This window comes from Vanessa atalanta, chromosome 9 (genome assembly GCF_905147765.1).
Source record: "Vanessa atalanta chromosome 9, ilVanAtal1.2, whole genome shotgun sequence".
Taxonomy (NCBI): Eukaryota; Metazoa; Arthropoda; class Insecta; order Lepidoptera; family Nymphalidae; genus Vanessa; species Vanessa atalanta.
This window is the reverse complement of record NC_061879.1, coordinates 10,002,501-10,218,802: the sequence shown is the minus strand read 5'-3', so window position 1 is coordinate 10,218,802 and position 216,302 is coordinate 10,002,501. Positions and strand designations below refer to the sequence as shown.

The window sequence follows — 216,302 nt, the reverse complement described above, 5'->3', positions numbered from 1 at the left end:
CAAGGACGAACAAATTATGTATGTAGAACACTTAGAAGAATTATTTTTTCGAAGTTCACCATCTACGACGCGTACTGAACATTCGACAACACAAAACCTAATATAGTTTTAATAGAATACATTCTATCACAGTAGAACTGCGTTCGATTTTACTATTAAAAAACATTAATATACTATTAAATTATTGAAATTATTAATATGAGTTTTACGTTTGACAGACGATGTGATTTTGAGTGAATAGAGTTTCGTTAACAATTCAAATGACTTATGTGAGTTAAGATTTGAAGTGAGATGATGAGTTCAGACGATTCCAGTTGATGATAAAAGAACTTGGAAGGGCAAGATGATGGGCAGGTATGATAGACAAGTTCTCTCCATCGTGTTCAGCACTCTGCTGCTGGGGCGCGCTATTGCTGGTAAGTATCTTAATCAATATATATATATTTTTTAAATATAGATTTTCTAATATGACTACGGGATGATATATACTCACCATTGTCCTTAGCCATTGACGCTAAGAATTTTAACTATTCTTTACATCGCCAATGCGCCACCACAAGAATTTATACTCCTTGTGCCTGTATGTGTACATACTGCAAATAGGAATACAATATACTAAGAAGTGCTGTGTGGTGGTAGAATATGTGAGCAATGTGTGGTACCAATCCTGACGAGCTAGCACACAGCCCTACCACCGAGTAGGATATTTATAGTGACACCGATGAATACTCTAATTAAAATTTAAATACCTCGTTTATAATGTTGCTCATTATAAGGCTGTATATCTCGAGGTCACAATCTCGAATTAAAGAAACCCAAATTAAAAAAATGGATTTTTCTGTTAGGAAATTGTCAGTATTAACATACTCCGAGTCAGAATATACAGTTGTTTTTGCAAGATCTTCCTTTAGTTGTGACTATAAACATTTTTACTTTCATGGACAGTATTATATTTTTTGTGGAATTGAGAATTCTCCAATGACTGCCGTAGCTAAAGTCGCTAAGAAGCTAAAGCCTGGAGCACATCGATATTAATTAGTTTACATATGTTAATTACTATGAGTACAATTCAAATATATAAATAATATGTATCTCTATGCCTTAAATAAATTAATAAATGATTTGTTTATCCTATTATGTATATATATAAATAATGTACTAATTACTTAATCAAAAAATATACGATATATACAATTACTTACAGATATAACTTAAGGCCGACGTATAAAAATGTGTTATAAATGAAACAAGGAGTAAGATCTGAAAAGTTATTGCAAGCGGTTAGATATTTCAACATTGCTAATGCTCCGCAGTAGATTTAGTAGACCTCTCAGGATGAATCATTAAGCAATTCCGCGGTACAGGAAGCCGTGGTCACGCAGACATAGAAACAAACTGAAACAGCCACGGCAGAGAGATGTATTAAATATAAATTAGTCGTTTTTATTTTTAGAACTAGCTAGCCGTCTACATAAGACGTTTAATACTTACTTACTTTCATTTTTGCAGCCTGTAATCCCACTGCTGGACTAAGGCCTCCTCACTCTTTGAGGAGAAGATTTGGAGCATATTCCACCACGCTGCTCCAATGCGGGTTGGTGGAAAGAATACATCTTGGACGTTTAATATATTCTTTCGTATATCTTCAACAATCTTACAACAAAACTTATTTATGAATCACTCCGTCTATTGGCGAAAACCGTATAAAAATAGATTTGAGTTAAGCGCTTTCATAGATACATACAGATAAACACGGCGGAGGCACTTTGCTTTATAATATGTAGCGATATAAATTAACAAAGGTCATCAATGTAAATCGATCGATTACCTCTCTAATTTACAGTATGATTATTTGTGACATCTTGGCTCATTAGTAGACGAGCTTAGTGTTCAATTGTTTATTCAAATTAAAAAAAAAAACTTTTAAATTTCGAATAACATCAAGGCCAAGCGGTATATTGCGTGCGAAAACATACCATGACGTAACGATAATGTCGTGGAAAATCTTAAAAAACAAAACGTTAATAATACATTTGTAACGATTTATTGCGAAATGAATAAAAATATACTTGGTGTAGGGCTCTGTGCAAGACCGTCCGGGTAGGTACCACCCACGCATCAGACATTCTGCCGCAAAGCAGCAATTGGTATTGTTGACTTAGTATTGTTGTTCCGGTTTGAAGGGTGAATGAACCAGTGTAACTACAGGAACCATCCAAAGGACATAACATCTTAGTTACCAAGGTTGCTGGCCCATTGGCGATGTAAGGGATGGTTAAAACTTCTAACAGCGCCAATATCTATGGACGGTGGTCACAACTTAACAGCGGGTTTCCCATTTACCGGTTCGACTAATGTAACAGACATTAAAAAACAATCGAAATTTTAATTAGCTAGGTATATCATATTGCGAAACGTGTTTAATACATTCATTTATATGTTATCATTGATCTACCGCGTTTATCTAGCATGCACGGTCGAGACAATTTAACTATTAATTATTATTATTCGTTGCATTTCCTAGTCTAATCTCTTTCCGATCATCTTGAATTGCCATCAAATAGGTCTGAGATTGAGGGAATACAAAACGTATACTTACTATAACGTTTCGTCTGTAAACTGTTTTCGATTCAATTTATTAAATTATATACATATTGGCTTTTTTACCATAGAACATTACATAAAAGGTAAAATTAAATTTTCATTCTCTGTTCTCTTTCTTTCATAACTTAATATTAACTTTACAAAACAACATTTAAAACACATTTTAATTAAGTAAACTATGACCTCACTCTATTTTAATCTATTTATAAACAAGAAACAGCATCAGAACTAAAAGTGTGATGAAAAAGATATCGTTGAAGTTCGTAAATAATTAATGGCGTATAATTAGATTCTCTAGATCCATGTCAGGAGGTAAGTCATTAAAGTTTGTTTGGATCCAACTATCGCACGTAAACTACGACCTCGATTAGTTCGAGTCCTCATTAACACTACATTAAGGGTTAAATTGCAGCAATAATCGTAGTTCCGCTTTGAATATTACTTGGATTATTTAACTGTATTAATATCACGTGGTTTAAATTCGCACGCTTTTTTTAACGAGATTCAAGCATTTGTATTCATGTCAGAGTTCCTTATAAATTGTATAATTGATTCTTTTGCAACTTTTATAATTCATATATATATATAATTTATTGACGTATTAATATGTGGACTTTATCCAGTCAGTATGATCTGTGGTGTACATCGCCCATTTATTTTTTTCTGTATTTTTATATCTCAGCATTAGCATTAGCATTAGCAGCCCGTAAATGTCCCACTGCTGGGATAAAGGCCTCCTCTCCCTTTGAAGAGAAGGTTTGGAGCATATTCCACCACGCTGCTCCAATGCGGGTTGGCGGAATACACATGTGGCTGAATTTCGTTGAAATTAGACACATGCAGGTTTCCTCACTATGTTTTCCTTCACCGCCGAGCACGAGATGAATTATAAACACAAATTAAGCACATGAAATTTCAGTGGTGCCTGCCTGGGTTCGAACCCGAAATCATCGGTTAATATGCACGCGTTCTAGCCACTGGGCCATCTCGACTTATATCTCAGACCTTATGGAAAAAGGTTTATTATTTTATAAAAAAGACTAAAATTATATGTATCTTTAATAATATTATAAAGATATACAATTTGTTTGTTTGTATGTAGGGGGTAACCTCCGAAAGAATTACATTATTCCTGAATAGTATAATTAATTATATTTATATTATATTTTTCTTTTTTATTATTAAATTACACCCTTGCGAAGCTGGGGCGAGTCGCTAGTGTAATAGGTCCTATATATGCATATTCTAATGTGCTTTAAGTAGATACAAGCTTGACATAAATCTGACTGAAAAACTTTTCGATTTATGTACATAGTATTGTTAATAAATTCGTTTATAATATAAAAATAAGTTCAGGACAGGTGCTTAGTTCCTTAAGTAAAAATACATTTGTCTATTTTTAGCATATTCATTTTAGTAATATTCATGATTATTAAAAATATATAAAATTCTTTAAAGAATATATCATTACGATAATTTATACAGAAATACAAGATTATCTAAATATATCTTCTAAAAGAATTAGAACACAAAAGCATGAAAGAAAAAAGGTATGTAATTTGAAACAACACGCAACTAAACCAAACGCCAGTTCAGTTCACGTACAATCAAAACCTACTTTCATTTGTAAAAAAATATTAACTTTAATTTTCATGTTTTTTTTTTGTAATCTCAAATTTTTATTACCCTGTTTCATGTACTACAGGACAATTCATTTAAAACGTCATGTATTTTATTTCGTGACACAGAATAATTATTAAATAATGTAAAGTTATTTTAGAAAATACTAATACGGAATCTCTGTAAACTATTTGATTTATTCCATTACTTGTGTATTTTATTTTTAATTTCTATTTGTATTAAACATTATTCTAAAAAAACTTATTCACATTCAACAATATTTCACGTTATATGTATTATATGTTTATCAAGTGTTTATCGGCTATTACAAATAAACGCCTTTTTTAGTATAATGTATAGGATTCGATAAAACAAACTAAAAGAGATTTAACTCGAAAAGTTAACTGGTAGCCAATAAAAACCTTGTATGAAATTATTTCGATTCGTATTATATGAAATTAATGTATTCTCACTTGAATCACACTAATATATTCCAGAGTTTCTGATTACGACGATGGTTAGATGTTAATTGTAATCGACTTTATTCCTTTGTATTGACATACGTATATCCATAGAAAAATTGTTTATATTATTTATGATAATTTTATTAATAATCATACAATGTAACGCTAAAACTATGTCGGATTTAATAACATCGTTTAAAGTTCGGCGGACTAAAGTATTAGCACTTACAATACAAAATATTTCGGACGGTGTGTAAACGTCCTTTTCGCGTCTCTCTAGAGTTTGTGTACAAGAAATAAAGATTTGTAAATATGGTACATGTATTTCATGCCTTATATTATATAAAAAGTATAATAAATTAGTCATCCTTAAATATGTTCTATAAAAAACACATAACAGTAAACAATATATCACTCTATAGACAAATAAGTTTGCTATTTACTATTCGTAAAATATTTATCAACGTAAATTTATAACGTCGTAAGCTACATAAATATATACAATAAAATAATTAATTTAACTTTTGCAATTCCCTGTACAAGCCTTGGTAAGTACAAACCAACGGCCGCGGTTCCTTTGAATGATTCCTTTGGGAGGTTGGCGGAAAATTTCGCAGTCTTCACATTTACGTCTGAGCACAAGAAGACGGCTATCTCTGTAACCGACCAATCGTTAAAGTTTAAGATACACTTTACGATAATACGCTCGTCTACACGAATGGCCCTGACCTCGTTACAATCAAAAGATATTTTTCTAAAATGAACTCGGCGCTGTAGAGAATTGTGTGGTGTATCATGCTCCAAGCTGTATCTTTTATAGAAGAATAGGCCTTATCCCAACAGTAGGACGTTTATGCATTATTTTGTTACGTAATAATAAGCCTTATGCAACAATATTTTTATATATTTTTTTTACTCAAAAGTTATTGTCCGTCCGTTCGTACATATATGAATAATAGAAATTATCTGGCAGAGTTTAAGAGAAACAATTGATTGTATACGTATATTTATTATTCAAGAAAATGTCATACATATTAATAGTGTGTTAAAACGTTAAAACTATAGAAAATGCTTTTTTCACTTCACATAATAATAATTTCCTTCCTTGTCATTTTAGGTAGATGTGCTTCATAAAACATATAGAGTCTTATTGCCTCCACTGGTGAGGGGAGAGCTAGCTGCTAGTAGAGGGTTGGATTGCGATTCAACTAAAAATCGCCGCTAGCATTCTCACACTATTCAAAGTTCAAGATTTGTATGATAGTTTTTTTATTTTTTACATAGATTTGTTTAACGTTATTCCACTTTTCAATATGTACATTAATAATTTTTAAGTTCGCCTATTTTTATCGTTGTATGCTTTCTATATTCCCTTTCATTTAGAAAATAATAATAAGTGGAATATTACAAATATGAGCCTACATTTTTTATACTTAAAAATAAATACGAATTAATATATTATCATCATAGTTAACGACAAAAGTATACACTAAATATTATATAAGTTAACCGTTGTATAAATAGTACATCTATTTTTCTAATGAAAGCTCAGCAAAACATTTGGTTAAACAAAACAAACGCAGGGGAAACTGTGAAGTCATTATATACTAGTACTTATGTAATTATAAACTTACAATATGAGCGCTGTTTATAAATAATTAATGCAAAATAAAATAACAAAATATTAGTTACGTTTCAGGTTTCACAAAACATAATAAATATCTTTCTTTACAAATTAATTTCAATTGACCTAATTCAATCCGTAGGCATAATAAACTACGCCCTAACCTTTAAATTTTAAAAATGTAAATGCAAATTTGATGTCCGGCTTGCACTCTTGCACATTAGCCCTATTCTTTGCAGATATACGATCTCGTTTCTTATCTATGTGCTTACATATTTATGAGTACTAAATTTATCCAAAATGAAAGAAAGAATAAGAAAAAATGAGTAATTTGAAAGTAACAAAGGTCGTATATAGCAATAAAAAAAAAAAGACAAATGTTAAAAATTACCATCACATAATAAGTTACTTATATTCAAGAAATATTAAAAAGGATTTTTTGTTATATAACGCATCAATTGCGCATGTAACCACCATTTACACCAGTACACATACAATAATGGGAACCAAGCAATAAAAGTTTTATCAGAGGTGATAAAAGTCTGTCAATTGTTTTCACGCAAATAACACATTTAGCCGTCCGCTACTGGCCTGTATGCCGCGAGGACTCTGTGCTTAGAACACGTCCATATTAACCTAATATTGCGTGTTTAAGCCCAGACAAGTATCACTGAATTTTTATGTCGTACATCTCGTGTTCAGGATGGTAGAAAAACCCTCTGAGTAAAACCTGCACGTATCAGATGAATATCTGTCAGAGTCACTAAATCGTGTGCTGGAATAATCTCCAAACTATCTCCTCTATAGTAGAGGCTTTGTACGTCAGTAAGACTTTTAAAGGCTGTTACTTTAAATGCCTAAAATAAAGGCAAGCAAATTATTATAATGATGTTGATAACAATCGCAAAACAAACATTCAGCTTTAATTTTTCATATCACAGAAATATTCTGAGAGCGGTCCCTCAATGGAAGCATTCGCTTTTATTGTAACACCCTAAGATTACATTTAGAGCGTAGCATTATCTCGCTGACTAATAAGCATTCGCCTGTAACGTAACAATCTAATATCTAAATTTGATCGTCAAGTTACAGTACTGATTGTCTAGCATTGGCATGTAATGTAATAAGTTCAAATGCCATTTTGAGTCATATTAGTTTATAGAGCAAGGAAATTTTCATTGAAAAAAAAACATAAGAAACGAAAAATATTGGTATCTCTATCACTGATGTAATGTTACATATTATATGATTACAGGTTACGCAATGTAACGCTCAATCATTCTCCTTCGTTTATATAATGCTCAAACCTGAACTGTTACAATACAGGCGAATGACCCCGATGGAGCATCCTAAAACTGAAATTATATTTTATAATATTCAGAACAAATAAACTTTCCAAATGTAAACTACACATTGTATAGATTGTCAAACAAGTAAGCCCCAACTTCGCCGTCCGACTCTCGGACTTCTTGTGCAGTTGTAAGGTCTTTAAATAAAGTATAAGAATGCCGAGGAAGGTATTGTTAAAAAACTAAACATAAATAAAGCTTACCGGAATAAACTATCCTGAATGTCTAAAATACTTGTATGGTTTTTCATTGAATCGATAAATGTATAATTAATCATCATTACATTCCAAATATGTATGAACGTCATCAATCATATAAAACCAGTGACATATATAAAATTCATATCCTCGAAACAATACAAAATTATAATAAGGTTAATTTATGCACAGTTAACATGCATAGTGTTTAGTTTAGTATTCTGAGTTAAAATTTAATCATAATATATCATTATGACAAGATACCTTCGTCTTGAGTGACAGAGCTACGCTAATTACTAATTTAATATTAATATATTCAACAACTTACCTTTGAATAATAGCAGGTGACTTTTATTTAACACTTCAATAGTTCGTTGGTATCATTTTGTGCCAAACACCGCAATTAAATACCTTATTCATTTTTGAGGCTACGCACGTACTAGGCGTAAATTGTTGTTAATATATTTATACTTATAACGGTTTCGTGAGAATATTCCTCTTCAAATACCTTTTATAAACATTGCAAAATAACCAAAAGCTATCTTTCTTCGTAGAAGATAAAAATACTTATTTTATTCATTATTTATTTTATTTTATAAAATGGGTATTTTAATATTAAATGAATTGTTTTTGTCATTATTAATGCATTGCGTGCATAAAACTGGAAAATAAATTGAATTTCAACGTTAAAAATATTTTAATATTTTAAACATGATTCAATTAGTTTCGCCTGCATTGTAAGAATAAATATTCATCTACTTACATATTTATAATGTCTAGACTTCTATTACGTGTAAGTGACCCGAGCTTAAAATTTAATTGTTAATTAAAAGAAAAACAGCTGTCTTAAATAAAAAATAAATGTTGTTGCGGAGAACTTGTTTCAAATTAAAAATCAATATCAAAATATACTTTATTCATGTTAAGAAAATAAGCAGTTTTAAATCGACATTATACAGAATTGTATTAAACGGTAATGGACTACTGGAATGTAGATTCTACCGAGAAAAGCCGGCAAGAAGCTCAGTAGTTACTCTTTTCTAAAATATTAAATATTGTTATCTTTTCTTCGAATATAAAATTATTGATAACGGAAAGATAGGAATCAGTGTTTAATTAAACGTCTATAAGTAAGACGACATTTATTAACGGCTGTACAAGTTAACAATATGGATTATCTGACTTGTACAGCGATAAATAGTAAATATTCATTTTTACTTTTACTTTACATTTTGACGTTTTAAATTTAAATTTATTGACATTTAAAAGTATATACGTAGAGAATGATTTATGGAAATTATTAAATTGCTACAAGTACATCGTCGCCATGTTTCGTGACAAACACAACCTGGGCGGGGTAACAACTCAGCAGATTAACGGTTAAATACTTAGTGCTACCTTATAATTTAATAATTCAAAAATAATTATTTTCCACTTTTAATTCAACAATATTGGTATGAGGATTGGCATCGATTATAATTAAGCTATATTAAAACTGTTCCTAATCACCATTCACTAAATATAATAATAAAATATAAATTATTTAACTATGTCTGCGACGAAATATAACCCAGTTAATTCTTGGTAGGGTTTTCTGGCTAAGTAGGTACCACCAACTCATTAAATACTATCTATCTACCGCCAAAAGTACTTAGTATTGTTGTGTTCCGGGTGAAGGGTGAGTACGCCAGTGTAACTACAGGCACAAGGGACATAACATTTTAGTTCCCAAATTTGGTGGCGCTTTGTTGATATGAGGTATGATTAAAATTTCTTACTGTATCAATGTCTTTGGGCGGTGGTGACCACTTACCATCAGGTGGCCCATTTGCTTGTCCATTGGTAAATATGTAATAAATATTTTAATATACTTACATCAATTATATTTACTTTTTGGTAGGGCTTTGTGCAAGTCTTATCTGGGTACTACCAAATAACCATATATTCTACCGCAAAGCAGCAATACTTAGTAGTTTTGTGTTCTGATTAGAAGGGTGTAACACTGGTTGTTACAGTGCCAGTACAGAAACAAGGGACATATAACATAGTATCCAAGGTTGGTACACATTATTGAAAAATTAAAATCTCTTACTCATCCTCCTCCTGCCCTTATCCCAATATTACTTGGGGTCGGCGCAGCATGTCTTCTTCTTCCTTACTTCTCTGTCGGACGTCATCTCACAAGTAACATTCTTTCTAACCATATCGTCTTTCACACAATCCATCCATCAAACTCAAATTTCTTTATTCAATATAGAAGCATTACACTTACTTATTGATGGTCAAATTAAACACTACCACCGGTTCGGAAAAAGGAACACCTGATCTGAGAAGAACCGGCGAAAGAAACTCAGCGGGTCTTTTTTTTGTCATAATTGTATATGAATAGAAACAGCCAGGAGGCGATCGTTTCATTGTCAAGGTGTGCTATCAAACATAAACTCACTAATTGTATAGTAACCTTTCGCACACAAGCGTTCCTTAACATTTTTTTTTAAATTTGGTATCAGAAGCATTTTGTACGCTTTCTGTAATCCATTCATCGTTTCTTTGCACGTCCCCTACGTCTATATCCATCCACATCCATTCCCAAAACCTTTCTCACAATTGGTCATCATTCCTCCGCCTATTAAAATCTCTTACTGTATCAATGATGCGATGGTGATCAATTACGATCACGTGATCCATTTGCCAGTCTACCTACATACTACATAAAAAAAACACATCAAAGATTAATGCATGAATATTAAGCTGTAGGTATAAAAGTTTATCGATTAACTATTTAATAATTTATACAACCTTGCATGACCTAAATGTATATATATTTTTTTATTTTGTTTTCTATTTCACTTTCACCACATACGATACACTCGTATGTTTTATTTTAAATACATTTTTAGTTTCGTTTAATTGTAAAGTAGCCGAGTCTTATCGTCAGCAGTATATCACCCGCACCTAACTTTTATTTTTGCGCTCTAATTGAAGTGTTTTCTAGGTCGTACTGCCTTTACTTAGAACGTTCGAGAAACCTAATGCAAAGGAAAATGCATTTAATATAGTTTATAAGAAGTTAAAAGAAACACGCCATTATTATAAATTACTTATCGCTGAAAGTTTTACATAACAATGTTTATAGAGTTTTATTTTTAAATGTATTACTTGCTTATTACTACACATTAATCATTATAGTATTTTATTTTTAATTTAATTTGATTGTACCAATAAAATATTTAATAAGGTACTGATAAAAAAAATTCATTTAATTCATTCAATAAAATCCATTTTATAAATCAAAGTCTTCTTTATTCGAGTGGGCACTTTTGAATCGTCGTGTTACAGATATTAAACCTTAACATCAGGAACTCCCGACCTATTTTTTATCAAACATCCCCGGGCTTTAAAATATATTTCCTTTTTAACATTGTTATAATAAAAAAAGTGATTTACAGCACAGCAACTTGTTTTTTTTTTGTAAATACATACATATATATATATCTTATGCACAACTTGTAAAGAACAGATGATATAAGAGTAACAGAAATAAAAAAAAAGGTTCAAAGTACTTTTTCCTGCAATCTCAATCGCCTTTAGTAATATATTAATGGTATGGAGAAAAGTTTAAAGCAATCAAGCAATTAAGATTAAAATAAAACAATTGCATAAACTCAGTTATATATATAGGAAAATATAACCAATAAACTACACATATCTGTACATTCCACATATTAGAGAGCATTGTGTTTTTAAATTCAAATAGAAATTTCCTTTAAAAAAGATAAAATAATCTTGACTCAGTCCGCACGATATGCCCCCCTTAACATCCAGTATTTGCGCTCCCCTCGGGAAACGCGTCCCACTGGCAGGCAAGTTCTGCACTACATCTTGTTGCTGTAACGATCTTCATAACTAACTATTCAATTAAATTCGACCTAATTTAACTTTACTTTTATTTCATATTGAAAACAATAAAATCTGAGTTGTAAAACATAAACGCATACCTTTATAGACTTGCGGATGACGAAATACGGAAAAATATTAATAACACAATATTCCGAGTAAAACATTTAAATGCATAAAAAAAGCATTAATAATTCACATTGAATAGTGAAAGTAGTTATTGAAACCGAAATGAAGATATCGGATTCTCTTTGATACGTACCGAAATTACTCAGGGGGACACTTCTGTTTCAATTTCACGAGTGTGTCGAGCAAAAATTGTATTAGGTAATGTTGCCTGCCACAGTTACCTGTACATAGACATCCGTGTACAAAGGTACTTCGTCTACATGTAGAAAACTGAGTTTGTTTCAAGGAAATGTTCGGAAGACTGGATTGAATTACTTTTGCAACGTTCGAGGTAGAATAATGTATATCCCGTGTAAACGGTGCACAACCTGTTATGCGCGCACTGCAGAGACGGATGGAGTGCCTACTTTTACTTACTTACGGAGTAGCGCCTGTACGTTATATCTATAAAGGCTTCTACATCGTTTATTCTGTCATTTATTTTATGTTGCTTATTCGTATTCTTTACTTATATTGTATTATATTATGTGAACATTCCTCGACGGCCTTAAATGCATTCGATTTAAGTCCATATCGTTCTATCTTTAAATAATCTATAATGATGTGACATTTTTATATATTTCTTCACAATAATTGACGATTACATTTTGTGGATAAGGATGTTCTGTCGTGATAAAGAATTATATTCAGATTAAAATGTCATTAATTTAACGATTTATTTACTAAAAACGCGATAAACTTTTAAATATATTATACTGGTTGGTTGGTTTGAATGATGGACGTTATAACAATATAAATATCATAAGAACGTTAATCATTCAAACCAACCAACCTGTATTACAAATACTCTGAATTTGTACGACCACTGAATGTGTAAATTGCAACTGATATATGCAGCGTATTCCGGATTCATTTGTTAATAACGACATAAGAAATGATATTAACTTTCTTCTTATTATTAAGAGCCGCTAATCATTTAATTATTTGTCGTGCAGAAAAGGGCTATTCGTGGTTTTTATACACAGCAGCTTTAAGTTTTCATAATAGTAACGATTGATTTTTAATGCATATGTTGTTTATAAATAAATATACGTTTGGTTTGTAATTTTTTTTTAATGCGTCTTGGAGGATCTTCCCTATAAACGTAGGGTGGTTTTAATATAACTCTCAACCAGTAAGTGATATGCATAAATAAACTTGGAATTCAGTTTCTATTAATACCACAACTATAATTAATTCTCGTCTCAGAAGAAAGGTTCTTAAAGAAAGAAATGTTACATTTGCATACATAATTGATAACAACATATTCCTTTCGTCGAGAGTAAGTACATAAAGTTCTAGCGCTTTGACTTCAACTGTACTATGTAACTTGAAATTGGATTCATAAATTTTCATACATTTTATTCAGCCTGACTTGTTTTAATAATTCAAAAAGGTAAAACAACGGGAATTGTATCATGACGTAAAGAAAATGTTATTTCAATAAAAATAGTTCAAGTGATTTATTGTGTTCTTTTAAATTTTTCATTATAGTACATTTTTTAATTCAAATTGAGATACAGGGTAGTAATAAATAATGCTAAGTGTATTTGTTGGTGGAACTTAGCGCAAGCCTCGAGCAAGCAAGTGCTGCAAGTGTCTAAGTAAGTACCGTCACATATTCTATTGCCAAACAGCAATACTTAGCGTTGTTGTAATCCAATTTTCAAAGGTAAGTGAGCCAAGACATAACATATCTTCGTTCTCAAAGTTTGCATTTGCGATGTATGAAATGGTTAATTGTTAGGCGCCAATGTCTGTGATGTACACGTACTATTCATTTTTATTTTCATTTATTAGATGGCCCATTTCCCTATCCATTTAACTATTCTTTAAAAAAAAACACTATGAGTAGTTTGCGTGTTTTTCTCGAAAACACGTTATAAAATTAAATATAAAAGCGAAACGCTTTACCGTGTTAATTGTTTTACGCCAAAGGCTAAAATGTTTCATTCGTTATATCTCCGCAGATTTTAAATTTACAAATACATGTATACGATTCAAAACTAAAACGAGAGAATATAAGCGACACATTTTATTTTTCCCTGCGGAAACCTAGTCTTGCTCACGACTCGGTGAAATTGTTGCGGCAACGTGCGGATTTATGTCAATTTACCGGCAAAACCACACCATTCCCTATTTTCAACTAGCTGTGCTCGCGACTTCGTGCGCGTTTGAATTTAACAAAAAAGTTATTGTTGTAGCCTAAGTTACTCCTTATTACATCAGCTATCTGCTAGCCCCGTCAAAATCGATTCAACCGTTCCAGAGATTAGCCGGAACAAACAGACAAACAGACAACCGTGTACCGGATATGTACCGTGTATACCATACATATGCATCAAATAAATTAATTATTTTAATATTACAAACATACACTCCAATTTTATTATATGTATAGAAGATGTGATATCTCGAGAAAAACGGCTAGGACAGTAATGTCACCGATTTTATGTTCGCAGCAGTCCACAGACCAATCGATACGGTATCCTATACCAGTATCGCAGCATCGGTATACTGCTATTGTAGGTACACCTATTGTGTGAGCAGGAACTACTACGTAAATAAATCAAGAACATACTCCTGTAGATACTTTACTTATATAAATATATCTGTCCCGACTTTACGTATGTTTGTAATTTTATGGGATTATTATTATTATTATCTTTTTATATGTGTAAACAGCACCGGGTATCAATTTTAGTTTTAAATATAGAATAGTTTTTTTATAGAAGTCACTAAAAACCTAACACCATCATTTGAACTGCAGTTTATGCTTCAATATTGCTTTGTTAATCATAATTTAATTTGTGTAATTTGATCTAAAATAGACAGTGTAAAATCAAATATCAAACCATTATTTATTCAAGTAAACTTTTATAAGTAATTGAATCGTCATGATAATTAACAGCCGATCAATATCCTACTGACAGGATAAAACTCGGCCTCTCCGTTTGAGAAAAAGATGTTTATTCCACTACGTATTGGGGCAATACGGATCGGTGGATATCGTATATGTTACCGATTAAAGCTGCGTTTTTGGAGCATGCAATGCATCCGATTTGCATGAAATTTGAGCAATTGTCGCAAAGATCGATAGCGATTTGTATTTATTTTCAATGAAACTTTTACTTAAATAACAACAATTAATTTAAATTTAATTTTATTAATTAAATAACTGTCCGTATAAATCCCATTGCTGGGGTAATGCTTTCCGTCCAGTTAAGGATTTTGTTACCAATTCGACCGCACTGATTCATTGTGGCTTTGTGGAATAAGTGTCCAAACGTTACCATTAGTTGGATAAACACAAATTAAGCACATTGAAAATTTGTGCCTACAATCTATGGTTAAAATTCCAACGTCCGAACCACTGGGCCGTCTCGGTACAAGAAGTAGCATTTAATGACTACTAGTGATCGTACATGTTCAATTTTCTATATTTATATTTAAAGAGATTTGTTTGTGTGTAAGGAGACAATCTCCGGAACTAATAACCCAATACTAAAAAAAAAATCATTGATACAAAGCTACATTATTCCGTGCGAGTCCGGAGCGGGTCGCTTACTCATTAAAATATAAGATAAATTGATTCGAATGTCAGGAAAAATGAGGCTGAAATAGGCTAGACGGAATATCAGGCCAAAGTTTAAAAAAAAAACTGCGATACTGGTTTTTTAAATTTAACATGACGTGTGTTGCCATTAGCAATATGGACATAAACAATGTATGTTTCATTCTTCTTCTTCTGCATATAAACTTCATGCTTCTCCATACAATGTAGTTGAAAAGGGGTACTAAGTTTTCTCGTATTATATAAGTATTAATAATTATTTTATATATCTGCTCACACTGCGAAACTCACTCGCAACACAGAATGTATGAAACGAGCACATAGACTGTGTAAAATATAGTGTGGTTCTAAACCAACATCCTTAGAATCTTCTACGAGCCAATCTACTCTGAGTTTATAATAATGTTTGCAGTTGGTTGCATACTTTGTAAGTTTTGGAGTCTTTTAAAGCTACTTAGTAATATTTAATTTCAGCGTATTGCAGTAAAAGAATCAAATATCATTAATAATACAGTACACACACAACTAGTATTAGCCGAGTTCTAACCTAGTAGAGCAACACTTTTATATATTTAAAATATATAATTAATTATTTCTTAATATTCCATGAAATTCAAACAACTTCAATTAATATTTAATATGAGTGAATTTTATAAGGAAATATTATTTTATTTAATACTAGCGACCCGCCCCGGCTTCGCGCGTGTGCAATGCCGATACTAAAAATACTACAGAATGTCTTACAACGTTCACAGTTTTTCAGTCTTTAGACAATACAAAGCGCTATATCCATGCGTTTTAAATGTGTAATATCCTCGAAAATATTAATTTAAATTACACGCTGTAAACGCCCATATTGATCAATATTAAATGCACAATGTATTTAAGGTACTTAATTGGACATGGATTCGTGCTGTATTGCTTAAAATCACTTTGAAAATAAGCCATTATTTCTCATAAAAATAAAGAATAAAAAATGGTTATTGTGGTTTATCCCTAAGAGATATAGATATACCATCGCGGACTTTTTTTAAGACTTTTTTAAGGTGTACAATACTGTAGTACATTATTTTGATATATCTCGCAGGGTTCAGCCAGCGTATACAATGTAAGCGCAAAAAGTGTTTATTTACGTCGTCACTTTAGAAACCTCTAAATTATCAGTGTTTCTTTACTATATTTTGTACCACATTGTGCACGTATTATAAATATAAACCTTCCTCTTGAATCAATCTATCAATTAAAAATACTGCATCAAAATCCCTTGTATAATTTTAAAGATCTAAGCATACATAGCGACAGACAGCAGTAAGCGACTTTGTTTTATACAATGTAATGATTGTCATTTACAAGAATATGACATTCGCCTTTGTCACGTCAATAGTCTAAATTTAAAGCGGGTAAACAGCTACTTAGATAATAATCTTATAGGTATACTGAAACTATCCTAAAGCCGCTGCATATTCTGGTATAAGTTTTATCTATATTGATTTAGTAGTTTCTTCAGTGAGGCTTTACTGCACTATACTGACTGTCGCAGGAAACTTGCTTAATTAGTCATTAAATTAACAGCATAGCCTTTTTACTAAGCTGTGTCGTTCAGCGGCCTGACTGACAATCAAAAACAAAATATACTTTATTCGAGTTGGCTATTGCAAGCACTTTAGAATCGTCATTTTACAAAACTATATTAAGTAAAGCTACCACCGGTTCGGAATACCGAGAAGAAACGGCAAGAAACTCTATTCCAACATTTCAAATACAAAATTATGTTAGTATACATATGTATGTTCATACATACTAGTAGAAATCCGACGGTTCACAAGTATGACACACCTATACGAGGTGCGGGTGCGTTAAATTTATACATCTGTACATATTTAAAGCCCGTCGGTATTATTGTTAAAAACTTTTATCTTTATGACACTCAAAAATGTCAATTCCTGTCAAACTCGATAATGCTATATCGCACAAACGCTCAGCGATGCTGTTTTATATTAACTACCTAGTTTGTAAATATTTTATTATAAATATTATACGGAAAATCGACGCAATACATTCGTTTAGGACCTAATAAAAAAAAAAAAACCTAATAATTATTAACCTTATACTTAATATTTATTATTATTTTAATATTTATTATATATATATTACCATATATTATTTATATATTATTTTAAACTGAAAAAAAAAATGTCAGTGTGGGCCACGTCTTCCAAGAAGACGACAAGCTCGCGAAGCCCAGCGAAGATCTGATGATGCTTAGTAAAAATATAAAATAACGCCACAATTTATAAAAATAAAATGTAAAAAGAGGCACGGGCAACTGAATGAGCCTGAGCTTGTGAATGTTGTATATTAAATAAATAAAAAATAAAAAAAAATATTATTATTATTATAACTTGATGCAGTTCCGATTGAAGCTCCTATGATGTTGATTTTCAATTTCTACCAAAGTGGGCATATCACTTCCTAGATCCCAGACTAGTACTGGAATCTTTTTGGCTGAAAACCTCTATGATATGTTACTTTTATTAGAAATATGTTAATGATTGTCAAGCAGGCGTATTAATCACTTTTAACTATAATTATATACATACATACATTGTTATATAATGTTTATAGTTGAGTCGTATAACATTATACAATTAAAATATTACCGGGACCTTCATTATGCCGTGCTAAAACTTGACCCGCTTCAGGGTAATGTGTAAAGAGGTAGGCTAAGACGGCTCTTGCTTAATAATTTCATTTTAAAGTATAAAAAAATATGTTTTAATTTTTCCAATCAACATTTCCAACACTTTTCCCAGCAATTATATTTCTCAGTGAAACCATTAGATTGATATTTGATAAGTTCTTAGATAAAAGTTTTTTATGTATTTGTTAAAAATCACGCAATAAATAAAATGAATCATCTAAATCAAATGAATCAAACTAGTATTGAAGAACTTTACCCGTAGACTTCGCTGGGCATTAAATTTAAAAAGGATAAACAGCGACGGAATTAAAAAAATATACATATATGTAGCCTACAGACACCTACGGACAAATCCTCTTGGTTAGGTCGTAGTCTCATATACCGATACCTTTAGTAGAGATTGACGCACACAAGTTCAATTTTTCGTTATATATATATATATATCAACTCAAAACTAACGTTACAATATTAGACTATATTCTAAGTAGTAAATATAATGATGATAATATAAGTGGCTTAATTTATGTAGTCACCACGTTATTATGGATAGAAGATTTCCGTCTACATCATTATACATACATAATGTGATTCGCGTGACCGCTTGTCGATCGGAGAAGCTTATCGCTCCCGGAACCCCTCCTTGCGTTACATGTTAGCAACACGTAACATTCTTGTTTATCGTTCAACTTAAACGTATCTCTTATCAACTTCAATACATTCTTGTATAACTTACATATTGCTTGCTAAATAACCCCCAATTATAAATGGATATTCGTGTTTTTTTTTATGATACGATAACAATAAACATGGAATACAGCGTGGTGGAATATGCTCCAAACCTTCTCCTCAAAGGAAGAGGAGGCCTTAGCCCAGCAGTGGGAAATTTACAGGCTGCTAATGTAACGATATACATGTCTTTCGCAAAATAAGGTAAAAAAGACTTTCACTAATATGTATTTCAATTAAAAATGACACAACAACACAACAACAACAACACAACATTAACAAATTTTATCGTGTAAACTAATTTTAAATTATTATTATAAACTTACGGACCAGAAGTGAAAATGTTTTTTAAAGATAAACATTAAAAAAAATTTTTCCGTGCATTAAACTTTACAGTCGATTTTGTCATCCCAAAATTGGATATAGAAAGTAATTTTATATTTATAGTAGATGTTATAAAAATATAAATAAGCAGTTTCTATATACTCACGAGAAAAGCCTAACCTTATTAACTTATAATCTGCTTTCTAAAATCGAAAGGAAAACAAATGGAAAAGTATCTTTTTTGATGTCGATAGTCATAAGTAATACAAATCTTAACATAAACAAAAACATAAACCCTAGACATTTATACATTTGCGCGGAAAATTCGAGAAAGTTTTAGTGTCACATTAAGAAATCAAAGTCTTTATATAAGATGCCATTTGAAAACTAGACATAAGCGTCGTCTTCATCTATGTCTTTTCAGAGTACTTGAAACTGCAACTAACGTTTGGAAACAGCTATTAAATGCTCGCATTTACGTGAAACAGCTTGGCGCGCACTTCGTGTAAGAGCCGTCTTCTCAAATGTCATATTCTACATTATTAATGATATTATCGTCCCCCTGAGTATCGGAAAAGATACTTACGAACGAGATAATATTAATGCATTCCCAAATACTTGTAAGAACCGTTGAATGTATTTCAGAATCATGCGTTATAAATACTTAAAGCATATGTATACTCGTCGTATTGTCTCGTGACCAATATCCCGTTTTAAATACTGTTAGTAATAAAAATAACCATGTTAATTTAAAATCTTATATCTTTATATATTCTTGTATAAAGATACTACATAAATCGTAAAGATATTAAAACTTATAACCTTATTGGTTTAAAAATTGGGTGTACACCAATAGGGCTCTCATTCGGTATCATTTTTCAAACATATTTAAAGATTTCATACAAAAATTAAATCAATACACGTTAACCAAAACTCCGTCCATTGTGGAAATTCCTACCAAAATCTATTTGGTAGTGTTTGAATTTATAACCTTCAGATAGACGACGACGACGACGACTTCGAAGGACTTTGTCTCATAATATGTAGTCGTTAATTGTGTTTATTGATTGATAAAGTTATTTAAAATCAAGATTATAATACTAATTTAGAATTCAACACTCAGCTCCGCAAAATATTATTCGGTAATATCCACGACTGCTTCAACTTCACTAATTTGAGAGCGGTTCGAATAAGAAATTTCGCTTCCTACTCATGTAGGTCACTCCAATGAAATATTACAGAATAACAGAGCGAAAGCGCTCTAGCGCTACTCGGGGTTAAGATTATAACAAGAATGTATAACGTGCTGTATGAATTATTTTACTAGTAGCTATAGGCGTTGTTAAAACTAAATCAAATAGTAGTTCATAATTTTTTGTAAGTAAAGCATTTAAGCGCGATATTAGATTAAAATTTCAAGGTCAATGAGAGAAATCCTAAGTTAGGATAAAATGGACTTAGGATACATATAATCTGCTCTCCTCTTCACACACGGGTGAGGTCCCGAGTTGACTCTATTCAATTATATTTATGTAAATCTATTCCGACGCAAATAGTTTTCACTACAGTATAACGCACGTTTTATATTTGCATGAAAACACTATGATACTCTGTGATGCAATATAAAAAGATCGAATAAAACTTAGTAGCATAATATCAAACTTCGTTGCTAAGTAGAACAATAAACAACACAATGTCTTAAGCAATCACATACAGACGAAGCTAGTCGCTAATTGGGCACAGACTAAATAATAGTATCTGACAATTTAAAATAGAACTTCTTAATAGTTTCATTAATTGCTTGTATTCATATATTCTGCTTTGAGTCACTCATCGCAAAGCGTCGCACACTGGAATTATTAAGTGAATGATGTCATTACTTCTAATCCGATCATTATTTTGTATTTCCAATGGATTCCATTACATATTTACTATTAAATAGAAAGTTTTGGGAAAATGAGCACTATACAATTGTAGAAGCAGTAAGCACTATAATATATGAAGCAAAGCTATTGAGTTGTTATTTTGTTGTTTATTAACTTGAACCTTTAATTTTAATTTATTTTCACATATTAAATAGTTAACGTTCACATAATAAATAAAGAAAGCATAGTGATTATTATCATTTTGTCATGATTCCATCCACGAGGAAGTCATGTGTTCATGTGTCATTTACCCAATACCACGACCATCTCTAAAACATTCTCCTCCAAGTAAGAGAAGGCCTTAGCCCAGCAGCATTATTTATACATAATCGTGCTCTACAATTACTTAACGCGTGAAAAATATTCTACGCAAGGATATTTTATAACAAATTACACTGGTGATTACACGACATCATTGCATGTCAATAGCAAAATTTGACCTAAGCTTTTAGCTTAAGCCCTGCCTCCATGAAAGCAATATTTATTAAATTAATAATAATATATACGTCGATGTTTTATTTCCATCCACTGATTGTAACTCTTTTAAATGGTGTAGTTTGAAGACAATTAATCTGAACTAAATAATTTTCTAAATACCTCGAAAACTAGCTCACAAAATCAACTAAACTTTTAACAGTTGGTTAATTTTTTTTTATTTATTTTGCACTACAATTAAGTAATTATGCTAAAAATGTTATCTAAATGATAATGTGTATTGTAAATAAGTTCAGAAGTACCATGTAAGCTAACCAGTGGCGCAGACGCAAAAAGGTTAACCTAAAAGAATTCTGCACCTTAAAAAAATTTTTACAATTGTAAAATCAAAAATAAAAGCCAATATCGCTTGCTAGCATTTTCATTTAAGTCTCGATTTCAATACGAAAGAATTTAAATATATTTACGCAGAGCACCACCAAAATATAAATAAGTTTTAAATTTTTTTTATAAAAAAACTGATTTTTCTGTAAAACTCTTTTTAATTATTTTTTGTATACGAATTATAATAAGTGACTTTGGATGTACGGTTCAGACTCTTAAAGAAGCTAAAATAGTATTACTAAGATATTTAAAAAGAGGTTTTAATAAACAAAAAAAAAATTGAATGAACAACTTAATATTTATTTTAGCATTATTAATTACATACTAATTACCTATTAAGATGCATTGTAATCAAAAACAATGCAAAATTCGACTTATGTCAATTATAAACAACGATTGACTTGCCATCATTTTTCTTGTATAATTATTTTTCGTAAAACAGGAACACGTTTCATACTTTCACACAAAAGCGTGTTTGATTGCTAGATGCGTGGACTGGACGGTATTTTACACCAATAATTAATTCATTACATCAACTAAGGATAATCAACTGTTTAAAAATGTAGACTTCATTACACAACTGTACATCTTCATCTCCATAAATCATAACAGCTATACCAGAAACGTTACGACTGCAATCATTTTCATAGAGCAACTTTAATGCCAGCTCTATTTGGAAATTTAATTTATATTAGTTTTTTTCTTGATAAATGTCATCGTCACCAACATCTTAAACATCCTATCAATAATTCCAGCTTCACATATCACTTTTCTTGTAATCTCTTTTGTAAATACAACTATGATGGACAAATACAGCTTTGCTCAATTAGTTTTTTTTTTTACACACGAGATAAATATTGACGATACGCCGCCTCTATAATCAGTCGATTGCAACACGAACATAGCCTTAATTCAAAACCAGATTTCTATCAAATGTCAATTTATCGATGCGTTTTGTAAATAGATTTCATTTCGTTTTATAATTCAGACAAAAAAAAAAGAATCGGGTTGGAATGGTATGTGGAATAAGCCGTCTAACCCCCGAAACATTTTTTAGCAAGAAGAATTTGGCCTGTTTTGACGAAGCAACGTAGTTTAATTTAATAAATTCAAATATTCTTTATTTATTTCAAGGGTTCCGTATTTTAATTGTAAATCAAAATCAAAATATACTTTATTCTAGTTGGCTTTTACAATCACTTATGAGTCGTCATTTAACAAACTATATTAAGTGAAGCTACCACCGGTTCGGAATGCAGATTGTTCTGAGAAAAACCGGCAAGAAGCTCAGTAGTTACTCAACATTTATAAATAAAAAGTCATATTAGTTAAATACTATTTCATATATACATATTACATACTGCCTGGAAGTCCACAAGTATTAGCTCCGCGCTTTTATATCATCTATATATTCTTGTATTGAATAATACTGCCTTCTTTACCAATGTATTTTTACAAATGATTAGAATTTATGTAGTAACAAATCTTTTAATTATATTATTTCATCGTACAATACGTTAGCACATTTTTATCGAATGCGACTTGAGTATGTCTACGAGTAATGTATTCGAGTAGTATTTTCCTCACGACTGAATGGAAGGAAGTATAGGAAATGCTGTCAGAATAACGCGCTCGTAATACGTAAGTAACGAAAAGAGAATACATACAACGATATCAATATCTAGAGTACTGAATGGATTTAACCATTATGCAAATATTTTCGTTATGTTCGTAACCATAACTTGCTAGGGGAAAAGGTTACCCTTCCAACTAAGATTCGAATAACCCTCTGAGTTCATATCTGAAATGTAACGGCATCGTAAAATAGATGTATAAAATTCGCAAAAGTGTCTGAAAATACGACCACGTTTTATTCCTAATCGTATTAATGAGTGATCATATTTATAATTGCCGTCTCACGCTAATTGTGAGTGCTATTAAAGTGTATAAACAGAAACGACGTTGAAATTATTTTTGAAGTAATAATAAAAAGAAATCAGTAAGAATTGTTTTTCTCGTTTATTGCTAAGGAAAGATGTATTAGGTAGATCTTTAATTTAATTTCTATTATAAAATAACTAATAATTGTAATCAAATTGTACTGAGTAAAGTCAGCAAGAACTTATTCCACCACGCTGCTCCAGTGTGCTGTGACAGACTTTCATCCGACATAAACCTAAATATGTCTCCTTTAAGAATATGAAAAATTGGTCGAGCTTACCCGGCTTTGAATCCGCAATGTTCAGTTACGATTCGATTCTAAAGCCCAAGCCATATCGGTTTTATTTAAATTAAAATTAAATTAAAGTTCTCTGAACTGGGTTAGAATTAAGATATATCTTAAAAGTTAACATATTGATTAAGATAGCTCGCGTGAACCAAACCGCCAGCAAAATCAATTGCAAAAAAGGTTGACATCAGGCAGATTACCGACCGTAAAAATCTCGGCAGACTTTCCTTTCTCAAAAGCCTATTTGTATAAGACCAATAGCATTAAATATGTGGATTAAAAGCAATCGAATGATGTTGATTTCATATACAAGACAGAAAAATTTTGAGAAGTTAAATTATTTTTCTTAAAATTAATAACAAATAAACTTTCTAAAAGTATAGAACTGGCGGGTTTTGTTAGGCAATACTTCAAAAAAGGAGGTTTTCTATTACCCGTGTATATGTATGTACGTTTCTATGTTAGCGATATTCTCAAAAACTATACGATGTGAATGGTACGATTTTAATGAAGCTTACGTTATTAAATGTATTTTTATCGGGAAGGTTTTAGTATATGCACTACTAATTAAATATAATAACATTGCAAGATGAAGATCTTCGGAGATAAACAATGAAACTCTTCAATAATATCAAACAGCAAATATTCCTCGCGCACTGTCATCGTTTGCCTGTACCGTTAAGCGTTAGGGTAACACATGTACACATATGCACACCTTCATTTTTCTTTTAAAAACCTTTTGTATTTGCTCTTTTTTTATTTAAATAGACATTTGTTTTTTTTTTTTATATAGTATACGTGGGTGAACCCGATAACAAGTAGTCACCGTCCGTCCAGAGATTGAGTGTTGAAAGAAATATTATACATTCCTTACATTGCCAACGCACCAGCAACCTTTACAGGTGACAGTGGCTCAATCACTATACCGAAACACATCAATTCTAAGTATTACTGTTTGACGGTAGAACCCTACCACAAATAAAAACTAAAACTGTTCCTATTGACATCATAAACTCTGATCATAATTTTTAAACACGGCACTGTGTTATATGAGAAACATAAAAATAAATTAAAGAATTTGTAGTTTTGTTTATATTCCAACTGAACATTTCGTAAGACGAGAATTCAACGGAATCCTTATCGTTTTGTGAATTATTTGAAAGCCCAATTTTGAAGTTTGCAACTTGATCCAATCTCGGTTTAAGTCTGGTCTGACAAAACTTCCAAAGGGCCATATCTTAGTGTAAATCTGGTCTTATAAACTTTGAAGGGCCCGCTTTTTCCTTCTGGCAACTATTTTGGGTGAGTTATAATCTAACTTTTCTAAGTCTCTAGTGAGAGGAATCCTTTTTAACCGAGTCCAAAAAACGAAGGAGTTTATCACTTCGGTCACTTTTTATTTTTTTGCTACCTCAGAACTCTGATATGTAATGAACCGATTTGGTAAATTCTTTGTTGCTTGGGATTTTTTTTCATCCCGCATTCAAATATAATTTACTATTCATGAATTCGTTTTTTTTTTATATATAGAATTGTATAAGGGCTTTGTGTATCAGATAAAAATTTTAAGTCAACTACAGTGAAATTTAAATGTAGGCAAATTACAAGTGTACGAATACCCGTGCACCGTACATTCAGTAATAATTACTAACTGACCCACTATAGAACCTTGTTCGCTTTGCGTAAACTACGAAGGCGTTATAGTTGCGTGATAAGCCTTAATACATTACAGTCACTACTCTTATTCCATATACGAGTACATAGACTGAAAGAAACAAAACTATTTATCTTCTTGTTACAATTATATATTTACGTTTCTGGTGATATTGTAATGTACGTCTTTTATGCTATAAACTTGAAATTACCTTACTTAAGACTGATTATATTTATAGATATAATAATTGCAATTGAAAAATAATTACGAAAAAAGTACTTAATTTTTTTAAATATTTTTTTTAATAAAATAAATTAAAATTTGCTAAAGATAGTATTTCATACGAAAGCATTTTCTTTTTTAAATATAAGTACTATACATTTAACGAACATTTAAAAAAGTAAAAAAATATATTACCGACTAGCAACTAATATTAGGTTGAATATATGTTATATAGTAACAGATATGTAATAGAAATTCCACCCATTCGTTTATCACAAGTTCCTTGAAAAGATAAAAGATACAAAGTTGAAAATCGGCAGGTATACCTAAGACTACTTTTATCCGGATTTTACGAAAATCAACTCCCAATGGAATGAACGTGAAGCACGAAGGTTGGACGGATGACACCTACTATGGAAGTGTAAGTTAATAATACGATTAAATATGCAGAACTAAATCTAAAAAGAGAAACGTCATAAGTGTTATCATAGTTAAAGGACACGAAGCCTAGGTTTATGTAACGTATAATAAAAATATTCCTAAGAATAATTATTAGAAGAAAAAAATTAAGCCGATTTTAAAATTCGAACGTATCTTCGAAATCGATGGATTTAACAAACAACATTATAAAAATGTATATTACATATAATTTTTTTAGCTAATTTAATTATGATATATTATTAAAATGCAACGAACTTAATATCGTTATGATAAAGAGGTTTTATGATTCATATGATTATCAATAATATGATTAAAATTTTTAACAGAATTATAGAATATTTTGTTTGTGTGTAATTATAGAATAATTTACAGCACTTTACCACAGAACCGTGTATTCATTTTAAGGATTTAAAGTATTCTGTGTGCTCTTATATCCTTTTAAGCGTTTCAACGTGAAGCAATAATTACTAAATACATGCGGGTTATACTTTTACTAAAATTAAAATAATTGTAAATGACTCCGTAGACTATTTCCATTTTCACATCAAAAATGACACTACGGATTTGCTCTGCTGAGTGAAAAAAGACAAATGTAAGTGTCAAACACATTCATATATTATAAGGAAGAAAAGATTTTTGGTACATGTCATTAGTATGACATTCTTATATCATACTAATGATATCTACCAAATTAAGTCCATTTTTAAGATGATATGTGCAGAGAAAAATATTATTGATCTGAATGAAATTTAGCACAGAGAAAGAGAATTCTTCAAATTCACAAAACAAGCGAAAGCGCGGACGTATACTAGATTCTTTTAAACTTATATTATGTAATGTGTATTGTTATATAATTAAACAAAATACATAATAAAATTTAAAATTTGCAAACTTTGTTCCAATCAACAGTTCCCGGGCGCATATTACATTACAATGTTTAAATAATAATCTTTTTGTCCGTCGTCTGGGGCCTAATTCTATGGTTAAAACAGGATGTAATTGGCAATATTTTGTGAATTATGGGCTATGGGCTAATTAGCGCGCTTCCATGGTGTCGCACGCTCAAATCATTGGTGCATTTTTACTAACGTTACATTTTTTAAATAAATTAATTATTTTTAAGTAATTACACATAATTAAGAAGAAAGGTTGCTTTTTTTATTAAATGTGTGTCGTTTTTTGTTCGCAATAATCTTCGAATTGCTTGCGGATTAAAAATCAGAATACTAGATTTCGAGTTTTAATAAGCTCCAACACTTTCCTTAATCTATAATTAATTCAGTTCTGCTAATAGCCCAAAAGTTCGGAAAAGAATGAATATAATTTCTGTCTAAGTTTACCCCAATAATATACTATAAGACAAAACGGTAATGTACTACATGCATGCAACATGTGAAATATTTATAAATCAACCTATTTACGTTGGTAAAATATATATTCTTAGCATTTTAACGTAATGTTCGTATTTCCAAAAAGAACTTTGAAATGTGAATGTATAACAATGGATTACGCTTCGCTACTTTGCACAAGCAAATTTAGATGCACATGTATTAATAAATATATAATTAAATTTAAATAATGAGATATAAATAGGCAATATAATTGCAGGATGCACTGTTTATAAATAATTGGTATGCACAGTTGGGTTGTAAATCGGAAGCTGGCAGCGTTCGTAGTTTCGTCTCGAAAAGCTCGTAAAACCGATGGTTCTGCGCCTGAACTCTCTCCGGTTGTATCGGATTGGCCCATTGTGTTCGAGCACACACTTGAAAACTATACCTCCCGCGCAGTTAGCTGACTTCCGTTTTAAATGTCAGGCCCGATATCGCTCAGGAGGTAATAAATGTATCTCTAAAACTACGAGTGCAAGTCGCAAAACTGTAAACGATAATTTTTCACAGGCAACGTTTAAAATTAAATTGTTTTTAATTGGATGAGGATTAATACTATGTGTCGAATAAATTTAACGAAAATTGTCGTTTATATTTTTTAGATTTTTTTAACATATTTTGTTATTGTTATTTATCAATTGAAATTTCTGGGTCGGACTTGGAGATCAACAAATTCGAAATACAAAAGTTTCTTGATTCTGTATAGTTTTTTCAGCATTTACTTAGTATGCGCCAAGATCGTCAAATATCTCTCCACATACACATCTAACATAAAAAGCAACATTAAATCTACAAAATAATTAATAAGCAAAGATTTTTTAACTAGACATTTATAGTAAAATATTTCAATTGCGTCCTTTTACATGTCCTTGAGTACGATACACACATGAATCACACACACAAAGGAATCGAATGTACAAATGAATTGGAAATTAAAGTCTCAAATATATCATAATATACTATTTTACGAAAGAACTAATACACGCATACATTTAGAAACAATGATTTTATGGGTGCGGCATGCAGAATGAAAATGTCAAAACGTCATCAGCAACGTCGCTAGAACAATGATAATTTGGAATTTTCCGCTCTACATTAACAATTTTGTCAGATTAAATAACTAAAAAATATTCTAAGCCATATAAAATTATATTATTATTGTATTTTAAAATAAAAAAACATTATTGTTTACTTGAATATCAGTATTCAACAGTTTATGTCAGTCTGACTTTCGCAATCAAAATATACCATTGTAAATACAAATAAAACAGTCAATGAACAGGTACATGTACATTAAATTAGATATGTCTTCCGTATTAAAAAATAAAACGAGTAAAACTAAAAAAACCCTCATTTTGACAACATTTTGAAAAGAAAAGACCATTTACATCTCATCGCAAATTCAATAAAGATAGTTTAAAATTATCAACTCAGTAAAATCTTTTGTACATACCAAGATGAAAGAGTATTTTTTCTGTAGAAAGATTTCGCAAAAGTGAATAATTTAAACTTTTCATGCGATGTCTAGCAAAAGTTAGACATCGCATCGCTAGGATATTTATCTTCGTAATGAGGAAGCAGATCTCAGAGAGAAGAGACAAAAAAAAATCACGATTACAAATTTAATTTAATTTTAAATTTTATATCTCTTTACATTTTATTTTGTATCTGTCTAATGATCAGCACATTATGCACATTAATTTTTCAATCTATATTGTATGCTTTTGATGATTTTTATTCTTATTTCTTAATACTTGTATTTTGATGAATACACCCATGGCTTTTTCTTGTAGTCAACATGGTAATTAGTTAAGTACCAGTTAGTCTAGTCAATATTTAATAAGCTTGATGTGGTCTCCTATAATTTATGGAGCAAATACATTTTAAAATATGACTGCACGATGTAATGTACAAGTGTATATCTTTCGTTGGAGATCCTTAATAAATAAATAAAATAAAAATTACACACAGGAAAAGTTATACACTTCTTAACATTTTCCAAATACTTCAATTTATTTTCCAAATATTTGTATTTTATTTCGTCATTCCCATTATTTGGCCTATTTCATACAACTGAATACTGTATGAAATATCGTTGTACTGCACGTATGAGTGCTGCGCCTTCGATTATTTGCAAATTGGATAATGCGTGATATACGATCAATTTCTATACATATTGTGCTGTCCATATATAGCAAATATAGAATATTTTCACACCTAAAGTATAGATTTTTATTTAATAGGTAGGCTGACGGGCAAATGGACCAGCAGATGGTAAGTGGTCACTACCGCCCATAGACATTGACGCTGTATGATATAATAGAAATTCCTTACATCACACCAATGCGCCACCAGTCTTGCGTTTATGTTCCATTCGCCTGTAGTTACACTGACTCACTCGCCCTTCAAACCAGAACAAAACAATACTACCACCAAGTAAATAAATACATAATATTAATGTGGTTTATAAAATTATCCATCTTAAGATACAAAGAACACATACCCTATTAAATACTCTATCAGTCCTGTCATATCGTATTAAATATCAAAGTGAAACAGTTGTCGTAACTTAATGTTGTCTTTGTAAATGTGTCAGAGGTCCTTGTATTGATGATTTAACTTCGTACGTATTTGTCGAGTTGCAGGAGTGGTTATCTACGTCGTATATGGGCTCAAATGTACTGCAGATAATTGCTGTATCGACGAAGCAAATCGACATCAATTCTCAACAGTTATCTCTCATACATAAAAATATTAATGTGTGTAAATAGATTTCATTGTATGTTTAGTCTTTTTAAATGTTTTAATTATGAATTTATTGTTGGTGAAATATATAATAGCTTAACACATTCTGTATAATGAAATAATGCGATAACAATAATTTTTCATTTAACAAAATCCTGTAATTCTCTCTTACACTAAAACGACTGAAAGAAATGAGATGAAATTTGGCATGGGAATGGCAATTTATACATTATTGTGATGGGGTTCAAACTAAGCTCAATTCAAAGTTCTTGTTTCAATGTGTGTATATATATACAAACATATTGAAGCGCCACACTCGTGGCAAGAGGGTATCACCTCCAAATTCGCTAACCAGTGTAGGTGCCTACCGAAACAAATATGTCCAGTTAGCACCTGCTTTAGCATGAATGTGAGTGTGCCGTGACTCCGTTCCACCCAACGACTTAAGTGGAAGCTGTTGGGTATACCAGTTCATTCACCCATCTATGATATATAATTATAACACCCACATCCCGACTCCTGCGTGCACCGTATACGCAGGAACCAATCAAAACGTACTGAGAACCTACATCTTTTAAACGCCGTTACTAACCCGACGGTCTACAAGTCGCCCCCTCGCAGACACCCGATCCCAATAGTCCTGAGATGAGAAGGTTTCCTATGGTATACCTTATTAGTCTCTAAGTGTCCAAGCAACAGTTGAAGGCGTTCGCCACATTCAGCAATATTTTATAAAATATGCACTTATTATTTTCTTGTAACTTTTCCATGAAATATGTTATTCATATAAATAAATATTGGACAACATCACATACATTACTCTGATCCCAATGTAAGTAGCTGAAGCACTTGTGTTATGGAAATCAGAAGTAACGACGGTACCACAAACACCCAGACCCAAGACAACATAGAAAACTTATGAACTTTTTCTACATCGACTCGGCCGGGAATCGAACCCGGGACCTCGGAGTGGCGTTCCCATGAAAACCGGTGTACACACTACTCGACCACGGAGGTCGTCAAAAGTTTTTCTTTGCATTGTATATTCATAGAATATACAATGCAAAGAAAAACTGTATAGAGGATGATTTATCTTGCGAGAGATCTCTTCCGGTTTATAAATGACATATGCACATAGTAGCATCATATGTTACTGTGTAGTAAAACAGCAAATTCAAGGAATAGGATATTAATATGCTCAGTAAAGCGTTTGTACAATTTAGTCTTATCAGATAACGATATCATCCAGGTACTGTAACTTTAAATTTGGAGAGATTGTATAATGAAAACTATTTATTTTTAGACTTTAGTAAACATATTTAGTAAAGGTACCATATGTCAAATATAATGTTAATGTCAATTTGTTTAGAATACCTGATGGAATAACCCATCGGCCTTTAAATGAAAAACTCAAATTGGCAAGTGCGATTGGGACTCGCGCACTTAGGGTTCCGTACTACCAGCCAGATAGACAAACAAATTTACGGTCTTCGGATTTTTTCCTATACTTGGTTTTGATCCCCTTTGTCAATGTATGGGAAATGCGACATAAACGGCATATCTTTTGATTGCAGAGACTTCGAGGTATGTTATTTTACAGCTGCAGGGACCACGGGCTTTAATATTTGGCATCAATTTCAACTTTATACCTCTACGCGTTCCTGGGAAAAGAGTCTTGATAGACAGACACACAAACAGACGGACACCGGAGTGAAATTTTTTCAGGGTTTGTTCTTTAGAGGTATAACGGAACCCTAAAAACTTAACTTTAGTAGAAATAATTACTTTTTTTCCAAATTTACTCCAAATTTACTCCCCCATTTAACCACCTTAGAAGATGAATGCTTAAAATTTTTTTCTTAGTAAAATTTGTCTCAAGTTCCATAAAGAATTCCTTTGGAAAATTTGATTCCTCTGTTATCTCAGCTTATACAGCTGTGCGTTGTATGTCACACTTGAAAATTATATATATTTATATAGTAAGATACGTTTACGAAAATTATTTCGAATTATCCGTCTGTTTCGGATAGTTTCAGCTATGAATAAAAAATGACTTAGAAATTGTAAAAGAAAAAATCCAAGATATTCGTATGCTATTATTTAATATTAGGTATAATTACAGGAAAAAAAAAATAGCTTTAAAATATAAGTTGCTACTCTCCTTATGTAATGATAATAATAAATAATAATAAAAAACGATTTCGCTTATGGGTACTGTTCGATTTTTAATTCGGATATCCGATAGTTTTGATTACGGTTACCGACCTCCATAACATCCCTGGTATGTGATAGTGACTTTACTTGTTTACCCTGACTTAACACATAAAATACCTGAGCCAACAACAACCCCGCTATCATAGACACACGGGTGGAGATGCGTGCGGAAGCTAGTGATAAAAATTATTATTTAAAGGCTTAAATAGCTGACTTTTAACATTTCACATTTGACACACGAAATTAGTTTGTTCTTAAGAAAATAGGACGGTTAAAATATTAAAATGGTAATGCCCAAGAAAGCATATTAAATTATTATAAATATATTAATTTTTGGGTATAATTACCGTTAAACATGAGCTTTGTTATGACTGCAAAGGGATCGGAATAGCTGACAGGTGGATTACATCGGTAGGGAGGTACAATTTTATAACACAAAAGAGGATTTGTTAATGTTTAACATAAATCCATATACAACGTGTGTATCAATTATTTATAAAATAATCGCGTTAAGGAGTATTTATGTAAAGTATATTACAAAACAAATGATATTCTAACTGATTGCATCATGGTTATAAAATGATACCATCCATGAAGCTATTTCAAATAAAAAAAAAATGTATTTTACGAAAGCTATAATTGTAAAATATGATGTAATAAAAAATTAAATATGGCTGAGTTTCTTTGAACGGTTCTTCATAAATCCGAGGTATTTATTTCCGAACCGGTGGTAGATTTTAGAAATCAATAAGCAAGTGAAACGGTTTTACTCGGTATTGTTGGTGTTTTTGTAATACCTAACGGGAAACCTATATGTTCCTTCTAAAGTACACCAATGTACTTGACTTTACAGAAGATGCAGCACATTTCAGAGGTTTTAGTATATAAAATTATTTATTTATATTTATTATTATATTTCATCGCATAGGAAACTGCGATTCACGGGTTTACCCGCGTTAAATTTAAACAATTGACGTGACTAGCGTAAATTTTATGTTATGAATTTGTATTAAATATAAACATACATTTAAGCTTATAACTCGAAAACCGCAAATCAAGATCGTTTATTAAGAAATCTTAAATCATATGTGACATTGACAAGAATAAATATTTATTTATAATGTCAATCATGTAAGTACATCAGTTTTCTACATTCAAAGTTTTAATTTAGAAAAAATAGGCATCAATAGATAATAACAATAAAATAAATTATCTGAACGAAATAAGTCATAAGGGTCAATAGGTTAATCAATATATATATAAATCTACAATTGATTGAATTTGAGTGTCTAAATTTTATTTTAGCACGAGTTTTTCAACAACCCATAATACTGATTTGGAATTTACTAATGTATTGTCTGAATACATATATAGTGCGGAAACTTGCATTTGGAGTAAAAATTTTGCCAAGTGTGAGTCAATCCACTCGCATTATCACAAAAATAATATTTATATTTTATTACATTTTTTTTCGTTACGGTGGTAGTTTTTGGCAATCAATAAAGTCTCTTTATATTTTTTAATCAATTTAAAATCAATATCATAAATCTTTATTTAATATAGAAGCGAGTGCTTCTATATTAAATAAAGATTCTGACTTTGATATGTCCTGCACAGTCGTCTTATCTTTGTCTCCCTTGAGAGAGGCCGTGGCCTAAATCGGTCAGAAGGACATCATCATCATAAGTGTATGTGTGTAAGCGTAACAATAACCGAGTGCACTTCAAAGTCTAATGTCTGAAGTTAATAGGAAAATCTGAAAATGTACAATTAAGTAAATTCCAACAGTCAAAATAAATTACCGACTTTATATTTAGTTTTCATGGATATTTAATTTCTAATATCAATAAGTATTTGTTCATTAAAATATAACCTGCACTATCGAGTTATATTTACGTCTAAAGAGATAATAAGTTTGAAATGTGTCTGTCTTGATATGTTTAAAATATTTAAATTATTAAATATTTATTATTTTATTTTATGGTATAGATTAGCAGACGAGAAAATGGGCCACCAGATGTTAAGTGGCCATCCAGCCCATAGACATTGGCGGTGTCAGAAATATTAACCATTGCTTAAATCGCCAATATGCCACCAATCTTAGGAACTAGGATGATTTTTTCCTTGTGCCTGTAATTATACTGGCTCATTCACCTTCAAACCGGAACACAACAATACTAAGAATTGTTGTTTGGTGGCAGAATATCCGATGAGAGGGCGGTACCTGGAGCGGTAGCTACCCATTCAAAACAAAGCCACCAAGTTAATTTTTTATTGATATACGATAAAGAGTCAATCTTAATAATTGATATATTATTAGAACAAATTGTCCGATCAAGCAGAAATTGCAGAATTATCGCAGTAGCTTAGTTGGAGGGCCAGCCATTGTTTGTTGACACCTATATTTAATTTGGTATATTAAATGAAACACATACATATATAAAATATTACTGCACCGACAGATACCCTAGATGACATTGTTATTACGGACGACGAGGTCTAAATATAATTGTTAAATGTAATTGACACATCTAAATACAAAATAAATTGGCAAAATATAAACCTTATATGTTCGAAAAATAGAAGACATTCATTGACCTTCAATATTTCACCAGTTTTATTTATTTCACAGCTAGCAAAATATCATCTAGACTTCGATAGTCACCTCGAAAGCCTAGGCTATAGACGGTTCTTAATAGCTCTGTTTGCGAAAGACGTAGTTTTCCCAAATAGTAAACATTTAGACTAAATGGTTAAGGTATTCAAAGTCGATCTTTATACAATGTTTTACAGTAGAGGCAAAAAATATGTCCACAACAATAATAACGACGACTAAAATACTAAGCATTATTGGTATTTATTTGTGTACATTATTTCGTTTACAAAAGTAATTATTAATTTAAAAATTACTCAAAACAGAGAACTATATTATTACGAAAGTATTTTTCTGATGTAATACACATAATTGAGGTATGAAAGAGTTTAAACTGATTTTTTTTTATATTAAAGGTATGTAATACCTCACAGTCGTTCATCGTCGAGGAAACGCCGTGTCATGTGGATACGGATATAGGCATCCGAATCCGACCGACTCCCATTATTTATTGTTATATATTGCTACGCAAGTATTCGCAGGTATATAGAAGGTCATCGTCTTTACCCTCGCATATATATTTCATGTTAGCACGAGGAATTTATGCTCTGTCCCCGCCGTATTTATGTACGCAGATTATTCTTAGAAATATGGGCATATAGTTACACAACATTTATTTATTATAGCTGCGATAAAACTAACAGTTTCTTTACGTAGAGTTAATGTATTGACATTTAAGTCTCTTAAATTATTTGATACGTGAGACTGTAATGAAAGAGCTAATTCCTATCAAATAAATATTTATCACAATGTATTACGATGTAACACTTGAGCTATAAAATTCATGTAAGCCGTCTAAAATAGTGACTGATTATTTTGCTTGATATATCGATGTAATATACATTCTGGACCAGTATCTGATAAACTTTACGTTTAAATAATCTTGTTAAATATGGATTTCTTTTTTTTTAATTTGGTCGCTTACATAAGTAAATTTTAAATATATTTTAATAATTATTTCATCCTTGTAAAAATAAATGATCGAAATATGTTTATGTAGAGCGCTTGTTTCACATTTGTTTTATACATTCGTATAAGAAAACTGAAGTATCTGACTTCGCTAACTCTAAACTTCTCGAAGCGTAAAATTTTCAAAGCATATTTCAAGAACTACCGTTTACTGCACTAGTTTCCAGGTTTGGCACAAATATATAGAGTAAAATATAACATGAATTCCACCTAATTATTATATGTATATAGTATATGAAATTTTTATTTTGAAAACACTTCTTCTTAAACTCGTTTTCGCGTTCGGTACAAATTTTGGAATCGATTTTAACCGAACTCACCGATGAACTAAATAGAGTATATACTCTTACTTGAAACTTTAAAGATACTCTGAGGGTATGTGTAATAATATAAAATGAGTATTATTCTATGTCACACACAACTTACTGAAAAAATACAAAATAATTAATTCTCTTGAAAGTCCATAAAACTGACTAAGAAGTATACTTTATACTCGAATCCTATACAAGCTTTAATACACTAGTTTTCGCTCGCGATGTAGGAGTTAGTCGTCAGGTTTTAGATATGAACCTATGTCCTGCCTTGGGGTTCTAGCTTACTTCATAGTAAATATATCAAATCGCATTTATAATATTAGTATAGACACAGTTTATACAATGCCAATTTCGTTCACTAATAATAACCGGAAGTTTTTGTCTATGAAATTCAATAGGCAGGACTTCGTCGCGTCGCACAGAACATAAACTATATTATGTAACTTCCTTATCTAAAATATCTCAGACTGCTGCAATTTCCCTTATAATATTCGCTTCCACTACATAGGGTTGCCATAATTTAATAGGATATTTGAGGATTACACGTCCTGTTTCAGAAATCTAAGTGATATTATTCAAATACTTTTCCAACTTCACAAAACAATTATACATACATTTTATGCAAATTAATTTATGAAGTTTAAAGTCATATTTCGGATAACATAATTGATATATATTTTGAGGACTAAGGGCATTGGGGTTAAGTCAATAATAAAAATTAAAAATAATCTTCGGGTAATATACAATACCTTTCAAAGTATTTTGAGATTAATATTTTTTGGATAATTTTAATTCAATATTAAATTAGTTATACAATATTATAGTATTAGTTATCTGGTGGCAGGAGGGCTGGTTCGTTTTTAGCCCAGAGGATCGGATCTGCGATTCAACGGGGAAATGCTGCTAGCATTCTTGCCACCATTCCACGCGGTCAAGATTTATACAGTTACTATTTTTAATTCATATTCGTATATATTTCTTACTGTTATCAATTCTTATGTTAATAAAAACAATGTTTAAATTAGTTATAGTTTATCTGTAAATAGTGGAGACATGTTATAAAGTACCATGGAAACGCAAACGTATGGTGAACGTATCCTCGCACAATACAGCTTAATGTAAAATGGAACGGACCGGCTACGGACTGTCTATTTGACTTTCGACTCAGTCGTGTTTGCTTAGTCCGCGCAATCAGCGCTCCGACCAATATATTATACCGTATAGCAGTTGTTAATAATACTATATCTATAATACTACATCAGCTCTGACTTTGATTTGTAACATTTAACATAATGAAAGCAAAATATACTTTATACGAGGTGGTCTAGCTTTTGAATCAATAAACAATATTATATAAAATGTTGGGAGGAGAAAAGATAAACTAATAACACCTAGTTTCCGACTTCGCAAAGTTAATACAACCTTTTAGGGGCACAGTTTTCGTTTTTTTTTAACATGGACATTAAAATTTAAAACTTATGACTAAAAAACATCGATAAAGAATACATACTCAATACAAAATTATATTGTTGATAAAAAGCGTGATCTTTGTATTTGTTGATTTCTAGGCAAGATATACCTACATACATTTAATAATACTTTATTACATACTCTGTAATTGGAATGGTGGCTTAATCGGCTTAATAGTTGATATTCTTTAGAGCTCAGAGTAAATATTAGCACTAGTTTTATAGAAATATTATCAAAACAACTTGAACCATATACCTTACCCAATGAAAAATATTTTTGTCTATTTTTGTCTTAGTTACGTTACTAAGGGCTATTGCATTTATTGCGAAAGGCTATAGACTCTTTTACAACATAAAGCTGCTAATGAAGGGAACGGAAAAGTTACTTTTAACGCAGGTGAAATTACGCGAAACAGTTTGTTATTTTATTAGTATTTATTATATTTTTACTTTATAATTAATTGCTTTACTACTTTTTTTTAAGAGCGGCTGATTCAATATCACTTAAATGTGAATGCACATGTAATAATGTTGTGTGCAGTTATTATATATTTCGTGATTATTATGTGTTAATAAAATAATTAATTACATTTTAATTTATCGCAGGATACTTTCCGCTTGCGATAAAAATAAAATATACTACACAAAGGATTTTATCTTGCATATTTTTATACTTTACTTTTATTATATATTACTTTATGTACATACATATATTTAAAATTTTATTAGTACCAGTGACTTGTCTTAACTTCGAGATCAACAATAAAAAAAAAGAATTTATTCGAAATAGTATTTAATAATATATCTGTTATTATCACACAATATATCTGTTTAAATATTTATATGTCTGTTTGTATATCTCCATCCTTTCGACCTTATTGTGCCTGATTGTTATTTTGAGTACTGGGTTCACGACGCCTGGTTAATTTTTAATGTTGTTTTCATAAATGGAATAAAGTCTTTTGTTTTATATATAATATAATCTAATATAAGAATGGACGTTCCTCAGGGATTAATTATAGGTCTTTATCTATTTTTGATACATATTAATGACCTACGTTTCTATGTAAGGATATTTTTAACATTGTGTAAACAATGTATTGTCACGGGAAGTTGGTTTATCACAAATCATTTGAACGCTAGTAAAACAAAATGTGTAGTAATTACTTTACCAAATATAAAGTAACAGCGTTTTAAATTTATTTTGGACCATAAAAATCTTAGTTTAACTGATTACAGTTGTTTTAGACTTTACTATAGATTTAAAGCTATTTACAATGTCAGACCATGAGATGTTTTATAATATCACATTGTAATATCTATGTAACTGGTTATCGGAAAATAGTAATAGTTTCTTAACGGTTCCTTTCGGTAGAATTTATATTCCGAGCCGATCGAAAGTTTAAATTTAATTTAATAACGTAAAATAACGATTCAAAAGAACCCGACTGATCCCAAGAATATTGGTCCCAAGAGCCTACTTGAATAAAGTATGATTTGATTTGATCATTTTTAATTCACATGTATATTGTATAGTTAATATATATTTTAAGTAGTATGGCATATTAATTTTCGAAAGATATAAGTTGTTCTTCACATTTCATAGTAAATTAGAACTAAAAATATTTCGATGAATGTTATTTAATAATTTTGTATTTACAAATAAATAAAGCTAAATTATCTATAACATTTGATAAACTATAATTGTCACTGTTTGTATTCTTTATGTTTCTTAAGCATAAAAAATATTTATGCTGGTACGTGTTTCGCATTTTTCAGTAGACCTTGTTATACGAAAATCCCCAGTCCGGATTGCTACTATGTCTGTAAATATTTCGCCAGAAACAACAGTGGCTGGAACCAGTGATGCCAACTTAGCAATGTTAGAGTGTTTTCATTTCCTACTTCGTTATCATTTTTAACTATTTCTCTGACATATCTTAAAAATGACACTTAAAATCATATGTGTCTTTAAGTGTTTTTTTTCCATCAAGATATCGTAACGTAAATTACTTGAGATACTAACAGAATCTTAGTTAACATACGGCAAAATTAAAATGGTACCATGTACATAAAATACAGACAAGCAATACTTACAATACAGAGTACTGTTCCTATACTACATCCAATAATATTCTTGTTATAACTATCTTACAAAAACATAACTTACATAAGTATACCTTATAATCTCAGCAATCTTACATAAAATGTCACGATCGAATACTTTCTCTTGTCTTAGCAGTTGTGTTTTTTTGATTGATCGCGTCCTAATGTCGGATTATTTGGATTCCAACTACGTTAAACTTCAGGTCGTTTAGTGAAGGTTTGCTGTTTAATGTTAAATGCTTCTTACTTATTTCATGAAAGAAGTAATAAGAAATATTTTAGTCACGCAATAAAATGATATATACATAATTGCGTTTGGTTATAATATGTGTCAGTTATGCGCAAAGATAATACAAACTTACTAAAATAAGAACTTTATTTATTAATTTTGACGTAAGTATTTTTTTAACATAAAATGATTACATGAACACATATGTACATATTAGCATTGTTAAATGGTCACGTCTCGCGAAATTTTTCTCGAAAATTAAATTCGTAACGGACATATGGAGATATACCTATACCTTATCACATTATCAACATCCAGAATATTTATATATTTAGAATATTGTATTAAAAATGTTGCCACATTACAATTATTAAATTTACTATCGTCCGATCCATATTAATCTTAAATTTATATCTTGCTTAAAATAAGTTTGACAATAATGTAACTGTGCCATTTTATTTCTTATAATACTATTTATAATTTGTATACCATTTTATGATTAAACTATTTGTAAAATTCTCAGACTGAGATAAATCAGATAATTTGATAACATATTATTATTATTAATAATAATATTAATCGAATTAATATGGCCAATATTTTTGTTTGCAAAGTTAACAAACAGGTATTTATAATCGTTAACAAAATTAATATTTTGAAAATAATATAAAGACCTTTAATTACTTAAGTTAAAAATTATGCATATCTATTAATATTCGTAGTCAATTTATACTTTTTAATATTTAATGTCACTTGAGATATTTTTTGTTTTTCTTTTTTTTTAAATCGGCGACAAATCTTAACGTGTGTTATTCAGTGACTACAGAATAAATAAAAAGTAATTCGATAAGTTGAAACAATCAAACGCTGTCGTAACTGACAACAGTTTTGCAATTTTCATTCTTTTTTCGTTAATAGTCGCAATTTAGCCCAAATTATCCGAAACATAAAAAGTATACGCATTATTATTTATATTTATCACAATGATAAAAGGCACGAAAACCTTCAAGGTACCTCTGATAGATAGCCTGAAGTAACATTTGAAATATCGAAGGAGAAAGCTAACCCGTGAAATAGTTAGCCATTACTCTTTTAGCACCTGTCTAGAATGAGATATTGCAATTTATTCGACCGTAGGTCACATGTATCTAAAGTAATAACTCTATATCGATTACCAGCCGTACATCTGATTTATCAGGATAATAGATATATATATATTTATAAAATATTTTGTGATATTCATAAAATATATATAATAACTTTATTGCTTAATAATATGTTGTTGATAAGATATATTTTGTTCATAATGGTTTTACATCATGTTTATTCATATGTGGTGCTTGCCAGTATTGAACTCGATATCATTGTTAAGGATTTGTGTGATCTAACCACTAGGCCGCCTTGGCACTTTAAATTTTATTATTTAATACTTGTTAGCTATTTCAAAATATACAAATGGCAACATTAAAAATAATATAAATATTTTTGTTACTTACACTACGATATTTTATACACTATTATGTAAACACATACAAACGTACAATATATCTATTGGAACAACATACTACACAAAGACTATACTAGAATAATATGTCATAAGTACAAATTTATAATATGTAACTTTTATTTACAAAACTTTATGTTTAATTTTAAGGAAAAGACAAATAACACGACTTAGGTACTTATATGTAATAATAAATATTTAAATTTAGTGTTAGTACCAAGTTTATGTCTCTAAGTTTTAAAACTGAAATGTTGTCGATAATTCAATTGCCTCGGGACTCGTGGATTAATACGACCTTGCTTAAAATAGTCCGGGGTGACATATTTTGGTAGTCTTGGCAACAAATTATAGCTATAATAACGATATCAATTAAAATAGATTAACAAGAATTATAAATACAGTTTAAATGAGGCTACATTATAATTTTGTAGAATTATTATAGTTTATCTTAATGTAAAACGACGGGGTAAAATGTAATGTCTTCCGACCCCACTCTATATACGCCTCTTCAGTCACGCACTCGAGATAAAAGAGACTTTATATACAGCCTTTATGTAAAAATATTTCACCCAAAAATTCTCCGTAACGCGTTTACATTGCAGATAGAAATCTTAAACGCTATTATATTAGTAAAATTGCTTAATCTTTGCTTGTACATAGTGTTTATATATGACCAGTTATTTTAATTCGCACGCATTTAAACCGACTCTCTAACGCTTTTTATTCTGGGTTACTTGAAATAAAATAGCCTATATTATTTCTGTAGTAGGATAGGCTGTTATAACAATCATTCATACATGCTTAGATTTTTACTTAATAAACTAAAACAAACGAGCCAACATTACAATCTTGGTGTGTGTGACAGCTACTAGGTACTACTTTACTAATGTGTGTGTACTTAGTAGCCCACCGTTGGCTACTATCGAAGTGATAACTTATTATGGGAAAGTAAACCGCTTCGTTACGTAACGCGTTACGGCGCCAGTATGTAAAATTTGATTTTAAATAAGTTATCACTTCTGCGGCGTCCCAAGACGAACGAACGAACGTATATTTTTATGCATTCTCAACTTTGAGAGTATATCTGTCTAGATAAGCCTATATGAGCAAACATGTCATGTACCATTCACTCATTCGTCCATTGCATTAATTCACCTTTCAATCAACTACCAAACATTCGACAGTTCGAAAGTCATTCGTTGGTTTGTAAGGACGTGTAGAAATTGGAATCTAAAATATAAATTCTAATGGTGCATTATAAATTAGATTTAATTGCTGAAATATTTCTAAGCATATTACTATACTAAACACTATACTGTGCCCCACGGGTATGTAACAGAGACTTGTAAACCTTGCAGAACATTTGTAACAGCTTGTTACAAAATACTCAATGACATACAATTTTTCTCAGAAGTCTTAGAATCGTTTATTGAGTTACGGTAACTCGTTACTCTCTTGCTAATAATAGAATAACTAAATTTTCTTCGTAGATTTACTACTACATGAAACGAAATGTTCATATAGTTAAAACACCTGGTTTCTAAGCGAAGTTTGCCCAGTGCACCACTGAATTCTCATGTCAGTCGAAATTCCGTCACATGTCCTCCATCACCTCGCATTAGATCATTGAAGTGGAATAACAGACCTTCTGTTCAGCAGAAAAAGGAATTTACACAGCAGCGGAACAGTCTAGTAGTATTCAATCACCTACTTGTATCATGCAATGTTAAAAGGATGTAAGTCAAATTCGGTAATAAAAATTAAATGGCACATAATTTATTATTTGCGTGCCTTCGAAACGTAATAATAACAGGTAATATTGTTATTTAATTAGAAATACAGGAACAAAGGGCAAGGCCGTGTTCCATAGGGATTACCTATTATAGGCGACACGTTGGCTGTAAACCTATTTAAAACAATGTATAGCAAAACACGTAATGCAAAAACTAAAACATTTTATTATAACCGACTCACTACCTCACCGTTTTAAAATAAAATGTATGCAGAGCTTTGTCCCTCGGGTAAAGATTAAAATCATTAAAACTAGAAACTATATATTTTTCTCGCTGCTGAACATTTTTTCCGAAAATTAACTATGAATATAAAATTATATTCCTCTCTGTTTTCACCATATATTTACTAGACTAGCTAACCAACCCGGCTTTGCACGATAAGATATATTATATCGTTTATATTGATTGATTAAATATACAAAGAAAAATTCTTTGTTATTTTGACCTACGAACTCTTTCGATTGTAATACCTTACCAAAGTTTCCGCACAGTCGATTCATAGACAAAAAAATTTACTGACTTTTTCCTAATTTGAACCAAGGAACCATGTTCTGAAGTTTTATTATATTAACTATTAGCTTTACCCGCGCCTTCGTCCGCGTTTAAATTTAAATCATTTGGATATTGCAGTGTGACTTTGTTTTAATTTTATATATAATATATAAATCTAAAATAAAATAAAAGTAGCCTAAGTTACACATTATTACATCAGCTATCTGACAATGAATGTCCCGTCAAAATCGGTTCAGCCATTAGAGAGATTAACCGGAACAAGCAGACGGACAGACAGACAGGATTTTATTTATTTTTATTTTTAAATAAGTGTTTTGTTGTATGGACCGTATATATATTTAGAAAAAGCGGTTATTTTACAAATTGACCCTCCAATCTTATTATATGTATAGACTAGCGAATCATCCCGGCTTCGCAGGGGTACCATGCTGATACAAAATATACTAAAGAATGGTCTCTCTATATGTCGGAACGATGTCTGGAAGAGGAAGAGAGCTAGCAGATGTTTTAAACGATGAATGGATTGTGTGAAAGACGATATGGTTAGAAAGAATGTTACTTGTGAGATGACGTCCGACAGAGAAGTATGGAAGAAGAAGACATGCTGCGCCGACCCCAAGTAAAATTGGGATAAGGGCAGGAGGATGGTGATATCTTTCTATACAACGGTCATAGCTTTTATGTCATAAAAGAATATAAAACGCTATTTTCGAAGATATAACAAATGTCCCTGTATTTGTAATATCTTCGAAAATATTCATTTAAATTACATGCTGTTATAAAATATTAAATGCACAATGAATTTAAAGTACTTAATTGGATAATGATTAATGCTGTATTGCTTAAAATCGCTTCATAAATAAGCTATTATTTCTCGTAAAGAAAACGATAAAAAATGGTTATTTTTAGGCTATCTCCGAGAGATAGACATATACCATCATGAACTTTTTTAAGGTGTATAATACTACAGTACATTATCTTAATCTATCTCGTAGGGTTCAGCCAGCGTTTGCAAAGCGCAAAAAAGGTGTTTAATTTCACATTACAAATCTTAAAAAATTATTTTATCTATTAAAAAAAACGGATCAAAATCCGTCGCGTGGTTTTAAATATCTAAGCATACATAGGGACAGACAGAAAGCGGGAGGCGACTTATTTTACAGTAAGTTATAATAAAACATCCTTCTTTATATTATACTTAAATACCATTTAAAATCCTTATGCCATAATTACTTTAACTTCAATAACATTGGACATCCATACAAACTACCATTCCCTGTTTTAACCCCTAAAGGGGGTTCGTTTCTAAAGATAAATTTTCGGTACACCTTCACACCCATATATAGAGCATACATTTTAAATTTCAATTATCTTATTTAACATAGGACTTTCATACAAACTTCCCCGTTTTACCCCCTTAGGGATGGAGTTTCGAAAAATCCTTTCTGCCAAATTTCAAAATTATAGATGTTATAGTTTCTGAGATTTCGTGATTAATCTCTGAGTGGTATTTCGCTTTTATATATACTTATTAAACTACGAGGAAGTTAAACTGATAATAGATGTGTAATAACAATGTTACTACAAGATGTCGCCTAAATATATAGTAAGGGGAAATTCGTCTCGTTTGCCTTCTAGGCACAGCCGTTGAGTGAATCCCCATCACCGTGATGTGTGTGTGTCTTGGGAATAAGCTATTTAATAATAATTTAATTAGTATCACCTGTTACCCAAACTCGATAAATCTTTTAGAACATCAACCATCTATTCTTCACGTCTAAAGCATATTGAGTACTGAGTGATAAGTTTAATTCCGGTATATTTATAACAATACTAAAAAAAAACACGACATAATTATGTACTTCGATATTCATACATTAATACATGAATACTGGCCAACACAATCATTTTTTATTATAAACGAAAATCTATAACGTAGTATTCAAAATCTTTCCACTTTATTTATATTGAAAATTCAAACTCGGATACAACTTAGTCAAAAATTGAATTGTGAAAATATTTCCATTAGAATTTATTACATAACCAAATTACTATATATAATGATATAAATAATTCAACTTTCTGCTACAATTTCAAATATAAATTTATACCTAATTTAAATTTTATGACAGACAGCATTTCCGCGTAGACTACAAGCACTAATTAACCTTAAGCTGAATCATATATTAACCTTTTATCGTTCCATCATTATCAAAGCATTATGTTAAAACTTTTTTGTATAAAAATAATAATAAATCGGAATGGGATCAACCTCAGGGATGGCATATCATTACATAGTATAGATTGATTTAAGAGGAAGGTTTATATATATGATACATGCACAATATAGTAGAGAAACAGGGATAATTTTAGAGGTTTCTAAAGTGATGTCGTATATAAACAATTGTAATTATAATAATAAATTAAAAAACCAAATGTAACTGCGGTCCGGATTGTCCGATAAGAACCGGCGAGAAACTCAATAGTTACTTTCCAACATATACAAACATTATGACAATCAAATACAATTAAATTAAAATATACTAATAATATCCTTCTTAAAAATCAACAAGTACTATTCAACGTGGTGTAGAAACAAATTTATAAATTCGGAACGTGTAGCTGTGAAAAAATCGCGTGAGAAGTAAAGTTTTAAAACTTCAGTTCAATTTATACGTTTTTATTTTTATTCTCATTCTTTTACATTTTAGTAAGAAGGTTGACAGTTTGCAAGTAACAGAAATGGAAAATAAGATAGTGGCGACCAGTTTTGACAGGAAAGAAAAAATAATTCATACGCTATTGCACATAATTAAATATTATTCAATTTTAAAATAAGAACAGATGGAATAAAGCTGGATTTACTTATCGCAGACTTATGATAAAAAAGACAATGACATTTTGAATAATAATTCAAACATTAATATGTAATTGTTTAATATATAACTACTATGACAATATACGAACTTGCTCGTATCAAATTTGAAGTTTGCAACAAATATTTGTCAGATTAACTTAGAGCTTTATATCCATTGTTATGTAATTAAAAGGTATCATTGAATCAGAAATTATTGGCGACAGAATTTAAAATTGCTCAATGGGTGCAAAGTTAAATTGTTACAATGCAACGTTCCCGGTGTATTATTGTTCTTCTCTTACAAAAGACGTTTGATAGCGCCTATTAAATTTAACAATAGTATTTCAAAAGGCAGACTGAGAATTGCTGATATAGAAGACGGTGAAAAAATAAGTCAATTTACTTACATTATATTTTTATTATTCCAACACTAGTTGAGATGTTCGTATTTGAGTTTTTATATTAAATGTGACAGTTCCGATTTTAAAATAGTGAATAATATATAAAGCCTTACAAAAGGTTGAAGTAGTCTCTCGTGTAAACACGAATCACAATAGTAATCCATTCAAACCACTTCAATAAAACGCGAAAGTGCTAACAAACATCAATCAACATTAATAAAAACCATTCAAATAAAGAACGAATTTAAAAAAAAAAAACATTGCTAACGTAACAGTTGTCTAACGTCATTCAATTTGCAAAATTAAACCGCTCGTTATATTACATATTGGTATCACTTCAAAATTTTGTTAGACATAGCGGTATAATATGTCAAAAACACGTTGTACCAACTTAACAATATTCTTGCAGTTGGCATTTATTTTCTTAAGGAATCTAAACTTTTTTTTTCTGTTGTATTAAAAATAGTGTTCTTTATTTAAAAATCTTCATGTTTGAATAGTATCATAACATGTACATATTATAAAGACAACTGACGTTAAAAGTACTTAAATTTTGCTTTGCGCGAAGATTGAACTTTAAAATTACTTTAATAGCCTGTCGAAACAATATATGGATGCTGTTGGTGATTTTAATCTGAGCTAAATTTATTGGAATGTAGCTCCATGCTTATAAGAAAATCATATATTATATCTTGCAACATTTTATATTATAAAATTGCTATTGTGGGTTATATTAAAATAATACTTGATATTATAATACCGTATTAAGATGTAATAAGTATTCGAGTAATATTATCTGTATTTTTATTTAAGTATTTAATAAATCCAGTCGCAAATAAATCTATAACTTTCTCAACATTACAAGTAACAAAAATTTGTGGTAACTGATAAAACTATATTTTATTCTATTCGAGAGCTTGATACGCTCACATTTGTATGTCTAACTCTCAGATATAATACAGTTGCAGATGGAGCACGCGGAACATTGTAATGAAGCAACAAAAGTGAATACAAATTTACGGTAGTGCGAAAATATTACACTCTTATTCGCTTTATTTGTGATCGTATTAAATTAGATTAGTCCTAAAACCCTGATCGAACGTAGCTCTTCCATAATCCTCATCACATTTATCGAGGAATAAATATAGGTACACATTAATGTACACATAAATAAGGTCTACATAATAGTATAGAACAGGTAAAATATATTTAAGTTTATAGTACACCATAATTAAATATATAAATATTTATATACACACAATATATATAATATTTCAGACAAACAACAAAGAATAAAATATTTATTATCTTCCAAATTTAAATTTGCTTTCGCCTGCTTTAAATGATAATCGTACTGTGTAATTCAAATTTCGAATATCTTTTCATCCATATAAGTCTCACAAAACCTTTAAGTTGCATGATTTTGCTTCACATAAATCTTTTTATGAATGAAACCGGTATCTTTTAAATCCAATTCAATACGAATTGTAATGGAACAAGTCTGCCCTAGACTTTTCTTATGAGAAATGCTCTACGTATGGCATTCAGTTTTCTTTTATTATTTTATAAGCTTTACTTGAATAATAATAGTCACGTGAGGAATTATATGTTTTATTTAATGCTTTTCTTAATGAATGTGACGTTTTTTTAAGTTTTTTTTTTTTATTTTATTTCATGGCAAAGGTCACTACATATCTATAAATATATGCACTTTTAAAAGATAGTTATGCAGACGATAAGTCAAAAAAAAATTCAAAGCCATTAGTTATGACAGAAATGCATTTTTTTTAACGGTATATGTTAATAAAACTAATTTCAGAAACATTTCTAACAGATATGAAATTGCTTAGTGACACGAAAAGCACTTCGGAATGAGAATAATAAAAAAATATAGAAATTACGTAATTATGATGAAAATTACGGCACGATAACGGTTACGGTATTTTTTTTCTAAAATTTGTTATGCGGACTAGAAAATGGGAAACATTAACCATTTCTTACACCACCAATACGCTACCAATATTGGGAACTAAAATGTCTGCTCTTGTGCAAGTTACACTGGCTCACTCAACCTGCAAACTGGAACACAGCAATACTGAGTAGAATATGTGATGCTAGGGTGGTTTCTACCCACCAAGTAATTACTAGAAATATTTATAAATAATCAATAAGTGTCTATTTTATAGCTTATCCAACAATATACTCGTAACGAGTTCTATAGCACTGAATGTAATTTAATTTGAATCCATCCCATTTGATTGTATTTAAATAACAGACCCACAAACTTAACATTTATAATGTTACAGATATTTTGTTTATTCATCGATTGGAATATATCTTATAAAATTATTCTAATTAATTCAGATCCTTCAATCTTTTTCGTATTTTATTTTTTTAAACGACTTCAAAAATGAGGTTAAAATTCAAATTAAATTGTTTTTATTATTTTTTATCCTTAACAATTTCACATTTGTATGGATTCTTAGCCCTTAAACCTTCGTCGACTAGTCAAGTCTGGTTGCTGAATATATATCTCAATAAATTTCGCTTGCCTTGCTCTGGCTGACACCGACCAAAAATAACTGATTAGGTAAGATATTCCTTAAACCTTAGTTTTAGTGATAAAAAGCAAACACATTCGACCCTATTTATCTTTAACCCCAAGTAACCCAAGAATTTCTGAACGCTGATATTTTTTAAATATATTGATATAAAAACATTATTTAATTATAAATATTAGTTTCTGTTGTAGGCAGTGTTTAGAGAATCTTGATCGAAAAAAAAAATGATATATTCAAATATAAGATTATAACAAACGGAAACATCCAATCGATTTTGAATATGGAACTTTAAAAATCAAACTCAATCAAACTCTTCGACGGGAACCTCGCTTTTACAAGAATGATATTTTTGTGTTCAAAGACAATGACAATGACGACCCCCAGACACTTGACCTACATCTAAACGATAGACATATAGGTTACATGTATCTAATACCAAATGTAATTCAATTCAATTCTATAATCGTTTTTACATATTTAAATAATAAAACAACCTAAACCTTGTTAGGGTACCTTTTTTTTCAAGCCGGTGGTAAATTGTGATTAGTTAAACCAAAAGAATCAATACGTATGTGTAAAGCTTCAATATTGAGTGAATAATATCGATTTTTAGATTTCTTTAGGACAGGACACAGTTCCTAAAACATTATTTGACTTGATTTTATGAAATCTAAAACACAAAAGGCACTAATAATTAAATCTAAAACACATTTTGTTTATTGAGCCGAAATGTATCCAATAAAATAAATATAACATCTTGCCTAATCCCATAGAAGTTGGTTAATGCTAATTTAGGAACCGAGAGTTATTATTGGTTGAATTTATATTTATAGATTCATTAAAAGAATGATAGTGAGAAAATATAAATGTAGCCAACACGAAATATATCAGAATAATGGAAAAAACTTTACTCACTAACGTTACATTTTCATATTATATTCCAATATTCCACTGAAACTTATTATATAAAATATAATATGATAAGTTTCAGGGGAGTATTGGAAAAAATAAATAACATTTATACAATGATTATTATTTTTCATAAAAAACATATATGTTAAATTTAAACCCAACGTGTACTTACCTAACAAACAAAAATCATTAATATGTACATGAGATAAATATAAATATATTATATCGCACTATAATTGTATATGGATAGAGGACAGTTATCATTTAAAATAATTCACTGGGGCAGAACTCTTATAAAAATGCTTCTTACAAATTTTTGATATTTTCTACAGTAAATCGTTAATTTAAATAAAAATTGAAAGTACTCGACACCAGTACTCTTTTAAACATCGATATTATTCTTATTTTTTTGAAAATTTTGGAAACTTAAATAACTTTCTATTTTAAAGCTTCTTTGACAAATTTCTGCGAAGCGTGTAACAATTCATGTACTCAAAACTCCAGAGTCACATGCTCTGCAAAGAGACAGACTAATTGGTGTCACCTTTAGGGAACATCCTGAATAATTACTATGTGAATAAAACGGTATAATAAATTCAACGCTTAATATGTCTATTAAATTGAAACTTTCAATAGAATTTAATAGATTTACAAATATATTCATAGTTGGGCTTACGTTTATAATCAATAGCTTAGATCTACGGTTTTGATCAGTAGCTGATATATACTCTATTCCAACCATAGCGGGAAAAAATAAACACCATTTGACAGCAAATTGACGCGTTATCATTGGTCGAGAGCTTGATTAATCTATGATATTCACTATGGATTTGCGAAAAACTGCCGTCGACGAAACTCTTATTAGAATTTTGAAAGAAAAATAAAGTGGAAATAAGTAGTTAAATGTAATAGTGTTCTATTATAAATAAAGATATATTAATCATAAACCCTTGGTAGTGTACAATATAGCTAAGTTATTAGCAAATTGCATGAAATACGTAAATCTAACTTTTGTTTATCTTTTTTCCTACTTCCATTTAAATATGCTCTACGTATGTAATAGCTACGAAATTCAATAAAACACATCTTAACATATCATACTATAAAATAATCTTTAGGTGTAGTTTTACTTACTTCAAAAAAACGGTTATAATGTCTCGTCTTAATTTTTTATATTTGCAGTCGTGAAATTTAAATAAGAAAATATTCCACGCTTTTTAAAGTTCATTAATTTTTTTTTTTATCAAGATTATTTTTTCTTTTTAGTTTTGTAACACTTCTTACGCTTTTATATCTTCATACTTGTATAATATATAGTTGTAAATTTTCATTCTGTCGATTAAAAAACAACCGATCTCAGAAGGATTATTATTGCGTCTACATGTCTATCTAATCAGTAGGTATTCATTGTTTGACAGTTGTAAACAATGTCATTTAAATTAATCGTAGTTTGGCTGTCCATTGTAGACAAATTTGTTAAATTTTCCTATAACTGTCTTATTTTATACGTGAACTTTAGTTTCAGACGACCCTCTATTATTTTAGACGCTAATTAATAATTTTGGACGGCATTGTAATACGTAGTTCTCTCTGGACTGTTCATGTATTTGAAGAAATAGTTTATACCTATATAGGTCGCATCATGAAATAGTAGTACCTAATTATTATAGTCTGTGTGGTTCTTTTGATCAATAAAAGTTAGTACTTTAAGCTTTCATGTACATACTATTTGTAATGCTATACACGTACAGGTGTACTATTAACACCAGGAACATGCATAAGCTAGTTACGACTTTTACCCGAAAATACAGGGTTAATAATTCTTTTGTGGAAAAATGTACACGCTTTTACAATAGTATCCCAGAAAGTGTTCAGAAATGTTCAATGGTAAAATTCTAAAAAAATGACCAGGAATGTTTTTGTGGTAAAAGATACTGAAAGATTATTACTATACTTTTTACATGAAAACACATTAGAAATAATACGATCGCTCCAGGCACATCAATCACATCAAATTATATCAATTATAAACACCAAATTAAAAAATTATAACCACGGTAAGTTACTCTCGCTGGCTCGTTTCAGCATGGAGAAATGGAACTATATAGAATAGACATTTTACTTTTGACTTTGTCAATCGTGTAGTTTTTAGTCCAGCAATAGTAACTAAGCCTACTGTTACCGAGATAGAAAATATCTACAAGTGAATATTCTGCAACGGTTTTTGTTCCCTTTGTAAGTAATCATGAATTTTATTTAAAAAAAAACTACAACACACGATAAATTATTAAATTTTTTTATTATTTAATTTGAATGAAGCATTTAACTTTCTAATTCATTAAAAACGTCGGCATAAAAACTTGTATTTTAATTAATTAAATTGTGTAGTAAAACGCCATATAAAATGCAACGGTTTTTACTTTACAATACGCGTATTTTTATTGACATTAATTTTCAACCAATTAGTGTAAACAAGTTGGTTTTAAAACATTTAATATATCATTAGGTCAAGGACGAAGTTTATTAAATGCAAAGAGCAGAACACTCGGATTCATTGTAAATTGTTAATGGAGATATGACCCAGTGAATAGAAACGGAAATCCTAACCGATGATAGCGAATTGAAATCCGGGCAAGCAAGACTAATTTTCTTTATTAGAATATGTTCTAAGGATCCCCTTAACGGGAGAGTACTCATCCGTATACTGCGACAATTTCAAAGAACAAAAAACAATAAACAAATTTAAGGTATTTATACCCTAAATTTGTTTTTACTAATATTTTGCATAAAAAGCCTTGAAGGAAAATATCAACTTGCTGATGTAATCTCCAACCGTCTCCTCTTAACAAGAGATAAACTCGTTATCCAATAGTAGGAAATTAAAGTTTTTGTGATTTTTTTAATATATATTATTTAAGATATTGTATTGTGGCAGAAATGTATTAACGTCTTCGGACGATATAATGTGACGTGCAAAATTAAAGAGAATATTCGTAATATATTTTAAAATAGACACAAATAACAATAGGTCAAACTGAGCAGTACTTAGGTAGGTAGTGCCTCAGCCAACGCACACTGAATAACTGTATTGAAAGCACGCCGACCACTCGCCCCCAGAGTCTGCACAGCGCCATACCCAGAATGGCCCTTAAAACATTCTGAATGACCCCACTCTCTATGTCTGTATTAATGAAAACTGTTACGATTTATATTTGTTTACAAGTTACAGTAAAGTTATAAACTCGTAAAGCGTTTTAGAACACAGGTTTATCTGGGTTAAAATAATAACAAGGTGATGCAAATAACTCGAACAAAAAATTCGCAATTTCTAACAAGAGCACTGAAGTCTACCATTGTGATAAAGACTGCGCGAAATATTTTCATCAGCAGCAGATACAATGCGTGGTTGTTTTTACTTCAAAACTAGGTCGAGTGAACCACACTGGCTTACACGACCGTACAAAGTTTGTAAACATTAAAAATAATCAAATGTTACAATACATTACACCATGTTTTTCTTTACTAATCCTAAAAAAATATATTTATTTGCCCTTAAGATAGAACCAAAACTGACCCATTCATTAGAACACATGAATCTTAAGCGTATATTGTGGGTTCAAACCGCAAAATAACAGTACTCTGTATTGTTGTGTTCCGATTAGAAGGGTGAGTGAGCCAGTGTAATCACATGCACAAGGGACATAACATCTTAGTTCCCAAGGTTGGTGGCGCATAGGTGTTGTAAGGAATAGTTAATATTTCTTACAGATTTCTTTGTCTATGGGCGGTGGTGACCACTTACCATCAGGTGGCCCATGTGCTCGTCCGCCAACCAATGCCATAAAAAAAAGGTCAAACCCACTGAATTTTCATGTGCTTAACTCGTGTTTATAATTCATATCATGTTCGGCGAGGAACGGATATATCGGAAAACCTGCATAAAAGTCGTATGAAGGTATCCCACATATTTATCCACCCAAGCGCAACGAGTGGTGTTGTAGAATAAGCTCCAATTTTTCACTTCAAAGAAAAACATCCCCAGGAGTGAACATTTACAGGCTACTTGAGTTTAACAAATGTACTGATATTTCTGGCATGTAACGGTTACAGTTAAGATTAATTATTAATAAGATCTACGGCCTTACAACATTTATCAGTAGGAGCTTACTAATAAATTTTGTATAGCGGTTGAATAGTTGCGAACCTATTTGTCTTTTTCTATCGTCAGTAATAAGACATTTGATAAAAGATAAGTAATTGTTACAGTATCGCTTAAAATGTTTACTAGTAAGCGGAACACAATATAAAGTTAATTCAACCCAAACAATGTCATAACCCTAACGATATAAAATAAATAAAAGAAGAAAACTATTTATTGCACTCGAGTTAAAAACAAAAAGTTAAATACAAATAAACTTATGAAAGAGAGTCTACAAAGGCGGCCTTATTGCTTCAAGCAATATCTTACCGACAACTTTTATTATGAGGTTATAAAGTAAGGAAACGGGATAGTGCTAATATAATACAGTAAATAACAGTAATAATAGAAAATAACAGCCCATAAATGTCCTACTAATCAGCAAAATCCCTATGCCTTTAAGGAAAATATTTAAGGGCTTATTCTACCAGGTTACACTACTACGGGTACATACCTATTATAAAATTCATACTGACTGCATCGTTGGTCTAGCGGCTTATATCTATAAGGCCTTAGATCCTGAGGTTCCAAGTTCAAATGTTAGGTCGGGTATTTCTGCCGAAAAAACTTCATTAACAGCCTCTGAGTCTGGAAGTTCGAAGTCTGTGAACTCCCGTGCCTCGGAAAGCACTTAAAGAGGTTGGGTTTGCGCCTGAACCCTTACGGGTCCTGTTAGATTTGTCAACCGGTCTGAGAGTGAGAGAATAGGGGGTAAATCAGTGTTTGCGCACATACTTGTACACTTTACTATATCCTGTGTCAGTGTGTTGGCCAACGTGATCGGACGCGTTCAGGTCGACTCAATCATAATATACATGCTTATAAATAGAAATAAATACTATATAAATGAAATTTATTATCAAATATAACACGCAAAAGACGGATAGTGTAAAATCCATCGCGCGGTGCTTCATCTTACAGTAAAACGTAAAATTTTACTAGTTCATTATATTTAGCTTAGGTTAAAGTTTTTATAATTTAACTTAAATTCACTTCCGTAATCTACCGAATTTTAATTGTATTCACAATCTCTTAACGGCTTACAATCTCGCGAGATAGTTTAGGGAGCCGAGATAGCCCAGTGGTTAGGTTAGGACACGCGCATCTTAACCGATGATTTCGGGGTCAAAGCCAGGCAAGCACCACTGATTTTTCATGTGCTTAATTTGAGTTACTTTCGCATTTATAATATTAGTATGGATTTAATTATAAAATATCGCATTAAATGTAACGATGTCAATTATATTTTCAAACTTAATTTTAATCAAATTAATAGTTGTACGAATTACATGAATAATTAGCCGCCGTTGGTAACGTGGACTCCAGTTTATGACGTCCTGTCAACAGACGTAACTAGGAACGCACGTGCTCCAAATACAAGTACTTTCGTCTACGTTAGCAGTATCCTGAGCCAAGATTCATTCTTACCTTCAACACAATACTTTAAACTTTTGCGTAACCTTTGTAGTCAATTTCTGAATGAGATCCACAGAAAATAATAGTTCTAAAAAAATAATAGTTAAATCAACAGCCTCCACTTAATCGCAAAAGAGAAACAAGGCATTCTTTATCGGAAAATTTTCTTTTGATAATAGAAGAAAAAATAAATTACGAAAATAATCTCGTAAAGTTCACCAACCTTGGGAAGTAAGATGTTATGTCCCTTGAGCCTGTGATTACACTGGCTCACTCACCCTTCTAACCGGAACACAAAAATACAGAGTACTGTTATTTGGCGGTAGACGGGCTTGCACTAAGTCCTACCACCAAGTAAAAGTAGTGTAAGGATTGTGATGAGAGTTGGTATGGCATTATTAACATACAAAGACATTCTTCTGAAAAAACAATAGATATTTAGATATAGACAAATTATATCATTTGGAGTCTTAAATTACAATTGTTGTGAGATATATGATTGATTTTTTTAATGATCAATAGTCAAGTTTTATAACATTATATAACAGTTCAATTATAATTTAAAATGCCTTTGGATAAATGTCATAATTCTACTTCACAGTAATATTGACAAATTCGATGAAAATTTAACGAAAGTAGCAACAGACCGCGGTCGCATTTAACCCAGCAATTTAAATTTCAAATTTCCGCATTTAAAATCGTAGTAACAGCCTTGAAGCTTGAAGCATTACTACAAAATGCTGAGACTCTTTATGAAAATAATCCAGATAATTTTGAATGAATAATAATGCACAGATTGTGTACTAGCTAACATTATAACTTTACTCCAAAGGAGCAATGAACTACCTACAATATTTAAACAAGAGGTCCAGAATCAGAACGAAGGTACAAATATCATACATAATACATAATCTTCACACCATTCACGTACACGCCGTTCTGCCGAGACCCGCTTTGTATTTCCACCTTCCTGAAAATCTTACCAATATTTCTGAATTCTATTTCAGTGGCGTAAATGTTAATATTCTAGAGGTATTTTGTGTATATTTGCGTAACACCAACAGTCTGCCTTTTCTTGCGGTGCTTACATTAGCCAAACACTATCGCGGGAAACTCGTGAATTCATTGTTTACTATTAAATTTTACTATTATCAAAAATAACTATTTAGTAATTTATAATAATCCTACTCTTAATAATATTAGAATGAACTTCGAGACGTACATTTATTAATTTTTTTTAGATTTATTTGTAAAAGTATAATTACAGAATTCTATCCATTAAAATTGATAGTTCGATGATCAGTTCAAGTGTCAGAGTTAGACCGAAGGCAAAATTAACACTCGTTTTTGTTCGTATTCTATACATTCACGCGTCGTTTCATTCCTCTGATTGAGTTGAAACTTCGTACAGTTGTTGTTGGCACTTGAGTGATGGTTACTGGTATGGTACCACCAATGAATAAAAGGTGAAGCGGTATCACATAATGGCTTACAAGAACATTTAAAGAGGCGTTGAAACAAATATAATAGCAAATAATATTCAAAACAAGATCACAGTGCTTTTGACAAACATTAATATTATATAAAATATTATGTACGTTTTAGCTAAATTAATAGTACTTTAATATAATACCGTTGATTATAATTGAATTTCAATATATATAAAAAAATAAGAATATATATCAAACATATGTTTAATAAATAATTAATATAGAAATTGCAAAACTAAAAGCAGAAGCGCTTGGAACATTATAGAAAAACAACAAAATCAAAAGCGAATGCAAATATCCCGGTAGTATATAATAATTTATTAATACATCAATAATTCAAAATTAAAGGGACAGTATTTCTGACGTATTAACAAAAGACGTGTCGCGCTTTATCAGTTTGGAGAAAACATGAATATAAACAATTTCGATGTAAGCATCACTTTAATTTTATTTAAAATTTATTTCAATTTTAAACTTAAAACGTAATAATTGTAATATTCCTTAATTTAAATATTTAAGTCAAAAGTTTTATACAAAGAATTAATAATCAAACAATAATTTTCTTCATTTTACATCACAAAGAGATACATTTTAGAATATCAACACGACAAAACATAATATAGTTACTATTTCAACTAAATTTACTTCCTTCAATATCGTTTAAAAACTGTGACAGAAATCTCGTCCAAAGTGCTCGCGATACCCGAGGGATGCTTTCTTGCATTTTAAAAGATAACCATATTTAAGTATTCTCTCTCTGAGTGTAGATTAACAAGATATAAAATTTAACTTTGAAATATGTTATATTAAATATCTTGCAGGATAAGAAAACTATGTAAAAAAAAGATGTTAGCTGAGGTAATAATATCCTGCCCATCGAATTTAACCCCGGCAGCCAAACTCCTTATAAGACTACATCTTTTTAGCATTTATTAGTAACAACCTGGAAATATTTCACTGCTAGGCTAAGGTTTCCACTCCTTGAGGAGTTAATTTTGAAGCTGCTCCAATTGTCCTATACACCTATACGTGGCAGATTTTCATCCGCTACATATAAGTTTAAGTGGACGGACGGACAGATGTGTCACCTGATGGTAAGTGGTAACTACAACCCATACCCATACATTAGCACTGCCAGAAATATTAATCATTCCTCGTATCACCAATGCGCCACCAACCTTGGTCAGATATCAGTCCCTTATTCCTGTAGTTACACAGCACTGCTCCAATATTTCAGAAAAATATCTTCTAAATGGGCAAATTCCTTTTGCTGAAATTCGTTATTACATTTTTTTGCAAAACTATGTAATAAAAAAAAAACGATTATTACGCAGACGAAGTCCAAAACTGTCGACAAGCTATTTGGAGATAAATCTATTTCGAATTTGTGCAACCTATAAAGTGAGTGAGTTAAATCTTGCAAATGGAGTTCCAGCGAACTGATTCGGTGAAAACATTACTTACGCTTTTAGTGAACAGACAATACAATCTATACTAGATTAAATAAATATTGTTATTTTGGTCAGAGCGACCGCTAAAGAAATGCTTATTTATATTATACGAAAAAAACCTATTACATTAAATTATTATTTTTAATGAACATTAATTCTTCAATGAGAAACACGATGTTCACTAATATTAAGTCAATAAAATAAAATTATTCTATGACGTTTTAATGAAACGTACAATGTCTTCGAAAATAATGAAACAAAATAATGCCATTTTGTTTCATTATAACAATTAGACAAATTACATTATAATCAAAATATTGATAGTCTGTTCTATAGTACCGCTACGTACCAACTGAAAGTTGCATAGTAGCGTCGAAACTCGTAAAGCGTGCAAACCATAAAAACAGGAATGGTTTACGACACGCAAGAAGGATGCGAGGCGATTTCACGGGGCGCCTCAATTTTACTAGATTGCATATTATATTTCAGCCCTTTTCCGCATTTCAACTAAAAAAACTACCGTTACCCGTGAGCGATATACTGGATAGCTCCTCAGTCCTTGTGAGAATCGTCTACCGCAACGTAATCTTCATAAAAGTCACAATGTTTCAGACTTTTATTTTAATATGTCTGAGGAATTTTCGTAATAAAAATTTAGAGCTCATATAATTTTATGCTTAAGTAACCAAGGTAGTCTAGTGGCTAGAAAATGCAAATCTTAACTGAAGATTACAGGTTGAAATCCAGACAAGCATCACTAATTATTTTCAAGTGCGCTTATGTTATATTTCATCTAGATCAATAATGAAAAAAAAATAGAAAACAACATCACGAGCGAAATAAAATCTAAAATCGTCTACTCAAGCGAAGCGGATACCGGAGAATATGCTTTAAAACAATGGTGTGCTATCCAAGATTTCAGCTCAATAAATTATATGTAGTGCATTGTAACTTTCACAGTTATAGAATGCATGTTCACAAAGCATAACATGTCGTTGATAAGTTTACGAATTAAGCAATAGAAACATAAGTTCCCGTGTTAGAAGCAAATCAAATCTTGATGTTTCCGTAAACGCTAAGTAAACATACTCGTACAACACAACTGACAAAGTTACTACCAAATAACTGTATTCTGTTACTAAGAATAAAGCGGTCAAACTTGTATGAGTGTATCGCTTTGAAAGCCAAAGGCCTTTGAATTCCTTTTAAACAGGAAAATAGAGGAAGGATTTGGTTTTCCACAAATGTGACAGTAGCACATCTTACTCGTAGTTCCGTTGCTATGTCAAAATAAATTGTTTGTTTATATGGAATATTTTGTTAGCAGACTTTATTAAATAGGAATGCGTGGTTTTTGACTATTTATATATAATATATAGTATTATCTAAGTATATAATAAATAATATTATGTAAATGTTTATTTAGAAATTAGTGTTTATTGTATAAAAGATCGTTTTATTTTAGCCCTAATACCTCATCGTATAGAGCGATGCGAGGGCGGACTAGCGACAGAAGGATTTAAAGCAGGAATGAGCTAAAGAATTCCGATCTTTTGTTTTGCTTATTCCGCGTCATTTTAAACTGAAAATTATACAATCAAATAAAATAGTGTTAATATTATTAGCAGTATTTTATTGCACCAATTATTATTATTTCACTGGATATATTTTTTCGGAAGTGTGGGAATACATAAATTATCTGATTCGCCTTGACACAAGCTATTTTATTAAATCTTAATAAAGAAGATTTAACTACCCGGAGTTGGAACAGAGCTCTAAGTCTTATGAGGCACTAGAATATTAGAGATGATTTAACAAGAATCAATACCAATGATTTAGGAAAGGAGTTATTGAGAATACAAACATTGCTTTTATAGCAAAAAAATACAGAATCTTCAAAGAGGTATCGAATTGTTTCACGAAATTTCCCAATGACATACCGGAATAATACGAAATGCAGAACTCATTCATTATATCTGTATATAGCCAGTGTAATGCTATATACAGATATATCTGCTCATTATAATGAGCGTAATCCGTTATTAATATTACTTGCTGTAAGAAAGTAAAATAAGGAAACATCGTTTAGACACCAGAAACTTACACTCTCTCACGATACCCTGTCAGTATAACAGATGCCTGAGCCCGTACGTGCCTTAATAGAGTTCTAAATAAAATTATAAAATTACATTTTATATATTTTTAATTCCAGATATTTTATTCACCAGGCAAAGTCCTGCTGTAATGTAGACGGAACACTCATAAATAAATCATACTTTTCATCACTCTTTACTCTTAAAAATTTGCATTTTTCGAGTTCTTTAATGGCAGGCTTTATACAAAGAAAGCGGATTTTAATATTTTTTGTACCCATTTATTATAATAAAGCACAGATGATAAAGATTAAATTAAAATCTAATATTTTCTTATTTTATTCTAGTGTATCTACTAAAACATTTTATATATGAATAGAAAAGAAATTATATTACAGTAAATACTATCACTGTGTAAAATGTAAATATATTTCGTCGAAATATATTAGTGAAAATAAAAGCTGAAATAGCGAGTCAACAAATACTATTAGGCCAACAGTCATGGGCTTTAATTTAGCTTTAAAAATAATATCATTTAGTTTGTCAGCTAGAATAAAAAAGCAACTAGAATTCGGCAGAAGTAACAAGTATTTTTTTGTCGCATGAAAGTTTAGTTTCCGGAACATCCAACTTCATAGTAGAACTATGAAGTTGGATACAGATGAAACAATATTCTATTTAATTTTTAATATAAATATAAGGTACATCATTTTTTAAAGACCTAGTGAATTTTTAACACTGTCTTGTAGTTTTACTTTTCTCTTGCGCTGCCAAATTTCAGAATAATCTGAGATTTTCGAAGATAAAGATTTATGTTGGATTAAGCAATTCTATTAAAGACACACTTCGCATCATTAAATCACAATATACTTTATTCAAGTAGACTCTTCCAAGCACTTTTGAAAGGTCCTGTTACAGGATTAAATTGAATACACAACATTTTGTCCTCTTTTTTCTCATTTGGAATACATACATCCTACTAATATTATAAATGCGAAAGTAACTCTGTTACCTCTTCACGCTTAATTCGTTGAACCTTGAAATTTGAATTCCGTGGAAGGACATGCTCCTTTTTTTTATTTCACCCCTCGAGGGGGTAAAATTGAAGTGAAGGTTTGTGTTAAGTTTTATAAATTTCGCTTGGGTAAGCCCCCTCGGCTTACCCAAGCCAGCTAGTCAACTACAGAAATAAACAGAGCAAAAATCTAAAAGAAAAAGTAATTTCAAAGGGTAATGTGTGTGTGGTGTGTATTATCTTGCTCCAGGATTATAGGCATATATATATATATATTAAGTCTTTCACCAGTGTGTGTTGCCAGTGATGACTTACGGCTCGGTGGTCCTTCACAATGGGCCTCATATGAAGGCTTAAGGTCACCCAAAGGGCAATGGAGAGGGATATGCTCGGAGTTTCTCTGCCAGATCGAATCAGAAATGAGGAGGTCCGCAGAAGAACTAAGGTCACCGACATAGCCCGAAGAATGCCACACTTAAGTGGCAGTGGTCGGGGCACATTTCTCGTAGAACCGACGGCCGACGGGGCCGACGAGTTCTAGAGTGGCGATCATGGACCGGAAGACGCAGCATTAGTAGACCCCCCCTCCCCCACACACAAGGTGGTTCGACGACCTGGTGAAGGTCGCGGGAAGCCGCTGGTTGCGGGCTGCACAAAACCGGTCGTTGTGGCGATCTTTGGGGGAGACCTATGTCCAGCAGTGGACGTCCTTCGACTGAGAGATGATGAGGATAATAGATTAGGATGTATTAAGTTATGATTATATTTTGCTACCATCTTAAACAGATCATTAGTTTACACATAACAACGGTGAAGTCTTTGATGTAATTTTCAGCTCTTTTATTTTTTCTGTTCAAAGAAACGGAAAGTACTCTTAATCGTTGCGGTTCACTGAAATACTTTTCAAGAACTTTTTCCATAACAGTCGTTCAAACCAGTGACTTTCATGTAAAAAGTTCAATATGATTATACTTAAGTTATATTAACAACAATATTTCGTCGTTTCTATAATCAGGACATATAAAAATAAAACTCAAAATTCAACACGTGAAGAACGATTAAAAATCGTTATTTACGTCTGAAATAAACTTTGAAGATATTTTTATACAAAATCTTTAGGAATTTTTAATCTGTAATTATAAGTGGAAATCACAATTCTTGACTTACCAATTATAAGTTTATCCTCTAAGTAGTATTAGATAAATCAATTTCCCATGTAAAATTTCTTTGTTGGTATAAATCACGAGTATAATCATTTGATATGGCTGGCCTTTTGAAAAAGTAATCCTTCCGACTAGATTTTGGCTACAGTGATCAAGGAACTATATCATCATCTCCGTAGTCTGTATGATTAATCTCACGACACACGTTGTTATATTTTACTTTAAATCGCCGGAAAAGATTTTTTATTAAGTTTTTAGCACTAAACTGTTATTCTAATGAGAAGACAATATAAATGTTAATTTAGATAGACTTAATTTGCAGCACTCGCCAACTTTTTCATAACTAAATGCATTATCTAGCAACCAACCTTAGGAAATGAACGAAAACGCAATTACGGGCGTGCAAAAGAAAATGAAATGAATTAACAAGAAAAACAATTTACTAATCATTCAATTTACGAGGTCCCATCCCGCATCTATCTGATCGTGCTTGAAGTTTCCATATACCTGATTCAATAAAATAAAGCAAGCGAAACATAGTCAAATAACTAAAATACAAATGCATTAAAATTATTTAAAAATATTATATATCAAACTAAATAACCTATAATATGGTCGTTTTATTTATAAATTCAATTAAACATTTAATTAATTAATAATAACACGAGCTTTACATGTTTTAACAAAATCAATTTAAGTCGCTTTCGATGAATCAAAATATTTTTATTAAATACTATATTGCTTAATATAGTATAAGCTATTTCAAAAATTAAACAAGTATATGTTTCTATGGAGGACGATAAAAGTTCCGAGTTATTACAACGTATTAAATAAAAAATATCAAAACTTTACTGTGTGATATAACACTTTTTACTTACCATAAAGCTGACTTTAAGTAACACATTACCCAAAATTTAATCCGACCTGAGTTAATAAACAGCGTTTGCTCTTTATATTAAGATTCCAAATACAAACCCAAACGTCTTCTTTCATATTGCAAAATGTCTTAAGATAGATGTGGATTCGACCCTGATATTTTCCGTTAAATTAGTATCCATTGTCCTAAATCAGCATCAACTAATAACAATTAATCAATAACAAGATTTATACTAAATATAATGTATGGAAAGTTACGAGTATAATCAGAAATTACTCTTGTTTAGTAACCTTTTTTTTGCAATTTAAATTAAGCAAAGACAGTTAATTAGAGCTTGGTGGTAGGACTTTCTGCTAGCCCGTCTGGGTAGGTACCAACCTTCATCAGATATTCTATTCTATACGTAACATTGTTGTGATTAGGTTTGAAGAGCCAGTGAAAGGCCACTACAGGCACCAGGGACAAAACATCATAGCTCCCAAGGCTGGTGTCATAATGGTTAATATTTCTTAAAGCGCCAATTTCTATGGACAATGGTGACCACATACTATCTAGTGACCTATCAATTTGTTTGTCCGCTTACGTGTATTATAAATATATATTAAAGAGTATATATTTTTTTCAGCCCGAGGACACACAGAAGTCAGAGTGGAACTGCAGATGGAGAGATGGGCAACACGAGGTGGATCTGTCCGGCTGCGTTGCGTTCACGACGTGCCTCCACATCTTCTGGATAAGGTCGTCTTCCTTCGCCACGGCACTAAAATCTTTCAATACATAAGAGACAGAAAACCTCCCTACAGAAACTTCACCACTCCTGGTGCAGTGCTTAATGTAAGTAAATCCCATCAAAGATACCATTAAAAAATCTTCTTGGTGTTAGGGCTTTGTGCAAGCCCTTCTGGATAGGTACCACCCACTCATAATTTATTTTACTGCCAAACAACAATACTTAGAATTGAAGTGTTCATTTTCGAAGGGTGAGTTTACCAGTGTAATTACAGGCACGAGTGGCGTAACAACTTAGTTTTCAAGGTAAACGTTAAAATAACATACTTATTATTTTTAATATGTAAAATAAGAACATTTTGAATTCTTGATTAACGACATACAGCTTTATTTTTGAAAAAATAATATAAATTATTGAGGAAATTCGAATACTTTTTGTTCTCATTTCCAACTTGGTACTGTTACATATTTAATTTTAGAAGTCCTATGCAAAACTATGTCTTTTAAGTGCCGTTTACAACATTTATCAAGAGGTAGTCATTGAGGATGTTGCAACTTCGTAATCCATAAATTATAAAGTATTAAATGATTTAGTTTTCTTTAAATTATATGCATTATCCGTATTTCTCATAAATAAAACTTTTTACTAGAAATATTATCTTCGTAATGTTTGTGATAGCAGGACCATTATTAAAGGAACATAAATATGAAACGAGGTTATCCCTTATAAGTCTGTATTAAATTGATCACACGATCATTACGATTTCTTTTATTTCAATTATCTTATCCATTTTGTGTATAAGAAAATTAAGCAGTTAACCCTTAAACATTAAGACAGTTGTAAAAACAGGCAACAGTACTTTACAATACAATCACAACATTAACATAAAAAAGATTATGTTAAACCTACTCATCTTTCATAATATTGTCAGTCATTACCTTTTTTCGTTAATTGGAATAATAAAAAAGTTCAGCGAAACGCGTTTTATTTTTATTTTGTGACGATAATAGAGCACAGACACGCTGCTTTGCGTTCTAATGGTACAATATCGTAATACAAACCTAGTGGTGTAAATATACTATTGGAAATATTATAGGGTTACTTTATATAATGAATATTACAAAATAATAAAAAATACTCGAATTATTTATCAATGTTTCAAGTCACAGCCTCAATTGCAATAATATAAGCTACAGAGTCAGTCGTTTGATTAGGTAAATATAGAATTAGTTAATTGCTTCTGTACAGTGCTATTATCGGGTAACTAATATAGGCAAGATACATGATCTCACCAGGTCAAATCCTTCAAATGTTACATGATCACGAAGCAACGATCGTATATATATATATATATATATAATAATTTAGTTTCAGTAATATTTCTGCTAAATAGTGAATTAAATATACAGTCAGAAATTTACTTTTGAGCGGAACATTTAACTTAAATTTTATTCAGAAAAACAGTTACCATTCCTTCCCTTGTATCGAGGCTTTTGTAATACTCGTCACAAAACACCTTACCAACCAAGTCGATTCAGTGAAGAAGATGGCGTTTGAATCGCTCGGTATATTTATAATGTTTTGTATTTATATTAGTTAGTAGATAATATCCTTATATCCAGTAATTTAATTTCAATTTTGAATTATTATTATGACGCAACGAAGGTCATTTTAAAATAATGACTATTTAATCTTTCTTAATCTATTTACTTAGAATTATAATTAAAATAAAATGAATAATCAAAGTTACATGAATTGTAATAACTACCAATAGAAATAGAAATATCACAGAGCCAGAGCAACAAGGTGGTAGATTTTTGTCAATCAATAAGTAAGTTCGCCGGCGGTTTTTCCGAACCGATACGACTTGGGAACCTTCAAGAAAAGAGCGTACTCTTTCCTGAAAGGCCGGCAACGCACCTGCAAGCCCCCCGGTGTTGCAGATGTCCATGGGCGGTGGTAGTCACTTTCCATCAGGTGAGCCTCCTGCTCGTTTGCCATCTTTGACATAAAAAAAAGCAGTGCCAGAAGCTTTTAATACGATTTTTGACTTTGACTTTCATTTCGGGTATCCCAGATTTGATGTAAAAATCTTGACGTCGCGTCAAGATATATACAAGCTATACCATAAATATTTACAAAACAGATGTTTTTAATAAAAATTGAGACAATTTTTTTTTGTTACACAAAAATAAATCACAAAATTGCTTAGAACGTAATTAAAAATAAATAATATAAGAATTCTGTCAACGTTTCAACAGCACTGGTAGCTAGAAAATGGCTTTTGTATTTGAGTTTAGTCTCATTGATAAAATGAATGAAAATTTTCCGTCTTTTCCTCAACGCTGAGTATAAGCCGAATTTCACGCTTCTTGTACTTTTAGGAGTGACCCTAGAGTATTTGATGAAACAAAAGTGCGAACATTTCGGGTAAATATAGCTTGGATACAAGTGCGCGGGCTCGTGTTCACAGTTTATCATAACGCTATAAAGAGACAGGACATTTGTTTGTTTTTGGGGAAATCTTGACAAAAACAATTCAGTCGAAATATATACCTTAGTTTTAAATAGGCCTACTGAATAATAAAAATATGCATTAGCACTGACTTATATAATATATATATATACAGTTTATAATATAACCGAACTTGAATTAAACACGGGTAAAGTCGAAGGAAGCGTCACTGGAAGAGTTATAAATATCTCAAAATAAAGAAAAATTAACAATGTAAATGTCCCACTGCTGGGCTAATCTTTAAGGAGATAATTATAGTTTATTAATATCTGTAGTTAAAATACAGATATACTTATTTCATTTGAATAAAGTCACAAGGGACAGAACTCAGAACGAATTTTCACATGACTAATATTGCAATGGAAGTTACTCTATTTATAAAGTTTGTTACTACCACTGAAAACTCGAGTCAACGAATAATTTGGTGGTTTAACTTGTATTACGTGTATAGCAATAAAATGTTTACTTTTGTGTATTTTCCATTTATTTCCGCTTATTTATTGTTGACTTGGAATTGACATTTGCAAGAGAATTAAAGATTGTTATATAGAACAACTAGCGCTACGAAATAAAAAATATATATTTTATTGCATTTACAGTGCGACAAGTTTACTCGTCCTGAAAACCTGTTGACCATATATATATAAATAAATAAATAAAATTTGAAATGGGTCTATTCAACTACGTGGAAGCTTGATGCATGCACTCCCTGAAATAATCATAAACCCTAAAATCAAAGTATTGCAAAATCAAAATGATGACAAAATGATATGCGTTGAAACAGGGCATAGTCATACATATATCAATTTTACTATAAATCCCACAAAAAAAATCATCCAACAAAAATAATCCAATCAAAAAAGAGCGAAAAATAAATATTTCATTTCGATAAATTGCAACATGAAACATTCAATTTAAAGTTTTAATTGTTTAAATTTAATTGAAGGCTTTTGTTTTTTCTTTGGTATGAATATGAGCTTAGCAGGTGTAAGTCTCTAACATCGGTTTACGAACTCTTGTAATAAATATTATTGTGTTTTTTGTAAATACATGCCTTAAGAGGTATTCTTCTTTTTATATATTTTATAGATTGGGGTTGAAATAAGGCAGAAAATTTCGTCGTTTTTGAAATTTCAATATATTTGACCAAGCCAGCGTAGGTTAATAGAAACTCTAATACTTGAAAAATCCCATCACTAATATCATTATTAATAATAAAAAACGTTAATATATTTCATTTCTATGAATACAAAAAATAATGTTAAGCTAGTTGCTAAATGGATCTAGTAGCGTCATCAAGCGACCGACCACCGTGTACGAGGGTCGTGACTTGGGTCGCTTCCCATAATTTCTAGTCTGGACCGAGCGAGTAATGTATAACGTCTGCAATAGTACTAAAATAAATGGAATAGACTATTTTGATAGCTGCTATTATCAAAATTATTAACGTTAATAAATAAGGCATATTATTTTACACGAAAATATAAATGATAAAAAAGCTGGAATTAGTTGTTGATTTTCATGTAAGAATATATATATTTAGTTTTCTATGATTATTGTTCATAAAACCATGAAATTGAGTCACTACTAAGTTTTTCTTCGGTTCTTCTCGGTAAAATCTACAACTCGAACTTATAAGCGCTTTATATTTAATACATCTTGTAAAATATAATAACGATATAATTGTACTTGTAACTATATCGTATTTTATTTATTCAAATACTCACGTAATATACTTTTTTTAATATTGCAACACCAACGCAATAATAATGAGCTTAACTTTACCAATAGTATGTTTGAGATAAATCTTACAAATGAATTAAATTTTCTACCAAACATTTGTTAACATAAAAATAAGAAGAAAATTTAGCTGCAAACCTCGTCATCAAGACAAGACCTTAGCCCAGTATTCACAGGCGGCTACTTTTACTTTAGCTATATCAAAATAAAAACATGACCTACCTGCGAAATCCTTTACTATGACATGTATTCCAAGCATTCTTATTTTATTTTTAAGCTTACCATTACCTTTATTACAAAAACAACATAAACACGTAAGTATATATAAAAGTATAATACCGAGGTTTCTTACGGGAAAAATATCATCCACTTTCATAATAATAATTTCATTTCGCCACCTCTAAAACCGTCATTATAAGCGCGTCAACCATAAACAAGGGCCCTATCTGAAGGAGTCGCCGCGCTTTCCCCGTTCCATCTTCTATAAATATGATTTTACAAGATAGTAAACTGTCATCGTAAATATACGTATTTTTATAACCCTTGTTAATTATGTTTTTTAATTAAATGCTATTCTTTTTTTCAAATTTTATTAAAAATGAGGCGAAATATTTTTTAAATTAAACGCCATATCGGAACGAGATTGACTAAAATTTTCATGCGTAAAATTAGTTTTATAACTACTACTAATAACTTTGCGATCTATCCGCCAATAGGCTTACTATGCGATCAAATGTATTATATGTCAATACACGCCTTCCGTTTTATTTTCTTATGCGATTATTAATTTAACATTATATATTTTTATTATTGTCTGGTCTGTATTTCTTAAAAACGTGTTCACGAGAGCCGAAGGTCGTAAAAGTATATGCCAAGGTTAATTCTATTGAGATAGCGTTCAGGTAAATGGTCAAAATTGTGATATTCATACTTTCGTATAATAGCTAAAAATTTTAATAGATAAATAAAAAAAAAGTCCCGTCTATAAATTACGAATCCAAAAATAATATTATAAATATAAATAAACGAATATTTTTTTTGCTACGCACGCAAATTTGATTTTTACTTCAGTTTTTTATGTTATAAACTTCCATCGAATAGAAAAATGATAAGTTTTCAATAATAATGGGTTTTATTGATTGAGCTCAATTAATTGTGTTTATTTAAGTTTATGTTTAAACACACGTTGAAAAAACAACAAACAAAAACAAAAGCTGCTAAAATGTTATCGCTTCCTAAAAATCATTCGATAACTACACTAAAAATATAACTCAATTTTATTACATTTTATAAAGATAACACTAAAAAAATATATTAGATAATTGTATTTTATTTTTCATAAAAAGAAGCCAAAAATAAATAATTTAAGAGTTTCTATAAAGGAGTAATTTTTTACGAGTATTTTAATTACAGAGAATAATAAAGAAAATATATTTTTGTAGATTGAATAAGTTTTAAATTATACATTCGTATGATTTAAAAAGCGATGTGGGCTAATTAGCGTACTCTCCGTTAGTCGTCAATTAAACTCTAAAACATTTAAAATTTAATGAGCTTGGCCAGATTCGAGACCGCTCATTAGGATTGTAACAGATTATTAGCTATCTTTTGAAACATTATTATAAAACAAATGCTATACCGTAACCAACCGAACAAGCTAAGAAAACTGTGTCGAGAGTTACCTAAGTATAATCGATCAACCCTGCAAAATAATGTTAAGAATGAAGAATTTGACATCATATGAGCTAAAAATAGCTCATTTGCTTAAAAATTTTACATTGCTTAAGCAGCACATCCCAGTACTAAAAATTAAAAAAATATTTTTTTAAAAAAATCTCATGAAGCTAGCAATCGTTCCTTATTGAAAACAACTGAAAATATATTTTTGAATACCTAAATACCGAAAATATGTTCTTGAGACAGTAATTCTACCACGTAGCACACCAACTTGACAGCCAACCATAGATATTTCAAAAACATTTTGCTTCATCTCAAAGCGCTCTAAGAGTTTAACCGAAATGCTATGCTACAGAATTTTATTGAATTCAAACATCAAAAGAATGGCTTACGTAGCCGAATGGCTTGTTTGATATTTGATAACCTTGAATGATTCACCTGATTGGATTCAATACAGTGTGTAATTTAAGAAGCAAGGACTGGTGTTATTTGGCACAGAACTTTGTAATAGGATGCACAATCCGGATACGTCATAATCATATAAGATATATAAAAAAACAGTTGAAAATTAGTACAAATGGTACCTCATGTTTATCAAAGCCCAAAGGCTACAATTTAATTTAAATGAAAAAAAAGAAATAGCGTATGTGATTGAAACTTTTTAAAACAAATTAGTCGAAAACATTCTCTTTGTCGACGAATTTTTGGGCCGTAAATTACAGTGATAGTTTATTTACCGTGTGTTCTAAATCTGTTACTTTTATTTTAGTTCTTCGAAAATTTCATAACATCGACTTCGAAAATGTAAAGCGCACCTTAAAAGTTACGTTAAAAGTAATGATCTGGGCGGAGTTAAATTTTCCGGGTCAGTGTTGTGAGTAGGGCAACCACACTTTAAACTAGACACCTATGTCTCATATTTCTTCGAACTTCGGCCGCAGTATCTTGTATATTCAAGTTTAATGTTGCATGTTTAATCGTATACGTATCACATTTTGATTATTTAACCATAAATTGATTAAAAGAATATTGGTTTAGTATTTATCTAAGCCTCACAATTAATTTTAAATGTTACTAATTGGTTTCATCTTTACCAATTTCAGTTGTAATCAAAAAGACTTTTGGTTAAAAACAATGACACTTTTAACTATTTTTTTTTTAAATGTAGGCAGTCACCATCGATATTGACCATCAATATTGCTTTAAGGGATATTAACCACGTCATCAATGGGACATACATTAGCAGCCTGTAAATTTCCCACTGCTGGGCTAAGGCCTCCTCTCCCTTGAGGAGAAGCTTTGGAGCATATTCCACCACGCTGCTCCAATGCGGATTGGTGGAATACACATGTGGCAGAATTTTGTTGAAATTAGACACATGCAGGTTTCCTCACGATGTTTTCCTTCACCACCGAGCACGAGATGAATTATAAACACAAATTAAGCACATGAAAATTCAGTGGTGCCTGCTTGGATTTGAACCCGAAATCATCGATTAAGATGCACGCGTTCTAGTCACTGGGCCATCTCGGCTCTCAATGGGACATAAACATTGGCAACTAACATGATATTAGATCTCTGATGCCGGTAGTTAACCTGGCTAACAAGCCTTCAAATCCAAACAAAACAAACACAATATTTAGTTTCTCTTCTTGTCAATGGAATTACTGATGTGTGAGGAGTACTAACACAGACGGGCTTGACCTAAGCCTATGAACAAAAGTTAGAACTAATATTTTGAATCTAACTCACTTGAAATCTCACTTAAATGTATAAACCGACTAACAGTGATACGAGTATCATTGCAAAGACTAAAGTAAGTAGCATATATTTTTTTCCACTATCGCATTCTGCAGTGAGTTTCGAGTTCATTCCTACTCTACTGGTGCTTTATAGTTGCTCGTAATGAAATGCTCAATGAAAGCTATTCTACGAAAACGACAATATTATCGTTGCAGCAGTTTCGAATTAACTTTAACTACGAACAATACTGAGAATAATAAAACAATATTATTCGAGATAAGACAACAAAATATAATCACGAAAGTTCCAGTAAATGAAAAAACTATAGCATTACTTCAAAGCAATTTACTGTTATGATTATAATAACAGCAATCACTAATTGGCCAGAAATAGTTATTAAATTATTAATGTTCAATTTAAAACCGACCTGATTGGTGAATAATTTGTTTCATTTACTATTCAACGTACCGGTCGCTAATTACATTCTGCGTAGCACCACTCACCGGCAATAGATGAATGCATCCTAAAGCGCTACTATTCTCTGAGAGGGTACATGCGAATAAAAAATACCCTTTAAAAAAAACAAAGACAATGAGATTTAGACATATACAATGTTACTTTTCACTAATTGTGATATTCTTAAAACAAATATACAAAATATTTCGTTAACATTTACATATATCCATGTTGTATCTATGTCATAGCGACTCCTATAATATATTACTCAAGTTTAAATTCAGCGAAACTTAAACGATCAGCGTTTATATTGTAATATGTCGTTTTATTAATTTAAAGCTTAAAACATACGTCACAAGGGCGGTTTTCCTTCTTGACGATGTTTGTTGGCAAGTCATCCGAGGGTCTCAAAGTTGGTTAAGATGACCAGCTGATTAATGCGTATAGCCGGTGCTTATGCATTATATAAGCTATTTTAACTTAGAAAACTCAAACGTTTAACTAAATCTTAGTGAACTCGTAAAGGATTCTTTAGTGGGATCTGCCTTATGAATTGCCTTATTATTATACAAAATATAAATTCACAACAATACACTACAATACAAATAAATCTATAAAGAAGTATGCAAAGACAACATAGTTGATTGATGACATGCATATATATATATTATATTTTTCTTGTGCTTGAATGACTGCCACTAACCACTGGGCGAATACCAGTGATATAATATGAACGTTAATTTCTTTGATTAATAATAAAAAAATACTTCAAAACACACAAACTAGTAAGTTTCAATAGCGTGCATAGCTTAAAACATTCTGAGTGAAAACACCCATTTCTGTGCCAGTTCAATGTGATATAACAACATCCTTTTTAATAATAAAGATCATCCTCGATCTCCAATAGAATTAAATTAAATTCGGTATGTCTCACACTATATTGCATGCCTCTAACTCATTTACCTTAAAAGGGCGTAATAGGTCAACCCCTTTCAGGTCAAACTAGGGAGTGAGAAACCCCAGACTATTGAAGCTAATTGGATATTCTACAAAATTTCCAATTTCCGTTCATTTTTAAATTGAAAACTACAAAATCATTTAAATATTTCTGGTTATTCAAGAAAATATTGATAAAATTGGATGTGTGTCCCGAGTTAAAAAATATTTTGCTTTAAAAATACAAAAAATATTTGTAATAAAACATAATCTAACAAAAACTGAATGATCTTTACAATTATTAAATTCAGTTTATTCACAATAATTTTATTAAACAATGTTGTTTGCAGATTGCGCTAGCCACCGAAAACTCCATAATCCTTCAAAATTTGGACTTCGCTGCTAGCGGGAGCTACTCTTGCGAAGTGTCGCTTGACACGCCTATCTACACAAAGGCATCGACCGAGAAACAACTCACAGTTTTCCGTATGTATTTGCATATAGCCTTTATATAATTCTAATCCATTTAACGAAAACTTTGTTCTACATCATGTACATAATATAACAATACCAGTAAAATTTACGACCGAATAAAACTTGACATTATTGATAAAAACGTTTTTTTTTTCACAACTACTTTCAATACTATAATAAAGTACAAGCTAAGAGTCTTACATATAAAGCTTAGAGTATTTTTCTAATACACATTGATAACATTCAGATAACATTTAAATATATCTTTGTAAAATTTAAATATTTCTTTATTAATTGTGACGTTGATATACATTTGCACAAATTCATACATAAAACTAACAGTAATTAAATGTTTTGGAAAGCCAAACCAACACGGTATAATATTATTTTTAAAAATTACAATTGTAAGAACTTGTCTAAAAATTAATATGGAATCGTACATACAAAGTAAAATTGTCTTACCTATAATTAACAATTATAAAATGTATAAAGTACATATATCTGATCGTAACTAAAAAGGAAAAAATTAAATAAGATCAAAATGTTGTCCTAGAGACACAAAATAAAATTGACTTTTCGTCATAGCCCCGCTGAACCTTTATTCGCATGGTCGTTCGACGTTAAAGCCTTTCTGACATACTTGGAATAGAGGTTTGAAAAATTGCAGCATAGTGATCCTAGACAAAAGCATCAAAAGTCTTTAAATATATTGTTTCTAGATATTTTGATGTTTTCTTCGAGTTTCTCAATCGATGTGAGACTCGCCTAGACCCGCAAGAGACTTCACATCTTCGTCTGTCTCAAATATTTGTAACTAAAAGCAAAAAAAGTTTTTAGCTTAGGGAACAACTATTCCCTAAGCTAAAAACTCAACCGATGCCAGATTTTAAAGAAAAACTAAAACAACATTTTAAAAATTCTGTTTATGGCAAAATATTCTCGTGACTGAACCGAAGTTTTTCCAGTGTGGATAAAAACAATTTACGATATGATTTTTTTTTATACAAATCTGTTGTGAGTTGGGTTATAAATTATGTATTTTTTCAAACCGAATTTTACCATGTGTGTGAATGTTAAATCAGTATTTTTCTCAATCGTCATAATATTTAAATGCACCGAATCTAAGTTTGGCCGCCTGCCACTATCCACGGCGACCTCACTACGTCTATCATATTTTAACTAAATAGATTTAAATTTTTTGCTTCGAGAAAATCCTGAATTTTTAAATGTTTTAAATATTAACAGAATTCGAGTAGATTTCGTATTTTTTTTTAATTGATGCTTTAATCACGTGACACAAAATTATATCATCATCATAATCATCGTCGGCATCATTCACTTACCATTATAAAATTATTCGTGAACGGCGGAATATGTATTGCAACACATAAATGCGTAATTATTCATAACTTATATTATATTTCGGTAAATAAAATATAATTTATGTCCTCTGTTAACATACAATCAATTTCTCTTGTATGACAAACCAAATTATTACCATTTATGAGGTATATTCATTTCAATCATTTAAGTGGGAAATATTCGCATTAATATCAAAACAAAATCATTACATCCAATTTGCATTTATGATTAGGGCTAATCTTGCCTTGCATGACAAACAAATCGACTCCAACTGTTAATACTGCTGGATAACATATATCTTCCAAAACGTAACTCTATAGCTTTGATAATAAAATACAAAGGCCGAAAACCTTACTTGACAGATATCAGAATGGAATGTAGCTATTTCGAATCAGAAAATGTAGCTACGTTCATTAGTTTTGAATTCGTTCGGTGAATGGCGCAATTTTGGCGAATTTTATCCCGAATAAACATGGGAACGACATCGGTATACATTTATACCGAACGGCTTATTGATAAACGAGATATGCTCGCGACGTCATTCGAATTGAATTTGAGTTTTTCTTTTTTATCATCGCATGGAATCTTTTTATTTCTTGAGATCAAATAGATTATATAAGTTGTAAATGAAGTCAATATACCATATTTTATTTCAAACACAATTTTTATTTCCTTATTTTGATTAATTTTAAAAGACAAGCATGCCAATCTAATCTAATGTAAAAATATAAAACACTGTTTACACCGTCGATGCCTATGGATTTATGATTTGTAAATACATCTTGTATGTATGTCGTTTATACTTGCATGAGACAGTTATATCCCATGGACTGTAACACAATAAGATTTACCTTATATAATAATAATTAAGTAAACCCGTAAAGCAGTTCGCAGGATTCAATTTGTACTTTTCACAATTGGTATTTCACAAACTCAAACCAAATCAAAGGGTATCTTTAAACGACGGACGGACTGACATACATTTTATTAAAAAATAATAACAAATTTGAATATAAGTTACAAATAATTGATTAAACAAGCAAAATGAATATTTAGACAACCCGTTTAGTAGACGCTGTTTAATTTATGCTTGTAAAAGAATATTGAAGACGTATATATTTTAATTAAAATTTAAATGGGTATCAGGTGAAAGGGGATATTTCGGCGAATCGAATCCGCTCGAATTATTTTCTCCCATAAAGAAAACGTTGCAATGGTTTATTTCTTCGCCCGGGCTCATTTACAAACCTTGGGTCGAACAACAAATATTGTGGGATCCTTTCTATTGAGAATTCGTTCCTGATCCCGCGATAGGATCACGTTCTTATTGATACCAAACAAATGCGAAAAAGTGACTCAACGAAATAGATATATAATTTACTATTTTAATATTTTTTATAAATTACACATAGAAAATACCTGTATTGATTTCAAAAGCCGATGCAATATCAGGAGAATGAAGATTAACAAATAACATTGAGCTTAGAAAGTAACATGACATGATTTTTCAAGATCTAAATAACTTATATGTTGTATTTTAAATTCCAGCGAAGTTGGTATCGAAATATTGGAACTAAAATTAAGGAGGATATAAATAGTTAAGTGGAATAGTATGGTCTTATAAATAGAAATATATTAACTAAGAACTGTCTGTTGAAAAACGTAATCTAAGTTTCGTTTACTGTTCTACTTCTTCCATTGGAAGATACAATACACAAATTTTGATACTCCACTCTATTATACTATGAATTAAAATTTAAATGCTCGGTAACAAAATAAATCGATCCATCATTCTTTCATTCATTGAACTTGGAAGCATATTGTTCTCTTTCAACTCCCTTTAATCAAATGATTAATCACTACCAATGAAACATTTTGTAGAGCGACTGAGTTAAACAAGAAAATTCTACAAGAAAAATATCTTTTCTCGAGGAACCATTAGTATTAAAGAATAGGAAGATTATCCAAGCTAATACTTTCTTGTTTTTAAGGAGTTAAATCTTTAAAAACTAGATAAAACGAGTTCCTAGAATTGATTGACTTAATTTTTCTCATCATCACTCTATCATCCCTTATTTAAGTTATGAAAGGGTGATAATACATGTGACCGGACAGTTTTATGGTTGAGCGATCTTGTTACAAACACCAAGGACAGAAAACATTCAAATCCTCATGTTAGCGCATTGACGGCGAAAAATAAAATCAATTAGTACTCTGTATAATATGTTTCACTGTTGGGCAAATGCCCTCTTCTCCAAAGGTCGATGTATATCTTCACAGCTAAGGAGGAGGCGAATTATAAATACCTATATATTAATCCAAGTACTAAAGTAAAAGGAATTGAGAAAAGTATGATTGTGGAATTTCTTACAGTGACAATATATACATTGAACCTACAGTATAGGTAAGCCGACTTCAAATAAAGGTTCTTAAATTAACTCGTATATTGTAATTCTAGTGAAACACTGATGTAATCATAGTATAAGTACAAACTATTATATATTTAATTTTATTCTATAAGGGCTGCTCGAATGAAACAACGTCTGTTTAATTAAACAAGTTTAGTATTCCATTCCATTACCGAACTAATCAGTTTACATTTTACCCTTTTATTTTATGGATTAAGAGTGGAAAACTGAGTTACATGTATCAACAAAGAAAAAATCATAAAATACCCATAAAAAAATTCAAACACTTAATATTCATCCTTTTTGAAAAAATAAATGCCCTCTAAAATAAATTGGGCTACGTTGGTACCGTTTTTTAAAATACTTTAATTTCAAATATAAGCCTTTGTAATAATTTGTACCATAACGGTTTTAATATTTACGTTGACATTCTACAAAATTTCATTTCAATTATAGAGCAAAAGACAAAGTCTGAATAATTTATTCCTTCAATATAATTTTAGTGACAAAGTCAAATTGAGATCCGGAAGCCATTAGGGCTACCTTTTGTTGTAAATGTTAAGGTGTTTTAGTGAGCACAATTAAAATATAAAGTAAACTCCTGCAATTTTTCTTAATACAAACCGAATACAAATCGTATCTTTGTATCCCTCGATAGAGTTCTATATGCTTGTTTTCCAAATTCCTTTTTTCGAATATCAATTTACGTACAATATATTTTACATCAAGTATGTAAATACATATGTATATATGGCATTATAGTCAGCAAAGGTCGAGGACATTTAAATCTATTTTATTCTCGGCGTTATTTATCACACCGATGCATCCGCTTTCTATGTTTCGCCGACATTTTGATATGATTTTATAATTGCGAACATGTTATAATACTTGAACAAGGATAAAAACTAGTATTTCAAATAACGTAACGATCTTTTACGTATATCAATACGTATTGTGTATTATTTCGAATTGATTATCAATTCCAGCTTCATTACGAAATACAAACTTGACGCGTGAGATATTTTACCAAGCGATTGATTTGATTACATTCACTATTTTAATCTTCACAGATTTATAATTTTGGCACTTACCATTTAAGTTGCCCTTGCGGAAAAGTTGAAAAAACTAGTTTATTTTAGTACCATTTGTCTGATATCATACAGACATCCCAATGACTGTATTCATTTGTCTTAAATAAATAATATCATAATGGATGAAGTTGAAGTTGGTTTGCAGTGCCGCTTCTAATCGAAATCAATTATATTTTTCTTTCTGTCTCAACAGTGTAATACGGAGGTATCCAAGTATACAAATTACAAGTCCAAGCCTTACAGTTTAAGCTATGTGTTGTCAACTAATCATTTTATCTTTAAAAATTGAAGATAATGATCATTAATGTCATAGTGATATAATCAATTAGCTTATAATTCAGTTAAGACTTTAATCTTCGGGTAATTTCGATCGAATTTTTGTTTATGAAGTCATATATACTTAAAGAGTCAATATACTCGGATTTTCCAATAAAATTCCAAGTCCAATCATTGTCTGAAAGGATTAAATGCATTAAAGTATGAAATACCTTAAATCAAAAAACTCATAAGTATGGCAACATCGTCATATTAAAATAAATAAGGAATATATACTAGTATATTTTTACATTAAGGCATTTAACGCTAATAAACCAAAAACTATTTCAAATTGATACCAGCAAGGAAGTTTCTAACGGGCAACATTATTATAAATTATAATTTATGATAATAACAGGTATAATAAACCTAGCCAACGATAAAAAATAAACACATGGTCAAAAGAAAAACTATTGTAACATTTTGAAAGTATTTTACCACGATCATTCGCATAATGCGAAAAAAATACGGAACTTTGTTATTAACTAGTTCTTGCGTTTGTTATAAATGAAATAAATCATCATCAATGAATAATGTCGGTTCTTCTCGATTGAATCTACACCCCCAAACAGGTGGTAGCAATCCTATAAAATGTCAATATAAAAGTGTTTGTAAATGCCTATTTGAATAAAGAATATTTCGATTTTAACAGTGCGTAATCGACATAGAAAATATTTAACAGACTATTACAGCCAGCCAGTGCTTTCTTCGCTCATTCCTCGTTAAATTGGGAAACAGTAAGCATCAGCCACAGGACGAGTTATCAGAATAGGACTATTCTCGAGAGAGTTCTTTTTGCATAGGCAGCTGATATGTCTACTCCTTCTTTCATTTACAGAGCGATCAAGCGAACCTGATAAGATCACACATAGGAAGCCCACCTCAAGTCAACCCTTCTGTGTATTAACTGATTGTCATCTGTTATTACACATAAGGCTCTTACTCTTAGGATATATTTGACAAATATTCCCTTTGTCAGATCTTATGACACCTAACAGGTTTTATTTAGCACTTTTCATCATTTAGACATATTAAACCCATTCTTCCTTAGAATGGGGTTAATATGTCTAAAGCTATCAAATCATATATAACTACTAACTTTTTAAACATCTAATAGTTGAAATGGGTTGGTTCTATTCAAGAATGCAAGAACTATACAGCGCTTACAAAGTATAACAATAAATGTTTGTTTCCAATAAAACAATTTAGAGACGTAAAAAGATACATCTACGTCACGTACCACATATTTACACTTAAATATTGGCTGAAGAAATTGTGTTCAATACATTTCAATGATTATAATAATATCAATACGCTAACAAAAAACATAACATTCGTTTAAATTTTATATAACTATACTATCTTCCAATATTTAGGTTAATACATGTTCTAATCTTTATGCTTAGACTCCAAGTATTTTATTGTTGATTGGATTTATTATATGTTTTATCAGAAATTACGTATATATATATTTTTTTAATTTCATTGTTTTATTTATCTGACCTAGTTTGCATTATATATTATTAGTCAAAAAAATACTAAAGACCCCTATAATATATAGAATATGAACTTAGGCATCCTTAATTGGCCATATTACGACCGGTCTCGTTAACCTTAAATCCAACTGGTTCTTCTCTCCTCTCTACCTGGTCTGAAGGCAACCTAAGTTCTATTTTCGAATCATCACCTATTGCAATTAGAACGAAATGACTACCCATTCCCAAGTTCAACCAGACCAATGCTGAAATATCGCTATGTGACCGAATTCATACAAATGTCATCAATCTTGTACCTATTTCACACATATTTATATTCTACCACATACATCATATGGACAAACAATAATAATATAGTTGCAACAAATAAATCAAAAGCCTATCTATATACCTAAAGCCTAAATAACACTAAAACGTTGATTTAAAAAAAAAAAAAATAAAAAAAATATATATTGTTTTTTTATTGCTTGGATTAAAATATTATTTTAAGATAACATATTATCATTTATACAGACAGCTTTAGATAACCAAAAGACCAAAGCTATATATTAAAGAAAATCATTAATAGAATCATAAATAATACACGATGTCTATTTTACTTGTGACTTTATTACTTGTTAGTTCTGTTTGGTGCCAAAATGAAGGACTTTTGGGGTGGCATCTGAAAGTTGGAATAAAAGAAGCTCAGAGAATTAGGGAAGCTGAAAATGCACGTCACTTAATACCTTTCATCGTGGGTGGAACCGTAGCGCCGGTGAACTCACATCCTTACTTAGCCGGTTTACTCATAGATGTTATCGGATTAAATAACCCATCGGCTTGCGGCGGATCTATTCTGACGAATACAAGAATTTTAACAGCAGCACATTGCTGGAGTGACGGTAGATTTCAAGCATGGAGAATGACTGCTGTACTGGGCTCACCGTATTTATATTTCGGTGGAACTAGAATACAATCATCTACAATAGCTATACACCCTGACTATCAACCTCAAACTTTAGCTAATGACATTGCAATGCTGTATCTACCAGTTAGGGTGTCTTTCGGCAGCACAATTCAACCCATTGCCATACCAGCCAAGTCATTTGAAAATTTCGATTTCACTGGTATGTGGTTACAAGCTTCAGGATACGGAAGATATTCAGATTTATCAAATCCAACTACGAACACTCAAGTTAGAAACATTTTCCTTGAAGTTATATCTCTGAGGCAGTGTAGATCAATTTTTGGAAGCATTGTTTTGGATTCTAATATTTGTACGAGTGGAACAGGAGGAGTCGGAATATGTCAAGGAGATTCAGGAGGGCCGCTTACGGTTAATATCCGTGGTACAGACGTCGTTATCGGTGTCAGTTCATTTGTAGCTTACGACGGCTGCGAATTAGGTTTTCCTTCGGCTTTTGCAAGAGTAACCAGTTATTTCGACTGGATAATAATGCATACATAATTTTTTTTATTTTATTTTTATATTAGAAAATAGATAACATAATTGTAAAATAGATAATATTTAATATAAGCCTACCAATACTCTGTTAAATATAAATTTAATATTAAATTTTAGATAATATATTTAATTCACAGAACTTATGAGTTTAATTAGAACAATAAATTCTAATAACAGCATGGTTAAAAATATATTAAATATAATTGAAAGAAAATAATGGTATCGTTTTTAAACAAGACAACAAGAGCGCTAAATTTTCTCTAAACGACAGTTTCTCTACATTGTAAAACAGTTTTATAGAGCGCTGCTTCGTAATTGGGGCAGCACAACCGGAAGACGAAAAGAATATAGTTTCAGGAAATGCTCTAATGGACGCCAAAACCTTGGTGACAATTTTGAAGCTTTTAATGATAATAATATAACTTGTAATTATTTTTGAATTTTAACATATTTACACCAACATTTTGATTAATATTGGTTTATACTTTGGAATATACTTTAATTATTTTTCCAAATATCCCAAATAAAAAAGTACTTTATTAAAATTATCTATTATAAGATTAAATTAAATGCAAATCTGCAACTGATTAACAATAATAAAAGCGATTTAAGTAATATGATTATTTTATATTCAATGAGCATTCAAAATAAATACTATCGGTTGATAAAGACTTACGAGTTTTCGGATTGCTCGACAAATCGTAACAAGGTTTAGTGCAACATCTCAATAAAGCTTATATCGGTGCTAACTTGAGAGAAAAAGAAAGTCGCTAAACCTTTTTTATTTATTTACTCTTTTTAGTCTGTCTATTTCGGATATTGGTTTTATGATGCAATCTCCTTGTTATGCAAAGTAATATTTTAAATTATCGATATTTATTTTCCATTATACAGATTAAATTATATCTATAACTATATCAAATCTATGTTAATATTAAATATTTTAAGCTTATATCGTTCGGCAAAATAAACTAGTAATTATATGTTTTACCTTAGACATATATTCATATCAACCCTCTAATTTTACTTTAAAAGTTTCGATACCAATTTTACCACCAATACATCAATTTTAAAAAATCCATAATAAATACCGTCGAATATTTAAATTTTAACCAATGTCATGTCAATTGAACTTTCATGGATGAGTAACATTACTTTACTGATATTATAGAGTGAGATAACTCTGACTGTATCTTTTTTTTATTACATTCTTAATTTAAAAATTCCTTGTTCAAAAATATATAATTATATAGCTTTAAATTTGTTTACAGATCCCCAAAAACATCATCCTCGTATCGACTTCCCGACTCGGTACCTGAGTTTTGGCGAAACGTTAAAAGCGAATTGCACAACCGCGCCTGCGCTCCCGGCCCCGCACATCACATGGTTTATTAATGGGAAAAAGGTTACATATCCTTTCCAATGTTATGTGTGGTTGGATTAACATTGTAACAGTTCATTAGGCTGTTTGTATTGCTCATATATCTTAATTTATTTAACAAATGAATACATGTTATCATTATTATGAGCGAAATTTAATTTAACTCGCGATTAATTTGCGTATTTACGTTTTCAATAATCATATTACTATTTGGTGTTATTACAAGTTTTTCAAAGTCTCGATTTTTATATTACATTTAAATTAATTATTTAAATTTCAAAATCTAATGAATCGGCAAAGGTTTGACATACTTTCAAAAGCACGGAAATGTTAAGAATGAATATTTAAATCTAGGGACTGCTACTGACAATTTGTTGAATGAATAAATTGGTATTTATAATTATGTTCCTGTTTCGTCCCGGGATTTTGACCTAGGATCGACATCTGCAGCCTAATGTGCTAGCCAATCGACCAAGGAGGAGTTAATCCTAAGTTAAGAACTTTTGTAACTTTTAATTCCAGATGGATGAACTGGCAGCACATTCACATAAGTTTCGTGTACCGATGAGTGAGCGAAATGGAAGAAGAGGCCTTCAAAGGGCGTTTGACCAAGAGTCTGATCGTAGCTCCCCTCCCCCAATTCTGGCCCTTACTCATATATCTCATGTCGCAACAAGACCTCCCGGCTGCAACATCAAGGAACACCCCCACCAAGTAATTATAAATTAATGTCTGAGGCGAGGGTCATGAATGTAACTTCTATTGGAAACATTTGTTACATTATTTTATGGCAAGCTATATATTTTTAATGTCTATTGTCAGAAAACAAAAAGAACTAATACATTTTTTCCGCGATTTATAACATTACCTATACTAGGATATAAAATAATAATAATGTACTGAATTTCATGTGCTTAATCTGTGTTTATAATAAATCACAATAAGGCGATATAGGAAAAGATCGTAAGGAAACCTGCACGTCAGCAGCCTTATGGAATAAGCACAAAGAACCTCCAAAAAGGAAGCGACCCAGTAGCGGGACATCAACAGGCTGTGACACACTGTTTCTGTACTATTTTACTATATACATATTTTTATATATAAGTACGACACGTATTTTTATGAAAGTTTCAAGTCATCGTGTATCTTCTTTAGAGGTCCTATGAATTATGTAGCTTGTTATATAAATATTTGTATATCATTAATATTTACAATTTGTAAAATGACTGTGTGCAAAAAAAACATTACCTGAGGAAATTATTACATAACGATGTAACGAATGAAAGATAGCTTTACCGCAAAATAAGATAGGAAGCAAGAAATAAAAATCAAAAGTCAAAGTATACGATATTCAAGTAGGCTCTTACGAGCACCTTTGAATCTCTATTACACAATTAAATTAAATTTCAAGTTATTATCGGCTCGAGGTAAGGTATCAACCCAGAAGAAACTCACTTGTTACTCTTTTACACCAATTAAATTTAATACAATTCAGTAAGTCAATTAAAATAAATTAAATTCTTATTTATCCAGTATGAATCATATTTTATACAGCAATGCGCCTTATTATTAAACTTAACTAACTTTATTTAACCTACGCGAAGAGAAATAATTGTGAATTTGTTTAAAATAAAAATTCGAATTGATATTATGAAAATAAATACAGGCGCTAAAGCCTTTTCGGATGTGAAGATACACATTCAGGATATTTGTAATTTGAAATAACTTTGAAGCACTTCCCAAAGGCTAAAGTATACATCCGATTCCAAATTTCATAACACTACAATTATAAATTTACACTGAACATTTAGGTTAATTTAAATTTAAATTAATAATTAATTTATTCGTTCGTAGAATTTAAGGGTAACGCTTTTACGGGAGTCGTTCGTAATATTGTTTTACAATTATATGTGGCCTCATGTCTTCAGTAGAAAGAACGTAACGTTAAGGCTTTTCGATATCATATTTATTGAGAAAATGGCTCAATGAATAGAACACATGGATCTTAATCAAAGATAGAGAGTTTAAACCGGTAACAAAGGCAACTACAATCACAAGGTTTTAAATGCTTAATTTATTTTTATACTAGCAGATTCACGCGCTACTCTTGCTACGTTACGCATTGAATTAAATTGTATATAATGTTTAGCCGAAAAACTTCTCTGAAACACGTTGAATATAATGGTACAAATTGCATTGACAAAATATACAGCGGTTCAAATAAAAACGATGATATAACTATAATTATAGGTATTAGATTATTTATTTTGTGTTCATGTTAAAGGAAAACATATTTGATAGCAAACAGGTGTGTGGGATGTACTTCTGCCAGATGTATATTCAATGACCTAAACAACCTTCAAACACGTTGTGAAATAATGTCTAAAGCCATAACGGGCTGTATTACTGTAAATACGTAATTAGATTAAAATTTATAATATTGCTTTTTGAAGCATACTAGTACAAGTCATGGATACCGCCGTAATTATGAAAATTAACTCAACTTATTTTAGAGGATCACGTTGGTATAATACTACAAATATGTATTCATACTTTTTCCTCATCATCATTTTTAATCAGTCATCTTGTTGTGGTTCCAATAATGCTTGGAGAGGTCTATTGAACGAAGTTAAAGTTAGCAGGGAGTAGACAATCTCTTTAAAAATGAGTCAATTATCCCTTATGTGCATAACAAAGTTCTCAAAATTTTAAGTCTCACGTCTAACTTAACTAAGTTACGCTTAAGTTGATAGTCATTATTCAGTAAGTTTGCATTATAATAAGTACCCTGTTAATGTCCCACAATTGGGCTACAGCTTTCGTTGTTGTGGTTTAATCATCACACTGTTGTATACCGGTTGAATATACGTATCTAGATAGATTTTCAACAAACTGTTACAGTAACATTTACGTGATCACACGAATGAACCATCTCTTTTGTATATCGTGTCTGACATATACATTATACAGACACAACACGTTTATTATTTCTAAACACTTATTGATTCTTAGCAATCTATTTTCAGATAGATTCCGTATTAGAAAACGACGAAGTGAATATGGTTCTTGGAGTAAGCCGTCATAGAAGTCGAAGGCCAAACCGCGGACGTGATCTATACATCACTGTGTCTGAACTACAGCTAGTAGCAACTGGACGGCTGGAAGTAACGTGCGTCAGCACCATACCCGAGTTTAGAAATATTGAAGACAAATTCGCTGATCTCAGGAATGATACAGTTATAGGTAAGACCGCTTTTTTGTTACAACAACTGTAAACCTTTCTAACTTTAATTAAAATTAATTTGTAATTATATTAAGTATATATTTACCGATATTTTAAACAATATTTATTACATATATTTGTTTCAGTGGATGTTATAAGACCTTCAACGTACATTCAACCCTCGACCAACGACACAACGACCGGTGCGAGTACATCAGAAGCTACTACGTGGTTTACATCATTATTTATAAACTTTATAATTATTTATTTACATATAATTTGTTAGCAGATCATTACATATGTTCATTAAAAGGGGCTGTGATAATATATCTTAACACGAACTCTAGAACACGATGTTAAGAATGTTCACTAGACATTGTTTGTGTCAAGTATGGTATATAATGACCAAGATAAATGATACCAAGAATGATACCTATGTTGACGAGCGTGAATGATTCTTACATTTTCTTTCCCGGTGTTTTTCTTTAAATTTTCTTAGAATATTCATTTGTAAGGTTATTATTATTGAATATAAAATCGGTTCCTAAGCCTGTAACCGCTATTAAAAAAAAATACGTCAAAATCACACTTTCTTATTCTTGAAATTATTAGTTAATTTTCTTGAGAAAGTTCAAATTTATTATTTCTGGTCTTTTAAAAAATTGTCAAAAATATTGGTTTTAGCAGAATGAATTGAACCTAATTTTAAGGCTAGTTAAATCAAATGAATAGAATATTTTATTAATTAAAGTACGTAGGTACTAATTTGCGGTTTAGGCAATTAAATATGCTTTTTAAGAAAATAATGACAACCATTATCGTGCCTAGATTTTATTGAAATCGCCAAAGTAATACATATCATTCTCCCTAGGAGACCTAGATGATAAGTAAATATATAAAATTTTATTCCTAAATAGCTAATCTGAAATGCCTAGCAATGCCTCTTTAGTTATTTTTGTAAACATATTTCTGGTACGATACGCGCGCGACTTATTACATTTTTACGGTAGGTAATGGATCAAAAACTTTAATACCCATAAAAACAATGGTAGACTGCCGACTGGTAGAGAATGTCAAGACGGTGGAAAGCAACTCTTCTAATATCAAGAAACAAACATATCTTATTAATATACTTTTAAATTGTAACGATATCAATATAAAGTAAATTTATCGATAACAAGGCAAAATACAAGGCGTATAATATCAACATATCCAGTTATATTATAAATATGGCTATAGAAAAATGTTAAGAAAAATAATAATAACTGTTTGAGCTATTTTAATCCTATACAAAATAGGATGAATAGGTGCAATGCACTACTAATCCGTAGAGATAATTCGTTTAATTATATAAATAAACATAAACTTGGCAGTACGTATAGACAGATTTTGGGGAACATTTGACAGAAATCTATCCTGTCCAAAACAAAACTGACAAACAAATTCTAAATAATTAAAAAATCGACTCAAAACACATAAAATATACTTGTGTTTATCGGTTACGTTTGATTTTATAATTTTATTAAATAGCTAGAAGTCACGACTTCGCATAAATACTTAAACGTGGTTTATAGAAACATTTTATAACGTATAGAATAATCCACTAGCGACGCTATAATCAATAGTTATATAAGGTTTAAATTTCAATCGAATAAATAATAATAGTCCAAAAACAAGTTAGCAACAAGACTTCATTCAAAAAAATATGAATCTCCAAAAAGTGTACAGTATAATGTACAATCAAGAAAAATTATCCTTTCTTTTTTTTTTATTTGACAGAGTTTCCCGTGGCAAACATTATTCAGCCACTGTCGATAAATATAAAACGTCAATTGAAAAATATAAGTTTTAATTTTTTTATAACATTATCACTGTAAGATCCGTGTCCGTCATCCAAAATATGTTTAAAAATGGAAGTGGATCGCTCCACTGTCCACACGCACGGAGTAAACAGGGCATTAATTGAACTTGAGAGCTATGTAACGACCTTAAAAAAACAAAAGGCGGCAATAACGTAATTACCGCAGAATAACAAACAAAATAACGTTATAGTAATGTTATTCCACAATCGTCGCCGGCAGACATAAAAAAATATAAATATTTAAGTTTATTTTTACGAGTTTAAGTATATCATCGTAACACAATGCTTCTGATTTAACGTATTATTTTTCGGTGTAATATATGGTAATATATCGTAGTGAATTTAAGTTAACTTATAAAAAACTTTTACCTAACCGAAAGAAACATTTTAATCTATCGAAATTGTATACGTTTTATTGTAAGTTGAATCACTGTTCACCATCTATTATTATTTACGTATTTAGGTATTAACCACTCTACCGTGATATATATATTCATATCAACACATATTTCATAAAATAATTAATATACTAATAATAAATTGAAATTTCCAATAAACATAACAATTATAGTGATTGTTCGTGATCGTTGTATAAGCCTATAGTTTCAAAATATTGTAATGTTATTCGATTAAATATTTAATATTACGTTATCAGTATCATACATAATATATAAAAAAAGATATAATATATTATGTAGTAGCTAAACGTTTTTGGAACATACTTATAAATATTCGCCATTAAATATACATAACGAGGACGGATAATATTTGCTTTAATAATATAATCGAATAAATGAACAAAACATCAGAAAAAATAGAACGTCAATCATTTAACAGAACATTAATTTTAATAAATTTTTAAATAAATGTAACGGTTACCAAACCGTCTGCTTGCATCCGTCCACTGCAAGACAACGACAGATTAAAAAAAACCGGCACAAGTTCCAGTAATCATATCTCACAAGGATATGTTAACTCTCGGTACATATAATCCGAAGCGTTTTTGAAGTAACACTTCTTCGGAACCGTTGTGATCTGAAAGTCGATGAAACGAAAATACACAAAATATGTTATGATGTGTCACTACTACCACGTGTAAATTGCACACACACATTTTTTTATAAAGTTTTCGTTTCCGTCATGTTGTATAATTTAGATACATGAAATGAAATAGACTTTTATTTTATTTAATAAAAGTTAATTACAACTGAATGCTGATTTAATAATTAATAAAATGCAAGTAAGTTTACACGAATACTAAGATAAGGATTTCGAGTTATGCTGTTGACCTACATACGACCAAAATAAAAAGCAATATTATTATGGTTAGGAATACTTAACCTAGCCTATATCTCATCATAACTTTTAATAATAGAAAAAAAATGGATACCGCATTTTAGGTTCTTATTGATAAGATAAAAAATAGCCTTAGCAAATAACCTTTACCTACTTCCTACTTACTACTATTATACGTTAAACATGTAATTAATTTTAAAATGTACCAATTTCTTTTAGTTTTCATTTATAATTACGATATTTTTTTACGGAAAATTTCGAACATTAAATGTTTTCTTTCGATTTCCTCTAACACGAAACTAGGACAAGAAGCTATTCAAGTATTACGTAAGGATGATTCCGGGCAAAGAGGTTTTATGTATTTAATTTTAATTTTATAAATACTTTTTAAATAAAATCATAATAACATTTTCTTATGATAGGCGGACTTGTTTTCTAAATTCCTATGTGAAATAATAAATCTATAAATAACTGCAGCGTTGGTGAGATCTTTAATATTCCCGAAAAAAAAACAGCAAATTTTATTACAGGTCATTTTACAAAAAAAAAATAAATATTTGTATAGGATAAGAATAAAATAAGTCGTTAAATACGCACAGCTGATACGATATGTATACAATATGCATATGATTATGTTTAATATGAGCTGAATGACGTTCGTATAAACGAATAACAAATATAATTCAGATATTTAAAAAAAGGGTGATTTTATTTTTATATTGCACGCATACTTACACTATTATTTATTTTAGTTATTGCTAAATGTGTTAAAAAATATATTGTATTCACAGCTAAATTTAACTTCTTAAAGCAAAATTGAATCAATAATATTTAATTTAATTATTTTTTATATATTTATTTTTTAAGTTTCCAACAATTGATAATTTATATTCATATTTTAATTTTCCATCTTCAGGGTGAAGAATGAAGATCAAATTCAATGGAAATATACTTACGTAATACTTAATTAGCCTCCCATGTTTGCTCTTGTCCGTCCCACACAGTGCCAGGCACGGTTAGTTAGTTAATAATTTAATTAAATATAATATTTAAAAAGAACTCATTAGGGCAATGTCGGTGAATTTAGTAGCTTTATAATTTACCTGTGTGTATATAATTATGGACCAAGGGAATATAGTCATTTGTATGAGATAAACGGTACCTATGATCCTTAACATTTTTAATAATAAAATAATTATAATTATGAAAAATGTTCAACTAAACATTTAAAATACTATTCTACATTGGTTAAACAGAGTAAGTAATCAAAAGTTTTCTCTCTATTTAAAATTATATTATTACAAATATTTAATATAATGCTTTATAAATTGAAAAGAAAATCGATTTGTTTAAACAGAAACCTTACAGAAAAATAATAGCAAATTCAAAAAATAAATACTAATTCAAAAAATAATAATTCGTAAAGAACAAATAGGTACATACATTACATTAATCGATTTATTTCATCCAACTACGAATAATATAAGATGTTATATAAATTTAAGAACTTTACCGTCAAGAGTTAAATATGTATTAAAAATGAATAGAAATTCAAACAATGCCGGATAATATTTACCATATTAAAAAGCCTTTTTTATCTATGTATATGACTATGCGCCTAATTATAACAGCTCGTTAACCTTGAGTTAAATTTTCCATTATTGAAAGTATTGGTAAATAATAAGTGAATAAGCATGTTTCGAACATTTTTTTAATCTTTTCTTTTTTTATTGATAACACTAGAGCTCATAAAAAACTAGTTTAACAACTAGAGAAACAGGCATAAAACTTATCTGTCTTTGCCTATTTATACACATATGTTACAGATCTTGATCACTAATAACAGATAAAGGTCACGACGATGCAAGTAAAAAAAAACTTTTTACAGACATATAGGACAAATATTATTTATTAATTTATAGAATTAAGCATTACGTCTCAATTTTTTTTTTAATATCATTCCACTACTCTATTCTAGCGCCTAGTCAGCCTGCCTTTGCTTTGCATTTTCTTTACTAAAAAAATTGTTACATTTTCTCCGAATGAAGTTAAATATAAGTTTTTTTACTGATTAAAATTTTGATCAATAACTTTCGATCTGGCAACTGAGGAAATGAAATAATTATACCTAATTTTAAAATTAAATATATAGGTACTGTAAATAAATATAAATCGTTCAGTGTCACATGCTTCACGAAGCCAATAAATCCTGGGAGTAATATTCATAACGAACGTAAAATGTGAATTGTAAATTTTTAATTAAGTACAATTTCAATTAATAAATTAACCCATTTAAACTGCCATTATAGTATATACTATTTGCCTCAGATTTTAAAACAAAAGGCAGATGGAGTGCACGGAAACCCGGTAGTGTATGGAATAATAATAAATAATTTGTTAATACGTCAATAAATAATAATTAAAGTGACTACTTATGAGGTATTAACAAAGAGATGCGTCGTTTCGCCAAGAATTAGGATTCCCGTTTGATTTATATTCACTTTTGTTACTCCACTTTAATGTTCCGTGCGCTCCTTTTGTTTTAGCCATTTGCATTATATAAAGATGATTTTATTCAAGAGTCCATAATATAATAGGGAATATGCATGCAATGATAAAAAATATATTATAAACTTAGGTACCAGTTTATATTTTCATTTTTCTATTATTAATATTTTAAGGGTAGTAATGAAATAACTTGTACATTCATAGTTTTGTTTATAAAAATGGTTCCTTTGTACGCAACAATCAAAAACATTTAGCTATTAAACGCATATTTAATCGTGTCAAACGAATCGCGTAAAAATGTAAAATATTGCCTTGTGAAATGTAGTAGTTAAGCTTTTATATGTTTTAATTTTATAAATGATGGACCAAAAATATTTTGTATATAATCATCTCAACATACAGCCACTTGTTTGATATTAAAAATGTAAATGGAATGTGCATATTTCCTATTGTCAATGTTATAAAATTTCCCAATGGACTATTTTTGTTTTAAATCGTTTTATTCTTTACTTACCTATTCATTGCTTATTATTATTTAATCTTATATCTGTAAATTATCTAATGTATAAAATCTTACAATTAAATAACTACATAAGTCTCAGCTACTGACTATTGTATATAATATATTATTACATATATTCAATTTACTCTCTAAAACTTGTTTTATTTAGAAATAAAAAAGGCATGTAGATACAGATATTAAAACTACGTATAATTACAACTGGCCATTTTATTAAATTGCTTTTTTTTAAGTATGTTTTTTATGCAAGGGAATTATTTAGGACAATATTCGACGTACACGCGCAAAGAAACATTTTCGATATGTGCGTGAGGCTCATTTCTTACGCACATTAAATATTAATGCACCATCCATATACATGCTTCGTAACGCGTATGCATCACAAAACGAGCCATACGCGTGGAATTCCACATATTGATTTTACCGACGGATAAATTCAAATCGTTTGTAAAAAAACATTATTAATAAGGCGTATCATTCACCACATAATTCTGTATATGATAAAAAAGCGTGGAGATAATACTTGTTGACTTTCAGAGAGGATAATCTATCTATATAAATAAAAATGAGCTGCTCTTAGTTATTCTCGCTGAAATTCAAAAACGGAATAAGAATCATTTTTTTTAAAGAAATATGAATAAGTCTAAAAAATCTAAAAATTAATATTTTTGTTTTGTTTTACTTTTAATAGATAGCGTTTGCTGGTATTATAGGTTAAATACTGTCATTTCTCCCTTACGCGTATGAAAAAATAATTAACAATTCAATTCGTTTGTCTTTTCATGAAAAAAAATATCTTAAAGTAAAAAGTAGGGGCCTATAATTCCCCACTGCTGGACTAAGGGAAATATGATCTGAATTATGCTCTATTTATGAACGTCAAAGGACGAGATAATCATGTTGACAATTGTTTGATTTTGCTATGCTCGCCAATATTGCCCAAAATTTTGAGACACACACTCATGTTGAATGATACTCCGTCAAGTCGATCAACACACACACACACATGTAAATATGTAAAGGACGGCAACAATGAAAAATGCAAATGACGAAATATCTAATACATTAGCAGCAACGAGGCGACTTGGCGCATCTTTTCATTCGCGACTCACGAAAGACATCCACTAGTCTATTTGAGAGAACATCTGGAAAAAATCAATCGAGAGAACGCAGCGGACAGATCGGCACGGCCACTGTCGACAACATTAACAAGCTTTTTCTCGAATGCTTACGCTCGCACTTTGTGGTAGGCTGAAATGCCACGCTTCACACGAGCTATGTGATAGTATTTAGATAAAAAATTTAAAATGTCATCGAATTTTCTTGTCATTCTAAAGAAGATGTAGGAACTTCTTCCTTTTACCACAATTTTCTTATTATTGTATCTAATAAAAAAATAATTACGTTAACAATTCCAACTATTTTAAGACTATATTCATCTCCCGACCGATATTCGGCTTCGACACCAGCTAACTGTCCGGGAATTACATATTTAACCAAATGTTATGGAACACTCTCAATGTCCTAGCCACACTGATAACAGTACTCATTGTTCCCTGCGTGAAACGAAACGGAAACCTTCTAATCGAAAAGCTAGCTCTCTTACGAGGGCATTGATGCTTTGTAGATAGTACTTACACTTTTGCAAAACAATAACTTAATCACTTAATACCTAGCATGAAGTTGGTTCTCAAGGGCAAGAAACAAAGGGAGTTTTTTATTATCGTCTCCAATGTTAATTAATATGACAACAACTTTGATCGTAGTTTTATGCTTGGCAAAACGATATCTCAGATCCAAGTCATCGCCGTGTTCTTCTGAAAATTCTCATGTATCTATCAAACCAAATAATGAAAAAAAAACAAACAATTAACAACTGATATATTTCGATAGTTTGTTTTGTGTCTAATATTATTTTGATATAATCTATAGACATATTTGGATGTGATATAAAAACAATTTCATAAAAACAATACTTTATTGGAATGAATTTTTTTACTAATCTAGAATATATCATATCGCGATGAAGCATATATTATAATAATTACATTATTCATAACAACTAAACAAATACTAATATAATAAATTATTAATAACTGCACATCTATACAAATATAATTTTAAAACGAGTAAACATTCAATATTATTTTCGAGATATCTTACCAAATACAAAACGAAACGTAAACTCATACTGTTTTCATTATTTCATATCCAACATGAAAGTTGGAACACATGTTTGTAAGACGTAGAAAAATAAACACGAGCAATAATACTACTTAAATTTTAGCTACTGATCAGTTTTGCACGGTATAGTAGAGCTATTCTGGAAGGACAAACTCGATACTCATAGCGAACACGAAAATTTCAAAAAGTTATTTGCGACATAACAAGCATACGCTTATTACTGTAAGTAGATTTTTAAACAACAAGTGAAATAGGTGAGTTATTACAGAATAACACTGCAGTTATCGTTATTTATAATAGAATGCATCGGAAAATAGAAACAATATGGTTAAATGAGGATGACAATTCATTGATTTGAGAATTTCTATCAATAGCCAGTAATACTAAATATTATTATTTGATAGGAATTTAAAGATTACCTTTCATTATTACCAGTGACCAGAAAACTATTTTTACCGTATTTATTAATGATTGAACCTTATATAGCTAACTAAGAATATGGACGGAGGGACTGTGGTTAGTTTGCGTATCATACAATAAGGGTGTTATGGCCAAAACACAAAACTGTGAATCGCGTCGAGAATTCGGAACCTCATTGCTGTGATCTAATTTGTGCAGCAAAATATCTCACTATCATTTAGGGTAAACATTTGTTGCAACGGGGCATCGTATAGTATTTTTAAATTTCGACCCATACTGAGATTTTGACTAGAGACAAAATATGGAAGAAAACCAAAACAATACAAGAACCGTCCCGTACCAAGCAACTGTCAACAGTATCCTTATATATCCAGATTCAATATGACTGGCTATTAATAGCGTCGCTTAAAATAGCAGGTAATATTTTTCTTTTACAATTATTTAAGAAAGTTACCGTTGCTACGATGTTATTTACGTTTTCGATACTAATGCTCTATTTCTGTTATCGATACGAACAATATTTTTTCCATTTTCCATGGTTGTGTAGTTTCGTAACGCTTGAATGCCTTCAAAATATATATAAATATTATTTTTCGTTTCACCTTTTCATAGTTTACCGATAGTACTTAAAATAAGCTATCGGTAAGCCTTACATAATATTTAATTGCTATATAATTGATAATTTTAATGCGTGTTTCACACAGCGATCTAATTCAATAACTTTTAATGACAAAATTATCGACGTGAAGGTAATTTTGGAAAACTCATTTACATACAATATTGTTTTAAGTTTTCAATAACTAAAATTCATTATTATATAATCAAATGAATAACTATTGTGGTTTGAATTAATTATTTAAATAAAATGCACAGTATTAACATGTCTTTTTATAATTCTAAAAGATAAATCAATTTTAAACTATATCAGAAGTTGTTACTATACATGAATTTGTTACTAGCATTATATATAATAGGTAGGTGTTTTTTTTTATAAAAAACTAAATGCAAATGTACCTACTTATTAAAATTGGTTAATAATTGCATAAAAATAAATCAAACAAGCGACTACTTTTAGAATTGTGCAATATATTTGATAAGCGAAATCACAAAATAAACGTCAATTAAGTATAAAAACTTTAATTTATAAAAACTATATTGTGCCAAAAATAGTGTTATTTTACAACAAAAAACTATATTTTGAATTTTTATAATTTGCTATCATACCTCTATCAGCTACCTAATCTTTTGTACAAAAAATCTACATTCACACAAACATTCTGAATTAAAACTAAAATTCAATTATTAGTCCTCCTTTCCAATCTGAGAACTTGAATAGAGATTTTTAGTACTCATAACGATTTCAGAAATGTTAGGTGTACCTAAGTTTTTATCTTTTTGTTTAAGCAGCCATGACTTTATTAGCCTCGAGCCTTTAGAAGTCAAGAAAAGAAAAACAAAATTACTAAACCTTTAGGATCGCAATTAAATCGTTTAGACAAAATATGACAGATACGGTAAGTAGTCTCAGAGTAATCACAGTTTTGCTATTGATTACGGAAACCTACAATCTTAACAGATAATAAATAGAATTACTTTAATTAAAAAAAAAAAATTTAATTAAATATTCAATATGTAGCGTGTGGAATCTAATTCAAATTTAATTTGACTTTATATACATGAATAACTTTTTTATAATAGTTCTAAATTCAATAAGTCGTGGTAGTATAAGTATAAGGAGTTGTAATAACACGACGAAATAACGTAATATATCTAGATATAATATTTAATGAAAGTTTAAATTTTAATAATAAATATTCTCATACGACTAATGACTATGAACACCAGACAACAACCCCGGATCTACGTCTTTCCCGGTGTCAAGCAAAGCATTGCTATGTATGGGTATTGGCTTGGTATGGTAATCGTATCAAACATTGCAATTTAAAATAGGTATATATTATATAAGGCGAAGTAATAAATTATAGCTATTGAATTAGTATTCGGCTTTTAGAACTCTGATGAAGAGCCTGACAGAATATAAAAAGTATTAAAAGTTTAAAAGTCGAATAGAAACAAAATTATTAGTCGTTAAGACGACGGCGTGCATTCGACGCGTAACGCACTTGAAGCAATATTTTAACCATATGAATTTTGCGCCATTTAATTACTGCCCGGGGCAGATACACCGGTTTGACCCGAAGATCCGGGACCGCCGGAAATTTTAAGATTATATTTATATTTAACACGACTATTTTTATAAATACTTTTGCAAACACACTCAATACAAACATTTAATATTTTTATGCCACATTATTTGATTGTGAGTGCAATCAGGACGGAAAGCCTAACTATCGGAAGCAAATTAGGTAATTACAATAAAATGTTGTGCTACTTTGATAATGTAGTCTCACGTGTTTCAGAAGATAAATTAATCGTTAAATTTCAATCTTATCATATCTTTTCCTTTCCTTTGCATTTAATAAACGGTATAAAAGTCAAATGTTATCAATTACTTTACTTTTAGTTACGGATTATATTTCTCTGATTAGGAACTCTTTAACATAATGATTTTCTATATATTATGTATTATATGAATTAATGGTGTAATCTGTGTAAATTCTGGGTACGTCTCTCTGCCCAATGTAATTTTTGTTTTGGTTCTGTTTATTGCCGTTTCTTCGGTTCGAAGGTGGCATTTTGCACATTTACCTTGAAAGTATTAATTTAAAAAAAAAAACTTTTTTAGCAAATTAATAACATTTTAAACGAAAAAAGTGTATTTGCCATGGTCCTAGCTACCATCCTAGATATAACTGGTTATTAATTGCTTTTTATTAGAAAATATTTGTTTGTCGCGATTGCTTTAACACACGTGAAATTAAAATGAAGCCGAGATGTCCCAGTGAGCAAAATACGCGGACCTTACCCAATAATCGTGGGTTTACATAAATAAAAACAAACCGCACTGAGTGTCTACATTCCTACTTAACTTTTGTTTTTAATTCATCTCGTGCCCAGCGATAAAGGCAAACATTGTGACAAGTTCTGTCGAGTAAAATAAGCCCCCGACCTTTAAAGTCGTGGAATACAGGTGTTATTACTACTACGCTATATATCAGTTTTAATTAGGAATATTTATGTATATAATTACACTTATATATTACATGTGTTTTCTAGCCATATGACGTGGTGGTTGGTGCAAATGTACAAAAGCTAACAGAGACGCAAAAGTTAATGTCAAATATAATATATGATATATCGATTTTGTGAGCTATCGAGTCGATCGTGAGAAATAAGCGGAGACTACGTATCTACATATGTTCACTTATAATGTTTAATGGAGGCTAACATAAAAACACAATGTACTATAAAATTTATACTAACTAATTACATAATTTATTAAAAACTAATTAATTTTCTTAAATATATATAATTTTATACATTCCAATTGGATTAAAAAAGCCTGGATGTACATGCATTTCAGACTGAAATAGATAATTTTGTATTTCGAACAGTAAATCGCTATCACTAAGATAAGTACATATTGTTTAATGGTAACAGATAACGGAATACAACATAGAATACTCTAAATTTCGTAATTGAGTTCACTATCGCTGCTAAATTTGGATGACTAACGTGCCATTACTGTAATTTATTATCCAATTGAGAAACGATTTGATTGGACACAATTTTAGTAGCAACCGCCGCATTAGGAATTAAAAACCTGTCCATATCTTTGATTAATAAATTATCGCCATCTGGTACGCCATATTTGAAAGTTATTAACTCCGGGTGCCTCTTTTTGGCCGTAATTTTGACTATCGTTGAAAGTGGCCTCCTTGATAAAACTTTAACAGCGCCCTTCTTATTTGGTATTTCTCTCAATATAACTAAATGTGTTTCCGTTATTACAAGATACGAATCAAACATGTAACCATTTGATAAAACTTCTTGACACGAGAAGTTATCCACAACATTTTGGCTTTTGAGGAACGATTGGAGTTCAACTATTTCGTCTATGTTATCTATATTCGAATCTCGTCGGTAATCGGAATGTGTGTCTTCGTCCTCGTCGTTGATACTGAAGACGGGAGGAACGTTGCGGTATCGTTGCTCTTTCCGATCGTTCGCCGACACGTGCCACTCGCCGTTATTGACGTTCGAATTTGGATTCACGATATATTCTATTAATTTTCCCTTAACTTCTTGACTTTTTGCTTTCATAGCGGACGAAAGCTTGCTGAATAGCTGAATAGCCGGTATATTATCTCTTGTCTTGTTAACTGATTGTTGGACAACATTATCGTTGTTATTATTATTTGGCGCACAGACCAAACAAACAGATGTATTATGTTCTTCCAAACAATCGGTCATATGTGGACCAAAATAGTCATGAATTGCTACAAATCCTCCATCCAGCATCGAAACGTGTTTTATATTTTTTTTAAGAAAAGATGCAACAACCATATGAGCGTAACTATCTTCTTCTGTTCTACCAGAACTAACGAAACACAAGTGTTCACCTGCAGCCAAAGATCCTGCAGCTAACGCTTGACGTTGGGAATTCAGTAATCCTTGAACAGCCGTTGTAAATGCATTAGGCTCTTGTAACATTAGATTGCAATCAAGATGAAAAGCAGTTGATAAATGTCCAGCATTATACTGTTCAGCAGGGCGACAGTCGACTAGGAAGAATTTAACAGCATCAGCATCGGCCACATCCACCGTGGCACTTTCAATTAACTCATGAACAGCCACAGGAAGACATAGAGCTTGAGAATAAAGTTTAGAATTGATTTCCAGTCCACTTTCAGAGAATAATACTTCTAAAACGTCTTCTCGGAACGACACAGGTGTTTTTAAAGAATAATAATGTGCTAATGAACAAAAGTCTGAGACATCATTGGCCTCAAGGTCACTAGGCATTTTGCTCAGTATCTGAACTATTGTAGCCTTATCTTCATTCTTCATTTGCAAAAGTTGCTCTCTAGCATTAATAATCATAATTAAGCAAAGAAAGAATATAAAGAAAGGGTCAGATCTTTGGAAATACAAATCCCACATGAAGAGCACCACTTCCAAATTACAAGTTCCAGAAAAAAGTGATTTCAGCCATGGCATGCAATATTGTTCAGGTGTTATACGCTTGGTATCCAAAAAGGAACACAGCTCAGGATCATGATACTGAATAATTAACCTCAATATGTGAAACGGTACTCCATTCGACGTGCATCCATTTGGAATATATAGCTTCAAGATTTTTTCAAACATGTTATAAGTATCTGATCTAGGCAATTTTAAACTTAGAAGGGGATAAAGTATTTCTATCCAACCATTGTTAGAAGCATAAGTAATAGATCTAGACTTACAATAAAAAGTGAGAATTGATTCAATATCTGAAATAACTGATAATTTTTCATCATCATCATTATCAAGCTTCCTTACAAACTTTTTTACATTATCCCTTAATTCATTCTGATTTGTTAAGTCAAATATCTCATCAAACATAAGTAACTGATTACCCATATCATGACAGTTGAGACAAACGAGCCAGACATCCGGTCTCAAGCTTTCTGGTATTTTTTTCCCTTTCGTGATTGCATTGATCTCTTGAGGTGTGCAGCCATCTAGGATTGCTGACTCCAATTCAATCAACCTTGAAATTAATTACAGGTTATCAAATTCATTGCAATAAAAATGTACCTAAAGAAGTAAATTAGTTACAGAGACATAGATTATTTACATTTATTTTAAATTATGTTTAAATAATTGTAGTAGTTATTGTTCATTTTTTAATTTATAGATTAACATAGTGTAAACTTTAGACAAAATTTCACATATAGCAGTTTGAAGTTAGAAATGGCATTATTGTTTCAATTTCCTTGACCTTAATATAATCAAACATTCATACACAAACATTGAACAATCACTAATAATATATGTACGAGCAATCTAATTATATTATATTTTTATAAATATTTTTTTCTAAGAAATTTTAAATCCATATAATAAGATTTGTTAATATTTATTTACGGATGTTATTGTACAATAACTACGAAATGTTTCTTTCGATATTCATGATCCAGATAAGCTAACAATAATTATGCTATTTTAAAGTAAAATAAAACTTTAAATAAAATCTTATTTATTTTATTACCAAGTACTGTCATCCTCAGCAGTCATTGTTAAATTTCCTTTTGAACGATCAATTTAATATGATTCAATAAAAGTTAACGAACCCACTGAGTAATTAAGTTTACAAATTTTTTATTTGTAAAATAATAACTTTATCCATTAAAAACAAGTAGAATTTGCAAAAATCATGTTCCTTAAATGCAATATTTATCTTCTACAATAAACACTTCACATTTCATTTTTGCGTCAATTCAAATTGACAAATTACCATAGATTTTTCTTTTACCTTTTCGTTTGAAAATGGCAACAATATTACATTATATAGTCACACGATAAAGTAATTTTTGCAAATCTGTCTGCTTTTTTAAAAAAAAACTCGGTAATTCACTATCGGCAGTTACTGATATTGTATTGTTAATTAAGACGAAACTACTTTTTTAAATTTGATTATTATTTCTTGCTGCGTAGCAGTTACACAACTAACAATATAAATTCCAGATTACACGAATTTATCTACTAATTAAATCTTGATATAAATTAAAGATTAATAAAAACGACTAAAATTACATTGAAAAAAAACAATTCATATCAATTTGACACCTACATAACACGTCATAACATTACCTCATCATAATCAAGCGAAAAAAATAAAAGAAAAAGCTGGCAGCACTGGACAAGACATTGACAACTTATAGTTGTTAATGACAATACAAGAAGTCAAAACAATTCATAAAAACAATCAATACATAATACTTTTAACACGGACCAATACAAAAAGTGTATACGAAATTAAAAATAAGACCATAAAAAGGGAAAATAATACCAATAGTATTTAGTACTAAGAACGATGTAATACTTTTTTTATTTTGAAGTGTAAGGCTCAAGTTTTAAATTCTGATCAAGTACGGGTGGTGTTAACTTAACGACAATATTACATTTTAAAATATCTAGTTTCTATTGACGTTCGAAAAAATGCATTGGTATAAATTATTTCCTAATAAAGAAGCCTTTATCGTTTTTCTATTATATATTATTTTATTTGTATTCCAAGGTAAGTTTATACAGTTCTTAATTACTACACAATATTTTTATCATAAAAAACCTACGCTATATACAATTTTTGAAAGTATCTTAAGTTTTTACAATAATGTGTATAAATAAATTATATGTGAAACATTTTAGGTGTTTTCATAACAGCATCAAAAACTGAGAATGGAATTTATGACTACAATACAACACTTGTTGTATTCTTATCAGAATTCTTAAAGCTTATCATTTCAGCTGTCTTATATACATTGAAGAAAGGGTATGTATATGTATAATGTATGTATAAGAATATAAGTAACTCCATATATTTATATTTATTTATACATTTCAGGAACAAACCAAACATTTTTAAAGCTGTATTTAAAAATTATAGCTTACTTTTATACTACTTTATACCATCACTTTTATATTGTTTCTACAATAACTTGGCATTTATAAACTTATCTCATTATGATCCAACTTCCTACTATGTTCTCCTGCAATTCAGAGTAGTAATAACAGCATTAATATTTCAGGTAAGTTTTTTATTATATTTCACTTTTTTTTGACTAAATACAAAATTGTAAACGAGAACTCTTGAAATACCAATTAAAAAAATCATTTAAAATTTAATATAATTTAACCCTTTATTTCAGTTTTTATTTCGAAAGAAACTTACCTTCATGCAATGGATTTCTTTGGGTATTCTAACTTTTGGATGCATGATAAAAAATTTCGACTCTGCCACAGTACAGTCAACAGAAGAATCAGATATTTGGTCTAACATATTTAATATATATTTCTTGTCAATTAACTTTCAAAACTTTTGTTCTTGCTTGGCAGGCACATATAATGAGTACCTCCTTAAAACCAAAGGTTCTAATGTGGATATTTTTTTACAAAATGTGTTCATGTATTTAGATTCTGTTATATGCAATTTCTTTGTCCTTATGTGTAAAGGTGAATTAGGCACAATATTTAAAGATTTTGAATCTTTAAATGATGTATTTGTAATACTTATTACAGTAAATAGTGCAATAGTAGGTATAGTGACTAGCTTTTTTTTGAAGAATTTAAATTCAATTTTAAAAACATATGCTAGTGCTCTTGAGCTTGTCATCACGGCTTTGGTTTGTTATATACTCTTTAATATAATTATAACATGGTATACTGTGACATCTATATGCTTAGTAAGTATTGCAGTAGCCATGTACTTAAAAAATCCTGTTAATAATGCTAATACTAACCATGATGACTCAAAAGATAAAAAACCACTTTTAGAAGTAGTGAGTAATTAATAAACTATTAACTGAACACATTTATTTCTTGTTGCATAGCATCAAAGCAATAGGTATGTGGAGTCTGCAATATTTGTAAAAAAAAATAATTAAATGTTACCATTCTCGAATATGTAGTATAAGGGTATAATAATAGACGTAAACTATATCATTGTTCCTTAATATTAAAGGTAGGTCACATCTTTAGAATATAAGATATAATTTAGAGCATTTTTGGAATTCTTTTGTGATATTTTTTTTAGGGATATAACAATTCAAATCTCATTTGGTCTTCAAATTCATAGATCAGCCACCATAAAGATTTTTGTACTATTACTGGATTACATTATTGATAATAATCTTGGAGATAATATTGTATGTAAATTTATTATTTAACTTGGAATAAAAATAATTCATACTCATTTTATTTAATCAAAATTTACTTTTTATAAATATGCCTAATTGTAACTAGTGTCAAAAATGTGTAAAGTTGTCAGTATTATGTAATATGCCATAATAAAATTCTCATAAAATATATACATTAAAATATTAATAAAGTTAACTAGGAATTTCTTTGTTTTTTTTTTTATGTTACTAAGATATGTGTAAAATTCAAACCATATCTATTATAGAAGTGTATGTGACTAATTTCTATGCATGTTATTTGAAATTAAATTTAAAGCTGATTTTTATTGGCAATAAATAAAACAAAAGTACTGTAAGGCCATTTTTTTATATTATCACAATGACATTTCTGCCTTGTTGGTACGTAATGTTTAAGATTTGGTTAATAAGTTATGATGGAAAAATATTTGAATCTTATGTTAATATTCTAGTACATGTTAAAAAATAAAATACAAACATTTGTCAATAAATTAAACACCATACCTAAGCAAGCTCATGTGAATTTATAGAATATCTAGTATTATTATTACATTGTAAAAGAGCACTATTTAAACATAACTTAAGGAAATGGGAGGACAATTAAATTATCAATGATTTAATCAGTTTTTAGATATTTCTTGTATTGCACAAATTCACTTTACTTACAACTACCTATACATAATTCATTTACCTAAAATGTTCTACGAAATGATCACAATAACAATATAGTTTTTTATGGTAATAAAGGCGCCTGTGGAGAAAATATTCTTAGATGGGCTTGTACAGAAGAGTAGTGACATACTTCTTTCGATACCGGTGAGTAGCAGATAATACCATCACACCATCTTTGATAGATAAGGCATACAAATGGTTTAACATCACATGATTTGGTTCTGGTAATAATGTAGGTTCACACTGAAACAAAATAATTATCATATTAAAGATTTTTTTTACAGAGTATCTAAATATTATAAATGTCTAATTACACTGTTAAGCGTTTGTTTATCCATGCAATTTCTTTAGTATTTTCGATTGAGTTTTTGACGGTACAAACATGAAAAAAATGTTTACATCATTACCAATTTTTTTTAAAAGCCTTATATGATTTTACTATTACTAAATGTGTCGATGGCTACATCTACGTTCAATTATGACCTTGCGAGTCAAAACAAATAAAAATTAGTATCGGTCGTGCTTTTCGAATCACGAAGTTTACTAATATGCCAACTTCCAAACTTCGAGTTTCTACTAAAGATTTCTTGATGGAAAAACTATTAACTTAACTTATTATTGTCTCAAATTGAATCCAGGGCCGTTGCCTCGTCAAAGCATCGACCATCAATACTATTTAATGCTCAAGTGAATTTTGAATGTTAATAGATAAATTGACGCAATTAAATAATCGTAAAAAAGAACCTCCAAAATCATTGAAAACAGATGATATTGTGTTTAATGATTCTATTATTGTTTTATAGCCATTGAGTCACTCTTGATAACAGTAGATATGAAATAGTCAATGTTTAGTAACTAAACTATTCATAGTATATTTACTTAATTATTAAAATACTTATTAAATTACCTACATAAAACACATATACTACAAATTAGAATCTGATCGAAATTGAAACCATTAATGAACATTACTACAAATATTTAAAACGGGATATTTACCATGTTTTTTAATTTTTTTTGGTGGAGCTTGATATTTCGACATTATCTACGAATGTCTTGTTCACGAGAAAGTATGGTATGGTAAATTGTAAATATCCCGTTTTAAATAATTGTAGTAATAAAAATAACCATGTTCATTTAAAATCTTATAAATGAACATATTCGTCTTCGATTTTCACTTCACCTGTAACCAAATAATACTATCTACTATTTCAACTTTTCTAACAGTAACTGACCTACCTTTGGTTATGCTTTGGTTGCTAACACCATTATATACTAACCTATTCTTAACATTTTCACAGACAGTACACTAGACACAATAGATAGGTATTTATTATTATGTCTGTAGGCATTAATTGTCCCGTAAAGTATTAATTAAATCCTACACAAAAATAAACATTACCTAATAAGTTTTTATCCAAAGTTTTTAAATTAATATTGTGTCCTTATGGTGTTACTTACAGACAAAGGAGTATCCTTATTCAGAATAACTTGTAAAAGATGTGGAGGTAAAATTGGTGGACCTGTAACTTTTTCCCATGGCTTAGACTGTGGTATTTCCTAAAAAAAAAAATATATAGTCATGTTAATAATATGTTACTTAATTTTTAGCTTCAATTTGCATTAAAAACTTTCATTTCATCAGACTTTTATACCTGAGAGTATTCAGTCTGGGCACTATTATGTATTCCCTCACTGTCTTTAGCGAGTGCTTGAAACACTTCAAAGTCGGACATTTTCACTGTAACCAAATTATTCTTAGAACCCATTCCATTGTCCACAACTTTCTGAAATCAATGAATATTAAAAATATATATTCTGTATTTTTTTGAACTATATATCTTATGGTTTTTAATAGTAATAATTGGTTCAACTTACCACAGTTGGGTCATGACGCCACTCCCCATCAACAAAATACTTATATTGGTGCTCCCCTTCTGGCAGATCGATAATAGTTACAAAATCTCCATGTGACTTGACCATAGGTATGGTTTTCCACTCGGTAAAAGTTCCACTTATAAAAACCTACAACAAATATTTTTACTTTTCTCTGAAAGCTTTATTGACATAGGTCAAGGATATTACTGCAGTTGATGAAACTCAAATTGTTTGGTTTTTGGCACAGTAACATGGAACTGACCTATCTAACTGGGGTTTTAAGGTATCACAAAGTCATTGATACTAACCCCTAATCCTAAACACAAAAATTAAATGATTCATATAATTCAAGATGATAAAATGATTTTTAGTCTATATATATCAATCAATATATCAATTGTTTTCTGGTTGTATGATAACGTCCTGAATATAAGGCAGTTAAACAGATTTTTAAGTATATTTTTGTTAAAATATTAATCATAATAAAACATAATATAATATTAACCTGCTTTCCTCCACCTTCCCATTTGAAAACAGTTGGCAATACTTTAACATCTTCAGCATCTTTGTTATCTTCTGTCAAAGTATTAGATCTTTCACGCATGATCGTTTCTTCGACATCGTGTTCAGGTACAGCTTTGGTATAATAAGGCGCTCCATCTTCAATGTTGTTATCGTCGTCTCGAATACATCGGTCGTCGTCAATTTTTTTGTCAAAAGTAAAAGCTTCTCCTTCTTTTGCTGGAGAAGAGCAACCTACATCTTGTGGTTTAGTGGACTGATCTTTGTGCCACTCTTTTGGATGATTACTTCCTGCATTACCCATTTCTTATTTGAATTCTAAAATCCCAAGGATAGAAGGTGTACCAAATTTAGCTTTGAGAGCTAAAATTGGTCAATAAAATTCTTATTCTTGAAAATATTTATATGCAAGTTTAGACCATGAATAATATAAAACATTCATTAAATTAAGCTGACTTTACAATAGTCAATAACAATTTCATTATTTCAGTTTATCTTTATTGAAAATTTCTGTCAATGTCATTATGAAGTCTGAACCTGACAATCATATTTTTTTATTTGTGTAAGGGTACATAATACAATAGCACTATGCCAAAAGTGCAAATATTTTACTTATTTTAATTTATATGGGCCAACGGTGTGTTATTTATTCCCAAATGTTCTTTCTTGCCTTTGATAACCCTATAAATTACAGACTTATGTTAAATTTTCTAGCAATCAATATAACGCGAGTACACACTATCAATATTTTTTTGTATATACTATTTTACGATATTTCTTTATTTTAGTAAAATATATATATATATTTAAGAAATGGAAATTAAATTTATGAATCAATAATTCAACAGTATCATTAAGTTGCTTAAAGCCCAAAGATTCCCATTCGCTTCAATGTAATTGTCTTAGTACAAGCTCATTGACAATTTGACATTATTGATATTGACATTATGTACTAACATTAGGCAGTTAAAAATTCTTGAGTTCAGTTCACAATTGACGTGTTGCTCTGTGATTTTAGAAATAATTGATTTACTTATGAGTTCTTAATTTATAACTTTAAAATAACAGAGTACCTAACTAACGTAATTGCAAAATATAGTAGTCTGTAGTAGTACCAAATAAAATACCAGTGTGGCAACATAATAACGCAGTTTTTTAGATGTTTATAAATTCTTATTATTTGTCTGTATTTTGATTTAAATCTCGTATTGACAAGACGCGGCAATTTATAATGTTTTTAGTCTTACTCAACAGTACCTGATATATTTTTACGATAGTATTAAGCGTTAAATATAAAGATGAGCGATGAAAAGCAGCCGCTTCTTACTGGACCAAATACTCCGATTGACAATGCGGAGGTTCAAACTGTAGAATTGGTCGCAAGTCCATCGATCCATGTATCGCCCTTCAAACATGAAACGCCGAAAAAAACGGATTACAACCCCACGTCCGAACGATACTTAGAACATCCTACTTCAAATTTTGACACACTAATTCATCTTCTTAAAGGCAATATTGGAACAGGTATTTTGGCAATGCCTGATGCTTTTAAAAATGCTGGTCTATTTATTGGTACGTATATTTATTTGAAATGCTTAAAATATACAAATTTTCCATTGAAAAAGTACAATTAAGATTTCATACAAATAATACTAGATCATAATATTAACTATATAAATATATAAATTCTGGTGTCTTGTGCTATGTTGAAAAATATATTATATATTTTAATGATCCCTCTTTTTATCTTAGGTGTAGTTGGAACACTTTTTATGGGAGTGATATGCACACATTGTATGCATATTTTAGTTGCTTGTTCTCGTGAGCTTTGTATCAGAAACCAGCGACCTGCAATGAGTTTTGCAGAAGTAGTAGAAGACGCTTTTGCAATGGGACCTGTATCTTTGAGGCCATATGCAAAAAAAATTAGGTAAGTGTAATTTTTACATTTTTATGTTATGTAGTAGAACAAAAAGAAAGAAAATACAAATGAATATTATTTGTTATAAAAAGATCTTTTTCATGCTTACATAGTTTTTGTTAATGATGAATCTTAAGTCTTGTATTAAATTTCATTGAGCAAAGTGGTTAAAAAAAATGGTGTTATGAGTGCAATTTTGGTTAACACGGAAGATATAATTTTAAATACAGTTAACTGTGAATTTCACTTTTTTGCTCTTGGAAATTACTAAAGAAAAGCAATTTTTAATAGACAAAAGTGATTATTGAACATTAAAATTAAGTCATCAATGTCTGAGATAACTGTGATGAGAACTATTGACTAACAAATACTTACACTAAAATAGCAAAGTGTTTGCTCATTAACGCATAAATATTCCGAAGCAATATCTAACTGGATATGGGTAGTGCAAGTAATTTGCACTGGCTTTCTATAATTCAATAAATTATTTTTGTATATTTATTATATTATATTTACATGTTAGTTCTCAGTATACATATATTAATCATGAAAAATGTAAATAAATATTGAGTAAAGAATAAAATAATATTCAATAAAAATATTAATCACTGTTATACAAATAGCTTTATCATATTGGGTTTTGTTTGCTAAATATTTTTTTGACTTTGCCAAATTTGTTATATTTCCCAGTACAGTGATTATAATTTATTTGTCAAACATCTACCCTCAACCCATTTGGATTATTGGAATTTAAAATTGGAATATATAGTTATTACTATACCAATTTTTTTCTTTTATTATTTTGTAAAATCACTGTAATCTAGTTACAGTGTTTTGTTATCAGGTTTAGGTTTCTTTTTAAAAAGAAAATGTACTGTATTTCAATAAGGGCTTTATTGAGTAGAATAAAAAAAGAAAGAAATATAATTTTATATTGTTGAGCCCCTTGTTTTCTTTGTTGTGTTCACCTGTATTTGACACTGGTAAACAAGTTATATATTTAATAGTAATATCTCATTACGGTTATACTGATAGCTGTGTGTATAGGGTAATTATTTTTCAAGTTCAGCTTTAGATAAAATCAAATTGTGCTTATGATTGCCAAGTCCTAAGATACGAAATCCGGCCGTTAACTTACGGCGGATTCATTTTTAAAGTAGGCAGGTTGCCCTCGAAGCCCTTTTTTAAAGGCGTCATTTTCATAAATCGGAACTACTATTTTAAAGTTAGTAAGTTCTTTCTTTGATATTCGACTATATTGTATTAGTACTTTTGATTAGTCGAAAGCCGATCGGGACACGTGACTATTAGTTCGAGTCCAAACGCAGCCCTAACTTTAGAAATCATAGCCAATTAAAACAAACTCATATAAACATGTACTCCCCCTTAATGCGGAAAATAGTATCAATTAGGCATTTGCATAATTTTTTTTTTTGAGATAAATTATCGTTTCTTTCCAGATGTACAATAAAAAATATAAATATGTTTTGGCAAATATAATACGCTAATACTCTTATATATTTATGATTATGACTTTCGAGGGCAAATACAGTTCAATAACATTTAAATGTTACAAAATACAGATAAAACAAATATTAGTACAAATTCGTAAATCTTTATAAGACTTTTGTTTAAAACGAAGTAATTTACATAAAAAATAATTTACCTAATTAATAGCACGAGCGTTGTTGTTTCAGGAATGTGGTCAATATATTTCTAGTAATGACTCAACTAGGATTTTGCTGTGTTTATTTCTTATTCGTTGCTACTAACCTCGAAGACACGATGCGTTTTTTTGGCATAAAACTAAGCGTACACAGATATCTAGCAATGTTATATGTGCCAATGTTGGCTTTGGGTATGGTGAAAAACTTAAAATATTTGACTCCAGTATCTTTAATAGCATCAATAATGACCGCTTGGGGCCTGGTTATAACATTCTATTATATTTTGCAAGATTTGCCACACACTGACAGTGTCAAGGCCTTTGCGAGTTGGCATCAGTTACCCTTATACTTTGGCACGGCTATATATGCGTTTGAAGGCATTGGAGTGGTAAGTCGTTGATATACTATGATGCTTTTGTATTTCTATGGCAAGTTCAACATAGTAATGTAAATGTAGATTATTTTGATTGCATGCTTAAAATACAGGGTGTTTTTCGTAACGATTTTATATCGATTTTTTGTTTTATTTAACATTAATGTAGGTAGTTAGTTAATTAATGCAAGGCAGGTCTGACTTAATGGTATGTTTACATTAGGACAATGCCACGATAAAATATTATGTTCTCGAAACAGTAAAAATCAAGCCGTCGCAAAAAAAAATATCAGTATAAATAGACTTGTGTTTTTCTTCGTATAAAATACAGATGAAAAAGTGTTTTTAGTCTCAAAATTTAGACTAGTATTGATTAAATTCAACTTCAATAATGATATAAATAAGAAACATAACAATGTATTTACTTCGTCGAATATTCTTTACAAAGTTTTTTGATTATTTATCAGCACCGGCTTAGCGATGTTTGAAGTATTCTCTATAAATTTAGTTACAAATATATTCCCAGTTTATAATTTACAATTATTCTCATTTTCTAAAACCCTTACTTATGGTTGTTTTCCATAACTTATCAGTAATGGTCGCCCATCTTTAAAGCTAGTATTGATGATAGTCATAATTCGATTATTAAAAAACGTCGCTCCAAAGTAGTTATAAAGAATGTATATCATAGATGTTCATGATTCATGTTCTGAATGGAAAATATATTTTGGCTTATTTTTGTCGTTACTTTCATTTAATATACATTTTATGTAGTAAATGCGTTAAGTTGATATTTAGTCTTTGTTCCAATCAATAAATCTACCGTAGATCTTAAGTCTCACCGGCACTAATATCAAATGTTATTTATTAAATATTGTGTGATTTACATGTACATACAATATGTATTCATTTATTGAAAGCAAATTTACGTTAAAAACTACTAAATAAAAATTGCTTATAAAAATAGGCACAGTCTTATTAAAATCTCAAGGTCACAGACCCGACGCCTTGTTACTTTATCTGTACGATCAATTATTTTATTACATGTACGTCGATTTTTTTGTATATTGTTATTAATATAGTATTAATTACAAAAATAAGTTAAAAAAATGACGTATTTCGATCACAGAAGATATTCGATCAAATGTGAATACGTAATGTTAAACAATGGAAATACGAAATCCGATCTCAATGTGAAAATATCGAATGAAATCAATCGACCTCTAGCTTGTCTGGCATATTATGATAACATTTTAGCTTTTTGCTTATAATAACAATGTTGTTATTGTCGTAATGCATCCTAAATTAATAACTAACAAATAAACTGTGATAAGTAGATTTTTAAATTTTCTTTTCTTCGGCTTTACGTTATGGGATGATTGGTTAAACAATGCTGTCTTCAGCGTCGGATTTAGAGGTCTAGAGGCCCTGGGGCCGAAAAAGAGTGGATTCCCTAGAGCAATAGAGGCGTGGAGACCCTAATAGTTATATTATGAATTCATTTGAATATTTTAATTGTTAAGCTATAATTTATTTACTCGTAACTTTCAAAACAATAATTAGTAACATTATTATAATTTGACTATACCTAGATATTTGTTAACTCGTCGGAATATATTGTAGGGGCTCTCATGTGGAGGCCCCAGGGCAGTGGCCCCGGTTTCCCTTCTCTAAATCCGGCCCTGGCTGTCTTCTTCTGTTGAATGTAAAATTAATTATGACAGAAAGACAGAAATATTGTTTAGCTAAACACGCTTTTAAAGTATTAATAAATACCAAAATCTTGAATATGTTATAGCGTCTTGTGTAATTTATATTTATGTAAGTAAATATCTTTTATTTGTCATTGAACATAAAATAGTTCTATAAATATTTATATTTGTTATAGTTAGTAATCTTCGTCAGTACGTATAAAATTTTTTTTTCCTGTAATATAAACTAGGTAGGTTTTGTTTTGTTGTAATATTGTAATTTACTTAGTGGTAGGGCTTTGTGCAAGCCCGTCTGGGTAGGTTAGGTTAGGTTAGGATCATCCATTCTCAGAAATTCAATTGACAGGCAGCATTGTTGTGTTTCGGTTTGACGAGTGAGTGGGCCAGTGTAAGTACAGGCACAAGGGACATAACATCTTAGTTCTCAAGGTTGATTGCGCGTTGGCGACGTAAGGAATGTTTAATATTCTTTACAGCACCAATGTACGGTGGTCCACTTACCAGGTGGCCCGGCCTCCTACATATATAACATTAAAGGAGGAGATATATGTTACGAACAAATATTTACCTGTACATATTAATATAAAATCTAATGTGTTTGCTTGCTTTACATATAAAGATACGATAAAAACTTCGCCCAGATTCGAAACGCCTTTTTTTACACTACCGTAATTCTTTCAAGAGAATGTATATTAGGCTTAATATAATGTAAGTAACTCATGTCTTGTTTCTGACAAACCTAAAGGGCTATATTTTTTCACAATTTAGGTTTTGCCTTTGGAGAATAATATGAAAACTCCGGAAGATTTCGGCGGATGGACGGGCGTTTTAAACACTGGAATGGTTATTGTGGCAGCATTGTACACAGCTATTGGCTTTTTTGGCTACTTGAAGTACGGCGCAGCAGTGTCCGGCAGTATTACACTCAATCTACCGAATGACTTGTACGTATATACGCTTTAATAATGATTTATATTATTAGCATTAGCATTAGCAGCCCGTAAATGTCCCACTGCTGGGATAAAGACCTCCTCTCCTTTGAGGAGAAGGTTTGGAGCATATTCCACCACGCTGCTCCAATGCGGGTTGGCGGAATACACATGTGGCAGAATTTCGTTGAAATTAGACACATGCAGGTTTCCTCACGATGTTTTCCTTCACCGCCGAGCACGAGATGAATTATAAACACGAATTAAGCACATGAAATTTCAGTGGTGCCTGCCTGGGTTTGAACCCGAAATCATCGGTTAAGATGCACGCGTTCTAACCACTGGGCCATCTCGACTCATTTTTTTTCAAAAAAATTATTTATATGCGTAAAAAATATTCGGTTAATTTAATTGAATATATTGGGAATGTAAATTTCATTCTGTGTTACGTTACATTATGTCTAATGATTTGGACAATTTTGCAACGTTTTTAAATCAGACCAATAAATAGTATGGACAGAGCCACAGTCGGAGGACATTTAAAAAATGAGGCAAGTAATACGAAGACGATTGTTGTAAAGTAAGATGCTCGATCTTTAGTCAGCCACGACCGGACAAAAGCTCGTGACTTAGTTATAATAATATAAATTGCGAAATTATGACGTGCTCAGTTATAAACACCTGCAAAAACAATTATTGTTTTCGCACTAGTCTGGAATTAATTCTTTACAAGTATCTAGCCGATCTGTCTAATGAATACATACCTTATTCCAAAAAAAATGTTAGCAAAATACCCGGGATAATAATTATTGACGTCATTGTATCGATGTTGCAAGCGTGCATTCATTTTAATCTAGCGTCTATCATCGAGATAACGAGACCTCAGTTATTAAACGATTGCGGTCTATATTTGTTCAAGTATGTAAAGGTTATATTCGAATGTTTTACGGGGACGTATTTGATAAACAATGGAAAATTAATGATAAAAATTTAACTAAATTAACTAATAAGAATAATTTGTAATGGTATTTATGTTATCTTTGTTGCCGCATAACAAGGATCGTTGGAAAACTTATTCCTAAGTTTGATTTGATATTATTTTCGCTCACGTCAGCATCGTTATTTTGAAGTATAAGACAATTTAGGGCCAAGATGTAATAAACTAAGGACTAAGTTATCGTGATCTAGACAGTCTTCATTACGTACTTATCGTTGTCGTAAAATGTACATATTATGTATTTTACGACGTTTTACTACGTACGGTTATAAAAATGTTTTTCGATGTAACCACTTTGCCACGGCAGACTGATTTTTTTCTTTGAAAAAAATACAAATTATAACTTTAGTAGTAACTTAATCAATGATCGCTATTTATATATACAATTAAATTTATTATTTAATAAAAATATAAAAAAGCTATAAAAGATCCGAGGCAACAAGGCAATCGTTTGGGTAGAAAGTGTTTTTTTTTTTTTAAATAGGTTGGCAAAAGGATTAATGGCTCACTTAAAAGGTAATAACCACCATAGGCGTTGGTGCCATTCCTTACATCACCATGGCGCCATCAACCTCAGGAGCTAAGATGTTATGCATCTTGTGCCTGTAGTTAATTCTAACACACATTTAAATAATTAAAAAAAATGTTACACTATTCCAAATATTTTCTTTTTTTTATATAGATATCCTACCATGTATGTATGTCTTTATTAGTGTTTAGTTAAAATATAATATATATTTTTTAAGGTTAGCACAAAGCGTCAGGGCCGTAATGGCGGCGGCAATATTCCTCTCGTACGGCCTTCAATTCTACGTGCCTATGAATATCGTCTGGCCTTATATTAAAACTAAATTAAATTCCGAAAAGGCACTTGAATACGGCGAGATTGTGACACGATTCGTTCTCATCACAATTACATGTAAGTATTCATTATTATATCTTCCATAGAATGTTATGAATGTTAGGAACTTGTAATACCTACTTGAATTGATATCATTTTGATTTTAACGGTAAGTATTAAGTTTCAAATGTATGAACATTTTATACATAAAACGACAATCCATAGTAGACGTGGTCCGATAATGAACTGACTGGCCAAATCAAATCAAAATATACCTTATTCAAATAGGTTTTTACAAGCACTTTTGAATCGTCATTTAACAAACTATTTAAAGTAAAACTACCACCGATTCGGAATGTAGTTTCTACCGAGAAGAACCGGCAAGAAACTAAGTAGTTACTCTTTATACAATCCAGACCGATCAAGGAATCCACATTCCCAAGAAGACAAATAACACCCTTTCAAATATGTTGCCTGGTGATTAAATTATGCAGGCATACAAGAATTGTATTTTTGATACAAATGTATGTGGATGTACAAAATTAAAAAATATATATATTTTAACGACTGTGCGTTGATCTTCCGTCATTTTACAAGATCTTATTCAACTATGTGTTAATATAAATCTATTCACTCCGAGGCTTTTAAGACAAGGTCCTTAAAACCCAGTCGAAGTATTTTCATTTTCGAACTGGTGCTTAAAATGACAAATTTTTTTTTTTTTTTGTTTTGTCTTTTATTTGTGCCAAGAGGGCACATATTATTTCGCTAACGTCACGTGCGAAATCAATAATTGATTTTAATGATTCTATATTTAATAAAAAGAAATTCGATATGATCTATAAGTTTTATAATTATTATTGCCACATTGATGTACGTATGATGACATTTCATGTACGTATTCTGCGGTGAGTTTCGAGTTTCTTACAGAATACCTCTACAGGAGTCAGTCAGTTCAGTAAGTGGTAGTGCCACACTGCATACCTTCGGGTTGCAGCCGAATGGGCCGGCACGCCCGGGGAAGTACCACTCTCTCACTTAAAATCGGCGTGAAGTGGTAGCTATGTTACCGCGTTTCGTCTGGTATGTGAGAGTCCCGGAGGCCCGATACCCCCCCCCCCCTTAAACATGATGGTTGTGCAGAATTTGGTTACATTACCCCAGGAGGGTACCATCAGCGACTGCGGTGGAGAATCCCTCTCTGGGCATCCATGCTCAGGACATACACCACCTGAGCAGGGATGCCCAGGCTGCCCTCCGAATTCTGGGGGGGGCAATTTTGCGCTCGCCACTGTTCGGGGTAAGCGGAGCAGGCATCATAAGGCAACCCCTACCACCCTCACTGTGGACTTCTGCAACATAAGGGGACTCAACTCGAACTTGAACGCCGTCCACTTTCACCTTGAGACGGCGAAGCCGGCCTTGCTCTTTCTTACCGAGACTCAGATATCTTCTCCTGCCGATACGACTTTTCTTTCCTACCCCGGGTATAAATTGGAACATTCCTTTGTACCACGAGCTGGGGTGTGCGTTTACGTCAGAGATGATATCTGCTCTCGACGCCTCGGCAGCCTTGAAGGACAGGACCTATCAATTATCTGGCTGCGTGTAGATTGTGACGACCATCCGCGAATCTACGCTTGCCTTTATAGGTCCCATAGCGGTAATGCCGAAACCGACCGACTGGTTGAGCACGTCCAAATGGCTACAGATTCCGTACTGCAGCAGATCCCATCCGCAGAGATCGTTATTCTTGGCGATTTTAATGCCCACCATGCCGAATGGCTTGGATCGCGCACTACCGATCATGCGGGTAGATCTGTTCTCGACTTCGCTTTAGCATATGATTTGACACAACTAGTCCCCTCGCCAACGCGAATACCAGACGTGGAGGATCATACACCTTCCCTGTTGGACCTTCTGCTGACTTCCCATCCGGATGGCTACCAGGTTATCGTCGAACCCCCTCTGGGCTCGTCGGACCACTGTCTCGTCCGAAGTACAGTGCCGGTTGCGCGTTACTCACGACCTCGTTTCGTGGGCTGCCGCCGAGTGTGGCACTACAGGTCAGCAGATTGGGATGGGATGCGGTCCTTCTTTGCATCCTACCCATGGGGGCAGGTTTGTTTCTCGCCGGATGATCCGAGTGTTGTTGCTGACTCTGTTGCCGATGTGGTACTTCAGGGTATGGAACTATTCATTCCGTATTCTGCGGTCCCCATCGGTGGCAAGTCCCAGCCCTGGTTTGGTCGTTTCTGCAAAACGGCTTCACGCAGAAAATGGGAACGCTACCAAGACTGGGCTAACGCATCAGCGTCTCGTGATGTAAATACCAGCGCAATCAGAAAGGAATATAACTCTGCCTCTAGGTCCTTCAAAAACGTGATTGCTAAGGCGAAGACGGAGTACATTGGCAGAATTGGCGAGAGACTGGTGCGCCTCCCTTCAGGAACACGTGCGTTCTGGTCTCTCGCCAAGGCTGTCTTAGGGAATTTCTGTCAGCCTTCCTTACCATCTCTGCACAAGGACGGTGAGTCATTGGCCCATACAGCGAAGGAGAAGGCTGATCTTTTAGGCTCTCTCTTCGCAGCGAACTCGACTCTGGATGACCGAGGAAAGTCACCACCAACAATCCCGCGGTGTGATACCACGATGCCGGAGGTTAAATTCCGGCAAAGTGCTGTTCGTAAAGCACTTCTTTCCTTGGATATTCATAAGTCGAGTGGACCCGATGGCATCCCTCCAATCGTGCTACGGACTTGTGCTCCCGAGTTGGCGCCGGTCTTAACGCGTCTTTTCCGGCAATCCTATGCATTCGGCGTCGTCCCGAACTCCTGGAAGACTGCTTTGGTGCATCCGATCCCTAAAAAGGGCAACCGCTCAGACCCGTCCAATTATAGGCCTATAGCCATCACCTCCTTGTTCTCCAAGGTAATGGAGTCCATTATAAACTGCCAGCTCCTGCGGTACCTAGAGGAGAACCAGCTGATTAGCGACCGCCAGTACGGTTTCCGTCGGGGTCGCTCAGCCGGTGATCTTCTAGTTTACCTTACTCATAGATGGGCGGAAGCAGTTGAGAGCAAAGGGGAGGCATTAGCAGCCAGTCTGGACATAGCGAAGGCCTTCGATCGCGTGTGGCACAAAGCGCTTCTTTCGAAGCTTCCTTCCTATGGGCTTCCCGGGAAATTATGCAATTGGATTACCAGTTTTTTGGCAGATCGGAGCATCAAGGTCGTTGTCGACGGTGCATGCTCTGACTTAAAATTCGTCAATGCTGGTGTTCCACAAGGCTGCGTTCTATCACCCACTCTGTTTCTTCTGCATATCAATGACTTGTTGCAAATCAGTAACATTCATTGCTATGCAGACGACAGCACCGTAGACACCTCATACACCGGCCGTGCTAATATTTCTCGGGAAAACGTCGAAGAAAACCGGAACAAACTTGTATCTGAAATCGAGTCTTCGTTAAACAAAGTCTCGAACTGGGGTCGGCTAAACCTAGTTCACTTCAACCCCAAAAAGACGCAAGTTTGCGCGTTAACTGCTAAAAAAACACCATTTGTCGTATCTCCACGATTCGAGAACATTCCGTTAGCCGCTACAGCTAGTATCGGAATACTTGGCGTTGATGTTTCGAGTCTCGTTCAGTTCCGCGGTCAATTGGAAGGCAAAGCCAAATTGGCATCAAAAAAGCTTGGTGTGCTCAGCAAGGCAAGACAGTATTTCACGTCGGCCCATCGTCTAAGACTATACAAGGCGCAAATTCGGCCTCACATGGAATACTGCTCTCACCTCTGGGCGGGTGCTCCCCAGTACCAGCTCCTTCCATTTGACCGTATCCAACGTAGAGCGGCTCGAATTATCGACGATCAAGCCCTTTCCGATCTGCTTGATCCTTTGGCTTTGCGTAGAGATGTTGGATCGCTCTGCATCTTCTACAGAATTTATCACGGGGAATGTTCCGAGGAATTGTTCGAATTAATCCCGGCTGCTGAATTTCACCTTCGGACATCTCGTCAAAATTCCAAATATCACCCGCACCACCTAGATGTCCGTAAATCCACAACAGCGCGATTTTTAAGTCATTTTCTGCCTCGCACAACCACTCTGTGGAACCAGCTTTCGCCGGCGGTTTTTCCGAACCGATACGACTTGGGAACCTTCAAGAAAAGAGCGTACTCTTTCCTGAAAGGCCGGCAACGCACCTGCAAGCCCCCCGGTGTTGCAGATGTCCATGGGCGGTGGTAGTCACTTTCCATCAGGTGAGCCTCCTGCTCGTTTGCCACCTTATGACATAAAAAAAAAAAAAAAAAAAAAAAAGTCTTAAATAATAAATAATCTTCTATATGTAAAGTTAAAATGATCTTTAGAATAGTTTTTATCTCTGCTGAAGATATTGCAACTTCAGTATGAATAAAGTAGGCCAGTGTTAATTGTTCAGACAAATATAATAAATTGTTCTACACGTACATCGATAATTTAATTATTCTCCTCCATTTAAAGTGCATAGCAATCACAATAAACGCGTAGGTTACTCAACAGCGGTCACTTTATCTGGTTAATAGTCTTAACCTATAGTTTTTATTGCAACAAATGGTTACAATTAAAATAGTAATGACTCGATAAAAAAATACATTCGCTCGCGAAGATATTCCGTTAATTTATTTAGAACTGTTATAATGTGCACAAATAAGGTATCATTCGTTATTTTAATTGCGTATAATTTGAAAATAATGACGTAACGTTCGATTTGGAGCAATTATTTTGAATTTTTAGTTACATGTAGGCAGATTGATCGTTGGTTTTTTATTTTTTGAATATATTCCGTTATTTTTTTTTTAAACTGTTATTATGTGCAAAAATAAAATATAATTGGGGATAAGTTGATAATAATAACGTATAATTTGACTTCGAGTAATAACTTTTTTTTATGAGTCGGTTTTATTATTTTGTAAATTGAAATGTATGTTTGAATAAACTATTCATACGATTGTGATTTAATTCTGGTGAGCGGTTCTTCGCACGACTGCGAGGGACCTGCTAAAAAAAAAAACAAGAATTTTGTTTTGTAAGTTGTCCTTCAATATTGTACGTCTCCCGTGCGAATGGATGGATAGCGCACGCCTACGTTGAATGTATTGACGTAACTTTGAACTTGAAATAGTTACGTAAGCATTTATCTTGATGGGAAAAATTGTGATAGCCGATAACCTAAAAAATACGTTTCAGAATGACATAAGCTATATAGTATGTTAATATATAATTTTCTTGAGTCTATTTTAAATACTTTTATTAATTCTCACGCCTTTAATTGAATTTCTAATTAAGATAAATAGTAACCTTTGTTGGCTTCTTCAATTAGGAAATTTACTCAGTGATAACAGTAATTGTTCCACTCGCGGAAAAGACCCAGGACTCCTTGATAAGTAGATACTTGTATGTTTGTTTTAGTGTTTCATTCAAAGCTAATCATTAACAAATACATTTAATATATTATCCTTTCTTAAATGACTATTGTAATGTATATTCAGTTATTTAACCTACGTTATATTAAAAGTCAAACCTTAGAAATGCTTTCCGCATATGAAACAGCGTTAGGGTAGTTACGATTGATATTAATTAGATATTCGGATTATGTAAATTATATCTAATTAGTGACTGTCGTAAAATTGCAAGTCTAGAAGAAATGTTTTTTTTTTTTTTAAATTTAAATGTTTCTACGGATTCATTTTGAATTTAGATTTATTGATGTCAGTCCAACGACAATAGACGATAAGAGTGAAATAGCACGAACTTAGTCATTAAAAAAAAAATGGAATCGTATGTTAATGTCATTAATTTGGCGGAAACGAGTATGTACCCGATTACAGATATATTGTATTGTTAAGATTGAATCTTATGTTTCAAATTCAAAATCCTTTATTCAATGACGCATAACGTACGTATAAATGTAAATGTTTACGTTTTGTAGAAATGTTTTACGTCAAAGTACTAACGATTACAAAATGAAAATACCATGACCTGACTTTTTTTTTTATTTTGTTATTTTGTAAAATTTCAATATAATTAATAAATAGCCGGTATACGATCGCTTCAAATTGTACTATCATCGATGAACACAATAATAATAGTAATAAAACTTTTATATCCTTTAATTTTTTTTAATTAATTCGCCGAACCGGTTTCCTCAATATATTATTATAAAATAACGATTCGAAGGTGCTTATAAAAGCCTACTTGAATAAATGAATTAATTTGTAGTATAAAAAACCAGATGATATGCTTATGAGGTCAACATTATGTTTGTTGCGAATGATATCGATATGCCGCTGTAAACAAACACTGGCCAGAGCCCCAATCTGACTAACAAATTTACACTATCGCAATCGAATAGAAACGTAAACGTTGTCGTTCCGTTGTTTTCCGATTCTACAAACGCAACGATACAGTCAAATCAAATAAAATCAAAATATACTTTATTCGAGTAGGCTTTTACAAGCACTTTTGAATCGTCATTTAACAAACTATTTAAAGTAAATCTACCACCGGTTCGGAATGTAGATTCTACCGAGAAGACACGGCAAGAAACTCAGTAGTTACTCCTTTTCAACATATAAAAATACAGTCATGTTAGTTAAATACAATTATATAAGTATGTTATGTCTTCTGTCTGGAAGTCAACGAGCATTGACTCCACGCTTTTTTATCATCAATATAATCTTGTATCGAATAATATGCATTCTTTACCAATGTTTTTCTTGACTTGACTTGAATCTATGAAACGGCGAAATTTAAGGTTTAGTCAAAGTTAGATCGGATCGGAATGGCACATTTGCCAATCAGCCTAACTAATAGATTAAAAAAAATCGATATCGTATCGTAATCGATATGAATAAATAGAATTGATCTTCAATGACGATTATGCTGATGTTATTTTTTTTGTGTTTGTCAAAGTTGGATCGGAATAGTCCCGATTCTATTCCGTTCCAACTTCGATGTATCATTACCGTTGTAAGTTAGTAGAATTTTTCCCCGCGGTAGAAGGTCGTCAACTTTAATTTGGCACGTGTTCAAATCGGAATGTTATTATTCGTTACGGAGATATGTTTGAAAATATTATATTAAATGTGTCATCGGTCTTTTATCTATAACCGGTCGGGTTTTTATTGAGTGATACTGTATAATATTAAAAATCACGTTAGGATTAATCAAGCTGATTTACGATATTTATATAATTTTTTTAAATTTCGAAATGTATGAATTCATAAATATAAACACACTCATAAACGCACACCAACAAATTAACACGTTCTCAAAACAAGCACACACACACACACAACATAAAATAAAAACAAACACTTCTGACCTATAAACTAAAAGACTTTCCAAATTTAAATTTATGTAAAGATGCTCGTTCCAATATTTCTTTATAGGAAAATCTAAAATCAATCATTACTGATGTTTCATTTCCATCCAGTAAAGTAGGCGTTTCAGTAATATACATTGTCCGTTAGCGCTGTTTTATCTCATAAATGCGAAAGTACGTATATGACGCAAACGAAACTTGAGTCGTACCGTTATGTAATATAGTTTTCTAAATAAATGTGCTATGTGATCTTAAGATATGATAGACTTATTACCTTACCGGAATGATCAGAGACCGAAACCGCAACGAATACCAGACAATAACATACATAATATGATTTATGATGTTATTACAAAGATTCCAAATTAATGAAAAGTTATGTGTAATGCAATTGATGTGGACTATTTCTACTTTGCAGTCGTTGCGGCAGTGCTGATACCGAATTTAAGCAGCATCATCTCCCTCGTGGGCGCGTTCAGCAGCTCCGCTTTGGCGCTGATATTTCCACCCATCATCGAAATAATAACGTTCTGGCCCGAACGACTGGGAACTAAAGGTTGGATACTGTGGAAGGACCTTGCCATTATAATTTTCGGTATAACAGGTTTCGTCTTCGGTACTTACGCTAGTTTGGAAAATATTTTGAAACATTCTTAGGCAAATATTCAGATGATTTGAAAATAGGATACGTTTCTATTGACGGTAAGTCGCAACTGGAGTTATTCTACAACCAAATAACAATGCTTCGTGAAACCGTGCAGCTAGCAACGTCCGCCCGTAACCAGAAATGTTTTACAAATACATTGTCGTAATGTATGCGACTACGAGGATTCATTTTTGAATAAAAGAAAGCTTAGCTTCTTCGAATAAATGTCTAAATTAGTGAATTGTTGTACTGTTTGAAAAAATATATTGTTTTTATGGTGACGGTTGCATTTACCGCCTCTCTAAAAGTACCGTCACGAGCGGTGTACAATATACACGCGCTTATGGCGGTCAGTAACGGTGTACATACAGACAAACATCTTGAACATTTAAACTGGTGGTTGACCTTTGTGCAAGCTCCTGTACACAACACATGTTTTTTTAACGCCAAACAATACTCTGTGTTGCCAACCGTCACCGAATGAGCCAAAATAGTTGAATTAGAAAATTATTCTCATAATATTTTCGTTTATATAGTTGGTGCAGAGAATGGTTCATATTTTCTTAAGTGCCAATAGATTGAAAATGTATATGAGCGGCGTGTACCTTCTATAGTATGGTTCATTTGGCTTTGATGTCCTTTTATTAACAGAAAAAAAAACTGTTAAAATGGCAACATTAATCTACCAATGGCGCGTTCGGAACTATACTAACCGTTTAAAAAGAGCCAATAGGACTCGACTAGTTCCCTTTCTCCCCACTTGAACACCAGGCTAAGATCTCTGTTCACTTAACGTCAACTGTCAAGATGTTTGCCAGGTACTGTACCAGCCCATATAAAGTTGACACAACAATTTTTCTTGCCACGGACGATAGCACATTGGCGATATAATCTGACTATTGACAATGCTATTTTATTATGAATAAAAAAAAAACTGATTCTCAACAACCATGACAATAATATTAAATAGATGACTTAAAATATATTTATACATATTTTATTTTAGTCAATAGGTGTAGAATCAAATGAAGTGATCATATAATTAATTTATTCTAAGAGATACTAGTATTAAAACGGTAAGCTATTGTTCTTTATATATTTTGTTTAATAGCTAAAGAGTATTTAAAAATAGTTATTAATACATTCTCGCCGCATTTATATTTACTCGTGTTAAATCGTAAAGATGAGTAAGTGAGCACATCGGTGCTTACTAATAGCTAATATTTAATGCACAAAGGAACGGAATATGAAATGTATCAGATTATGTTTTAAGATTTTTTTTATTACAAATGAAATTTAAATAATAATAGTATATTCTACGATACTGTTATCAGCATAATTGAAAATTTTATCATGAATAATATATTTACTTTATTTAATAAACACCAAAGTAACTTAGACGTTAGTCTTTTAATAAATAGTTGAAAACACAAATTATACAATAGCTTAATTTAAATCAATGTTGACGTTTTTATGTTTCTTTCTACATTTGTTTTGTCTTTTTATTATATTTTTATGTCATACTTTGTATAATGATTATAAAAAAAAATGTGATATGTTTTATAAGAGGTACCTATTTTACTTAAATTTAAATTGTTTTTAAAGAAGCTTTAATTTTAATTTAGGGTTACCAATCATTCCAAATATAAATGTGACTTCATAATTACCACCATAGAGAATATGCATGTAAGGGCTTAACAAAATTATATATTTTTGTTATTTATCATCATTGCATTCCATCATCCCTTTCGCTGTACTTCGTTCAACTCTATCTCTAGTCATGTTTTCAATTTCTGACTTGTCTATGTCGAATGTCATCCCTCGAATAGTCTCTCACTTTTACACTGGCCTTATTCTATTGTAACTAACAGTGTTCAGTTAATTTTATATTCACCTTAGCGCATTTTATCTATGTGAATACTATGATAATTGTGTTTTTTTTTAGCTTTGTCATAAAATGTAACGTAGCCGAGATTAGAGAGCTGGCGAACATTTCGGTGTATGGTTTAGTATGATTACGATTAAGTTCAGTATCAGTAAGGAATCAAATTTGTGAGGAAAACTAGTCTGATATATATTGGCCTCTAAGACTCGTAGTTAAATCATCCTAATACCTAGACTGCTTGCCTGCTCACTAACAAACATTATCAACTCTAACACACAAATATTTTATATAGTATATTTTATTTATTTTATTACTTATATGGAAAAAGGTATATTTTGAATAAAATGCTGTAATACACTATCGGCTATATACGTTTGTAATATTGTTATTATGTAGACATTTATAAACAATTAATATTATCTTTAACGATGATTTTAAATGAAAATAAAATTGCAAATTCCTTACAATTTGGCGAGAATATAGAGTAAGTATTTAACGGGAATTATTACAAAATAAATTATTTTATTTACTAGTTATAATGAACAAATTTTTCACATAATATATGAGATATATATTATCCTAGATATTTTGTTTTTAAAGTTAAACTTTAAACTAAAGTTTTTAAACTATATTTGTCAAGTGAAACCCTTATAAACTATAGAAAAATATATGGTTATTTATTTTTAGTTATGTAAATGTCTCTAAGTAATTTATTATAATATTCTTTGCTAGGATATGGCTCTGTTGTACAATAAAGAGGCTAAGTATGTTCCCAATAGAGTTGTTAGTTACTATATGTGTAACTCAAGTACAGTTTTTTTGATAGACAAATATATATGAATATATATTTTAAAACGTTAACTGCACAACTTAATTTTAGCTAAATCGTGCTGCTACTGTTATGACGACCAGTATTAGTAAACGTCTTACATTCGTCCAACTAATATATTGATTTATTAAAATGTTGACCTTGAAAATCGGTACATTAATTTTGGCGGTAAAAATTAACAATGACTTGCATATTGCTTTTATGTAATACAGTTTTTCAGTAATGAACTCTAGTAATGCGTACTTGCGAATCTATTAACAGTATTTAAAAATATATTATATTTTAGTTATTGAAATTGTAACTAAATATTTTTAGATTATTTCGTTAGAAATTTGCGTTTGTATAAAACCAATTGCGTAAGCTATGTAGCTTGAACCCTAGAAAGTTAAGTATAACTTCATATGTAAAAATCATTCAAAATTTTTTTTTACATGTTATCATTTGTATCTGTGTAGCTTAGTAATAATTATTCCATAGTATTAGTTATGTGTATAATATTTTAGTAAAACACGTGCCAATAAAGGAAAAATATTGATGAGTACAATTAGCAAAAATTTAAAAAAAATTTTAACTTATTGAAATGAAATTAATAATTTGTATTATTTGTTATAATTAAACCAAATTTATTTTAACTTTGTCAAATGAATCTTATTGGAAGAAAATAAGATTCATTTTTATATGTATGTATATATAATGTATTTCAACGTTATTTGGGAGCGAGATGGCTCAAGATTGATCGTTGTTTATAAATCTTGTCTTTATTGGCTCGGGTTATACGATTTTGCAGCAGTGACACCAAATGTAACATTTATTTTATGGATGATGTAAAACGAATATTAGACTTATTTACACTACTAAACTAGAATATCTACGAAACGCGTAACGCGTTCTTAACTTTAAAACACAAACCCTCTTTTAAATCTTATAATTATATAAAATCGGTGTAGTTACGATATTTTTGTGTAATCAAATAAATGTCTGCAATAAATATATCTGCATCCTGTAGTCTTTGTGACTTTAATAAATCGCTTTAATATGCTATCTTGTTTTCTTTTACCTTATTGAAACTATATCATACGTGTTATCAAACTACATATGTATTAAATACTAATGGCACTCCGGTGCAAGTTGGGCTGTATGAAATTTAAAACAAGTAGGTGCCTTACGATAAATTTAAAAATACATAATTTGAGCACGAAATAATATAATCCTATTAAAACGCGATATTCAGATAAGATCGACGTGTTTTGTTATTATAGTGGGATATCCGTGATACCATGACTGGTTCCTAATTAGCCACGGCTTTAATTTATTGCCTCATTCTAATTCATTGTCTTATTTTATGATAAATTTATTGATAGTGTGAACATGAGCTTTAATAATAAAACCATATGTTTACCAAATGTTGAATGATTGATTAATTTAGCAATTAAAATATACTTTTATAACTTTAATAACGTAGTGGGAAAAGAGAAGTAAAATTTGATATAAATAGATTGAAAAAATATATATATATTGATATTGAACGAAATTCGAAAAGACGAAATTACGAACGTTTTCAAACGAAAACTAAGGTCTGGCAACATTCTGTATAAAATGTCATTCCTAGACAACAATTAAAAAATGTCGGAATCGTGTCAAGACGGTAATTGTCATGGAAATAATGAATTTGGACCTGATGAATCACCTACGAAGCTTATTGTTAATTATATTCCTGAAGTTATGACGCAGGATATGATGTTCTCACTGTTCTCGACAATGGGCAAATTAGAAAGTTGTAAATTGATAGCGAACAGAGGGTATGGTTTCGTCGAGTACTCTCGCCCAGAGGATGCGGTTAAAGCACGCAAGGCGTTCAATGGTCTGTTAATGCAGAACAAGACACTAAAAGTTTCACACGCCTTACTCAATCCAGAAATGAAGCCACCCTCAAAACCGGAAGCAGACTGGAATCTCTACGTATGTAACCTGCCTAACGAACTGACCTTGCAAGATTTACATGGACTATTCGCACAATTTGGTAAAATAGTTAATTCTCGTATTGCTTCAGGCATAGCTTTTGTTTTATATGAACACCAGTTTGAAGCCGAGAGAGCCATCCATAATGTTAATGGCACTACTCCACCAGGTTTTCTACACCCTTTAACTGTTAAGTATGCTAATAAGAGTAATCCTAACAAACACAAAAATAATAACAATAATTTTTCGAAGAATTCTCTTGTGAAACCTTTTCATTGGATTAATCATGTGAGTGCTATAGGAGACCATAATTCTCCCAGCACATGGTCTATATACATTTATAATATTGCTCCTGAAGTAGAAGAATTGACTTTATGGCAATTATTTGGTCCATATGGTGCTATTGTATCCGTTAAGATAATAAAGGATCATCTAACTAATAAAAGTAAAGGTTTTGGATTTGTGACGATGAGAAACTATGACCAGGCCGCGATGGCAATACAAGCATTAAATGGTTACGTGCTCCACGGCCAGCCTCTATCTGTTAGCTTTAAGACGCAGAAGAGATAATGTTGTAAATTTGCTCTTATCTTTACAATATCAGTACAGTAACATAGACAAAATGACTCCTTTTCATTGATACACATCAATTAACACAATGTAAGTAAATAGTGCTGAGACATAATCCCATTTACAAGATTATATTAAGTGCAGTCTGTCAACTCTTGTTAAAAATATTATATTACTTTGAGCTATCAATATTGTTAAGTTTGTTTCTTATTATGAATAATAATTTATTCAGTTTGCTCGTTAAATGTTTCAAGTTTACTAGAAGTTTAAGATTTGTATTGAAAATGATTGTTGTTTGGAAGTTCAACATCAGTTGTGAGCTCATGTGCTTTGATTATTATTTTATCTATTATTTAAGTATAATATACCATTTTAAAATGTGCTTTTACAAGATCTTACTAATATAAGCCACATTGAGATGTTTAATCAGCTACTAGTTTTAGTTGTACACTTTTTATAACATGATGTCTATTTAGGTAGTGAAAACAAAATCTAGATTTTATCATATTTATACATTTAGTATAAAATTTGCTGAATTAAAATTCATTTTCACAATTTTAAAATGTGTTTTCATCTAAATATTAGATATATATACTTTTTATTTTATTATTTATTATAAATTAACAAACAGTGTTTATAAATTGGATTTTTTTTTTACAGTTATAAAGTAGGTTAGGGTAGTTTCTTATATTTCTAATATATTATGATTTTGTTATTTTTCAATTTCAAGAATATTTTAATACCTTTATAGTCAATGTTTTAAATATACTTTATAGACATATTTATTTGAAATATATTGTACATTTATTTAACTGAGATTTTTTTATGTTTAACTTTTGTTTTATTATTTATTTAGTACCTAAAAAATTAAATAAATTTTAAAATGTATTTTACATTTTATATTTAGATACACTATAAAAACAAACCTTAGCGAAAGTGTCCTGTGAATTTTTATAGTGTTGTGAATTAAAACAATTAATCAAGAATTTTCACTTCTTGCATGCAATATTTTACTGCATATAACATGCTCACAAATAATGTTAATCACAAAACAGTATGACGTCGCATTAAGAAGTGATTCCGATTCAAAGTCGATTAATGAAACATAGCTTTCGTTTAATTTTTCGTCCCAAATCTTAACCAATTTGTGTCATTAATAAATAAAGATGATTGAGATAAAAGTTACGTGTAGTAAATTGCATTTTATCACGTAAATGACGCGCAAATTGATAACTCGTGACAATATTACATTTGTCTAGGTTGAAAGAAAATACGTTTTAATGGAATATTTGCTTAAAAAAAATGTAATCAGAGATCTCTATTTGGTGATAAGAATTTTTTGAAGTATTTTAACGTGTTTCAGTGTTTATTTAGTATCACTAATATTCAAATAATAGCAAAATTGATTTCAGATAGTCATCAAAATGATTTCCAAATAGTGTAACAACTTATAAGCAACATTGACCTAAAGGAGTTGCTAGTACTTCAATACTAGATAAATTAAATAATATGGAAAAGAAGCATATTCATTTCATTCATTCATTCGTAAAAAGTTTAAGGTAAAGCGTATTCTTCGTGTCCGACTTTGGTAATTAAATTAACTTTGTACTAATGTAACGCTGACCTCATTCCCTATAAACGTAATTAAATAATTTGGTCCAATTTCATTCATGAATTACAACAAAAGTTATTTAATGAAAGTATAAAACACTGATTCATTATAAAAGTCGTAAAGTGTTTTGGAGATTATATGACCACGATTATATGTTCCAATTCGTGTAGGTGGATACATATTTGTTACTAGAACATCATTGCATATTTGGTTAAATTTCAACGACCTATGCGGGTTGCCTTACGTTTTCCTTCCTAGCCGAATACGATGATAAACACATAATAAGCTCTTTTGTGATTGCCTGAACTTGATCGCACAATCTTCAGTTAAAATGTTCATATTTTTGATATTAGAAAACGATCAATTTACAATAAATTCATAATTATATAAAATTAATAATAATACATATTTAAATGAATGAAATCAAATCGGTTAACTGTTCCCATTTTTTTTCGATCTAAAGTAAACAAAATATGTTTCTAAATCTAAATGACGGTGGATAAACCAAATCTTAGATCCTATCTAAATATGTATAGCAATGTCTGCCTACCGCGTGGATAACTTTGTGATCTCATTAATTAGATAGGTTAAATGTAAAGTGTGTCAGTAACCTACCCAACAGTAGGTCAGTAAAAATCCTTGAGTATAAATAACCTAGACATAATCTCGTTTTTATCATTTCCAAGACCAATATATATATATATATATATACCTATTTTAAAAAGCTTTCGTAGCGTAAAAAAATTCGGGCATTTTATCAAAAGCGCAAATGCATGTATTAACAGTTAACAGAAAATTATAAGTTGTCGTGTATTAGATTTTGGTTATTCGCTTGTTTTAATTTTTTAAGTAGAAACAAAAGCCGCATAGGTACATTTAGATAGGCAAGGCGCATGCTCTCAACTGCTTCGACTGTAATCAATATCTTGACCGGAGAGTTTGGGACGACAATTTCGCAGCAAAATTTTTGTTGGTGTTATTTTATGGACTTATAAGACCAGTGGGCGTTTGATTAAAATATATTTCCGTGTGTGTGAAGTGGCGGTGGCGGAGAGTGAGGGTTCAGCAGTGGCGGGAGGCGTCGGCCTCACCGTGAGTAGCAAGGTATATATCTTCCTTTACTACTGAAAATTGTATCGAAAAAGAAATAAATGAATGCTTTTTATCAATACCTGTTTTGTCATTAATTCACCAAATTTGATAAGTACTAACATTGTAACGTAATACACCTGCAATGCGGATAAGAATGCAATAAAATAAAAGAATATACCTAAAGAACAGGTATAACAATTATACAATTTATATCTTTTAACAACATACATACCTAATTATTACAATATATTGGTATAAATAAAAAATAACATGTGCTATGTTAAATTAATATGCGTCAATTTGCATATAAGTATAATAATAAATATCTTTCACTATGCTTCTGGTCGCGAATCGTGCGACTTATATTAAATATTCCCCACGCTCATACCGAAATTAATAGATACCAATTATCATGGCGCTTAAACGGTATGCAGAGAGGCATAAGTATGTGCTCATTCCATTTCCCTTTGTTATTTAGCGATCACTATAATTATTATGTAATACCTAAATATTTCTTCTATAACCTAAAAATTCCCAAGGTATATCCAAGTCCGGGGGCGGCGCGCGGCGTGTGGGCGCTGCCGCAGCCGCCCCCTTGCACCATGGCAGCGGAAGAGTCTCTACCACCATGTTCGCCGATGTCGCCGGACGCGCCCGCAGCACAACCTCGCATTACGACTAATTTAAGTCACCATTCGGACTTTCACCAGCTGATTTTTGAAGCTGTCCGTTCTGGGTAATATTTTTCCCAAAAAAAAATCGCTTCACAATCTAGGCATCGTATAAGCACTCGAAAACACATTGAAATATTATATATTTTTTTCCAGAGAAGTATCAGAAATCGAACGGTTAGTGGAAAAGCTTGGCGTAGAAATTCTAAGTGCGCGCGACCAACATGGTTACACTCCAGCACACTGGGCGGCGCTGGATGGAAGTGTCGCTGTTATGAGATACTTAGTCGAGAGAGGCGCACCGCTTGATCTATCTTGTTTAGGCACTCAGGTATTTAATTAATTATGAATACCTTGTTATCATTATTTTTTTGGGAATTTCAAATACATTTCAAATTATAATTTGATGAAAATGTTTACTTAAGGGCCCACGTCCAATTCACTGGGCTTGCCGAAAGGGACACGCATCAGTAGTACAAGTACTGCTTCAATCGGGAGTAGCTGTTAACGCTGCAGATTTCAAAGGTTATTTGAATAAATTAATTCGTTAAATTAAACTATATGTTACATTGCATATTCAATTGCTTGATTCGTTCTAGGTTTGACTCCCCTGATGACAGCCTGTATGTATGGTAAGACGGCTACCGCGGCATACCTCCTCGGGATGGGCGCTGCGACCCGCTTGTCGGACATTAACGGTGACACGGCATTGCACTGGGCTGCATACAAGGGTCATGCGGATTTAGTTCGCTTGCTCATTTACTCTGGCGTTCCATTACACTGTACGGATAATTTTGGTTCGACTCCATTGCATTTAGCTTGTCTGTCAGGCAACCTAACGTGCGTTAGACTGCTTTGTGAAAAGGTAAGCTATACAAAAATTGTAATATGATTATCTATAACATTACAATTTGACACTATCCCCACGAAGCCACGAAGGCTTGTCGAGTTGATTCCCTGCCACCATATTTGTTTTTAAGTTACTATGTATTGATGGTTGGAACAAATGATATTTACTAAAATAATATTTTTTTAATAGACTAAGAAGCTACGGGTTACAATAGGATGACTAGATAATATTATGTATAGTACATACAGGACATATTGAACTGGTTTTCAGGTCAAAGCCGAGTTGGAGCCTCGGGATAAGAATGGAAAGACTCCTCTAATGCTGGCTCAGAGTCACCGTCATGCGGAAGTCGTTAAACTATTGCAGAAAGAGATGAAACGTAAATCTCACTGGATGCCGCCCTTGTCTGAGCTCTGGGCGCTCCTCTTCGGTGGAGCTGGAGATTCAAAAGGACCTCTGCTATTTTTCTTAATCTCAGTTCTATTGTGGGGTTATCCTATGTATATTATTAGGGTAAGATAATCGATGACTTTTATATATTTATGCCAAAACAGATAGATATATAGATATTGTTTATAAGCAATATTTGGGTTTTAAATAATAACAATTTCGATTGTAGTGCATGCCCTTAACATGGAATACGCTGCGTCTCTCCCACTATTGCTTCTTGTACTGGAACGCTATTATGTGGCTGAGTTGGGTGATTGCTAATCGAAGAGACCCCGGCTACATTCCTCAGAACTCGGAGACATATTACAGAGCCATCCGACAAATACCCTACTATGATAAATGGAAGAAGAGGAACGCTATCCTATCTCGTCTCTGTCACACCTGCCGATGTTTAAGACCGCTTAGGTAAATATTTAATATTTAAAGTAATAATAAAATACATACACCGAATTATTCCTAAATCTAACTATTTCAATGATTATAATTTTTTATATAAAATATTCTTATATAAAATGTTAATGTTTCAGAGCTAAACACTGTCGTATTTGCAAACGCTGCGTGGCATACTTCGACCACCATTGCCCATTCATCTACAATTGTATCGGCGTACGAAACCGCATGTGGTTCTTTCTGTTCGTGATGAGCGTGGCTATCAACTGCACACTCTCTATATACTTCGCTTGCTACTGCCTGCTTCTTGAAGGATTCGGTGTTCTCTACTTGCTTGGCTTGTTGGAAGCCATTACGTTCTGTGCCCTCGGCTGGATTCTGACATGTACTTCCGTAAGTATTAAACAATAATATATTGTAGATATGGGAGCCAATTCTACTAACTTTAAACGTTTGTGAAACGATTCCGTTTCTATTGCGATTCCACTTGCCAATTCATCATAAAAATAAAGTATAGTTTAATGGTAACTGAAGAATCGTAGCGCATACGTACACTTTCTACAAAATGACAGTAGCCGAATGATAAGTGAGAGTCCAATAGGCGACGAGAATTCGACTGACGGACCAATCACGTGCAGGCTCAGCGCGCTGAGCGTTCCCATCTGTTTCATTCCTCCAAAGAGACCTAAAAATTTACTACTGCTGTGCAAAGTTGCGCTCACGATTCATGCCACTTGTTATTACGATCCCCATTATATTCCGATCTCATCTTCAACCTAAACGTAACTGGATCGTTGTGTTAGATGAATAGAAAACCGGCTGAACGGTACCGAGTACATTTCGATTCGATTGGGATTAAGTGACAATTTCTTAGTAGCCTAGAACTGTTAAATCAATAAGAAAATTTATAATTAAATTTTTCCAATTATGTTATTATTGTAAGCGTAATGCAGACTTCCACACTTATTATTGCAAAGATTAAAGAAATGATTAATCAGAATTTCTTATTGATATCTTCATTTTCATATATACATTAAAGTTATCTTTAAAAGATTTTTTTTTATTGAATTTAGGTAAGTCGTAACTAAATCAAATATCGTGTCTACCAATATAATAATTAGATAGATACCTATAAAAATATAATTAACTAAGCAAAAATATGATTTAAACAGAAATATTATAAAGGTATTGCTACATAATAATTGTCAAATCTCCTGATTTTCCTGATTCAAATTTTTAATTAGGAATATGCACAATTATTTACTAAATGTAATAATTTTATAAAGGTTATCTTAGTATGATTCCATAGCAGGACTATATCTATATCTTTCTTTTATTATTATTCTCTGTAAGCACAGAGCCTTAAAAAAATGCTTGTGTGCCAGTGGTGCCTGCTGGCTTTGAACCTGCTATGGTTGGTTAAGAATCACGTGTTTCAACCACCAAGCCATCTCCAATCACCAATTAATACACAAACGAGATAACAGGCTTTTTATGATGAGCTGTATTGATTAATTTGATTAATTGTTACAGGTCCTACATGCGTGTATGAATTTGACCACAAACGAAATGTTCAATTACAAACGGTATCCTTATTTGCGGGACAAGAGAGGCCGTTATCAGAATCCGTTTTCAAGAGGCCCAATTATGAATTTAATCGAATTCTTCGTCTGCCTTCCGGACAAGTGTGATGAACAAGATCTGTTTTACGAAGAAAACATATGATGCGAGTCGATATGACAGAGTGACGTGAGCACGACGAAAAAGTCGCATGACGTTGTCGTGTGGTCGAGTCCTTTGCGATCAAAGAGTGGGAAAGTTAAACTTGAACTGCGTTATAACCTGCAAAGTAATGTTTCCTTGTGAAAAACACATTTCGTGACCTTAATGCTTTTTATAAATGTCTAATGCACGTAGGTGCACTTGATTGTACCAATCAAAATTGTGACTAATACTACTGTCATGGCATACAGAAGATACTTGCTTAGACTAAAACGAATCGCATACTCGTCGTTGTTTCCAGTTCTATATCTAACGAATGGTTATAATACACTAGTATTTAGGTCGTGAATCGTCGTCGTAGAATCGTGATCCGTTAAAATCGTTGCTGAATTTTAGGGACACATGCGACTTAAAACAAATACGATACGTCGTTTACTAGGACGCTTTTCTACGCCTCGTACAAAATTCTACCATCCATAAGCGAAATGACTCGTTTTTTTAATATTGTATAACCAGACATAATTAATTAATTAATGATGAATTATCATAATATATGCATTTGTGTATAATTTATATTTCCATCTTATTATTGTTTGTATAAGATTAGTCCAAACTCCAAAGCACCTACCTATAAGGCAATATTATTTCATCCTACCTACTTGCACAAGTCGCAAACTGCTATTGTGTATTTATGTAATTTCATTGAATGAAATTGTCAATGTTCTACTTCAAACACTAACATCAGCGAAACACCAGACAAATAACATTTGTAAAAAGCGTAACTTGATACTTCGTATTTGATTCGCGAAGGTCACAAAACGTCATCCGGAAATATAGGTAATTAAAAACGATTCGTACAAGTAATACAAGCACATAATAATTTAAAATTATAGATATTTCCTACCGATTCTATAAAAAAATATTATAGTCTAGTCTAGCACAGAATAATAATTGCTCACGTCAAAAATCAATTCCTGGTACAGTACTGAGTACATAAAAATAACGTTGTCTATTATCACGATTTTCAAACTAATAGTACCATATCATATAGCTTGTCATTTCATTTCTGAAATGTTATTAGTATTAACGGCTAAGAAATTAATACGTTTTTTTTTTTAAATTAATACGTGTTCATTCTTATTCAGTCATCATCATCATCCAGTGCGTTTGATGACTAATATTTAAAAATACATAAGGTTTATACAAGACAAAATATGTAGATTATTTTATATAGTCAAAAATTTAACAAAATGAGATGATATTGAATAAGATTTAAACTTTGTCTTGACAAGAAATAAAGTTTATATATAAATATTTTATAGATTTTGTTATTGTAAGACTAATTTTTTTTTCTTGAAATTTAATTAATGCTTAATATTAAGATCGAATTTCGACCACTAGGCGAATACTAGCTACGACAAAAACCGATTTCATAAGCAAATTTATCGAAGTTTTACTCAAAAAAAATATTCACTTAAAAATATTTTTTCTTTAAATATCAATTTAAAAATGAATTTTTTTGTAAGTTAATAGAATATATGTAAGGTGAAGTTTGTGGTTTAATATTATAAATAAAACAACATTAAATATTTTGCGCTTATATTTTAGAATAATAAGGGCTGGATTTTATTTAGTTCCGACTTAGTTAACAGTTATTAACTAGAACTATAACGCTTTCTTCACTCGGCGTGCAATTTGCATAATCTAGCATGCGATACAAATCGACTTAAGATATTCCAACGAGCTGTTTAGTATATTTAACACACCGTTTGAAGCTAGCAACATTGAAGATACTATGGGATGCCAGATAAAAAATGTATTTAAATTTTAATCATAATTATATAATATTTTTTTATTTGTGCTTATAAATGAAAAATAAATATTAGAGACAAAATATTATTTTGTATTGAATTTTTCTTTCCTTCTACTTTATTTACCATCCTAAATATCACAATCCCTTTACACATCAGTCGTAATCATAGGCATTGTCGACATAAATAGGTGTTTATTAAAACAATATTATAATAACTTAAAAGAGAAGACACTTTATAAGTGTCGCCTGTATATATATTGTTGGAAGCGTCAACCAAACATTTAACGCACAGTTGAGTAGATGTACACCCATCTCTCTTACTTTTCAAAAACACTTATTAAAAAGTAATATAGTATTATAATAACTATCTGTAAAATATCATTGTTTAAATAACACCTACTTACAATCGATTTTCTTCACAATGCCGATGTATATATTTCTTACAGACCACATATTCATACCCTAACGATCCATAAAACTAAAACATTAAATAGGAAATATGTTTTTTTAAATATATTACTGGGTTTTAATATGTGCTCAACAAATGGTTGGCTTACAAAAATTGCTACAAATGCAAACGACTAGTGGGTACACAAACTAATGTATTCTATGTGGTTTATAATACTGATGTGTTACCTATCATTACACATGCATACCGTTTCGTCATGCCATATAAAATTGAATGTTTGTTTGTTCGTATACGTTCTTGAACCATACATACGATTGAGTTAAAACATTGTACAGTTGTTCTTTACTTGAGCGAAGGTTTCTTTGTATCATCAATCTATCATAGGTGGCGTGCGTGTCGCGAAAATTAAAAAAAGCAATGCGATTACAGTTGTGCTCGGTATGATTCCAACAAATCTTAAATAAATAAATTAGCATTAAACATTTGCTTAGCTCAAGCAATCAGTGCATATTAAAAATAGATCTACATTCATCATTAAGAGTTTCTCTATAATTGTATTAGTCTGATAACATTCTATTCAATAACAATTCTAATAATTTAATTTGAAAAATATTCGTATTCAATTCGAGTTCATGTCGAATTATAATCCATTAATAATAAGACATACATAGACATTAAATTTCTTCTAACAATTGTCGACTGGAAGAACATTAACATAACGCTCGTGAATTCTCGTTAGCCACTATCAAACCCATTTTAAAATCGACAACGTTTTTAGAGGAAAAGCAGATCTGGTGAAGAAGAAAGTTAACAAAAGATATCTTTAGATATCGATAACTATTATCACAACAAAGTTAAAACTATACGCTTTGCTATATACTAATATACTAATGTAATATATTCGCGTAGGTGTGAAATCTAGTCATCTTTCTCATCCTTGGGATTGATCCTGATGGCTGCCTTCATCTCCTCCACGGAGTGATCCTTGTCGCCCCAGCCCCAGAGGTGATGGGTTCCATCACCAGTGCGCAGAGCTCTATTCTTCACAATCTCATCTGATACGGTTTTCAGATCATAAGCCCAACCGATCTTCGCGAAGAAGTTGATGAAGCTCGTCGTAAAATTCAGCCTGTTGTTACCGAGCTCTGCTGTTTTATAATCCCACGGGAAAGTGTGGTGATAGTTGTGGAAGCCCTCGCCCAGTGCGAACACCGCTACGGATATATTCTCAGAAGGCTGAATATTCTTGTCGTAGGGTTTGTCCCCCCATTTGTGAGCTGCGGAGTTGACCAGCCACGTCACGTTCAGTATGAACGCGTAACGGAACATGGCGGCCACGAAGTAGGCGTTGATGTATGTCTCACCCCAGAAGTAGACTGGTATTATCGTTGGCAGCACAAAACATGTGATTGGCATCAGCAGCAAGTAATATCTGAAAAGTACACTATTATAAACAATGGGTTCTATTACAATTATGTTTTACGAGACAAAAGCTTTCTAATATTTTGATAATTCTGCCCCAAAAATACTTTTTAAGTCAAAATGTATAAAAAAATATATTTCTTTTAATGAAATAAATGCAAGTTAAGATGATAAATCGAAATTTCGAAATAGATGGACAGAAGAGTAAAGAATATAGTGTGATAAACAACAGTTATCTTGGAAATAGATAAGCTTTGTGTAAGCCAAAAGGATGAGTAACCCAGTGTAATTATAAGGGATAAAATCTAAATCGCCAATGTCTGTAGGCGGTGATTACCACATCCGTCCGTTTACATATAAGAAAAGAATACTCACTTCTTTTGAAATCTCAAAATCGGGTCCGCGTAAAGGTCGCTCAAATCGAGACCCTTGCCCTTCCTCTTGAGCTCGGGGTGTTTGCGGACGAGCAGCCAGCCGATGTGGGAGAAGAAGAAGCCGCGAGTCGCATTGTGCGGGTCCGCGTCCGTCTCAGAGTACTTGTGGTGCATGCGGTGGTCACGTGCCCAGTCCAAAGCAGAATCCTGGCCGACAATCGTTTTTTATTAATACTTCACAATTAGCTCAAGAGAACTACACAGACGATATAATAGTGAAAACGGTGCGACCTAACACAGGGGTAATTTAAGTTATAGGCTAATGGCAGGGGAAGCCGAGAATCGCAGAGGCTCAGGACGAATGACTTTACGTGCGCGCCTAGCCACGAGTGTAACACAGCTTCCAAATCTACTATACTGTTATCCTACGGTAGATCAATGTGGTAGTTCATTAAAATCATACTCAAATAAACCAACTTTCGAATGGAAGTTCGAAAATGATTTAAATTACAACATTACATCTAAGATGTGATTTTGTATATTATTTGCAATAATCGTCTTAATACAAACAGAGTAGAAAGCAAAAACTTATAGTTTTTAAGTATAAACTTAAAGTTATATAAATGAAATAGTCATAAAATACCCGGCGTATTTTTTTTTAAATACATTATTAACTTCAGGAACAGGACGCTTCTAATAATATCTCATATGAAAAATTTTGGTAGGTTGTTGAGGAGACACTAAGCGGCAACAGATGAACATTTATATTTAAAACATAGTCCTCCATGTGGTTTCGCCGTAATCGGGTAAAAATCATAGTGAAAAAGTACAAAATTAAGATAAAAACAAATTAAACACAAGTTATTAATTTGTTGCCATAACGGCGAAGAGAAACATATGAATTATATATTAGTAAAATATAAAAAAAATCTTCCAAAATTTGCCTTAACAAAAATATACATATAAAAATATACATGCTAATTTTTGTACTCATGTGGACATTTAAACATATTTTGAGGAAACAGTGAATCTTCCTTTATTGAATTTAGATTGTGTTAATTCTGCAGTGTAATTAAGGTTTTTCCAATATCATGATGAAAAACTCAATATTATGAGAATCTTTACACCTATTCATTTTGAAGGTTAAAGGATGTGACACCATATCTGTAAGCATTACTATTACTCGGAGGATGTTGAAGGCTGTTAGTAAATATTGATCGACAGTTCATTTACTTTAGAGACATGAGTAAGAGGAAATAAGCAAGGATATTTACTTATCCTATGACTGCTTTAAATTCAATCCATGCTCATTGAAAAAACATTGTTGACCTGCTGCTATTAATTCTAACACAACAAAAATTTACAATTGGTTTTGTTATTGTGGTTATATTTTGTGTAGCTAATAATACATTTTGAAATTGTTTTTTAAATTCATACTAGCTATCCTTAATAGTTTCACATGAATGCAATAAAGGTTTATATACAAATTTTATATTGAAAAACAAACAAAAAGAAAAATCTAATTTTTTTTCAGCTTTTCTCTACTATAACATGCATGTTTTATGCATAATAACCTTCCTCTTGAATCACTATTTATTGATAAAAATCTCATTAAAATCACTTACATTATTGAAGATTTTGTGTCTCAGTATTAAGATATGATAAAAAAATTGTATGTAAAATCAAGCTTTTTTGGTTATTATAATTAGAAATTAACAAGAATCATGGTAATGAAATATAAATAAAATCGAATTTATCTTGTTAGCGAAATATATAAATATAATGAAAAAAGCCGGACAAGCAGGACACTGTTTCTATGTCCAGCTTTATCTGGGCACCTGGCAACCCTATATGTGGAGATATCTCTAAACTATTTTATTTATGTCTTATCAGACCCCTCTTTAGTTTAACTTGCTTTGTTATACTTTGCAGATACCTTATTGGGTTATTTTAAAGAGGATCTCTATTTTTCAATTAAATATTGAATAGACAATAATAAAATCTTACCTGGAAAGCTAGGGTGTTGAAAAAGACCAGAATGAGTCGGAGCGGCCACTTTGCCTTATAAGATTTGTGAGCCCAGAGTCTGTGAGCCCCTGCTGTGATCCCAAGTCCAGACATCACATACAGAACATATGCTGTAAAAAAAAAAACAACTTAGTTTGATATAAATATTCTTGAAATGATTACTATATTATAAGATTCAAAACAAACCAGTAACATTTGATATTATCTATAACAAACGCTTTATATAAAGCTTCTCTAAAATATAAACCAACAAAATTTAAAAATAAGGAAAACCAAATTTAACTATAATTTGGAATATAGTTAGTCTCAAAAACACATGTGACATGTCATTCATCTTTTTCCGATTGCTATAATCAGCATTTATTTATTCAACTACATTTTCCATTTCTAATCCTGAAATTTATTGTAATATATTGATAATGTTGAATAACATTTTGTAAAATTCACATAATTAATCATCGTAACATAAAAATTTAATAAAGTGAAACATATTTTACTTATTAAATTACTAAAGATTCCATTTATTGTATATTTTTTATAAACCAACCAAACTATACATATATAAAATAACTTTATCATTACAACTTGTATATACTTTTAGATAAACCTTTCAACCACCTATGTAAAAGCCTAAATCCATAAGATAACAGTAACACTTAGAGATATATTACAGATATGCATCACATATGCAGTTTATTTAAGGAACTAAAATACCAGATAATTCCATTTACTGGGTAAACAAATAAATATTTAAAACAACAACAACTTACCAAATATATCCGTTTGCCATTTGGCTGAGAAAAGAAAGAGATATCCTCCATATAAAGCCGCTATATGTAGATATGTGAAGGCTATGATGTTTCGCCAAACATATTTCCGAGGATAATTGTCTGCTTGCTGTATTGGCACAGAGGGGAGTGCCAAATCAGGTGTAGCTGCTTCAGATTCGAATAATATCCCATTTGCGTCAACCGAATTAGGAGGCATGTTTTCAGATTTGTTTTCTGCAAAAAAAATGTTTCTATTATGCTCGTAAACTTGGTCTAAAAAACAAATAATAAAAGTTATAGCTTAAACATAATAAACAAATACAGAATTCATTAAATTGACACACAATTGCATTATAATTAAATTTTAAGGCTTTAACTTCAAAATAACTCTTGTGTTGCAAAAAAATTGTTATGGCGATCAATTTAATTCGGCACTTTGTAATAACTGCGAATTACAATATTTTTCCATAATATATATCTATCATCAAAGCATTCCGTTGAAATCTAAAATCTGATTAAAATTATTATAAGCAAAAGAAATGTTGACAAGAACGGAAAAGTTACATTACTCAGAAAATTAGCTGAAAAAGTATCGCAACTTGCGATAATGTGACGATAACGACGGAACGGACTGAATCACTGAATATAGAATTGACATATAAACATGACGTTACGATCAGCGAAAACAAAAAGCATTTTCCATAGCCAAAAAAATTACGTAGTCACGAGATGCAGTTTTATTTAAATAACTAGCATAAGAGGTCTCCATAAATAATCTAGTTTACGACTAACAATAATTGTTTCTTGACATCTGTTACAGTTCAATTTTTATACGTCATTTTAGATTTAAATGTATTAATAAATTTTCAACATCTACCTACAATTAAATAAAATGATACATATTCGAACCTATATAATATGTAATAGATATTTGAGTTGAATATAAAAATACCGGCACGTATCTATGTACTATAAAATAAGTTTAATAAAAAAAAGAAACGCATATTTTCTTATATTTTCATGTTCCTTGCTTTTATATCGATCTACTTTTTGGACTAACATTTAGCTATAATAACAATAATATATATTAGTTTAATAAAAATATCACTTTCAACCGATGTAGAATAAAATATATATATATATCTTTTAAACTATTTTAGAAAATTTTGTAATTATTAGGGTAAATATAAAAAAAATATTTACTTACCCAAATTCAAGAATAACGTACCGAATTATTGCACTACTTCGAAGTGTTTTCTCAATGATGTATTAGTATGTAATAAGATATTTTCACGGTCGCCGACAGTTATATACAAGGTTTATTTATTTATTTCAATGGCGATATTATGTGATAGGAATAAAAACGACGATAACTAGGCGATTGACTTGTTCACGTGTTTTAAGCGTATACGTGTTTTTGATTCGACGCGGTAACGTTATGTGCAGTCGCTAGCGGTTTGGAGTGAAGTGGAAGGCAATGCGGCAAGCGACCCGTGGATTGGATAGCAAGGTGGCGCGATAGTAGGACCACGTCACGCTAAACCATCGCTCAGCCACGAAATGTATTTGTGATCGGATGATTTCGCAACAAACTGAAAAATACACTCAAAGACTTGGCACATTCGTTCGATTTTTCCATTTACACTGGGGAACTTTATACCAATGCACCTATAGAATTATACCTATGTGGTATACAAGCATTTACAAGCACGTTGTTTCCTATAGAAAAAAAAATGTCTAATAAATTCCATATCTTTGTCTTTAATATATATGTATATAAATAGGTAATATTAAATGATGTGACTGTGGTTATTTCTTTTTAATTGATTAGGTAGAATTTAGGTAATACCTAATATTTTATAGTATATTCTGGAACATTAGATAAGTGGGTACTAAGCAACTGGATAAGTACCTACAATAGTTTATAATTGTCTATATTTAATGACAAATAAATATTTCTCTGGAAATGAAAGGTCTAAAAACAAATTACTCATGCCATATTATAATCACCCTTTCATAAAATATTTATTTTTAATTGTGATAAAGTATATTATATTAGCTAGAAAGTGGATGTGAACGCGTGACATACGCATGCATCAATGTACATGATGTAATAATCGCAAAACTTGAAGAAGCCCTATTATATACCTATTAAAAATTGTTAGTCACAGTCTTGATAGCCTATTTCAATAAGGTAATGGTTTTCGTGCCGTCTAGCGTTGGAAAAGTCGTAGTCGATATCAAGAATTCTCCAAAACCACACAAATGTAAAAAAAATACAAATGTGGGTAAATGACAATGCAGCAGACTATTTAACTAAAGCATAATTAGCTTATTTCATTACGTTTATAGTCTTTAAAAAAAATACCTAATTAAGTATAATTCGTTTTTTAAACTACAGTAGAACAAAATTCATAAGTTAGGTAGAATAAGGATTTTATTGGATAGGTTAAGATATAGGATATTATTATTGTAAGATATTTTTTTAATTACTGACAATGAGATAGATTTACATTATAAACATTCGCCAACTGATGTTTCGTTAAAGCGCTGAATAACGTTGCGTTTTTTTTTTCAAAAATGTGGTATTCTAATACTACTCGAATTGCAAAGTGTGGTAGGAAATATTTACGTATGTTAATATGTTATTTATTTTGGGTTAATACTTGACACTATATACGTGTGACCTACAAATATTTCATAAAAAGTTTTTATTGTATGTCATAATTAAGGCAGCGTTCGCTTCAAAAAGCGTGGACCAACAATTAAAACTATATTTAAAATATATATACACAACGTGGATCTGGAAAAAAATAAACTAACTTTGATCTTTATAATATTTGTATAATGTTTCTGGATAGCATCTCTGGATAAGTATTAAAAATTAATTACTTGTTCAAATTCTCAGAAATAACAAAGATACATTATATGTATGTATGTATCTAATGATCATGAAACATAATGTGTGTTTATTTAATTGATCATAATGCTTATAGAGTATACACATCGTTAATACATAAATAAGATTTTACTGACGTAGGTTTTCCATTATTTGTTAAGTAATTACTATAGCTTTTTCCTTTATAAAAGACAAAAGACTAACAGACAACATTTGACAACAAATTGATGCGATATGATTGGTCGAGGACGTGATCCCATCAACCCGAAGATCATGTTTTTATTTTGCATACCTCTTTTTGCAGGATATACCCGCAATGAGGTAGCGTGGTGGAATAACCTTTAAACCGTTCAGCTATGCTCAGGTTAAGCGTTTACAAGCAAAAGGAGACAAAAGTTTTTTAAAGGAAACAAAATTTATTTTAATGTAAAATATTTTTTGAGTTAATTGAAATAATAATGACGTAAAAAATAGTGTAGGTAGACGCTATTTTATTATGGAGTAAGGATATTTTTGTTACTGAGATTATAGACGATACAGTAATTATGAACGTCAAAATATGTTATGGACGATGAAAGAAAGATCGTTTCTGGAATGAATAAACGAGCCCTCAGTCTTTCTTTTACAGTTTCCTCTCTCAGGTTTGATGTATTTTACTCGTTACTTTCTGAACTACGGTAGAATTATAACAACCAATATGCAAGTGTAATGCTTCTATATTTTATAAAGATGCTAACATAGCTTTTATAATATATATCATAATATGTTAGTTATTCACATAGGCGAAAAAATCCTTTTAATTTTTATATATTTACAAGATTTAATAATCATTTCTATTATTTGATTCGGAATTTATATATAATAATTAAGTACCTTTAATTATTTTTTTGAAAATTCTAAACGTTTGCTTTGAAAAATATTATTTAAATATTCTATTCATATCTAAGTACTTACCTACTTCAAAAAGTGTGTATATGTAATGTAACAAAGAAATAAAACAAAATTATAAAACGAAATGATATTTATTCATAATCACGAGATATCAATTCAGGTGGCCAGTTAGAAGTGACAGGCGGTATCAAGGAGGCTGGACACAGTAATAGTTCGTATATTGATCCCAAAGTGTAACTGCCCAAGCAATTTAGCACCCACTCATAGTTCACAGGCACAATACTTAGTTCCATAGCAAGATCTGAAAAATAAAACTATAATTCGATTATCTATACAACGGCAGCAGTAAATAACATAAATAACAAACAAGCCGTATTAAATCATCTACCTTTTTCGAATTTGTAAAAATATTTTATTATTTTTTTTTTAATTTACCCACGGACCCTATATTTTAAATACTTATCTGAAGTTCAATTAAAATCGGTAATTGAATGAGAAATAAATAACATTGTTTTATCTTAAATAAACTCAAAATAAGCTATAGGTACAAAGTTCATTGTGGAAATTTAATGAAGTAAATATTGGTATACATAAGCGAGGCATTGCTTACGAATGTATAGACTCAATTACATCAATATTGCCAAAGCTACAATCGATCTCACGAACAACATTTGCAGTTGATAAACAATCTTATTTTTATCTAACTATTCTGTTATTGTTTGTCTGTGAATGGAGCTATTTTTAAATTTTAACACCGATGCATATGATTCAGTCCAGTCTCAGTATAAAAACGTGATAATCACTATACTAATATATATTATAAATGCGAAAGGAACTCTGTCCGTATGTTGTTCTTTCACGGCCAAACCATTTAAGCGAATTTGATAAAATTTGATATTGTAAACTCGAACTCAAAAGAAGTATATACGATACTCATTTTATGTTAAACATCTGACGATTAACCCCTAAAACACAAACGAAGCCGAAAACCAATTAACAAATTTTTTAATTGATATAAAATATGTAATATTTAATTAACTTGAAAATTAAGAACGGCACGTATTGTTTTAGCTAATACCATTAAATAAACAAAATACTATTAATGGTCCATTGTGGCCTGATGCATAAGCATCACTATAACACGTCACGTCAGTAGCGTGACTCAGAGGTCATTTCGCTAGCTTGGGTACATTTCATTTAAGATCCATCCTATACAATCTCTCAGGAAAATTTCAAACATTTGTAATATAAAATATAAGTTAGGCAATGTTATTTTTTATTTACTTTTGGACCGAGTTGGAACAAATATTGGTTTTCGTTCATAGATATCTGAATTGTGTCTTTGCGTTAATTATATTAAGATATTTTTAAACTTAATTGCATTATATACGTACAAACGAAATATAAATAGTACTTTTGCTCTTCTCGTTTCATTTATGAAATTTTAATGAAAGTATATTACGTTGTTACCATGATACATACACGCTACGATATAAAATTAACTTTTCATACTAGTCTGAGTTTTTTGTCTTAAGAAACATAAACAGAATTATTGTGTGCGACCGTGGTGTCACTTGAATTTATTTTATTGACTTTATTTTTAGGAGTGTGTCGACTTTTTTTTTTAGACAAGATCTCACAAAATCGAAATATTTAGACTAGCATTTACTAAGTATTATAGTTTTATATTAAATATTAAAAATGAGTAAACAATTCTTAAGGTTAATTGCTAAAATGTGACGTTTCGAGAAACAAGTGACGTTAATAATCCCTAGATTTCCATTCTAAATCCCACTGTCTTTGATTAGATATAATATTTGTCAGTACGCCAGAAGGCCATATAGGAGTAGGGTGTATATTGGGGATGGAGGCGCTATGTGTCCACAAAGTGCCGAGGAACAAGGAACCCACCGACTCGCACGTCTGCGTTGGTGACTCAAGCGAACAAGTGCTCAGATACATTAAATACCTGAGCCTCATCTTGCACGGTCGCTGGGGCTTCGAAGAGCATTCCGAGGGCTTATTAGCCGGATCGAAAAGGTTCCGGATGCCACGCACACACTGCTGCTAAATACATACATACGTACATGAGGTGGGGAGCCTAGCGTTTCCCATTTCAGACGGCCCCGAGGAGGACGGCAGCAGAGCTTTCCATTAAGTGAGAAAAGAAGAGGATCTACGTCATGAGGACTCTGTAGTAATAATTAGATCATAGTGTAAATAGTAACTAAAATAGACTAAGAACTCTAGTGATAATTATATATTAACATATCGATGTTAATTAGTGGAAAAGAATAACTACCGGTTCTTCTCGGAATAATACGTTTAAGACGGTGGTAACTGTGCAATTAATTAAATACTGTAGCATGTCGATTAAAAAGTGCATTTATGAACCTGAGTTGAATAAAGAATATTTTGATTTAAATTGTCTGGCCGAAGCCGAAGGTTTTTTCTGTCTTACAACTGAAAATCAACAAAACGATCGGTTTACTTCATATAAGTAATTTGTAGTCCATTATATTTTTATCAATATTACTATATAGCAATATATTACACTCGGGGCCCAAAAAATCAAGTAATTGTGATATTGAGAAAAGCACCTGCTTTTCTCAAAATTAATATTACATTTGATTATTTTCCCGCCAATTGTATTATTTTGTATTTCCGCCCTTTTTCAGGCAATGGCCATTTGATACTGCAGTCCAGTGGCGGTCTTTATGAATACCAAACACGAAAGCAAACTTATGAAGATTAATAAACTTAGAAAACAAAAAGATTTTTCATCGTACTTTCTAGAAGCGCCTCAAAATTTAAACAAGACGACAAAAGAGGATTTTCGTAGCGCATTGCTGAAGCGTTTTTTGTATTTCTTTTTTTTAAATTCATTTTGAGTTTTGATTTTTTTTCTTGAAAGTAGTTTGAATGTTTATGGAACCATTATTAAAATAAATACAGAATTTAAGTAAGCGATCTCTTGCCCATCCGACATTTTTACCTCATGCGTATATAATTTAAAGTTTTAGATCTTTTTCAGCCAAGTTACCTACACATTGCACTGACCCCAAATAATGAGATAAGCGAATGATGAACTATTTGAACTTTGTCTTAATAATAAAATTGTCATATAGCACCGACAGTCCACGTGCAGGAGCGTGAATGGGTCACTGCTATTTCAGCCGTGTTTAGCTTGATTTTAAGCCTTCAACGGGGCGTTACAAAATTCCTTGACTTTTGGTAGTTTGGAGTACCTACTGAGTTTCTTGCCAATTCTTGGTAGTCTCTTATTTGGTTTAAGTAAAACAGCTCTGGTGGCGCAACGATATTTTTAATTCAGGTAATAATCTCGCCAGCGCACCATGCTGTGTAAAATTTAATTTTATAAGAAGATTTACTTAATTAGTTGTTATTAAATATTGCGGAAAATGTTTAATACTACAATAACTATGATGAATTTCGATGAAAGACACCCTGCGCATTTATACTTCAATTCCGATTAAAGCGTAACCGTGTACTTTTCTCATTCAACCCGTCGTCACCCGGTGTCAATAACCCTGTATGACAAGGTAATCTTTTGGCAAACAAAGGTTAAATGCTTAGGTGTAATTCTAGATCGACGACTATCGTTTAGGCTTCATATAAATATTACAAAACTAAATTTAAGGAACAAAGCAGATATTTCGACAAAGCGTCGTCACAACATTCCAACGCACTTATAACCGATGCGAGCAAATATAGGCCCTTAGAACCTACCTACCTTACTATACTTACCTATACCTTATCCGATCCGCCCTAAGCACATCATACACGATCCTGACAGATTCACTGCCGAAAACATTAACATGTTATGAATCACTCGTTACACGTACCGAACCTGCAAGAGCTTATTAATTGCGACTAGTCGAAGCGTTGGCGTATGAAGACGCTCGGGCTCGGCGAGCAGCAGCGTGCGTGTGTGCCAGTTTGGGTGTACTCACACGTGAACTTGTCGTCCTGCGTGCGCTCGGGCTCGGCGAGCAGCAGCGTGCGTGTGTGCCAGTGTGGGTGTACTCACACGTGAACTTGTCGTCCTGCGTGCGCTCGGGCTCGGCGAGCAGCAGCGTGCGTGTGTGCCAGTGTGGGTGTACTCACACGTGAACTTGTCGTCCTGCGTGCGCTCGGGCTCGGCGAGCAGCAGCGTGCGTGTGTGCCAGTGTGGGTGTACTCACACGTGAACTTGTCGTCCTGCGTGCGCTCGGGCTCGGCGAGCAGCAGCGTGCGTGTGTGCCAGTGTGGGTGTACTCACACGTGAACTTGTCGTCCTGCGTGCGCTCGGGCTCGGCGAGCAGCAGCGTGCGTGTGTGCCAGTGTGGGTGTACTCACACGTGAACTTGTCGTCCTGCGTGCGCTCGGGCTCGGCGAGCAGCAGCGCGGGTCCGGCGGCGGCGCGCACGTCCCGCGGCGAGCTCACCACGCGCCCGCCCGCACTCTCCAGGATGTCCTGTTGGGATCGGACAATAATATTTTTATACATAACATATAAGCAGCCCGTAAATGTCCCACTGCTGGGATAAAGGCCTCCTCTCCCTTTGAGGAGAAGGTTTGGAGCATATTCCACCACGCTGCTCCAATGCGGGTTGGCGGAATACACATGTGGCTGAATTTCGTTGAAATTAGACACATGCAGGTTTCCTCACGATGTTTTCCTTCACCGCCGAGCACGAGATGAATTATAAACACAAATTAAGCACATGAAATTTCAGTGGTGCCTGCCTGGGTTTGAACCCGAAATCATCGGTTAAGATGCACGCGTTCTAACCACTGGGCCATCTCGGCCCATTTATTTTTATATGAAACGTTTTTTTAACAGCAGCAGCACTTGCTGCAGATTTGAGATAAGCGTTTAAAGCAAGCTATAAGAGAGCATACTTTTAAGGTATCGACATCGAGCACGGTGAATGGAGGCATGCAGTAGAACGTGATCCCCTCGAACAGCTTCAGGCGGGCGACCCGCGAGCGGCGCGGGCCCGGCTCGCCCGTCCCGTCCAGCGCCTCGAACGGCTCCTTAAACATTATGAGTGTTATTTATTTTAATTTAGTTGACACCCGCGGATTCGCTTGCATTCTACGGGTTGTCTCCAGGTGTTAGGCCTAAGAAAGTAGAGTATGTCCTTCCTTGGACTTGAACCTTGCTTTGTGGTTTTACTATGAAAAAGCAATAGACAAACACACAGATAGAGCTTTAAATTTAATTAATCAGTATTGTAAGAATGTATAGTGAGATTTTGCTATTTTTGTAATAAGTAGAAGAAACATAACTTTCCTACAAATTATTGAAACTTATTTTTTTTAATGAATAATTGTTTAATATAAGCGGTCATTACACACCTTTTGCTCTCACTTGTATAAATATAAGAATTTCAACTTACTTCATCGACAATACTGTTTGTTTGCACGCATTTTTCAACCCATTCATAAGAAACGATCCACTTTGCTCCGGCTAGAGCACACATGTACTTTACAGATCTGGAACATCAAAAAATGCCATAAATTAAATATTTTTTGAGTTTCTTTCGATACTGTTAAATTAAAACTTCAAGGTCACGTTCGAAAATGTTACTATTATACATAAGACTTCTTAATGAAACGCTCTAAAAACATATTGTTTTTCATACAGCGTTGGTATGAAGTACATCAAATTTTACAAATCTGATATGATAAATTTTAAAAGAGGTTGTGCTTTCTAAATATTCCGAATAGTGCGTGTAGAATTTTATTGTAATTAAATACAATTCCCATACACCCAATTGTTCATAATTTGACACAAATCGAGTTTAAAATTTGAAATGAAAGATAACAAAAGAATGATTTATGTATGAAGTTACCTTTGTGACTTATTTTCTTCATCGACTCCAACGACAAGATGAGTCAACTCTTTGCAATATTTATCAACGAAAGTCCAATTTCTCCGAAGGCATAATAGTTTAAGGTTGGCATGCTCCGAGGAAGACAAACAAGATCCACCAACACAAAGTTTGACAGGTCTTTTTAAATTCTTCCCAGTCTCCAAACTTTGAATTGGAGAATTTTGTGTTTGATCAAAAGCTTTCTGCATGAATTCTTTCTCTTGAGTAGTTTTAGCTGCAACAAATGAACTTGGACACAGGGTTTGTTCTGGGTCCTCATCAGCATTTTGACTGTTAAAATTTAGGGATTTTCTTGCCATGGGTGTTGATTTGTGTTTAATTTGATCAACAAATTTCGTAATCGTTAGAGGTGTCTCCATTGTCGGCCTCGGTTGTACTGTTTCAACAACAGTTACATTTTTACTAGTTTTTGTTGTGTCACCTAAAGTATCCGACAAACTTAATATATTCACAGGATCTTCTGTGTCTCTGTTTACATTGCTGAGTGTTTTGTGTAATTGTTTCATAGGTTTCTTATTGTCTTTTAATAATAATTGTTGAGTATTACTGACAAGTGTTATATCGTTTTTACTTTTATTTTTTAACAATGATGTACTCCTGAAAATAAAAATTACACATTACCATTAATATTTGAAAAATTGATTGATATTATAATTCGTTGGTCTTTATGGAAATTACTTCTGAGGTGTTTCTTCAACAATGCTCTTGTCAGAATCATCATCATGTAATGGTGTACTGAGTTCTACGACTTCTATATCAGACTCTTGAGAAAAGGATTTAATATTTTTCACATTAACTGCCTTTGCTGTCTTTACAGAATCTTCTCTTTCATTGTGAATTTGTGTTGACGTCTAAAAAAATATTTTATTACAATTTCTGAAAGATTATAAAAAAATAGAGTCATATATTTATGGATCGCATACCTTCGTTTTAGACGATACCAATAATTCTGAATCTGAAATATCCTTTTCAATCATTGAAAATACATTTTCACTATATTTTTGATTTGCATATTCTTTAGATGCATGGTCTTTATTACTATTATTGTGTTTATTGTCATTTTTGTCTTGTGTTCTATGTAAAATATCTTCAGTTTGTGCTATTTTACTTTTATTACTATTAGAGTTCTGAGTAGCCTGGTTAGGCAAAGTAGTCTTAGAGATGTGACCCATGTCTGCATCAATGTTAGCAAATACCTGGCTCATTATTGCATCATAATTAATATTTTCACTATCTTGATCTAAAAGTTTATTTTGATCACTAGTTACTGTGCCCATTGCTTTGTCATCAATATTTGTACTTTCATGTGTTAATTTAATTTTTTTCTTGTTTGGAATATCATCTGAACAAGGCAATTCTCTTTCTCTCTTATCTTTTAGTGACTTCATTATATTACTTTTTACTGTAGGCATCAATATTGCAGAGGGAGTATTCTTAGAAGCTTTTAGTGACTGAACCTTTCCTTCTTTAACAGATTCCCCATCAAATATATCCAAATCATTCAAATATTCCATATCTTCAGGAATACCTTGAAGCACTTTGGGTGTTGTTGTTGGTTGATTAATTTTTGTTTGGCCATTATTAACAGATGCTAAACTGCCGCTTGAATTTTTATTTTGGTCATTAATACATTGTGCATTGTCCAAGATATCAGTTAATTCTCTCTCTACACTTTCTGTTATTTCAAAATTGCCTGTTGCTGTATCAGCAGAGGCCGTATTTTTCTTGGTAGATGTAGATTTTTCTAAAATTTGTATCTTTGATGCAGTACATTTAATATTATTAATATCATCATGGACATGATCAATTTGCATGTCTTCAATAATATTAGTGTTTTGTGATTTGCTGTCCATTATTGGATTTCCAATAAGAACAACATTCTTATGTGCATTTACATTTTCCGGACTTGTTTGAATTTCACGTTCGGAATTAATTTTAAATTGGACATCATTATCTTTTTTCTTGATACATATATTAGTTAAAGTGTTCCCAATTTTAATTGTTATTTCAATGTCATCATTGTTAACAGAGATTGCATTTGAATTCTCATTAGGTCCAATATCTATGTTTTTTTCACCTAATGTTTCCACCTTTTTTAAGGCACTTTTTTTAAAGAAACAGACTTTTTGAGATTCTACTGTTTGATTATTTACATTATCTTTACACATTATGTTTGTGATGAGTTCAGTCTCTGCAGATTTGTCTTTAACATTAACGCAAATCTGTTCTTTATTTGATTGCCTAGTTTTATTAGACTGGCTATGTGTTATATCTTCATCTTTTTGTTTATTACTTTCTATGCTATTTTCTTCCATCACTTCCTCAATAGTGTTTTTATGTTTGCTATTCTCTTTATCATTCAAATTAGATTCTGGAGTGTTATCATCAATATCATATAAGATGTTGTGCTGTGAATTTGGTGCAACTGCTTTATTAGCAATAGTTTGAGTTCTCTTACACATTTCAATAGAAACATTTAACTTGTTCCTATTTTTTTTATTTAGTTTACTAAATTCTTTTTTCATTCTTTTAACATTGTTCCAATTTTTTCCAAGCTTGTGAGACTTATTATCAGAATCCAAATTTAAACCTTTTCCACTATTGTTGTCAGATTTTATTTCAGTGAAGGCTTTATTTGAATGATTATGTTTATTTTCTTTGTTTCTTGAGCTTCTTCTAGGATTCTCTGTTGAATAGTCTTTATCATCATCATCATCTATAAAGTCAAATGGTTCTATGTCCATAGGTCCTACAGGATTTTGTATATTTTTGTTAGTACTTGCTATTTCTGGCATTTCTTCAATTTTATCCCAATCAACTTGTAAGGGAGGCACATGAACAACATCAACAGATTTTGGATTTCCCTTCTTTTCGGAATGAATTAATATATTACTTGTAACTTGTTCAATAGATTGACCTATAATTGACTGTTGAGAATCTGTTACTGGTGCCGAAAAATGATTTTGAGAACTTGCCAACCATTCTTTGACATGTTTATTGGAATCTTCAGATTCTTTATCAATTGGCGGATCAAGTGAAAATTCATCCACTAAAACAAATGAAGAAATATGTTATATTTAGATTGTCTTAAAATATACATTGTATATAAAATAACATTAATACATACATTTTATGTTAAAAAGTTCTTCAAATGCATTTGCCAGTAATTGAACATGATCTTTGAGAGTCTGTAGAGGTAAATTTAATTTTAAATTTTTTTTCTCAACTTGTACTCTACAAAAAGGACAAGTACGTCTCCCGCGCCAACAAGAATGGCATAATGTGTGTCCACAAGTTGCTGTTGTAGGTATAACATAATATTTACAACTGAAATTAAAAGTAATCAGTTATAAAAATAGAATAAGAGTTTTTCAATATGTTTATAAAAGCTAAACGAGTACTAAAATAAATAATTTTAGGAACAAATTTACCATTCAATACAAGTTACATGGTCTACTTGTTGTGAGGATAATCTGGATAATTTAGTTACATCTAAATTTTTGAAAATCATGGCTATCAAAAGATAAACACTTATTATATTATTATTTATTATAATAGGTAAAAATGTATTAGAAACATTTCGCGGGTTTACACATTTGACTTTTCGAGTTTTCGTATATTTTGTTCACTCCAATGTCATGTCGACTTCAATTAATGTCAATTGACTCTGATATTGAGGTAGAGCGTTCCGAAAGACAAAATCATTAAGCAACCCATAGTATATTCATATTTTGGAGAGGTAATTTTTTTATGGATCCTTTTTAGGTTCGCAATATATTTTATGAAAATACGTGCTTACGGCCATTGTATTCCACATTTTTTAGCTTAAAAAAGGAATATTACAAAATATTGTTTATTAATTAACAATTAATAAAACAATTAATGTTTATGACCAACAATTACTGTATTTTAACTTATTAATATTTATATGTTTTATTTTTCCTAATATGAAATTTTAAAATTACACAAATTTTCGTACGTAATAGTATAAAGTCATTTCGGCAGAGCTGTGATTGTGAAGTTGACATTTCGGCTATCAGGCTAAAAAGGGTGTTCAAAACCGAAAAGGCCTCTTCATAATCATTGAATTTCGACGGCAAAAATAAAATAATATATATCATTAAAGTAAGTATTTAATAGATATTTGTTAAATGAATAAATCCATCGAAACAATGATGCTTATTAAATTTAATTTTATGCTACGTTAGAGCAATGAGAACATTATTACATAATCTTTGTTTTGCGCTATATTTCTTTTAAATTAAAGCTATAATTTGTATAATATCTTCGTTAAATAATAGTTTACCTAATTATCTTACAGTTCGCGTTATAACTGTCATTTAAGCAAATTAATTTATATTTTCAAAGTTAGGTTATAATAGTGAAAAAAATACAATATAGTAACCATATTATAATAAAATTAATTAACAAAATAAGTATAAATGATTACTTCTATGTATAAAATATTACTGTATTTAAAAGGTTATCAATAAACTTATAACTTTTAGAATGGCCTTCGCTCTGCGCAGTATGTTAAGAAATGTCGCCAAGAAAATCCAAGTACGTGGCTATGCAGAAGCCCCAAAAGAAGGAGAAATGGCATTTACTTTTGCTGCTGGTAACAAGGTATAAGACAGACTTGTGATTTTAAATATTTCCTTTGCTTTTATGACGTATATCCTTTAGTACAATATACTAGTCATTCACAATCGTAACCTTATGATTTTAAATCAAAGTTACCCTTTCATATTGTTATTAAAATAAATGTATCTATATTATATATATAGATACATTTATTTTAATATATTATTAAGGGCTTACTTTATCATTAATGAAACCTATGGATTATAATTTAATAAGATTTTGCCAATCACAATTTTTTCTTTAAATGTTAAAAATGAGCTTTATAATTAAATTTTCAGTCTATGTGTGTGTGACCCCAACACTTAAATAAATTATTACATTATTAAATATAACAATTTATAACATAAATTAAAGAGGTTTTAATTGTGTACTTCAAGTGGTTTTTCATGAATAGTTCTAACTATAACTTCCCCTTGTCCTTATTACACCTTTTTAATTATGTTTAAATGTAATCATTTTTTTAAATCTTAGGCACTAATGCTTAGATATGAGGTTTGTGCATAATTTAATTATGTTATTAAAAAAATATACATATTTTATTGCATATTATGAAAATTATAGAAGTTATATATATTTTAATCATTGCAACATTTGTATATATTTGATTTTATTTAACAATATACAAAAACTTTTTTTAAATTAGTAGACTAATGTTCAATATTTTTTTTTTATTTTTCTGCAGGTTTTCTACGACAAACAAGTTGTGAAACAGATTGATGTACCATCATTCAGCGGTGCATTTGGTATTTTACCAAAGCATGTTCCTACATTAGGTAATTATTCTAATATTATGTAACTTAATTCCAGCTAAAAATCACAGTAGAATAGTTGCTAGTTAGAGAATAACCTTATGAGCTTGAACCTAAGCCATGACTTAGATATTGGTAAAATAAAGGAAGGTTTATTATTATTAACTATTAACAAATAGTAATAAAAAGAAAAGGGGATTCTGGACATGATTGTTATTTTGATCATTTCCCGGTTTTTTTTTGGTCAGAGTTAAATTAGATCTAAGTTAAAATGTAAAACATATTTTTGAAAAATGCAGATAAATAAAATAAAATGCAGATAATAAAACATTAGATTTTAATATTAGATTTCATAATTCAAAATATATTTATTTTAGTACATATCACCATTAGTATTTGTGTGTCTGCAACTTACAGGTAAAATTTATACAATGGTAGAGTAGTCTTAAGAGACTACTCTACCAATGTATAAATTTCTTTTTAGTTTCGGAAATCTCGTGATCAGTCATCAGCAGTATTTCGATTGTATATGTACATAGAATTTATCTTTGCCCAAGTGATTACCGTTATAAATTAATAATTCTAGGTGAATTTATAATAATTATTATTTTATATTAATGTCAAGTCCTAATGTTTCTGACTGATTGATAAAATATTCTAATTTTATTTTTTCTTACTTTTCAGCTGTCCTTAAACCAGGTGTGGTGACAGTTACCGAAAATGACGGCAAACAAAGCAAGATTTTTGTTTCATCCGGCACCATCACTGTGAACGACGATTCCTCAGTTCAGGTAATATTCTTATTATTGGATGTAGTAGGATATTGTCAAATATAAAATAATTTTTAGAAAATAATATCATAGACGCAAAATATACATTTAATTTGCTCAAGGTAAATACTTATTAATCCATTTATAACTGTGACTCTTACACAAAGCCTCAAAGTATAAGAAACATGCCTGCTAAATGTAATATTGGTTGTTTAATAAATGGGAACAGTTTTCAATTTAATCAAACTTTCAACCATGCTGATACCTATAAGCACATTAAACCCTTAAAGTCTTTAAAAACCTGTCTTATTTTCATAATCAATTTTTTTATTTTTGTTAATTTTTTGTGGCTGTCAGCTTTTCGTACCATCTTTAGTTTTTTTTAATATTTGTATTTATACTATAATTATTATTAATATACGTTTTAAACATGTGTTACTATTACAGGTTCTTGCTGAGGAGGCACATCCCCTGGAGAATTTAGATCGTGGCGCGGCGCAGGAGGCTCTTAGCAAGGCCCAGTCTGAATTTAACTCTGCCGCTAATGAACAGGTACAATCATATTGTGTTACTTGTGTGACTCGCTTGCTGGTGTAGAACTTAGTCTAGGGCCTAGAATCCTAAACGAAAATAAATAGTAACTTATCAGTTCCTTGGAACGAACCTAAAGTTGAGAGAGTCAGACAGATAGAGTGCACACATACTTGTGCACTGATCGTGCATCTGGCTTTGGGAATAGTAGTTGGAAAATTGACATTTGTGAATCTTAGTATACCACTATTGTCAATAAGACACTTTGCCAATATAATCCAGTTCATACCAAGATATAGTTAGGAGACTAGTTTTTTTAGATCTAGTAGTAAATAAAAAACTAGCACAAAATTAATATCGATTTATATTTTTCTAATTTTACTTTTATATTATAAGCCCAAACTTAATAACTAAAATTGAACTTAATTTTTTTTACCAATTTTTAATATTGCAACACTTGTGTGTTATAAAACTATTGAGTTCTAGATCTTTTCCAGTTATTATTTACACTGTATACTGATTATTACTACATCGCGCCGGCATAGCTTTCAGGCATACTAGTATAAATCAAGACAAATGCTTTTAGACATAGCCAATCTTACTACTTTTTACTAATATGTTATATTTCTAACATTGATTTATATAGTGTACTTGTGTAGCAGATACTTATTACCTGTCGCTGTATCATAGAGTATTAAGTATATATCAAATTGTCTCCAGATCATAAGATACCGGGCTTGAATCCCAGTTCTAGCCAGTAAAAGTTATAGGGTCTTTCTGTCTTTTAAGTAGCAGTATCAGAATCGGGAAGTTTTTGATGTACAATACCTACCTAATTTTATAGTTAAGTGAATAAAGCTGTCATTTCTGCGCCGGATCTACGTCAATCGTCCATTGATCGTGACACTGTTGGAGTAGATATTAGTTATTTTGCGCAGAAATGTTTAATTTATAATATCTTTTGCGCAGTTGTTTAGTTTATTTATATAGTTAGTTGGAACAATGAACTCATAAAATGTATATTATTTTCAGGCCAAAGCTGAAGCTGCGATTGCTGTAGAAGTCGCTGAAGAAATCGTCAAAGCGGTGTCAGCGTAAACTTCTTGTTCTCTAAAATGTTTAGCTTAACATCTATTTAATGATAAAACTCACCTACATTTTATTAAAGTTTATGGCCATAGTGTATTCCGTTTTTTTATATATTTAAGTATACCTTGTGATTGTATGGGCATGTGGTCGAAATAAAATGCGAATTCGTAGTTGAAATATGAGTACTTTATTCAACACAATTCAAACACTTTGGTACAAACAGTTAATTGCAATTAGCAATGTCGTTTTGCGTTCATGAAAATAAATCAATGAATCCAAGCCGCAGACACAACACTCAGAAGCAAAAACATCAAAATTTATAAATTAAAATCAATCCCGTCAATTTGGCGATATTTTTTTCATTAAACGCTTAAACGAGTAGATAATTTAATCTCCATCGAATAGCTATATTATAATTTTGAAAATCCTTATTTAAATTTTTAATTATAATTTATTATAAATCCAAAAAATCTAATTGGAAGGTTTAAAGAAGAGATCGGTTGCTAGGAAGTCGAGAACCTATCTACAAGCCTACGTTGCAAAGCTTACACGACGATGCCACAACATATAAGAAGACGTCTAGAAAATGACACGCTCGTGTCTTAAATCTAATCATTTGCATATATAGAGATAAGATAACTATTATTGAATGATAAAAATGCACCTTATTACATTAGGGTTACATTAGGTTATATAAAATGCGTTCGAAATTCCATATCAATAATATAGTATTGTATGACCTTGACAAGGTCGGGGTTAGTGTTACTAGTCGAAATATTATCATTCGGGTATTTAGTGTTATATACTGAAATTTCAATAATGCACGTCCTTACATAACTAGCTACAGATTACATAGTTTTTTATTTAAAGAGTTGATTATTTACTAATAAGATGCCTTACGTCTAGTCTTATCTAAAAGTTATTTAAATCGCAATGAAAACGTTAAAAACATTACATAATAATACAAAAAATGACATGGCAATAACATAAATGGTAAAGCATCACAAAACTGTAACATTAAAAAGGAAGCATATTAGACCAACCTCGTGGTTGGCGGTTTACTTATAAACTGATCGTCTTAAAAATACACAAATATAAATAACGTTACTGTTAGTACATCTAACGTAAAATAAAATGGGTAAAAAATTCAAAATATCACAAGATTACATGTTGAGCTTAATTTAAATTTAAACATTAGTAATACACTTCTAGAGCCAACACAAAATCCAGACGCTCCAACGTTTAAATTAAGCTGAACAAATAAGATCAAAAATAAAAACACCCCATTATAATATTTGTAGAAAAACAAAGTCGGATAAGTGACCGTTTGTTTCGCATTAGATAAATTTAGTGATAGCACGTCACTTCTCTAAAGAAAATATATCATTTGATTTAACTACCACAACCATAATTTTCTGTTTCACATTTAAAGTGGTAACACTATACAAAGTGACGTGACAGGTTCTACGGGAGGGATGCACGAAGTAACTCATCCGACTTTGTAATTATTATAGACTGCGGGTCTACGGGCGAACTGGTATCCAAACTTCAATGGCACTCGTGTGCACTAATAATATAAGTAAAAATAATCTAGACAACTTATTTTGACATTTAAAATGAAATCGCTACGAGGTAGCGAAACACTTTTTGATAAAAAAAAAACGGTTGACAAGAATATATCCGCATTCTGCACGGCCACGGTCTCGCGGGAACACGGAAGCGAAGCGAATCTATTTAATTGTGCAATAAAGATTAAATGGGAAATTAATGAAAGGCGATGGGCGATTGACTCGCGGGAGCGTGGTCGTTTGATACAGACGCTTACAGAAGTGAGGAGACGTTAGCGGCTCACAGGTTACACTGCCACAGTATCGTAGGCTGTGAGTCCCCCCCGCCCGTGGACTGCTTGCTGGGGGATTGGGGTGTTTGATTCTGGTCTGTAATGTTAGATATATTTTATAATATACGTTCTCGATGTTTTATTTCGTTTATTAGTTATTATATTGTATTTTATAAAAAAAAAAATTATACATTCAGTTTTATATTATGTGAATTTAAATGACACAAACATTTTTGTTTTATTATTTATAATAATTTGTAAGCCACGCAAGTTATTATATTCGAAAGAAGGGTGACAGCTATATAGGTATCCGATATATTGGTAACTAAACTATTAGGTATACTGCAGTGTATATAATAGAGCAATTAGGGGGTAGCTTATTTTAAGGCGCGCCTAAAATCATCGATTTTGCCGTATGATTGACAATACGTTTATTAATTTGGTCTTTAAATAGGATTTATAACGGCTCTATCGATAATTTTATTAATATAATGCTGGGCCATCTATATGTTATGAATATGCTAAAAAGCTCCAAATTATTACAGATTTGCAGTATCAAGTTCTTTTTTTTTTCCAATATATGTATTTATGGGTGTAGGCGGTATATTGTTTACATTGTTCGAAATGAAAAAAATAATACTCGGATATGATAACCAATATAGCAAAACATATAAATTTAGTGCAATTAATCAAAAGTGTTAGCCACATAAGGTTATATTTTACAACAAAAATAAAACAGTTCAGGCAAAATTAAACGACATTCAGCAAATTCATATTATTTTTCTTCACATACATGACTTACTGTTTCCTGTTGATTATGGATGCAGAACATAGTACATGCTTAATATCGACGGACTATGCATACACATTGCTAGAACTTTGCGCAGTTGATGACTGCGACTCGAACAGTGCACACACACAAGGACTCGGCAATTAGTAAATTGTGTATCATGTTAAAAGTTATTATTTTAAAGTGATAAGTGCTTAGAAGTTCTTCCTTCGAAGGAAGTTAAGAATATTCAATATTTTCACATATTAAATTAATGTAAGATGAAAATCAATATATTTTTAATTATAAATCTTATATTTGTTTGTATTTTGCATTCAGCTGTGTTCAAAATATAATATATTATATGCAAGTGCAATAGGCCTGGCTGAACTGACCTGTCAATGAGTTTCCTCATTTCGTCGCTGTGCAAACCGTCCTTGGCAGTGTGGGCCCTTACTGCAACAACACAAGTCACGACGCGTCTACACTAGGCACGAAACTGGAGCCTGCCCTCTACAAATATTTCTACACCGCATCCACTAAACTCACCATATATTATTTATTAGCCTTTGTTGGTACTTTATATATATACTTTTGTATATGAGTTTAATTTGTAAAGGTCAAAGTGTAGTGGACACGGCTTAGAAATATCTTAAAACACATGATCTAAAAATCTAATGAATCACTTCAGATAGAAAAATGTTGTTACCACAATCACGTCTAAGCGATTTTTAATAGAAAATTCGATTAAAGAAAATATCAACGTCCTCATTATAGACATAGTACTTGGAAAAATTAAGTTTTTATTTCTAAACATTTAAATATAATTTCTTGCCATTAAATCATACTAAGATCATAAATCGCTGCTGAAACCTTAACTTTACCAAGTAACAAATAAAAAACATTTATAAGAAAATTTTGAAATAAAAGTATAAGCCAATTGCCAGAACTTCTAGAAGCTGGAACATTTTCACTTGTTATTACGGAGAGTTTTGCATGCTGTCAGTCACAAGTATTAACATAATTAAAAAAATTAATAATATTATGGATTCAAAATCGTTTTACCGTCTTCTGTTCAGTTGACACCCCAGTACGCATGGACCAATTTCAGAATTAATTTCAAATAAATCACTTAAATGGAAATGCTTCAACATCGTTGCAATGGTAATGAAAGAACTCAGTATTTGTATGAAATCCTAAACATATTTTAAACATGAAAACATAATTATGTTTAAGAAAACTTTTACCAAACTTTTCTACGGATGATTCAGTTCTGTAGTTTACTCCGGAATGATACGTATGTAAATTTTTTTTAATAATTGTTATGTATATATATATGCATGATATGAGTTATGTAATAAAAGTTATAACGTTCCGTGCGTGCGTGTGGTACGTACCGGGATAGTTACGGGGCTGGTCGCATTCGGCTTCGGAGATTTCGTTGGAGTCCTTGCTTTCGTTGAACGAGGAGGAGCAGTTGTTCTCGGTGTTGGCGTTACGGGGTGGTGGTGGGGGAGGCTCGGGAGATCCGCACTTGCGAGTTCCTGCACGATTACGTCAAAAATACCATGTCAATATGTGGCAAGTCAATTGTAAGTAAACGAATAGCTTAAAATATCTTATGTACATATTTATCCGAGGATAACAATACCCCGGATGTTTCTTTTTAAAATAACACGGTTATATTGTCAATGTATCAATCGACATATAGTATAGATAATTTATAAAGTAATGAAGGTAATAGCGCACCGATGCTGGGCCGGGAGCCGTAGTGGTCGGAGTAGGGCGTGCCGTAGGCGCCGGTGTACTGCTCGTCCTCGGGCGCGCAGCACGCGGGCTCGTCGTACTCGGGCCCGCACGCGTACATCGGCCGCGAGTAGCGCGCGCGCTGCTCACACACACACACACACACACACCGATAGGACATTTACTTCAGGTTACTACTACTCCTCTGGCAGATCTCTGTTACCGCGACAGTGCATACATATAAACCACGACTCCGGACTTCCCCATGTCTTTTTCCAGACAAAAAATGATAAAATCATATGGTACAGGTGTTTTCGAAGATATAGTTCGGATTGTTGATCGCCTCGAGCGACGGACGAATGATTACAAAGTATAATCAGTATAAGGAGCTTCGATTGAACTTTTGGATATATTTTCGGAGTCTACTCGCAGAGTATGAGTGTGGATATTGATAACTATGACGTAAGATTAGGAGAATGAATGTGGAGATGGTGGGATGAAGGCAAGATAGTGTGATATCCGTTATCTAGTTAAACAAATTAATACGGAGAATTACGACATACGTATTGGTCTTCTTCAGCGCAGGTAGCAGGGTCGTCGTACTCGGGAGCGGTGGAGTAGATGGCGCTCTGTCCTCCTTGGGAATTCTTACGGGCGTAGCGGCTGTTAGCTCTTGGCTATTTATTAAAATATAATTGTACACAATAATGTTATTTATGATAAAATTTGATGTAATAAAATGTAATAATAATAAAGTAAAACGTAATGAAGACCCAGCGTAGACTGTGGGCCGATCCACTGACCATGCTCTGGGAGCCGGCGCGCGAGTGCGCGGGGTGGTGGGGGTGTGGGTGCGGGTGCGGGTGCGCCAGCGTGCCGGCGTGCGACGGGTGGTGGTGCGGGAACGCGATGGCCTTGCTGGGGTCCATTTCTTCGCGGAAGCCGAGCAGATGGAACGTGGCGTAGGGGCAGATCTCATCCTCCATGCCTGTGTGAGGAACGAATGTTAGATTGTCTTCACTTATTGATGCGATGGACGCTGAAATGTTAGGACAATTTTAAATCAGCAACATGTGTTTTAATCTTATTATTAAATAATTTTAAGTGAAACTAGTTACAAGTTGACATCCATATAGATAACTCACCATCAATATAGAACTATGTAAATTAATATTTTAAGTATTTTCCATTTTATATTTTTTTACTTTATTGTAAATCAATTAATATATTTTGCAAAATATCGGTAACACAAACAACACGATTATGGTAGAATAAAATAAACCCTTTATTCTTAGGTATTAATACATATTTTTCAATCTCTGTCATTATAAGTACACCGAAAAATATTATAAATATATAGATGCAATACCAGCAAATAAAAATTAACAAGTGTTAGAAATAAAGCAGGGATTAATGACTTGCAATAAAACGGTAAAATACACTAAAAATAAACACAAAACACTCTTACCTTATGAAGGAATCCTACGCATTGTTAGTAAGTATAAGTTATTGTTAGATCCAAACCTATGAAATCGCCGTTTTCAAATAGTAGGTATACTTGGTATTTCATTTATATTCAAACTCTAAAGGAAAGCCTTTAGAGTTTGAATATAAATTTTCGTCAAGATAAGGCTTAGTTAAATGTAAATCAATATAATGTTCATTAAAAAAAATGTTGCTCATTTATTATTCTAGTGTTAACTTTATCCTTGATATCGCTATATAAAGGAATAAATAATAAAAGTTACATTATTTCCCAGTTCAGTAGATATAACAATGTCGTACAGACGCACGCAATATTATCTGAAGAATAGACGGCTCGTTTTTGTACTTCACCGGTTTGTCACTTGAAATAAAAGTTAAATCGACGATCATCGGAAATATTAGTCGTAATGGTCCACTTGTTTAGATGGTATCTTTGATGGAGATAAAGTTCAACTCTTATAAAACCCGATAATAAAAAAAATCGGTGAACAGGATTTTTATATAAAATACATTTTAAATGGCAACACTGTCATATAATAAACATATCACAAAAATATTCTTTATGCTTTTAGTTTAAGCCTTGTATGATAAACGGCAATTTAATAGCTAAGGAGCTTTATATATATATAGAATATAGTAATGAACAGATATTAAATTTTAGAACGATCCATTGATCGTTATAATCATTATTAAGATTATGTCAGATTTGATTTAATATTATTAACTGCCATTAAAATAAAGCCCCTATAGAATAACTCACAATGATCAGAACTAAAATTTAACCATTCTTATTTTCAACAAAGCGAGGCAAGCTTCTCGATCGCGGAGGCTCGAAAACGAAACGATTGTGAATAGATAGATATGTAAGTATGTTGTTATGTATGTCTGTGTCGTGTATTTTTTTTTTGCAGGTGTGGTTGTGTGTGTTTGTTGCGGTGTACATCGTGTCGGCCGAGCCCGCGAGTCACCTGTGGAGAGCGTGTCGCCGGAGCCCGCGCGGCGCAGTCGCCTCACGCGCTCGTAGTGGTGGCGGCGCGGGTCCCACGTGGAGTGCGCGCCCACTGAACCACACTACTGCGTTACGCATGCGCGCCGCCCGAGATATCTCACTGCTTGATGCACACTCCGTGCTCCGAGATATAACATGAGCGCCTCGGAATAGCCTCGGTGGATGCACCGTATATCGTGGGAGTTCGATCAAGTTGTGAGATATTGAGTCGGAATTCCGTACACCGAATTACATTACGTTTAGGGAGGTTACCTGTATGTTTTGACGTTTCCTCTTTTGTGAGCAAAATGAACGCTTAACGTGGAATGAATGAGTAAGAAAATAAATAAAAGTATAGAAAAGAGGAATCGGCCGAAACATAAAAGCACTACAACTGCCACCAAAAATTTAAATATCCATAATAATTAATATAAAAAAATTAACGAACCATATGTTTTGTCTACATAATTAAAAAGGGTAAAAATGAAAATACAACTTAATTATTGACTAGAGGGTTTCGTAAGAAAAAAAGATAATAAATTAAAATATTTTTTCGCACAGATATATTTTTATCAAAATTAGGTCGAAAAGAATGAAAAAGCGATAAAACAAGATAAATTGAGGATGGAGCCAAATGTAGAGATAAACGTGCACAAAGGAAAGTTGGAAGAAGCCGTAACATATATCTACTCTATTATAACTTTGTATGGTACCTGTGACAGTTCAAGAAGTCCATTCCGGCTGGTTGTTAATCCAGAACCTCGATACTTATTATCATACCACGTACCCTAAGACTGTTACTACACATACTGTTATATCCACTACTTAATGTTAAAATGGAAAACCTATGCACCTAGTATCTAAAAATATAACATTGTTGTACTCAAAAAAAACTTTCATTATATTTTTGTAGATTATTTGGTAGCGTTCCAAATATAGGAACGTACATTATTGATACGACACAACGTAGGGCGCGGACACATTTTATATAGAAAGATATACGTGTGACAAGTTAAGGTTGGAACGCGGAAGAGAAGTGCGCGTGACGAATGGTCGGGCGGTGGGGGGCGGTGGGGGGCGGTGGGGCGCGGGTTGGAAGGATGCGACTCACTGATGACGGCCTGGCGCTTGACGCGGTCGCAGGTGTTGTAGTTGGAGCCGGGCACGGGCGGCAGCTTGCGGTTGGGGGGCGCGATGTAGCCGAGCTCGTCGCGCAGGCCGCCGCGCTTGTCCAGCGTGCCGCCCGCGCCGCCCAGCGCGCCCGCCGCGCTGTACACGGCGTCGTCTGCCGGCCGAACACGCGCTGTAGCGTCACGTCGCTACGTGCTTACACATATGTTTACATCCATTCGATGTAACTCTTTTGTTACTGGGAAATTTACAAAACGTGACTAGTTTTCCTATTATCTTATTGATAATAGGACTTGTAAATAAGTCACCTGATGCTAGGTGCACACCACCGCCAAAAGACATTGGTACTGTGAGAAATATATATATATAGTAAATGTCAGATGTTATGTATCTTGTGTCTGTAGGTACATTGGGACGCTCATCTTTCAAACCGGAACACAAAAATACTTAATATTGCGGTAGGTAGTCTGGAAGGTAGAATATGTGATTAGTGGGTGGTATTTACCGGGCTTGCAAGTAACCATCTTCTACCGAGCTACCACCAAGTAAATTTAGGATATGTGTATACATACACATACTTAATTTGACTATACTCATAAACAATTATAACACTTGGATATTTTTAAAATATTACTAGAAACATTTACAAATATTATATTTATTTCCTGAAAAAAATATTCTGATTAGGTATAAAATGTTTTGTACATTCAAGGTTACTATAGCCAAACTATAAAAAAAGATGAGTAATTAAAAATTATTGATATTACATGTGCATGCGTGTTATGATTACATTTATTTTCTAGTAGCTACGTTAAGCTCGGTTGCCGTTATGTTCTATTGAATATGCCAACAGCGAACTAAGCAGGATAAATCAAAAGAATGAGACTATTATGACTATACATCAGATGTTTTTTTAGTTTCTCTAATACTCATCTTACAACGTATTTTTTTTTTCAAGAATAATGTTTGAAAAGTGATTGTTATGAAAATGATGAAAAATAATAAACAAAGCGGCGGCCATGCCACCATACATACAGTACGCGTCCTTCTGACCTCGCAGGCGGTGCGGCGTGTTGCGGCGCGCCAGCGTCAGGCAGATGACCACCATGCCCACGATGAATACGACCACGGTGGCCAGGATGGGCACCAGCACCTCCGGCTCGAGCCAGGCGCGCAGCCAGGGCGGCAGGTCCCGTCCGGCGCCGGCGCCCGGCAGCGGCGCCACCGTGCCTGCAAGCCGCTCACCTTTGTGTTGGTGCTCCCGCGCGCCGCGCACCACGCACACCACCACGATCGCGATAATGATCACGAGCACGGCGGCCACGACCGGCACGATGAGGTTGAGGTGGGACAGGATGATCTTGAGCGTCTGCTCCGGAGTCAGAGCCCCGTCCCCGACCTCCCGCACCGGCGCGATGGTACCTGAAATGCGAGCCGGGGGCGCATTATGGCTACGAGTGGCTTTAGTTCGTTCTTTGTTATATTGTATTTACTGTCCGACGGCGATGCATTTCAGGTACCTTTGAATCGAGTGTTTGTATTTTGGTATTACAGAGCAATTGTACCATATCGAAACGAGCGAGCCCTCACCTCCGGTCATTGTCAGAGTTGCGAATTCGTACTCGGCTACGTTAAATCCGGCGTTGTTGTGAGCGGTAATCCTCAGGACGTACCACGTGGCTGGTTCGAGGTCTACAATGATAAGATGGATCTACATAGAAACTTCGTATTTTGTTTTTAATTAATTTTAATTTAAAGAGAGTTCTATCAAAGTATTGATTTACTCCTGTTGTTCAGTATTTATTACCAAGTACAACGAAGTTTCCGCCGGGTTTAACGGCATTCGAGATCTGGTTCCACTCGGCAGCTCCCCTGGAGATACAATGGATGGATTACAAACACGATTATGATTATTTTGTAGTTTAGCAAAATGACGCACTCGGTGAAGAGACGACGAGCGGGGTGAGTGTGTGTGTGTGAGGTGGGGTGGGATACGTACTTCTTCTTGTTCTCGACGACGAAGTGGCTCATGGGGCAGCCGCCGTCGAGCCACTGCTTGAGGTGCAGCGTGACGGAGGAGGAGCCCACCTCGATGAAGTCGGCGGCGCGCGGCACGGGCGGCTTGGAGCCCCGCGTGCGCGCGATCACCACGTCCGACGCCTCGCCCGTGCCGATGCTGGGATTTACAGATTACTACTTTACCAGTTATAGAAAGTTTGATGAATGAGGCATCACAATGTAATATGGACCTTAAAGCCTGTACGCTACAGACAAAGTTCAAAGTTGAGTTTATTTGTCCATTTGAGTTGTTTGCATAGTGTGTTATAAATCTTGAGCTCGCGTATTATATGTAGCTTATAATATAATAACCGTATCTAAACAGCGAGTTTGGCGGCGATGTGATAAGTAATTATTGGAAAGCAAAACACACACAAAGTACACTTGCAGTAAGTTGATGAAAAAAACAATGACTTTTTATTACCATACGAGTATACCATACCATAAGCTCATAATAATATGATATTTGAATATTTTTTGCCGAATACACTATTGAGCCCACACAAAAGGTCTCGCAGAAACACCCGTTACCTGATGTCGCAGATATGTTTATGCAATAATCTTCTAAATGCGAGGATGAATTTTAATCGTTATCATATTTAGAAAGTCGACGCCGAAGATTCATGGTGCCACACAAACAAAGTGATATAAACAAGGTGTTAAAAAATATATCTTAAGGGTCATTTTTGTGTGATAATAAGACATACCCGTTGTAAGCAGTCACGTAGAGTTGATATCTGGATCCACAGAACAAGTTCTCAAGTGTGTACGTGTCAGTGTTGCTCGGAATCTGCAATGATAACGAATTATTATTTTTGAAATTTGCATGTAAATAAACGTACTACATCTTTTTAGATATAAGTACTTATATCATAAATATGTCAGTTTTAAGAAAATATACAATTACTAAATTATTTTGAGTTTAAGTTTTAGCGTTCATTAAAGTATATTTGAAATATATTTTCTAGAGTTTTTACTAATAATTGTTTTGAATATATACTCAACTATAACAAAAATAGACACATATTTAAAAAAAAAAATCAATACAAAGACATCAAAACATAAACAAATAAACAACCTGAACGGTTTCCCAGTCGCCGAATTCCTGTTTATAGTGGATGGTATATCCCGCTGCGGGAGACTGTGCGGCGTCCAGCGAAGGCTTCAGGCGAAGCGTCAGCGATGACACGGAGGACGAGGCGATGTTCAGTTGTGGTGGGAATGGCGGGGCTGGAGTTATTGAAAACATTTAAACTCAAATCTTATCTTGGAAAACAAACGAGAAAATGTGTCATTTGACGAAGTGGCGCTGTACAATTTTTTTGTAATTGCTTATGCCAATGTGCTATCAACCGCGAGATCTGAGATTTTATGTTAATATAGTGTAATAGGTGCAATATAATAATTATATCAGTTCACTCATCCTCCAAACCAGAATAGAACATACAAAGTATAATATTACTGTTTGATACTAGAAAAATTGGTGAGTGGGATCCACTCAGACAGGCCGGGAACATTTTCCTCATATTTGTTTGTTAGAAAATTTCTATCAAATAAGTGTAAAGGAAATGTGAATGTGTGATGATGAAAATGATATCTTACCGAGTACAGAAAGCGTGTGAGTGACGGTGTCGGTTCCGAACTGGTTTTCCACGTGGCACGAATACTCTCCGGCGTCTTCGCGAGCCACTCCGGCGATCTGCAGCGAACCCTCGGGCAGTTGGCGTACGCGTTCCGATGCTTCCAGAGGATGTCCTTTTACCTAAAGGTAAAATTATCATATTTAAATTGCATATAGTTGGACCTTATGATGATCGGTGTTTTAATTTGACGTAGAGGTACATTATGCATACATTCATTTTTACATTACCTTCCACAGAATATTAGGAGGAGGAACACCGACGGCGAGGCAGGGCAGTTTAACGTCTTCCTTGTAAGTGGCCGTGAACGATTCGTCGAATGATGCGATCTTTGCGGGTACTAAAAGATATTTAGGCATTTGTAAATAAAAATGATTATAATAAATCATCTGCAAAATAATTATATATTTATGTATATACCTTTGTCACTGGGACTGCAGGAGGCAGTGGCTGAGGGTTGTCCTTCTCCGATGATGGTGGAAGCGGTCACCCAGAAGTCGTAGCGGCCAGCTTTAAGGTCGGTTGCCGAGTAGCTGGTTTGAGATGCGGGTACCTAAAATTACCACATTATACCTCCATAACATTAATGCTGTTCGAAAAATGTCAGAGGAGGATATATGAGCTCTCGGTAAGGCGGTAAGCGTAAAGTGTGAAGGCGCGTCACCTTGTTGGGATGTGGCTCGGCATTCTGCGCCTGCGTGTACACGTTGTAGTGGGTGACGACACCGTTGGGCTGCGCTGGGGGGCGCCACGACACGAGGATGGAGTCAGCGGCCATAACCAGCGCCTTCACTGCACGCGGAGCTTCGGGCACTGCACACACAGAGATCAGCTCATTGAGCGATCAGGTCACATTGGGATAACAGCTGCGCAATCCCACCAGTTATCGTAAATTCACCTCTAACATAGCCTCAATAAACGAGCATTATCACTCAAAATTTATCAAATTGGACTCGCACCTTTAGAATATTATTAAAGATTCTGCATTAATGTATTTGAATAAACTCTAAGTAGAAATATTCGATAAGCAAAACTAAATGAGATATCCGATTACACCCACCGTCTTGTTCAGTCTGGCAGTGGATAGGAACAGATCGAACACCGTCACCTCCGTTGGTGGTAGCGAGTACTTCCATAGAGTAGTTCGTGAATTTCTTAAGTCCATGAAGGATGGTCTCGCTGCTGGCGGTGATCTTGGTGTCTTTCGTTTTCTCGTCTACAATTTTAGTCAATTTTATTTAACAATGCCGATAAGAAATCATATTCATATATAAATCGAAAGTTTGATTTTGCATAAGGTATTTCTCCGGTGAAAATAATTGTAACTGTATGACTTACCATACCAGGTCTCGCTGGGGCCGTAGATAACTTTGTAAGATTTAATGAGTCCGTTAGCGGCGGCAAGAGGGGGGGATACCCAAGACACTCTGATGGTTTGCGCGGTAAGAGTGGTGCAGAGGACGTCCTGGGGAGGGGCAGAGGGGGCGCCTTCAGCAGTGTAAGCGCGCACTTCATTCGATACTGGACCAGATCCCATTTTGTTGAAGGTTTGAACAACGATGGCGTATTGGGTGTAAGTTCTATAATTATATAAATGTATGTTATCCGTAGAGAAGTTGTGAAAAATTTTAACATAATTGATGAATTTTATAATATTTCATACTTACTTCAGATTGAAGATATCAAGATGATGTTCCTTGCCAGATTCCTTGGAGATATCGACAGTTTCAAAGACGAAAGATTTGTTGCTTGATGCGAGCTTGTAACCAACATAGTATCTGAAAATTATGTTATATTTGTCAGCAAAGATAACGCGAGACGTATAGTTTAGACTAAGGGGTTTTTCTGTACCTTCAAACAGCACTTTTCTCTAAGTTTACACTCCCCGATTTATCAACCAAAATTAGATAAAGACAAATCGAAATCGAGTTCAAAAACAGCTCATAAATTGGCTTATCGATTTTCTAAAACTTTACTAAAATATAAAGTTCGAAAGTTGTGGTTTATGTTATTACATATTTGACGAAACTGTTATTCTTATGATTAAAAGCCATAGAAAATCTGCTAGAAATTTACCCTTGAAGTTCACCATTCCAATCCTGAGGCTGAGGTGGTTTCCAGGTAACTCGAAGGGTGTGTTTGTCAACGGCGTCAACTTTTACGTCTTGTGGCATGCCAGTGGGTGCTTCTTCTGCGGTGATAATAGTGACAGTCTCCGATGGTTCTGAGGTTCCGAGTTCGTTTTCTGCTACAATTCTGATGTGATAAGCAGTAGCTGGTCGTAAGCTGAACACTCCGGCTTCAGTCGCATCTCCAGGTACGAGAACTCTATAAATTTTATTTACATTAATTTTCCGATATACCTTGTCGGTAAGACGATTTTATGGAATAGTATCATTTACCTGTCGATATCTTTTTCCCAATTGCCTTTAGCCCGTTTGTATTCAATAAGGAACTTCTTGATCGGCGAGTTTCCGTCGTAAGGTGCAGCCCAAGAAAGTTGAACGGTTCTTCCAGATTTATCCAGAACTTTTAAGCCATAGGGAGCCTCGGGTACCTCTGAAAGACGAATAACAATTATTTCAAAATATGCGACAATATGTAAAATTGTAGTACATTGTTCTATTCTAGTTTACATTTTTATCACATATTAAAATTATACTTTATCATTATGCGCACAATAATATCTATGGTCTAATTTCGACCATAAAAAGGGGAAAATTCACACAATTTCAACCACGTGCGATATTGTCGAGTGACAAAAATCCATTTAAAAACACTTTCTACTAATTAAATAATAAAGAAACGGACAGTGAAATTTTTATTTAAATTAAATGATTTCTGTTAACAAATTATTTAAAGAATACATATATATATTTACCTTGAATAATCATGTTGATGCTAGTATCATCAGAGCCAAAGGCATTGGTAGCAACACAGGTGAATAGGGCGCTGTCAGATCGTTCAGTCCTTCTGATGCTCAGGTCGGAGACAACACCACCAGGCAGAATCTCTTCGCGGATTGTATAGCGGGGGTCGGATTTGGGTTCAAGACGTTTGTTGTTCATGTTCCAGATAATTCCAATGGGCTATTGATATTGGAGAAATTGATAAATATTTGGGTATTTTGTATGTAACAAAAATATTTTTCAGTGGAGATAAATTAATAACAAAGATTTGCTTACTATGATACTTACAAGACATAGCTTGGTCCTTGTACGATAATTATCATCAATTTTGTCACGTATGATCTCAATATATTAATTTATAATCAAGCTACATGGTTTCTATATTAAAACATATTAAATTATAAAATTTATCACAACTCAATGTTTTTGGCTAATCGCATATCATCGGTTAAGATCCACGTATTACAACTAGTTATGGCCATTTAGGCTTTCAGAATTGTTGAACTCAAACGAAATTTTAAATTTGATATACATAAATTGTGAATGAATATATTATTTCATGAAATTAATTACCTTTTCACCTTTAGCTTGGCACTGCAAAACAGCGGGTTCACTTCGGCGAGCTGTTTGGTTTCTCATTTTGATTTCAAATTGGGGTGGAGCTAAAATTATATGCATAACAAATGAATATTTTGGAGTACGGTTTAGTATCAAAATAAAAAACCTTATATTTTATTCCTTACCCTGAACGCTAATCAAAATAACAGCAGATAATCCAGATCCGATTCCATTAACTGCTTCACAAAGATAATATCCTTCATTTGTCTTTTGAATATTCGCAATCGTCAGTGTTCCGTCCTCAACTTTTACATTAGGGTTATTTGGTTTAAGGTCTTTGTAATCGCCAGGCGTATCTCCTAAAAATAGTTTGAAATTGTATTTAATTTACCCTATGTATTAAGTTATGCTTTTAAGAATAAAATTATATATGACGAGTATGAAATAAAATAATATTACCATATAAAAGATAACCTACCTTCAGCCCTCTTCCAGGTAACTTGAGGCTTGGGGAAGCCATCGGCTTTACATTCAACTTTAGCGTCAGAACCTTGCGCAAATGCCTTATCAGTTGGTTCCAAAATCCAACGTGGGGGAACTAAAATGTTTCGAGTTCTTAAAAACGATTCTATGTGATACACATTTTATACTAAGCAACAAAATATTTAATTATAGTTTTTTTCTAAATATTTGAATCAGTTCAATAGCTTTTGCAGTAAATAGATTTTATCAAATCGATTCAGCAGTTTTTCAATGGTTTAAAAGTATATATTAAATTGTCAATTAGGATGAGATCAAAGTACAATATATTTGAATATTATTATTATTATTGTTTTTAATTGTATTTTAATAGATTCATCAATAAAATAAGTAACACTAGTGCAAACTGTTATAATAATTATTATTGAATTTTAAATGAAATCTCATCCTTTATTTAAAAGTAAATAAATAACCTGGATCCACTTGAAAACAAAACAAGTTCTTAAATTTGTTATCATTGAATTTCTTTTTATTTTAAACGATTTTAAATATATATTTTCCAGGTTATTTAAAAGTACAAATATCTATAAAGCTTCTATAACATTCAGACTACAATCGTTAATAATTAATACTTTAATTTAAATAAAACATTGAAACTTTAAGTTATTTAAAATTTAATAAATAGGAATATTTACAGCAAAGCAATGCTGTAGAAGCTTTTTTTTTATTTTATCAATGCAAATTAAACTAATATAGCTTTAGCTAACTACAAACCAAATAATTAAATGTGACTGAAAAACCAAACCATAAAAAGCATGTTAAACCATCGTTGCAAAGTATATTTTTTTATCTATCATTTGAAACAATGTGGACATTTCTATTTATGATACTGTTCTTATTTTGAAATTATAATTTTAATATAAAATTCTAATTTTGTTATATACTATTAAGTTCTAATATCACATTATTTCAAATCACAGTTTATTAGCAAGCAAGGCAACGAGAATATAGAATATGCAAATAAAGAATGAAAAAATAAATATACAGATAGGAAAAACAGGATACGGATGGATGCAGGATAGCTATATGCAAGAACGGATTGGAAGAAGAAATGGTTTCGTCGATGATAGCCGCAGCCGGTTCCTATGAACGATTATCCTACATTGTTTATATTCTGGTCTCTATTACGTAACGGAAACTATTTTGGTTTCTATTTTATAAAACAGAAGAATGTATTTAGCAGGTGTATAGATAACTCTTTAGAAAGGCAGATTTTGATTAAATTAATCAATATAATTGGTTGATTATAAAAGCTCACGACATTGTAGCTACGCAAAGCTAATCCGTGCTAGGAATATAGGTTTTTATGCGCTATTATATGTACCGTGTACTTCTAATGTGGCAGAATAGTTGGAAGAACCAGCGGCATTGCGTGCGAGACATACATATCTGCCACTGTGTGACCACCCTGCTGGGTCGATGAGGAGAAGTGAAGCCCTCTGTGCGATTTTAGTTGCCATAACACCGGCTATTTCTTTCAGTGGTCGTTCTTCGAAGTACCATTGAATGTCAAGTGGAAGATCACCCTCCGAAATTAAACAAGTGACCTGACTTGCCTGACCCGCGTACAGAGGAGTTTCAAATGAGAATGGAACAATGCGGGGTAATACTGGAAATAACCATTGTTGGTCCTGTTAGATAGATTGTCGAAAAGCATTGTTAGTAATTCGTGAGGATTATAGAAACGTGTCTGAAAGATAATGTTTGGACTGGACCTCTGTAGGTGCTAGACTGTGATGTTAGTTCCCTGTCTTAACGATACAATTTTGAAAAATATATAAAAACGTGCCATTTACAACAAGAGTCGCAGCATGTTCTGCACGCCCGGCCGCATTTTGAACGATACATGTGTAGTTTCCTTGGTGATTTGCACTCACTGAATTAATCGTGAGTACAGAGGCTCGCGAACCTAGCGGGGTAGTCATGATGTCTCGGTGCAAACTTGAGTCTATTGTTTCGCTGCTAAATGTCCAAGATATTTCTAGTGGCAGGTCTCCTTTAGTGGCAACGCAATTCACTACAGCAGCATCTCCAGGATTAGCTGGTACCTCCCCAAAACTGAATGGCACTATCAAAGGCGGAACTGGGACAACAAATATCTTATATTGAAGCGGAAATAGAATTTATTTTAAAGTATAAAACAGAGGTTTTTTTGGCGCACCCTTTACAATTAATTCAGTAGTATGAGAAACAACGCCTCCGTTATTGCTGGCAGTACAGTTATACTGGCCTGCATGTTTAGCTTGTACGGATTCTATAGTAAGTACACTACTTCTTCGATCGACGCTACTGACACGGGTTCCTGGGACTATTTTGGCTGATTGATTGTTAATTGTCCATTCTATTTTAACTGGTTGATCTCCATGAGTAATAATGCATTGTAGCGCAAAGTAATCTCCTAAGAAAGCCGGTTCTGGACCGGAAGTGAAAGGTGCAATCTTGGGAGGAACTGAAACAAACTTGATCTATAATACTAAAAATAGGATGCTACCACTAAACTTTACGACTAACCATAAACAACTAAATCTGCTGCGTATGTCGCACGCCCGGCGCGATTTTCACCAATACAGGTATATGAACCAGCATGTTTTGCATCAACAGACTCAATAATAAGTAAGCTACTACGTTTTGAATTAGTCAACGAGTAATCATTGTTTCTTTGTGAAATTAACTGGCCATTAAACGTCCAAGTTATAGTTAGTGGAAGATCGCCAAAGTTTATTGTACACGCTGCTTGTAAGTATTCTCCGACATTTGCAGGTTTTTCACCGAACGAGAACGGTAGAATGTTTGGAGGTACTGGAAGTATATCATTATCTTGCTAGACGATTAATATATTTCTAAATAAATGAACTTAAAATACAGAAATAATAATGACAAAATCATATTTGTTAAATATCAGAGGCCAAGCACCGTTTATAATTAATGACGATGTATGCGAATGGATTCCTGCTTCATTTTCCGCAATGCAAGTGTAATTTCCTGCGTGACTATGCATTACAGAACCAATACTAAGAATAGCGCTTCTTTCTCCAATATTATAGACGGCCACCCCTGATCTTGGTTTAATGGGTTCATCGTCAAAAAGCCATCTTAGATGGAGCGGATGGTCTCCTTCAATAACCGAACAAGCTGCGGTTACCACTTGTCCAGAATTCATTGCGACTTCTCCAAATGAAAATGGTTGGACGACAGGAGGAACTAAACAACAAGCAAGCAACACCTGTTTATTATTTAGATTGAATACCGATGACGTTGAGGGTTGCTGTATGATTAGTAGTGCCTGCCTTATTTGTAGCTGTGCAAGTATAGTTCCCACTGTTTGTCCCCGAAGCAGACGGAATATCCAGCACAGATACACGTTCGCTCAAACTTGTCGTCTTAACACCCATTCTACGTGTTACAGGATACCCTTGGAAGCTCCAAGTAATATTCATGGGAATATCTCCTTTCGGCACGTGACAGTCAAGATGTACGGACTCACCCGCAAAAACGGCTTCGTCCAATTCAAAAGGTTTGATGTGAGGGACGACTGAGCAAATAAAATAATATATAATATATTAGTGATTTACATGAATACATGCTGGGATATATAACTAAAAATACCATTAACGTGTAGGGTAGTCGAGTGCCTATGTTCTCCGGCTTTATTTCTTGCAATACAAGTATAATTGCCACTGTGAGCACCGGTAACTGAAGCTATCGATAAGAAAGACGTTTGTTCCGCCATCTTAAGTGTCTTGATTCCAGAAACAGAGGCGAGATCTTGACCTTCGAAAGTCCACGAAATGGACATCGGCCGATCTCCTTTGCTAGCATGGCATGTCATTTGTACTGATTCTCCATAGAAAACGGATTCTTCGATTTCGAATGGCATTATATGGGGTGGAACTAATCAAAACGAACAAAAAGATAATGCTAAGATTAAGTCTAAACGTGCAATATTCATCTATGACGTTCAGAATTTATTCTAAAGGAAGAGGAATAGGGCGACATCTAATACCATGAATGTTGACGAGAACGGAGTGGTGTGTGCGACCGGCACGATTACTGGCTGTGCACGTGTAGTTTCCGCTGTGTTGACCCATTGCTGTTGGTATGCTAAGAACGGACGCTTTTTCTCCTAATTTTGTAGTAGTTATGCCCATATTGTTGTGATAAGGAATCTCTATTCCTTGGAAACTCCACATTATTTGGAGTGGTCGATCTCCTTTCGATACGTGACAAGTAATATGTACCGATTCGCCGGCAAAAATAGATTCTTCGACTTCAAATGGGATTATGTATGGAACCACTTGCAATTAAAATATTAAAATTAAGTTACTACGTTAAAAGAAATAAAACACTAAATAATTATAACTGCTATGTATATATTCCTAGCATAACTTTACATATAAGTGTACTCTTATATATAAGTACCAGTTATTTTTAGAACCGTTGTGTAGGAAGCGGTCCCAGCAAGATTTTTTGCAATGCATGTATAGTTGCCGCTATGAGCACCGGTAACAGAGGGAAGCATCAATAAGGATGATCTTTCTCCAACTTTAGTAGACATTCCTAACTCATGGGACAGTTTCTGGTTGTTATGTTCCCAATACACTTCTAATGGTATATCTCCTTTTGATACATGGCACATCATCTGAACCGATTCACCAGAAAACAGAGCTTGGTCGACGTCAAACGGTAATATGTTTGGTGTGACTATAATATTAGATAAAATAAACGAATGAAAAAAAGGTACCATGATGAACAAAAAATAATAAGCTAACATTTCTTTTGGATATGTGAACAGAATACATGCTTATTCTGTTAACATATCCTTTGGCCGCAAGTGTTAAACATAATATAAATGGTGTAAATCAATGAAACTGACCATGAACGTTAAGGACAGTGGAATGATTAGTAGAACCAGCACTATTGCTAGCTACGCAGGTGTAATTGCCACTGTGGGCGGCAGTAGCCGCGGCAATGGAAAGAAATGAGGTGCGCGACGTCATTTTCGTTGTCATAATGCCGAGATGCGATGATGTATTTTCAAACCCATAGAAATGCCACTTGATATCAAGAGGCAAATCACCTTTTGATACATGACAACTAAGCTGAACAGGTTCACCAGCAAATACTGACTCATCTGCTTCAAATGGTACGATGTACGGTAAAACTGTTAATCCAGAAAGTTAAAGCCCTTTATTATTATTATATATGCAAGCGTGCAGCGTGCGGCAGAGGCAAGCACTGTAGTGGGAATTTATAAGATACCGTGGACATTAATTGTGGTGGAGTGGACAGCTAGACCGGCTTCGTTCAAAGCGTGACATGTGTATTCGCCGCTGTGACTAGCTGTTGCACTAGAAATTGTAAGAAGCGACGTTCGGTGGCCAATTTTCATTGTTGTTATTCCTTCATGAGAGGATAGTTCCTTCCCATGAAAACTCCAGGAAACGGTAAGAGGCGTGTCACCTTTAGATACGTGACACGTCAATTGTACAGATTCGCCGGCAAAAACTGGCTCTTCAGCCACAAATGGAACGATGTGCGGAGGAACTGATAGGAAAAATGAAACAAACTAAAATAAAATTATAACACGCAAATTTGATAGTTGTGTACCCTGAACGTTTAATTTAGCTGTATGATTCGTGCTCGCTACGATATTGGAAGCGGTGCAAGTGTAGTTTCCAGTATGTTTCTCTGTTACGGACGGTATAGCCAAAATAGAACTCCTATCGCCTACTTTAGTTACAATTGCTGCATGTTTTTTTTCTAAAGGTCGGTCTTGAAATAACCATGATAGTGTTATTGGCAAGTCTCCTTTTGGTATGTTGCACATAACTTGAATACTTTCTCCGTAAAAAACAGCTTCATCAAATTCAAAAACTGATATAATAGGCGCCACTGTAAGATCAAGATCAACGTTCTGTTTTTAAAATAATATCTTAATGCTTTACGCAAGGATGTAAGGGATAACAAAACACGAAAAGCACGGATTTTTTCACTGTGAATTAATACCCTTGACATTGAGTGTTGCATGGTGACTAGCCTTGGCGACAACATTGGATGCAGTGCATGTATAATTGCCGGCGTGTTTTGCTGTCACAGTTGGTATTATGAGAGCTGAACCCATATCCCCGACATTCATTATATTCACCCCAGAGAGCAAACTCACATCTCCTCCACTGAAACTCCACTTGAACTTTAATGGTTTATCTCCTTTTGGAACATGGCACATAACTTGAACGCCCTCGCCAAAAAATACGGATTCGTCGAAATCGAAAGGTATTATTACTGGTGCCACTGAAATAATTTTGTTTTATTCCTGATTAACCTACTTCTGTCGTTATTAAATATGGTTCGTAAATGTTTTTGTATATCATATGTTACTATGTTTAAGTATATATTTTTTATTGTTATGGCCCGCCAAAGTTACTGAGGATAGGATTTAAAAAGAAGCAACATAGAAAAAATGTACTAATTCTACAAGGTCAAGCCAAAAATAAATATTGTACCATTAACGAATAATTGGGTGGTATGATTCATAACGCCTGCTTGGTTAGACACGACGCAAGTGTAATTTCCTTGGTTTTGATGGCTAACGGACTCAATGCTTAATTGACTTGCACGTTTACTATTCATTAGGGATATTCCTTTATCACCAGGTTTTACTATGTTTTCATTAAAATACCAATCTATTTTCAAAGGTTGGTCACCCTTCATAACTGTACATGTGATCAAAACCATTTCTTGGGCGTTAACAGGTTCTTCGCCAAATTCAAATGGCATTATTTGTGGAGGGACTAAGCGAGGACAAAATAAGGCTAATTAGCACAAAATATAATAGCATGAAGTCTCATATTAGTACCGTTAACATATAATTCTGCTGAATGATTCGTTGTTCCTGCTTGGTTCTTAACCGCACATGTGTAATTTCCCTGATTGAGATGCGAAACTGATTCAATAGTAAGTTGACTTGTTCTTTTCGCATTGGTAAGTAAAACGCCATTAGTATCAGACTTTAAAGGCTTTCCGTTGAAGTACCATTGTATACTAAGCGGTAAATCGCCTTTACTAACCGTACATATTACCACAATCATTTCTTGATCGTTTACAGGATCGGAGCCGAAATCGAAGGGCATAATTTGCGGGACAACTACAGAACGTAATAATAAAAAACATCATTAACAAATTAAGGAAACCACAATTTTCCCTTATATATTACATATTTAGTTATTTGTATGGAACGGATTGGTGAAAGAATATAAATAACTTAAAACTATGTACACTAATCAAATGTCGTGCGAGCATAAGCAATATTGATGTTCTTGTGTGTTTTAAAAGTACCATTAACGTTGAGAATCGCGCTGTGACTACTGCGACCGGCTTCATTCTCCGCAATACAAGTATAGTTTCCAATATGTTCGTGTTGCACATTCTCTATGCTCAAAACTGATATTCTTTTTCCATTTCTATTTATGAACAGACCATTACCGGAATTCAGAGGTTTGTCGTTAAGGTGCCAATGGATTTTAAGGGGCAAGTCGCCCTTTCCTACTGTACATGTTAATGATACTGTATCACCTGCATTTAATATGTCGTCCCCAAAATCAAATGGTGTTACCTGCGGTACAACTAAATAGAAAAGATGAATTAAATAACTGGCAATGTTTATTTAGTACCGTATTTTTACTGAACTAACATTTTTAGAGAAACTATTTGGGAAAATGCTAACAAAAAAAGGAAATAGACAGGATTTTGTGATGCGGTATTCATAAAAAGCTTTTAATATACATGAAAAATATCGTTTTACCATTAACTATTAATTCTGTCGAATAGTTTGCATGGCCCGCTTGGTTAGCAGCATAGCAAGTATATAAACCTTTATGAATGAACGAAACGGCCTCTATCGATAAGGAGCTTGATTTGTGGCCAATTTTGGTAACAGAAACTCCTTGAATTGTGGTAACATCTTTTTCATTCAGATACCATTTTATATTTAATGGCACATCGCCCTTAGTCACCATACATTGGATTCCGACTGTATCACCTGCATTGGCTGGCTCGTCACCGAAGGTGAAGGGGTGGATTTGAGGTAAAACTGTTTTTAAAAACTACTTTTAAAATGTGTAAGTAAAAACCGTAAGAAAAACTACACAAGCAAATTATATTTCATATCAGATGACCATTAACTTCCAGAGTCGAGCTGTGATTGACGTGTCCAGCGAAATTTTCTACATGACAAACGTATTGTCCTCGGTGTGTTCCATTGACGGAGTCTATGTTAAGAATAGACATCTTTCGGCTCATGCTGCCTATTACGATTCCCATGGTATTGCTTTGAGAAATCTTTCTCCCGTTTAAACTCCATGAAAAATTAGCCGGTAGATCACCCTTATTCATAACACACTGAACGGAAGCAGTGTCACCAGCATTAGCGGGTTCATCGCCAAAGTCGAAAGGTAATATTTGAGGAGGTACTGTAGTAATAGAAAAGCGTTAAAACAAATAAAAATATGAATAAAGAAATAAGCGAACCATTAACACTTAGAAGAGTAGTGTGATTCGTTTCGCCCGCTTGGTTTTTTAATTCGCAAGTATACGAGCCTCTATGCACAGCATTGACAGATTCGATGTTTAAAATAGACGTTTTCTTGCTTATTGTAGTTAGTACGATGCCGAGATTATTTCGGGGTCTAATTTCCTCTCCGTTAAGGAGCCAAGTAAAGGTTACAGGTAGATCGCCCTTGCTCATAACGCAAGACACAGAAGCTGTTTCACCTTCATTGAGTATTTCTTCGCCAAATTCGAATGGAGTAATTTGTGGTGGAACTAATAAAAAGCATCATCGTATTTATGTAAGTTTGAGGTAGAAAGGTCTTTCGGGAATTTTATTATAAATAAAAGAAAATAAAGTTGACAATTTTGGATTGGTACCATTCACTTCGAGTATAGCGCTGTGATTGACGGAACCAGCTTGGTTCGTAGCCACACAATAATATGTGCCCCTGTGTATTCCATTCACAGAATCAATGTTTAAAATCGAAGTCTTTCTATTAACATTGGTAAGAACGATACCCAGATCGTTTCTTTTAGATACAATTTCTCCATTAAAAACCCATGTGATATTTAGAGGTTGGTCGCCCTTGCTTACGGCACAGGAGATCGAAGCCATATCTCCGGCATTCGCAGGTTCATCACCGAACTCAAATGGCAATATTTGTGGCGGTACTGTATACAAATTCTTATTATTAAAACTACAGACAGGAGTGTGTGTGGCAAACGATGTATCTTTGGCGGGCATAAACTCTAACTTCACGTACTATTTGGAGAAAACATTTAAATATTGCTATTACGAAATTTGAAAACCAAACTTTTAAAATAACCCCTCTGTAAAAAAAATATATTAGTTTTTCTTAAAATAACTATATCATGGTAATGTCATAATGAAATCTATAAAATAAATGCAATTTTTAATGGGTACTATTATTTGATGCGATACTATTATTAGATACATATGACATTACTCGTGGAAGAGACACTGATTAGCATAGAATAATAATAATTTACATAGTTCTTAATAATATAAGTAAAGATTAATTATAATTCTCTCAGTTTATTTAATAAATCGTAACATTTGTATAGATTTAAAAAAATCAGTGATATTACTTTCTGCTCCATAATTTTTTCATTACAACAAACATAACGAGTGTAATTCAGTTTATATGATAATACAATTAACCATCGATATTAAATTTTTAACATGAACTAATTTAGAAAAAATCCTTCCTAGATAATTTGTTACATGTTGATTCAGCTGACAAACGACATTGTTAAAATCTCTAGTTTTCTAAAATCTGTACATCTGTCCAGAACGTTTATTTAAATATGTAAGCATACCCAATAAGATTTCTCTGGATATAAAACGAGCGAATGTGTAGATGGTGACTCGTGTTTTCACATAACAATCACGCAGAAATTATTGACTTAAAAATAAACACAATTCAATTTTTATCAGTCGAATAACTAACTATGTAAATTATAATAATAAACAATTTGGTCTTCTCTACCGAATTCTTCCAGCGTCACCTAGTCTCGGCCCATGGGACCTTATCATCAGAATAGTCTGTATTTATTTGAAATATATTTTCTGAGGTCTGTTTTTTTTAATAGTATCTTTGTTTTGGAGCAGTGAGTAATTGGCTCTTCCAAATTCTTAAAAATGAATCTTTACAAATGCAACAAATATTTTCAGTAATAGTTTACTATATTTAATATTTACAATAGTAGTTGAATTTAAACTCATACGAAGTATCATTTTTGCTTTTATTTTATTTGTTGCATTTTCAAGTAAAGAATAAGTTGTGTCTAATTATATAGATAATCCTTGAAGTCGAATTCAATTTAGTAATCATTATATTAATTATGTAGGTATTCTTTTTACTCATTTTATTTTCTGTTAAATTATTTATTAAAAAAAAAAAGATTTAATGTATGTATTATTTCTACATAGAAGTATTTATTTCGTTTGAATTTGTAACCACTTCAAAGATTATTAACTCACGAATATAGGCACCGAGAACAGAGGAACGATTTTCGCAGTAAATACATGATTATTAATTTGACGTGACGAAAAATACATTCCTCTAACTCGGGCTGTAATAATTTGTATCTTACCCATGACTTGAAGTTCGAGAGTTCCTCTAGCGTTGTATCCTTGGGAGTTTTTGGCCACGCAAGTGTAGGTCGCTTGGTCGCTCGTACGTTCGACGTTCTCAATGACGAGGGTGCCGTTGGGGAAAACTTTTTGTTTGCGGTTGATGGGTAACACACTGAAAATATAATTTCACATTTGTACGTTACTGTAATCAACCGATGCACAAGAACAGCTGATTGAGGTATCATCAAATTTGATTTATTTTATTACATTAAGTTGTCCATAAAATGACATATTTTATAATATATAAAATTATACTTTTGCCAAATATATATGATAAAGATCAGAATAACATATGCTGATCATGATCATGTATTATATGCATGACATATAATACATGATTTGAAACAAATGACATGCATAGCAGGCTAATTCATATTACACTACTCTCAAAACTAACTAATCATCTATTGGGGTCATCCTCCTCGTGGGAAGCCAGTTGTCAAGCTGGTCTAATTTGACAAATCAATCAGATGAGACTTACTCTAAGATTAACAAACTGTGTCGGCAAAAATTATACTGAGAACTAAATAAAATTATATAGATGGCCGATAGAGTTGGATTAAATATTTTTGGATATTTATGCCACAATGAGCAATAATATCTGAGCCAGATTTTAAGATCTGGGGCGTCCGTACCGTCCGTCGCGCTCCCAGACGATGGAGTCGATGGGGTATCCGGCCACGGGGCAGTGCGCCACCAGCGTGTCTCCGGCCACCACGGGGCGCTTCTTCATCACGCGCACGTAGGGCAGCCCGTACACGTTCACTCGCGCCGCGTGAGATGCGCTGCCCACCTGCGCACAGAATCACAGAATCTGATATCCACGGTTCATTCAATTCCAAAATCATCATTTATCCCAGGTTATAAATCCGACGTGAGACCGATCCTCCCGAGAAATTCTTTAGCCAATAAATTGGTTTCCCGCCAATCAACACTAATGTATGTTTTGTTTCGGAACTTATAGAATCGGTTACAAGTGATTAAGAAACTTGGAAAAGTAATGAATACTAATATTTTCTCAATTGGCAACCTAACCACAAAAAGTATTTAATATAATTAGATACCTTGCTCGATGCGATGCAGGAGTAGAGTCCTCCGTCGTTGGTGTGTACGGACGAGATGTTGAGGTGCGACTCGACGTTTCCGTCGGCGGTAACGAATTGTCCGATCTGCAGCCTCTCTCCGCTGTTGAGCTTGTCTCCGTCGAGTTGCCAGGCGATGTCGGGGGTGGGGTTTCCGGAAGCCACGCACTTGAGTCGCAGAGAGGGGCCGGAGCGGAGGGTCTGTTCGCCGAAGCTATGACGGATCTGAGGTGGTTCGACTGAAAACATAGAAAATATTCCTTTTTAACATTTTTACTAATCTATTTTTACGATATTTTCCTTCGAAATTAACGTTGAATAACTATCAGATTCTTAATACTGTATTGACTAAAATTATATGTACCAAGAACTTAAGCAATTCTTGTTTGTTATTTTTCGAGAATATTATGGTTCCTGCAACGTAAGAGAAACCAGAATATTTAATAATAGAGAGCTGAGCCTTAAAATAGGCGTAAATATTGGATTATAATCAATTATTTTAATGATAACAATTTGATTACTTATATGTTATTAAAGATTGAAAATATATTAATACTATTAATATAGTAAAATGCATACATCGTCCTCCGAGTTTCAGTTCAGCACTAGCACCGGCACTTTCTTGATCGTTTCTAATAAAGCATTGGTACATTCCTTTGTCTTCCTTCTTAACCGATTCAATTCTGGAACATTAATATAAGCAAGATTAGATTAGGTTAGTAAAAATAATATTACAACACTATTGATATGCTTTTCAGCGCGATTTTTTCAGTCTCATTTGATATTTTTGGATTACAATTTAAATTGCAATTGGTAATAGGTTAATAGGTTTTTAAGAATTATCTGGTCATGCTAATAAGGAATTTATTACGATATTCTGTAAAGGTATAGTCAAAAAATTAGTGATCGTCCTAATTAGGACATTAAAGTTTGTTTTTTTGTTGATTTTTCAGATTCATATTCAACAAACTACTATTTCCATCATACTATTACAGGACGAAGTTGGGCTTACAACGTAGGTATTTAAGATATGACTTATTATGTCAATTACGCGGACAGAAAATTGTATAGGCACTGTCTAAGCGCTGCCAAAACTTTAACCGATACAAGAACTCTTTGTATGTAAATTTTGTAGCTATCCAGAATACAGTTTATAAAAAAGTATGTATATCTTTAATTTATTATAACTTAAAATAATCAATGTAATTATTAATAAACGGATATAAAAGATCGATTAAAAGGATCAGATCCGTAATAAATACCGTTACAAAATATTCGTTACGAAAGAAAATCACATATATTTTGTTGTATATTTTTGTATTAATTTTTGTATCAAAATTAAAATTTATAATTGGTAATTTAGTTTTGTAGTGTCAAAGATATCATTTAAGACATTTGAATAAATATGAGAAAAACTTTGCACTTTTCAAATAACATGTAAAATAATTTTGTATTTCAAAATAAATTACCTGAGGATAGGGTCGTGATGGTTCATGTCCTTGCCATCTTTAAGCCAAGTAATGGTTTTGACTGGGTTGCCTTCATATCTGCAAGTAAAGACGGCTGGGCGACCAAAATCAACAGTTTGGGTAGCTGGTTCAACAGTGGATTTTAATGGTGCAGTCACAGTTAATACAGTTTCAACAGATTCGCCTGTGGACAAAATTCACGTTAAATCAAATAAATCGAAACCAAATTTTTTTTTTTTTTTTTGAACAAATATTGCTACTGAAAATGTTTAAATTTTATTAAAATGCAACTACACTTACCTCCAACAGAATTATTGACAACGCACAAATATTTTCCGGAATCCTCAACTTTAGCCTCTTTGATGATAAGAGTGCCTGATACTTGCTTTACTCTATCGTTAAGGACCACTGGCTGTTTCCTCGCAGAGCCATCGATAAATTTATACCATCTGTAACAAATAAAAGTAAGTATTACATAATACGAAGGTTTTCATAAACCATTTTATTTACTTGATGTCATGTAAAGTCAATTTTATCTTAATCATAAAAAGTTAAAGTCTAGTATATTTAATTGCTTAAAAATACAAAAAAGTCTCTGAATCCTTAATTTATTATTACTATTACTTATAAGTTATAAAAACAGGAAAAACTATCAAATGAAAATACTACATAATCATATCTATCACATATATTATCATTGGGTGTACAAAAAAAATTGCATAAAAGAACCTTCCCTAAAATGATCGAAAAAGAAGCGAAGTTAGCCGACAGTACGCGTTGTTGACAATTTCCCAAACCAGAACATGTTTCGATGAAGACAGTAGTATAAACCTCCAAAAAAGCAATTTTCCTATTTCCTATCAGTACGAAAAATGGAAGCTTGCGATATGGTAAGTTACCACATAAAACCAATATGGAATGCCGAAAATCCAGATGCCAGAGTTCAAACATAGCGTAACTACGAATCACGTGAAGCACAAAGTAAAGATTAAAGCGTTTGAATGAAAGCAAGAACACCCTGACACTTACCAGGAGGTGTCTACGTCGCTCAATCGTTACTTTGGCTGAGGATCGTAAAAGGCGCGCGGCCGGCCGCGGTTCATCACGCCTTCATGTCTCGCGGGGGCGAGGCGCCCGCCGCAGCAGACTGCAATAACAACGCATATCAATACATTGGGATGGTATGATGTCTACGTGAAAGATGAATGCGTGAGATGCCAGCGGCCGACCGTCGTTGCGTGAGGTCGTACCTTGTCAAAGGCGCCGGAAACGCTTGTACTTCACAAAGAAGTGCGAGATTTTTGCCAAGCCGCCCTAAGTGACGATTAAGTCCGTCTCCAGTCACTTTTGGTCCTGTCCTACCCGTCGGTTCTGGAATTTAAACCCACCATGACAAAGATGACTAAAGTAGCCCTAACACTCACCTAAATATGGGAACTGGGAAAGCAGCTACTTGACATGTCAAATATGCTATATCATTTTGCGGCACGAAGAATACTTCCCAACCTTCGAAGTGTTTGGTGGAATCTTTTCTAGGAGCAATTTTATTTGTTGGCTCTGCAAATGACAGAGACTGATTTAGAAAACATCAGATTCAATAAAATGACCAGAATCGGGACAAAATACGACGACGACGCCTCAAGCCGCTGTTTTAGACACCTAACAAAAATTAAAAATACTTTTTGTAAAGTATAAAATACTAACTTACCTAAAAATCGGGGGAGGATATCCAGCTACTTCACAAGTAAGATATACAGATTCTGTTATAGAAACTAAAAATATTTCACCACCTTCAAATTTGCGGGTTTTGTCGCTTCGAGGTGCAATTTTATTAGTAGGTTCTGTAATATGTAAATAATTGATAAACGCACCTTGAAAGTGGTACAGGAAATCCTTGCGCTGGACACAAGAGAGCTAACGAAGTGTTTTGAGAGAAATAAACAGCAGCTTTTTGAGTTGAAGTTATACTGGGTGCTGCGCTGGCAATAGGTTCTGAAGAAATATGTATCTTACATTCAAAGGTGCCCTTAAAACAGCACTTTTAATTTATACATATAGAAATAAGCCCAGACAAAGAACAAAAGATCAAAGGATATCTTCTCTCCACGCGTCATGTCATAGTATAATATTGAAATAAAACATTACACAAAACTTGCCTGAATAATGGTACAGGAAATGCTTGAGCTTGGCATAATAAACCAAAACTTTGGTTGACGGTTCGTATAAAAGTACTACTACGAGCGTCCGTCGAAAAAGTGGGTGCTTTGGAGCCAACTGGTTCTGCAGTTTGAAAAAAGTATTAATAATGGTCCAAAAATGTTTTCACTTGCCTGAAAACTGGGGCGGGGTAGCTTTGAGCCTGACAAAGAAGAGCGAAGCCTTGTCCAATGCGTTTTCTAAATATGCTTCCCATAGATTCAGATGAAAACGTTGGAGACTTAGCACCAACTGGTTCTACAAAATGTGTACGCCTTTATATATCGAAAACTTGAAAAATAGATAACTTGCCTGAATATCGGTACAGGAAAAGCTTGAGCTTGACAAAGAAGTGCAAAACTTTGATTTTCATGTCTTTTAAGAGATGAAAGAGCAGACTCGGATGAAAAAGATGGAGCCTTTGATCCAACGGGCTCTGTAGGAAATAATCATCCATAATAAGCTATACAACATGTAAATCTTTGGAATTTTAAAATCTACCGACAAAAGATAAGAAGAATAATAAATGTGAATATTGAGACGACATTTTATGAGATCAAACTAAATATCATATCCGATAGCAATGTCATAATTCTATAACACGAAAGTTTTATATTATTTATATACATTACGTTTAAGATTCGTTTAATTAATGAAACACTTGCCTGAAAATTGGTAAAGGGAATGCCTGCGCTTGACACGTCATTGAAAAACTTTGATCCTTATGTCTTGTTACAGCTGAAGAAGTTAAATCATTGGGGAAAGTCGGCGGTTTTGAACCAACGGGTTCTGTTGAAGGAAAACACTATTGATTTTTTCTAACTTACCTATAAATGGGAATCGGTGACGCTTGGGCTTGACAAAGTAACGCAAAGCTGTGCCCTGTTTCTCGGATAAATATACTGCCTTTAGAATCGGAAGAAAAAGAAGGAGCCTTTGCGCCGATAGGTTCTAAAAGTATTCAGTAACAAGATATATCGAGTAGAAAGCCCACCTGAACATTGGTTGTGGATACCCTTGTGCCTGACATAGCACAGAACCCCCAGAGTGTGCTTCAATATTATAATTGTAGGACGACGCAGAAGTAGGAAAAGTGGGCGCTCGGGCCGATACTGGCTCTGAATTAAAAAAAAAACGAGTAAAAAATATTAGGAGCACTCACTTGAATAACGGAGGAGGGTGCGACTGAGCCTGACACAGTAAAACAATCGCCTGCCCAGATATTTTTGTGAGCGTGGTACTTTTAAATTCCAGAGAAAACGACGGCGCCTTTGATCCTATTGGTTCTGCATCAACGATTAAGTGATTTGAGTAGTCATATAAATTACTACTATTCTTAAAAAATCTTACCTGAATAACGGGACAGGAAAGGCTTGGGCTTGGCATAAAAGCGCAAAATCTTGATCAGTTTTACGAGTTATTCCAGAAAATTGGACGTCATTAGAGAATGTAGGGGATTTAGAGCCAACTGGTTCTATAATTAAAAATAAATTATTTTATTTAATCACCTGAAAACCGGGACTGGAAACGCCTGGGCCAAACACAAAAGATTTAGGCTCTGATCAATTGTTCTTACATACCAAGACATTTTGGTATCGGTCGAAAAAGTGGGTGATTTAGATCCGATGGGTTCTAAAATTGAGAATGTAGGGGTATATTACAAAAAAGATAAGAATGTAATAAAAAATACCTGTATATAGGTATAGGATATCCCTGCGCCCGACAAATTAAAGCCAAGTTATTTTCTACAGGTCTATGAATAAACCACGCAAATTTATCATCGCTTGACAATGTCGGTGGTTTTGATACTATGGGTTCTGAAAATGTACAGAAAACAAAGTTCATTAGTTCTCACCTAAAGACCGGTACAGGGAACCCTTGCGCTGGGCATAAAAGAGCAAAGTCTTGCAAGTTAGATATCTCAAACCAGGCTAACTTTGAACCACTCGAGAACGAAGGACTCTTGGAGCCAATCGGTTCTAAAAATGAATAATATTTTAACTTTTGTTTTATTAACAGTTTTTTTAAAACACGTCAATTATATTGTCCTAGTTATATATATGAACAATGTGAGGGCGTACAATAACTCAAACGTATATCACTTTGTTGTGCGACTCACCGGAATATAGGGACAGGATACGCCTGGGCCAAGCAAAGTAATGTTACGCTGGATCTCATAGAAAATTCCAAAAATTCTATTGTTTTAGTTGGGACTTTCGGTGGGGCGCTATTAATTGGTTCTAGAAGAAAATAACGACGGTTTAATAACAAATTACCTTGACAAAGGAACTGGGAATGCTTGAGCAGGACACAACAATGTCACACTTGAATTAATAAGGGAACCAAAGCCTCTAACATTGTCCATCGTTGGGAACTTCGGTGGAACTCTGCCTACAGGTTCTACACAAACATACCAATTTAATTAATACAACCTTTACTTAAAGTATGCGAATGCTTTTTACCTGAATATTGGGACAGGAAAGCCTTGCGATATACAAAGCAACGAAGATGTTTGATTAACTATAGCCTCTGTTATATCAATCATTTTCGACGCCACTTTTGGTGCGGCGCTGCTCATTGGCTCTAAGAAGAATTAATATTTCCATCAAAATGTATATTTAGTATAATAATATACCTGAAAGCCGGGGCAGGAAAAGCTTGGGCGGGGCACAAAATTGTTATATTTTCTCGTTCGTTTGCATCAAACGCTCGACTTTTATCAGTAGTTGTAAATTTAGGCGAAACGCGACCCACGGGTTCTATGAATAAATTAATAAATAAAATCATTTGAACAGTCATTTCAAATTACCTGAATAGTGGGACTGGGAACGCTTGGGCTGGACATAAAATTGTCAGGCTGGTGTTTAACATCGCACTAAAGCTTCTTGAGCTATCCATCGAAGGAAATTTAGGTGAAACACGCCCAACTGGCTCTACGGGCATAATTTTATGAATGTATAAATAAAGTACCTGAATAGTGGAGTTGGAAAGGCTTGGGCCGGGCAAAGTAGAGTCACACAGGTATTTGAAGAAAAAGTAAAACTGCGTCCTGTTTCCATAGTTGGAAACTTCGGTGATACTTTGCCCATAGGCTCTGTTAATTAACCAGAAATAAAATAAATATGAGGATTTGACGATTGATTCACACTTACCAGAAAACCATATTTTAAAATATTCTTAAAATCTTACCTAAACATTGGGGCAGGAAATGCTTGCGCGGGACAAAGAAGCGACATAGTTTGAGCAGTGTCATAATTAAAAAGTCTACTTTTTTCTAAAGTTGGAAATTTTGGAGAGACTTTTCCCATAGGTTCTGAAGCAAAATATAACCGAAGTGTTATATAGATTTAAGTAATACGTTTAACATGGAAATAGAAATTTACAATAAATACCTGAAGATTGGGACTGGAAATGCTTGTGCGGGGCATTGTAATGCAAACGAATAATTTTTCCTTACTCCGATCATTGTACCCATAACAACAGATGCAAATTTTGGAGGTACACGTCCGACGGGTTCTATAGAAAGTAATTATAATACAAATGTTTGAAGATTTGTATTTTACCTGAATAATGGGGTCGGGAACGCCTGAGCAGGACACTGCAATGCGTAACTGTCTGTTTTCCTAACTTCAAACATTGTGCCAGTTAAAACTGTAGCAAACTTAGGAGAGACGCGTCCAACTGGTTCTACAATTTATTTTAAAATAGATGTAATAACGGAACTAAATATTTACTGAAGTTACCTGAACACGGGGACAGGGAAAGCCTGAGCTGGACATTGCAATGTAAATGTCAAATCCAACTTCGCTACGAACATCGCACCCACTTGCGTTGAAGAAAACTTAGGAGGCACTCGCCCTATCGGCTCTGAGAAATGACGCATAAGACCTTTAATTTCAAACATCATCTTACCGGTATGTGGGTGATGGGTAGGACTGTGCTGGACACAGTACAGCAAGACTGATGGTCTCTTTAAACTGGAAACCGCTTGTGGTCTGCGAGCTAGGAAACTTGGGAGGCACTCGGCCCACCGGCTCTGCGCATGTTGGGAGAAGGCGGGTTTACGAAGAGTGGACATCGACAACGACAAAATAATACAGATCAAATACGCCCTAAATAACGGTATATGATAACCCCTACATTTCTCTAATCAAGTCAGTACGTCTAAAGTTTACGAGCGCGGTTAAAGGCTCTGCAGGGTACCCTATCCCAACATTCAGGCAAGGTTTTGTTACAAACTAACTTTGCAAATATAAATTAATATTATATTTACAAATTTATTTATTTCAAAAAAATGTTTTATGAATTATCATCTTTATCTGGTTTAGAACAAATTTAGAGTAAAATAAAATTCGAATGAAATGTTTATTAAAAGCTACATGATTATAAAAGATGATAATTCTCTAGAAATATTAAAATTTGATAAAAAAGTAACAAAATATTTTCAAATTTGCCATATTTTCTTTAAGGTTCTTTTAACTATATAAAACTTAAAATCACACAATAGTTACTTTTGAACAGTGAAAATATTTTGTTTAATGTAATGTTAAAATTCGTGACTGCACAACATAATATAAATTTTAAAGAAATCCGACAGTGAAAATCTAAAATTGTAATATTCTTTTTATACGTAGCAAAGTATATATATATCGTATCGGTTATATATATTTTTAATAATTATGATATGAAAATATTAAAATGTCATAAGAATATGTAAGATATATTTTGTATTATCAATAATATTGATTGTTAACAAAGTTGTTTCTTCACTGTTGGACCTTATTTCAGAGTGCTATTAATTCATAAAACAACTTCAAAAATTAAATTTACTAACTTTTAAAAGCTTTATTAATTTTAGAATTTATGTATAGTAATAAAAAACATGACCGCATGAATTAATAGCGCAATATGGTTTGATATTGAAAAATTATATTTTTACGTACCAGTGATAACAAGACGTCCTTTAGTTGCCGATAATCTAGTTTCTCCAGTCAGTCTATGTTTAGTCCTGCATTGGTATGATTTGTATCCATCCTCAGGTCCAACATCACGAATATGCAATTCACCCGATGGTAGTACTAAATATTTTCCCTCTGAAATATTACAAAAGCATTGTAGTAATTCATTTATAAAATAAAATATGTTAATTTGATTAATTTGTTCAGCACAACATAAGGTTGTGATTTACTTATAAATTTTATTGAAACATGCATTAATCTAAGGAAGGAGGAAAAAGGATTATGGTAGACCGTGAGGCCTATGGAGTCAGGTTAATCGATTGTTAACAACGCCCTAAACAACTAAGCAAACAAAAGCACGTATAGGCATTCGAAGAAACAGTAATGACACCTCAAAGAACTCATACCATCTGAATTATTATTATCTGACTCAAGCTTAATCTCAACCTCTTCTTCTACTTCGCTGATAATCCATGATACGACATTGACGTACTCCGATACAAAGCTTGGTATATGGCATTTTAAAATAGCAGCGTTCCCTCTAAGGACATATTCTTCCATGAGATTAACAGCATATGCTTGTGAAACCACTGAAACAATATGACCTAGTATAATAAGAAGCACGGGCATTATTGCCAAAGAAGTAGTTGACATAATCAAATTTTATGTCGTGTGTATTTTTTATTTTTGCTGTTTCCATATATTAGGGTTGTGATTCAAGGATTGAGGGAAATTAAACAGGAAAATAACGGGTAGCATTTAGATAGACTTAAGGGAATTATTAAAATACCTAAGTCTGAAGAATTGTCATTTTTTATTTCGTTTTCAATAGAATCTTCGGATATTATCCACGATGCCACTGATACATATTCAGAGACAAAACTGGGTATTTGACATTTCAATATAGCAGCGTTTCCACGCAGGACGTACTCTTCCCAAAACTTCACGTCGTAAGCTTGAGATACGACTGTAATGAAGTTATTGAGAAAATAATGTCTTTGAAATATCTAACTCAGGGTTGTTCCTATTATATATATGTTCCTTCAGGTGGCGCAATTACTTATTGAAATAAAAATGTGAAGGATAAAGGACATAAATAATATATAAAATCGATAAGCTATTTTATGTTTTACCCAAACTGAAATTTGAATTTATGTTTATATTCATTTCTTCATTGTCCCCTTCAAAAATTATCCAGGAAGTGATCGTGACATACTCAGTAACAAAACTCGGAATATGGCATTTTAGTATTGCAGAATTGCCTCGTAAAACATTTTCCTCCCATAGATTAACAGTGTAAGATTGAGAAGCAACTGAAAAAATATAGCTAGCTACAAAGACCGTAACGCCCTACGTTAATGATTAAGTTAATCTAAATGCTACATGGGTAGGATTGGAGAATAGAAACCTAAACGCTTCTTTTGTACCCAAGTAACCATGGAGTGTGCCATTAATTTCTTTTTCTTCAATGTCTCCTTCGGATATAATCCACGATGAGACAGTTACATACTCTGAGACAAAGCTGGGTATATGGCATTTGACGATTGCAGAATTTCCACGTAAGACATTTTCCTCCATTAAATTTACAGTGTATGCTTGCGAAACGACTGAAATAGGAAAGAGGAACAGGACAATCATGAAATACCCTCAACTGAAATAATACCCAAATCGTTCGACTCTGCTTTAATTTCTAATACATCTGTTTCTGCTTCCGAAATGATCCAAGACGATACGCTGACGTACTCAGTAACGAAGGTCGAAATATGACATTTGAGTATAGCTGAATTGCCACGTAAAACACTTTCTTCCATTAAATTAACGGTATATGCTTGTGTTACGACTGCAAGTAAAATTGCAATATTAATACTAGATTTGGACAAGTGATGGGATTGAGATTGGATTAAGTATTGGAAAAGATAAGGAGTGTTAAGTCGAAATAATGAGGTACCCGCGTCATTAGATGTATCATTAAATTTGATTTCTATTTCATCATTTCCTTCTAAGATTATCCACGAAGCAACATATACGTACTCCGTGACGAAACTTGGGATTAAGCATTTAATAATTGCAGCATTTCCTCGTAAAACATTTTCTTCTACTAAATGAACTGTATATGCCTGAGATACGACTGAAATTTCGAAATATATATTTGTTACGAATAGTTAACGTTGACTTTTTAGTTGGATAAGGATGCGAAGGGATTATATATCAAGTCAGTTTTAGTTATTGTACCGTAATTTTCATTGGTCAAGAATTCTCCACCTTCACTATCATGCCAAGAAATAACGTGTACGTGATCAGTAACAAACGATGGGATGTGACATTTGAAAACTGCTGCATTACCTCGAATTACGTAAATATCGTAAACTTGAGATTCGTAGAATTGATTTACGGCTGAAATATTTTAAAAAAGTGGTTATAACTAAAACGTACTACAATTATAAATTAGGCCGAGGATTTTGTGGAGAGCGGATAGGAACAATTGAGGTCACGCAGGCGATCTCGATTACCATAATTGCCTTCGGAGTCATTCAACGAAAATGCAGAGAGGGACTCTTCGTCCGTAACCCATTCGACTACGTGAACATAATCGGCTACAAATGACGGAATGAGACATTTGACTATCGCAGAGTTCCCGCGGAGAACATCTTCGTCTATGACGCGTGGTTCATAGTTTTGATGTACAACTGTGGATGTAATTTATGATAGCCTTGATAAAAACATGACTAAAATAATGAAGATGGGAAATAGGATAAATATAATTAAAAATACATTATTTATCTACTACCAGGGTCAATATTTGTATTTTCATCAGATACAATAGTTTCATTATCCATAAGCCATGCCATGACATTAACGAAGTCAGCTACGAAAGATGGCACGATACATTTCAGAATTGCTGTATTCCCCCTCATAACGAATTCATCGTTGACTCTAGCCTCGTATACTTGAAGCACCGCTGTTACAAATTGATCAAAGTTAGGATGTAAAGGAATTGGGCATATGGTATTTAGGCAAAGTTACCCTCGCTATTTCCAGGGTAGTAAGTTCCACCATCACTATCCGTCCACATTTCAACAAATACAAAATCCGATACAAAACTTGGTAATTCACATTTCATTATAGCTGCATTTCCCCGAATAACATACTCGTTGTCAGCTTCAGCTTCGTATGGTTGTGACACCACTATTCAAAAGACATTAAAATTTAACAAGGTATTTGGAAATTTGGAATGGAATGTGGAAATATAATAGAAATTATGGTTTTTTTTGCAAAATATATACCCTCAAGTGTATTAGTATTATTAATTGTAAGTATTTCTCCATCATCCATAAGCCACGAATCCACGTGAACAAAATCACTAACGAAGGAAGGGATCTTGCAGCGAACAATAGCAGCGTTGCCTCTAATCACGTACTCATTTTCGGCTTCAGTCACGTAATACTGAGACACAACTAAAGAATAACAATTAGAGTTCTAAACGGGTAAGTAAATGGAGGTGACGGGAGTGACACTTAATAATGGACTTTAGTTATGTTGATGCTAGTTTACCGAAGTCTTCTGAATCGGTAATAACTGTTCCTTCTTCGTCAATCCAAGCTTCTACTTTCACGAAATCCGCGACAAAAGAAGGAATGGAACATTTCAAAACAGCAGCGTTTCCGCGTATAACATATTCTGTTAGAATTTCTGCTTCATAAAACTGATTGACAACTGAAACATTGTTGTTCGCTTAATTTCCGTCGTAATATCAATTTTTAGGGATGGTTACGTTAGGTTAGGTCTTAGGAATACGATATGGAATAATATTGGAACAGGTTTTTCTTATACAATATAATTATCCTACCGATGTCATCAATTAGCAAGTATTCACCGCCGTCAGAGTCAACCCAAGCTTCTACTTTAACAAAGTCGGCAACAAAGGAGGGAATGTTGCACTTTAAAACAGCTGTGTTTCCTCTTATAACATATTCTGACACTACTTCCGCCTCATAATACTGTGTAACAACTGTAATGTATTGGAGTATTTAGATTTTTTGAAAGGAATTTTGGTTAGAGGATCGGGTGCTTATTTTTCTTTGGACAGATTACCCTCTCCGTCCATGCTCGTATTGAAATTAAATGAATTCCCCGCTTCATCATGCCATGATATTACATTTACAAAATCAGCGACAAATGAAGGTATAGAACATTTAAGTATTGCTGAATTTCCTCGGATTACGTATTCGTTATTTACTTCAGATTCATACTGCTGCTGGACAACTGTGAATATTTTTTTTCTCTCAATTATTGTTGGAAAGGGAGGAATGGAAGGATATAAAAACTTGAAATTTTAATTCGGATTAACCATAATTTTCTCCAGGATAAAAATCTTCATTCTCATCTGTATGCCATGATAGAACTTCTATGAAATCCGCGACGAACGATGGGACCTGGCATTTAAGTATAATGCTGTTTCCCATTATCACATATTCCTTGTTTACGTCGGTATCGTATTGCTGCGCGACCACTAATTCAATTTAGGGAACATTTAAAGAGATTTTATAATAAACTCTATTATCTCATAGCTACGTTCAATGACTTATCTTCCTTTTCCATATTTATATTGTTTTAATACGAATTTATTATTTATTAATATCAATTAGCAGATTATTGCCATCATTCTCCTTAAAAATTAAATAAATCTAATATAATGGATCATATTGTAAAACTCTTTTTAACTATGAACTTCATATGTTTTAAAATTTATATGGCCTCATTATACAAAAATATTCATAATTCTGGGAGAAAATTACTTATAATTCAATCTGTCAGAATAAAATACCTAACTTATAAATTATATCTTGCATAAGACGATAGGTTTTTCATTAGGTAACAAATCACTTGTTGCATATCAAATAAATTGATTAATATGAAAATATTTCACCTTAGATATTCACTAGAAATCAAAAGAACTTCAAAATTAGATCAGCTTAAAGATTAAACTTTTTTCCAAAAAAATATTAATCTTTAAGCCAATCTAAAATTTTTCTCCCAAAGTATGAATTCATTGTTATTAAAATATTTTTTTTTTAAATCATTGCAATTGTTTTGAATTTCCTATGTAGAGACAAAACATCGTTAAAGAAATTGTAAATCTTCCAATATCCAATATATACGTATACATACTGTAATAAAATATGAACACCAAAATTTAGCTTTTCTACATTGTTAGCAAAATATACCGTTATTGATGTTTGACGTTTGTGAGAGAGACATACAACGTGTAAATTTTCAAAAATAATTAAATACTTATTAAATAATACACTAGTTATATGAAGTTATGTCATTTGGAGCCGAACATAAGAAAGATTTTTTTTCGCCACATATACCTTCGTTTTTCAATCTCTTGTACGATTTAAATAAGGTCCACAACTATAATTATTATAATAAATAAAGACAATAATTATCCTAATCTTAAGTTTTAGACTCTTGAATAGTACATTGCTCCTCGATGCAATTTACACGCATCCAGCTGATTGTTAACTGAGACGAGTACACAAACTTCTTGATGCGTACAGTTTTGATCATAATAATAATTAAAATATTCAAATCTTCACACACATAATAATAAAATTCTTTATTAAAATAACAATATATATATTTTTTATTTACTGTTCATTAAATTTAAGTATAAGAGTTCGAGAGCGACTATTAAATATATGTATTATTGAAATATAACGTAATTTACAATCAACGATAAATGCTTTAAGCTAGCGGATTTTATTTAATAAATCACTTAAAATCTAATGAATCAATAAAATCCACTCAAATCATCCGCATTGGAGAAGTGGTGGAATAAGGTCGAAAATCTTAAGCCGGCAGTAGGACATAAACGGGCTGCTACTTAATCAATAAATATGCATTAGTGTAGATAATTAATTATAACAAAAGCCTGTCAGTGCAGTGTAGAGTGCTTTTAGGTACATGGAGCGTCTCATAAATTCAAAGCACGTAATTAAATTTATTAGGTTCACGTCTTGAACTCACATAATAAGACGTTCTCATCATTGGATGAGGTTATTAAATTATGTTACAGTTAGTACAGTAGCAACCAACATTTGACAAATTGATGTCTACTCAATCGTCCCTGGTTGTTTATCCAATTGACCTTACAGCGTTATTAGTCATAAAAAGCGCTAAGGGCTTTGCCCTATTTTAATATTGATGCATAGTTGGCCAGTAGTCAAAATCTATTATTATTTTTATAATATATTATTTTTTTTAAGTCCATTGAAATAAAGTGATTTGAATACATTAAAAACCCGTACAAGTCATATGTATAGCTAATCTAGACAAAAGAAGGTGATCTTAAATTTTTAATTTATTCCGAATATGTTACGTATATGAAAATGAAATAAATCGGATATGTTAAAAGTGTTATCGACACTATAACTTCTCCGTACTATTGTGTCAAACGAACCAGGGTCATAAGTCAAATAGTGAAGTAGAGCATGACTGTTGATGAAAAACGATACTTTAATGCTTGATATTCATATATATTAGAAAAGGCAAAGAGGATTATGTTTAATGTTTTAGTAGTTATATTCAATTAATATAATATTAAACGTGTACTTGTCAGCATATAATAATATTAATTGTATTCGTATTGTGTTTTTATCAACTTTTTATCGTTTTGACAATTTGTCGTTTTTTTTCTTTATTATCAATCTAGGTTTAGGTATTATTAATATTTGTATGGCTTTAGTTGTCTATTGTGCCTGTAGTTACATTGGCTCGCTCACTCTTCAATCAAAATATACTTTATTCAAGTGGGCTTTTACAAGCACTTTTGAATCATCATTTTATAAAACTATAATAAACGTAAAGGTAACAACCCTTTCGGAACGTAAATTCTACCGAGAGGAACCGACAAAAAACTCACTAGTTACTCTTTTTCAAAATTTGAAATACAAACTAATGTCAGTTAAACACAATTATATATAATATACATATCATGCCCGAAAGTTAACAAGTGTTCGCTCCACGCTTTTTTATCAACTATATTTATAATAATATGTTTTATTTTTTTAATGTTTTTCAAACAAACAATTCGAATTTACTAATCGGCAAAGTTAAAAAAAAATCTGATAAATTAGTAGTAATCTATCCAGATAGGCTACAAAAATATAGTGATGAGATGTATATAATAATATAATCATTAATATTATAATGATTGTACTTAGCAAGCTTTTTTATGACACATTGTGACATGTATCTGCTATATTAAATTTGGAACATCATAATGTAAACTTAGTCTCGCAATATATCAATGGAAAATTTTAACTCAAAATATAATAATTAAATAGTCGCTCTACAACTCTACAATTTAAAGCATAACTCAAACGCTTATGTTTAAGTTAAATCTTTGTAAGTTTCCAAAACGTATCGATGTAATTAATCGACAATAGATTAAATGAAACTTTATAAACATAAGCGTTTGCGTTAATGCTATGATCTTATTAAACTAATTATTATAAAATAAAGCACTGTGTACATAACTCGAAATTTGAATTAAATCGACTCAATAGTTATCGATTATCTCAAAAATTATCGGTATACTTTATTATAATTCTTTTTATACATGAGAAAATGTGTACAAAAAAGTTACACTATTCCAACAAGCATTTGGACAAAATAATTTTGATAGAATTTTTCATTAATTTTTCTTTTGTTATGTCCAACAATATCGACAAGTTTATTTCAACTTACCAGCTCGCACGTTAACGTCCCTCGAGTGAATACTTCCAACAGGATTCGTTGCAAGACAAGCGTAAACCTGAGCGTGTACTTCCTGTCGGTAATCTTCAGCTCGGAAGGGAGGGAATACCAAATTTCCATTCGGAAGAACCTGCAAAAATAAAAATAACATTTACAATACATAATGATACACATATCTAAGTTGTCTCCAATGAGCTCTTTATTATATATTTTTTTCTCAAAAAGACTTTTTTGTACTATCTTTGTTCCTTGTAAAATACCTACAATAAGTAACTTGAAACAAGGCAGATGATCTTATACAAAACGATAAAAGTGATAACTTCATAAATTCCTTGATTATCTAAAGACGATTAACTCGAGTATATTGAATTATACGTAATTTCATCATCATCATCCTCCTGCCCTTATCCCAATTTTTGCTTGGGGTCGGCGCAGCATGTCTTCTTCTTTCATACTTCTCTGTCGGACGTCATCTCACAAGTAACATTCTTTCTAGCCATATCGTCTTTCACACAATCCACCCATCGTTTCTTGGGTCGTCCCCTACCTCTATATCCATCCACATCCATTCTCAAAACCTTTCTCACAACATGGGCCTCATTCCTCCGCATAACATGCCCATACTAAGACAGCCGGTTTCCAGATAGCTTCTCGGTTACCGAAATATACGTAATTTATAATATTTTTATTTGTTTAAAAATACTTTCACGTTTAACAATACATCTATCGCACTGCACAGAGCGGTCAGAGTATGCAGGGTGCGAATTCTACTAACAAGTTGTAATTTTCGAATCGAAACGCTGTTTTCCTATTCTCCTTACTATCCGGTTGCGGTTCGGTCGAAGTTGGATTAAAATATTATCGGGATAGTATCGTAACCGATATAAGATAGTAGAATGGCCCAGGTAATAATTACTAAGGCAGCGATCGTATGCTCGAGAAAACGATTGTGCTTTGATATAATCCATTACCCAACAAAGTTGGGTCGATAGAAGTTATAAATGGCTTATGCACCGTTTAATGCTTACTATGCAGTTTCTTTTTTTGACCATCCAGTCTTTCCTTAATCACCCACTTTCTTCTATCTATACAAATCAATCTCAAACCATCTACCATCCATAATAATACATACTTCCAAATTGTTGGATTTTTTAAATGAATTATCTGGAGACTCATTATAGTTCGCTAAACATCTCCTTTTTGCGTCTCTTGTCTACTACGATACTCGAGGGCTCGAGGAGCAGTCGTTCAGTTTATTTATTTAATACAATGTATGCAATGTTGTGTCCAGATGTGTATGACACTTAAATCAACATAATAAATTACTAGTGTTGATTGATTGACGAATCTCGTTCAAATTTATTTTATTTCTTCTATTTTGGTTTAAGAGGAGAAAAGGGTTTACCTGTCGTAATCCAGGAACGTCACCAACAGCGGTTCCATCAGCTCGTACCCAAATTACATCGGGGGTGGGGGATCCTCGGGCGGCGCATTCTACAACGGCTCCAGTCGTATTGCTAAAGTCAACTCGGTTCGGGGGTTCCTTCATAAATATAGGGCCGATAGTCTCGTCCTCGCATTGCACTGCTCCTGTGAAATAAAAACCAACTAAGTTAATATCGCGAACTATTATTCTAAAACAGGTTAAAAATATAAAGTTTGAATAAATAATTTTAAGGATTTGGGTTAATATTTATCGCGTATAGTGCAATATTAGTTTATTCCCATTTGCAATAAGAAAAAGATAAACAACTTTGACCTCGAATTGACATGAAATTAATTAATTAAGCTAATAGTATTAATGAATTGTTTTATGAATTATAACTGAATTATTTATTCAGTTATTGATGATAAATTTTATTATTACTTAAACATAATTATATTAATAATGATATAAATATCAATTATTATGTAATAACATTTCTATCATTAATGATATAATTAATAATGATTATATGATTAATTTATTTATGAATACGTGTATGTTTCTTGTCGCACTAAAATCTATAAATTGCCAAGAATGTACTAGCATAGAAAACAAACTGCAAAAAATATACTCTAAATCGGTCGACGAAGCTGTAAGTGATTGTAGTTGTGGTGCAATGTTATGTTATCAATAAAGATTGTATATTTATTGCAAAATAATTATTCTTTGACATCCTATATGTGAAGCATAGTTTTGATCCTTGTTGAATTTTTTATGATCGATTGAAATAAATTCGATCGTTCAAACAATTGCAATATTTATCGCATCTTATCTCATTATTTCTAAGTACTTTAAGAATGTCCGCGAAATATTCGTGTTGATGATAAGCTATAGAGCTAAATATAAGAACGGAGAGAAAATGTTATACATCGAGAAAAGAACAAATACTTTTTGATCAAGATAAAGGTAACTCAATATTAAGAAACTTAATGAAAGCATTAAATAAGCATCGGCATTTTTTTAAAGATTGATTATTTATTTTATTTTATTTACTTATTTATCAAGGACCATAGCAGTCACTACACTCACATATGTTATATTTAAGACAGCCACTAAATGCATTTTAAGGTACAATATCCAAATATATATGTTTTTACTAACATGATTTTATATTACTAAAATACTTGAGATCAATTGCATTTCAATTAAAAGATAAAGCAATAAATAGTATCATTAACGAGTGCACTATATATAATTAATCACATTAGTAACATATAACAAAATAATTTAAATTAAAAAAAAAACAGTAAATAGTAATAAATTCTCATTTCTTTCTTCATGAATTTAATAAGAGTATAGTTTCATTATAATTTTATTGTTTACATTATAAATGTAGTGTCATTTCATTGTATTTTTGTAAATGTCTTTAATGGTGTACCACAAAGTATTATTGTCGTAATTTTTTTTGTTAATTTTGTGAATTTGTTTAACGTTTTTTTTGTATCAAAAAATTAAATGAATAGTTCAATATCTTGTATGATCCATGTATGTATTACAATATCTAACTAATTTTGTGAAACTTGTCAAATCGAAACGCTTCGTAAACGAAACGTAACGATAAATAAAAAAAATGTTCATAAGTTATTTTTACAGTGACTTATATATAAAACTTAAAACAATTATTGTACCAACGTAAAAGAATAATAATAATAGCTGAACCAATAAAAATAGTAACAGATATTAAGATGTGATACATTTTAAAAGATTTTTATAACGATTACATTTTGCAGTGTATCTTTGCTATCATTAGCTATTTTGATACTAATAAGAAACAAATATTTTAATAGGCCACATGTGTTAGTCGTATGTTATGTATATCCGGACCCCCTCATATATGTCCTCCGTTTAGCGTTGCGAATTGTTTATTTATGACTTCGACTCCGGTTGAACCCAAATATAATAATTATCTGCCAAAATGTATTACTCGTATTCTTGGTCCAGGACTTTTTTAACATGTCTCGTAAGCAACAAAGCAAAGCTAAGTACATCACGAGAACACTCCCCGCACGAGTTTACAAGTCTCGACCCAGTTTTTATGCAGCCTAGAATGACACCAAAACGACCTCGGTGTTTCGCCCTTATGTGGCAGGAATAGCTCTGACTGGGAACTAGACTTCTACAGTAAAATCGATATAATTCGAATCCATTTTTAACATTTATGTATCAGCGCCTGGTTAAGTCTATTTTAAAGTTCTATTTTTATGGAAATCAATGTCAAAAATCTAATTAATCTATATTCAAAAAGGCTCTTACAGGTAATTTAGCATGTACAAGTCATTATATATGATTTTACCGAAAAGGACCAATCAAATAAACAGCAAGTTTTCAATTAAATATTATTTTTTAAGTCCCGATTTTAGTTATTTGGATATTGTATTCAAGAACACCTGTTTAATCCAATAAACGAAATCTCATCTAATAATCACTTTAGTCAGAAAAAGTTTATTATTGTTTCACATGTAAGAACATCAAACAGTCGTATAATGGAGGGGAATCCCCTACCAGCAAAGGCATTCCCGAGAATAGTTAGCGTCAGGAAGACGGCCGCCTTCAGTCTGGGGAAGTGGGGAGCCCTTTTATAAAATAAATGGGATAAGGGTAAGTTAATGATTATTTATACGAAATAATATACACTAATGTTTAATTTACTTTTTACTATAAGCAGAGATGTACAAGATAGCTCTTAACAAGTGTCTGGAGTACCAGATACCAAATACGTATTTTGTAAATATTTTCTCATATATATATTCTTTTAAGCATTTATTTGTGTCCTACAAGACGGTGTCGTCACAGTTGTAAGTGAAAAATAATTAAAACCAATTCTACAAACATCTTTATCATGACGGAAAGAGAAGATAACATAGGATAACATTAAAAAAATGGCAGATGTCCGTATACGTAAAAGTTTTTTTGAAGTGTTTCTAATCGACGATTCTGCTAGTAAACTTTAATGTATTGTAACTTAAAATATTTTTCTTTTTATGTCCTCTCGATTGCTTTTTAAAGTGTGTTGTTCTTCCAAGTCCTTAGCACTTTGCTAAGGACGCGACATGCAAGCCTTTAAAAAAAAACGATCTGCTTGTTTATATTGCTGCTGCTTGCATATAACCTTGTCTGTTGATATAGACGAATAAAATGATATTCAATGAATGCGCTTAGTTGTAATAATGCCGTAAAAATGTGCGTAAATAGTATTTCCAAAATACGATAAATACCTACTAACAAAAGTATCTAAATATAAGGTAGAAAATAAAGATAAAGAAACGAATTTTAAATACAAGATGAAAATAAATATTATATATATTAAATACATATGAGAGATTATGGGAAATAGAATATTATTAAATTGTACAATAACAAGTCTCTATTTTATATGGAAATTGGAAACTTTAGATCAAGTTCACTGTTCTTGTCGTAGCATCTTATCTTGGCGATGCTTCATACATGGCGAAAGTGGAACTAGAAAGCAGGATATAAAATTGTTGAGCGTAAAACTATTATCTCAAAATAAAAAATAAAAAAATTCAAGACTGACTTTAATCCAAACTTTGTATAAATGTCAAAAATCAATAGTTCTCAACAAATAAAATTACTTCTCGGTATCTCGATCTTTAATCATTGCTAATCGTCGTTTAAGTATGATAAAATAATCACTACATATTTTTATCTGATAAGGACCAGAGGACTCTGGACTAAACAGATAACTGTTTAATGTATTTATAACTGCTAACCCACTTATAAGTTGTAATTTGTATTAGTAAGACAGATGCCGACGCACCATCCTGCGTCATGATCGCGTCACACAGTAGGCTGATAGTGAGTTATTATACTTGTCGCACTTCGATGGCCCTCTTGTGAGACTAAGTACGGCTACAGAAAACGAAAATGACACTAACGTCATTTAAAATAGATAACAATGATTGTGGCACTACTTTTCTCAAGTATCATTCAAAAGCGGTATTTCTGATGTTGGCGTAAAACCATAGTTCGAAAATGATAAGTCAGTGAGCAAAAAACTGAGGGCAAGTTTGTATGTGCGACAGATGTTAAGGCGCCCGCACTCGTGATTGGTCAACTAGCTGACAGATGTGCATAGGAATCACAGAGGCCCGAGGCCGTTACTTTGAATAAGATTAAAAGCGGAGAACTTGTTTTATTCTGTTTTTAAACTTTTATTTTTAAATATTCGACCTGTAACATTTGAGTTTAATAAAAATAAAAATAATATATACTATAAATGAGCAGCGTATCAAAACAATAACATTGAGAAAAAAATGTGACGTTAAAAACCAATTAAAGTAAATAATTTATAAATATATTTTTTACTTTTAGGTTTTGGCAAATTAAGGTGAGAGGATATTTGAATATCAAATGTTAAACATTTATTTTCTTCCTAAACAGCTAAGACTTCTGGCAGTAATGGTGTAATCGATAAATGTGGATTGTGGGCGCTAACAGTCGACACCTGCTCTACCACCTGGTCACGCGGTATTTTATCATTCGTGGGAGTTTTCTGTTGTAGATGTAATAAATTGTTACCAGTTAATTACAATAGAACAATAAACATTTTATTTAAGAAAAAAATAATGCATCGAGATGAGATATTTACCCTTGATTTGCCCTGAGCAAAAAATAACCAAGTAAAGATTTACATGTATGTATATTTACAACATACCTACTAAATTTTTATGTATACTAATATATTCACAGGGGTGAAAAGTACGTTTGCATTTTTAAACCATTTACGTTCGATTGCCAATTTTTTGAGAAAGGTTTCACTTAGATTATCTATACTCATCTTAACTAATATTATAAATGCATGACAATAACTCTATCTGTTACTACCTCAAGCTTAGACAGCAGAATCGATATCAAGATGAAATTTATTATGGAGATACTTTGAGTCCCGGAGAAGAACCTAGGCTATTTTTTTATTCACCTCTCAAGGGTGTGGAATTGGACATAACAGTCTTTTTGCTATAAGTAAAGGTAAAGCGGCAGGTTCAGCTAATAGGAAAATATACGACCCACTTAGGCGGAGAAGTAAAGTTAAAGCGGGTGAAATCACGCTTAGAGACTACTTTTAGGATGCATTGAGGATAAACAGATCAGAACAGAACAGACATTTCCAGTAATCATTTAGGGCATAATATTACCACAGCCATGCCATGCCTTTTTAAAACGGAAAAGTTTAAATTATGTAATCAAGTCAAACTCTCCAAGTTTGGTTGAGATTTGCGACATACTATAATATTGTGTGGGTATTGAATGAAGTGTTTATTGTTTGTAAGAGGATAAAAACAAATGTAAATATTAGCTTTAATTTACGAAATATCAAAACTATTGAAATTGATTTAGCAATCAAATTTGCCTCATTGTTTTTGCTTGTATAATTATGTATATTTAAATTATAGCAAGTTTGTTCTAAACTAAGTTATCATAATCCTTGTGTCTGTAGTTGCACTGGCTTACTAAATCTTCAATATGGAACACAACAAAACTTAGTATTGCTGCTTGGTAGTAGAATATGGGGTAGTCAGGCTTACAAAGCCATCAAGAGTAGGCATATTCGGTTTATATTATTTTGTTTCGAAAAGTTACAAAAATGAGCAAACACCGCAATTTGGAATAAGTTTGTTGACTTTTGAAAGATTTCAAAATAAGATAATATCAACAGATTTATTTAAACTCATATATAAATTATAAATACATATTTTTTTATTTTACCACGGAAAGAAAAGAATATCGTATCATCTAACAAAAAAACCGTACACGTATGAACAGAAGTAGAAAACGAATTACAAAAAGTGTAATTAGTAATATGCATAAAAAAAACGAACTGAAATAAAAACCAATAATATTTATTTAATGTAGTGTGCTACAATACAATACGGTTATTTTTTAACAGTATTTCTAATAAAAGTTCATTAAATAAATTAAAATTTTTAAATGTTACATGTTTGAATAGTTTATTTTTGCAATGTATGATTCGACTGTAGGAAATTTAATTAGTAGATTGGTTCATTGTTGGGATCACGCAGGACATGCGAAAATTTAATAATATTTATTTATATACGTAGTATTGAAGTTACAATTTTACAAATGCTTGACTTTACTTCACTTCACAGCACATATTCTTTGAATCGATCGACAATCGAAAAAAGATGTTCAATGTTTTGAATTCCATCGAACACGCTATTTGGTGTTCTTGCGATTTTGCATTGTTAATAAATAATCGATTGTTGGACGTCTTAACGTGTTCATGAAATATTATTACTAATTTAGACAGAAATAAATACCGTATCATCATCAATATTTAGCACTTACTTAGCATCTATTTACATAATTTTGTAAAGAGGTTACATGTGCGTGTAAGTTTATGGCTAAATTCCAAGGAACATGGAACGTTACGGTCATTCACCTCGCCAGATTCCTAGTTCAACGGTTACCAAATTGTTATCTTTCATATTTATCTCGTCTGTTAAACATCTCGCAACATTTTTTTTTAATTTTAGGGCATACTTATATCGCAACTATTTGGGATACAATGAAACTTAGAGGCGTTTATATTGTATCTCTTTTTTTAAAACGGCCTCAAACTCTTCGTGGCCAAGGATCCTCTCACATGACCTAAGATGGTGACTTTGGCTACGTATAATACTTATACGGCTTTATTTTTAAACGTCATTTACAATGTGAATAAATAACCACTAATTTATCTCTTTCTATCACCAAAGATTTAAGATTAGAAAGAAGAAGCAAACACATTGTTTAATTAATCACCCCTAAATAACATTTTAGGTTAAATTTGCCTCTACAAAAAAATTTATGCTCATTTTTATTTGTATTCTATGAATTCGTTTCGCGTATCGTTCATCAGCTTAGGTTCTACGAGTGCTAGTTGATATAGTAGTAAGGTAGCGTAAGTATCAACATTACCGCTAATTTATAAACTTTAATTAAAAAATATAAATACGTATGACGATACAACTTTTCTATAACTTATATTTATACGTAATGTGGGTTTTGTTAACATGTGCTATACGGAAAATAACTTACATATGTTAACAAATTATCAAGCTTGATATCACTCTTGAAGCGATGAATAAGGAATACCATATTAGTATCGTTTATTTAATACTTTTTAACATTTATTCTTAAGAAATCTAATCAAAAAGTCGGAAGGAATCGATATATTACACTACCCGGATGGTTAACATCATCTTTACGAGTTCGCAGACTAACGTTTACGATTTTGGGCTATATTTCCATTGCATCTGATAATATCAAAAGATTTCACTGTAATGGTATTTTGTGAACATTAGCAGCCCGTAAATGTCCCACTGCTGGGATAAAGGCCTCCTCTCCCTTTGAGGAGAAGGATTGGAGCATATTCCACCACGCTGCTCCAATGCGGGTTGGCGGAATACACATGTGGCAGAATTTCGTTGTAATTAGACACATGCAGGTTTCCTCACGATGTTTTCCTTCACCGCCGAGCACGAGATGAATTATAAACACAAATTAAGCACATGAAATTTCAGTGGTGCCTGCCTGGGTTTGAACCCGAAATCATCGGTTAAGATGCACGCGTTCTAGCCACTGGGCCATCTCGGCTCGGCATTTTGTGAACAATATAACATAATACAGTGTCATATAATGAACATCGAAGATATTTTAATACGCGAACGACATAAATATTTTAAAAGTTATTATATAAAAAAATATGAATGATTTAAAACTATATTAGAGAAAACTGCGTTAATAATAAATTCCCAACCTCAACCAGTATAAGGAAAGTAAAGAATTTTTGCATATAAATTAATTTTATATAGTCAAATTCAAAAGAAATCTTACATGATGATATGCTTTTGTGTCTGACATTTTAAGTAAGTATACTATTTATTAAACACTGATTTTAAAATATTTTTTAAATTACTACTATCTCTGAAGTATAAATAAACTTTATTGAAGCTACTTTAACTATCTTTATAAACATATCAAAAGTTATGTCTTTATTTTATTAGGTCTTTTGATAGCGCAAATCTACTTTGGGAATAAGCGATCAAATATTTTATAGAAAATTAGTTTTACCGCGGTTTCGCTCGTGTTTTAAGGTTAGTTGTTAGGTATTCACACAATATCTTTATAAATTATAGCCTATGTGATTTTCTGATGTATAAGCTATATTATTTTAAAGTTTCATTAAAACCCATTCATTCGTTTCTGCGTGAAAGAGTATCAAACATCCATACATAAAAAACTTTCGCCTTTATAATATTAAGTAAAGATATATTGTACCCTTAACTTGCAAGTAAATTATCTTCTTACGCAACTTATTACTATATAATGATTTACAGATATCTCTGATTGCGTTGAAATACAGAAAAAAGCATTATTTTTTAACGCAATGTAATATTGTAAACGAAAACTAGACTCATTTTTGATAAAATGTTAAATATTAATTATTTCTACGATTATAATTAAATACGTATTACATTTATTAACTATACGTAATATAGTTTAAACACGACAATTTAAAATGTTATTTAAACCCTTTAACCCTTTCATTCGTGTTATTTAAGTAAGTACCTTTAGTTTCAAGGTTATGATGTTTCATTCATTTGATTTGATATCAATATTAATGAGACCAATGTAGTAGAGCCCGAGTATCTAATCGTTTTATGGACGTAGTAATCCAATACATTGTGGTAAGCATTCGGTGACATTATGGCCTCCGTTGTCAGTTTCGTTTGAATACATATACCGATTAAAATTTTGTTTCAAATATTTAATGACTGTATTTTTATTTACCAACATGCCATTGTGTTTGTAACTGTTACTCATTTCCATTTAAATTACTAATTTGGCGGTTTCGTCAGTTTTGTTAACTATATTTAAGGAGCCGAGATGGCCCAGTGTTTAGAACGCGTGCATCTTAACCGATGATTTTGGGTTCAAACCCAGGCAGGCACCACTGAATTTTCATGTGCTTAACTTGTGTTTATATTTCATCTCGTGCTCGGCGGTGAAGGAAAACATCGTAAGGAAACCTGCATGTGTCTAATTTCAACGAAATTCTGCCACATGTGTATTCCACCAACCCGCATTGGAGCAGCGTGTTGGAATATGCTCCAAACCTTCTCCTCAAAGGGAGAGGAGGTTAGCCCAGCAGTAGGAAATTTACAGGCTGCTAATGTATTTTCATTTACCAACATGCCATTGTGTGTAAGTGTTACTCGTTTCTATGTATATTACTAATTTGGCGGTTTCGTCAGTTTTGTTAACTATATTTAAGGATGAGCAATTCAATATTGACTTGCGAATTAATAACAACGAACACGCAGACACAATGGGATATCATTGTCGGTTGCGGCATTCTATTCGATTATTAAAAGGCCAATGTTCCGGTATATTTACGTTAAAATACATTCGCGAACCTGACGGCCTCGGCCACGCTTTCGTATCGGCTATATTTTTATTAAAAAAAATATATACAATATGGACTATGCACGTTACATATTATAAGAGGCGATCACAGTTCTACGAACTACTAACAATAAATAACCAATTAAGTTTAAACAAGATATTCTTAAATATTATATTATGGAGAAAAAAAAGAAAAATATGTTTACAACAGCAGTGTTAATATCA

At 32.1% G+C, this 216,302-nt stretch overlaps 11 protein-coding genes across 64 annotated transcripts in view; 6 read left to right on the top strand and 5 right to left on the bottom strand.

Annotated features, from left to right (window-relative positions):
* Nucleotides 1-343: 343 nt before the first annotated feature.
* Nucleotides 344-88,328, top strand: LOC125066431. The gene is made up of 7 exons (XM_047674501.1): nucleotides 344-416; nucleotides 65,499-65,707; nucleotides 75,021-75,156; nucleotides 84,532-84,665; nucleotides 85,164-85,355; nucleotides 87,668-87,884; nucleotides 88,011-88,328. The coding sequence occupies exons 1-7, from the start codon at nucleotides 344-346 to the stop codon at nucleotides 88,148-88,150; spliced, it is 1,101 nt and encodes a 366-aa protein (XP_047530457.1). The 3' UTR covers nucleotides 88,151-88,328.
* A 9,416-nt stretch (nucleotides 88,329-97,744) lies between these two features.
* Nucleotides 97,745-103,023, bottom strand: LOC125066613 (TBC1 domain family member 23). Its single transcript, XM_047674745.1, has 2 exons — nucleotides 102,811-103,023; nucleotides 97,745-102,309 (listed from the first exon to the last, which is right to left on the bottom strand). The coding sequence occupies exons 1-2, from the start codon at nucleotides 102,834-102,836 to the stop codon at nucleotides 100,296-100,298; spliced, it is 2,040 nt and encodes a 679-aa protein (XP_047530701.1). The 5' UTR covers nucleotides 102,837-103,023; the 3' UTR covers nucleotides 97,745-100,295.
* A 451-nt stretch (nucleotides 103,024-103,474) lies between these two features.
* Nucleotides 103,475-105,619, top strand: LOC125066615 (UDP-galactose transporter senju). The gene is made up of 4 exons (XM_047674748.1): nucleotides 103,475-103,839; nucleotides 103,971-104,094; nucleotides 104,167-104,350; nucleotides 104,471-105,619. The coding sequence occupies exons 1-4, from the start codon at nucleotides 103,761-103,763 to the stop codon at nucleotides 105,110-105,112; spliced, it is 1,029 nt and encodes a 342-aa protein (XP_047530704.1). The 5' UTR covers nucleotides 103,475-103,760; the 3' UTR covers nucleotides 105,113-105,619.
* Nucleotides 105,620-105,765: 146 nt separating this feature from the next.
* Nucleotides 105,766-109,057, bottom strand: LOC125066616 (5'-AMP-activated protein kinase subunit beta-1). The gene is made up of 5 exons (XM_047674749.1): nucleotides 108,531-109,057; nucleotides 108,026-108,172; nucleotides 107,803-107,934; nucleotides 107,609-107,707; nucleotides 105,766-106,390 (listed from the first exon to the last, which is right to left on the bottom strand). The coding sequence occupies exons 1-5, from the start codon at nucleotides 108,849-108,851 to the stop codon at nucleotides 106,244-106,246; spliced, it is 846 nt and encodes a 281-aa protein (XP_047530705.1). The 5' UTR covers nucleotides 108,852-109,057; the 3' UTR covers nucleotides 105,766-106,243.
* A 470-nt stretch (nucleotides 109,058-109,527) lies between these two features.
* Nucleotides 109,528-126,442, top strand: LOC125066614 (proton-coupled amino acid transporter-like protein pathetic). 2 transcript variants are annotated; one of them, XM_047674747.1, is made up of 7 exons: nucleotides 109,528-110,119; nucleotides 110,300-110,477; nucleotides 112,166-112,326; nucleotides 112,426-112,523; nucleotides 114,989-115,164; nucleotides 116,893-117,065; nucleotides 124,775-126,442. In XM_047674747.1, exons 1-7 carry the CDS (start codon nucleotides 109,846-109,848, stop codon nucleotides 125,011-125,013), a joined length of 1,299 nt encoding a protein of 432 aa, XP_047530703.1. In that variant the 5' UTR covers nucleotides 109,528-109,845; the 3' UTR covers nucleotides 125,014-126,442. The 2 variants fall into 2 exon arrangements, with proteins under 2 accessions (XP_047530703.1, XP_047530702.1); XM_047674746.1 differs by having other exon boundaries at nucleotides 112,166-112,523.
* Nucleotides 126,443-129,306: 2,864 nt separating this feature from the next.
* LOC125066228 (ELAV-like protein 2) lies at nucleotides 129,307-130,788 on the top strand. The gene has a single exon (XM_047674226.1). The coding sequence runs from the start codon at nucleotides 129,340-129,342 to the stop codon at nucleotides 130,243-130,245; it is 906 nt and encodes a 301-aa protein (XP_047530182.1). The 5' UTR covers nucleotides 129,307-129,339; the 3' UTR covers nucleotides 130,246-130,788.
* A 349-nt stretch (nucleotides 130,789-131,137) lies between these two features.
* On the top strand, nucleotides 131,138-138,115 carry LOC125066214 (probable protein S-acyltransferase 23). The gene is made up of 9 exons (XM_047674199.1): nucleotides 131,138-132,961; nucleotides 133,489-133,685; nucleotides 133,777-133,951; nucleotides 134,046-134,145; nucleotides 134,220-134,485; nucleotides 134,741-134,983; nucleotides 135,090-135,325; nucleotides 135,448-135,703; nucleotides 136,844-138,115. The coding sequence occupies exons 2-9, from the start codon at nucleotides 133,552-133,554 to the stop codon at nucleotides 137,033-137,035; spliced, it is 1,602 nt and encodes a 533-aa protein (XP_047530155.1). The 5' UTR covers nucleotides 131,138-132,961; nucleotides 133,489-133,551; the 3' UTR covers nucleotides 137,036-138,115.
* A 499-nt stretch (nucleotides 138,116-138,614) lies between these two features.
* On the bottom strand, nucleotides 138,615-145,329 carry LOC125066215 (acyl-CoA Delta-9 desaturase-like). 4 transcript variants are annotated; one of them, XM_047674200.1, is made up of 5 exons: nucleotides 145,056-145,329; nucleotides 143,849-144,082; nucleotides 143,058-143,188; nucleotides 141,052-141,257; nucleotides 138,615-140,686 (listed from the first exon to the last, which is right to left on the bottom strand). In XM_047674200.1, exons 2-5 carry the CDS (start codon nucleotides 144,063-144,065, stop codon nucleotides 140,173-140,175), a joined length of 1,068 nt encoding a protein of 355 aa, XP_047530156.1. In that variant the 5' UTR covers nucleotides 144,066-144,082; nucleotides 145,056-145,329; the 3' UTR covers nucleotides 138,615-140,172. The 4 variants fall into 4 exon arrangements, with proteins under 4 accessions (XP_047530156.1, XP_047530158.1, XP_047530157.1 ...); XM_047674202.1 differs by having other exon boundaries at nucleotides 145,077-145,329; XM_047674201.1 differs by lacking the exon at nucleotides 145,056-145,329 and adding an exon at nucleotides 144,418-144,509.
* Nucleotides 145,330-147,753: 2,424 nt separating this feature from the next.
* LOC125066213 (putative uncharacterized protein DDB_G0282133) lies at nucleotides 147,754-157,174 on the bottom strand. The gene is made up of 9 exons (XM_047674198.1): nucleotides 156,973-157,174; nucleotides 156,669-156,868; nucleotides 154,465-156,590; nucleotides 154,220-154,392; nucleotides 153,500-154,138; nucleotides 153,044-153,140; nucleotides 152,544-152,678; nucleotides 151,998-152,115; nucleotides 147,754-147,939 (listed from the first exon to the last, which is right to left on the bottom strand). The coding sequence occupies exons 1-9, from the start codon at nucleotides 157,050-157,052 to the stop codon at nucleotides 147,770-147,772; spliced, it is 3,738 nt and encodes a 1,245-aa protein (XP_047530154.1). The 5' UTR covers nucleotides 157,053-157,174; the 3' UTR covers nucleotides 147,754-147,769.
* A 368-nt stretch (nucleotides 157,175-157,542) lies between these two features.
* On the top strand, nucleotides 157,543-161,501 carry LOC125066631 (ATP synthase subunit delta, mitochondrial). The gene is made up of 6 exons (XM_047674826.1): nucleotides 157,543-157,666; nucleotides 158,050-158,167; nucleotides 158,868-158,958; nucleotides 159,619-159,725; nucleotides 160,152-160,256; nucleotides 161,268-161,501. Exons 2-6 carry the CDS (start codon nucleotides 158,051-158,053, stop codon nucleotides 161,331-161,333), a joined length of 486 nt encoding a protein of 161 aa, XP_047530782.1. The 5' UTR covers nucleotides 157,543-157,666; nucleotide 158,050; the 3' UTR covers nucleotides 161,334-161,501.
* LOC125066627 (Down syndrome cell adhesion molecule-like protein Dscam2) overlaps nucleotides 161,489-216,302 on the bottom strand; it is a 62,332-nt gene continuing 7,518 nt past the window's right edge. The window contains exons 3-42 of one of the 50 annotated variants that reach the window (XM_047674821.1): nucleotides 206,568-206,752; nucleotides 205,154-205,292; nucleotides 197,809-197,991; nucleotides 197,387-197,536; nucleotides 191,672-191,804; nucleotides 190,548-190,696; nucleotides 190,248-190,431; nucleotides 189,358-189,461; nucleotides 188,761-189,017; nucleotides 188,332-188,489; nucleotides 187,654-187,808; nucleotides 178,778-179,071; nucleotides 176,927-177,046; nucleotides 176,634-176,807; nucleotides 176,464-176,552; nucleotides 175,863-176,070; nucleotides 175,384-175,540; nucleotides 175,058-175,309; nucleotides 174,649-174,759; nucleotides 174,320-174,561; nucleotides 174,042-174,197; nucleotides 173,646-173,794; nucleotides 173,402-173,534; nucleotides 173,212-173,321; nucleotides 172,944-173,103; nucleotides 172,420-172,571; nucleotides 172,049-172,131; nucleotides 171,283-171,459; nucleotides 171,091-171,155; nucleotides 170,874-170,975; nucleotides 170,319-170,513; nucleotides 169,264-169,437; nucleotides 168,133-168,225; nucleotides 166,483-166,667; nucleotides 166,243-166,356; nucleotides 165,683-165,821; nucleotides 165,331-165,477; nucleotides 164,329-164,389; nucleotides 163,958-163,972; nucleotides 163,241-163,261 (exon numbers count right to left, since the gene is read on the bottom strand). In XM_047674821.1, coding sequence (XP_047530777.1) covers nucleotides 163,963-163,972; nucleotides 164,329-164,389; nucleotides 165,331-165,477; nucleotides 165,683-165,821; nucleotides 166,243-166,356; nucleotides 166,483-166,667; nucleotides 168,133-168,225; nucleotides 169,264-169,437; nucleotides 170,319-170,513; nucleotides 170,874-170,975; nucleotides 171,091-171,155; nucleotides 171,283-171,459; nucleotides 172,049-172,131; nucleotides 172,420-172,571; nucleotides 172,944-173,103; nucleotides 173,212-173,321; nucleotides 173,402-173,534; nucleotides 173,646-173,794; nucleotides 174,042-174,197; nucleotides 174,320-174,561; nucleotides 174,649-174,759; nucleotides 175,058-175,309; nucleotides 175,384-175,540; nucleotides 175,863-176,070; nucleotides 176,464-176,552; nucleotides 176,634-176,807; nucleotides 176,927-177,046; nucleotides 178,778-179,071; nucleotides 187,654-187,808; nucleotides 188,332-188,489; nucleotides 188,761-189,017; nucleotides 189,358-189,461; nucleotides 190,248-190,431; nucleotides 190,548-190,696; nucleotides 191,672-191,804; nucleotides 197,387-197,536; nucleotides 197,809-197,991; nucleotides 205,154-205,292; nucleotides 206,568-206,752 — 5,849 coding nt within the window. In that variant the 3' untranslated portion in view covers nucleotides 163,241-163,261; nucleotides 163,958-163,962. Of the gene's footprint in view, nucleotides 163,262-163,957; nucleotides 163,973-164,328; nucleotides 164,390-165,330; nucleotides 165,478-165,682; nucleotides 165,822-166,242; nucleotides 166,357-166,482; nucleotides 166,668-168,132; nucleotides 168,226-169,263; nucleotides 169,438-170,318; nucleotides 170,706-170,873; nucleotides 170,976-171,090; nucleotides 171,156-171,282; nucleotides 171,460-172,048; nucleotides 172,132-172,419; nucleotides 172,572-172,943; nucleotides 173,104-173,211; nucleotides 173,322-173,401; nucleotides 173,535-173,645; nucleotides 173,795-174,041; nucleotides 174,198-174,319; nucleotides 174,562-174,648; nucleotides 174,760-175,057; nucleotides 175,310-175,383; nucleotides 175,541-175,862; nucleotides 176,071-176,463; nucleotides 176,553-176,633; nucleotides 176,808-176,926; nucleotides 177,047-178,777; nucleotides 179,072-182,247; nucleotides 182,533-183,844; nucleotides 184,133-184,789; nucleotides 185,078-185,162; nucleotides 185,457-185,514; nucleotides 185,809-187,653; nucleotides 187,809-188,331; nucleotides 188,490-188,760; nucleotides 189,018-189,357; nucleotides 189,462-190,247; nucleotides 190,432-190,547; nucleotides 190,697-191,671; nucleotides 191,805-192,755; nucleotides 192,880-193,793; nucleotides 193,918-193,951; nucleotides 194,076-195,252; nucleotides 195,377-195,413; nucleotides 195,538-195,632; nucleotides 195,757-195,835; nucleotides 195,856-197,386; nucleotides 197,537-197,808; nucleotides 197,992-198,191; nucleotides 198,369-198,534; nucleotides 198,715-199,349; nucleotides 199,530-199,633; nucleotides 199,796-199,911; nucleotides 200,089-200,189; nucleotides 200,361-200,425; nucleotides 200,588-200,685; nucleotides 200,857-200,953; nucleotides 201,116-201,248; nucleotides 201,411-201,493; nucleotides 201,665-201,749; nucleotides 201,912-205,153; nucleotides 205,293-206,567; nucleotides 206,753-216,302 lie in introns of those variants that run through there. The other 49 variants (XM_047674800.1, XM_047674809.1, XM_047674819.1 and 46 more) reach the window with 49 other exon arrangements.

What these genes read in the sequence shown, in the direction of transcription:
- LOC125066431 (XM_047674501.1), top strand. Translation starts at nt 344, where the DNA reads ATGATGGGCAGGTATGATAGACAAGTTCTCTCCATCGTGTTCAGCACT. An exon ending in GCTGGGGCGCGCTATTGCTG is followed by an intron (nt 417 to 65,498) that starts GTAAGTATCTTA and finishes TATTTTTTTCAG; the next exon opens with CCCGAGGACACACAGAAGTC. An exon ending in TCAAGGAACACCCCCACCAA is followed by an intron (nt 85,356 to 87,667) that starts GTAATTATAAAT and finishes ATCTATTTTCAG; the next exon opens with ATAGATTCCGTATTAGAAAA.
- LOC125066613 (XM_047674745.1), bottom strand. Translation starts at nt 102,836, where the DNA reads ATGACTGCTGAGGATGACAGTACTTG. An exon ending in GCTGAGGATGACAGTACTTG is followed by an intron (nt 102,310 to 102,810) that starts GTAATAAAATAA and finishes ATTAATTTCAAG; the next exon opens with GTTGATTGAATTGGAGTCAG.
- LOC125066615 (XM_047674748.1), top strand. Translation starts at nt 103,761, where the DNA reads ATGCATTGGTATAAATTATTTCCTAATAAAGAAGCCTTTATCGTTTTT. An exon ending in TATTTTATTTGTATTCCAAG is followed by an intron (nt 103,840 to 103,970) that starts GTAAGTTTATAC and finishes GAAACATTTTAG; the next exon opens with GTGTTTTCATAACAGCATCA. An exon ending in TTATATACATTGAAGAAAGG is followed by an intron (nt 104,095 to 104,166) that starts GTATGTATATGT and finishes TATACATTTCAG; the next exon opens with GAACAAACCAAACATTTTTA.
- LOC125066616 (XM_047674749.1), bottom strand. Translation starts at nt 108,851, where the DNA reads ATGGGTAATGCAGGAAGTAATCATCCAAAAGAGTGGCACAAAGATCAG. An exon ending in GGCGTCATGACCCAACTGTG is followed by an intron (nt 107,935 to 108,025) that starts GTAAGTTGAACC and finishes CATTGATTTCAG; the next exon opens with AAAGTTGTGGACAATGGAAT. An exon ending in ATAAGGATACTCCTTTGTCT is followed by an intron (nt 106,391 to 107,608) that starts GTAAGTAACACC and finishes ATTTTGTTTCAG; the next exon opens with TGTGAACCTACATTATTACC.
- LOC125066614 (XM_047674746.1), top strand. Translation starts at nt 109,846, where the DNA reads ATGAGCGATGAAAAGCAGCCGCTTCTTACTGGACCAAATACTCCGATT. An exon ending in CTCAATCTACCGAATGACTT is followed by an intron (nt 115,165 to 116,892) that starts GTACGTATATAC and finishes ATATTTTTTAAG; the next exon opens with GTTAGCACAAAGCGTCAGGG. An exon ending in CGTTCTCATCACAATTACAT is followed by an intron (nt 117,066 to 124,774) that starts GTAAGTATTCAT and finishes TCTACTTTGCAG; the next exon opens with TCGTTGCGGCAGTGCTGATA.
- LOC125066228 (XM_047674226.1), top strand. Translation starts at nt 129,340, where the DNA reads ATGTCGGAATCGTGTCAAGACGGTAATTGTCATGGAAATAATGAATTT.
- LOC125066214 (XM_047674199.1), top strand. Translation starts at nt 133,552, where the DNA reads ATGGCAGCGGAAGAGTCTCTACCACCATGTTCGCCGATGTCGCCGGAC. An exon ending in TTTGAAGCTGTCCGTTCTGG is followed by an intron (nt 133,686 to 133,776) that starts GTAATATTTTTC and finishes ATTTTTTTCCAG; the next exon opens with AGAAGTATCAGAAATCGAAC. An exon ending in ATCCTATGTATATTATTAGG is followed by an intron (nt 134,984 to 135,089) that starts GTAAGATAATCG and finishes TTTCGATTGTAG; the next exon opens with TGCATGCCCTTAACATGGAA.
- LOC125066215 (XM_047674200.1), bottom strand. Translation starts at nt 144,065, where the DNA reads ATGCCTCCTAATTCGGTTGACGCAAATGGGATATTATTCGAATCTGAA. An exon ending in ATGGCAAACGGATATATTTG is followed by an intron (nt 143,189 to 143,848) that starts GTAAGTTGTTGT and finishes TTTTTTTTACAG; the next exon opens with CATATGTTCTGTATGTGATG. An exon ending in ATTTTGAGATTTCAAAAGAA is followed by an intron (nt 140,687 to 141,051) that starts GTGAGTATTCTT and finishes TGTACTTTTCAG; the next exon opens with ATATTACTTGCTGCTGATGC.
- LOC125066213 (XM_047674198.1), bottom strand. Translation starts at nt 157,052, where the DNA reads ATGATTTTCAAAAATTTAGATGTAACTAAATTATCCAGATTATCCTCA. An exon ending in CATGTAACTTGTATTGAATG is followed by an intron (nt 156,869 to 156,972) that starts GTAAATTTGTTC and finishes TTTTAATTTCAG; the next exon opens with TTGTAAATATTATGTTATAC. An exon ending in CAAACAGTATTGTCGATGAA is followed by an intron (nt 152,679 to 153,043) that starts GTAAGTTGAAAT and finishes ATAATGTTTAAG; the next exon opens with GAGCCGTTCGAGGCGCTGGA.
- LOC125066631 (XM_047674826.1), top strand. Translation starts at nt 158,051, where the DNA reads ATGGCCTTCGCTCTGCGCAGTATGTTAAGAAATGTCGCCAAGAAAATC. An exon ending in AAAGCATGTTCCTACATTAG is followed by an intron (nt 158,959 to 159,618) that starts GTAATTATTCTA and finishes CTTACTTTTCAG; the next exon opens with CTGTCCTTAAACCAGGTGTG. An exon ending in ACGACGATTCCTCAGTTCAG is followed by an intron (nt 159,726 to 160,151) that starts GTAATATTCTTA and finishes TTACTATTACAG; the next exon opens with GTTCTTGCTGAGGAGGCACA.